Consider the following 278,793-nt stretch of genomic DNA (forward strand, 5'->3'; position numbering starts at 1 on the left):
CTCTGTCGTCCCCTTCTCCTCCTGCCCCCCATCCCTCCCAGCATCAGAGTCTTTTCCAATGATGCCCTGGACACACAAAAAGCTCCTAAATAGCAGTAAAAAAAAGACAAAGAACCCAATAATAAGAAGTAATTCAGAGAAGAAGCATAAATAATCAAAAAGGGCAAAGAGGTGATTGATTCTGTTAACAATAAAGTAATGAAAATCACAATAAAATAGGACCTCTTGTTTTTATGAGATCCCTAGAAACAAACAAACCAAGGCCTAGTCAAGGCTATGGTTTTTCCAGTGGTCAAGTATGGATGTGAGAGTTGGACTGTGAAGAAAGCTGAGTGCCGAAGAATTGATGCTTTTGAACTGTGGTGTTGGAGAAGACTCTTGAGGGTCCCTTGGACTGCAAGGAGATCCAACCAGTCCATTCTGAAGGAGATCAGTCCTGGGTGTTCTTTGGAAAGACTGATGCTAAAGCTGAAACTCCAATACTTTGGCCACCTCACGCGAAGAGTTGACTCATTATTATTAATAGCTGGTGTTTATTGAGCACGTGCACCACGCCCGCTACTATTCTGAGCCCTTTATAGGCACAAATTCAATTAATCCTCACAATCCATCAAGACAGGAACTATCATGATGCCCATATTTCAGATGAGGAGGTGGAGGCACAGAAAGATAGGTCACTTGTCCAAGGTGACACTCAGAGGTGGAATGACCCTTAGATGTCCAGCTCAGGGTCCACAGAGAGAAGAAATATAAGAGGAAGATGCACAGAAAGGTCTTGGAAATGTGCAATGTGGGAGGCCTGGACCATTTCAGTGGACCCTCCCATAGGGAGGTATGTGTATAGGACAGAATCTGGGGAGAGCATCGGTGCTGGAAACATAAACTTGGCCACCGTCAGTGTCCACAGTCATCGGAGGAAGCCACGGGTGTGGTGTGGAGTGTCAAGGACAGGGCTGAGGTCAAAACCTGAGAGAGGCCCCAGGAGTGAGGGAGCATTTGGAGGAAGAGGAGACAGGTGGGGACTATGGAAAAGAATGAGTCAAGAGTCAGGATATGAACCGGGAACAGAGGGCTTCACAGAACATGAGGGAGTGAAGAGATTCAAAAAAGAGGCCATGCTCCTCCGAGTCCCAAACCACCAAGAGCCGGAGAATGAGGCCTGGGAGCAGCTAGTAGACTGAACATTCAGAAGGTGTGACAACGAGTGACCTTGACAAGCACAGGTTTCAGTAGCATGCACTCCAGCTCCCAAAACACCTGGATCAGTGGTTCTCAAAGGCTGGTGCAGAAAAACCTCCCAGCAGTTTATTAAAAGGCAGATTCCTGGGAACTACCCCCAGAGAGCTAGATTCAAAAGGCTTGAATTTGAGCCCTGGAGTCTGAATTTTTAACAAGTCCCACCTCCCGACCCCCATCCCCAGGTGATTTTGATATGGTTGGATCACAAGCTGTATTTTGATAAGCACTGCCCTGAAGACATAAGAATTTCCTTTCCCACCTGCCACAGGTTCTGGCTTCCTGTTAAATGAACCATAATCTCCTCTGAGACCAACGCTGAGAGTGACCAACCTTTTCAGTTCACGCCTTCCCATGAGGGATTGCCCCACAGACCTTTGTGGCATAAATCATATTTCAACACTGTAATCAGTAAAACTTTCATACATACCACAAACTTTCACACACACATTCCTAGGCATACACAGAATAAAGAGAAACATTTGTCTCAGAGACTTACAAGCAAATAAATATAAACACACAGGACTAATTCAATAAAGGAGAGGAGGAAACTATTATACAATAACAAAAAAGGCAATGCTCAAGAGACTCAAATACCACCTAAGAGAGCACCTAAATGAGGTTGAATTGTGTGTGTTTGTCGCTCAGTCCTGTCCAGCTCTATGCGACCCCATGGACTGGAATCCATCAGATTCCTCTGTCCATGGGATTTCCCAGGTAAGAATACTGGAGTGGGCTTCCATTCCCTTCTCCAAGGGATCTTCCTGTTCCAGGGGTTGAACCTGGGTCTTCTGCATTGCAGGCAGATTCTTTACCATCTGAGCCACGAGGGAAGTGATGAATGAGGTTATAAACATTTATATTTACTCCTGTTTTTTTTCTTTTTGGCTGTGTTGGGTCTTTGTTGTGGCATGGGGGCCACAGGTATGTGGCATCTTAGTTCCCTGACCAGGGAGCGAACCTATGCATTGCAAGCAAGATTCTTAACCACTGGGCTTCCCTATATTTACTTTTATAATACATTTATATTTCCTCTTAGGAAAAAGGAGCCAAAGGAACACAGAAGAAGGGGTAACAAATTCAGCTTGGAGGACACGGTTAAGTCATCCTTGAGAAGGTGACGTTTTAGTTAGGCTTTGAAGGGTAAATAAGAATTCCCAAGGAAGAAAGGGAAGAGAATTCCAGGCAGAGGAACAGCAAGCGTGAAAGTGGGGAGGCAAGAAGGAGCACAGTGTTTCCAGGAAAGGTAAGGAGATTAGCGTGGCTGGAACAGAGAAAAGAGGGTGGAAGGAGGGAGAAGCAAATGCAGTAACAACGGACTAGGGTGGAAAGCGACCCTGGGCCGCCCACCCTTTGGAGGCTCTTTGATGCGCGCTACGGAATTTGCCCTTGATCTTGGAAGAAATGGAGAAGTGTGTGGTTTTTTCCGTAGGGGCTCTGTCTGCAGTTTCCTGGAGCTGAGGATATGACAGTGGGGAAGCTGGCAGATCTCTTCCCTTCCATCTAGTACAGCATCCAATTGAAGGAAGATCTCTAGTAGAAGCAGAATCCTGAAGTCACATGGTCCTTGCAGACACAGTTTCTGAGTTTGCTTCTCATGGGCTGTGGAACCTGAAGAACGTCATTTGGGAGATAAACCATGGGGAATGAGGAGAGAGAAAAAGGGGTGGGGTGGGGTGGGGGGCAATTACCCTCAACTCCAATTCCCCAAATGGACAGAAGAGAAGTATGAGATCTCTTTGTCTAAACACGGATTTTAAATAATCACAAAAAATCAAGTTTAGTTTCTGCAGAATAGCCGGGGGGTGGAGAACCAAAAATGATCAAAGAACAACAAAGCAGAAAAAACAAGCAGAGGAGGAAAGAATATAAAAACAGGAAGTCAGTGGGCAGCAGTTCCCCATGAGGTCATTGGCACAGCCCCCAGGGGCTGATTCTCTGGAGGTCACGGGGTGGTGGCTGGGAGAAAGCGGGGGTACAACCCTTTCTCACAGCTGTGGGCACTAGAGCAGGCCAGAACATGGGGTCAATGCCAGACACACCTGGGAAATTTCATAAATTATTTCTGTGTGGGCTGGAGGAGGGATCGCTCCAAGCTGCCCAGCTGAGCCTTGGGTGAAGTAGGAGGCAGAGGCTGAATTCAGGTCAGAAGCTGAGCCCTGTGTCTGGCAGGTCTCTGTGACTCTGGGCAAGGGCGTCTACCTCTGTAGGCCTGTTTCCTCATCCAGGATTTAGTGTGGTTGGCCAAGCCTCTGTGCCCGGTGGCCAGAGGACACTTGAAAATCCAGATGTACACTCTGGTGTGAGCTGTGACCAGGAAGAGTGTTTTATTTTTCTAATTTACACCCAAACACCATTCTGCCAGCCAGAGCCAGAGCCACAGGGCTGTGGCCACTTAGAGAGGTGCCTTTTTCTTATTCATATGTAGGTGCTTCGTGGGCTGATGGTGGCCCTGCCTGGGGTGTGGATGGAGGTGCTGTGGACTAGCTTGAAACAATAGGCTAGGGCCACCCCATGCAAGGTCCTGGATGCATGCCGAGGAAATTGGATGTAGACTTAAAGGGAATGGAAAGTAAATTTGCTCCAGCCCACAGGCCTCCCACCAAGCTCTTTTCCTGTCCCTGCTCATTGGAGAAGCTGTGCTGTGACTGTCCCTTACCTCCTAACACAACAGACTGCCTCAGCCATCCTCGGGTCATTTTCGGGTTTGGGCATGACCTTTATTATGTCCCCCATGATCGGAGGAACTGAAACAACCCCTGGACACATGTCCATCCAGACCTGGACTCACTGAGTCTGGCCTCAAAGCTGCCCAGGGGGCCCAGCTACACAACCCATAAGTTCAGTTCAGTCGCTCAGTCACGTCTGACTCTTTGCGACCCATAAGTACAACAGAGTTAATGCCCCACAGGCTGAATTTTGACCAACAAGAGACCCAAGACAGGGAGGAAGCAACAGAGATTCCTAAGTCTTCTCCCGAGCAGACTGTTCCTGGGTACAGTGACTTCACATGGTCTTCCAGAGACATTCAGCATGGCTGAGCCATTCGTTCAGTTTCTCGTGGCACCGCAGTCAGTTCAGTAATGGACCGCTTTGCATGTGCTTTGCTCTTTGTCTGCCCAGTCCTAGTTCCCTCAGTATCTGGCCTGGGATTAACTCACTCCCCATAAAGCTTTGGCATATCAGTTTGCCTCTTGTTTTCAATTGGAAAAATGAGCTTAGGTGAGAGCTCCCGGTAACAGCTGGTACTAGCATCTTGCTGTTAGTATATGACTTCTCCTGCGCCTGCACGTGTTGAAACAAACTCATCCTTGTTATAGCCATTTGGGCTATAGAATCAGAAGGGCATGGAGCCAAACAGCTGTGCTGCGCTCAGTCGCTCAGTTGTGTCCGACTCTTTGTGATCCCCTGGACTGTAGCCCTCCAGGCTCCTCTGTCCATGGGGGTTCTCCAGGCATGAATGCTGGAATGGGTTGCCATGCCAGGAGATCTTCCCAACCCAGGGATCGAACCCAGGTCTCCCGAACTTCAGGCAGATTCTTTACCATCTGAGCCACCAGGGAAGTCCAAGAATACTGGAGTGGGTAGTCTATCCCTTCCCCAGGGGATCTTCCCAACCCAGGAATTGAACCAAGGTCTCCTGCATTGCAGGCAGATTCTTGACCAGCTGAGCTACCAGGGAAGCCCAGAGTCAAACAGAGTGGGGCTCAAATTCTGGCTCCATTGCTCATTAGTCTCACACATAAACTTGGGTGGTGACTTGACATCTTTATATCTCAACTTCCTCTTTTATGAGCTGGAGATCATAAAACTTACTTCATAGTGTTGGGGATGATTAAATGCACTGAGATGAGGTATGCAGAATATTTAGCATATTGCTGGACACATAGAATGAGCTCAGACAATGCTGTTTTTGTTACAATGATTAGGGCAATTGAAGAGCAGGCACCCAGGAGGCCTTCGAGTCAGTGCCCAGCAACAGCATCTCAGAGGGGGACACACTCAGCCCGAGGCAGGGGCATGACTGTGACGCCAAGGCCAGCCTGAAGACTTCCTGGACAAGATTCTGAGCATGAGGATTCTCTGCTCTTCGAACTTGGAGAGCGACTTGAACATTACTCCAAGCCCCCTCTCGCAATTCATTTCATCTCCAGGCAGCACCTGCCCATTGGCTACCCACTCTGGCCTCGGCCCGGAGCACACCCACCCATCCCTCACCCTGAGTGCTCCTGCCTCCGTTTGATCTCAGAAAGGACAGGCTTCTTGCCTGGCTCGTGTCCACTTGGGCCTCGGTCTTGGAGACTGAAGGCGAGATTTGGCAGGAGGCAAGGCCAGGGGTAACCTAGGACAGAGGCTTTCACTGCCCACAGAAGCCTCCAATGCCAGCTCGGATGTCAACAGCTCAACCTCAAGGTCACTGTCACATTTGCTCAGCAGTGCTGCTGCTGGGGCCCTGCGTCTCCTTTCTCTGCTCCACCGCTGAGTGGTAACAGACCACTGATAGGGTGGGGAGAAGAAGGGGAAGGGGCTTCTCCCCCTCCCTCACCCCCTGTGTCTCTACACCTGCGCCCCATCTGAAGCTGAGTGCTTAGGAGTGAGGGACCTGAGACAGACTTGAGAAAGGGCTACAGTAGTTTTATTTTGTTTTGTTTCATTTTATTTATTCATCTGGGCATGTCAGGTCTTAGTTGTGTCATTTGGGATCTTTTGATGTGGCCCACAGGCTACCTAGTTGCAGCATGCAGCTTCAGGAGCTATAGCGCTCGGGCTCTCTGGTTGTGCTTTGGACTCTGGAGGGCGAAGGCTCAGTATTTGTGTTGTGTGTGCTTAACTGCTCCGAAGCATATGGGATCCTAGTTCCCCAACCAGAGATCGAACCCCTGTCCCCTGCAGTGAATTCTTTAGCACTGGACCACCAGGGAAGTCCCTGTTTCATTTTTTTTTAAGATGGGGGAGTTTGCACGTGGAAAGAGCCAGAAAAGCAGAGAGAGATGAAAGCTGGTAGAGCGAAGCCCCAGAGGAAGCCTGGGAGGAGCTGAAGGCTCTGGAAGCCAGAACATAGGCAGAGAGAATCTGGTCTCCATAGAGTGAGACACCTCTGCTCTCTGACGTCACTGGGAGGGTGTGGGGGGCCACAGACATAAATACCTTTGTAGGAGGGAAGCTGGAAGTTGAGGGATTTCGTGGTGCACAGTCTCAGCTTTCTCTGGGAACTAGGCAGCAAAGCCATCTGCTGACAAGGGGAGTCAGGACGGAATGAGAGCATAGTGGTGAGGATCTAGAACAGTCAACCTGGAGAAGGGGCAGGATACTTCCTAGAGACATAGCGAAGGAGGGCTCAGATGCCCTGAAGACTGCATTTATGATTTCCTCTCCAGAGCATCCAGCAGTAGAAAGATTTTAGTCACCAGTAGGCCATCCCCACGTGCCATCTCTGCCTCCTCTCCCCTCCAGGGTCAAGTGACTGGCTCCCTGGTCAGCTTGAGTGCTGCAGGAGCAGATGGCAAGGGAGGCAGTCCTGCCCCTCTGGCCATGATGGATCTCCTGGGGCCCAGTGTTCCAGAAGCAGCACGCAGCCGCCGAGGCAGGGTGGAACCGCCCATCGCCTGGAGTACACACTCTTTAGATACTAAGATGTAGATCTCAGCCTGTCAATCAAACACTGCTCATGAGATGTCACTCCCCTGCCTCTCCAAGCACCAACATGTGGACAAGAAATCCTACCAAGCTTCCCCAATGCCAAGGCCAACTTCATTAAAGGGGCTTGCCCAGAGGTTTTATTAACTGATGTATGTACTTAGTTACTCAGTCGTGTCTGACTCTGTAACCCCATGGACTATAGCCCCCCAGGCCCCTCTGTCCATGGGATTCTCCAGGCAAGAATACTGGAGTGGGTTGCTGTTTCCTCCTCCAGGGGATCTTCCCTATCCAGGGACTGAATCCATATCTTGTATTTCTCCTGCATTGGCAGGCAGATTCTTTTACATAACTGACTGTATCTTTGTTTCCACAGATTAGCTGTTTCCCAAAATTCCCCAGGTGGTGAAGAGAGCGAGAGACCAGCGTAACTTGAAAACATGTTTTCTGGCAGAGGATTATTGGCAGAGCAACCAAACTGGGGCCACTTATTGTCCTTACATGTAAAGTAGCTTAGTGCTTGGCCCTGGCCTACCTTCTGGAAATGCCATGAGCTCACATTTGTCAACCAAGGAGCTTAGCCTCCTAGGAGAGAGATGAACCATGTGAATTCACTGCATTCTCTCTTTTTTTTTAAACCACTTTGAATTTTGTTGATCCACTTTTTTGAAGGGATAAATAGAGACTTCCCTGGTGGTCCAGTGTTTAAGCATCTGCCTTTTAATGCAGGGGGCACGGGGTTCGATCCCTGATCCAAGAACTAAGATCCCACATGCCGCGAGGCAACCGAGGCAACTGAGCCCTCGAGCCACAACTACTGAGCCCTAGAGCCTGCACTCCGCAACAAGAGAAGCCACCGCAGGAAGAAGCCTGCTCTCTACAATTAGAGATAGCCTGCGCAGAGCAACAAAGACCCAGTGCAGCCAAAAATGATAAATAAATAAAAAGGATAAAGAGCGGAAAACAAAAGCCATGGCTCCCCTCCCCACCATACACCCATACATCCAAAATATGCTGTTTTTTATCTTCAGCTTCTGCTGTTCACCCCTTTTTCTGTTTTGGCGGAGTTGAAACACTGTTCTACACTGATCTTTTGTAAGGTCGCCATCTCGTGGTATAAGAGGGAAATGGCCCATTAATGCTCTGCTGAAATAATTCATTATTTCAACAAGTACTGTATCTGTTGAGAGTCCACTCTCTATCAGGCGCTGTATAGTAACTGCAGCCATTTCCTTATATTAAAAATAAGAGTCTGCTAATGCGGTGGGAAACTTTCACTGGGACGGATGATAGCAGTCATCCCAGACCCTCCATAAGGGCTGCATCATAGGAACCCAATAACCTCCCTCTTCACTCTATTTGAAATCTCACTGAGACTCTTGGAAGCTGAAAGGAGCCTGATGGAACTAGACTGCCTGGGGCTGCAGAATTCATTCCAGGGGCAACAAACGTGACCTTTTCCAGCTGTGATCATTTCCCACCCCCCACACATCCGTGATTCTCAGCCCTGCTGCCCAGCAGAATCACCTACAGGCTTTTAAAAACAGCAATGCCCAGATCTCACTCCCAGAGATTCTGATTTAATAGTTCAAGGGTGAGGCCTTGGTATTTTTAAAGCTCTCCAGGTGATTCTAGTGTGCAGTCAGGATTGAAAGATGCTGTAAAAATTGGTGAGCACAGGTCAGACATCACCCTTTTTATTGCTATTATAACTGGGAGAATTACTCCCTTACATACACATGCTTTCCTCACTACCCCCTTTCATACAGGAATTGAGAGCAGCATGGGCCCATCAGCTAAGAATTTCATCCATCTCTCACATTGCAAGGAATATGTTCCAGGTCTCCAGAGGGGGTGGTCTTTGAGAAGCCCCACAAGCTACTAATAAAAAGTATATGGCCAGTCGGCCCCTTTTCTTATTCTTAGCCAGACTAAGGGAGTACAATTGGAAAGAAGAAAGGGTGGAGAAAGCATTAAGCATGGAAGTATATTCTGGTCACCAAAAGAATGCTAAGTGAAATTTCAAGGGGGCAGCCTTGCAAAGTACAGGAAGTTAGGGGGAAAGTGTTTCTTTTCTCCTTAAGGGTCTATAGGTACTCTATGCTATCCTAGGAACTGGGCTTCTCTTGTGGCTCCGCTGGTAAAGAATCTGCCAGAAATGCGGGAGACCTGGGTTCGATTCCTGGGTTGGGAAGATCTCCTGGAGAAGGAAAGGGCTACCCACTCCAGTATTTTGGCCTGGAGAATTCCATGGACTGTATAGTCCGTGGGGTCGCAAAGAGTCAGACACAACTGAGCGACTTTCGCTCACTCACTCATGGTGTCCCCACATCCCCCACAGCTTATCTGGCTCTGAAGGACTTGGAGGGTCCAAGTGCATCCTGTATGACTTGGCTGGGCCATTCTGGATGGAATAACTAAAGCCTTGGCTTAATGAACTCCTGGGGAGTTGCATGGGGGTGGGTGGAGATCCCTGTGTCAGACCAGTGCCTATAGGTGGGAGGTGGTATTTCTTAAACATGGGAAGGCACGCACACCCCAGAGCTGAGATGTTTTGAAGAGGAAACTGCCTCTCCAAAAGGAAGGCAGATCTAAGATCAAAGGAGCAAAATCAGGTTCTAGAGAGCCCCCACCAAAAGAATTTCCTCCTATAAAACATTTAACTTCTTGGATGTTTTTCCAGGAAAAATGGTGTTAATGGCTGCTTAAAATTCTGTCTAATTTGTTGTAACTTTAATTCTTAAAACCTTTAGTAAAGTCTGTAAGTGTGAAAGTGAAAGTGTTAGTCACGCAATCGTGTCCAACTCTGTGACCCCATGGACTGTAGCCTCCAGGCTTCTCTGTCCATGGGATTACTCAGACAAGAATACTGGAGTGGGTTACCATTCCCTTCTCCAGAGGATCTTCCCAACCCAGGAATCTAATCCAGGTCTGATGCATTGCAGGCAGATTCTTTACCATCTGAGCCAACAGGGAAATGTGAAACATTTATTTATTCGTGATTGTGTGATAATATTGTGGAGAGAGAAGAGACACATATCTATGCCTTTCCCTGCAGGTAGACCATTATTCAGTAAGCAACAGGATGTTGGGGGTGATCGCTGACCTGAGTCGTGACCCACACAGAACCCAGAGCCAGGAAGAGAGCCAGACTCAGAGGGACAGAGGGCAGGGAAACTCAGACATGGGACAAGGGAAACAATGCTTACTCTCCCAAATATAGAGGGAGGAAGGGAACACTTACGAAGGAAAGGAGGGCTATCATTTAGGTTGTACCATAAATTCCTTCATCACTGAGATAAAAGGCGGGGAGAAGGATGGTTGACTGAGAGGGCTGATCCAGAGGTGTGATTTTTAACTTGATTGTTTTGGTTTAACAGCAGGACATTCAGGAAGAGACTTCCCATAGATACAAGGATATATATGGTGAGTAGAAAGTCAACAATTTAAGACCAAAATAAACATTTGAGCGTCTAAGCAGGTATGGGGCTTCCTTCATATCTCAGTCGGTAAAGAATCTGCTTGCAATGCAGGAGACCTGCAATTTCTGGGTTGGGAAGATCCGCGGGAGAAGGACATAGCTACCCACTCCAGTATTCTTGCCTGGAGAATCCCATGGACAAAGGAGCCTGGCGGGCTACAGTCCACGGGGATTGCAAGAGTTGGACACAACTGAGCGACTAAATCACCACCAAGCCAGTATAGGAATTTTTGGAGATACAGATCACGTTCTAGTTGTTAATTTTCCATAAGAGGAAACTGAGAAGCCTGGGGGGCAAGGGTCACTGACATCTGAGATCTGTGTCTAGAGCCCACCTCTCCTGACATCCAGATCAGGTCTTGTATTTTTTGTTTTGTTTTTGATTAATTTATTTATTCGGTTGTGCCAGGTCTTGGTGGTGGCATGTGGGGTCTTTGATTTTCTTTGAGGCATGCAGGATTTTTTTAATTGCTGCATTCAGGATCTAGTTCCCTGACTAAGGAATCTAGTCCTGGGGGGACCCCTGCATTGGGAGCCCAGAGGCTTAGCCATTGGACCATCAGGTAAGTCCCCAAGTCTTATTTTTGTTCGCTATTTTCCTAGGTGTATCTTGGTCCTGTTTCCACTTTAAAATTGACTCTGATGAACACATTGAAAGGCAATGCATTAGATGTTCTGGGGAACTCACCAACCAAGACTCCTGCACTGGGTTTTCTGGTGCTAATTAAAGGAAATTTTTATTTTCAGTTTTTAAAGTCTATTTTTGCCTTGTTTTGTTTTTAGCAGAGTGATTACCAATGTTTGTGTAGGCAGAGAATTAAATCCCTGAGTCAGAGACTCCACTTTGTTTTCAGTAAACTCAGTGACTAGGATCTCATGGGCAAAGTGTGTCCAGTGGTTCCATTTAAAAGGGAACTTGAAATTGAGCCACGGAGCTTGGCTGCAGTCCTCACGCTAAGTGATTCCAAGAGGAGACATTCGCTCATGACCAAGGTGACCAGGGCTTTGAAGAGGAGAAACAAAGCAGGAAAGAGGTACAGAAACAATTCAGGGACTAAATGAAATGCCCCCTTTGAATGGGAATTGGCTACATGGGGGAGACAAAAAGGAAGGAATCCGTGATGTGCAGGCTTAAACCTCTCTCTCTCTCCTCTCTCTCTCCCCCTCTCTTTCTCTCTCTGTCTCTCTCTCACAGGATTAATATCTGTATAGCCATTTTGTTGGTATTTGAGTTGGCATTTTTGCTACCAGCCACAGGGTCCAGCAAATAGACACTTCTATTGGTGCTTAAGCATCATCTCTTTTCTGCATTAAATGAGAAGACACTAAAGTGGTGACTCATGGGCCTTCCAATAGTCTCATTTTCCAGTGCTTTCTGAGGTCAGAGGTGCAGGCCCTTCCTGTGATGCTCTGTGCTCCACGGTTGAGCCTCCTTTATCCAGGGGGAGTCAGGATGACATAGAAACAAGTTCCAGTAGGTGTTCAAACTTGCCCGGGGCCTCCTGAGTGGTGTGTTTATAGCAACAGGACCCACACTGTAAACTGGCTGTAAGGCTCCTGTGGTCTGGGTTGGATCACCCTGTACCTGGGACCCTCAAGAAAGCTTGGAGACACCACGTTTGTTTATTCTGAGACAGAAAGCCAAGAAAAGACATCGAGAGGAGCCCTGACCCTTCATCCTCAGAGTTAGCTAGACATGGAAATTCTCTCTAACCGCAAGACAAAACCACATTTTAAATGCAGACTGTTTTTTGTCCCTCCCAGTCCTCAGTCCCAGTTCAATGTTCCAATTATTTGGACCTCTCTTCTCAAGCTATGATAACATTTCTTTTTAATCAATCTTTTTTTTGTAATGAAAAATCCCTTTTCCCATAATTCACTGTTACAGATTCATTTTCCACATCGCGGCACGAACAGATTCCTTTCCAACTCTTTCTATGGCTCTCCATGGGCTCACCCTGCCCTTCTGTCTGAATTCACTGTATCTCCTCCCATCCCCTAGCTCCAGCCACACTGGCCTTGGTACCAAGTGCTTCAGGTCTGGGGGACTGATGAGGATGGGCTTCCCAGGTGGTAAAGAATCTGTCTGCCATTGCAGGAAATGCAGGTTCATCCCTGGGTGGGGAAGACCCCCCCAGGAGAAGGAAATGGCAACCCACTCTAGTATTCTTGCCTGGAGAATTCCACAGACAGAGGAGCCTGGAGAGCTACAGTCCATAGGATCACAAGGAGCTGGACATGACTGAGCATAGCACAGCTAGCCAGCTAAGGATGGATTAGGTGGCATATACTCATCAACCATTTTCATTACTTTTTAAAAAAATTTACATACAGTAAACTCCATTTTTGTTGTTGTTCAGTCCTATGAGGTTTTATACATGCATAGATTTTTGTAATCACTGCCATAAACAGGATACAAAACAACATGTACACCCAAAAGAATCTCCTCATGCTGCCCTCGTATAGTCAGTTTCTGGCCCCTCCCCATGGCAACCATTCATCTGTTCTTACAGTTTTGCCTTTTCCAGACTGCGATATGAAGGGTGTCATACAGTATATTATCTTTTGAGGCTGATTTCTTTTACCTAGAATAATGCATTTGAGAGTTATGCAAGTTGTTGTGTGGTAGCAATAGCCCATTCCTTTTTTTTTTTTCCTGACTAGTGGATATATTGGAGAAGGCAATGGCACCCCACTCCAGTATTCTTGCCTGGAAAATCCCATGGATGGAGGAGCCTGGTAGGCTGCAGTCCATGGGGTCACTAAGGGTCGGACACGACTGAGCGACTTCACTTTGACTTTTCACTTTCATGCACTGGAGAAGGAAATGGCAACCCACTCCACTGTTCTTGCCTGGAGAATCCCAGGGACAGGGGAGCCTGGTGGGCTGCCATCTATGGGGTCGCACAGAGTCAGACACGACTGAAGTGACTTAGCAGCAGCAGCAGTGGATATATTTCTATATTCTATATATATTTCTATATATCCACAAATATATTTCTATTTGTGGACAGATCACCATTTTTTTTTCCAATCCATTTACTCACAGGAGAATATTTGAGTCATTTCCAGTTTGGGAAAATTATGAGTAAGGCTGCTGTTAAAAATTAATACACAGGTTTTTGTGTGGATATAAGTTTTCACTTCTCTGTAATAGATGAATATCTACAGAGGAGATAGCTCAGTCAAAAGGTAAAATATATGTTTTTAAGTATATTTTTATCTTTATAAGAAAATACCACACTATTATCTAGAGGCCTGTCCTGTATCATATTGCATTCTCGCCAGCCATGTATGAGAGTTCCACTTGCTCCATATCCTTGTGGACATTTTGTATTATCAGAATTTTTATATTAGTTGTTCTGATAGGTACGTAATGGAACATCACTGTGGTTTTTAATCTACATTTTTGTGATGACGACTGATGTGGATATCTGTTCATATATTTACTTGCCATCTGTATATCTTCTTTGGTGAAGTACATGTTCAATTCTTTGGTCTGTTTAAAAAATTGGGTTGTTGGTTTACTTACTGTTGAGTTTTGAGAGTTCTTTATATACTCTGGATGCCAGTCTGTGGCTTATCTTTTCATTCCCTTAACAGTGTCTTTTGTAGAGCAAAAGTTTAAGGTGTTAGTTGCTCAGTCATGTCCGACTCTTTGTGACCCCATAGACTGTAGCCCTCCAGGCTCCTCTGTCCATGGGATTTTCCAAGCAAGAATACTGGAGTGGGTTGCCATTTCCTTCTCCAGGGGATCTTCCTGACCCAGGGATTGAACCTGGGTCTCCCATATTGCAGGCAGATTTTTTTACTGTCTGAGCCACCTGGGAAGCCCCTTTAATTCAATAAACTCAATTATTTAAAGGATCTTTTGTGATCCAAGAATCCAAGTATTTTCTCATATATTTTGAATCTAAGAGTTTCATAACTTTTAAAATTTTACGTTTATATTTATGATGCATTTTCAGTAATGTTTGTATATAATTTGAGGAATAGTTGAGGCTCAAATTTACATATGAATATCCAGTTGTTCTAGCACTATCTGTTGATAGACATCTATTGAATTGCTTTCAAACTGTGAACAGACACTTCACAAAAGAAGATATACCGATGGTAAATAAGCATGTGAAAAGACATTCAATTTCCACGTTAGGAACATTCAGATTAAAACCACAACAAATAATCATCATGCACTTTTTAGGCTAGCAAGAGTGTCACAGAGCTGGAACTCTGCTGGTAGAAATGTAAAATGGTATAACAACTTAGGAAAACAGTTTGTTAGTTTCTTTGAAAGTTAAACACACAGTTCCCATATAATCCAGCCATTATACTCCAAGATATTTACTCAAGAGAAATAAAAGCATATTTCCATACAAACACTCATACAGGGTATTCTTAGCATCTTTATCCCTAAAAAGGAGACTAGGTAAGCCCTGAATGCCCATCAACAAGAGAATGGATAAGCATGGTTACAACGGGGTACTGCATAGCAATAAAAAGAATGAACTATTGATAGATGCTACAACACGGATAATTCTCAAAGTGATTATATCACATTCAAGAGGCAAGACAAAAAAGTACATTCTGTGTGATTCCATTGATATAAAATTTTGAGAACTGTAAGCAAATGTAAATGACAGAAAGCATATTGGTGATTGCCAGGAGATAAGATGGGGAGGTGGAGAGGAGAAGACATAAGGCAACCTTTGGAGATGAGAGATATGTTCATTACCTTGATAGATGTGATGGTGTTACAGATGTATATGTATGTCAGATTTATCAAATTGGACACTTTAAGTATGTGCAATTTGTTATGTCAATTGTACCTCAATAAAACTACTTAAAATTGACCATATTTTATGAATCTATTTTTGAAGTCTCTATTCTGTTTCACTTTTAGTCAATACCAAGGTATTTTGATCACTGTAGTTTTATTATATATATATTAATTAAATATACATATTATATAATATATTCAGTTCAGTTCAGTCACTCAGTCATGTCCGACTCTTTTCGACCAGGCCTCCCTGTCCATCACCAACTCCCGGAGTTCACTCAAACTCATGTCCATCAAGTCGGTGATGCCATCCAGCCATCTCATCCTCCGTTGTCCCCTTCTCCTCCTGCCCCCAATCCCTCCCAGTATCAGAGTCTTTTCTAATGAGTCAACTCTTCGCATGAGGTGGCCAAAGTATTGGAGTTTCAGCCTCAGCATCAGTCCTTCCAATGAACACCCAGGACCGATCTCCTTTAGAATGGACCGGTTGGATCTCCTTGCAGTCCAAGGGACTCTCAAGAGTCTTCTGCAACACCACAGTTCAAGAGCATCAATTCTTCGGCGCTCAGTTTTCTTCACAGTCCAACTTTCACATCCATACATGACCACTGGAAAAATCATAGCCTTGACTAGACAGACCTTGGTTGGCAAAGTAATGTCTCTGCTTTTTAATATGCTATCTAGGTTGGTCATAACTTTTCTTCCAAGGAGTAAGCATCTTTTAATTTCATGGCTGCAATCACCATCTGCAGTGATTAAATTATATATATAATATATATTATAGAAAGCCTTCCTCAGCGATCAATGCAAAGAAATAGAGGGAAACAACAGAATGGGAAAGACTAGAGATCTCTTCAAGAAATTTAGAGATACCAAGGGAACATTTCATGCAAAGATGGGCTCGATAAAGGACAAAAATGGTATGGACCTAACAGAAGCAGAAGATATTAAGAAGAGGTGGCAAGAATACACAGAAGAACTGTACAAAAAAGAGCTTCACAACCCAGATAATCATGATGGTGTAATCACTCACCTAGAGCCAGAGATCCTGGAATGTGAAGTCAAGTGGGCCTTAGAAAGCATCACTACGAACAAAGCTAGTGGAGGTGATGGAATTCCAGTTGAGCTATTTCAAATCCTAAAAAATGATGCTGTGAAAGTGCTGCACTCAATATGCCAGCAAATTTGAAAACTCAGCAGTGGCCACAAGACTGGAAAAGGTCAGTTTTCATTCCAATCCCAAAGAAAAGCAATGCCAAAGAATGCTCAAACTACCGCACAATTGCACTCATCTCACATGCTAGTAAAGTTAATGCTCAAAATTCTCCAAGCCAGGCTTCAGCAATACTTCCAGATGTTCAAGCTGGCTTTAGAAAAGGCAGAGGAACCAGAGACCAAATTGCCAACATCTGCTGGATCGTCGAAAAAAGCAAGAGAGTTCCAGAAAAACATCTATTTCTGCTTTATTGACTATGCCAAAGCCTTTGACTGTGTGGATCACAATAAACTGTGGAAAATTCTGAAAGAGATGGGAATACCAGACCACCTGACCTGCCTCTTGAGAAATCTGTATGCAGGTCAGGAAGCAACAGTTAAAACTGGACATGGAACAACAGACTGGTTCCAAGTAGGAAAAGGAGTACATCAAGGCTGTATATTGTCACCCTGCTTATTTAACTTATATGCAGAGTACATCATGAGAAACGCTGGGCTGGAAGAAACACAGGCTGGAATCAAGATTTCCGGGAGAAATATCAATAACCTCAGATATGCAGATGACACCACCCTTATGGCAGAAAGTGAAGAACTAAAAAGCCTCTTGATGAAGGTGAAAGAGGAGAGTGAAAAAGTTGGCTTAAAACTCAACATTCAGAAAACAAAGATCATGACATCTGGTCCCATCAGTTCATGGGAAATAGATGGGCAAACAGTGGAAACGGTGTCAGACTTTATTTTTGGGGGCTCCAAAATCACTGCAGATGGTGACTGCAGCCATGAAATTAAAAGATGCTTACTCCTTGGAAGGAAAGTTATGATCAACCTTGAGAGCATATTAAAAAGCAGAGACATTACTTTGCCAACAAAGGTTCGTCTAGTCAAGGCTATGGTTTTTCCTGTGGTCATGTATGGATGTGAGAGTTGGACCGTGAAGAAGGTTGAGCGCCGAAGAATTGATGCTTTTGAACTGTGGTGTTGGAGAAGACTCTTGAGAGTCCCTTGGATTGCAAGGAGATCCAACCAGTCCATTCTGAAGGAGATCAGCCCTGGGATTGCTTTGGAAGGAATGATGCTGAAGCTGAAACTCCAGTACTTTGGCCACCTCATGCGAAGAGTTGACTCATTGGAAAAGACTCTGATGCTGGGAGGGATTGGGGGCAGGAGGAGAAGGGGACGACAGAGGATGAGATGGCTGGATGGCATCACTGACTCGATGGACGTGAGTCTCTGGGAGTTGATGATGGACAGGGAGGCCTGGCGTGCTACGATTCATGGGGTCGCAAAGAGTTGGACACGACTGAGCAACTGAACTGAACTGAACTGCACTGAATATATATTAAATTATGTATAAACATATATATTATATTTATATATAATATATATTATAATATATAATATATATTAAAATCAGGTAGTAGAGTCTCAACTTCTTTTTCAACTTTGTTTTGGGTATTTTAGTGCTATAAACAGCTTATCTATATCTATAAATAATCATACTGGGATTTGTTTAAGATGATCTTAAATTTATGGATCCATTGGTTGAGTGTGACATATTAGCTATAACGAACCTTCTAATACATGAACAGAATATGTCTTCCCATTTATTAAGGTTTTCTTTGATTTCTTTCATCAGTGTTTTGTGGTTTTTACCATATAGACCCTGCACATGTTTTGTTAGAGGTATAGCTGAGTATATGATATTCTTTTGGATGCTATTATAGGTGTTAATGTTCTTAAAATTTTGAAAACCTTTTGAATGCTTTGAATTTCAGTTTCCAATTGTTCATTTGTTGGTATAGAAAAATGGTTGATTTTGTGTGTTGACCTTGATCTTGCTAAACACACTTAGTTCTAGAAGTGTGTTTTATAGATTCCTTGGGATTTTCTTCATAAACAATAATGTCATCTGTGATCCCAAACAGTCTTATTTCTACCTTTCCATCCCAATGACTTTTATAGGCTGTCTATTACTTGCCAGGATTTCCGGTGCAATACGGAACAGTTGTGGTTAGAGTTATTATGGTCCACTGATCATTTTTAACATAACAAAAACAGAGACAGCCAGACAGCAAGCAAGTCAGTTTTAACATGATGCACAGTCAGCTATGAGGTATTTTTGACAAAAAATTGAGCCTGAGACCAATCAAGCCTTTAGCCAGAGCTGATACTAGGGGATGCCAAAAAAGTCAGTGATCAAGATAAACAACATTTTAATGCAGGTTTTTAAAAATAGAAATTACTGCAAAACAATTAGGAACAAAATAGTTTAAATAAAGACAGAATCAGAATCACTGATTTCTCCTTTGCCCCAGGCTCCATTACGGCTCAGCACCATTGCTGATTTGACCCTGGTCTAGAGTCTGGATCTAATAACCATCTTAGAGAACAGATAGAAATAGAAGAAAGATTGAATAGGTCTGGTATGTGGGAAACTATAAAACAATGAGATATTTCTTTAATAAATAAATTGCAAAAGAAGAACCCTGAAATGCCATAGTAGTAGTTACACAGATGTGTTCACTTAAGGACTCTTCAGCCAACTATAACCTTATGATAAAGTGTACTTTTCAACAGTATGTTATATTGTAATAAAAATATTTTTTAAAAGATGGAAGAAAAAGCATCTAGGGACTTCCCTGGTGGTCCAGTGGCTGACTCTGCGCTTCCACTGCTGGGGGCACAGCTTAGATCCTTGGTCTGGGAATTAAGATCCCGAATGCTGCATGGCAAGGCCGAAAAAATAAAAAATACAAAAATAAATAAACTGTTTAATAGAGAAATAAGAAAACTCACGTCTCCATTTTTTTAAAAAAAGCACCTAAATTCAAATAGTCACTAAGTTTGGGTGACTAAATTATAGCTATTACATAATTTAATTTTTAATGTTGTTTTATAATGTTAATTATTTAATAATTTATAACTTTATAATAGTATATATAATTTCTATAACTATTATTAATATTAAAATGTAAGGTTATGTTGTACTCTCATATGTTTATAATTTATACAATTTTTATGAATTACAAACTTATTTCAACAAAAGTTAAAAAAAAAAAACCTTACCTAGCCCTTAATTATTACAGATGCATACTGAAGAATGTAGGGGTGACGTGAATGAAATCTGGAATTTATTTTTAAATATTTCAGAAAAAAAGAAGAAAAAAGGAAGGGAAAAATGAAAGAAAATCGGAATATGGCCAAATGAAATAAATGTGGAGAACACTGACAATCGTTAAATCTGGGGAATGTACTAGTATTCATTGTACTCTACTTTTGGATTTCTTGAAATATTTTCATTATAAAAATAAATATAATATACAGCCTCTCACCCTCACCTACTGTCATCTTCTGCTCCATTACATTGTTATATTTTTAAAACTATTATCTGAAATTATCTCATTTATTGGTGTATTGTCTGCCTCCTCCCAGAGGAGGCAACTGCAAGTACCACATACACAGAATGTACCTGAGCCACATTCACGTCTTTACTCCCAGCACAGCTTAAAACAATGAACTTTATCAGCATCTTACATCTATTGTGATTGCCCAAACAGGGGATGTGTTGAGTTGGTAGGTATTTTATTTTTGATACTATTTAAAGAATGGGCTTTCCCGGTGGCTCAGACAGTAAAGAATTTGCCTGCAATGAGGAGACCTAGGTTCAGTCCCTGGGTCAGGAAGATTCCCTGGAGAAGGGAATGGTAACCCACCCCAGTGCTCTTGCCTGGAAAATTCCATGGACAGGAGCCTGGCGGGCTCCATGGGGTCACAAAGAGTTGGACACAACCAAGCAACTAACACTTCATTTAAAGAATAAGATCTCAGGATGGCCTCACTCTTTGTCTCAAAGTGATCCCAGCCCTTCACACACACGCCCCAGCTCTTTTCTCCTTGGATGGACAGCAAGGATTATGATGATGTAGGGACTATGTGCCCTCCAGAAGCTCTTCACGGTCATTTCATGGCCCTCAGATTTGGTTATCTGCCAATATGTAAAAGGCACCAAAGCCCAGCACTTTCATCTGACCTACTGTTAAGTTCCCCTGTGAGGTTGTTGATTTCAAAGATGTTTAGGTTTTATAGGTTCTATCTTCCTTACGTTGTTTCAAGGCTATACACGAAGAACAGATGGTGTGCTCTATAAATCTGCAATTAACAGCGTCTAATCAGTCAGTTCTCAATGCCAAATTCACCTTCCCCATCTTGAGAAGGGGCTGTGCAACTCACAATAAGCACGTGTCTCTTCCAAATTTAGGTCGTTAAAACTGAAAACACAGTGGACATTTCTGCGTATTTATTGTGCTTAAAACTAATCTATTTGTGTCATTTATTTCCTCTTCTGGGTTTTGGGTTTCTGGACTTGTGATATTAGAATAATCATTTTTGGATAAAGAAAATATTCATGTTCCTAACAGTTCCTATTCATTCTCTCTGAAGTCTGCCCCATGGCCACTCAAGACAACATTTACAGACATAAAGATATGTGTATAATGGAATTCATCCGGGTGCTTGTTAACTGGGGTTGACCTTTCATGTGTACTCCAGGTGCTTCAGGTTAGGACCATCACCCTCTTTTTATCGAGAGAGGCAGCTTGGGTGGTCTTTTGGTCCTGACTTCCAAAAGTCTCTATTGCATCGCCAAGTTCCCCTGCATCCATCCTAGGGACTCATGCTCATTTTCAGATTCCTCAGTGATTCAGAGCTCAAGAGTCCCCATTCCAAACTTAATCACACAAAAGATGCTTTTCCATACCTTTGACTGGATACTCCAAGGTGGAGTCCAGGGTCAGAGTATTTCAGGACAAGGTGAAGTTGTCAAATGGTACAGGAATGTAGAGCCCTTAGAATCTATATGCCCTGCTTGGATGTTTGGAAACACTGAATTTATATTATAGTGCACAATAATTTTAAGACTGGAGAAAATAAGTTTTTATTCGGGATCCATTCAACAACGATTTCCTGAGCTCCAGCCATGGACTAGATTCTAGAAGATGTTTTGAGATATTGATTCTTACCTTGTGGTTCATAATCCAGCAAAGAAATGAGCAAAACAGCTGCTATAATGCAAAGTGATTAGTGCTCTGAATAAGTCTTTCCCACTCTTATTAGGATGAGTTTACGGCCAAGAGTTATGATTATGATGTACTTTGGGGAACTGTTGGGTTTTTTTTTTGGCTGTGCCTGGTCATTTTGGTGTCTGGCTTTTCTCTAGTTGCTGTCAGAGCACAGGCCCTAGGGCACACAGGCTCAGTAGTTGTGGCTTGGGGGCTTTTGCTGGCAGCATGTGGGATTTTAGTTCCCTGACCAGGGATTGAACTCAAGTCCCCTGCGTTGGAATGGTGATTCTTAACCACTGGACCACCAGGGAAGTCCTGATGAGCTCTTTATTCACAGAGAGAAATTTCCATGTATTGCAGTATCCCCTTTAATCCTTACAAGAACAGTGATGTTGTAGTATTATCATTCTCATTTTACAGATGAGGAAACTGAAATTTAGAGATATGAGACAGGCCTCATAATTTGACAGATGGCAAGATTTTCATTTGTTTCTCAACCATGAGAATACGCGCTGGACTCGGACTCTGCAGGTGCCAGGTTATGCTCCCCTTAGACAGGGCTATGTCCCAATCTGGACACTAGAGGGCACTGAGAGAGTATAGGAATGAGAAGAATTTGCCTCTGGGCTACCTCTCCGTGAACAGCTACAACAAATTGCCCTTCCCAAAGTCATCTTTGAAGGTGGATTAACTGTAACTACAACAGTGAGAAGGCAGGTCTGAACCTACCGCACATTCCAGTTACAGAAAAGGGCAAGGTTCACTTAGGATTCATCTTTCATCCAAAGCACTTCAGCTCACTACTACTTTTACGCATTGTGGGGAATGTGTGTCGAATTTAACTGATGTTTGTGTACAATTACAGTTTGTGTACAAGCCTGTACACCACGACAGGCTTGCTTATGCTCATCCTGTAGCTGATGCCATAACAGGGCTGTTATGCAGATAGTTGATCAAAAAGAAATTCATCCAAGCAAAAGTAGCCTAGTTCATCTGGGGGCTACATACACTCTCCTGAATCGTCCCCCACAACCCCATTTATTCCAGCTCCCAGAGCAATGAGTGGCTGGCATAGCCCCCATTCCATTGGCAGCATTTAAAAGACTGTCCATCAGCATGATTCTCAACCTGAGGGATGCTCCACAGGGAGGAAGTTCTCAGGCTGTCACCTGCAGGATTACCTCTCTGCTTAGAGAAGGAGCACTTGATGGTATCAATCAGTATTGGAAACAAGAAGTCAACATTCCCTGCTGTTTCAATCCTTTCCTTTTTAGAAAGTCAAAGTGGTAGTTGCTCAGTCGTGTCTGACTCTTTGCGACTCCATGAACTGTAGCCCACCAGGCTCCTCTGTTCATGGGATTCTCTAGGCAAGACTACTGGAGTGAGTTGCCATTCCCTTCTCCAGGGGATCTTCCCAACCCAGGCATCGAACCCAGGTCTCCCACATAGCAGGCAGATTCTTTACCATCTGGGCCACCGGGGAAGCCCCTTCCTTCTTAGAGCTTTGCCATTAGTTGCTAGGTATTAATAGCTTTTCCAGCATGTTTACAACTCATAAGCAGAATATGTAGCTGAAAACTACTGGAAAAAACTAGTTCACATTTTAGGGAGAGGATTTAAAAACAATCAGTGACCAATGTATCTTCAAAAAGTACTTTCTCACATGGTTCAGTCCCGCATGGCAAAAACCAAACAGAGCCTTCTCAACCCACCACACCCTGGGGTGATGCAATAGTAAACAAGACAGAGGCATGGACATGTTTCTGGATGTGAAGCTGGCCAGCAGCTCAGGTCACCCTACAGTCCAACAGGCTGTGGATCAACCAAGCTAACGATCAGACTTCCCTCCAAGATGAAAAGCATGGCCGGAATTTGAGGCAGTTCGGCACTTATTCTACGTTCAGGAAAGGGGCAGCCAGCAACTTTTTAAGTAGGGAAATTATGCAAACAGAACTCGCCTTTAGTAAGATGGGTTTGGTGGCACGATGGGGGATAGATTAAAAATGGTGACTGAAGTCAGGGAGGAGGGTATGTGGATGTAAGTAAGCACATGGGAAGGGAAAGAACATGTAAGGAACATTTCAAGGATGGAACTAACAGTTCTGAGTTGTTGATTGAATATGGGGGAAAAATGAAGAAGGTATAAACATGATGACCTCACATTCTTGGAGCATTTACTATATGCCCATTCACTATGGGCTTCCCTGGTGGCTCAGACAGTAAAGAATTCACCTGCAGTGCGGGAGACCTGGGTTCAATCTCTGGGTTGGGAAGAGTCCCTGGAGAAGGGAACAGCTACCCACTCCAGTATTTTGGCCTGGAGAATTCCACGGACAGAGGAGCCTGGTGGGCTAGTCCATGGGCTGGCAAAGAGTCGGACATGACTGAGTTACTTTCACATGTGCAAGATAGTTTGCATTTTATGGGAATTGACTCATTTAATTATGACAAATTGGAGGTGGGAATTATCATCCACTTTTCCTGGGACAGGAAACTGAGGCACATAGAGGCTAAGTCACTTGTCAAAGTGACTAGGATCTGAACTCAGGTTGTCAAAGTCCTGAACCTCCACTTATCACATCGCACAGTCTCTTCTCCAGTCTGGGGGACGAGGATGACAGTGATGTCACTGGCTGAGATAGGAAGTCAGGAGCAGTAGGTGTCAGCGTGTGGGTCGGTGGGAGTGGGAGGAGGGCAGACAAGGTGATGTTTTGGACTTGTGAGGAATCTGGATGTTCTGCCAGCACCTCGGGCTTCCCTGGTGGCTGAGTAGTAAAGAATCTGCCTGCCAATGCAGATGCAATCCCTGATCTGGAAAGATCCCGTGGAGGAGGGCATGGAAACCCACTCCAGTATTCTTGCCTGGGAAATCCCATGGACAGAGGAGCCTGGCGGGCGACTGTCCATGGGGTCGCAAAGAGTCCGACACAAATGAGCAACTCAACAAGAAGCTGGCACCTCAAGTGCTGATGTACAGCAGGCTTCAGGTCCCAATTTGGAGAGGGAGCTGGTTTTCATTAAAAATATGAAACATCTGTAAAAATGCTGTTGGCTGACTTCCCTGGTCAAACTATTCCAGAAAGTCCTGTTATGCTCACAAACAGGAAGCCCATGCCCCAGCTGAAGGTTTGGCCAGAAATTTAGGAAGGTCAGGTTCATCAGCAAGGTGCTCAGGGTCTCTGGGCTGCAGAGAGGTCTATAAAGGAGACCACACCCCAACCTGAATAAGGAGGAAGGATCAGTGTCTCTGAGACTGTCAGTTATCTCAAGTCCTCTCCTTGTTCCAACGAAGCAGTGCTTCTCAACCCTGCCCACTCATCAGAATCACTCAGGGAGATTTAAAAAGCACTGATGCCCAGGCTGCACCCCAGATCCAGTTAAATCAGCCTATGTCAGGGTGGGCACAGGCAGTTTTGAAAAGCTCTTTAGGTGACTCCCGTGTGAGACTTGAATTAAGCACCAGAGCACAGGAGGAGGACTCCGTCTGGAGATGATCAGAGAGCAGGGAAATGACCAACATCTATAAAGTACTTTTCAATTCATAAGAAACTTTCACATACATGGCCTTATGGCCTTTTTTAAGGAGTATCGTCTCATTATCTACAAGTTAGAAGGGGAAACCATGACTTAAAATGAGAGAACTGACTTGCTCAAGGTCAAACAGTTACTGACTGGAAAAGCCATGACTAGAATCCAGATCGGCTGAAGTCCAGTCCAGAGTTCTTTCATAAGGCCACACAGGGCAGCGCCACAGAAGGAAGGCCAAGCTCATCTGCATTCACATAAAAAGGTGAGAGTGTAGCTACCTTTTAAAGTAATAATGATCACAGGAGCAAATCTTAAAACAAGAGCTGCAGCTGTGGCCAGGGCATAAAGGAGTGGGACACTGGGAATGTAGCCAGGCCAGAGATAGTTGGTGAGGTCTGGGCGTCCCATTGTCAGGGGGTGATGGGAAAGGTCAGGGAGACGGTGAGTGGGACTGAAGGTAAGAGAGGGAAGCCCAGGGCAGGACCCGGTGTGGCACTGTCCAGAAGGCCTGGGGGCCTGAGCTCCAGATATGAGTCTTGGGCGACCTCAGTTGTAGTGGTGGAAACAGCAAATCTGAGTAATTCCTGGAGGCATTTACCAGTTAATAGGAATCCTTCTGGAAATTTAGAGACACATCATCTTACTAGCCAGATAACAATCACCTGCTAATTTGCATTGAGCTGTGCAATTAAGAATACACTTTCTCCATTTTCACAGTGGCCTGAGGTATTATCCTGCCATAGCAGCTTCATGAGTAAAACTGTATAATAATTCTTCATGGAGACACAGAGGATAAATGAAAGGATGTGTCTAGCTAAACGCCCAGCACATGCTGTGCTGTGCTCAGTCACTTCAGTCGTGTCTGACTTTGCAACCCCATGGTCTGTAGCCCACCAGGCTTCTCTATCCATGACATTATCCAGGCAAGACTACTGGAGTGGGTTGCTGTTTGCAACCCAGGGACTGAACCTGGGTCTTTTGCGTCTCCTTCATTGGCAGGCAGATTCTTTTACGACTGTGCCATCTGGGAAGCCTGTCTAGCCCATAGGAGGTGCTGAATACATGTTAGCTCCCTTTGTGGTTGCTTCTTTTTAGGATGTGGATGGTGAGGTCCCACATGCTGAGTCCCATCTGGTAGTGAAGAGTGTGGGCTCCACAGCCAGACTGCTAGCTTCAAGCCAGCTCCGCCAATCATCTAGTCCTTAAACCTTGGACAAGTTAGTTACCCACACAGAGCTTGTTTCTTCCAGTAGGAAATAGAAATAACATGTGAATCTTTCTTGTGTGGTGGTTGGGAGGGTTACATGAGATAAAGCATGGAAAGCTCTTGGCATAGTCCCTGGCATCCAGTCGCTGTTCAATAGTTGTTGACAAATTTCATTAAGGATGACTTGCCTAAAATACCCCCAATAGCAAGTGGATTAGCCAACACTGGAATCCAGCACAACACTCTTTCTGCTACACTGTGGCAGCTTCCATTGAAAATGAGCTAACATTGATGGAGGACCACCATCTCAAGACACTGACATCAAGGCAAAGCACTTCACAGGGATATTATGAGCTGAGGAGGGGCGAGTAAGTCTCTTAACGTCACAGAAATAGTTAGCTGGGAATATGGGAGTCAGACTGTCTGACCTCAAGTCCCACAACCACTGTCTATGCCAGTCACTCTTAAAATTCTAGTGTGGATCAGAGTCACCTGGAGGGCTTGCTAAAATTCAGATTACAAGCCCTTCTTCCAGGGATTTCATGGGGTTTTTTCTTTCACTTCTGAAATTAAAAATGGGTTTTATTCCTAAGAAGGAAATATGGCTCTGATCCTACTACTACAGTCTTAACAACTTTCAAATATACAACAGGGTATTACTAACTGCAGTTACCAGACTGGACATTTTATCCCCGGGACTTATGTATCTTATAGCTGAAAGTGTGCACCATCTTAAAAAGTTTTTTTTATTGGTGTATAGTTGTTTCTCCCAGAGTTTTTGATTCAGTCAGCCTGAGGTAGAGCCTGAGAATTCGCATTCTTAACAAGTTCCCAGATGACGTCAATGCTGCTGGTCTGGGCACCACATCTAGAGAATTTGGCCTATACTAAGCTGCCTTTGTTGGGTACAATTCATTGTGATGAGAGATTGTGGTGGTCTACCCTGAATAGTCATTGGAAGGACTGATAGCTCCAACACTTTGGCCACCTGATGCGAAGAGCTGACTCACTGGAAAAGACTCTGATGCTGGGAAAGATTGAGGACAGGAGGAGAAGGGGGTGACAGAGGATGAGATGGTTGGATGGCATCATTGACTCAAAGGACATGAGTTTAACCAAGCTCCGGGAGACGGTGAAGGATAGGGAAGCTTGGGATAGGGTGCTGCAGTCCATAAGGTGACAAAGAGTCGGGCACAACAGAGACTGAACAACATCTGCAAAAACTCCGCTGACCTCTCAGGCTGCTAGGAGCCCCAAGGAGAGCCCTGGGGCACATTCAGGAAATGTGTCTCTGTTAAGCTCCTTGGAGCCTCATGACACCACCGACACCTTGTCAGATGCACATTAGGCACAGTCTATGGGTTCAGAGCCAACACTCCCTGTTAGGTGTTTTATTATTTATTCACTTGACAGGAAACATACATTTGGTCATATAAAACACCATGCTACTGGCTTAATTCGTTGCGGTTGTACAACAGAACTCCTTTGGGCATTCAGGAAGCCCTTGCATGGCCAACTGAGGACAGCTCAGTCACTGGAGAGAAGAATCCTGCCCCGAAGAAGAGACCCACTGCCAGGCCCTCTCTGGGCAGCCTCTGTCCCAAAGCCCTGCAGAGCCATTCACACAAGTTGGGTATTATCAAAATAATGGTCATGCTGGGAGGAATGGGTGTTCTGAACTAGAAGATGGTCTTAAAACCAGAGCATACCAGGCAATTCATATATATTACAAATATATAAATTAAGAGGTCTACAGGTATACAAAATCTTTCCAAGGGGACATTAATTTCTTTCAATGTCATGCCAGGTATTTGTCAGAACCTTGAAAACAAAGGCGATGTTCAGTGGAGCTGGTATTAAAATTAGAAGGTATTTATACACAGGCCCTGCTCCTCTCGTGTCCACCATGGAACCCTCTGGTGTTGTCAGGGCCTCTGGGCAACCTCAGTACCCCCACAGGTAGCCCATCTGCAGTCTGCATCTTCCGAGAGAGCAGGGGACTCGCTCGAGGGCTCTTCTCCTGCGGCCCCATCTCGGCTTGACGGCGCCTGCGAACCCAGGGGCTGCCAGAGGGAGTGACGCTGCTGTCCGAGGAGTAGTCCGCGCATTTGCGGACGATCTCAGGACTGGCGCTTGTGTTCAGCCTGCCTTCTTCGGCCAGTGGGGATTTTCTGGAGACCCCTTTGCGCTGAGCCAAGGGGCTGCTCCAAGGACTGGAGCACGGGGAGGCATTGGGGCTCAGAAAGAGATTCTGGTGGCTGGAAGGGCTGAGCTTGTTGGCAACGGCATGTCGCCGGCCAGCCATAGGGGATGTCGGATTACTCTCAGGGTCGGAGGAGCTGTTGGCGGAAGACTCGTCCCCCATGTACTGCAGCTCCTCGACTCTCCTGTTGAGGGACTTATTCAGGTGGATGCTCGAGGTGGGTTCTTCGTCCTGATTCTTCTCTTTGGATGGTTTCTTTTTGGGTGGCTTCATGCCAATCAGGATAGCTTTCATGCTTTCCCTGCCCTGAGACTCTGTGATCATGAACTCGTGGGCTTTGATGGCTGCTTCCACCTCCTCGAACTCCACAATGGCACACTCTTGGGTCCCCACTTGGCTGTACCGGTTGCTGATCCTGCGGATATCAGGGGGCAGCTCTCGCCCGGGTTTGAGCATTCGCACTGACGAGATGACTCCGAAGGTCCCGAAGAGCTTGAGCAGATGTTCCATCACCTTCTCCTGAACCCTTCCATTCTTCTGGGGGGTGGCCAGGGCCCACAGCTTGGGGGACAGGTAGAGGTCATAGACCAGGAGCATCTTGCTGGGGAGGTTCTCGTTGGGGAAGAGTGGGACAGGGGTGGTCCTCCTCACCTTGCGGTGGTCCTCGTTCAACTCCAGGGTCACTGAGTACTTTAAGGCGTGAGCTGTGGTTCTCCAGTCCCGGGTAAGGTGTTTCACCTGAAGAACACAGAGCAGATTGGAAATGGTACCTATTGTCCTTGTCCTCCTGGCGCCCTCTATAATCGCCCTCCCTCCTTTCCCTACCCCCGTAACACCAGGATCTGGAATCATACCTGGTGTGTGCAGGCACTCAAAAACCTAGTGAGTGAACGAACACACTCTCTATAATTATGAACAAGGTGGGATGGTTTAGAGCACTGATGCCCAACAGACCTTTCTGAGGTGATGGAAATATTCTATTCTGTGCAGTTGGAGAGGTTAAATCCAAAACAAGTCTATTGGATACAAAATTCCAAGGTCCACCTCTGGCTGGCAGTAAGACCTGAAGACTAATTCAGTCTCTCAGTACCCCAACTTTCTCATTTGTAAAATGGAGATATTAATATTGCCTACCTCAGAGAACTGTCATAAGAATTAAATGAATAGAGAAATATATACATATCTACACCCAGATACACATTTATATAAAACTTAGGGCAGTGTCCAGCTCACAGAGTATTCAATAAATATTATGTGGTATCCATATTTCAAATATTACATGCTACCGTTTTGACAGGATCTGGAGATTTTAACATTCGAATCCTTCTCTGAAGTGATATTTCTGCATTTAATACACAGAAGGTGCCAAAAGATCTTTCAATATCTCCCTCACTCCTCTTCTTTTAGTGGAAATTGTGTGTATCAATGCTACAGCCCAGGGAAGCTATATTTATACTGTAAAACAGTAATTTTCGAGAGGCCCACTTCCGGGAAAGGGAATGCCATGGAGAATGAGTCATCTCAAAGAGCCAGCGGAGGTGGGTGGGGTGGGTAACCTGAGCCAGTGCAGACAGTGGGCAGAGGCACCCTGACTCAAACAGAAACTTCCCGGAACGAAGAAGGGAGGGCTCCCAAACAGGGCAGGTGTGGGAACTGGTACTGCCAAGCTCCTGTGGAGAGGGCACTGTCCACTGTCCTGTGGCCTCTGGGTGAAATGGCCCAGACTGGGGCTTGGGATTTGGGAATCACGTGTCACCTACAAACAGACTCAGGGCTGATCACGGTAGCATGAGCCAAGGGCAGAGAGAAGCAGATCCAGGCAAAAGGTTGGACTTCAGGTGGACAGAGTCAATGAGGGACCCAGAAAACGTGAAGAAAATGACCAAGGGACAGTTCTGGGTCATGGGACACCCACACAGTGGCTCTGTGGGGTGAAACATAGGGGAGCCTTGTCTGTTGCTGGTCAGGGAGGGAGAACTCAGGAGAGAGGTGAAGACAAGGAGTGTTGGGGGAGGCCAGGGCAACCTGGCTTTAGAGGGCTGGAGAAGCTGCTGGAAGACCATGCCCAATCCAGAGAGAAGCAGGACCCAGCACCTGCTGCTCAAAGCCAGGAGTCAGGGCCACTAGAAAACCTCAGTTAGGACCAAGCATCCCAAGCCTGGGTCTGTGAGCCTGGAGAAGGAGTGTCCAGGTATAATCTGGGAAGAGGAGCCAGGCAGCTGCCATCTTTGTACAGTTACTAGAGCTTGGTAAAACTTTGTGAAGCTCTGTGATTGCCCTGTTAGTTACCTTTGTAACGCTTGGCAGGTTAAGTTGCTTCAGTCATGTCTGACTCTTTGCGACCCTATGGACCATAGCCTACCAGGCTCCTCTGTCCATGCGATTCTCCAGACAAGAATACTGGAGCGGGTTGCCATGCCCTCCTCCAGGGGATCGAATCTGCATTTCTTACGTCTCCTGCATTGGTAGGTGGGTTTTTTACCACTAGTGCCACCTGGGAAGCCGCCGCCGCCGCTGCTGCTGCTGCTGCTGCATCACTTCAGTCGTGTCTGACTCTGTGCGACCCCATAGACGGCAGCCCACTAGGCTCCCCTGTTCCTGGGATTCTCCAGGCAAGAACACTGGAGTGGGTTGCCATTTCCTTCTCCAATGCATGAAAGTGAAAAGTCAAAGTGAAGTCGCTCAGTCGTGTCCGACCCTTAGTGACCCCATGGACTGCAGCCTACCAGGCTCCTCTGTCCATGGGATTTTCCAGCCAAGAATATTGGAGTGGGGTGCCATTGCCTTCTTTGTAGGAAGTCCCTACCTTTATTATATATGCTTCCTATTATGATTAGCAGGAAATCTTTTAGAATGAAAAAGGTCTTTGCTATTATTTTGGAGCTGTTGGAGAGTCTGTGTCTATTCTGCAGCCAGTTTTCAACAGAGGAGAACGCTCCTAAACAGATCCAGTTAAGTGGCAGCTTAAAAGTGAAACAAAATACAAGTCAAGTGCGTCGCTAAGTTGTGTCCGACTCCTGCGACCCCATGGACTATAGCCTGCCAGGGTCCTCTGTCTTTGGGATTCTCCCGGCAAGAATACTGGAGTGGGTAGCCACGTCCTTCTCCAGGGGATCTACCCAACCCAGGAATTGAACACAGGTCTTCTGCATTGCAGACAGATTCTTTCCCAACTGAGCTACATGGGAAGCATGAAACAAAATTAGGCTCGCTTTAAGAGTCCCTGTGGAGGAAAAAAAGGAAGGTACAGGATGATTCCACTGGGGTCCCCCACAAACACCTTCCATGTGAGGGCTTGCTCACTGTTCTCTGGGCATGTGTGATACTGTGATTTACATTAAGAAATATATTTATTTGGTCTTCATCCCTGGTATTAGCACTGAGTTCCTAAGACCTTTGTAACTTTTCTGAGTGATAAGAGCACAAGAAGCAGCTTTCCAGAGGATGCAGTGATAAAGAATCCACATGCAATGCAGGAGACTTGGGTTCGATCCCTGGGTCAGGAAGATCCCCTGGAGAAGGAAATGGCAACCCACTCCAGTGTTCTTGCCTGGGAAATCCCATGGATAGAGGAGCCTGGCTACAGTCCATTGGGTCCCAAAAGGGGCGGAAGTGACTCAGTGACTAAACAACCACAGGAGCACAGGAGCATCTTTTGTTCTAATAAGGTGACTCTGGGTGGGCTCTTGGATGGGGCGGGGCTGGTTACCAGAAAGACCAGTCATGATTTGAAGCTTGGAGCTTTCAGCCCAGCCTGCCATTCTCCAGAGAGGGGAGAGGGGCAGGAACTGCAGTTATAACTGATCATGACGACTTGATGAAGGCCCAATAAAAAGTCCAAACACGCAGGGTTTGGAGAGATTCTAGGCTGGTGAACACATCCAACCTGCCAGGAGGGTGTCACAGCCCAATTCCATGGGGACAGAAGCTTCTACACTCAGGACCCTCCCAGACCCTGCCCTATGTGTCTCTGCATCTGGAGGTTCATCTGTATCCTTTACCTTATTCTTTAATAAACTGGTAAATGTAATTAAGCTTTTTCCTAAGTTCTGTGTGCTGTTGTAGCAAATAATCAAAGCCAAAGGGTCATCAGAACCTCTGATTTGTAGCCGGGTTGGACAGAAGTTGTGGATTCTGGGGATGTGCTACTTGTGATTGGCACCTGAAGAGGGGTGCAGAATCCTTAACCTGTGGGACCTGATGCCATCTCCAGGTAGATGGTGCCAGAACTGAGTCAGACCACAGGAGATCCAGCTGGTGTCGCAGAATTGCTTGGTGTGGGTAAACCTCCTTCACATCTGGTGGCAGAAGTACTGTGAGGAGGCAGAGTGGGCTGTCCTTCATAGCCTGAAATGCCCCTTCCCTTCTCCTCTACCTTGAAAACTCCTACTCATCCTCCAAGATCCTATTTCAATGTCACCAATTCTGGGAAGGCTTCTCAATCTTCCACACAGGGTTAGCTGTTCTGATCAATTAGCTCCAAATAGTACTTTGTTCTTTTCTGTTGCAGGTTGATGGTCTATTGTGATTACATTGGTGGCAATCTCTTGATGTGATCTATTGATGGTCATATTGTGATCCTTCACTGGTCTCTCCCTTTGATTGGACTTTGCCAGGGCATGGAGAATGCCATATTCATTCTGTGTATCCTATGACTAACACAGCACTCAGCATATAGAATAAATATGTTTGGTGAATGAATAAAGGAAGGAGATCAAGAGAAGAGGGCAGAGAATTCTAATAGGCAAGGCAGAGAAGAACTCTGGGAGGAAAGCTCCTTCCAGGGCTCTCTAACCAAGTACACCAGCAGCATAGGCTGGGACCTACTCGTTACACATCCCGTTATGCAACAGGCCACATGGGCTTTTCCATTCTAGTAAATACACTTCCCCCAAGGGAGACACCGAGTTCTTACTCCAACTGGCCTGTCACCTCATCAACAAGTAGGAAAAGTACAACCCAGTTGCTGGATCTATACAGCAGAGAAATAGATGAGGATGTTGGCATTACACAGCAAAGGTGGCTGGAGTCTTGGAGAAGGCCCATCTCCCAGACTGAGATGGGCCTTCCTGAACCTGAACCTCTTATTTACTCAATTCCACAAATGAAAAGCTTAGATTTCATGTATTTCTAGGCCTGGTAGCTGAAGCTCCAATACTTTGGCCACCTGATATGAAGAGGCAAGTCATTGGAGTCCCTGATGCTGGGAAAGACTGAAGGCAATAGGAGAAGGGGGAGGCAGAGGATGAGATGGTTAGATAGCATCACCGACTCAATGGATACGAACTTGTGCAACCTCCAGGAGACAGTGAAGGACAGGGAAGCCTGGCATGCTGCAGTCCACAGGGTTGCAAAGAGTCAGACAAACTTAGCGACTGAACAACGACAAGGCCTGGTAGGTGTCTCTCAAGGCCTCTGAGCCCCCCTGTCCTGGCAAAGCATGCTCCCGGCCACCCACTTGCCCAGCAAGAGTGCTTAAACTTTGCTAAGACAAGGAATGTCATGTCATAACTGCTACCAGCTGAGATTTATCTCGATACCCAGGACCCTTTCAATGGTGTAGGAGGACATTCTTTTCATTTATTTATTTGGTTGTGTAGGATCTTAGTTGCAGAGCACAGGCTCAGTTGCCCAGTGGCATGTGGGATCTGAGTTGCCCAACCAGGAATTGAACCTGTGTCCCCTGTAATGGAAGGCAGATTCTTAACCACTGGACCACCAGGGTAGTTTCTTGGAGGACATTCTTAATAATGATCCTAAATCCCTTCTTTGGATCATTTTTTCCCTCTTTTTCAGGGCTCAGAGGAAATAAAAAGTTGTTAGTTATCAGGTTTCAAGGGGGTAAAAAATATTTAGAACCACAACCCACAGCACCCCTGAAATCCTCAGAGCAGCTTCTGAGAATGAAGCCTCACCTTTTTGAAGGAGGTGAGTAGCTTGACACTCACATATCCCAGCTTGTTCCTCCTCACGTGCTTGAGCAGGAAGGCGTCTTTCTCCAGGTTTTCATCAGAAAAGTAGAATTCGATCTGGTCCACCAGCTTCTTGATTAACTCCTCGTCCGGCGGCTGCCACTCCTGCTCCAGGTCATCACGCTCATTCTCACCCCAACTTGTCGTGGCGCCACTGAGAACCAGAGGGGACATGAAGTGTTAGGGGTTGAACTCTAATCTCCCCAAGTTTCATATGTGGAAGTCTCAACCCCCGATGTGTCAGAGTGTGATGATATTTGGGAAAAACGTCTTGCAAGTGTAATGAAAGGATGAGATCATACTAGAGTTGGGGGTGGGCTCTATTCCACTCAGAGTAGGGAGAGTACCGTGTGAGGATGAATGAAGGCAGAGGTCGGGGAGGTGTGGCACAAGTCGAGGAGTGTCTTAAGATTGCCAGCAAACCACCAGAAGTTAGGGGACAGGCCTGCACAGACCCTTCCCAGCACCTCAAGAGGTAGCCAGCCCCTGCTGACATCTTGATCTTGGACTGCCAGCCTCCAGAACTCTGAAGCAATACACCTCTGCTGTTCTAAACCACGCAGTTTGTGGCTCTTTGTTAGAGCGGCTGCAGGAAACTGTAATGGCTCGTATCTGAACTGGACTCCTCAGAGGTGAGAATCACATGGCCACAAGGGGATGGTTTGCCCCTAACTAGCTAAGAAATCAAGTTTTTGTTTAACCGTCTATTAACAGTTATGTTGCTCTGCCGTTGACAGCATGCTTTTCATACACCCTGCTTATTCTTCCCTCCCCACTCCACCCTACAAATCCCTATTTCTACAAGACTGTTCAGCAGAGTGACTAACAGCCCTGGGGTTCTAGAGTTAGGCTGCCTGAGTTTGAATCCTGACACCAACATTTATTAGCTGAGTCAACTTAGGCAAGAACTCCACTGCCACACCTCAGTACTTACTAGCTGTAAATCGGGATTCACGATTATCACTTTCTTAATAGGGCTGTATGAAGATTAATTAATTTGTGGAAAGATCTATGAATACCCTGACAGCTCAGTAAGTGATACATTCATTTATTCATTCATAAGTGCCAGATAAAGGATTAAAACTCAAATTTTCTGTCTCCAAAGTCAGCTCAGATGATACCTTCCATATTATGTTGGGACACTGCGTGGAATCTGGAAACAATCTCATTCACTGGGGCCCCTCTGAATGAATCCCTTTCCCCAGCAGCTCCACCTGGACACACTTCCTCTCCCTCTCTCCCAGAATATTAGGACAGGAGGACTAGGCAAAGAAGTACTGGGGCAAAGCTTTTTTAAGAAGGCCAATATTTCATGAAGAGACTACAAAATCTTCATAATATTTTAAGGAATTTCTGGTTATCCACATCATAGTTGATACGATTATTAGAAGTTATCAAAAGTGAATTCTCTTTTGTATATTTAATTACCAAATTATGTATTATATAAACGCTGTATTTATAATTCAATACAAAGGACTGGTTAAAATTACTTCCAGAGAAAAGAAAAAGAACTGCTCTCCTTTGTGGCAGTTTGATGCCTAGGACTTTGATGTCTAGGACATCAGACCCAGGACTTCTGTCAACATGTTCTGAGCAGAGAGCATCTCTTGGGATGGAGGCACACACCTAATCCCCTAAATGATCCTACTCTTTCTAAAGCACTCAAGGCACTTCCAGTGTGTTGGGAGAACTTGCCAGGCTCCCCAAAGGGCTTGGTGGGCGCATGCGTGCTCAGTCGCTCAGTCGTGTCCGACTCTTTGTGACCCCGTGGACTGTAGCCTGCAAGGTTCCTGTGTCCATGGGATTTCCAGGCAAGAATACTGGAGTGCGTTGCCATTTCCTTCTCCAAAAGGAATTAGAGAGTTCATATAAACAATGAACCAATTAAAAATGAGGTTCGTAAAGTAAAAGAATCTATGAATGTGACAGTTGATAGTCAAAAAAGACTCATACACATAAGTCCTTCAACTTCAGTAAAATTTTCACTGTCTCACAACCTTAAAAAAAAAAAAGCAATTGTGTAAGAGTCAAAATGAGAACAAAAATCAAATATTCTGGCAGGAGAGGAAAAAACTAAATAAATCTACCTTAATTTTTCAAATCCAGAAATTATATTTAGCATAAAATACAGACATTGGTTGATTTTTAAAATGAAGTGTTTTATTTATTTGCCTGTAGATAGTTTGGAAGTGGTTTTTTAAAATACCTTACTGATGTCACAAGACAAATGTGTACATTTGTAAAGAAAAAAAAAAAAAAACAACAGAGAGACTAATTTTAAGACTATGTTTTTTACAAAGGCTTTTTAAAAATGTGATGATAAACTAGGGGCATACATTAAGGCAGCCCATTAGAGACAACAGGTCAAGTGCAACTTAAACAGATAAGCTGAATGTTTCAGAAGTCCTAAAGGGCACCTGTGGCAGACACCAGTCTGACTCACCTGACGTTTAACAGCAAACTCTTTCCCACTTACCCTCCTTTACTGTGGAGGCTATGAAAACTAAATGCTCACTTTCCCGTCTCTCTTACACATGGCAGCCATTGGTCACGTTATGGCCAATAACATACCAGTGAACATCTCTTGGCCTTGTCCTTTCACCTTTTATCTGTTTTGAGTGTGGATGTAATGGCTGGAGCAATAGCAGCAATTTTACTACCATAAGGAAAAGGCTAAGAGAATCAGCTTGGTCTGGTTTATTTTCATTATTGGTTTTCTGACATTACCAAGTTACTGAACCAACTGATACAACTAACTACTTGCAGAACTATTATTATAAGAGAAAGATAAAATTCTGTTTAATTCACTTGTTAGTTGGGTTTTCTCCTACTTACAGCCAAATCCTAGGATAGTAAACTATACTGAGAAAAGAGGTCTTCAAAACATGCCACAGGAAAAATATCAGTGGGACAATGAAATGAAAAAGGTAATGCAAGATGGAAAGATAAATTTTCATTTTAGAGAAAGTGTCTATTGCCCTAGACAATAGTTAAAATAGAGCAACCTAGATGTCCATCAGCAGATGAACGGATAAGAAAGCTGTGGTACATATACACAATGGAGTATTACTCAGCCATTAAAAAGAATACATTTGAATCAGTTCTAATGAGGTGGATGAAACTGGATCCTATTATACAGAGTGAAGTAAGCCAGAAAGAAAAACACCAATACAGTATACTAACGCATATATATGGAATTTAAAAAGATGGTAACAATAACCCTATATACGAGACAGCAAAAGAGACACTGATGTATAGAACAGTCTTTTGGACTCTGTGGGAGAGGGAGAGGGTGGGATGATTTGGGAGAATGGCATTGAAATATGTATAATATCATATTTGAAATGAGTCGCCAGTCCAGGTTCGATGCACGATACTGGATGCTTGGGGCTGGTGCACTGGGACGACGCAGAGGGATGGTATGCGGAGGGAGGAGGGAGAAGGGTTCAGGATGGGGAACACATGTATGCCTGTGGCAGATTCATGTTGATATATGGCAAAACCAATACAATGTTGTAAAGTTAAATAAAATAAAATTTAAAAAAAATTTAAAAAAAAAAGAGAGGCTGAATATACAAGGTAAAATAACTACAAATGCACACGGAATTCTAGGCCCAGCTGACAAGAGTGACAATAACTAGCAGGGAATGTGGTGATATGTGCGATAATGACCAGCAAAGAGTTTTGGGTGGACTCAGGGGTATGAGCAAAATGACCAAAGTTATGACAAATGGCTAATATCAGAGGTGACCAGACCATCGAAAGGACCCACAGACCAAGAAGTCCTACTCCCAAACCAGAGCAGTTGATGCTATCACTAATCAAATAAAACACAGCAAACAAAACATAACGGAAGGAAGATGATGTGCCTTCTCCGTTTCTTCAGTGACTATGCTAGATCTTCCCATTCTTCCCAAGGTTGCTATTCCCATGGGAAGACTTTATTCTCTGCAGATGATTCTACCTCCAACTTGACTGAGAAAATAAAATTCATCCAGTCAGATTGCCCAGGCCTTCCTCAAGCTTATCTGCATGTCTGGACGTCCACCAAAAAATTCATTCGCTCTACCTGGGTGCCTTTTCTCCATCTTAGTCTCCCACCCCCAGCTATAGGATGGGAAACAGTTGGTCACCTTCTTCTTGACAGTCTCCCTCTGGACTTACATGAGTTGTTCTTTTCTAGTTTTTCCCCCCATTTGACTGCCCTTTCAGGTTTATCTTTCTCCTCCCATTTCTAAATGCAGGTATTCCCCAAGAATCTTTCCTTGGGTTCTTTATTCCCTGGCAATCTCCACACTTCAGCTGCTGGTTGGTTCATCTGATTCAAGGCTGCCTCTCCTCCCACCCCTCCATCCTGCTCTCACTCAAGTCCACTCATCAATTCCCAACTGCTGGCCGGATGTTTCCATGTGGATAGGCCGATATTGCTTCAATATCAATATATCCAGAATCAAACTGTCACCTTCTGCAGAACTCAGCCTCGGGTAGGACTGAGCCTAGGTCTGCTCACCAGGAGACATTCTACATGGGCAGCTCATCTTATTTTCACACAGTCTCTCAGTAGATAATCCATAATGTGTTGGGAGGTGACTCCTAGGTTATTTGCACCTGGTGGGCAAGTAACCAGAAATTCCAGAGCAGGTGGGCAGTACTGGAAGGCGATAAAAAAAATCCCTGTATGAGTGCAGAGGTGAGCTGCTTGTACTCAGAGGACCCCTCCCTCTGCATGGGTGCTGTCAGAAGCAACTGTGCACCTCCCAAGGGGAATCACGGAAGAGCAGGAAGGCCTAGTTTAAATATGGGAGCCTGCTGCACTATTTCCTGGTTCTTGTGACAGCCTTTGAACACAAAAGACCATGTATCCTTCACAAACATTAAAGAAGTTTATAGTCTTTATATACGAACATTGGCAACTTTTTAATCATTGTGCAACGATCCTGTAATAGCCACATATCTTTCCTCCCAAATTGTCCTGCCACTTTCCCTATACTCTCTTCTCTGTGCTTAGACTCAAAACCTAAAATGCATTTTTCAGCCTCCTCTTTTGCCCCCAAATTGAGTCGTTATCAAGTGCTGATTTTATTCTGCAGTGTCTCCCATCTGTTCTCTCTTTTTCATTCCAACTGTTCTCATTACTTTCCCTTGGACCCTATTAATAGCTTATAAAAAATAATTCTTAAAATTAAAGTAATACATATATATAGAAAAAATTAAAATAGTAGAGAACCTGGAGAGAGAGCAACAATCTCCCACTCCACCCCTTCCTAGATGCAACCTCTGTTCAACCATTTAATTTCTATAGGAGATCCTTATAGTTCTCTAGACTTTATTTTTCTGGGCTCCAAAATCACTGCAGATGGTGACTGCACCCATGAAATTAAAAGACGCTTACTCCTTGGAAGGAAAGTTATGACCAACTGAGATAGCATATTGAAAAGCAGAGACATTACTTTGCCAACAAAGGTCCGTCTAGTCAAGGCTATGGTTTTTCCAGTGGTCATGTATGGATGTGAGAGTTGGACTGTGAAGAAGGCTGAGCGCCAAAGAATTGATGCTTTTGCACTGTGGTGTTGGAGAAGACTCTTGACAGTCCCTTGGACTGCAAGGAGATCCAACCAGTCCATTCTGAAGGAGATCAGCCCTGGGATTTCTTTGGAAGGAATGATGCTGAAGCTGAAACTCCAGTACTTTGGCCACCTCATGTGAAGAGTTGACTCATTGGAAAAGACTCTGATGCTGGGAGGGATTGGGGGCAGGAGGAGAAGGGGACGACAGAGGATGAGATGGCTGGATGGCATCACCAACTCGATGGACGTGAGTCTGAGTGAACTCCGGGAGTTGGTGATGGACAGGGAGGCCTGGCGTGCTGCGATTCATGGGGTCTGAAAGAGTCGGACACGACTGAGTGACTGAACTGAACTGAACTAAAGTTCACAGCTCTACATACCACTCGGCAATTTCCAAAGTTCTCTGTTCACATCCTATTATACAAAATGATTTCGGGGGGTGAAAGCCTCCTCTTCCAACTTTTAAATTTTATGCTATTTTTGTTTTTTTCTATTAGCCTTCCCTGTATTTTTAAATAATATATTTAAAATTCTGTTTCTTATTCCACCAACATTAAAAAATATTTCTCAGTTCCTCATAACATACAATGTGCATATTATTATCTCTCCTTTTCCTTCATCTCTTCTTACATTTCCAACTTCCCAAATTTTATCAGATGTGCCTTTATTTCCTAGCATCATGGTTCTTGATATTCATTGTCTCTTCCAGAACAACTATTTCATTCTTTGTCTATATTTAGTAAACACTTAAAAGTCAATCAGTTGTAGGTTATTATTAATATTATGACTACATAAACACTGGTCACCACAGGGAGAAGGCATTTGCTAAGATTACACTTCTTTTCTTAAAATACTGTTAGTTGGTTGACTACTTGTGTTGATCCTCCACATCTATTATTTTCACTCATATTTTGTCTTTGAATGTAAATCCAAGACATGCTAAGAGATTTCCTTGACATTATTTTCTAACCTTTTCCAGTAAATTTTAAAATTTCAGTAATTATTTAGTCTTTAAAACATTTTTTTATTTCTTCAGGCTGTTCGTCTTTAAGAGCATCCTGTTTTTACATGTATGTCTTATTTTATTTCTCTTTTTTAAATTGGAGTATAATTGCTTTACAATGTTGTGCTGGTTTCTGCTGTACAACAAGGTGAATCAGCCATACGTAAACACACATCCCCTCCCTCTGGGGCTTCCCTCCCATCCTCTCCCCAGCTCACCCTTGCAGGTCATCTCAGAGCACCGAGCTGAGCTGCCTGTGCTACACAGCGGTTTCCCATTCACTATTTTACACACGGTCCTGTTGCTGTTTCATGGATACACTATCTTAAATTCCCCCAGGGCACTAACTGGAGTATATGTAATTTTTAACAGTCTCCTTTGTTTCAACAGTGTTGCCTCTATATCCTCTGGGGTCGGTTTTCCCATTTAATTTTCATGTCATTGATTTCCTTCGCATGACAGGTAAACAAGTCATCTTTTTCTGCTAAAAGGTTTTTCTAAATTAACTTACTTTAGAATAGTTTTAGATTAGAGTTTAGAGAACTTGTGAAAATAGCATAGAAGTCCCATATACGCAACACCAGAAGTCTCCTATTATTATCTTGCATTAGTCTGGTACCATTAATGAACTAGTATTGATACATTATTATTAAAGTCCACACTTTATTTCTTAGTTTTCACCTGATATCCTTTTTCTGTTTCAAGATTTCATCCCATACTACATTTAATCACTGGGACTCTTTTCTCTCGGCTATGACACTTTCTCAGACATTCCTTGCTTTTGATGCCCTTGACAATGTTGAGGAGTACTGGTCAGGTATATTGTAGAATGTCCCTCAATTCAGATTTGTCTGATATTTTTCTCATACTTAGACCAGAGACATGAATTTTTGGGAAGAGGGCCACAGATGTAAATGTCTATTCTTATCATGTCATATGGTAATACTGTCAACATGACTGATTATTGTGGATGCTGACCCTGACCACCTGGTTGACATATTTGTCAGGTGACTCCACTGTAAAATGACTCCTTGTTCTCCCTTTCCATACTGTACACCTTGAAAAAAGTGAGGTTGCTCAGTCGTTCCCGACTCTTTGTGACCTCATGGATAGTAGCCTGCACCAAGCTCCTCCGTCCATGGGATTTTCAAGGCAAGAGTACTGGAGTGGGTTGCCATTTCCTTCTCCAGGGAATCTTCCCAACCCAGGGATCAAACCCAGGTCTCTCACATTGTAGACAGATGCTTTACTGTCTGAGCCACCAGGGAAGTCCTCGGAAAGAAGTCCATATATAAGGAGTATGGATCTATGGTTCCATAGCTATTCATTTTGAAGAATGAAGGTCTAAGGTGTGCAGGCTCCTCTCGCTGTATGCTCCTATTCCTTTTCTACCTTAGGTGGCTCTACATATGTGGGTGGGGCATGCCAGATGGCAGACATTGCTTCAGAGTGAGCAGGAAGGGAATCATTAAGTAGGAGCCTTAAAACAGGTGCCAGCTCTATCTTAGCAGCCCTAGATCACCAGGTAGTTCATTCAATTCCTTTAGAAAATTATCCGGTTTCTTTTTCCCTGAGAAGTAAAAGGGCATGTTGCTTGCTATCTTTCACTGACAAGCAGAGAGACTGGGCAACTGTTCTAAAGGAAGAATTTCAATTATCTCTCAGATATCAGCATCCCTTTTCACTGTTGCATCCTCTGCATACTTCCCCACAACAGCCTTTCTAGGCTCCCACCACCTCCTGTTGTATTTTGGGCTACAGTCTCTTCTATTTTGTGTTTTATTATACGTTTTCAAGACCAGCTATAAAATACCACTGCTCTGCATTAATACTAATAATTTTTCTATTTCTTATTAAATAAAAGCACAATCCTTAGCTCTTTATTCAGATGCACTTAGAGTCTGGCTATAACCAGCTTCCAAATTTACTTCTGTCTACTTTCATGCAGATCCTTTGAAGCAAATAAAAGACTTATAGTTCCCTGTAAATAGCACAAGGTTTCTGGACTCTATGCCTTTGCGCATGCAGCTCTCATCTCCGTGAATACCCCTCTCTCTCAGGTCTGAATCCTAGCCACACATCAAGATCCATCTCAAATGCAACTCTCCCAGGAAGAAAATGATTTCAACTTCTCCAAGTACTTGTGTCTACTTGTATTAGAGCTACTTGTGTGCATATATTAGTGTCCTGAGTTCTAAGTTCTGGGATGGTAGGATTCATATTGATTTTTTTTCATTCTACCCAGAGTGTTGCACATAGCAGAAATTTAAAAAGCATCACCAAGGTAAGATGAATTGTTTTTGTATGGGCAAATTACTTATCAGGATTCCTTTAGAGATAAAGTATGGTTTCTAGTGAGTATGTCATTAGTGGGTTTCACTGTGAAAAAGTTTTATGCTTATGTTATTGTTTTGCTTTAAATAAAACACTATAAACTGGGAGTGGTGATCAGTTATTATATCATGACTGTAAACCTGCTAGAAATGGAAACAAAGCATCGAAATAAGGGATACATTTTAAATAGATGACTGGGCTGCACAGACCAGTGGTGAAATATTTATTACATTTGTAAATTATTTGGAGGAACAACCCTGGGGGCTCAGATGGTAAAGAATCTGCCTGCAATGTGGGAGACCAAGGTTTGATCCTTGGGTTGGGAAGATCCACTGGAGATGGAAGGGCTCCATGCTATGTATGGCTGGTCCATGGGTTCCTACATACGTATTACAGAGATCAGGACCTTCCTTCCTCTGTAATCCTGTCTTCTGCAATCCTGTCTTCTGCTATGGTGTTCTGGCATATTTCCTAGGGCCTAGGAAAAGTATAGCAAGTGAATGTCTCTCCACATCTAAATAATGGTTTGTGGTGCGGAGCAGAGATAATGTATACAAGGTACATAGCAACAACCCTGGCCCACAATTGGCATTAATAAATGCTTCTATTAGCATCACCCAGAACAAGGGAAAAGACAGCCTTGTGCAATGGCCCTGAAACATCACAGAGAGAAAGAAACCTAGATGTTTTTGTTTGTTAAATGAAGGGCAGGTATGCTCAGTGGTTTTATTATTCATACTGATATTTAGAATTATATTTTAAATCATTTTTACATACTGTAAGACAATGCAAATAAGTAAATGTAATGTTACCAAGAATCAGATTTTCAGTATTAAAAAAACTAAATAAAGCAAAAACCCTGAAATGTTAAATCTGAATTGGAATTATCAATATAATCTTATTTGTTAAAAATATATTTCCTAGCTCTATTGAAAGGACTTGAAAGCAATGATGCCCCAGTAGAGATTAGCACTTTTAATTCCAGGCCTTGGGTTCTAAATACCTCCCACCTAGTATTTGAAAAAACAGGGATTCCTGTGGAAATGGATACATATCATGACAAAAGTATAAATTAAGCCTAGACTATCTAGTATCAGAAAGCAAAGAAGACACAGAGATGGCCAACAGGCACATTAAAAAATGCTCAGTATCACTACAGGGACATACAAATCAAAGCCACAATGAGATATTACCTAACAGCTGTCATAATGGCTATTATCAAAAAGACAACAAATAACAAGTGTTGGCAAGGATATGCAGAAAAAGGAACCCTCATGCACTGCTGATGGGAATGTAAGTTGGTGCCACCACTATGGAAAACAAGATGGAGAGTTCTCAAAAAATAAAAATAGAACTACCATATGATCTAGGAATTCTACTCCTATTTATTTGAAGAAAATGAAAATATTAATTATAAAAGATATATCCACCCCTATGTTCACTACAGCATAATTTAAAATAGCCAAGATATGGAAGCAACCTAAGTATCCATAAACAGATGAACAGATAAAGAAGATGAGGAATACATACACACACACACACACACACACACACACAGGAATTTCAATCATTAAAAAAAAAAAAGAATAAAATCTCCTCATTTGCAACATGAATGGAACTAGAGGGTATTATGCTGAATGAAATAAGTCAGACCCAGAATGACACACGCTGTATGATTTCACTTATATACAGAAGCTAAAAAACAAGTGAACAGACAGAACAGAACAGATTCAGGGAACAAACTGATGGTTGCAGGGGAAGGGGCAGAGAAGGAGAGAAATGGGTGAGGGAGATGAAGAGGTGCAAACTTTCAGGTGCAAAATAAATGAGTCACGGGTATGAGATGTCCAGCATGGGGAATATAGTTACTAATTATGTAATATCTTTGTTTGGTGAGAGATGGTAACTAGACTTAAGTGGTGATCATTTTGAACTGTTCAGAAGCATTGAATCACTACAATCACTGTGTAACAGGAAATAACATAGTGTTGGAGGTTAATTATACCTCACAAACAAGCTAACAAAGTCAGAAAAAGAAATTAGACTTGTGGTTACCAGGGGCAGAGGATGGGTGAGAGAAGGGGGAATTGGATGAAGGTGGTCAAAAGATAACAAACTTCCAGTTATAAGATAAATAAGTATGAGAGATCTAATGCACAACATGATAAATATAACTAACACTGCTGTAGGTTACATATGAAACATGTTCAGAAAGTAAAGCCTAAGAGTTCTCATCACAAGGAAAAAATTATTTTCTATTTCTTTAATTTTGTATCTATATGAGATGATGGATATTCACTAAACTTACTGTGGTAATCATTTCACGATGTAAGCAAGTCAAACCATTATTTTGTACACCTTATACAATGCTGTAGTCGATTATATCTCATTGAAACTGAAAGAAAATAAAAATAAACTTAAATAAACTTTCAATAAATGAGGGGAGAAAATAAACTGAGGGAGAAAAGGAAAGGAAGTGCTCGTTTCTGCTTGCCTCTTTTTTTTGTTTAATTGTAGGATAATTGCTTTAAAATGTTGTGCTGGTTTCTGCCACACAACAACACAAATCAGCCATAAGTATATGTATAGCCCTCCCTCTTGAACCTCCCTCCCACCTCCCCATCTGCTTGCCTCTTTAAAAGGAACACTTGTTCAATCCCAGATGATCAGGGAGAGCTCTATTTTACATAAGAATGTCAGCTAATAAATGTACCAAGAATAATAAAATGAGAAAATCATCAATGTGTAATTTCCAATGAACTGACTCAAGTAAGTAAGCATCGATCATCCGTGGATGCTAACAGCATTAGGTGAAAAGTCAAAGAAAATCCACAAGAAGCCCAGATGTTGTCAATCACAATGGAGGGATCACCTTAATTAAGAAGTCGTTTAGCATCACAAATGCTGGATGCTGCCTGTGGTCATAGGACAAGTTCATGGCAGTGCCCACAAATTGTTCTTGCCAAAATGTTTAACTGAATCTAACCAGTCCTTTAGCACTAACTTGAGCTCATGGGAAACGCGTGGTACAAAGGAGCAAGTTAAGCTAGAGGATGAGAACATAACCAGACCAGTTCAAAGAGTGAAACATTCATCAAGACATCTGGGCTCTCATTTCTAAACTAGGAAACCATTTTAAAAAGTGGGGATGCTCTAGATTGAAAGATTCTAAAGAGAGATAACAGGCGACTGTTTTGATCTGGCTTGTGTTCTGGTTTGAAGAGGAAAAGAGCAGCTGTAAAATGTAATGTGGGACAATTAGGGAAAACCTGAACACAGAACTTGGCTATCAGATTATTTTAGGGATTATATTAGGTAGTTATGAAGCTGAAGCTCCAATACTTTGGCCACCTGATGCAAAGAGCCAACTTAATGGAAAAGATCTTGGTGCTGGGAAAGATTAAGGGCAGGAGGAGAAGGGGGCGACAGAGGATGAGATGGTTGGACGGCATCACCGACTCAATGGACACGAGTTTGAGCAAGCACCGGAAAATAGTGAAGGACAGGAAGGACAGGGAAGCCTGGTATGCTGCAGTCCATGGGGTCTCAAAGAGTCAGACATGACTGAGGGACTGAATAACAACAGAAATGGTTAATTTTCTTAGTTGCAATAGCAGTATCATGATTTTATAGGAAAATGTCATTATTAAAAGCTACAAAATGAAGTACTTAGGGGATAAATCTTGTGTACAACATACTTCCAAATAGTTTAGGGAAAAATCACACATTATATATCCATCAAATAAATATGGCAAAATACTAACAACTCTTTAATTTAGATGGTAGATATACAAATGTTCACATTATTTCTCTTTCACATTTATGTCTGATTTTTTTTTTATGTTAAAAAGGTGAGAATAAGAGAAAAGACACTTTTTTAGTAAGCAAGGTGAGGGGTAAGACTAGTGAACATTTGGAGGTTATAAAGATTTTTCCTTAATTCCATTTTTCCCCTGTTCCCCAGGGATAAGTCAGGAACTGGGCTAGGTACTGGGGATATGAAGATTAAGACAAAGTTGCTACTTTCAAAGACCTCACTGTCTAGAAGAGGAGAAACACACAACTATTTCAACTTCCTGGAGTGACTGTGATGAGAGAGACATTCATCCAACAGATATATACAGAGCACCCACAAGGTGCCAGGTGCTGTGCTGGGGAGCTAAGGATACAGTGATAACAAGGTCAATGTGGTTCCTGAATTCATGGAGCTCATATTCTTACGAGGGAGACAAAATTAGCACCGTGGTGTGTACAGAGTATTAAACAACACAAAGAAGAGAACACAAACTCGGCTTTGGGGTAGGGACTGAGGATGGTGGGGATGATGCAAAGTTTTAAGGTGACTAGAAATTAATCAGAGGGATCAGAGGTGGGAGTGCAAAGACAGATGGACACAGAACAGCACCCCGTGTTCAGGGCTCTGGAGGGGCTCAGCACTGGGGAGCAGGAATTGTTAAAACAGGCAGGGAAGGAAGCAATGGGTTGAGGGATGATATGGGTGGATGCCCACCTCAAGGAGTGGGTTTAGGAACCTGGGCTTTCTCCTGCAGGCTCTGGGAGTCCAGAAGTATTCATAAAGGGCGGTGGCGGCTGCTGTGCCAGGCTGGCCCAAACAGGGGACAGCATGGTTCCTATTCTTGGCTGCACTCTCCTTGTGCTCTGGGTGTTTGCCGGCTGGGCTCTGTCAGCTCCACCACCCTGAAGAGCCCCAGGGATTATCTGGGGTCAACTCTATGCCAGCGGGCAGCAGGAGGGTTCAGGCTGAATACTCCACGACACTCCAGCCCTGGAGCTGGGAGAGAGGATGGCTCTGGAGGGAAAGCGTTAGGGGTGAGGATAAGAAGCCCCTGCCCCCTGAAAGAAGGGGGGCCCGTGTTCTCCTAGGGCTCCCTAGGGAAATAAGGAGGGCTTTGATCCCTGCTAATGGTACAGTCTCAACGTGTAGTCCCCAGGATATGTAACAGCTCTTTGCCACAGTCATAGGCAAATAAAGGCAGCAGAATAAGTCACTCTGGGTTATTTGACACAAACTCTGAAATTATTTTGACTAGGTAGCTGCCTTTTTAAGACTGTGAGATGTCAGTGACTCATTATTTTTATACTCTCAATACTCAGCATGGGGACGTCCATGGTGGTCCAGTGGTTAGGACTCTGCACTTTCACTGCAGGGGGCCCAGGTTCAACCCCAGCTCAGGGAACTATGCTCTCTCATGCTGCAATCAAAAAATAGGAAAAAAAAAAAAAAGCACAGAGCTGAGTGAATGATTAAATCAGACCTTACAGTAAAGTACTGATATTATGTACTAATCTCTTGTGTCATCTGCTATGGCCCCGCTTTCCTGCACTAAATTGCTGGGCTGGACTTTCCTCCTAGAATACTCTGGGTCCTTAAACCCAGATCTCTTCCACTAGGAAAACATCAGGTTGTGAAAGGGAATAGTTCTGGCCCCTGTATCCTCAAACCCTTGAGTATTCTCCCAATGAAGTAAAAATGAGCCTGCCAGGGAATAATGCTGCAGAGCTCTGACAGCTCCAAGTGTGTGCACTGAGTCCCTGAAGAAAGAGGGCTCTTAAGAAGTGCCTCGTGGAATTTCCCAGAATTTACAAGTTGTAGCACTGCCCTACCCTCATTTCTATGGATGCTCCATACCGCATCTCCTGTCAACAGCAGTTAGAAAAACCACAGTCCTGAAAGGCCTGGGTGTTAGTGGAGGCAAAACTAAGGTCTCTGGCTGATAATAGAGATGAGGGCCCAGAGGTGAGGTTAGACAGGTGGTTTCTTGCGCTAGACTGACCACCCATTACCCAGGAACCCCATGCCAAGGCAGCAAGATGATGATGCAAGCTCAGAAATCTGTAGAAGGTGAATGAAAACGGGAATCCCCCAGCAGGGCAGGATGAAGCAGCATGCCCTGAACTGATCCCAAATTGGGGCACGTGAGCTCTCTACATCATGAAATCAACTGTCCTCGGATCTCCCAGCAGCAAGTGTCAACTCTGCCTGGCCTGCCCCCCACGCCCCAGCCCCATTCGGACCGAGAAGCACACATGGCAATGGTGCCAGTGAAGGCTAGGTGGGACCACTCTCCTGGGGAGGCGGGGCGGCTCCGGAAGTGAAGGCTGGGCTGGGTTAGGCTTTTTTGGAGGGTCTTTGGTTGAATTCAGCAGGCAAGCAGAGTCTCCTCCGGAGAGAAGATGGCGAGGCTGGCCCAGGAAGGACTTACCCCGGGTCCCAGAGTATGCCCACGTCCAGGCCCCTCAGATCCCCGTCGCCAGCCCCGGGAGTCTTGGTAGGATTCCCGGACTGCGGACCCGGGCACCGACTACCGCCCAGAGCCGCTTCCGACTCCGCGGGACGGCCCGGGGCAGCGCCCGGGCGGCCGGGCCGACGACCCGCCGGGCCCGCGGAGTTGTGGCCCCCCAACTCGGGTTCGACCAGGACTCGGGGTCGGCGGCTACCACCCCGGCCCGGGCCGCGCCTACCTGTGCCCGCGGCTCGGCTCCTCCTCGCTGGCGCTGCCCCAGCCCGGACTGAGGTACCGAGCCGGGTCCCCGGCGCCCCGCGCCTCCGCCCCCTCCTCCTCGTCCTCCGGCTCCTCCACGTCCTCGGCCTCCTGGATGGCGACGCGGATCTGCACCGCGGTCTCGGGCCCTGGCAGAGTCTCCTCGCCGGGCTGGGCCATGGCTCGCGGGCCAGCCGGGACTGCGGCGCGGCCGGATCCCCGCGCCGCGAGGCCGAGCCAGCCGGGCGGCGGCTAATGCGACGAGGGGCGGGGGCGGCGCAAGCGCTCGGCCCCGGGAAGGACGGGGGTCGCGGCGCCCCGCCCCGCGCTGCAGCCACCACCCCGTGCGCCCGCGCAGGCGGGGCAGCGCAAGGGGAAGGCCCTCTCTGCTGTCTTCCCGCAGGGGGCTGTCCGGGACCGATTCCCCGACCCCCGATCCTCACAGTGCGCGCCCGCGGCTTGCGCGGCCCAAGCCCGCGAGGACGTGCCGGGGCTCCCTCCTCCCGCCCGCTCCTTTCCAGGCTGCCCGGAGGAGGGGAGCGGCGCGGCACATCTGACTTCACAGTTTGTGGATGAATCTGAGGGTGGCAGGTACAGAGAGGAGCTTAAGGGGCTTCTGTGCTTCCTGCGCGTCTCCCCGTCTGCCTCGCACAGACGACTGAAGTCTCCACCTTAGGTCTCTTTGGCATAACCACCCTATACTGTGCGTCCTGTGAAGTCAGGGATTTGGCTCTGGCGGTGCTCCGGTGCAGTGGTGCCCGGAGTGTGGTCCCGAGACTAACAGCTTGAGCTTTACCTGATTAGGAAGCTATCAGCATGATTCAGAATTTTGTGTTTTACCAAGCCCTCCAAGTGACGTTGAAATTCACTAAAGTTTGAAATCCACTGCCCTATATATGCCTCTTAGAATATGCCCTGCACATAGCTAGTAAGCATCCAAATATTTGTTGAATGAATAAATGAAGCTATTGAAATGCCAGTATGGTCGAAACCCTGCCACTTTTCCACCTTTAGCTTATATTGAATTTTATCTCAACCCTTCAATTGTGACCCAGAATCTAGGGACGGGGCCATGCTGCTGCTGCTGCTAAGTCACTTCAGTCGTGTCCGAATCTGTGCGACCGCATAGACCGCAGCCCACCAGGCTCCCCCGTCCCTGGGATTCTCCAGGGAAGAACACTGGAGTGGGTTGCCATTTCCTTCTCCAATGCATGAAAGTGGAAAGTGAAAGTGAAGTCGCTCAGTTGTGTCTGACTCTTAGCGACCCCATGGACTGCAGCCTACCAGGCTCCTCCATCCATGGGATTTTCCAGGCAACAGTACTGGAATGGGGTGCCATTGCCTTCTCCCGGGACGGGGCCATAGCTATGTATAAAACCTCAATCTGCTTTCACAAAGCTCTTGATTGAGTGACTTACGCATAATCTGTTGTGTTAATTTGCCACTGTAGGGCTTCAGAAGAATACCTTTTGACTCAGGAAATGGGGTCTTGGAAAGCAGCATCCTTGAAAAAGAACACCACACAGGAGGCTCTTGGCATCTGAGCTGGGCCTGGAGAGACCTGGGGCTTCCCTGTGGCTCAGCTGGTAAAGAATCTGCCAGAAATGCGGGAGACCTGGGTTTGATCCCTGGCTTGGGAAGGTCCCCTGGAGAAGGGAAAGGTTACCCACTTCAGGCTACCCAGGCCAGTATTCTGGCCTGGAGAGACTTTGCAACTTTCACTTTCAGGAGAGACCCAGGGGTGCAATAGAATAGCCGCTCAAGATCTCACTGGAATCTGCATCCCTTTCTTTTTCAGATCTCTCTTTAAAATTTTTTTTTTTAACTTTTTATTCTCTGTTGGGGTATAGCCGATTAACAATGTTGTGAGAGTTTCAGGTGAACAGCAAAGGGATTCAGCCATACATATACATGTATCCATTCTCCCGCAAACTCTCCTCCCATCCAGGCTGCCACATAATATTGAGGAGAGTTCCCTGTGCTATACAGTGGGTAGGTCCTTGTTGGTCATCCATTTTAAATATAGCAGTGTGTACAGGCAACCATAAATTCATTCTCTGAGAGTCTGTTTCTATTTTGGAGGTAAATTCATTCGTATCATTTCTTTGTAGATACCACATATAAGGGGCATCATATGATATTTCTCCTTCTCTCTCTGACTTATTTCACTCAGTATGACAATGTCTGCTGTTGTTCAGTTGCCCAGTCGTGTCCGACTCTTTGCGACCCCATAGACTGCAGCGCACCAGGCCTCCTTGTCCCTCACCATCTCCCGAAGTTTGCCCAAGTTCATGTCCATTCCATCTGTGATGCCATCCAGCCATCCTTTCCTCTGATGCCCTCTTCTCCTGCCCTTGATCTTTCCCAGCATAGGAGAATTTTCCAATGAGTCGACTGTTCACATCAGATGGCCAAAATGCTTGGAGCTTCAGCTTCAACATCATCAGTCCTTCCAATGAGTATTCAGGGTTGATTTCTGAGGATTGACTGGTTTGATCTCCTTGCTGACAATGTCTAGGTCCATCCATGTTGCTGCAAATGACTTTATTTTGTTCTTTTTAATGACTTTTTAATGTTCTTTTAATTCCTTTGTGAGGCTTCCCGGTGGCTGAATGATAAAGAATCTGCCTGCCAATGCTGGAGACCCAGGTTCAATCCCTGGTCCAGAAGATCCCCTGGAAAAGGAAATGGCAGCCCATTCCAGTATTCTTGCCTGGAGAATCCCATGGACAGAGTATACCACATGTTCTTTGTCCAATCCTCTGTTGATGGACATGTAGGTTGCTTCCAGGTCTTGGCTGCTGTAAATAGTGCTGCAGTGATACATGGGGTGCATGTATTCTTTCAGATCTCTCTTTTGAAAAAAGAGGTCCTAGAATGAGTAAGTGAAAGAAGAGGGAGACCCTTGGTGTTCTGCTCCAGAACAGCTCACAGCCTGCAGTCTGAGCTACTGGAAGAGGCAAAAAGTTAAGGGGATCTTTTTCCAACTCAGCTGTGCCTCCCTCCAGGTCTACAGTGGTTATAGGACCTCTGCACACCTGGTTCACAACTGCAGTGAAGAGCAAGAGAGAGATTTGTAAGCCGCTCCACACATCCTGATCTGATAAATTTAATTCCTAAATTCACAAAACAATATGCATCTTCTCATTTGAACTGTTCTGTGTGACAAAGACTTCAGGGATTATTGTCTTTACCCATGATAATGGCTCCATTGTTTTAATTTATGTAGAATTTATGCATACCTTATATCAGGGTTTCCAATTGCCTGATCATAAGAGTCCCCTGGGGACTGTTCTGAAAATGCCAATTCCTAGTCCCCTATAATTTGAAAACTGGCAGCTGGTAAGTATATTTGATCCTCAGAAGTGTTTTATTTGGTTGGAGTTTTGAAAAAATAAATTGAATTTATATGTCCTTGAGTGTGTGTGTGTTAGTCAGTCATGTCTGATGACTGACTAAGCTCAGTCTCTGTTCATGGAATCCTCTAGGCAAGAATACTCAAGTGGGTAGTCATTCCCTTCTCCAGGGGATCTTCCCTACCCAGGGCTCAAACCTGGGTCTCCTGCATTGCAGGCAGATTCTTGACCGTCTGAGCCACCAGGGAAGCCCTTAGATCCAAACTGTCTACCTATGCCCATTCTGGTATTTTTTATTTCTGACTCTGAGTAAAGGAATTTTGGATTTAGAAAGGATGTAAGACACCATCCAGCCCTGAGTTCTTCCTGTTCTGCACTGGGTACAGCAGAGTACAAACCTTTCTGCCAGGCTCCCACTGAGAGAATCAAATGCAAAACTTGCATGAAATTTTTAAGGCAACTTCATGTTTGATTTGATTAATCCTACCCACACACCTCATCATCTTGCGTCACTGATGAAGGAACCATGCCTTTTAAAGGGCCCCTTCTGGTTTCCAGCTTCTTCCTTCACAGGGCTGTGTGGCCAGGGAGTGAGGCCAGTTCCACCCAGGCCTGTGTTTAGCATCATTGCTGGCAGTTTGCATCAGTATTGAGATGATTAGCAAAGTCTCCTTCAACAAAATCATGACCTCAGCTCACAGTTGGCACCATTCCCTTCTCCTGGAATCTTGAGAGCTCATTTTTATAGTAAACTCAAACTGGGACATAGCTTTTTTCCATAGTTTCTGAGGATAAAACAGAAGGAAAAACACTGAGAAGGCATAGAGATGGCCTGAGGTTAAATTAAAGCAAAAACTTAACTCTGAAAGACCCTTCCAATAACTGTAGGTGCAGGAGGCATTTTATTTACTTATTCAATCATTTGTTTAAGCATGTAACAAATACCAGGCCCTGTGCTGGCCTCAATTTTGTAAAGTGACTAAGACATGATCCATGAATACCAGAAGATGGAGGAAGCCTGGAAAAGAGAGCCTTCAATAACAAGAATGTGTCCACTGCAATAAATGTTGTAGCAGAAACCTGAACAAAGAGGCACAGCCTATAAAAATATCACCAGGGATGTCTTGACACTTACTAGAAAAGCAGCAGAGTGTAGTGGAAAAAGTACTTGCTCTGTTATCAAATAGACCTGGAGTCAGACACCAGCCTTGCCACATCTTAGCAACATAAAGCTCCTGCTGCTGTTTTCACACCTGTAAAATGGTCTGAATGATCCTTATCTCATCAAGTGAGAGATACAGATTAAATCAGGGTGTTTGTGGAAAATGCCTAGCACAGCACTTGGCCCAGATGAGGTGCTCAGTGTATGCTGGTATATGCTATGATACGGCCTTCTAAGTACTTTCATTCAAGGAAAGTCTTAGCCTGTGTGGGGAACACAAATGTTTCAGTTACTACATATGTATCTTCCTCCATTGTAAATCAAGAAATTGGTATTTTTTTGTCTAAATGCAAAAATCTTTCTAAATTGAGGTAGCCTTTTAGAGCCAACTTGATTCTGAATATACTGACAAAACAGAACATCTCTGGGCAGGAAATCAGGATCTTTTCTTTTTATAGTTCATTTCTGGCTTCAGTAAGAATTAAGACATTCATCCACAGATATGAGGTGTTTTAAGAGCCTTTTCCATCAATATACTGCTTTTATTAAATAATATAAATCCCCAATAACCACCCAACTAGAAATTATTTTTCCCAGAATGCTTTGTGTATTGTCCTAATCATGTGACTAAATTCTGGTCGATGAGGTGGGAATAAAATGCTTTACATGACTGAGGCGACTTAGCATGCACAATCCCTTTGCAATAGCATCACCAGCATTACTAGTGGAAGTCCAGTCATTTTTGCACATGGCAAAAACAGTGGGGGCTTCCAAAGCTCTCAGATACTGTCTCCTACTCCCTTAAGTTTGAGGTTCCCTCTCCCCAAAAGAGCAACACCCCAAGCCTGCATCCCACTATTTCAAAGTAACACCTTGCTATTTTAACATTAATTTCTTTGTGGCATATTATCAAATTGTTTTGGCACAACTTCAGAGAGATAGCGTTTAAACTTTGCCTGCCAGTATGCCTTGTAGAAGACTAGTCTATCAAACTGCTGGGGAGTATGACACATTAAAAATAGATGGATTTTGTTTGGGATGGGAGGGAAGTGAGAAGAGGGATGGTTCTAGGAGAGTATTCAGAAATGTCAGGGGTAAAGGTGATTGGCAGAAGTGCCAAAAAGCACAAGCAGAGATATTCAATTAGGGAAAGTCTGAAGAACTAGAACAAAGCTGGATCACTCAGACCAAGAGAGTCAGTTGCATTCTCTGATCAGAAAGATGAGTGCATCCCCAATCCTCCAGTTCCTAGGAAGATACACAGCAGTGAAAGCTTCAGCCTGATTGGGGTGGGAACCCTAGTGGGTCTGAGATTCTTGTACATTAGTATCACCTAGGGAGCTCTTCAAAAGTCTGATGCCCAAGTTGTACCTCCCTCAATCTGGGGGTAAGATTCAGGCATCAAAATCCCCCGGAACTCTCAATTTGATTCTAATGTGTGGCAAAGGATAAGAACGTCTGTGTCAGATTCAAGTTCATGTTCCTTCCCAGGCCTCTCTTAAAAGATCTGGAGACTGGCTACTGGCTCACCTGATTCCCAGGTGTGAGTAAAGAGTCCAATTCAATCCCAGCAGTTTCATAGAGTTAATTGAGAAACTAGATGACTCAAAGGTGAATTACCATCTCTTAGCAGAAACAGACTTCTGACCAGTTTGCTGCGAACAGTTGTGTAGGTTGTACACAGTACAAGGATGCTTGGTAAAGGGTAGGAAGGGACTGAAACTACAGCTTAAACTCTGCTCAGCAAGCTGTTGCCCTGGCCTTGGACTTGATACCACTAGAAGGGGAAACGGGGCCTATTTTTAATACTCACAAAGGAGCTAAAGGGCTAATAGTGTCTATATTTTAGGCCTGCCTGAGGTTGAAGCAAAGGGAGATTCAAGAACCATCTGTATTGGAATTACCTGCAATTTTACTAAAACACAAATTCCTGGACCTTTATTCCAGATCTAATGAATCAGATGTTTGAACAGGGCTGAGAAATCTGTTTTTTAAACAATATCCTGAGTGTATTCCATCAAGCTGAAGTTGGTGACCACAGGTAAGTGTATGGGATGTTCTTTCAATAAAAATAAATTGAGTACCTTCTACATGCCAGGTCTGCGCCACCTTTCAAGGATACAAGAGCAAGTAAGATCCTGTCTCCTTTCAAGCATCCTGATCTAGTGGGAGACACAGACAAAAGTGTGGGTTCTGCTGGGGCTCATATGGATCCGGCACATTCAGAGAACCAGCCAGCAGGCTCAGAAATCTCTACAAGAGGAAGCTCCTCCCAGGAGAATAGTCATCCCAGGGACATAGGAGCCAGGCACCACCAGCCTGTCCCACTAACAAAGGTTCCACTGTCTGAAAGGAAGAGTGATTTGCAGACCACTCAGTGTCTGATGTGTGTTTGCTTATGGGCCAAAGCCCTGCGACCGAAACCCTGTTGATGCTCTGTGGTTATATATTCAAGTTCCATGGAAAACTGGGGGGCCCGTGTATTAAAATGGGAAGAGCTGTTTTCTTATAACCAATATAAACTATTTGGGCAGAAGGAAAAGGACCGTGGAACCCCACTAGTTGACATACACATAAACGGGGAGGCATTCTTTGCCGCTTGCCAGAACATTTCACAGCTTTGGCACCTCCTGTGCCCCTCCTCAGCTGCAGGACGGAGCCTGTGGTGCCTGGTGGACACAGCTGTGCCCAGGGGAGGGGGCACTGTGTAGCCGAGAAACACTGGGCAGCAGAGGAAGGAGGACCTACAACCACCAGGTGATGACTAGGTACACTCACCTGTGGACACATGTGAGACCCACCCCCACCCAGGGAATTCCCACTGGTGCTTGGCCGTGTTTGGGGTGGCGCAGGAATGAGGATCCATATTAATGGCATTAGTGAGTGAGAAGGGGCGGGTGGAAGGAGCCCCAAAATCATGGGTAACAGATACAGAAGATGGGGCTTTCCTTCATTGTCACCCCTTTTGCAGAAGGAACTTAATGCCCAGTCAGAGTGACTTCTCATTTGTAGCCCAGACCAAGCACTCTGGGATCCCTGAGGCTGAAAGCTCTAGCACATCCTGGCCCCTGCCCGCCTTCCCACCCTTATCTCCTGTCACCCTGGCCCTAGGTCTCTGCTCCAACCACATGGAGCTTCTCTCAGTTTACCTTAAGCCACCAACACTCTCTTAAGCTTCAGGTGCTTGAAATGCTAATTTGGCACCCCCTCATCTCCCACTACAGGCCAGTTCCTACTAATCTATCAGCCAAAATGTCACTCACTCAGATGGACCTTTCCAGAGTCACCAGCTCAGGGTCTAGGACATTAAATGCAGTCCATAAACTCAGCAGAAAAAAAAAAAAAAAAAAAAAGACGCTTGCTCCTTGGAAGAAAAGCTATGACAAACCTAGACAGTGTATTAAAAAGCAGAGACGTCACTTTTCCAACAAAGGTCTCTATAGCCAAAGCTAGGGTTTTTCCAGTAGTCATGTACAGATGTAAGAGTTGGACCATAAACAAGGCTGAGCGCCCAAAAACTGATGCTTTCAAACTGTAATGCTGGATAAAACTCTTGAGAGTCCCTTGGGATAGTAAGAGATCAAACCAGTCAGTCCTAAAGGAAATCAACCATGAGTATTCATTGGAAGGGCTGATGCTAAAGCTGAAGCTCCAATACTTTGGCCACCTGATGCAAAAAGCTGACTTGTTGGAAAAGACCCTGATAGAAGATAGAAGTCAGAAGGGAAAGGGGGCCACAGAGGATGAGATGGTTGGATGGCATCACCAACTCAATGGACATGAATTTGAGTAAACTCCAGGAGACAGTGAAGGACAGGGAAGCCTGGTGCGCTGCAGTCCGTGGGGTCACAAAGAATCGGACATGACTTAGAGACTGAACGACAACATAAACTCAGATGTGGAAAAAGTGTAGCTCTTTGGGTTGCTGGAAATTGAATCTCAGTTTTAGTTTGCGCTTTTCTTGTAACTTGGATTTGGATCAAAATTCCACACAGTCATCTGGTCGCCAGTTGTCTGTTTCCCCAGGAATCGATCTACCAAGATCATCCTCAGGCGGAAGCTGTCTTGGCTGCCTCAATGCCAAGTTTGCTGCTGCAAGGCCCAAACTGGAGCATGGGGATCTTTGCTGGGTTTGCCATGATTTGGTGTGCCTAGAATCAACACCCCTGACACACACCCATTTTCTTCCTTTCTCCTCTTGCTTTCCTTCTAGAGGAATCATTTTCTAGTTCCCAGAGAAGTTACTCTCATCTCAAATCGTATTCAGCTCAATGGTCGCTAACTTCTTTCCCAATACTTTTTATTATTCTCATAGATAAAGGAAGGTTGAAAGAATAAGAAAAAGTGATCATCCTTATAAACTCTACTGAATTAAAAGATTGTTGATATTTTGCCATCATTACTTCCTGAACGCTAAGTACTCCAGACTATGTTTTCTAAAAATAAAGTCATTTGTCTTCATAACCACAACAGCTCCATCACACCCAACAAAATTATCAATATTTCCACAAAATCATCTAATATCTACTTTGTATTCAAATTATTCCCAAATGTATCATTCCAATAATTTTTATGCTTAAAAACAAAAACCAGAGTCTGAGTCACACATTCTTAACCTTATACTGTTCTAGAATATAGTTTTAATCTAGCAAACTTTCTCTGCCTTTTTATATTGTGGCTGATATTGCTTTTTGAAATTGACTTTTTTGAAGGTTTTACGCCAGTTAACCTGAAAGACTAAGGTTTTTGTAAACCAAAGTCAAAGAACTCTGCTCCAAAGTTTCCCTAAGACAAGTGCAGCCAACTGTCATGGTTTGCTCAGGACTGAGGGTTTTCTCTGACCACAGAACTTTTCTGTCCAAATCAAGAACGTTCTGGGCAAACCCGGATGAGCTGATCACCCCAGAGGCAAAGAGGCACAGACTTGGATATTTACTTTAACGGTTATAAGGTTCAGATAAATCCCTAATAATAATAATAATCCAGGGACTTCCCCTGGTGGTTCAGTGGTTAAGATTTAAGACTGTGCTTCTAATGCAGGGGGTAGTTTCGATCCCTGGGGAAACGAAGATCCCACATGCTATGTGGCACAGCCAAATAAAATAAAATAAAAATTAGAAAGAGGCTACCCTTAAAAAACAATAATCCAATATTATTCAGCCACACTTGATTGATAAATGGTTTGATAAGCATCCTATGCTTATGCTTTTGCAAAACTCATCATGTTTTTGACTCTGCTTCATGTCTGATTTTTCAGTGGACAGTAAACTCCATGAAGGCAGGGACAGGCAAGTCTTTCTCCCTACTCTAACCTCACTGTATTCCCATAGTTCAGGTACATAGCAAGTTTTATTAACTATTTGTTGAATGAAGGAATAAGTTAATGATGTCAATACTTCACAATTAAATATAGAAAGCAGAATTCAGCATATATTTTCTGAATGCCCAGCAAAGACAATTTTAACCAGTATTTAAAACTGCAGCCCTGGTTGGTAGATTATGTTGCCTGCACGGAGATCTGGACAAGCATCCCATGCAATCATCCTAGCCTTCCAGGTAAGATTCTGGACGTTTAAATAATCTTCAACATCAGATGCAGATCTTAGCCTCTAAGACCTCAGAGGCTTCATGCAGTGAGGGTACAGATAAAAGTAGGGGGTATTAGGGAATCAGGAGACACTTTACCCAATGCTAAGCAGCACTGGTCCATGTACAAGGGTCCTAAGGAGATCAGTAACACTGCAAGAAAATTAAACTAAATCAAGTAGAAATTAAAATAGTTCCACTCAGTCCTTGTCCCTTTCTCCAGAGTTGAACCCCTCAGGGCCGTTAAATGATTGGTCTCTGATAGACCAAGAAGGAGGGGATAGGGTTAGGAGGGCAGTTGAAAGGTGGTTCAATTCTGGACCTGGTCTGAGCTTCAGATGGACTCAAAGTCATGTCTGGCCTTTGGGAAAATCTGGGTTGAAGATTTGGTGACAGACTTGAAGTAGCACTGGGTCAGTTGGAGGCTGACCTGAAGTAGAATCTTGAAGGCACAGCGCCCTGGACTGGGAAGTCCAAATGGGCGATACACATCTCAATGCATGCTCTCTCACTCCTTTCTCCCTTACCAGAGGAACATCCGGGTGGGACCCAGGCTAAGTCATAAAGGGATGAATTAGTGGCAAGAATCCTTAGTTTAGATGCTCACTGGAAAAAGAGGTGTGAGGGGCTCTATGAAGTATCAGTTAAAGACTGATAGACAAGAGTATTTGGAAAAGAACTTCCTAACTGTGAAGGAGTTTCGAAATGTATGATGAGATTGGTTTTTTAAGCATCAGCGGAGTACTTTGCATGTGTCTGTCACACTAAAGTGGGGGACAGAAGTACTAAGACACCAAAGTACAGTAAAGGAGATAAAGGGAATGACCACTTAAGAGCAAATACTGTTTGCTGTGCAAATGACCTTACTGAATCCTTGTAGAAATTCCAATGAAGCCTTTTTCAGGGAAACTGAGGTTTAGAAAAGTGGCTTTTTCTAAAGGTCATATGGCTGGGATGCGACAGACATGAAGAGTTATGCTATCTGACTTCAAATCTACACTTTTCCCATTATACTACCCTGCTTTCTTTTGGAGATGCAATGGCACTAAGGTCTCAACAGCCTTAGAAATGGGGAAATTATTAAATCTGGGTGAAGAGGATCATCATGGCTGCCATGCTATTCGAAGGGCACTGCAAAGACTTTTATCTCCCTAATTTTCTCTTCTACACTCAGCACACTGCCTGAAATTCTGGCACACATTGCTTTGAGATGAATCCTGGGGTCATGGTGCTCAGAGTCATTCTGAATGGACTAGTCTGATCCAGAGGTCGTAGGGCGAGGTGCTCTGTATTCCTCCTCTCTGTCACCTCTATTCTGATATGTTCCAGATGCTCCAGCAGCGCCGTTTCTCAATATTAGCTGGGAACTCGGAGCCCTGTTTTCTCTTCTCTTTGGTGAGATTGTCCTTTGCCCTTGAGGGAGGGGGAGGGGTGCAAATAGCCTGGAGGGTGGCCAGATTATTCCATTTTGCAATCTCCAGCCACAGCTGCTAAAGAAAACTTATATTGTGTTTTCATTCAGTGGGGAAAACATGTTTTGTTTTGCACTCTTGCGTAACCATGAAACATCTGGGGTAACTTAGCTTAAAACTTCCCTCCAGTGTCACATTTGGGCTAAATGATATAGAAAAAATGTTCACCTTGAAATGTAAGCTCTAACAGTATAATAAGTCATTATTACACGTGTTTGGATGCAAACCCAGTAGGGAGTCATCCAGGACTTAACAGCCCCGGCCCTCTAAAATAAAGCCCTGCCTTCATGCTTTGTCACATTGGCCCTTGTAAATAAATGTTGTTATTGTTCAGTGGCTCAGTCGTGTCCAACTCTTTGCGACCCCATGGACTGCAGCACATCAGGCTTCCCCGTCCTTCACCATCTCCCAGACCTTGCCTAAACTCCTATCCATTGAGTCGGTGAAGTCATCTCATCCTCCGTAGTTCCCTTCTCCTCCAGAAAATGGGTATTTGGATACTCAAAAGGGAAAACACTCAAGAGAGCTTAGAAAGGACACTTCAGTGCTTTCAAATGGTGGTTCTCAAACTTGGGTGGGCAGCAGAGTCACCTGGAAGACCTGTTAAAACTCAGGTTGGCTCCCATCTCCTGGGGGTTTCTGATTCAGCATCTCAGAGAATTTGCATTTCTAATCAGTTTCCAGGTGATACTGAGGCTACTGGTCTGGGACCATATTTTAAGAATCTTAGTTTTAAACCTTGGTCAGCCTGAGTGAGGAATTGAATGCAATACAAAGATGGGTAAAAATTGTACACACTGGCAATGCCCAGTTTCATGTTCTGTTTTGTTTTTATAAATGGGTAAGAATTGGTGACAAAATGAGATGATGACACTTAGTCATTGATGGTGAGAGGGCCTTTGATACAGACTTTCTAAAAAACTGCTGCTGCTGCTGCTGCTAAGTCGCTCCAGTCGTGTCCGACTCTGTGCGACCCCATAGAGGGCAGCCCACCAGATTTCACTGTCCCTGGGATTCTCCAGGCAAGAACACTGGAGTGGGTTGCCATTTCCTTCTCCAAGCATGAAAGTGAAAAGTGAAAGGGAGGTCACTCAGTTGTGCCCGACTCTTAGCGACCCCATGGAGGACTGCAGCCTACCAGGCTCCTCCATCCATGGGATTTTCCAAGCACTCTAAAACACTAATTGGGGGTAAATAAATATTTACAGGTATTGAACTAGTAATCCCACTTCTAGGTATCTCTAAGGAACCCATCAGAAATGTATGCAAAGACTAAGGTATAGGAATATTTACCGCAGTTTATATAAAGTGGTAGGGACTTGAAAATCACACTGCTGCTAAGTCGCTTCAGTCGTGTCCAACTCTGTGCGATCCCATTGACGGAAGCCCACCAGGCTCCGTCCCTGGGATTCTCCAGGCAAGAACACTGGAGTGGGTTGCCATTTCCTTCTCCAATGCATGAAAGTGAAAAGTGAAAGTGAAGTCGCTCAGTTGTGTCCGACTCTTAGCGACCCCATGGACTACAGCCTACCAGGCTCCTACATCCATGGGATTTTCCAGGCAAGAGTACTGGAGTGGGGTGCCATTGCCTTCTCCGGAAAATCACACAAATACCCAATATTTCATAAATTCCAGTAATATCCATACAATGGAGTATTATACCACTACCAAAGGAAATTTTTTTAATGATGAGAGGAAAGGTTTGTGATATACTATTAAATGAAAGCTCAAGGCACAGAGCTACATATATAGTACATCAAATACAAAATTCATATATCCTGCTGTAAATAGCATATTAAGTAAGAAAATGCACTGAAATGTTAATAGTCATGAATTCTGGATTGCATTACATTTGCACAATAGATATTAATCATTTCCTCCCTACTTGATCTTCTAAAACAACATGTCCTACCCATCGCCCCATCCTTCCAAATACAGAAGGGGAATTTTAGGCCGCCATATGTGTAGCAAGTGGCCCCACCCTTCCAGTGATAGGTGATTGGACCTGAAAGTGATTGACCCAGGGTGAACCTATCAGAGGCTTCAACACAAAACTGGACTACCAAATCCAGAAACTGTGGTTAGGAAGCTGTGGGATACATATGCAGACTTAGGACTGGTGACCCCCTCGGGTTGTGTGTCATTAGAGGCCGCTGATCTGTAGCTCTACTGGTTATTATCATCTACAAGTTCAGTAGCTAAGCAGCACATGCACACACACACACAAATCCTCTTTAAAAAGCATGGGTGGGGAAAGGTTGTAAACATTAAACAGTAACACTTTTGTCCCTGATACATTTCCAACAACCTCCCTTTTTTTTTGACTGGAGCTAACTAGTGTGTGTGTGTGTTCAGTCACTCAGTCCCGTCTGACTCTTCGCGACCCCATGGACTGTAGCCTGCCAGGCTCTTCTGTCCATGGGATTTTCCAGACAAGAATACTGGAGTGGGTTGCCATGCCCTCCTCCAGGGGATTTTCCCTGGGTTGGGAAGATGGAAATATAACAGAGACAAAAGTGTTACAGTTTAATCTTTATAAACTTTCCCCACCCATGCTTAGGCAGGGTCTTAAATTAATAGGTGACTTTGTTTATTCTTGCCTATTTGTTTATTCTTAATCTCCTACACTCAATACATTGTCCCTTTAATAGTAGGAAAATATTATTAAAATTAAAACATTGAGTTGCAGGTAGAAAAAAAATATTTACTGAAATGTTTCCTAGTTAAGGAAACTCAGCCCCAAACCTTCCTATTTTTGACACGCTGAGCTTCAGAAACTGAGAGATTGTCTTGGTTTCTTTTAGTTTGGTTCAAAATCCAGGGGACCGTTTATTAAGTTTGGAATGTGTCCAGGCAAAATTCTTGTTGTATGCAGAGCAAAGCCCTGTCATTTCCCCCAGCAACTCTCTGAGAATTCCAACAGCAAAGACTGATGCTGAATCAAAGATGCAGGGCGTGGTTTTCCCCATTGATTTATAGACTTGAAAATTGGAGGCGTGAGTCATCAGCAAATTGAATTGGGATTGTTGCAGAGCATCCCACACTTTGTCATAAAATTCCTGCTGCAGTGTCACGCTAACTCCACTGTGGTTTTTCATTTTTAGAAATGAGCGAATGCCATATAGTTGGTTACCACTTTTTGGTGACACGTCAGATTCGCGTGAAGTTGCATCAACTCCAAAGAGTAAAACAGTTCAGGACAGAACTATTCTGAATAAGCCTATTAGGTAACTCTTATCCTATCCTATCTTATCTTATCAAGGTCATCATTTTATCCTCTTCCCCACTGGGAATCAAATTCAAACTAAAACATGATTGGAATTGGTTTAAAGAATTTTTAGATATGCTGTAAGGTCTTTAAAGGAAGGCCTGCTTCTGTCATGATTGATTTTATCCTCAGTTTGTTGAATCAGTGAAAAAACATTCATATAGTGCTACGAGGTTAACCCGGAGGATGAATACTTAGAAGGAACTTCCTGAGTGGTCTGGTTTAGGGATCCAGAATAGTGGTGTAGAAGCCTGGGAAGATGTTGGGGATCAAGTTGTGATACAATTTAGAGTTGCCAAAAGTGTGTGTAGTCTAAAAGGATGAAAACATTGTCAAAAAGGAGAAAATTATTGTCACTTTAATACAAGAGGAAATCTAGACCAGGGCAGTTCCATAATTAGAATCTAAGAAAGATGTCATGACCATGAGGAGAGTAATTTTGATCTGAAACCATGGAGTGGATCTATGCCTTGAGTGAAAAGGGACCTTATTTCTGAAGAGTTTCCAAGGCCTGAGAGAGAAACAGCCCTTAACAATGGATTGCCAAGCAGAGGTAATCTAAGTTTGCAGTTGAACCAATACCTATTGTACTCAGCTATTCCCTCATTGAAATTAAACATCATATACAGTCAAAAGAGCTAACTAAATCTATGATGATAGAAGAATAGGAGGATGAGGGTTAAGATGAAGAAGAAAGAACTGATGGACTTTGCCTTAGGGAGCCTTTACCATGACATATACATCAAGTGATATTTGTCACATAATGTGTAACTCCACAGTGTAATGACTTAAAACACAACCAGTAATTCAGCTCACAATTCCATGGGTTCGTTGGGAAGTTCTTCAATTTGGACAGGCTTGACTGATGCTATTGGACTTACTCAAGCTTCTCTAGTCGGTAGGCACATTGGCAGTGGCTAGATGATCTAGGATGGTCTCATTCAGATGTTTGGCATTTCAAGGCTCTTGTAAGAGTCTGATTTCTTCTGCACATGGCCTCTCATCCTCCAGCAGGCTAGCCTGGACTCATTCATATAGTGATATTAGGTTTCCAAGCACAGGAGGAGGACAAAGCTTGATAATCATGCGTTTTCAAAGCTTCAGTATGCATAACTTTTGCTAATGTCCCATTGGTGAAAGTGAGTCATATAGCCAAGCCAGATTCAAGGAGTGGACAAATAAATTTTATCTCTTGATGAGAGTAGAAGACTTTATGGTCACTTAAAAAATGTATTGTAGGGTTGGTAAAGAAATAAACTGTTCCTTAGAACTTAGGTATATCAGGGAGACAGTTCTTGGATATAGAAATTCTTCATTTCCTAGGTGGTGGTAGCAAAAATACCTGAATGTCATTTAGTCCAGCTGAGGCACACTCTGTTTAGGGACGCCCAGGGTTATGTTATCACACAGTCCAGCATAACGTTTGAGACCCTTAATAGAACCATCTTAGAACAATCCTGGAGGTGTTCTAGATGTCTGGAATCTGTCTGTTCTGAAACTATTAATAACAAGGCAGGGACAGCCTCCTAGAAATATCTGAAGACCCATCCTTGCCCGCATCAGTGGAAAGAGGACCTACTGTTTCTTCAAGGGCAGGGATTAAGATCCAGAAGGACAAAGGGTAGATGGGTGAGTAGCTGTGATAGGGCAGGTTAGTAGTTTGAATGGAATCCGGGGGGGGGGGGGGGTGGCGCGGGAAGGATATGAAAGGTAAGCTTGATCCCAGAGGGAAGTTACAAAAACATTTTTTTTTTCAAAATTAATAATAAGCTGGTGTCATCTGTGACCTGGAGGAAAGTTTAGGGAACATTTAAAAGGAAAGGTGGAAAAAAAAATTGATAGTTTCTTAAAGCAGTTTGAATTTTTATTAAAGACCATGAGTTAGGGAAAATTCTAATCTCTGCTCTGCCACTAATCAGTCAGTTAGCTGACCCCGGACAAATCACCTCATTTAGTTTTCTCGTTGACAATATGAGGGATTTTGGCTGGATGATTTTTCCAAAGTTCTTTTCAGCTCGGACATCTTCATGGAAGCTAGACAGAGAAGAATAGACATGTATGTCAAGGGAATCCACTTCAGACAGCATGGAACAGATATTGAGGAAGATCTAAGATCTCTAGAGCTTTAAAAACATGGTAGATCCCTATCATTCACACAAGAAATATTAACTGAGGATCTACTATATGCCAGACAGAGCAATCAGTGAATGACAGCAGCTTGGTCCCACCTCTTTGGAGATTTCAGTATCATTCGGGCTTGATCAAATTATTTTAGCAAAGAAGTCAGATTTGTAGACTTATCCAGCTTCATTTTCCCATCATTTCTGATAAGAAATTGGATGAGGTTTACCAGAAATGAAGAGACTGGACTGTTGAGAAAATTTCATGCTGGGGTTACATCAGATAACTTCCCTGACCTTTAGTTTCTTAATCTGCAAAACGAAAAGAGCAGACTGGATCATCCCTAAAGTCTCATTCGACTCCAAAGTTCTGCTACGGCTGCCCAGCCTTTCTTAGGTGCTTTAGCTCAGCAACCCCATCTAGTGTCACTGTGTGACTTTATTTGAAAACCTCCAATAGTCCTATTGACTGATGAGAGGCCACTGAAGAGTATGGACGCAACTGAAGACAGGCTTGAGAATCAAGATCTAAGGGGTATAGGGTTGATGGAAGTTACAGTTAACACCGACATCATGTTTATTCTGTGTTGGGCACTGTTCTCAGCAGTTGATGTTCATTTAGTTTTCACAACAAGCCCATGAAAGGTACTCATAACAGATAAGGAAACATGGTACAGAAAGGTAAAGTAACATGCCTGGTAAATGGCAGTGCCAGGGTTCAAGTCCAGATAGTGAGCTACAAGGTCCATCCTCTTAACCACCGCACATCCCCGATTCTAGCTAAGAGTTATGCAGTTCTTACCCTCTGTCAAGCACTGTTTCTGAAAGTTGTGCATATTGTGACTTACTTAACCCTCTCAACAAAAATAGGATGTCTGTACTAAAATCACAATTTCTTAGACGAGAAGGCTGAGGCCCAGGGAGATGAAGTAACTTGTCTAAGCTCATATAGTTGATAAGTGGTGCAGCTTGCACTCAAGTTTCAGTATTCAGCCAGGATAGGTGCATTCAGGCTGCTGCCATCTTCCCAGAATTTTTCTCCTACTTTCTCAATGTCACTGCTTCATTATTCTTGGCACAGAAAGGGAAGAGGCAAGCATCAAACACCAGACAGAGTCGGGGTCTTTTTGTTTGTTTGATTTTGTTTTGCCAGCTATCTATCTCAAGAGCCAGTTCCAGAATACTCAGAAGTTGTTGATTAATAGATAGCGCAGGCTTGTACAATTTTCTTGGTCTCTCCTGCTTCTTATTTTGGAGCAGTTTCGCTAGGTAAGTAATGAAGACATTAAATGCCACAGGAGTGTTATAAGCTCTCCTTTAGGGATTCTACATCATGGCTTCAAGTACTACTTTTCTGTAAATGCCTCCCAAGGCTACATCTCCATGCCTCACCACTCTTAATTGCCTGAGAAAGGCATCTGCTTTCCTGCTCCATTATTCTCTCAAATTCAACATTCAGCATTTATTAGCAAATAACTTATAAACATGCCAAGCACATCTGCAAACCCCTTAGACCTTTAGAACAGTGCTTGGCACATGGAAATACTAATGAAAGACAATCCTCACATTCAAGATAGAGACTAGTGGGGTGATATTGATAAACAGTCATTTACAGCAAAGTGATAAATGCTCTGGTGAGTTAAGCATGACATGCTTTGCTAGATGCAATGACATTTCATCCAGTATTAAGGGACAGTAAGAGTAGGGTCATGGTAGGTCTCTCGGACAACTGATTCCTAAAATTGAAATCACTATCTTTCTCCACAAACTGGCTCTTTCTTATTTTTACTAATTATACTGCTGTTTTTATGTACCCAGGCTTAAAAACTCAGTCATAGTGTACAAGTCTCTCCTTGCTCACCAATCCAGTGTCTAAATTAATCACTGTGTCCAATCAATTCTTCTTTCTTGTTGCCTCCGTTCTCTATCTTCCCCTACTCTGCTGCTGGTGCTGCTGCTGCTGCTGAGTCGCTTCAGTCGTGTCCAACTCTGTGCGACCTCATAGACGGCAGCCCACCAGGCCCCGCCGTCCCTGGGATTCTCCAGGCAAGAACATTGGAGTGGGTTGCCATTTCCTTCTCCAATGCAGAAAAGTGAAAAGTCAAAGTGAAGTCGCTCAGTCGTGTCCGGCTCTTAGCGATCCCATGGACTGCAGCCTACCAGGCTCCTCTGTCCATGGGATTCTCCAGGTAAGAGTACTGGAGTGGGGTGCCATTGCCTTCTCCTTCCCCTACTCTAGTTCAGTCTTTTATGTCCTCAAGCCAAGACCATTGCGGAAGTCTGTCATCTTAACCCTAGCCAATTCGCGCGCCCTTTTTTTTTTGCGGGGCGGGGGAGGAGCAGTGCCGGCTGAAGCATGCTGGATCCTAGTTGATCAGGGATTGAACCCTCCTCTCGCCAAGAGTCGGACACGACTTGAGCGACTTCACTTTCACTTTTCACTTTCACGCACTGGAGAAGGAAATGGCAACCCACTCCAGTGTTCTTGCCTGGAGAATCCCAGGGACGGGGGAGCCTGGTTGGCTGTCATCTATGGGGTCGCACAGAGTCGGACACGACTGAAGCGATTTAGCAGCAGCAGCTGCTACAGTGGAAGCCAATTCTCTCGTCAATTCTTTTCACACCATATTCCAGATTCATTTGTCTAACATACTTTCCCATTAAAAAATTGCAAAAGGTCATTCAGAGCTCAAAGGGTAAGGATTAATCCCCTTGTTTTGGCAACATTCTGCCTCTAGCTTTATCCTCCCACATCCTAGGAATCTCATTCTAAGAGCCTCTGCTTTCAATCTAATAACAATAGCGTCTGCCTGCAGTTCAGGAGACCTGGGTTCGACCCCTGGGTTGGGAAGACCCCCAGCCCAGAGAAGAAGAAGGAAATGGCAACCCACTCCAGTACTTTTGCCTGGAAAATTCCATGGACTGAGGAGCCTGGTAGGCTACAGTCCATGGGGTCGCAAAGAGTGGGACACGACTGAGCGACTTCACTTTCACTTTCAACCCTTTTAGAGGAGATAGCCAGCCTTTTTCCACCTGTGAGTGGTTTCATGGAAGACAATTTCCCACTAACGGGGGTGGTCGGGTAGGCGGGGGAGAAGGTATGGTTCAGGCTGCAATGCGAGCTGAAAGGAAGTAGTGGATGAATTTTGTTGAATCACCCGCTGCTGACCTCCTGCTGTGTGACACAGGCTTCTAACAGGCCACCCACTGGTAGCGATCTCCAGACCCGAGATTGGGAAACCCTGCTCTATCCCATTCTCTTCTGCATTCATGCCAGGGTTGACTTTTTTTTTGCTTTCCATTTCTTTTTTAAAAATATAACATACCTATATCCTATTTCTCTTCAAAGGGTCATTGGAGTTTTACCTATTCTGTGAAGCCTACTTTGAATTTATTGAATTTATTGTTTGTGTTGGTCATTTGGTAATTAGCGTGTATTGCTTTTTTCTTTAGTCAGCTTCACAAAGGTGTGACTTACACAACTACAACTGTGTGTACCAATGTAACTTTGAACACATCAGAATATAAAAGTCTTGAATAGCCCCCAAACACTTCCTCTACCCTTTGAGGTTCTATTAATACAGGTTTTTCTCTTTTCTAAACTTTCACATAAACAGAAATACTGAGTGTGTACTCTTTTTTGAGTCTGAATTTTTTCTCTCAGTGTGTTTTCAAAATTCATTCATGGTGTTACATGTAAGTTTGTTCGTTTGTTTGTTTTCTTTGCGGAGAGAATTTAATTGTTTGAATATAATACTATCTGTTTATCCATTTGTCTGTTGATGAGCATTTGGGTTGTTTTCAGATTTTGACTTTTAAGAATATTTGTGTAAAAAGTCTTTGTGTGACTATATATTTTAATGTCTCTTGGATAGATACCAAGGAATGAAATTATGTGGTCGAATGATTTGGATATGTTACTTTTATGAAAGTTTGCCAAACTGTTTTCCAAAATGTTGTGACGCTTTATGTTCTCAATAGCCATGTATGAGAATTTCAGTTGCTCTTTCTCTCTCCAACCCTTGGTTATTTTAAATACTTTGCACTTCCATATTATGAGTGGTATGGATTTTTTTTTGTTTTTGTTTTGCCCTGCCATGTGACTTGTGGGATCTTAGTTCCCCAGGAATTGAACCCAGGCCTCCTGCAATGGAAACATGGAATCCTAATCACTTCACCGCCAGGGAATTCTTATGTAAGTGGTATGGATTTCTAAAATTTCATTCTCCATAATTACTTATTGCTACTATATAGAAATAGTTGATTTTTGTACTTTGACTATTAACTCACTTATTGGTTTTAGTAGTTTTCCTATAGATTCTATAGGCATTTCTATGTATATAATCGTGTCATCTATAGAAAGAAACAGATTTTTATCTTCCTTTTAAACATCTATGTATTTTCTTTCTTTTTATCTTTACTGAACTAATTAGGATCTTTAGCAGAATGTTAAATAGGAATATTGAAGAATGGATATTTTTGCCTTGTTCCTGATCTTAAGAATAAAGCTTTCAGCCCCTGAACATTACCTATGATATTATTAGTGTATACTTCACAGCTGCCATTCATCAGATTGAGATATTAAGTTCCCTCCTATCCTATTTTACTAAGAGGTCTCCTTTATTTTTTTTTTTTTAATTATGAATGGATGTTGAGGTCAAATATTCCTTCTAAATCTAATGAGATGATATGATTTGTATCCTTTATTCTCTCAATGTGGTGAATTACATTCATTGGTTTTTTTTTTTTTAAAGTATTTATTTATTCACTTGGCTGTTCCGGGTCTTAGTTGCAGCACACAGAATCTTCAATCTTCATTGTGGTATATGCAAACTCTTAGTTGTAATATATGGGATATGGTTCCCCAAGCAGGGATTGAACGTGGGCCCCCTGCATTGGGAGTCTTAGCCACTGGACTGCCGGGGAAGTCCCTACATTCATTGATTTTTTTAAATGTAAAGGTAACCTTGCATTGCTGAGCTGAACTATACTTGGACATGTTATATTAGTCTTATATTGCAGGATATGTTTGCTAAAAGTTAAATATATTTGCATCTATTCCACAGGGGATGTTGGCCTGTAATTTCTTTTAATTTTTTTTTTTTTTTTTGCCTAGTTTTGGTAATAGAGTGATGTTAAATTCATACATGAAATCAAGTGTTTGCCAGTCCATTTCTCTTGAAAGAGCTGTGTAATATTGGCATTTTTTTTCTTACGGGTTTGATAGAATTTATAAGTGAAGTCATCTGGGCCTAGACTTTTCTTTGTGAAAGGAAGGATAATTATAAATTCAATTTGTTTAATAACTATAAAGCTATTCAGATTTTCTGTTTCTTTTTGTGTCAGTTTTGATAGTCTGTTTTCAGTTCTAGAACTTCCATTTGGCTCTTTTTTTATAGCTTCCTTTTCTATGCAGAGATTCCCTAACTCTTCTTTCCACACTGCTATATTTTCCTATTAAACATATTTATAATATCTCCTTTAAAGTTCTTGCCTGGTAATCACAACATCTGGTTATCTTGGGGTTGGTTTCTATCAATTATTTTTGTCTTGATTATGAGTCATGCTTTCCAATTTCTCTGCATAAATAATAATTCTAAATTTTGCACAGGATATTTTGGATGATAAATTCTGTTTTCTTCTTCCAAAGCATGATGGATTTTGTCCAAATAGCCAGTTAACTTGGCTGGAGTCAAACTCCCTGTTCCCACTATGATGGATAACAACTAAAGTAAAGCTTCCAACTGCTGCTTTTTGCTGGGTCCCCTGAGGTCTCTCCATAAAACATAAAAGTGATTAGTCAAGGATCTGGGTAGAATTTGTAAGCAGATTTTGGTTCCCCCTCCTGAGTGGCTTCTCATTTTCCATGACTATTACTTTTCATTCTGATAGTGCTTAATTTTCACCTTTGACTCAAGCCAGTAAGGCTGCAGTTTTCCGCCTGAGTTCTGCCGCTTTCACAGTATGGAACAGGGAGTGTACCAGGTGGAAAGGCACATAAAGGACATCCCCCCAGTGCAGTTCAACTCTTGAAGACTAACTTCATGGTCCTACTTGCTGTAGATGCTCCCTAGTTCCCGCCTCCAGAGCTGTCTGGTATGTTTCTTCCCCAAATTTACACGTCATCCATGGGAGGGTTAATCTGGTACAAGCTTCTTTGCTACTAACAGAGTAGGAACTACTCTATTTGCTTTCATGGAAAAATTTCAAGAGATTTAAAGAAATGACACCGTTCACTGCTACCATCTTTCCAGAATTCCTAGAGGCTTATTTTTGACTGATCAAATTTTATATTCACATTTGCCATATCTTTCTTCTCTTACCTAAGTCTAACGGTTTTACATGTGTATCTAATCAAGTTTTTTAAGAATAAGAAATAAATACTAGCTAAGCCAGCTCAAAGAACACATTCAAAACAGAATTTAAGCCCAGAATAAAACGCTTGTGACCTTAAATGTCTTAGGTGGTATGGCCCTATATACCACTCCAATCTCATCTCTAATCATTCTCTGCCTAGTTCATTATCTCCAGCAACACCTTAGCCTGCTTGCTATTCCTCAAATTCCAGAGCATGTGCTGTTCCTGGTAGCTCAGTTGGTAAAGAATCCCCGTGCAATGCTGGAGACCCTGGTTCAACTCCTGGGTCAGGAAGATCTGCCAGAGAAGGGATAGGCTACCCACTCCAGTACTCTTGGGTTTCCCTGGTGGCTCAGCTGGTAAAGAATCTGCTGCAACGCGGGAGACCTGAGTTTGATTCCTGGGTTGGGAAGATCTCCTGGAGAAGGGAAAGGCTACACACTCCAGTATTCTTGCCTGGAGAATTCCAGGGACTGTATGAGGTCACAAAGAGTTGGACACAACTGAACGACTTTCATTTTCTTCTGATCATTCAGGTCTCTGATCATATATTGTATCTTCATAGAGGCCTTTACTGACTATACTACCTAAAAGAGTAAATGCTCTCCTCCACCTGAATGATGCTCTACCATCTTACTCTGCTGATCTTTTATTCATTTATTTCTTTGTTTCTTGTCTGGCTCCTCACTAAAAGCTCAGCACCAAGAGGGCAGAATCTTTGTGTTATTCACCAATGTATCCTTAGTGTCTAGGGCAACTGTCTGGCACAAGTATGTTTAGTAAGTATTTATTAAATAAATAAATGAAGAATAATATGGAAGATGTTGAGGTAAATATAACCCCCCCCAATAAACTCATCCAATAATAAAAGAAAATTTGATAATCAAAAATATGTATGCAAAAAGTAAATAGTAATATATAAACTATAAGTTCCGTATATTCTATTTAAAATAAAGCCACAGCCTTTGCACAGCAAAGGACGCTATCAATAAAACTAAAAGTCTGCCTACTTAATGGGAGAAGATATTTGTAAATGATATATCTGATGAGGGGTTAATATCCAAAATATAAAAAGAATTCAACTCAATAACAAAACTCAAATAGCCCAATTGAAAAATGGGTAAAGGATCTGAACAGGCATTTTTCCAAAGAAGACATACAGAGACCAACAGGCACATGAAAAGATGCTCAACATCACTAATCATCATGGAAATGCAAGTCAAAACTATGATGAGACATCACCTCATACCTGTCACAATGGCTATTACAAAAAAGATAACAAATAACGGGTATTGGCAAGGATGTCGGAAAAAGTGAACCCTTTCCTGCACTGTTGATGGGAATGTAAATTGATGCAGCCACTACGGAAAATACAGAGATTCCTCAAAAAATTAAATATAGAACTACCATATGATCCAACCATTCCACTCATGGGTATTTAGCCAAAGAAACCAAAAACACTAATTACAAAAGATATATGCAGGCCTACATCCATTGTGTTTGTATAACTTGATTCTCACATGCAATCTAAAAATATAAATCAGAAGAGAATTATATCAAAGGTAAGGTCTACTTTATATGATTTTATTTCTTTACAGTTATAAGTAGTAAAAGAGTACAGATAATACTGATCAATGTCACATATCAGGAAGGCTGGAATTTGAACCTAGGCAAGCTGGCTTGATAGGCCAAGTTCTTAAGAACTCTGCCATACTGTTCTTTACTATTTCTAAATTAAAAATTGCTAAGCACCCTGGTCAAGCAGAAACCTATTTGCTATTAAGCTATTTGTTTACAACCCATTATATTTTCCCCCAAATTAACAGCTGGAAGAGATACTACTACTAGCTATTATTGTAACAGCACTAAATATTAGAATAAAGCAGTAACATTATTTTAGAAAACATAATCATCAGCCCTCTATACATTATGAGGAATACTTCAGTAAGACGACATGATTGGCTTTAATGTTTTTAATACTTTGCTGAGAAAAATTACAGTGTGAAATGGAAATTTTTATTTGTAGGGAAAATAAGAGGTAGAAAGGAAGAGAATTTGGATATTTAGAAGGTAATATAAAACTGAGTACCTACAAATTACGTGGAGAGGCTAAGAAAAGGTATATGGAAAATGTAAGAAGGGTTGTGGGAGGAAAAAACAAATGAGAGAGAAATGAAAAGAAGTGCTTTGTAATTTTACCTAGACCACTGAAAAAATATTTCAGTGAGCACTTTTGGTTGCTGTTCAGTTCAGTTCAGTCACTTAGTTGTGTCCAACTCTTTGCGACCCTGTGAACTGCAGCATACCAGGCCTCCCTGTCCATCACCAACTCACAGACTCCACCCAAACCCATGTCCATTGAGTGGATGATGCCATCCAATCATTTCATCCTCTGTCGTCCCCTTCTCCTCCTGCACTCAATCTTTCCCAGCATCAGGGTCTCTTCCAATGAGTCAGCTCTTTGCATCAGGTGGCCAAAGTATTGGAGTTTCAGCTTCAACGTCAGTCCTTCCAATGAACACCCAGGACTGATCTCCTTTAGAATGGACTGGTTGGATATCCTTGCAGTCCAAGGAGTCAAGAGTCTTCTCCAACACCACAGTTCAAAAGCATCATTCTTTGGCGCTCAGCTTTCTTTATAGTCCAATTTTCACATCCATACATGACTACTGGAAAAACCATAGCCTTGACTAGATGGACCTTTGTTGGAAAAGTAATGTCTTTGTTTTTTAATAGGCTGTCTAGGTTGGTCATAACTTTCCTTCAAAAGAGTAAGCATCTTTTAATTTCATGGCTGCAATCACCATCTGCAGTGATTTTGGAGCCCCCAAAAATAAAGTCAGCCATGGTTTCCATTGTTTCCCCATCTATTTCCCATGAAGTGATGGGACCAGATGCCATGATCTTAGTTTTCTGAATGTTGAGCTTTAAGTCAACTCTTTCACTCTCCTCTTTCACTTTCATCAAGAGGCTCTTTATTTCTTCTTCGCTTTCTTCCATAAGGGTGGTATCATCTGCATATCTGAGGTTATTGATATTTCTCCTGGCAATCTTGATTCCAGCCTGTGCTTCTTTCAGCCCAGCGTTTCTCATGATGTACTCTGCATATAAGTTAAATAAGCAGGGTGACAATATACAGCCTTGACATACTCCTTTTCCTATTTGGAACCAGTCTGTTGTTCCGTGTCAGGTTCTAACTGTTGCTTCTTGACCTGCATACAGATTTCTCAAGAGGCAGGTCAGGTGTTCTGGTATTCCCATCTCTTTCAGAATTTTCCACAGTTTATTGTGATCCACACAGTCAAAGGCTTTGGCATAGTCAATAAAGCAGAAATGGATGTTTTTCTGGAACTCTCTTGCTTTTTCCATGATCCAGTGGATGTTGTCAATTTGATCTCTGGTTCCTCTGCCTTTTCTAAAACCAGCTTGAACATCAGGAAGTTCACGGTTCACATATTGCTGAAACCTGGCTTGGAGAATTTTGAGCATTGCTTTACTAGCGTGTGAGATGAATGCAATTGTGCGGTAGTTTGAGCATTCTTTGGCATTGCCTTTCTTTGGGATTAGAATGAAAACTGACCTTTTCCAGTCCTGTGGCCACTGCTGAGTTTTCCAAATGTGCTGGCATATTGAGTGAAGCACTTTCACAGCATCATCTTTCAGGATTTGAAAGAGCTCAACTGGAACTCCATCACCTCCACTAGCTTTGTTTGTAGTGATGCTTCCTAAGGCCCACTGGACTTCATATTCCAGGATGTCTGTCTCTAGGTGAGTGATCACACCATTGTGATTATCTGGATAGTGAAAATCTTTTTTGTATAGTTCTTCTGTGTATTCTTGCCACCTCTTCTTAATATCTTCTGCTTCTGTTAGGTCCATAACATTTCTGTCCTTTATTCAGCCCATCTTTGGACAAGCTATTAATACCCAAGTTAAAGAAACTTTATGAAGAAATTTTAGTAAAGAGTCCCCTTGTAACATGAATAATTACACCTACTATTATTGAGGATTTAAATAAAAATTGAAATCTTATCTTTGTGTTTATAAAATTATGACTAATTTTGACAGCTATGTCTACTTCTAAACCAAGCATTATAAAAGTCTAGAATAAGTATATATTTCTTTACAAAACAGATGTACAGCGGGTAAAACAGAGTTTTAGGAATTTATTAAGGCTTTAAGAAATAAGTTTTGTTCTCTTTATAACAACATTTTATCACTGAAGAAAATTTGTGGCAAATGGAGAAGGAAAAAGAAAAAATTAGCCACAAATCCATCATTTATAGCTAACAGTTTCATATTTTGCTATATTTCTTATCTTTGTCTTTTATTTATTAAAATTCTGATCATATGTTTTATAATCTTATTTTCCTCTTTAATACATGTTTCTATGTTATTAAATAGTTTACATATAATTTTTATGGCTGTATATAATCTACTGTACAGATAAACTATAATTTATTAAAATAGTCCATAAATTAGAAATCTTTAAATATAAATCTTTTTTGCACATACATGATTACTTATTTATATTAAAAGCTTAAGAAACAGAATTTCCAGGTATGTATTAATCAACTGGAACATGAGTCAAAAGAAAATATTTAGAAGTAGGGAAAGAAAGACAAAATGATGGTAACTATAGAAAAGGTCATTAAAACAAATAGCAGATAAGATGAAAAAGCATAATATGTAATATTAATTGTAGCCCCAAAGTAAAACAGAGAAAATGGGACAGAAACAATATTTGAACAAATAATATCTGAGAATTTACCAAAATGAGTAGAAGGCATTAATCATGGTTTTACAAAAGTACTAAATGTATTTACTAAAATAAAAACAAAGGGGATTTCCTAGTGGTCTAGTGGTTAAGAATCTGTCTGCCAATGCAGGGGACATGGGTTTGATCCTTGGTCCGGGAAGATTCCGCATGCCATGGGGCAATTAAGCCCTGCGCTACAGCTGCTGAACCTGTGCATCTAGAGCCCACGAGCAACAGATATTGAGCCCAGACACCCTAGAGCCCATGCTCCACGACAAGAGAAGCCGCCGCAATAGAGGCCCACCCACCACAACCACGAAGTAGCCCCACTTACTGCAGCTAGAGGAAGTTCACAGGCAGCAATGAAGACCCAGCACAGCCAAACACAAATGAGTAAATGAAAACAAAGGAAACCATATCTATGCATATTACAGTAAAATTGGAAAATGAAGAGAAAAACTCGGGAGGAGACAAAGATATATTCTCTTCCAAAGGACAACCTTTGGAAGACACAGTAATGCCTAAACTCTTAAGGATACAGAAAGACTGAAATAAAAAGAGTGTAAAAAGATGTACTATGGCAACATTAACCTACAGAAAGCTGGCATTGCTCTATTAATGCTATATAATAACACAGCTTCAAAATATGTAACACAAAATTGTTAGAGTTAGAAGGCTAAATATGTAAATTAAAAACTGAGGTGGAAGATTTTTAACATACCTCTCTCAGTAACTTGTAAGTAGGCAAAAATTCCACAGGGATAAGAAATTTAAACAACATGATTAATAGACATATACGGAGAAACGTACCCAACTGCAGAATGCATGTTCATCTCAAGTGTACACAGAACATTCATAAAAACTGACCCATGTTAGGCCTCATATAGTTTCAGTACATTTCAAAAGATTAAATCCATATGTTGTATATTCTCTGGTGACAGTATAATTGACCTAGAAGTCTTAACAAAAATACAACTACAAAATGCCTGCACGTTTGGAAATGTTTAATATACTTCTAAACCCATGATAAAATTACAGTGGAAATTAGAAGATGTTTTCCACTAAATAATAAAAATAATCTGAAATCTAAAACTTGTGGGATTCAGTCAATGCTATGCTTATTATGTACATTAATGCTTAAATGTACATAATACTATAGACAAATTTTATTAGGCTTGATTAAGTTAGATTGCAGTTTTAACACCATTTAAAAAAGTATTTCACAAGGTATTTCTAATGTATCTTCATTTCAGGAGTTTTTCCTCAAATAATACCACTCTACTGAACTCTACTTTTGGGAAATAAGCATGTCAATCTCAGCTGCTCCATCTGCCATTTGCTACAAAAATCCTGAAAATCAATGGTGTAATTTAATGTTCAAGAAGTTAAAGAGAAGAATGGTAAATAAAAATTGAAAAAGTAGAAAGATGAGAGAGTGAACTGTAATGTTAAGGATGGACTTTGGGCGATAATGATATATCAATGTAGGTTCATCAGGTGGAACAAATGTACCACTCTGGTGGGGGATGTTGATAATGGAGAAGGCTATGCATGTGTGGGTGCACTGGGTAAATGGGAAACCTATCTTCCTCTCAATTCTGCTGGGAACCTAAAACTTTTCTTAAAAAAGTAAGGCCTTTAAAAATTAAATAAAAACACTGTAAATCTTTCAATGTGCAGCTCAATGTTCATAGCAGCATTATTTACAATAGCTAAGATATGGAAGCAACCTAAGGGCTCATCAACAGATGAATGGATAAGGAAGATGAATGAGGTAAGAGGAATTAATCATCTGGATATTAATTTTCTTTGGCTGTACAATGACCATGTTTTATTTTCCATGTTCTGTGATTTTTAATCTCAATAGTAACCTTCATATAAAGTAAGATTACTTACTCAATTACCTCAACTTTGATTTAGATTAAGGGCTTATAAGAATTAAGAATTTTAGAAAGTACATTTAAACTAATGGCATAAAAAACAATCATTATTGAAAATAAGCATTCATCAGGAAAATATGCCAAATGAGTATTAATCATTATTATTATTTTTTAATTTATTTGGCTAGGCCGGGTCTTTAGTTGTGGCATGTGGGATGGCATGTGAGATCTTTTTTTTCAGTTGTGGCATGTGGAATCTTTGGTTGCAGCATATGGAATCTAGTCCCTTGACCAGGGGTTGAACCTAGGCCCCCTGCATTGGGAGCATGGAGTCTTAGCCACTGGACTACAAGGGAAGTCCTGGATATTAATTCTTAACATAAGCTATAGTAATTAAAGCTCTGAGATAATGGTGTAAAGATTTGCAAACAGGTAAATGGAGCAGAATTTTAAAATGCGGAAACAGGCTAATGTGTGTATGACAACTTGATTTATGACAAAGTTGACACTGCAGGACAATGAGGAAGTGCTACTCTTTTCCATAAAAGACGCTCAGTCAATAGTGATCTCTCTATGAGGAAAAAATGAAACAAACTCCACCTCAGAGAGAAAAACACTGAATGGATTGTAGATATGAATGTAAAAACTAGAAACAGTAAGTTTATGGAGAAAAGCAAAGTAGCATGTTTTAAGCATTAAGTGTTCAGAAAAAAAGATTGTTGGTTTGGCTTACATTAAAATTAAGAACTAAGTTCACCAAAAAAAGAAAAAAGCTCAGTACAACAAAAAACACTATTAAGAGTGAAGAGAAGAGATGTGAGGACAAAATTTATTAAGAACTCTAAATCAATAAGAAAAAGATAATCCAACAGAAAAATGGGCATTATCACTCAAGAGGCTATCCAAATGTTCAATTAACATTTGAAAAGTTGTTCCTTAATTTCATTTGGAAATGAAAAATGCAAAGTAAACCCTTCAAAAGGACCCAGTGTGAAAGAGTGACAACCTAAATGTAAGGAGGAATGTGAAACAACATAAACTCTGATTATGCTGCCAGTGGTCTGAAACCTGTATGCAGATCTAGAAGCAACAGTTAGAATCTTGTATGGAACAACTGCTTGGTTCAAGATCGAGAAAGGGGTACAAGGCTGTCTGCCATCACCCTGTTTGTTTAACCTATATGCTGAGCCCATCATGAGAAACGCCAGGCTGGATGAGTTACAAGCTGGAATCAAGATAGGTGGGAGAATGACAACAACCTCAGCTATGAGGATGATACCACTCTAATGGCAGAAAGTGAAGAGGAACTGAAAAGCCTCTTGATGAGAGTGAAGGAGGAGAAGTAAAAGAGCTGGCTTAAGGCTAAATATTAAAAAACTAAGATCCTGGTATCTGGCCCCATTACTTCATGGCAAATAGAAGGGGAAAAGGTGGAAGTAGTGAAAGATTTCCTCTTCTTGAGCTCCAAAATCACTGCAGACAGTGACGGCAGCCATGAAACCAGAAGACGATTGCTTCTTGGCAGGAAAGCGATGACAAACCTACACAATGTGTTGAAAATTAGAAACATCACTCTGCCGACAAAGGTCTGTACAGTCAAGGCTATGGTCTTCCCAGTGGTCATGTATGGCTGTGAGAGCTGGACCATAAAGAAGGCAGAATGCCGAACAATTGATGCCTTCAAACTGTAGTGCTGGAGAAGATTCCTGAGTCTTGGAAAGTAAGATCAAACTAGTCAATCTTAAGGGAGATCATGTGAAAAAGACACATAGAAGGATATTTACAGCAGTGTTACTTAAAATGGCCCTCAAACATTAACAATCTAAATGTCCAATAGAAGAGATTTTTTTAAAAATTTGGTATATTTGAACAATGGATTGCTATATAATAATGTAAACAAATTACTGCTATATTATATGCAACAACATAGATAAATCTCACAAATATAATGTTGAATAAGAAAGCCAGATGCAAGAAATGCCAACAATATGAATTTACTTATATTAAGTTCAAAAGAAAGCAAACTTGCTTGCTTTGAGGAGGGCTGAGGGGCTGAGGCTTGGGCTCTTGAGTTGCTAGTCATGTTTTATTTCTTTGACTTACATAGTGGTTACACATGCTCAGCTTCTGGTCATTTAATGATCTAAGCACTTTGCTGTACTTTGCTGTATCAGAATTTAAAGTTTAAAAAATACAGTTGGGTTAGAAAAACAAGGATGCAAAATTAATAGTTAAGGAGACACAATAATCCTAGCTACATGAAACAAATTGCCAGTGTATGGTGCTCATCAGAACCCCCTTTCTTCCTTAGGGGTGGTCCCTAATCTTTCCTCAAGCTCCCTGAAGATAGCTTACATTCATACTTCTATTTATCTACCTATAGCACCAAGCACCTAAAACAGTGTTTAAAATTGTTGTTTAGTTGCAAAGTTGTGTCTGACTGTTTTGTGATCTCATGGACTGTAGCCCAACAGGTTCCTCTGTCCTTGGGATTTCCCAGGCAGGAACATTGGACTGGAGTGGGTTGCCATGCCCTTCTCCAAAGGATCTTTCCAAACCAGGGATTGAACCCAGGTCTCCTTCACTGAAGGCAGATTCTTTATGTCATATGTCAAGGCTAAAAATATTTACTGCTATCAAGTCTATTTATTGCTATACTTTTAAAGTACTATTGTTAAAACCTACACAGTCTCCTAATAACTCAGAATATATAGTAATGTAATATGGACTGTTAGGAATGCTGGCTGGATATCTTTATTAATTGAAAAACAGAGTTGGTATATATTCTGGATTTCTTAATAGTTAGCCTTTGTTGTATTATAAAACATTTGATTGTTTTATTAGCCTGGCCCTTCTTCTCCCAGTTTTTGATTAGATGGTGCTATGCTATGCTAAGTCACTTCAGTTGTGTCCGACTCTGTGCGACTACATAGACGGCAGCCCACCAGGCTCCCCCGTCCCTGGGATTCTCCAGGCAAGAACACTGGAGTAGGTTGCCATTTCCTTCTCCAATGCATGAAAGGGAAAAGTGAAAGTGAAGTCGCTCAGTCATGTCCGACCCTCAGCAACCCCATGGACTTCAGCCTACCAGGCTCCTCTGTCCATGGGATTTTCCAGGGAAGAGTACTGGAGTGGGGTGCCATTGCCTTCTCCGTGATTAGATGGTAGAATTATAAAAAAGAGAAAAGCAGTATAAAGGTGTGTGTGGCACATGTTTAACTCTTTTACTACATATTTACATATATCTATAGATAGATGTTTAAGTATGGGCTTGGGTAAAGACTGGCTAGGTAACGATGGTGGATAATTGGTTCAAGGAAAAGGCAGAGATTTCTTGAGTGCTATACCGTTTGGTGAAAAGGGAAACAGGCAGAGAACTGAAATTCCACTGTACTAAAGAAAACTGTTCCCATAGTCATATAATCATTCCACAAATATTTACTGAATTCCTTAAATTTGCAAAATATTGTTCTAGTTACTGTTAATAATGAACAAATCAGATAAGAGCCCTGCGGTCAGAGAGCTTCCATTCTAATGTGAGGACAAACATTATATTAAGCAAAATACATAATTATTTCATGACAACTGTGATGAGTGCAACTGAAGTATATGTGCTACCGAAGTGTTTGAAGAACGAGACTATAAAATTAGGAGATGAAAACGGAAAGATGTTTGAACAGATTTTTGAAGTAAAAGGATTTAATCGGTGATGATGGGGAATGGCAGGGGCATAATTCCAGGGCATTATATGAAATAATTCAGAAAAGGCTTGGTAGGAAAGAATATAGTATGTTCAAAAACGGAAAAGATCAGCAGGATTGGTGCACAGTGAGCAACAAAGACCATGGATTGGAGCAGGACTGCTGTCGCAAGCAGGGCCAAAAACCATGCAGGAACTTTGTTAATAATTTTATTCTCCACCTTAATAATTGCTGGACGTCATGAAAGGGTCTTAAGCACCCACCCCATGTAGGAAGGAGGTTGGTATTGCAGAAAGTTTCTGTCTGGTGATTGGACCTAGAGAAAAGATTATAAGGTCCTGAGGAAATTAACCTTGGATTGGCTTCCTTGTGCATAAATTGTGAATCTAGACTATATGATCACTTAGGTTTTCTTCAGCTCTAAAATTCAAGAATACCTCTGTATATTCACAACCAGAATGTCAGTTACAGGTCCGCTGACTTCTTGGTGAACTCTTCCTATCTCTAAAACTGAACACCTTTTAGATCCAATGAAGAGTCATAAATTAATCTATGTTATGGTGATAGGGCTGAAGTTTGACTAACTCAAAGAAGGCTGAGAAGTTAGGAAGTTGGGAAGAAGGCAGTAGTGACCAGATGCAAAATAAGTGTAATCAATCTTATGAGTACCGAGAAAGTAGGCAGAAGAGAGCAGGATAGGAGAATTCAACTCACTGGAACGACTTAGTTTAAAGGCAGCTAGTCAAGAGGAAGTTTAGGAGGGGGGAAGGGATGTCTATCAGCAAAGCCCTATCTTCATCAGCATCTTGCATTCCCATTCCCCCACCATTTTGACGGTATAATTGATAATTCTTGCAGCTTATCATGCAATGATATGCTATGCAGAAAGTTTAAAGTACCTCATCTCTTGAGATTTACTCAAATTAAATGCTTCGTATTTAAAAACTCAGGAGCGGAGAGTGAAGGCTTCTCTATAATGTGAAGGAAAAGAAAGAGTGTGCGTGTGTGTTTCGGGGAACAGGAGGTAGAAGAAGCTATAATTCCACAGTGTTAATACTTAATGGGCTCTTGGAGATCACCGATTAACAAAAACCTTCGTGGTGAGGTGACTTTCCCAAGATAACATTAAGTAGAGGAGCCTAGCCACAGACTGGGGTTCTTGCAAGACCCTCGGGGGACTCTTTGAGTGGCCCTTTATCTGTGAAGCCGAAAGCCCTCTTCGTGGGCCAGAGGAGTGTACACGAGGCTGGCCCTGGGGTAGCCTGGGGCTGCCTGACTGCCTGGAGCTTTCCTCCCTTCCCAGGCCGCCCGCACAGTCTCCCTCTTCTTTCCCTGTAGGTTTCAGCAGGGAGGATACGGAGTGCAAGATGGACGCGGCGCCCGCCACGGGTCTCAGGCGCTCGGAGAAGGGCAGATTCTTCTGGATAACCGAAGAGACATCAAAACAGGCGGGAGCGAAGTGCTCGGAGCAGATGACGGAGCTGTCACTGCCCCGGTACCAGTTGGCCGGAGGCCCCGCACGAAGCGGTCCTACAGCAGTTGCACGGCCCGGTCCTTTGGGGAAGCGAAACAGCAACTTCCCGGACTTGGTGGTGTTGCCGCAGCGCATGGGCACGGCAGCGGCCTCGGGGCTGGGAGCTGGGGACCTGCATCCTTAGCACGGTCTCGCACTCCCAGAGCCCTCACCTGCCGACTCCGTGTCGGCTGCTGCTTCTTCGGCCGCGAGAAAGTGCCAAACTGCGGCCCCTACCTTGGAGAGTACCCGGCTTTTGGAGGTCCTTCTCCTTCCAGCAGTCTTCCCCTGAGAGCAGGCAAAGGGATACAAATTTCGCGCGGGCCCAGCTGAGGTGGGAGGTAAAGAGGGACGGACCGGAAGTGGTGGTTGTCATAGCTACCTAGGTGTCCGGCCTCTTCCTCGTTTTATTCTCCTCTCCACCCTAATGCTCTGTTTTTCTGAAACTGGGAAACTAGAACGAGGAAATGCTGATATTTTGGGCCCCTCAAATATAACCAGAGGCTCTAACGAGTGCACTGATCGGTAGATTTGGGAGAGGACCAGACCGGAAATGGCAGTTTCCATGGTAACTCCTGAGCGGGTTGCCTAGGAGATGACCCCTTTCGGTCTCTGAATCTGTGCTGTAGCGTCATTTCTAAGGCAGATCTAACTGATCTTCTTGGACTGTCTCCTGCCATGATTCCCGGGAAATACCGCTCTGTTTCTGGCCGGGCTGCGAGCAACGTAGGTTGGGTTCCCTACTTTCTCTTTATTTCCATTCGTACCGTCCTTTCTGACTGGCGTCTTTGTCCTAGGTGATGAGCTGTATTGTTGAGACCAGGACCGCTCAGTCTACTCAAGCTATTGTCTGACCGAGGCTTAAGGTTCCTGGAATGGACCAAGGCACTTGGAGGGTATTTAACATTGTGTGATGGGTATTCAAAGTCTTGTCCAGGATCTCCGCTTCCCAGAAGGTGGAGCTGGTCTGCTGTGAAAGGCTAAGCTTCATTTAAATTCCTTTAACTGATCAATTCCTTTTTTTTTTTTAATTAAGAAAATATTAATAGGCACCCCCACCTCCTTTACCTGTCTCACTGAGATATTTACTTAGACTTCAAACGGCAGGTGACGAAAGCCTGAGGTGCTAAGTAGAGGGTTAAATTGCAGACATTTTGGAAGATAAATCACAGTGAAACCTTTTAATTATTAGTTGTAATTTTATTGTTTTCAGCAAATATCCAGAACATGCTAATTTACCAGAAACAAAAAGCGAGCATTCTGTTTCATTCTAATTTTTTTGTTATATCTTTATGTACTGTTTTGGGGAGGAGTGTGTGTGTGTGTTTAAGTTAAGAGCATATTTTATGGTTTAATTTTTACATTGTAGGTGAACTGTGGGCTTCATCTGGTTATTCAAACATCATCGCTTCCTGAAAAAAACAAAGTAAGATTCAAGCAGATTTGTATTTAGATTGAATATAAATTGTTTTATATTCTGCACAAATAGCATGATTTAAAGAGCAGAGTCTAAACTGGAAAATTTAAGTATATTTACTTTGGTCTCTACTTTGAAGCTAATTTTTATTTTTTGCCTACACAAATCCAACTAGTTTACCAAAGAGAGGGAAGGGGGAGGGGCAAATTAGGGGTATACGATTAAGTGATAAAAAATATTGTGTAAAAATAGATAAGCAAGAAGGATATATTGTATATCTCAGAGAATTATAACCATTATTTTGTAATAACTTAATAGAGTGTAATCTATAAAAGTACTGAATCACAACATTGTGTATCTGAAACTAATATAGTATTATAAATCAACTGTACATCAATTAAGAAAAATCAAAGCAAAACCAAAAAAACCTCACCTCCTTTACAAACTGAATCTTATTTCATCAATTGCAAGAGGTAATATGAGTTTGTTTTTTTTTCTTTTTTGACATTTTAAGCATTTCTTAAATCAGGATCCTTCTTGAAACTGATGGCAGATCATATTATTATTTTAATTGGGAAAGTTTTTCTTTCTTAGTAGTGGGTAAAATGATGGCATGTTTTACTACTCATAGAATCTTATATTAGATAAAATGTGATAATTTGGGGTCCCATATCTAACATTCCAGAAAAAATTGATTAGCAGTGGAAATTTTTTAGGCCTAATGAGATTTAGAAATTAAGATTTGAACATTCTTTTCCCCAAACAATTTGCCCATATTCTCCCTGGGATTTCCTTAATTTCTGGCTTTTGATTTGATTTTTGAGATACACACGTTTTCTTACCCTCATGTCACCTGAGCACTCAGATATACGTACCCATGTCCCACACAACTGTGTCTTAAGACACAACACAAATTTTTCTTCTTTGACCAAGTTGGGCACCTTCAACTGGCACAATTCAGGTTTTTCCTAAAAAGTTTTAAAATAGATGTTACTGGAGGAATTCTTAAATGAAGGACAAAGAAGCTGTGGTACATATATACAATGGAATATTACTCGGTTATAAAAAAGAATGAAATAATGGCATTTGCAGCAACATGGATGGACCCAGACATTGTCATACTGAGTGCAGGAAGTCAGACAGAGACAAATGGCATATGACGTCACTTAAGTCTAGCATCCAAAAAGGTACAAATGAATTTATAAAACAGTCTCTGAATCTTGTGTCTTAACTAATGTTTTTTAGGTTGAATTCAAGCTAAATAGAGAAACGCCATCATTCCCTGGTCGACTCTTACAACATGACCTTGAAAGAAACTACTCAAGTAGACAAGGTATTGGCAGAGAATAGAGATCAGATATGATTTGTCATCTTTAAGTAATATTGTTTAATAATATTGAATTTCTGCATCCAAGTAGACTTCAGTTAAAGATGACATTATTCATTGGTTACCAAATTCATTGGGCATTTGTTTAAATCAGAATTGATTTTATGTACACAACATAGGTTATTTCTAATATAGGAAAAATTGTCATATTTTAGTTTGGAGTGCGCTATACACAAGAGAATTAGAAAGAATCTACCAAATAATGTCTTAGAACTAAGAAAAATAGCTAATTAGTGAGGGTAAGACTATGGGAACACATATTTAGTAAGTAAGGACACTGGAAAGAATGGAAAGTCGGGAGTAGAAAAGAAGCTATCTCTTTCCCTTACTAACACATATAATTATAGAATTATATCAAAATTATATCAAAGAATTATATCAAATTATATCAAATTTGTGTGCATCATGCAAGATCTTATTAGGATTACAGATTCTTAGTGCTTCCCTCATCCCCTTCCCCATTCTGACTTTGTAGGTCTTGGGTGGGATTTGGAAAAGTGTGTTTTAATAACTTCTCAAAAGACTCTGATGGATGTGGTTTGTGGACCACCCTTTGAAAAATAGCCTCATATGATCTGGTTATATTTCTGAAATGTATTGTTCAATTAAAGGAGAAATCTTCTTTAGAACTTTTGAGTTGTTACTTCAGTTCAGTTCAGTCGCCCAGTCGTGTCTGACTCTTTCTGACCCCATGAAATGCAGCACGCCAGGCCTCCCTGTCCATCACCAACTCCTGGAGTTCACTCAAACTCATGTCCATCAAGTTGGTGATGCCATCCAGCCATCTCATCCTCTGTCGTCCCCTTCTGCTCCTGCCCCCAAGCCCTCCCAGCATTAGAATCTTTTCCAATGAGTCAACTCTTCGCATCAGATGGCCAAAGTATTGGAGTTTCAGCTTTAGCATCAGTCCTTCCAAAGAACACCCAGGACTGATCTCCTTTAGAATGGACTGGTTGGATCTCCTTGCAGTCCAAGGGACTCTCAAGAGTCTTCTCCAACACCACAGTTCAAAAGCATCAATTCTTCGGCGCTCAGCTTTCTTCACAGTCCAACTCCCACATCCATACATGACCACTGGAAAAACCATAGCCTTGACTAGATGGACCTTTGTTGGCAAAGTAATGTCTCTGCTTTTGAATATGCTCTCAAGGTTGGTCATAACTTTCCTTCCAAGGAGTAAGCGTCTTTTAATTTCATGGCTGCAGTCACCATCTACAGTGATTTTGGAGCCCCCAAAAATAAAGTCTGACACTATTTCCACTCTTTCCCCATCTGTTTGCCATGAAGTGATGGGACCGGATGCCATGATCTTCATTTTCTGAATGTTGAGCTTTAAGCCACCTTTTCCCTCTCCACTTTCACTTTCATCAAGAGGCTTTTGAGTTCCTCTTCACTTTCTGCCATAAGGGTGGTGTCATCTGTATATCTGAGGTTATTGATATTTCTCCCGGCAATTTTGATTTCAGCTTGTGCTTCTTCCAGCCCAGTGTTTCTCATGATGTACTCTGCATAGAAGTTAAATAAGCAGGGTGACAATATACAGCCTTGACATACTCCTTTTCCTATTTGGAACCAGTCTGTTGTTCCATGTCCAGTCCTAACTGTTGCTTCCTGACCTGCATATAGGTTTCTCAAGAGGCAGATCAGGTGGTTTGGTATTCCCATCTTAGTTGTCAACAATTGTTAGCTCTCTGTAATGTACTAGAGTTAAGCACTGCAAAATACTTACATACAGTACTGTCCTCATCTAGGAGTTATTATATGAGAAGGATAATTGGTATAGGCCTCTCTAGATTGTTCATCTTGCACGAACACGTGGCAATTTTGAATATTAGCTTTCTTTTTTTGTTTTGTAATTTCTGGACTTTCCTCTTGGGCCCAGCTAATCTGACATCACTTTTCTGTTTCCTGTATCTTGAATTCTTCTCCTGGTCAGTTGCTAGACATGACATCAACCTAACCACTGTTCCACAGTGCAGAGAGCATCTGTCTTCCCTTCTTTGGTTCAGTTCAGTACATATCTGTTGAGTGTATTCTGTGTGCCAGACACTGTACTAGGCTCAGACCTATAGATGTGAACCTGAAAATTTTCAAGTAGAATTTTCTTGTGTTTACATTGTGAACTTCCTTTACATTTTTGATAATAACTCTTAAATTTGTTTTCTGACTCATGAGCCAAACTTAAATACTTTCCCCAAGGTATTCTTGAGTTAGAGGATGATGTTGGTAGACAGATTTGTGTATGTCTGGCTGAATAAATTTATTTAAGTGTTTAAGTATTTCTAGATATTTGCTAATGAGGAAATAGTATAGAGGCACTGAATTTTGAAAACCTGAAAGATGAATAAAGTCCTGTACATAAATAATGTATATTTAATGTAAAATACAAATTAATTCCTTAGGGAAAAATAAACCTATTTTTTTCATTAAAAGATTTTATTCAAAATCATTCTCTCTAAAATGTGTACCGATTGTTTCCAAATGTGCCTCCTTCCTAGTTCCAGGCAGTTTTATGCAAAGAAGACCTCACCGTGTATAGCTGTATTCTTGACGTCTGTACTCACTGTTCTTCCTCCAAAGGCAAAAAACTCTGGAAAAATTTTAATTAGCAATTTGTCAGGAAAAATGAGGGAATCTCTATCTAATAAACTGCATTCTGATACTGAATTATTATAATTAATTTTATTTCATTTCATATTTTTTATGTTTTTCAAAATTAATTGAACATATACCATAAATTAACCAGTGGTACTCTCAACCCAAAGTAAAGATACTCTTTGTTGGAGTTAGGCTACTTGGTCTTAAACTTGGTGTATGATTTCTTTTAGGCTTTTTATATTAATATTAAGAGTTAAGCCCTGTATCCTTGAAATTTTGTGAGAGTCAGGGACTGCTATACAGTAAAATCTCAGTTCCAGACCTTAATTGATTAAATCCCTTGGGTAAGAATGCCAAAATATGTATATAGAGAGGAAGAGGTAGTGCTTGACTCTTAAGATCATGATGAATCATGAAAAATACAAAATCAGGATTTTGATTACCAACACAGTCTTAAAGATAAGGCTAAGTGGACAAGCATATGAACATGTACTGTATTATCCATCTATCCAGCCAACCATCTGTCCATCCCCCTGCCCATCTCTCTGTCTGTCTTTCCCTCTATCCATCCACTTACCTATCCATCTCATCTATCCCTCCATCTATCATATATCTAGGGTGTGGTGTAGTAAAGACTCATACCAAATATATACCATTATGCCTTTAAACACTTTGGGATTCTAAGTATGAAAGAATTCATTCAGAATTTTTATACTAAAATGCAAATATTTCTGATGTTCTTTTTTAACAGAAATAACATTCACAAAACCGATTTTTGATTAACTCTCAATAAATTGGAAAATCAGTTAATTTAATGATTGCCTACTGAATTTAGATTCTGCAAAGAATATAAAGAATATAAAATGAGCTCCATTTCTCCAGGAGCTTATAAATTTAATTCGGAAGACAAAAGCTACTATTTGGTACGTTAAATAGTGATATATGAAATTACCAGTAAGAGGAAATGTTTCAATTAAAATTTTGCTTTAAAGCAGGATGAAACAGTCCACATATATATATGTATGGGTGTTTGATACGTACATCTACTGTATGTATATGTGTGTGGGTATTTATTGTGGATGTTTCGACTGCAGATCATTCTGGTCCCCAGTTGTTTAGAGGGTCATTTGTGTATTTTAAGGCCTTTCTATCTCATCATTCTCGTATTCTGCTATTTATTGTAAGATGTATGTCATACTGATCATGATAGTAAGCTCATCATGCAGACTGTGATTTTGACTTCTGTGCATAATAAGAGGTGGAAAGAGTGAGGATGAAATTCCTTTATTCACTGACTGTAAGTGAAATTTACTCCTTGATTATTGCCTCTACATCCCAAGTCTTATTAAATTTAAATTTGCTTTCTAAATTGAGCACTGGTTGAAGCCTTAACAAAGTAATTTTAAAAACCTAACTCTGACACTAACAAGGGAAATCAAGGCTGTTTATTGTTTGGAGTTTTTCCTCTATTATTTTTAGCTGACCAGTTAATCCTTAACCAGTTAATCCTTACTCTAGTTTTTGTTTTTTTTAACTATTCAGTTTTTGATTTCCAAATCAGTTTACTGACTTATGGTTGCTTGGGTATTTTGCTAGCAACTGGTCATTTCACAAGACCAGCTCATTTATGAATATGATCTTTGTTCTGAATGCTTGTACTCTAGAACATCATTGTTAATTATCTTGATATTTCATGATACTCAAAAAAGTGGGGTGTGAACACTAATATTTTGTTCAATAAGCCAGGTATGTGCCCTTTGGTATATATCTTGCACACCTGGAGAAGTTAGCAAATACCATTGCTTTACAGCTCTTTAATATGATATGTATGGAACTTGATTTTAAGATGGCCTCCCAAAGAATGATAGCTTCCTATATTTAGCTTTATCTTTTTGTCTTATCAGTCAGTTTAAGCAGTAGAATTCTGTGGCACTTTAGGTTCTATTTTATTGCTTTTTGCTTCCATCAACATCAGTTGCTGCTTTCAGGAAATTTTCTCTTGGTAGAAGAAAATAGTTTTTTCTGGTGTTCAAATTGGTACCTTTGACCCATTTCTCAAGTCTTACTTCATTTCTGGAGCTTCTCAGCATCTTTTATTAACTATTCTACATTTTTCTAGGTCTTTAGAATATATCTTAATATCCACCTCCACTGAAACCCATCTGTGATCTTCTTTAAGTGAAAACTACCCAGACACATTAATGTGTGAATATATAAATAGGTATTGTTTTTCCTTCTGCATTTTGTGCACGTTGTTCTGTATGGTTTATTACTTTCCTATGCCCACTAGATTGAAAGCTACTTAACGGCAGGGACAACGTCAGACCAACAGCTTATAAGTCTCATACGGGTGTCGAATACCTGTTAGACCCTAACTAAAAACCTAACTGCAAATGTACAAGATTTATTGACTCCACTTGGGTCTCTGCAATATTCTCTACCAATAGTAGCCGAACATACAAAGAAAAAAAGGATGATTCGAGGTTTACATTTGCTATCCAAAACTACTTTCTCTATATTTCTCTAAAGTCATGTGCTGTGTAGCTTTGTGATAAATGTTTTGATATTTTGAAGGAGATGGAAGAGTAATAAGTCCTTCGCCTCATAATAAATCATCCTGCATCTCATCCACAACAAATGTGACAGAACTATGTGGGCTGGAAATGAAAGCTGCCACGAGCTCCTTATCAGCATTTGGAGATTCTTCCATTCAGACACCTTCAAAGTCCAGAATCCGGCAGGGCTGTCATAGTGCTGGCCCCAATGTATCTGGTAATGAGGGAACTATCATCTCAGTTACAAGAGAGTTAAGATATAGTATTAGGAGTCAGGATTATAAGGGATAAATGTAGCACTAGAGTAGTCCTGTACTTTCAACCAATCTAAAGACAAGGGAAAAATTATTTGATATGTACAGAACATGTAGTTTAGACCTGAGGAGGAAAACAAGCTGAACTTTAGTTTCAGATACAGAGAGCTATAGAAGCTGTGTTTTCTAGAAAGGATATTGGTAGGTGCCAAAATTCTCCAAATATAAGTTTCAAAATCTGAAAGATTTTTCTTATTCAAGTAATTTGTATATTGTTTTTAATAGGTGATCATATTAATTTGGTGAGCTCATCAATGCCTTCATTTCCCATTCTCCAACGTTCTTCTGAAGAGAAGATTCTTTACTCAGACAGGTTGACCCTAGAAAGGTGAGGACAACTTATTTAATTTTTTTGACTACAGGATTTGAAAGGTACAAAAGTCTCTCTTCCTCCCCCTTGTTTTTCAACCTTTTAGTTCTCCTACCTAGGGATAATCACTGTTGCCAATTTAAAATTTATCCTTCCAGGAGTATGCAGAGAAATTTTATATCTGTGTAATGTAAAGGAGCTTGACTATACTCCAAAAGAGTACTATAGAGGTTCTAAAATATGACATTGATAAAAATGGGTTTTAGGATAGGGGAAAAAACTTCAAAATACACTCCTCCAATGGGCTTCTCAGCACTGTTAAGTTGAGTTCCCCTTTACCTTATTGACCTCACCTGCTCCTGGTCTGGCCTTCACTCACCCTGCTACTGCATACCTGCTCCTTGAATACACCAAGAGCGCTTAAACCTCAGGAGTTTTGCGTTTGCTGTTCCCTCTGCCTGGAATGCTACTTCACCATGTGTCAGTAGGCTCACTTTCTTACCTCCATCAGACCTTTCCTCCAGGGTCACCATACAGGGACAGCCTTCCCTGCCCCTACTCTCCAAAGCAGCAACTCCTTCAACCCTGACAGTTCCAGCACCTTTCTCTGCTTTTCTTCTCAGCACTTATCTCCCTCTCACACATTAAATATTTAACTTAGCATATTTATTGTCGTTCATTGTTTGTCTCCTCCCAGTAGAATGTAAACTCCACAGACATGGGGAGTTTTGTTCAATTCTGTATCTTCAGCACCTAAAACAAAGCCCTGGACAAAATAAACCCTTAAGAAATCTTGAATGAATAAGTGTGTTTAGGACTTAATCCCTATCTTTAAATCTAGCAAAGTATCTTCAGTAGAATGGTGGATGAAGGATTTCAACCTTACCTTAGCGTTATAACCAGCAGAGAAACCTTCTCTGCAGAGAAACCTTCTCTGCTGTGCATGCCTATAGCTCAGCAGTACATATGTAACAGCAGGGCGTTAAGCAAACTTTCTAGCTTAGCAATGCCTGAGCGGTGTTTATATCAGTGGGTTAATGGCAAGCGCATTTCTCTGGTTATGTGACATGGTTCCTTGAATCATCTCAACCTTTCCCACAGAAGGCAGTTACACTGAGTGTTTTCTGATGGTTAACTTTATATGAAATAATTAATACTGGAGTTTTTTTTTAACACTATGAGAGCTAGACTTAATTTTAATAACTACCCTTGCCAAAGTATATCAGTTTTTATATCAGTGATTTACAATTAGATCTAGAATGCTTGGTTCATGAAGGCAAGAAGTGGTTCTGTTTTTCTTCTTCTCATGGCGTGGGCACATAAAGATACTACTGGTAATATTCTTGAGAAGAGGCAGACTGCTGAATCAGAACCTTACTAACTTTAAACATGTTTTCTAGGCAGAAGCTGACCGTGTGTCCTATTATTGACGGGGAAGAGCACCTTCGTCTCCTGAACTTTCAGCACAATTCTATAACTCAGATCCAGAATATCTCCAATCTTCAGAGGCTAATATTCTTGGATCTATATGATAATCAAATTGAAGAAATTAGTGGACTTTCTACTCTGAGATCCCTCCGTGTCCTTCTGTTGGGGAAAAACAGGTAATTGTTATAGATCAGTCACTGTTTGTTATACTTAGGACTAACGCTGAGTCCTCTTGTGGTCTCTAGATAGCAACTCAACATTGAATAAAACTTAAGAACCTAACAGACTAATGTTTTTGAAAGACTGTTTGGATTAAGATTCATTTATAATTTGTTTTATGAGTTTCATATTGACAGTTATTCAAACCAAATAACATTTATTGAAAGTGAAAGTCACTCAGCCATGTCTGACTCTTTGCCACCCCATGAACTATACCGTCCATGGAATTCTCCAGGCCAGAATACTGAAGTGGGTAGCCTTTCCCTTCTCCAGGGCATCTTCTCAACCCAGGGATCGAACCCAGGTCTCCTGCTTTGCAGGTGGACTCTTTACCATCTGAGCCACCAGGGAAGCCGAAGTTGTGTCCAACTGTTTGTGACCCCATGGACTGTAGCCCACCAGGCTTCTCTGTCCAAGGGATTCTCCAGGAAAGTATACTGGAGTGGGTTGCCATGCCCTCCTCCAGGGGATCTTCCCAACCTAGGGATCATGCCCAATTCTCTTATGTCTCCTGCATTGGCAGGTGGCTTCTTTACCACTAGCGCCACCTGGGAAGCCCATAGCATTTATTAAGTGCATATTATTTCCATTGCTTTCCAGAGCCATATCATATGTGGGAGTAAATAACAGACTTTGGCCTTAATGTTCTATTAATGGCACCCCACTCCAGTACTCTTGCCTGGAAAATCCCATGGACGGAGGAGCCTGGTAGGCTGCAGTCCATGGGGTCGCTAAGAATCGGACACGACTGAGCGACTTCAGTTTCACGCATTGGAGAAAGAAATGGCAACCCACTCCAGTGTTCTTGCCTGGAGAATCCCAGGGACAGGGGAGCCTGGTGGGCTGCCGTCTCTGGGGTCCCACAGAGTCGGACACGACCGAAGCGACGTAGCAGCAGTAGCAGCAGCAGGCTATATTTTAAATATGTGTATTCACATTAAGCTTATGTGTTTCACTTGTAATTCTTCTCAGTGCTTAACTAAGGGTGGGCATTTGATACTTTGTGACTGTCAAATTATAGTTGGCTATCTGTATCCAGTTTTTCATCCACAGATTCAACTGAGGATCGAAAAACACTTGAAAAAAATATTCCAGAAAGTTCCAAAAAAGTAAATCTTGAGTTTACTGTCTTCCTGGAGACTATTTATGTATCATTTACATTGTGGTACATATTATGAGTAGTCTAGAGGTGATTTAAAGTCTACATATGCCCTACCATTTCACATAAGGGATTTGAACACTTGCAGACTTTGATACTGATCCTGTCAAAAAAAAGATACCCCATGACCAAGGGCAAAGGAGAAGCCCCAGCAAGACAGTTCAGTTCAGTCCCTCAGTTGGTCCGACTCTTTGTGACCCCACGGACTGCAGCACGCCAGGCATCCCCATTACCAACTCCCGGAGTTTACTCAAACTCATGTCCATTGAGTCAGTGATGGCATCCAACCATCTCATCCTCTGTCATCCCCTTCTTCTCCTGCCTTCAATCTTTCCCAGCATCAGGATCTTTTCATATGAATCAGTTCTTTGCATCAGGTAGCCAAAGTACTAGAATTTCAGTTTCATCATCAGTCCTTCCAATGAAAATATAGGACTAATTTCCTTTAGGATGGACTGGTTGGATCTCCTTGCAGTCCAAGGGACTCTCAAGAGTCTCTTCCAGCACCACAGTTCAAAAGCATCAAATCTTCAGTGCTCAGCTTTCTTTATAGTCCAAATTTCACATCCATACATGACTACTGGAAAAACCATAGCTTTGACTAGATGGACCTTTGTTGGCAAAGTAGTGTCTCTGCTTTTTAATATGCTGTCTAGGTTGGTCATAATTTGTCTTCCAAGGAGCAAGTGTCTTTTAATTTCATGGGTTCAGTCACCATCTGCAGTGATTTTGAAGCCCAAGAAAATAAAGTCTGCCACTGTTTCCCCATCTGTTTGCCATGAAGTGGTGGGACCAGATATCTTAGTTTTCTGAATGTGACTTTTAAGCCAACTTTTTCACTCTCCTCTTTCACTTTCATCAAGAGGCTCTTTAGTTCTTCTTTGCTTTCTGCTATAAGGGTGGTGTCTGCCATAAGCAAGATGGTAGGAGGGGTGAAATTGCATTTGGAATCAAACCCCTTACCCTCCAGAGATTCTCAGAGGGCTCAAACAAACCTTGTGTGTACCGGGACCTAGAGACCCTACAGAGACTGAGCCAGAACTGTGTTTGAGTGTCTCCTGCGAAGATGGCCTGACACAGGGGCAGGGCCTCTGGGTGCAGCAGACCTGGGTATGGCATAAGCCCTCTTGGAGGAGGTTGCCTTTAACCCCACTGTAGAGCCACCAGAACTTACACAGGACTGGGGAAACAGACTCTTGGAGGGCACAAACAGAACCTTGTATGCACCAGGACCGAGGAGAAAGGAGCAGTGACTCCACAAGAAACTGACCCAGACTTGCCTGTCAGTGTCCAGCAGTCTCCGACAGAGGCGTGGGTTGGCAGTGGTCTGCTGCAGGGTTGGGGAAGTAGGAAGTAGGAAATCAAGAAACACCTGGCTGCTGCTGCTGCTAAGTTGCTTCAGTCATGTCCGACTCTGTGCGACCCCATGGACTGCAGCCCACCAGACTTCTCCATCCATGGGATTCTCCAGGCAAGAACACAGGAGTGGGTTGCCATTTCCTTCTCCAAGAAACACCTGGAGTAACAGGCAAATTTGGCCTTGGAATACAGAATGAAGCAGGGCAAAGGCTAATAGAATTTTGCCAAGAGAATGCACTGGTCATAGCAAACACCCTCTTCCAACAACGTAAGAGAAGACTCTACACATGGACATCACCAGATGGTAAACACCAAAATCAGACTGATTATATTCTTTGCAGCCAAAGGTGGAGAAGCTCTATACAGTCAGCAAAAACAAGACTGGAAGCTGACTGTGGCTCAGATCATGAGCTCCTTATTGCCAAATTCAGACTTAAATTGAAGAAAGTAGGGAAAACCACTAGGCCATTCAGGTATGACCTAAATCAAATCCCTTATGATTATACAGTGGAACTGAGAAATAGATTTAAGGGCCTAGATCTGATAGAGTGCCTGATGAACTATGGTCTGAGGTTCGTGACATTGTACAGGAGACAGAGATGAAGATCATCCCCATGGAAAAGAAATGCAAAAAAGCAAAATGGCTGTCTGAGGAGGCCTTACAAACAGCTGTGAAAGGAAGAGAAGTGAAAAGCAAAGGAGAAAAGGAAAGATATAAGCATCTGAATGCAGAGTTCCAAAAAATAGCAAGGAGAGATAAAAAGCCTTCCTCAGCAATCAGTGCAAAGAAACAGAGGAAAGCACCAGAATGGGAAAGACTAGAGATCTCTTCAAGAAAATTAGAGATACCAAGGGAACATTTCATGCAAAGATGGGCTCGATAAAGGACGGAAATGGTATGGATCTAACAGAAGCAGAAGATATTAAGAAGAGGTGGCAAGAACACACAGAAGAACTGCACAAAAAGGAGCTTCACAACCCAGATAATCACGATGGTGTGATCACTGACCTAGAGCCAGACATTCTGGAATGTGAAGTCAAGTGGGCCTTAGAAAGCATCACTATGAACAAAGCTAGTGGAAGTGATGGAATTCCAGTTGAGCTATTTCAAATCTTGAAAGATGATGCTGTGAAAGTGCTGCACTCAATATGCCAGGAAATTTGGAAAACTCAGCAGTGGCCACAGGACTGGAAAAGGTCAGTTTTCATCCCAATCCCAAAGAAAGGCAATGCCAAAGAATGCTCAAACTACCACACAATTGCACTCATCTCACATGCTAGTAAAGTAATGCTCAGAATTCTCCAAGCCAGGCTTCAGCAATATGTGAACCGTGAACTTCCTGATATTCAAGCTGGTTTTAGAAAAGGCAGAGGAACCAGAGACCAAATTGCCAGCATCTGCTGGATCATGAAAAAAGCAAGAAAGTTCCAGAAAAACATCTATTTCTGCTTTATTGACTATGCCAAAGCCTTTGACTGTGTGGATCACAATAAACTGTGGAAAATTCTGAAAGAGATGGGAATACCAGACCACCTGACCTACCTCTTGAGAAATTTGTATGCAGGTCAGGAAGCAACAGTTAGAACCTGACACGGAACAACAGACTGGTTCCAAATAGGAAAAGGTCAAGCCTGTATATTGTCACCCTGCTTGTTTAACTTCTATGCAGAGTACATCATGAAAAATGCTAGACTGGAAGAAGCACAAGCTGGAATCAAGATTGCCAGGAGAAATATCAATAACCTCAGATATGCAAATGACACCACCCTTATGTCAGAAAATGAAGAAGAACTAAAAATCCTCTTGATGAAAGTGAAAGAGGAGAGTGAAAAAGTTGGCTTGAAGTTCAACATTCAGAAAACTAAGATCATGGCATCTGGTCCCATCACTTCATGGCAGATAGATGGGAAAACAGTAGAAACAGTGGCTGACTTTATTTTTTGGGGGGCTCCAAAATCACTGCAGATGGTGACTGCAGCCATGAAATTAAAAGACGCTTACTCCTTGGAAGGAAAGTTATGACCAACCTAGACAGCATATTAAAAAGCAGAGACATTACTTTGTCAACAAAGGTCCATCTAGTCAAGGCTATGGTTTTTCCAGTAGTCATGTATGGATATGAGAGTTGGACTCTAAATAAAGCTGCTCGCCGAAGAATTGATGCATTTGAACTGTGGTGTTGGAGAAGACTCTTGGGAGTCCCTTGGACTGCAAGGAGATCCAACCAGTCCATCCTAAAGGAGATCGGTCCTGGTTGTTCATTGGAAGGACTGATGTTGAAGGTGAAACTCCAATACTTGGGCCACCTCATTCAAAGAGCTGACTCATTGGAAGAGACCCTGATGCTGGGAAAGATTGAGGGCAGGAGGAGAAGGGGACGACAGAAGATGAGATTGGATGGCATTACCGCCTCAATGGACATGGGTTTGGGTGAACTCCGGGAGTTGGTGATGGACACGGAGGCCTGGTGTGCTGCGGTTTATGGGGTTGCAGAGTCGGACATGACTGAGCGACTGAACTGAACTGATTGTACATTATGTCCCTAGTATACTTATTTATCTCATAACTGAAAATTTGTGTCTTTTGACTGCCTTCATCCAGTTCCCCCTCCTCTCACCTATTCCCTGCCTCAGTTCAGTTCAGTCGCTCAGTCGTGTCTGACTCTTTGTGACCCCATGAATTGCAGCACGCCAGGCCTCCCTGTCTATCACCAACTCCCAGAGTTCACTTAGACTCAGGTCCATCGAGTCGGTGATGCCATCCAGCCATCTCATCCTCTGTCATCCCCTTCTCCTCCTGCCCCCAATCCCTCCCAGCATCAGAGTCTTTTCCAATGAGTCAACTCTTTGCATGAGGTGGCCAAAGTACTGGAGTTTCAGCTTTAGCATCATTCCTTCTAAAGAAATCCCAGGGCTGATCTCCTTCAGAATGGACTGGTTGGATCTTCTTGCAGTCCAAGGGACTCTCAAGAGTCTTCTCCAACACCACAGTTCAAAAGCATCAATTCTTCGGTGCTCAGCCTTTTTCACAGTCCAACTCTCACATCCATACATGACCACTGGAAAAACCATAGCCTTGACTAGACGGACCTTTGTTGGCAAAGTAATGTCTCTGCTTTTCAATATGCTGTCTAGGTTGGTCATAACTTTCCTTGCCCCTGGTAACCACGAATCTGCTTTCTTTCCCTGATTTTGTTTGTTTATGAATATAATCAGCCTCCAAATCTCTGTTAGTTCCTGTTACACAACGTTGTGACTTGATATTTGTTTACATTTCAAAGTGATCACCACAGTAAGTCTAGTTACCATCTCTCACCAAAGATATTACATAATTATTGACTATATTCCTCACACGATACATTTCATACCCATGACTCATTTATTTTGCAAATGGTAATTTGTGTCTCTTAATCTCCCTCACCTATTTCTTTCTCAGTACCCGCTCTGGCAACCACCTGTTTGTTCTCTACAACCATTTCTGTTTTCTTGTGTTTTTTGGTTTCTACATATTAGTGAAATCATATGGTATTTTGCCTTTGTCTGTCTGATGTATTTCAGTTAGCATTATACCTTCCAGGTCTATCCATGTTGTTTCACAAGGCAGGATTTCCATTTTTTTATGGCTGAGTAATATTCCATGTATATATGTACTACATCTTTATCGATTCACCTACTGATGGGCACTTGGGTTGCTTCCACATTGTGGCTATTGTACATAACGCTACAATGAACATAGGGGTGCACGTATCTTTTAAGTGGTGCTTTTCTCTTCAGATATATACCCAGAAATGGACTTTTTGGATCATATAGTAGTTCCATGTTAAATTTTTTTAGAATTCTTTCTTTCTCTGTGGCTGAGCTGTGTCTTCATTACTGTGCACAGACTTTCTCTGGTTGCCGTGAGTGGGGGCTACTGTTTGTTGTGGTTCAAGCGCTTCTCACGGTGGTGGCTTCTCTGGGTGTGGAGCCAGGCTCTTGGCATGTGGGCTTGAGTGGTTGCAACACATGGGCTTAACAGCGTGGGGCCAGTGGTTGTGGCGCTCAGGCTTGGTTGTCCCGTGGCGTGTGGTGTCTTCCTGCACTAGGGTCAAACTGTGTCCCCTGCACTGGCAGGCAGATTCTTAACCACTGAACCAACGGGGAAGTCCCCCATTTCAAATTTTTGGAGGAATTTCCATAACATTTTCTTAGTGGCTGCGCCAATTTATATTCCCATCAGCAGTGCATGAAGGTTTTCTTTTCTCCACATTCCTGTCTCTTTTTTTCAGTTTATCTGGCTTCTTGGAAATATATATATATTTTTAATATTTTGTTCTTTGAAGATACAAGTCTGTCTTTCTCTTTCTATTCCTCCATCTGTTTTTTGTTTACTTTTGCTCACACTTTATTTTTCACGTAAAGAAAGTAGCTATTAAATAGTTCTAAAACTTTTAGTGTTCTGGAGTAAAAAAAAAAATGTGTCAGAAGACTACTTTCCACATTCTCCCAAATTGCATATTTTTGAAGTATCAGTACAAGCAATTCTGACCTATTCCTCCTGTTCTCCAGTCAGCTGACTTAGTCACAGCTGTCTTAGTCACAGCAAGGAGCCTGTGAGCCTAGAAGATGCAGATCTGTACTGAGCCAGTACTTTAGTGGATATTAGGCCAACCCGGCTGAGGATTGCTGAAGAAGAGACACACATCCACCGCCCTGTCTCCTTGTGTTCGTTCTTGGTGACTAGTTGCCCCCTGCTGGTTAAATCAATGACATTTACTCCCTCGCACGTCTCAAAGCACTGCAGTCTTTGAGTCCAAGGCAATGGAACCACATATGAGAATCCAGTGCAACCATATGCCTTTAAATTCAAGCAGATCCAAAAAAGATTTCTGCTCCAAAGATAGAAAGATCCTGCTCAGCTTCCATATGTGAAGTTTACATTGCTACCAAAGAACTCCCAACCCCTCCATACCACTTTGCTGTTGAAGTCCTTCCCGTCTAACTCTTCTACTCTCTATATCCTCTGTTTACCTTTCGGAGATCTTCTGGTACCCTGATGTTCACAGGCTCATGACCAGAACTTTGCTGGGTTTTCTCGTGATCTCCCAGTTCTACAGATAACAGAATTTTCTACTAGACCCTGGAATTCCATATTCCTTTGCTTTTGATTTCTTGAAGTATCTCACTTAAGGATTTGTCTTTGACACCTGAGAAGCCAGGTATAGAAGCCTCATATAGATCCTGTAGTGGGGTCCTTATTCTAACATCAGCACATAATGTGGCCTGCAGAGACAAGCTGTGGTATGTCCCTAGAGGTCTGTAGTTGCTGAGTGATGAGTGGGCCTTGTCTTTTTCTAGTTCACTTCCATTTGATGGGAGAATTTCTTTTTAAGTAAAAGCTTTCAGGTCACATTGGTATCTTACTAGTTTTTTACAACTTAGTATATAACTTACAGAGTTTGGGCTCTGCTGCTGCTGCTGCTAAGTCACTTCAGTCGTGTCCGACTCTGTGCGACCCCATAGACAGCAGCCCACCAGGCTCCCCCGTCCCTGGGATTCTCCAGGCAAGAACACTGGAGTGGGTTGCCATTGCCGTCTCCAATGCATGAAAGTGAAAAGTGAAAGTGAAGTCGCTCAGTCAGGTCCGACTCTTAGCGATCCCTTGGACTGCAGCCTACCAGGCTCCTCCGTCCATGGGATTTTCCAGGCAAGAGTACTGGAGTGGGGTGCCATTGCCTTCTCCGGTTTGGGCGCTAGTCAGTTGTAAATAGATGATCCTTAGGTAGGTCTGTTGACAGTGCTCTGATACAACACCGAAAGGACCATCATTCACCCCTTTGCCTTGTTTCCAAGCATTGGTTATCAATACTGAATACACCATTCTATACTCACATGTAAGTTTTAAAAATTTGTTTTTATGTGATCTGTTTTTTACTTAAATATATTTTATTATTTTGGCTTCCCTGGTGGCTCAGACAGTAAATAATCCGTGTCAGCGAGGAGAGAGGTGTGAGAGAGGAGACTGAGAGGGGGCTTTGGTCCTAATGGAGTAGTGTGGGCAGGGGGTGGTGTGGGGAGATAAGGGTGAGAGGAAGAAGAGTCACACTGCAACAGAACATAATAGGTGTATGATAAATATTTTTATAACTTAAACTGGGTTGGATTGCTTTTGGTAATACAATTCTGGATTTGGCTATGATGTGAGTGGTGGAAAGGAAGACAGAGCTCTTTTCGATAGGGTCATCTGGAAAGGCTGCTCTGAGAAGATGTTTGAGCCAAGACTTGAATAATGGGAAGGAGTGAACCATGTGAAGTTCTGGTGGAAGAACATTAAGGAAGAAGGAACAGCAAGGGTAAACACCCCAAGGCAGAAATGAGTTTGTCAAGTTAGAGATAGCAGGAAAGCCCCTGTGGCTGGAGCAGAGTGAGTGGGTAAGCCTGAGAAGGAGATAAGCCATGGAAGGAGATAAGCTAAAGGAAGAGTCAGCCAGGCAGTTTAGGGCCTTGAGGACTGAGGTGAGGGCTTTAAGTTGTATTCTAAGGTGAAGGAAATTGCCTTAAATAAGTGCCTTGTGCTAAAGTTCGTAGAAGTAGAATTGTTCTTTCCTAAAGATAGCACTTTTAAGCTGTCTTTGGAACATTTCCCCCAGTGGGACTGCATCTTTAACATTACAATTAAATCAATGGAGATATGTTTTTTAATATATGTGATTATATACAATCTCTCTCTCTATGTATATATGTATTTCTGTGTCTATATATCTATCTGGAGAAATAGAATACATTAAAATAAGTTATGCCTTAGACTGTTTTGATTTGCAATAGATGTGATACATCTGTATTTCCATTCTAATTTTCAGAATTAAGAAAATTTCAAATCTGGAGAATCTAAAGAGCTTAGATGTCTTGGACCTTCATGGAAATCAGGTATTATTAAAGCCCTTTTGTAACTTACTTTTTTGAAAAAGCTCTAGGAAATTTGGCATAGGACTTTTAATAATTATACTTGTGTTGAATTTTTCCAGAGTTACTTCACTGATTCACTGAAATTAGCTGTGGTATTAAGGTATTAAGTCTATTTACGTAGATTTCTCAACAGCAAATGACAGATAAGACATAAAACATTTAGAATTCTTGTAGTTATGCCTATTTTGTTTCTTCTTTAGTCTTTTATTAAGTTAATAGCCAACCCCAAATCAAGAACTAGAATATTACTATTGATTTTCTTCTACCTAAGTGTTCCTTCTTTATTCCAAGTTACCACTATTGTGGATTTCACATTTATCATCCCTTTGTGGGTGTTTTTAGTTGGTTTCATCACATATACATGTGTCTAAATAATATATTGTTTAGTAGTATTGTTTTTTAACTTTAAAAAGGTGTCACACTGTATATTGTCATCTAATGTTTGCTTTTTTGATACAGTATTATGTTACTGAGATTTATCTATTTTGATTATGTAGTTGTAGTTTATGTTTATTGTTGTATATTCCATGGTTTGATTATACAAAAACGTTTTTCTCCATTTTATTATTGATAGACACTTGGGTTGATTCCTTTTTGTTTGCTTGTCTTTTTGTTTTGTTTCCTACTCGGATAACATGTCTAAGAACATTCTTATATATGTTTCTCCCATACATTATATTACTCTAGGGTATATTCCTAGGAGTGGAACTGATGGGTCATAGGTTATTTAAATGTCTAACTTTAAAAGATAATGCCAAATTGTTCTCCAAAGTGATTGTACCAGTTTATACTCCCACCAGTAACACATAATAGATCCTGTTGCTTCATATCTTTTTCAACATTTGGAATTGTCATACTTCTTAATTGCCAATTGAATTGGTGTAAAGGGGTGGCCCCTTACGGTCTGGGTTTATATTTCCCTGATTACTGTATAACCTGGGATCATTATCATGTTTGATCAATTTATCTACCCACATATTTGTCTGTCTTAATTTGTGTCTGGTTTGTTATGTTCCCCTCCTTATCTTCTCTCTCAGAGCATCTTGGCTGTTTTTTTAACCCCTTGCTCTTACATTTAAATTTTAGTCTTGTTTCAATAAGAATACTTATTTCTAAATAACTACATGAGCTACATGCGCATGCAGAAGGTAAAGCCTCTCCTGAGGTGGCAGGTGTACATTGTGGGATGATCTGGGAGTCCTTGCCTGTTGAGACCACTTGCAGTCGGTCAGACATAAACCTCAGTGTAATCTCTCTGGGGGCTCTAATAGCTGTTAGTCCCAAGCGTTTTGTTGAAAACCGAATTTTATTAATAAAACCATGATAGATCTGGATAGGCCGCATCAGCTAGCAGCTGGGGTCAGCTAGCGGCTGGGATCCCAGCTCCATCTGTATGTCTGCCTATATGTGCACACAGAGGGAGGGTTTTTGATGGCCTAGGAACTGTCCAGCCCTGCAGGCTGGTTAGTGTCTTTCTAGTAGAGAGAAAGTTAGCCTGTTATTAATAGATGTTGGTAGAAGGGGAAGAAGAATTAAAGTGTTCGTCAGTAAGAGAATATCACATACAAAAGCACTGAGGCTAAAAATAACATGGTAAGTATTTTTTTACTGCTAGAGAATTCAGCACATGTTGGGGGATGGTGAGAGATGAGGCAAGAGAGGTAGATATAAGGCCAGATTGTGGAGGGCTTTATATGCAGTACTAAGAAATTGCTATTTTGTCTTTATTTATCCCCCTATTTTAAATATTGTTCATAAATATAAGTGAAACATTTTATGGTAGCAATATTTTTCCTAAGTTTATTTTAAAATGTATAAGCATTTATTTATGTGTTCTTCATATTATAATATACTTTTAAGAATTCATGGGCATTACCCAAGATCTATAAGAGCAACTGGCAAATGAATAACATATCACTTGATCTATATATCTTGTATAGGGATTACTTACCAACGTTATGTTGATTAAAAATGCTCTATTCCTTGTTAAATGACCTATATTATGTGTTCTATAATCCCAGCATATGTTTGTGGTAGTCTGTGTATTAAGATTAAATATTTATACCACACAAATTATTTCTCAAGATTCTGTGAATACAAGAAAGAAATTTTAAGTGAAAATCTTAGTCTTGTTTCAAATATTTAAATCCAATAAGCAAAGATTTGGAGTATTTCAAAGCAAAGATAGTCTTGGTGACTAAAAAGTCAGGGGATGTTTTAACTCAAGTTGAACAATGTGCAACTCTAAAAAAATAGCATCAGATAGTTTAAAAACTAAAAGACTATTAAGTGAATATTTATTATAGTTTGAATTTACTTCCATTGGGAATAATAATGATACATGGTGTACATTGTAAAATGAAATGTAATTGGTTTTTTGATGTGCAAACATTGGGAGGAATAGTGATAGTGCTCAAGAGACAGACTGGGGAATGGAAAGAGAGGGGACGTGAGACCGGAGCAAGAGACAGATGGGGAATGGAAAGAGAGGGGAGGTGAGACCGGAGGTAGAGAACAGTTGGGAGACTAATTCAATAATCCTTGTGAGAAGTGATGACAACTTACAGCAATAACAATAGGGGTGTAACAAAGGGGCAGATTGAATAAATATTTAAGTAAAAACAGTAAGATTTAGCAATTGATTGTATGTGAGTAGTAGAGAATACAGAGGAATATGGGAGACTGATTCTTAATTTATAACCTAGATTTCTTTTTTTGTCTACCAGAAAATGTTCTCCTGTTGAATGGTTGCTTTAACGTGGACACAAACATGCTTCAAGAAGAATCTGTTCTTTCAGTGACATCTTTTCCTTCAGGGAGAGCTTGCCCTTTCTGTGATTGCTCGCCTGAAAGCAGACATCTTTCTTTTCAGTGTTGTTTAATAGGAAGGTCATCTTTATCCACATAGAGCAATCTGGGTCACTCATACACATACAAAAGCTGCAGGATCCAGCTTTCCTTAATGTATTGAGAAGCTTTCCTATCTACCTTAAGACCCCCTCTGATCAGTGTGACCTAAGTTTAGGCTTTTGAACATTCCTATCATCTCTTCTTCTGGCTGTGAAATTTATTAACTGATTAAGAACTCTGCTCTCACTATACACCACCTTTTGCTTGAAGATTCTGTCATTTGCTCTATTCCTGTGACTTTGTCCATGGATGCAACAGAGTAACAAATTTTATTCTATCGGAGATGTTCCACCCAATTCTGCCATGTCGGTTCGCAAACCAAGAAATTGAACAATATCCCCAGTGATTTTTTTTTTTTTTAATTACTGATTTATACCTATAATGGCACCCCACTCCAGTACTCTTGCCTGGAAAATCCCATGGACAGAGGAGCCTGGTAGGCTGCAGTCCATGCTAAGGGTTGGACACAGCTGAGCAACTTCACTTTCCCTTTTCACTTTCATGCATTGGAGAAGGAAATGGCAACCCACTCCAGTGTTCTTGCCTGGAGAATCCCAGGGACGGGGGAGCCTGGTGGGCTGCCGTCTATGGGGTCGCACAGAGTCGGACACGACTGAAGTGACTTAGCAGCTTAGCAGCATGAATTAACAACATTTCTTTTCAGAGTTACCAAACTAAAAAGGGACTCTAAAATGTAGGCATCCTAATTGTATGTCCCACCAGGAGCAAATGAAATTGGAGAAAGGTAGTTTTCTAAAAGAAGTGCTCCAGGATTATTAGCAGAAGGGGGAAGACATGATACACAGGTCATGTGCCCCTTCATTCTGTGTATTTATCTTTCTTGAGTTCAGAGAAGGTTTATATATATAAAATATATACATGTATACATATACATATTGCTTTTTCATATACCTATCTCTATTTTTTTTTTAGTATTTTAGTAGAATTTCTTAAGCTTTTATTGATATTACTGATTTCCTATAGTGTCCATTTTACTTTTTGCTGATTCTTTACATTTTAAATTCTATCATCTATTTAGTTTTGAAATGTCATTTTCTGTGTCTTTACAGTTCTGTCATCTGCAAATACTCATAACCTTGTTTTTTTCTTTTACAGATTTTAATTGTTTTCATTTTATTATTAGTTAAACCAAAAATCTCAGTGCAAATTTTAAAGCATGGTCATAGTTTATCTTTTATATTATTAAATTTGCGATAAATATACTTAGATTTCTCCTCTTGAATCTAGATGAAATCTAGATGGTATTTCTTGAATGTAAGAGAAGGGCTAAATAATATCATAGAAAGTGTATTTTAAGTCTTTAAAAAGGCTATTTTAGCCAATATCTGCTTTGAAATGTTAAATAGAAATTTTCAAATAATATTGTGATGGAAATACAGATGAGAAAATTAATCTCCAGTGACTGTGAAATTTATATATTTTAATGTCCAGAAAAAAAATGTTATGAATAACTCGATATTACTTAAGTCTGTTAGATTAAAAGGTTGATGAAGCCCTCCCAAGGAGCCCTACTTCCGGGTCATTTAGAAACTCACCCTGTTTTGTGCTGTTCTTGCAGTATTACAATAGTGGGGCTTAAAGTCATGCTGCATGCTCGTCACTTCACGGGCCATACCCTGTAACTCACCCTTGCTTGTGCACCTCAGATTCCTCTGCTTATGTTCATGTGTATAGTCTGTAATTCAAGTCCTCTTGTTCTAAACAGCCAGTGTCCACCATATTGTACCCTGACTCAACATTATCTGTCTCCTCTCTTAAGCAGTTTCAGTAATAAAGAATATCTATCCTCACCCTCTCCTGGGGTTCCTAGTTCCTTTTCCATTCAGACTCTTGACTGCTTTCAGGATCCTACAGTATAAGTGGAGTATGAACAGGGAGAATTGGTATCATTTCTTTTCTCTGTCTTTTCTCTCAGAGGGTAGTCTTGTTTGGTCAAAACATTGTGAGCTCATGCCTTAGGCTTACAGTTTCTATTTTGCAGCTAGTACGTATATTTCTCTTCACCTTCCTGGGAACCTGGCTCAGTGCTGGGCAGTTCAGTTTAGTTCAGTTCAGTCGCTCAGTTGTGTCCGACTCTTTGTGACCCCATGAACTGCAGCACTCCAGGCCTCCCTGTCCATCACCAACTCCTGGAGTTTATTCAAACTCATGTCCTTTGAGTCGGTGATGCCATCCAACCATCTCATCCTCTGTTGTCCCCTTCTCCTCCTGCCTTCAGTCCTTCCCAGCATCAGGGTCTTTTCCAGTGAGTCGGTTCTTTGCATCACATGGCCAAAGTATTGGAGTTTCAGCTTCAACATCAGTCCTTTCAATGAACACTCAGGCTAATTTCCTTTAGGATGGACTGGTTGGATCTCCGTGCAGTCCAAGGGACTCTTAAGAGTCTTCTCCAACACCACAGTTCAAAAGCATCAGTCGTCAGTGCTCAGCTTTCTTTATAGTCCAACTCTCATATCCATACATCACTACTGGAAAAACCATAGCTTTGACTAGACAGACCTTTGTTGGCAAAGTAATGTCTCTATGCTGTCTAGGTTGGTCATAACTTTTCGTTCAAGGAGTAAGCATTGTTAATTTCATGGCTGCAATCACCATCTGCAGTGATTTTGGAGCCCCCCAAAATAAAGTCTGCCACTATTTCCAGTGTTGCCCCATCTATTTGCCATGAAGTGGTGGGGCTAGATGCCATGATCTTAGTTTTCTGAATGTTGAGTTTTAAGCCAACTTTTTCACTCTTCTCTTTCACTTTCATCAAGAGGCTCTTTAGTTCTTCTTTGCTTTCTGCCATAAGGGTGGTATCATCTGCATATCTGAGGTTACTGATATTTCTCCTGGCAATCTTGATTCCAGCTTGTGCTTCATCCAGCCCAGCGTTTCTCATGATGTACTCTGCATATAAGTTAAATAAGCAGGGTGACAATATACAGCCTTAATGTACTTCTTTTCCTATTTGGAACCAGTCTGTTGTTCCAGGTCCAGTTCTAGCTGTTGCTTGGAGATGCCCAAATGAGTGCTTATTGATTATTTGGTAAAATATACTTCAAATAATTACCATGGTCAAATTACAAGATGTGTTCCTTTAGTTAATTTTCACAAATTAAGTAACTTCATAATATCTATAACAGAGGAAACATGAAATAGATTTTGAAATGTCTTCATATAAATATGTTTGTTACAGAATCCAGTGACTGGGTCTTTTATTTTTATAACATGTACCTCTGAGATTTATGCCTGCTAATCATCCCTACCTCATTTTTTTAACAGATTACCAAAATTGAAAATGTCAATCATTTGTGTGATTTGAGAGTTTTAAATCTTGCCAGGAACTTTTTAAGTCACGTTGATAATCTTAATGGGCTGGATTCACTAACTGAGCTTAACCTGCGACACAATCAAATTACTTTTGTGGTGAGTATTAAAATGGAATCAATATGTGATTTCTGGCCTTTCTTTTAAGGGAATGAAATAAATGTTATAGCATTGCTTTCTGTAAAGTAGGAGTCTAAGGTAATTTAGTTTTTTTCTGAATTTAAATTGTGGATATAATTGTTAAGCTTTATAATATTATGGTTTGGGAAATGGTATGTTATTTTCCATTCTAAAAGATAAATGTAAAATTAGGAGCAGGAGTGTTATCAGTAAATGAATCAACTATGGATAAATGAATTTTGAATCCTTTCCTGTGTTGTTATAGAAATAGAATTAATAAGAAAGACGGTTATTGGTGACTGAAAGTTGGCAGATTGCTGCACAGAGAGGAAAAAGACGCAGTGAGGAGAGACTGAGGGCTTCGAAGACACATAAGTATCATATTCTTGGCAGTTTTTCGAAGGCAGCTTGGTATGGAGGAAAGAACACTGTTGCACAGGACATCAGAGGCCCAGTGCCGGTCTGCTTCATCTCTCACTACTTGTGTAGTAGTGTAGTGTTAGTTGCTCAGTTGTGTCCAACTCTTTGCTACCCCACGTCCTGTAGACTGCCAGGCTCCTCTGTCCATGGGAGTCTCCAGGCAAGAATACTGGAGTGGATTGCCAATCCCTTCTCTATTTTCCTGACCCAGGAATTGAACCTGGTTCTCCTGCATTGCAGGCAGATTCTCTACCATCTGAGCTATAGGGAAGATCCCGTAACTGTGTGACCTTGGGTAAGTCGCTCACCTATGAGATTCAGTTTACTTTTCTCTAAAATGAGGACATTGGGCTAGATCATCTCTGCAGTCCTTTTTGGTTTGCTGACTGAAAAAAAGATATAAATATGATAGAAAGCGGCATGTGAGCAGGAGGAAAAGAGCTGGCATCATGAGACTACTCTGAAACTCTGAGGATGAACTTCGTTAGATTTATAGTTTTACTCATGTTTAGCAGCTAAATAACTGCTTAATGCTCAGGTATGTTGAACTTGCATATGTGAGGAGCTCTAGAAATAACTTTCAGTTATATGACATGATACAGGCCAAGAAGACATCTAAGGCTTTATAAAAACACTATTTGTTTTTTAACAAGTTTCCTGTTAAAGTTTCTTATTAAGTTTTAACAAGTTTTCTGTTGTTTATATGCAACAGAGAAACTGCATTAGGTTTTCTGTGGATATCACGTAAGCGCTCTTAAAGGCACAATCTGATTCTTAACTTTTTCAAGACATTGAGTTCCTTGGTTGGTTGGTTTAGTCACTAAGTGTCTGACTTTTGCAACCCCACGGACTGTAGCCTGCTGGTCTCCTCTGTCCATGGGATTCTCCAGGCAAGAATACTAGAGTGGGCTGCCATTTCCTTCTCCAGGGAATCTTCTCAACCCAGGGATCAAACCCAGGTCTCCTACATTGCAGGCAGATTATTTACCAACTGAGCTATGAGGGAAGCCCATTAGTAAGTAGGTAAGCCCATCGAGTTCCTTAGTAAATAATTACATAAACTTAAGTGGTACACTTGAAAAAGTTGGAGGACAGTTGATGCCTTATCTCTAGGCCTCACTGGACAGATTGGTTTCATTTTGAAGTTTCCCCAGAAAATCTGAGCCAAGTAATGCTTACATTTTCTAGGAGGTTGAGATAATTTCAAAACCTTTTCTAAGACATAGATTTATTCCAGAACCTTTAAATTCTGCCAACCTTTCCCCAGATTGGATTTAAATATTGGAAATGGCTTGTTTATTTTAAGAGACATCCATATTGAGTTAATCTGTTACATTGCTGTCTCGAGGAACTGTTCAGGCTGGACTTAATCCGTCCTCAGGACATTGGGTGTGGTAAGAATCCAAACACTTCGGTAGAGTGGGGTACAGAAATCTGTTGGCCTTAGCATATTTCTGTCTACAGTTTGTCCTTCATTTGGAAAATGTGTAATATACATCCAGGAAATTGCTTAATGAATTTCCCACTGAGTACCTAATCATTACTGTTATAGATTAGGCAGCAGTAAGCATCTTATGGAAAAGGAAATTGTTTTAATTTCTAAAAGTGAAAAAGGTTTAAATATTATGTATATGGTATAAGCATCATGTGTATTAATTTATTGGATACTGTGAGTGTATGTGTAAGAATAAATAAACTTTTCCAACTCTATTTCTTTTCTGAAGCATCCTTTTCCTGAAGGCCCAAGAGACTTTAAATCTGAGGATTCCTTTTTTCCCCCCTCTCTCTCTTTTTTTTAAACTACCTCTTCTTTTCTCCAGGGTCAGTTATCACATTATTTTTTTTGCTTTGTTTTTTCTCATGGTTTTGATTTTCCTCAGTGACTGGTAATTCTTAAATGAAGGACCATGTTAAGGCATGGCTGACTCTCTTCTACAGCTGAATAGGTCTTTTTTAACCATAAGTCTCTCCCTAGAATGATCACTAGATTTGTGTAAGTTGCTGAATCCCACACACTGGCAGACTTCCCCTTAGAGTGAGTGGACAACAGGCAGGCTCACTGTGTAACTATCAAAATAAGAAACACTACTTTGTGAGGGCAGGGAGGAGGAATAAGAAGGACCTTAGTATCTTTTGTGCCAGCTGAAATTGCCATTCCTCTTCCCCTTCTGGTTCTACTGTGGCAGTTATTAAACATCTCCATAGATAAAACTGTTCATGGGGTTCTCAAGGCAAGAATACTGAAGTGGTTTGCCATTCCCTTCTCCAGTGGACCACATTCTGACTTCTCCACTGGAGAAGGGAATGGCAAACCACTTCAGTATTCTTGCCTTGAGAACCCCATGAACACTATGAAAAGGCAAAATGATAGGATACTGAAAGGGGAACTCCCTGGGTTGATAGATGCCCAGTATGCTACTGGAGATCAGTGGAGAAATAACTCCAGAAAGAATGAAGGGATGGAACCAAAGCAAAAACAATACCCAGCTGTGGATGTGACTGGTGATAGCAGCAAGGTCCGATGCTGTAAAGAGCAATATTGCATAGGAACCTGGAATGTCAGGTCCATGAATCAAGGCAAATTGGAAGTGGTCAAACAGGAGATGGCAAGAGTGAACGTTGACATTCTAGGAATCAGCAAACTAAAATGGACTGGAATGGGTGAATTTAACTCAGATGACCATTATATCTGCTACTGCGGGCAGAAATCCCTCAGAAGAAATGGAGTAGCCATCATGGTCAACAAAAGAGTCCGAAATGCAGTACTTGGATGCAATCTCAAAAACAACAGAATGATCTCTGTTCGTTTCCAAGGCAAACCATTCAATATCATGGTAATCCAAGCCTATGCCCCAACCAGTAACGCTGAAGAAGCTGAAGTTGAACGGTTCTATGAAGATCTTTTAGAACTAACACCCAAAAAAGATGTCCTTTTCATAGGGGACTGGAATGCAAAAGTAGGAAGTCAAGAAACACCTGGGGTAACAGGCAAATTTGGCCTCGGAGTATGGAATGAAGCAGGGCAAAGGCTAACAGAGTTTTGCGAAGAGAACACACTGGTCATAGCAAACACTCTCTTCCAACAACACAAGAGAAGACTCTACACATGGACATCACCAGATGGTCAACACCTAAATCAGATTGATTACATTCTTTGCAGCCAAAGATGGAGAAGCTCTATACAGTCTGCAAAAACAAGACTGGGAGCTGACTGTGGCTCAGATCATGAACTCCTTATTGCCAAATTCAGACTTAAATTGAAGAAAGTAGGGAAAACCACTAGGCCATTCAGGTATGACCTAAATCAAATCCCTTATGATTATACAGTGGAACTGAGAAATAGATTTAAGGGCCTAGATCTGATAGATAGAATGCCTGATGAACTATGGAATGAGGTTCATGACATTGTACAGGAGACAGGGATCAAGACCATCCCCATGGAAAAGAAATGCAAAAAAGCAAAATGGCTGTCTGAGAAGGCCTTACAAATAGCTGTGAAAAGAAGAGAAGCGAAAAGCAAAGGAGAAAAGGAAAGATATAAACATCTGAATGCAGAGTTCCAAAGAATAGCAAGCAGAGATAAGAAAGCCTTCCTCAGCGATCAATGCAAAGAAATAGAGGAAAGCACCAGAATGGGAAAGACTAGAGATCTCTTCAAGAAAATTAGAGATACCAAGGGAACATTTCATGCAAAGATGGGCACAATAAAGGACAGAAATGGTATGGACCTAACAGAAGCAGAAGATATTAAGAAGAGGTGGCAAGAATACATAGAAGAACTGTACAAAAAGGAGCTTCACAACCCAGATAATCACGATGGTGTGATCACTCACCGAGAGCCAGACATCCTGGAATGTGAAGTCAAGTGGGCCTTAGAAAGCATCACTACAAACAAAGCTAGTGGAGGTGATGGAATTCCAGTTGAGCTATTTCAAATCCTGAAAGATGATGCTGTGAAAGTGCTGCACTCAATACGCCAGGAAATTTGGAAAACTCAGCAGTGGAAAACTGACTGGAAAAGGACTTTTTCCACAGGACTGGAAAAGGTCAGTTTTCATCCCAATCCCAAAGAAAGGCAATGCCAAAGAATGCTCAAACTACCGCACAATTACACTCATGTCACACGCTAGTAAAGTAATGCTCAAAATTGTCCAAGCCAGGCTTCGGCAATATGTGAACCGTGAACTTCCAAATGTTCAAGCTGGTTTTAGAAAAGGCAGAGGAACCAGAGATCAAATTGCCAACATCTGCTGGATCATCAAAAAAGCAAGAGAGTTCCAGAAAAACATCTAATTCTGCTTTATTGACTATGCCAAAGCCTTTGACTGTGTGGATCACAATAAACTGTGGAAAATTCTGAAAGAGATGGGAATACCAGACCACTTGACCTGCCTCTTGAGAATCCTGTATGCAGGTCAGGAAGCAACAGTTAGAACTGGACATGGAACAACAGACTGGTTCCAAATAGGAAAAGCAGTATGTCAAGGCTGTATATTGTCACACTGCTTATTTAACTTATATGCAGAGTACATCATGAGAAACGCTGGACTGGAAGAAGCACAAGCTGGAATCAAGATTGCCTGGAGAAATATCAATAACCTCAGATATGCAAATGACACCACCCTTATGGCAGAAAGTAAAGAAGAACTAAAGAGCCTCTTGATGAAAGAGAAGAGTGAAAAAGTTGGCTTAAAGCTCAACATTCAGAAAACTAAGATCATGGCATCTGGTCCCATTAGTTCATGGGAAATAGATGGGGAAACAGTGGAAACAGTGTCAGACTTTATTTTTCTGGGCTCCAAAATCACTACAGATGGTGACTGCAGCCATGAAATTAAAAGATGCTTACTCCTTGGAAGGAAAGTTATGACCAACCTAGATAGCATTTTGAAAAGCAGAGACATTACTTTGCCAACAAAGGTTCGTCTAGTCAAGGCTATGGTTTTTCGTGTGGTCATGTATGGATGTGAGAGTTGGACTGTGAAGAAAGCTGAGCGCTGAAGAATTGATGCTTCTGAACTGTGGTGTTGAAGAAGACTCTTGAGAGTCTCTTGGACTGCTAGGAGATCCAACCAGTCCATTCTAAAGGAGATCAGTCCTGACTGTTCGTTGGAAGGACTGATGCTGAAGCTGAAACTCCAATACTTTGGCCACCTCATGTGAAGAGTTGACTCATTGGAAAAGACCCTGATGCTAGGAGGGATTGGGGGCAGGAGGAGAAGGGGATGACAGAGGATGAGATGGCTGGATGTCATCACTGACTCGATGGACATGAGTTTGAGTGAACTCCGGGAGTTGGTGATGGCCAGAGAGGCCTTGCGTGCTGCGATTCATGGGGTCGCAAAGAGTCGGACACGACTGAGCGACTGAACTGACCGACTGAACTGATAGATAAAACACCCATGCTCTCCATCCTTCCTTGAGTCTCTGTTTGTTAGAAACAGATCCTGAGGCTGTAGCTGAGGATTTCTTCGGCCAGCTGCTCTGTACATTATTGTGTGTGTGCATGGTAGGAGTGGGAGTGGGCTGGGTGGGCAGTGGGTTTGTTGGTGTTCCAGGATTAGCTGTTTAGTAGACACATCTTTAATTATACATCTACTTGATTAGTCATAGCTATTCGTAGTGCATGCCTGTGTTTTGTTTGTGCTGACTCTGAGAGTGGAAGTTGGCATTCTCATGGAGAGAATTGCCACGTTTGCAGTACAGCATCTCTCAGGCCAGTTCTGAGCTGCAGTTTTCTTTGTTCAAGATTGTCTCCAATAACATCCATCTGCTTTTCAGCTTCCTGAAATTTCATCAAAAGTGTGGCTCTATTAGTAACTTTTGTTTTTAACATTTTCTGTGGAATTGCTCATTTATTTTGTTTGTTTCACCCATTGAATCTTGCGAAGGAGACGAAATAAGTGCATCACCTACTTTACCATCTTATCAGAAACTGTCTTCACTGATAATTTCAGTGTAGAAAAGAATTTAATACAATAAAAATCAAGGACTATTTAATACAGTATAGTTGTATTCAATTCTCTGATCTTTTTCTTGGAAATTTTATAAGTTTCTAAGCAAATATCTTTTTAGTTTGTACATCTTTCCCTTTAGAAGAACTATGAAACATTTCAAACATTCCCAAAGAATAGGAAATAAGATTACCAACATTTGTGTGTCAACCAATGAATTTAAATAAAAGCCTTTTAAATATAGTTGAGACCTACTCTGTAGCCCTCCCCCAACACAGTCCCTCCCTCCTTTGCAGATGTAATCACAGTTATGAATTTGGTGTTTATTTCTATGCATGTCTGTTTGTGTTTCCTGTATATATATATATTCCCAAACAATCCCATATATATCCCTAACCAATGAAGTAATTATTTTGCATGCTTTTAAGTCTTCTGTACATAGTTTTTATCAAACAGTACATATCTTCTGTAAGTTACTTTTATTATGCTTTGAGATTTATATGTGTTGATACCTATCACTCCAGTTCACTAATTTTCATTGTTATATAATATCATACTGTATGATTATGATTAAATATTTATTCTTCTGTTTTTGGATAATATTTCTAATTTTTATTGTTAAGAAATAATATTTTTGTATGTATCTTTTTGTGCATAATTATAACAGTTTCCCTTGGACAGTGGCTTTCAGACAGTTTTAGCCATAATCTATGTTAATAAATAAAATTTACATTGTGCATGCATGCTCAGTTGTATCTGACTCTTTGCGACCCCATGGACTGTAGCCCACCAGGCTCCTCTGTCCATGAGATTTCCCAGGCAAGAATACTGGAGTGGGTTGCTGTTTCCTTTTCCAGGGGATCTTCCCAATACAGGGATAGAACCCATGTCTCCTGCATCTTCAACATTGCAAGAGAATTCTTTACCAGTGAGCTACCTGTGAAGTCCCTGAATTGATTTCTTGACTAATGAAAAACTGGTTGTAATCTGCCTTTGAAAAATAATGCTAAATGGTGACTTGGGAGAAGCATTGCTTGGTGCCAGGACCATGCACGTCATTTCACTCTATTAGTTACTGCCACATTTCCCCCAAAGTGGTTGTACCAAATTACATTTCCATCAGCATTCCCTGAGAATTTCTTTAACTTCACAACTTTATTGACACTTGATGTTGTCAGATGTTGACCTTCTAATTTTTGCCAGTCTTATAATTATGAAATTGTATTATTTTGAGATTTGAATTTGAATTTCTAGTGGGATTGAATGTCTATCATCTTTTTTCCATTTTTGATATTGATATTGCTTGTTCTGCAGATAGCCTTATCCTTTGCCCACTGTTATAACATCTTTTTCTTTTTCCTATTCAGTTCAGTTCAGTTGCTCAGTCGTGTCTGACTCTTTGCGACCCCATGAATTGCAGCACGCCAGGCCTCCCTGTCCATCACCAACTCCCGGAGTTCACTCAAACTCACGTCCATCCAGTTGGTGATGCCATCCAGCAATCTCATCCTCTGTCATCCCCTTGTCCTCCTGCCCCCAATCCCTCCCAGCATCAGAGTCTTTTCCAGTGAGTCAACTCTTTGCATGAGGTGGCCAAAGTACTGGAGTTTCAGCTTCAGCATCATTCCTTCCAAAGAAATCCCAGGGCTGATCTCCTTCAGAATGGACTGGTTGGATCTCCTTGCAGTCCAAGGGACTCTCAAGAGTCTTCTCCAACACCACAGTTCAAAAGCATCAATTCTTTGGCACTTAGCTTTCTTCACAGTCCAACTCTCACATCCATACATGACCACTGGAAAAACCATAGCCTTGACTAGACGGATGTTTGTTGGCAAAGTAATGTCTCTGCTTTTGAATATGCTATCTAGGTTGGTCATAACTTTCCTTCCAAGGAGTAAGCGTCTTTTAATTTCATGGCTGCAGTTTCCTGTTGATCAGTAGTATTTCTTTTCTTTCTGCTGTCTTTGAGAAACAGAAGTAAAAATCAGTAGTTTCCTTTATTGTTTCTTCTTTTTGTTTGAAAAATCCTTTTTTATAGGCTGAGGATATAAAGATATTTTTCTATGTTGTCTTGCAAGAGTTTTAAAGTTGTTCTTCACATGGGGGTGTTTCATCTATTTAGCATTGATTTTTGCTTGTGATGTGCCACTGAAATCCAATTTCATTTTTTTATTTCTCATATGGATTACCAGTTGTCCTAGCACATTTTTTGAAAAGTAAATTCTTTTTGTTCTTCCCTCTCCCCTTGGCATTATCTTCTTTTAGCAAATTAAATATCCACATATGCGTAGGTCAAATGCACAATTCATTTTTAAATTTACAATCTGAGAATCTGTCTTCTGATCAGATGTTTGTCTGTTATACTAATTGTGATTACATACATTTCCGTTCATCAATTTGATATTATTTCAAACTTTCTGTTTTTCTTCTTGTGTAAGATTTCCAGTTGATAGAGTTTTCTCTGTTCTTCTTTACATTAATGGTTACTATTGCATTTTAAAATACACAGTTGACTTAAATTATAGTCAAGTACACGTCCCTACCTTCTTCTCAAAAAAGGACCTTAGAATCATTGAATCCAGTAAACCCCTCTCATTTTGCATGCTTTCGTTGCCTAGTATTTCCTTTTTTTTTAACCATCCAATTTATATATTTTAATTGCTGTGTTTTTAGTCAGTGTTTATTTGGATTCAGCCATATACTTGTTTGGCTTTACCACTCTTCCCAAAGTATTTAACTTAGATAAAGTTCCTTTAAGACGGCTATGGTGGTAGTAAGCTTTCTCAGTTTCTGTTTGGTAACTTGTTTATTTTGCTTTTACTCATGACTGATTCTGGATTTGGTTGACAGTTGTTTTTCTCCTGGATGTTTTGAAGTGCATATTCCCTTGTCTTCAGTTTTCTATTATTGTAATTAAACTGTCATCAATCACTTTTTGTTGGTAGTCTTTTACTTCCTCTGTTTGTTTTAAGATTATAAGATTTCTTCTTGAAGTCTTTCAGACTCACTATGATCTATATAGATAGGGAACTACTATATTTGACCAATTTGAGGAATGTATTTTTCTATATTTCAACAAATCTGAAATCTGAATATATGTTACAATCTACATCAGTTCAGTTCACTTCAGTCTTTCAGTCATGTCCGACTCTGTGACCTCATGGACTACAGCACACCAGGCCTCCCTGTCCATCACCAACTCCCAGAGTTCACTCAAACTCGTGACCATTGAGTCAGTGATGCCATCCAGCCATCTAATCCTCTGTCATCCCCTTCTTCTTCTGCCTTCAATCTTTCCCAGCATCAGGGTTTTTCCCAGTAAGTAAGTTCTTCACATCAGGTGGCCAAAGTATTGGAGTTGCAGCTTCAGCATCAGTTCTTCCAATGAATATTCAGGACTGATTTCCTTTAGGATGGACTGGTTGGATCTCCTTGCAGTCCGAGGGACTCTCAAGAGTCTTTTCCAACACCGCAGTTCAAAAGCATCAGTTCTTCTGAGCTCAGCTTTCTTTATAGTCCAACTCTCACATCCATACATGACTACTGGAAAAACCATAGCTTTGACTAGACAGACCTTTGTTGGCAAAGCAATGTCTCTGCTTTTGAGTATGCTGTCTATGTCATAACTTTTCTTCCAAGAAGCAAGTGTCTTTTAATTTCACAGGTACAGTCACCATCTGCAGAGATTTTGGAGCCCCCCAAAATAAAATCTGCCACTGTTTCCACTGTTTCCCCACCTATTTGCCATGAAGTGGTGGGATCAGATGCCATGATCTTAGTTTTCTGCATGTTTAGTTTTAAGCCAACTTTTTCACTCTCCTCTTTCACCTTCATCAAGAGGCTCTTTAGTTCTTCACTTTCTGCCATAAGGGTGGTGTCATCTGCATATCTGAGGTTATTGATATTTCTCCCAGCAATCTTAATTTCAGCTTGTGCTTCTTCCAGCCCAGCGTTTCTCATGATGTACTCTGCATATAAGTTAAATAAGCAGGGTGACAATATGAAGCCTTGACGTACTCCTTTCTCAATTTGGAACCAGTCTATTGTCCCATGTCCAGTTCTAACTGTTGCTTCTTGACCTGCATACAGATTTCTCAGGAGGCAGATCAGATGGTCTGGTATTCCCTTCTCTTTAAGAATTTTCCACAGTTTGCTGTGATCCACACAAAGGCTTTGGCATAGTGAATAAAGCAGAAGTAGATGTTTTCTGGAACTCTCTTGCTTTTTTGATGATCCAGTGGATGTTGGCAATTTGATCTCTGGTTCCTTTGCCTTTTCTAAATCTATCTTTTTTCACTCTTCTCTTTCACCTTCATCAAGAGGCTCTTTAATTGCTCTTTGCTTTCTGGTGGTGTCATCTGCATATCTGAAGTTATTGATATTTCTCCTGGCAATCTTGATTCCAGCTTGTGCTTTGTCTGGCCCAGCATTTCACATGATGGACTGTGCATATAAGTTAAATAAGCAGGGTGACAATACACAGCGTTGATGTACTCCTTTCCCAGTTTGGAACCAGTTGTTATTCCATGTTCGGTTCTAACTGTGCTTCTTGACCTGCATACAGGTTTCTCAGGAGGCAGGTCAGGTGGTCTGATATTCCCATCTCTTGAAGAATTTTCCACAGTTTGTTGTGATCCATACAATCAAAAACTTGAGCATAGTCAATGAAGCAGAAATAGATGTTTGTCTAAATTCTCTTGCTTTTTCTATGATACAACAGATGTTGGCGATTTGATCTCTGGTTCCTTTGCCTTTTCTAAATCCAGCTTGAACATCTGGAAGTTTTTGGTTCACGTACTGTTGAAGCCTAGCTTGGAGAATATTGAGCATTACTTTGCTAGCGTGTGAAATGAGTGCAATTGTGCGGTAGTTTGAACATTCTTTGGCATTGCCTTTCTTTGGGATTGGAATGAAAACTGACCTTTTCCAGTCCTGTGGCCACTGATGAGTTTTCCAAATTTGCTGGCGTATTGAGTGCAGTACTTTCACAGCATCATCTTTTAGGATTTGAAATAGCTCAACTGGATTCCATCACCTCCACTAGCTTTCAGGAGGCCACCATTAGCTCTAGTATAGAGCTGCTGAGCAGGTGACCCACAAACTTGAGAACAATTATACACAAAGAAGTTCTCACACTGTTGCAAAAGTTCTAGGGTCTACAACAGGTTTCCCAACCTGGGGATCTGGCTAAAGAACTGAGAACCCCCAGGGAATTTGACTTTGATAACTGTTTATATTATTATCACTTCAGTTGTTGGTATTACATGTGTGGAGTTTAATTACTCTGCAAAATGTATTTTAAAATTTTATAGCATAATTTAGAATTGAAATCAAACATTATTCCAAAAAACATGGAAATAGAATAGCAAAAACAAATTTAATATTAGTGAAATATGCTTTTCATTGGAGGAATGACTCTAACTCCACACGATTTTGCTAATTAACAGTCAGATACTTAAAAGGAAGATAACTGCCTTTGACAAAGCTGTGTTACAGTCTCACTGTAGTTTTACTTGCAGTTATTCAGACTAAATGATAACTCATGGACAGTAGGTACCTATTAGCTATTCTGGTATATCCTTTTGTGAAGTATCAGTTCATGTCTTTTGCCCATTAAAAAATATAATGTTTTTATCAGTGAGTATGGTAGATCTTCATTCTAGATTCAGCCCTTTATTTCATTTATATATTGAATGCATTTTCTGCATGGCTTCCTTTTTGCTTTCTTAACAATATTTTCAACTTGTAGAAACTTTAAGTCTTAGTGACATACAGTTTATCAATTTGTTTTCTTTTTATCATTAGTGTCTTTTTTTGTCTTGTCTGGGAAGTCTTTGCTTATCCAGATATCATAGATATGTTCTCCTCTGTTATCTTCCAGAAGGCTTATACTTTTTACCTTTCATTTTAGGTTTGTGATCCACCTTTAATTAAGTTTTGTGTATGGTGTGAGATGACAGCCCACTCAGGTATTCTTGCTTGGGAAATCCCATGGACAGAGGAGCCTGGTGGGTTATAGTCCATGGGGTCACAGAGAGTCAGATGCAACTGAGTGACCACACACACACACACACACACACACACACGGTGTGAGATGTAGGGGTCATGACTCATTTTTCCCAAATAGAAATGTCTGTTTTCTCCATCACCGTTATTCAAATGGACTTGTTTTCCACCATTTAATTAAACTGGTTTCTTTTTCAAAATTGAGTTATAGTCAAATGAGTCTTTCTCTGAACCTTCTATTCTGTTCCATCTATTTGTCTACCATTATGCCAAGACTATACTGTCTAACTATTCTAGCTTTATACATGGAGATATTTGGGGAGATCATTAATTTAACAAATTTATTTTGCCTAATTTTTATGTGTAAAGAAATGACATTTGGTTTTAAAAAATATGGTTAAGTAAATTAAAAGAACTCGTTTGGTAATAATGAAATAAAAATTCAAAGTGATATTTTATTGGTTAATCATAAGTTTATTTTCACCAGGTTTACATAAAATAATCATCGGATATCTTAGATTTTATTAAATATGATAATATTATTAACATACCCAATATCTATGTTTTATGAATCTGTGGATTCATTTCTTTGACTAATTATGGGGGCGGGAATATTCTGAGGCTTTATATTTCAAATATTGATCTCTTCCATTTTCTGCTTCTTCAGCACCTGCTAGACAATGGTATGGACCTTCTTGTTCTAGTCTTTGTTTCTTAAAATTTCCATCATTCTTACTTTTCTCTGCTAAATTTGTGCATGATTTTTATTTCTTTAATGTTTCTTCCAGTTCACTAACCTTCTCTTTAGTTTTGTCTAATCTGATTTTCAGTCCATCCATTGAATTTTTAGTAATGACCATAATTTTTTATTTCTAGAATTTCTGCATGAATTTCAAAAAATAAATGCCCAATTTCTCATGTTTTGATTTATTTTATTTATCTAATAATTTTAAACATAGACATTCCATAGTCTTTATCAAGTTATTATATTTTCTTAGTTTTTTGGTAATTCTACATTTATTGCCTAAAATTTATGCTTACTATTGCTCATAGTAGTTTTTTTCATTACTGCATTGTGAAAATGCAATAAGGCTTCCCAAGTAGCGCTAGTGGTAAAGAACCACCTGCCAATACAGGAGATGCAAGAGACACTGGTTTGATCCCTGGATTCGAATGATCACCTGGAGTAGGGCATGACAACCCACTCCAGTATTGTTGCCTGGAAAATTCCATGGACCGAGGAGCCTGGCAGTCTACAGTCCACGGGGCTGCAAAGACTAAGGCACAACTGGCAACCGAGCGACTGAGAGTGCACGTGCATGTGCACACACACACACACACACACACACACACACACACACGCTGTACAGTCTGACTTGAGTTTGTGTCTCTCTAGTGAGTTTTGCCTGTAGTGGTAAGGGTAAGAATGTCAGGGGCCATTTTTTATGAGGAATCTTGGGTTTCCCTAGTGCCTCAAATGGTAAAGAATCTGCCTGCAGTGCAAGAGAGCTGGATTCCATCCCTTGTCTGGAAGATCTCCAGAGAAGGTAATGGCTACCCATTCCAGTACTCTTGTCTGGAGAATCCCATGGACAGAGGACCCTGGTGAGCTGCAGTCCATGGGGTCACAAAGAATCAGACACAACTGAGCAACTAACACTTTCTTTTTTGTTAGATCAAGCATGTGATGTAAATTTGAACTAGAAATTCAAGTGTGGAAAGGCCTGTGATTGTGAAATTGAGGCTTTTTCTATTTCTCCTCATAGAGGTTATATCTAGCTCTCTTAGATTATAAAGACTGAAAATCTCTGTAGTCAGAGTGTCATTTCCTGCTTATTAGTCTGGTTTTCAGTTCCTTTTTATTTTCAGGGGATTACAACAGTGTATAGAAATAAATCAGACTGAAAGAGCAGCTTGCAGCTAGGTTGACTGATAATTGCCAGGTAATATGTCATAAATAAATGTAAAAAGTAAATATGGATATTACTGCTTTTGGATAATAGAGGCAGGTAATAGACTTTTTTTCATGGTATATAAAAATATGACTTGAGTTGTTAATATGATGGCTTACACATATTATTCCTCATATAATATGTGTCTGTATTACAGTGATGGCCATAGTAAGTCATTTTAGAATTTACAAACCTTTTTATAAAAAGGAACACTTTTTTCTTTGTTTTTTTTTTTTCAAGCTTATTCAGTGCTTTGTTTTTAGTTCTCAAAATGAAGATAATTACCCCTACATATTTTAACACTGACTTTTTTGTGTCACAGAATAGGTAACAAAATGAGAACTGCTGTAATTTTATTACAGTCATCTTTGTTCTCCTTGCTGTATGCCAAACCCTCCGTCTCTTCACCCTTCTTCCTTATTCCCCTGCAGGAGGCTGCTCTAAAAATAGCTCCAGTAATAGATGTTCTATACAGGGTCAAATTGCTGAATCATTTAGTTCTTTTGTGAAGTTTAGGAATATGGAAAACAGCATCTGAGCTGGGTAGGACAAACATGCTTCTAAATTGGCAGGTCATTATTCTCTTGAAAAATAAAGAATTATATTCTTCTCAATAACCATATAGTAAATAATTTTTAAAGTCTATTTTTAAAGAATATATTTTTAAAAATCTGTAAAATGGTTTTGTGTCTTAACTTCAAAACATATTTCGAATGTGATTCCCAGAAGTGTGTTTTGTTAAATATAATAAATTTGATATTAAGAGGTTAACAGATGAACTGTAAATCTTCCCCTGTATGTAAATATTTCATCTTCTTTTTCTCATCTTAGGTATGTTATTGCCCCTTTGGAATAGTTTCAGTGCCTGTGAAATAGTTACCTCCAGAAAAGAATTTCTGGGAGGATTTGATACTTGACAGTGAAATAAATGTGCTGACTTTTTCTCAACATTATAAGGATTTAGCTTTCTTAAATTATCTGTAACCCCTATTTTAGCTTTCCTCATTATTCCAAAATAATTATATGCAGATTGTTGAGTGCTGGTTCCCCAGTGTAACACCAGAACAACCTGCTGATAAAGAAAAGTTGAGATTATTACTTCCTGACAGGAAGAGCACATTTTCTTGACACAGTCTTAGTCATATTTTAAGGACCAAGTCAGGATATGTATTTTTGAGATTTCTTGGGGGTCTTGTTTAAGGTGGGTCTTTCAGTGCACTGGCTTCAGATTGATGAATTTATGACATAATAGGTTACCCCCTGGTGGCTCAGATGGTAAAGAATCTGCATGCAGTGCAGGAGACCCAGGTTCAATCCCTGGGTCAGGAAGATTCCCTGGTGAAGGAAATGGCAACCCACTCTAGTATTCTTGCCTGGAAAATTCTGTGGACAGAGAAGCCTGGTGGGGTACAGTCCATAGGGTTGCAAAGAATCGGACACAACTGAGCAACTAACAGATTTCGGATTTTCAGGTTAGGATTGTCTGGCAGAACAAGATGAGCTTTTCAAAGTGAATGTTGGACCATGATACTAAACTTTTGTTTTCTCTGGCATTAATAACTTCTCCATTAACTGAAGGTCCAAACTCCCCAACAGAACTCTAAAATTCTTCTCTATATGGGCAAAGATCTCAAGTATATCTGTTTCATTTTCTGTCTTCGAAGATACCCTTTCTAGCCCTTTGTCCTCTGTCTCTAATGTAGATTGGTTGCCCTTAGGCCTGCTATGGAGATGACATCCTTGAGTTTCTCTTGTCTCTCTCCAATAGTGAATTGACTTCCTGGATCTTATGTATCTACATCTTTGGTTCACTCTCATATTAGAGCAACCATCTTCTGGTAACTTTCAGCAGTCTTTTTTTTTTTTTTCTTCTGTAAATAACTCATGCATGATAATTGATATAAATAGAATATTTCTTTTTGTCTATTATAATGCTAGAAATTCATTACAGAGTATATCTTAGAGTTGCTAGAAAAATTAAAGTTATAGTTTTCTTATAGGAATGAAGTTTGGAACAACAACAATGATTGTGGGTAATTATTTTGCTTTTTAAAGTTCTGGAAAGGCTATCTCCTAAAATGATTTTGGGGTATATGTTGTTGAATTCTGACTTTTAACTTTTCAACTTGTGAATACTTTTTATACCTCTATCAGATGAGAGTTAATCATTTTGAAAATTTGATAAAAACTTCTGGTAAAATTTTGCTTCTTAAATGAAAATAAATATAAAACATTATAATCAAATAAACTTAAAAAGCCCTTTTCTCACAATTTATAGCCTGATGTAATTTGAGTTTATATTTTAATAGTAAAAAAACTGTCTTGAAATGTGTGTCTGTGTGTTTGCAGTCTTTGATGGTGGTAGGCTGGGGCCCCAAAAGAAGACTGTTTCTTAAAAAATGGATGGCACTAGTTTATTTCCCTTCCAAAAACCAATCGCAACTAAATGAAGCAAACAGTCTCCAATTTTTATTGTCTTCATAATGAAACAAAATATGGAGTTCAGAACTGGATCACTTGTTCTTTCTCCTCTTATCTCCTCTCAGTTCAAAATGCTCGCATCTCATTCTCTTAAATCTGCAGTTAGGCTCGATGCAGTCAGGCCTCAGTACAACCTCATTGTAGTTTTAGTCTTTTTCCGGAAAACTGGTTTAGTGTGCCCACCGTGGCCACTCCGCTTCCTGTCGTAATGCCTCTTCCTCGGGCATTCGGAGAATCCTTGCCCTTTTTGTACTGTCACTCTGTGGGATTTGTACTTTCCTACTTCTTAAAGAAGCCCACTGGGTTTTAGGAACGTTCTCCATGTTTGTGAGAGTGACCGCACAGAAAAAAGCAAATGTTTTTTTTTTTTTTTTAAAGATGCCTTGATCCAAAGGAGATTCAGGCTACTGCTTCTCAGTTTTGTCCTAGTTAGATGTCAGCAAACAATGCTTATGCCCAGAAATATCTCCCTTAGATTCCAGGAAGAATTTAAGAGAAGAGATTCCTCAGACAGGCTTTCAATCTGACTGTAACTCTAAACTTCCGGAGACCAGATAGGAAGCAAGCTATCCTTTCCTTTTGGAAATTACAGCCCTGAAAACTATATGGGAAATGTCTTCAGCCAGATTTATTTCTCCTGTGTCCTCTAAAAAATCAATGAGACGTGGCTCTGCCACAGTTCTATCACTTTTATATTTTCTTTGTATAACAAGTTTTTAAAAATAAATAAATGACTTTTTGGAAAAGCTGAACTTGTCTGTAATTTTGATGCATTGCCTACATTTTTATTCAGTCTTGGAAATGGTATTTTTAAAAGGGAGGAAGGAAAGTTGGGGAGGAAGAAAGATGATGACTTACGGAAAGAGTAAGACAAGTTTTGATTGGGTTTAAATATTGGTCACAATTTATGTAAAATGTACATTTTTACATTAGCATCATTCAATTGGATATAACTAGAAATTATTGTAAATAATAAAAGTGAAAAATATTTAATATTAGAAGTACCAGTGTGTGTAGTATTGTAAAGAGCAGACCACTGAAGTCAGAATAACTGGAATCTTGTCCTATTTTGGCTTCTGTGTGTATGACAATATGTATCTTGGTCACCTTTCCACCCCTCTCCCATGCTGCCCCTGCCACAGCCTCAACTGTTTCACTTTTTCCCATGTGAACAATGAGATTATGGACTAGGTAATTACTAAGCTTCGTCTTAAGATTCTGGTATTCCAGAATATGTCAGACTTTTCAGAAGGTTTGTGTCTTTTAATAAAATTAGTAAAAAATCATTTGGGCCAAAACATTTCAATGTTTGCTGATGGTAACTGTATTTAAACAGCAGTGTTTTGCTCAGGAGTGCTGCACCTAAGCAGAACAGCATAGATTTCCAATTGTGAGAACCTTGGATTCTTGCTTAGATGGAAATTGCCCTTCCAGTACCCTTCATTGACAGTTATGATGATCTCCTTTTAGCATTATGGGGGCATTGTCAGTGTATTGATTCATCTGCAACTGAGTGGTGTATTTCTGTGGGTTTGAGAATAGTGAGGTGAATGGCTTTGAAATTCTCAGTACTGTTTGGAAAGCTGATTGCATAAATTTAAAATTTAAAGTGTTTGAACAGATTCTTTTCCAAGTGATTTTTAACAAATGGTTGATCATACTGTATTTGTGCTACAGTTGAAAGGCTGAAGTAGCACTTTGGCTCCTTTCCCAAAAGCATGCTTGAAGAGGCTAGCAGCAGCAGCAGCAGCTCCCTCTGTTCTCCTCAGTGCTTTCTACCTTGCGAGTGGTGCAGCTTGTTCTGCGGATGTACTAAAACCCTCCCATTTAATCTGCAGTGGAGAAGAATGGAGCTCAATGCCCAGTAGCATTCAGTGGTCTAGCAAGGTTGCAGTAACTAGCAATGGCTATGTATTTCAACAGCTGAACAAGAAGACATTTTATAATATTTTTTTTTTTCCTTTCAGCTGATAGATTTTTGCTTTCTGTTTCCTTCTAGAGAGATGTGGATAATTTGCCCTGCCTCCAACGTCTGTTTCTCAGCTTCAACAATATATCTACGTAAGTGGAAACTCCCAACTTGTCATTTATTAATAATTTGATTGTGTGGATTCTAATGCTTTAAATTAAGATTGTAAATACTTAGGAGTATTTCTATTGACATGTACGATTTTCAACTGGAAAATGACAGGGCCATCTGTGACAAAGTTCTCTGTGCAAAATCAAAGCTCTTGTGTTTATTAGCGCTTCTGATGCTAAAATGATGACTGGTTTAGTATAGTATGTGCTCTTTATAGTTATAGTTTAGAGTTGCTTCTTTGTAAAACACGTATGTGGAAATGTCAACATATATTCTGCTGTCCTTTGTTTGACACTTACTGCACTAATCAGTTGAATTAGAATTTCTTTCATAAATTATCATCTACAATCTGTGTAGCTACTGAGCAATTTTGATATAGCAGGTTATACTTGTCACTAAGCCACTTGCTAATTAGGCCATAACTTCTAACTTGGTATCCCTACTTGGAGAACTAATGCAGCTAAACACTGTATATTCAAATATATAAATGTCTAAATGTTGTTTTGTAAAGGTTTGAAGCATATCATCCTTTCTGTTGTGATGATGTCTCATTCAGTGTCAGTGTGGAAGATTTCAGAACTGGAGCTGAGACAGGCAGTCAGACTTTTCAATGCAGAATGAGTAGCCACCCTTCCCTGACTCTCCTTCTTCTCTTCTCCCTTGCCCCTCAGTTCTTTAGTTTCACTTCAAGACTGTTCTCTGAATGTACTTTTATAGAAGGATAAGAACTAAGTATAAAAGAATTGAGGACATATCTCTTCCTGAGTTCTAGGTCTGTGCTTCTGATTATTAAAAACCGGTTGAGCTTTTGCACATTTTCTGTTTCTGCCTTTTTCCTATGTTAGCCCCCATCCCTGTACTATATCTCTAAAAGGTAGTGCTTAAGTCTAGATGGTGAATTTTGCATGTAGGCATTATTTCAAAGAAAACACCCTTAATCATTTTCTTTTTTTTCTTTGTGTGGAAATACAAAGTTTTCTGAAATACTTTTAATGTCCTCTTCAGTTTATGTTGAATCCTGTTCCAGCTGCCTTCCCATCTTGTTGGAAGAGTAGAATTTATTTTTAATGGCAATGGAAGGAGCACTCAATTTTCTTTAAGGAGTTTCTACCTAAAGACTGTTAACAATTGTTTTGAGAAGATAGTGTCTCATTTTTAAAATGTGTTGTTTCTCACGTCTCACAATATTAGCTTCTGAAGGTGCGGCAAACCCTTCAGTTCAGTTCAGTTCAGTCGCTCAGTCACGTCCGACTCTTCGCGATCCCATGAATCGCAGCACGCCAGGCCTCCCTGTCCATCACCAACTCCTGGAGTTCACTCAGACTCACGTCCATTGAGTCGGTGATGCCATCCAGCCATCTCATCCTCTGTCGTCCCCTTCTCCTCCTGCCCCCAATCCCTCCCAGCATCAGAGTCTTTTCCAATGAGTCAACTCTTCGCATGAGGTGGCCAAAATACTGGAATTTCAGCTTCAGCATCATTCCCTTCAAAGAAATCCCAGGGCTGATCTCCTTCAGAATGGACTGGTTGTATCTCCTTGCAGTCCAGGGGACTCTCAAGAGTCTTCTCCAACGCCACAGTTCAAAAGCATCAATTCTTCAGCGCTCAGCCTTCTTCACAGTCCAACTCTCACATCCATACATGACCACAGGAAAAACCATAGCCTTGACCAGATGGACCTTTATTGGCAAAGTAATGTCTCTGCTTTTGAATATGCTATCTAGGTTGGTCATAACTTTTCTTCCAAGGAGTAAGCGTCTTTTAACTTCATGCTGCAGTCACCATCTGCAGTGACTTTGGAGCCCAAAAAAATAAAGTCTGACACTGTCTCCACTGTTCCCCCATCTATTTCCCATGAAGTGATGCGGTAGAACTTATTACTTTTGCTCTTGTCTTGTTTATGGGGAATAATTTAAAAAGAGATTATAAATTTGGGTGTATGGGGGTTATGACGTGCCCACTTCCTCTGGATACCTCAACTTCTAAACTCCTGGCTCTGTAGGGAGTTGATCTTAAATGTCTGTATTTAGGGAATTTTCTTCCCAACCTGAAAAGGAGTTTTACCTACTCAACGAAATAAATATATGATTAGTGGGATTAATACTTATGACTTTTTATTAAAAGTGGGATTTATTGAGAAATTGGAATAGAAGGAAGGGTTTTAGTATTCTTACTGATTGCTTTTTTTGTGTTTCTGCAAAGGCTTAGCTCTTTACCTTTCTCTAGTATTTCCAGATGACCTGCTTTTCAGGTCAAGTACATTTTCTATTTTCTGCTTTGTTCCTGTTGATGCATGTAATCCAAGAGATGATATAGAGAATATATTGGCTCTTGGGCAGGGGACAGGAGGAATTAGAGAGTGAAAGCCCTTTTCACATTTCTGTGAGTTTTATTCAAGACACAAATATTTCAGTTGACTGGGATGGTAGATGATCTGTAGTGTTAATTGTGGTGTCCTTTCATACCCTGCTACAGTCCTGGCATGACAGAGTTGCATAATTTGCAATTCAGTGGTTGAGGAGTAACATACAAGAAGAGCAGAAATAGCAGTATATAGGTGAAAGTACCTTTTAGGACTTTCTCTGGATAACTTTCAAATATCACCCAGTGAAATATCCAACCGTGTATCCATTTTGGGGAGACAAAAATGAATTGACTGTTAATGTAGTAAGGCTTCCTAGATTTTGACCAAGTTGTTGGATTCTTAGAGGCCCATTTACATAAACTATTACCTGGTGGAAATTCAGAAAGTTCCAGAATGTGATAGCACCCTAACTGAATTCAGAGAGCTCCACCTTGGGGTAGATAGGTACCTATATTTAATGATGGGTTGACCATGGCCTTGGTAGACAGGACCATTTTTGTATGTTTTCCTGTAGATATTAGAACAGGCACTTAGTTCTTCTAGTAGGCATACAAGATACATTAAGAGAATGAATGACATATCCACATCTGTGTATCTGAATAGAAGTGATGCCTCCTGTTAAAATATCCCTCAGAGCACGAGGAAGACAGAAACACAAATAGGTAATTATAATACAGTGAGTTAAACTTAGCTGTGGTCAAATGTAGATATACTGCTAAGTCGCTTCAGTGGTGTCCGACTCTGTGCGACCCCATAGATGGCAGCCCACCAGGCTCCCCCGTCCCTGGGATTCTCCAGGCAAGAACACTGGAGTGGGTTGCCATTTCCTTCTCCAATGCATGAAAGTGAAAAGTGAAAGTGAAGTCGCTCAGTTGTGTCCAACTCTAGTGACCCCATGGACTGCAGCCTACCAGGCTCCTCCGTCCATGGGATTTCTAGGCAAAAGTACTGGAGTGGGGTGCCATTGCCTTCTCCGTAGATACACTAGAAAATGTAAATCAGTGTAGAGAAGGGAGGTCAAGGAAAACTTCCCAGAGGGAGATGGTCCCTGGGCTGAGCTCTAAGTGGAGTAGACCTCAGTAAAGTGAATAGTCCTTGGACATTCCAGGTAAGGGTACAACCTAGCCGAAGTAGATGTAGAAGGCTCAGAGTGGACTCACTAGGCCTACCCTCTGGGAACCTGCAGTGAGATGCTTGCCCTCTTCTCCTCCCAACTAGCTCCAAGTCTTCCTCCAGCCCATGGAATGCTGGAGGGACCTGCCAAAGTACACTCTGTGATGATCACCTTGAAGGAAATATTCTGTGGCTAATCAAGAGAGTCAGTTGTATCTAGTTCGTTCTTCAGACGTGTTCATTCCATTATTCAGCTCTTCTGAGGTGCTATTGTCTGCTTGATTTGTTTTCTTTTTCTTGGCTCTCATGATCTTAATTTCCAAGTAGTCTGCATTTTTTGTAATGGCTGCCAGGAGAAATATCAATAACCTCAGATATGCAGATGACACCACCCTTATGGCAGAAAGTGAAGAGGAACTAAAAAGCCTCTTGATGAAAGTGAAAGTGGAGAGTGAAAAAGTTGGCTTAAAACTAAACATTCAGAAAATGAAGATCATGGCATCCGGTCCCATCACTTCATGGGAAATAGATGGGGAAACAGTGGAAACAGTGTCAGACTTTATTTTTCTGGGCTCCAAAATCACTACAGATGGTGACTGCAGCCATGAAATTAAAAGACGCTTACTCCTTGGAAGAAAAGTTATGACCAACCTAGATAGCATATTCAAAAGCAGAGACATTACTTTGCCAACAAAGGTTCATCTAGTCAAGGCTATGGTTTTTCCAGTGGTCATGTATGGATGCAAGAGTTGGACTGTGAAGAAGGCTGAACGCCGAAGAATTGATGCTTTTGAACTGTGGCGTTGGAGAAGACTCTTGAGAGTCCCTTGGACTGCAAGGAGATCCAACCAGTCCATTCTGAAGATCAGCCTTGGGATTTCTTTGGAAGGAGTGATGCTAAAGCTGAAACTCCAGTACTTTGGCCACCTCATGCGAAGAGTTGACTCATTGGAAAAGACTCTGATGCTGGGAGAGATTGAGGGCAGGAGGAGAAGGGGACGACAGAGGATGAGATGGCTGGATGGCACCACTGACTCGATGGACGTGAGTCTGAGTGAATTCTGGGAGTTGGTGATGGACAGGGAGGCCTGACGTTCTGCGATTCATGGGGTCGCAAAGAGTTGGACACGAATGAGCGACTGATCTGATCTGATTCTTTTTAAAAAATTATTTATTTATTTGACTGTGTTAGGTCTTAGTTGTGGCATGTGGGATCTTCGTTGCCACATGCAGAATCTTTTTAGTTGCAGGACGTGGGAGCTACTTCCCTCATCAGGGATCAAACCTTGGTCCCCTGCACTGGGAGCACAGAGTCTTAGCCATTGGACCACCAGGAAGTCCCTCTAATGGCTTATTCTATGAGATAAAGTTTTTTTTTTAATTTCTAGAATTTATTTTTCTCCATTACCTACACTTGTTCTTTAAATTAAACAAAATACTTTCTTTCATCCATTCATTTGTTCTGTGATTTTTTGTTCTTGTTTATATATGAGGATATACATGAATTTGTTTCCTTCGCATAATTTAGAAATGTCGCTGTGAATGCAAGTTATAAGATCTCTGTCTGTGGAGGATGTAGGAGGGAGGAGGAAGGCTATCCAACCAGTTGGACTTTGCTTTATGATGTTCACAAGAAACTTGCCTTCTGGGAATGGGGGCTCCTTTTACATCTTGGGCCAGTTGCACTTTCCCAAAGCACAGCCCTTCTTCTCTCATCATTTTCAACCTGAAGACAATTCAGGAGTCAGCCTTTTTGAGGGTAGGAGGCTAGCAAATTGCTACCAAGCCCTCCAGTACTTACTGGACAGCTGACCCACATCTGCTGGCCACACTTATTCTGGGGAGTATTCTGAGGTTCTGCCGGTAGCATTTACTTAGCAGAGATACTCTTCATTTCAGGCTCTTTAGCAATTTGGGGTTTTACTGATTCCATCTGCTTTATATCTTCCAGAAATTCCTTAGTGTTCTGGTCTGGTGATGGAACTTTTTCTGGTTTTATAGTATTGCTAAGGATATTTTCCTACTTTTATATTCAGTCGTTTCAGAGAGGTTTTGAGAGGGTAGAGAGAGGTCAGATCACACACCAAGCGGCCATTGTCATAGCTGTCCTTACTTTGAGTGATTTGCCCCCAAAAGGCCACCCATAAAAATATCCTTGGCAGCTTTAAAAACACGTAGGCCTTAAGTTCACTGCTGGGTAACCTGCTCCAGTAAATCTGGAGTGAGGCCAAGGATCTGTATTTTTTTAAGGCTTCTCAGAGAATTCTGCTGTTCAGCTTGATGCTAGATCTGGGAACCATTGAGTTATGGCACCCCCAAATAAGAATATTTGTTAACTAGCAGATTACTATTTTATATAAAATTTCCCTTCACAAGAAAAAGCTTCTAGACAAAAATATTTGTCAGGGATAAATATGTACTACCACCCAGAGGTAGTTTATGATCTGTAGGCAAAACCCAGGGTGTTTCATCTCCTTTCCACTGAGGCTGCACAGAGCTCTGCTCTTCATTACCAAGTTGAGGTATAATTGATTCTTTCCTGTCTCCTTTCTTTCAATCTCCAATGTAGAAAGTTTTAACAAGCTTTTTTCTTTAAAAAAAAAGAAAAAGAAGACACATTTATAATTTGAGTGTTTTCCTTGCCTAAAAGGGAATGGTTGCTACTGCTCCCAGAAATAAGGAGACGTTCGTATCCCTGGGAAAAGAGTCAAATACTAGTCAAGGTCAAGTGTCAACTCAGGACTCTTAGTCTCAGGTATTATTTTTTAAATTGTGGTAAAATACTCATAGAAGTACCATCCTAACCATTTTAAAGCACACGATAGAGTGGTGTTAATAAATACACCTACACCCTTGTGCAGTCAGTCTTGTATTGCACAGAACTCTTTTCATCTGGCAAAACTGAAACGTTACACCCATTAAACAACCGTTCTCCCTCCCCAAGGCCCTGGCAACCACCGTTCTGCTTTCTGTCTCTGAACTTTCGACTACTCTAGTTATGTCATGTATGTGGAATCATGCAATATTTGTCTTTTTGTGATTGGTGCACGTCACTTTGTACGATGTCCTCAAAGTTCATCCATGTGGTTGCTGTTCAGTCTCTTAAGTCGTGTTTGACTCTGTGACCCAATGGACTGCAGCATGCCAGACTTCCCTATACTTCACTATCGCCTGGAGTTTGTTCAAATTCATGTCCATTGAGTCGGTGATGCCATCCAACCATCTCTTCTTCTCTTGTCTCCTTCTCTTCCTACCTTCAATCTTTCCCAGATTCAGTCTTTTCCAGTGAGTCAGTTCTTTGCATCAGGTGGCCAAATTATTGAAGCTTCAGCATCAGTCCTTCCAATGTATATTCAGGTTTGATTTCCTTTTGGATTGACTGGTTTGATCTCCTTGCAGTCCAAGGGACTTTTGAGAGTCTTCTCCAGCACCACAATTCGAAAGCATCGATTCTTCAGTGCATAGCCTTCTTTATGGTCCAACTTTCACATCCGTACATGACTACTGGAAAAACCATAGCTTTGACTGTATGGACTTTTGTCTCCAAAGTGATGTCTTTGCTTTTCAATATGCTATCTAGATTTGTCATAGCTTGCCTTCCAAGGAGCAAGCATCATTTAGTTTCATGGCTGCAAGTTCGTCCATGTTGTAGCATGTATAAAAGTTTCCTTCCTTTTTAAGAATGTATACTTATATATTGTTCTTTAGGTGGCATGGAACCAACTAGGAGAGGCAGGTGGCAGACTGGACCATGCCTACCTCTTCATCCACACTGTTTCCCCATAGAGCCCTGTGAACTTGCCGTGTTCCACTGAACCTCCTTAAACATAATCATGCTCTCTCTTGCCCATTTAGTCTTTGCATTTACTATGGCTTCTGGCAATAATATTTTTTTCTACCTCTCTTTGTCTGAATAACACCTGATGATCCTATAGATCTCAAGTTGAGATCCTAAAGATCTCAAGGGTTCTCAAACTTTAATATGCTTAAGGATCATCTGGAGAGCCTGCTAAAATGCAGTGCTTGGGGATCCATCCTCCATGGCTTCTAATTCAGTAGTTTTAGATGGGGCTCAGGAATTTGTATCTTTAGCAAGTTGTGCAGCTGACTTAAAAATGCCACTGATCTGTGTTTTCCAGACTTTGAGTCAAAACCCATATAAGGATCCTAGTCAATTTTAGTTCAAGACTGGAACCATAAAAGCAGAATAGAAAATGTTGAGAGTTTCTCACACATTGTAAGGGTGAACACTGTCTCATGAGAAGTTTGCAGTTTTAATATATATGGGTGTATCTTTGTATACATTTGTATGTGTTTGTGTATGAATATTATTTTGCTATAGATATTTGGGAACTGGATTACAATGTAAATATATTTCTCACCATGAATTGGGTTTAAAAAGTTTAGAAAACACTGTGGGGTCTCAATATTGGGAGCCGGAGTCTTAGCCACTGGACTACCAGGGGAGTCCCCGGATAATTCTTATTATAATCTTAAAGTTTCATTTTCCTTTGTGTTAGAATAATTTATTCAATGTGTGTATGTGTGAGTTTTTCTTAAAGGAAGGATTCTTGAACTAAAATTAAACTAAGACACTGTGAGCAGGCTGTTTTGCACACCGAGTCTCATACTGGGTTCACACATACATAGTTGAGAGGCTGATAGCTATTCATGGCAGTAAATTAACATTTTAAGGTATTGATGTGTCAAAGGCCCTTTTGGGTTTTGCTAATGTGAAGGTTCTAGAAGTTGTGGACATTTTTGGTACATATTGCTAAGGGGGAATTTTGGTCTTAAAATTACTCATGATTGTATGTTATATTGGGTGATTGTTTCTAGGTTGAGAAACACATGGTAAATTGAGATCAGTGTGTTTTATGACTTCTATTTTGTTTTGTTCTACAAATTCAAAGTATAAGTAGAGTAAATCCAAAATGCATTTAGAAATAAACTTAAAGTATATTAAGTAACTTCCCCTGGTGCTATTCCTTATAACTTGTAGAAAATACTTCCAAAAAGCGTTTGAAGTATTTTGCAATAGCAATGTCAAATACAGTGAACATAAACATTTAAAATAAAGGTAAGTGACTGTAACATTCCCTTCTTGTCTTCATCTTGTCTTGTTTTGTTTTAATTGAAGTACAGTTGATTTATAATGTTGTATTAGTTTTAGGTGTACAGCAGAGTGTTTTGGTTTTCATGAAAAGAGATGTACAAATTTGAAACAAAAATGTTTATGTATCTGTTTTATGTCCATTCCACCTCCCCACCCTTCCCCCACCCCAACCCAAATTGCTATGTTGATCTCTTAACCCCTGGTACCTCAGTATGTAACCAACCTTATTTGAAAATATGGTCTTTACAGAGGTAGTGAAGTTAAAAGGAAGACATTAGAGTGGGCTCTAATCTAGTAAGACTGATATTCTTATAAAAAAGATGAAATTTGGAGGCAGGTATAGAGGGACTTCGTGGTAGCTCAGACAGTAAAGAATCCACTCGCAATGCAGGAGACCCATGTTCTATCCCTGGGTTAGGAAGATCCCCCAGAGAAGGGAATGGCTACTCAGTCCAGTATTCTTTCCTGGAGAATCCCATGGACAGAGGAGCCTGGGCAGGCTACAGTCCATGTGGTTGCAAAGAGTCAAACATGACTGAGCAGATGCACACACACACACACACACACACTGGGAGACTGCCTTGTGAACATAAGGATGGCTATCTACAGCTATCTATAGGCCAAGAAGAAAGGCCTGGAACAGATTCTTCCTCCACAGCCCTCAGAAAACAACACCACTACCATCACCTTGATTTCAGACTTCTAGCCTCCAGAACTGTGTGATAGTAAATTTCTGTTGTTTAAAAAAATAAAAATAAAGCAGAGGTGAGCAAACAGATATTGAAAGGAATGAACAAACCAGTCAGTTAATTTTAGGAAAAAAGCAAGGTCAAAATCAATCATGCCAAAACCCCAAGTATATACTCCTAACTGCAGAACTTTCAAATTTGATCTTCTGGAGTAACTTTTGTTCATCCTTTATAATTAAATACAAACCCCAAACAAGAAGAATTATTTTCTTTTTCTATTATCTATACCATACCTCTTTGAGTTCTGTAATATCTATTTTGATGTATGCCCAGTTATAACTTAATTATAGTCTCAGTCATATCTGTCGCATGGTAGGCATGTAATTATTGTTCTTTTAATTAATGAAAAAAAGAAACCAAAGTTTAAAGCTGATGTTCTTCAATATTCATAGATAATTTTTAATAGCCCTTTTCAGCATGTCATCTTGTTTGGTTGTCTAAGGACCCAGTTTGCAGCTAATTCAGCATGGCTGTCCCCTGGGATATAAAATAATAAAAAGTAACTAAAACAAGGAAGCCAAATTAAAATTATTTTATGGTAGAATTGGATTATTAGAAACAACTGTAACAGATATAGACTAAAAGCTTTCCTCAGTGACTTAAGATTTTAGCAGTTACTTTTTGAATATTTGAGTAGGTTAAGTGTTGTTTTGAAGAAAAACTAAGACTGTTTCAGGAAGTTTCTAAATTATGTAACACAAAGATAAGATAGCCCTCTTATTGATAAATATATGTATAATAGTCATTTTAAAGTCCTTGTCTACTAATTCCAATATTCCAACAGCTGTGTCATCTCTAAGGCTTTTATAGTGACTTGTTTTTCCTTTTTGACACATATATTGAGTTGTTTTATCATGTCTGGCAACTTTTTATTACATTACTGGCATTGTGAATATTACATTGTTGAGAATCTGTGTTTTGTTGTCTTAATTTGAAAGTTGTTGAATTTTGTTTTAAAGGTAGTTAACGTACAGGAAAATCAGATTGTGTTCAGGTTTATTTTTAGGATTTTTTCAGGCAGGTCTAAAGTAATCTTATTCTACACGTAGAGTAATAAGCTTTACATATATATTTATTTTATCTTGACAGAAAACACAAGATTTCTCCATCAAAGGCAAAGCAATTATTTATCTGCAGAGTATCTTTGCACTGGTTTCCAATGCTGCATTTTTCCTCACAGGTTTATGTGATGAGGGCAGTTGTCTCCCACATGTACAGGGTGAGGGTTTCTAGCTCTTGAGTGGAATACAACATTATTAGTTTGGGAGCTCATGTAGGAGCTGCTTGTATAGCTTCACCTCTTCCCCTCCAGAGAAGGAGGGAGAGACAGACAGACAGATACATGCTCACACACACACATACAAGAGACAGACAGACAGACAGAGATGGGGAGGGCTTCTTGGTCAAATGACCTTTGGAATGTAAACACACAGTTGTGGGAGATAAAATTCCGTGTCGCCTGAGAGATCTCTGACTATGCCATCACTTTGAGCCCAGGTGCCAGTTTTCTTTGCCCATGCAGAAATATGAACATTTGAGCACTGTTTGCCAATATAGAGCGACCAGCACCTGAGGCACAGCATTTCTGGGGCCTCAGCCATTTAGCCTGGGTGCCCCCGTGGTCTCTGTCTGGTTGGAACTCCAGTGTCTCCGAGCTCTCTACGCTAATAGGTACACTTTCACCTCATGGCCCCTCAGTGGTTATAATTCGCTAGGCTTCCTGGGGCCGCACTATGTTGGCGCATATTATTTCAGCCAAGACCTCTATGCATATTTTTTGGGGTTTCTTCCCTATACAACTTCTTACTCTCCACTGTCCAGCCCTCTGCCCCAGATTCCAGCAGCCTCAGCAGACCCAAACTCTGACCTCTGTTTGATCCACGCAGTGAGACTTGTGTCCTCTTTTTGACTCCTCTTCCTTTTCTGTGATCTGAGAAGTGCCTCCAGGCAGAAAGCAAGATTAAAGTGGCTTTCATGTGTTTCTCTTCTCTGAGGATCACATCTATCCTGTCTGTTGTTCAATGCTTGCTTCAAATATTTTGTCAGTTTTATAGTTGTTTACATTGAGAAATTGAGTCTGATAACCCCATAGCCAAAAGTGCAAGTTCCTTCAACTGTATTTTCAAATTATCATGTTGTATATCATCTTTGCGATCTGTCTAGTGTATAGAAGATGAAAATTCCCTTAAATTAACAATACTGTATTTTTGAATCTAAGAACAAGGGACTTAAATCTAATCCTGAATTGGTAGATGTGCAGTTGCTGTCAAAAGCCTTCCTGATATTTAAAATAAACCATTTAGAAATGAGCTAAAAATCTATTGTAAAAATCCACTTCAGGATCATGTTATTTGTCCAGAAATCTCCATGCTCTGTCTTTACATACTTTATCTCCCTATAGAAATTCCTTCAAAAACTGTGATTTAATGTACTCTAATATTTATTGAAGAGATTGAGGAAGAAGCTAGTTAAACCAGAAAATTCTGGCTAGAGAAAGATATAACAGTAGAACACAGGTTTAGTGATGGGTTAAAGTGAAAAGAGAACATTATGAATGTATGAGTAAATTATTGGGATGCTTTTAATATACCCAAATATGCCTACATAGAGTCATTCTTGAGTCCATGTCTGAGGGTGCAGGATCATGTCATTCTCAAAATAAAAATACATTTTCCTGTTTCTTATGGAAAAGTACATGTTATCTAAAAGGTGTGTTAAATTATTTAGGAGCACATTTATAAGAATTGTATGTTTCTATAGAAGCTGTTGACTTTTGATATTTGAAGGGTGATAGTAAATCACACCCTTTCTCTTCTGCTTTAAGCTTTGAATCAATGGAAAGATACAGCGGTCGGATAAATGGAGTACAAAATAGCAGAATGCAGTTTAGGTATGCATCTACAATCAGGCTTCCTAGTATATCTCTCCTGGATTAGATTTTCAGCTCACTGGCCAAAGAACTGGAAAACCGAGACCTCCCTCCTTGGGAACAATGAAGCTTAAGAAAACACTCCCATCCTGGAGACGGGTGACCTGAAAGAAAAATAAGAGAGCCTGGGACTCTTATGTATGCACGTCCCCTTGTAAGAGTTTACCTTGCAGGAATTGTGTGTGTGTGTGTGTGTAAGATGGGGTGAATTATTTGCTTTCTCCATATTCGTTTTTAGGATTAAAGTTGACTGTTATGATGTGGTGAAACCTAGCTTGAGCTGGAAGGAAGATTACTGCCTGAACTTGATAGGCACTGAACTTACAATCAGGCCTTGGGCATCTTCCCCTTCAAAAAATCTTGCTGATATCCAAGTATGGGAGTTGGGATTCTCTATAAATAAGGAGGTTATTTCTAGATTCCTGTCTTAAAGGGAGGTGAACCAGTTAGATTTGTTTGTCCTGGGCACTTAAAAAGATATCGCAGTGGCTTAATTATATACTCCAAGATATCTTAACGAGTAGTTTACAACTGCCGAATAGTCTCTGGGAATTGTTTGTTGACAAGACTTCCTTCTTATGGTTTAAAAAGAAGTTGACAGTGTCAGTTGTAGGCCCCATGTTAAGATCATAGTTCTTAGTTGAGGAATCTCCTGGGAAGCACTGAATAGTGTAAGCCAAATTAGTAATATTTTTTGGCTAGTTCCTTTGATCTTATCTTTGAAGTTTGGAGTTTTGCACTTCTAGGATATTGGCTTGTGATTCTCCAAAATAACCTGCTTGAGGGATTATGAGAGTGTTTTCTTCAAGTGTGTATTCATCTATTTGGCTGTGTCGGATCTTGGTTGGGGCACGTGGGATCTTCGTTGCATCGCACAGGATCTTTGGTCGCAGCACGTGGACTCTGTAGTGGTGGACCTCAGGCTTAGTTGCTCCATGGCATGTGGGATCTTAGTTCCCCCACCAGGGATTGAACCCATGTCCCTTGCATTGCAAGGGGGATTTTTAACCACTGGACCATCAGGGAAGTCCCCCTGAGAGTGTTTTTATAGCTGCATGGGTTTAGGATGTAGGACTACCTTAGGGATATCCAGAGCATGGTAGCTAATAACTGATCCTCCTCTTTCTCATCCTCTACAATTTCATTAAAATATCTCCTCCATCTGTTTCATTTAAAGACTTTAAAATTTCTTCCCAGTTGCTTTCTGAAGAACATTGTTTATGCATTTCTCTATATAAAACATCAAATAAGGCATTGTGGGTAGTGACAAGAGGAGATATATATGCCTTTTTTTTCTACAAGTAGATAATCTGATGACAGCACGCCTGCGTGTGCGCTCTTTGTGATCCCGTGGACTGTAGCCCGCCAGGCTCCTCTGTCCATGGGCTTCTCCGGGCAGGAATACTGGAGTGGGCTGCCATTTCCTTTTCCCGGCGATCTTCTTCACTTAGGGATTGAACTGGCATCTCCTGCAACTCCTGCACTGGCAGGTGGATTCTTTACCACTGAGCCACCTGAGACCTCCCTATCTGGGGAAAATGAAGCCCCAATCTAATGACAGAGAACATTCAAAGACATGAGTAGCAGAAACATAAAACAAACCACCCCTGCTGCCTGTGGAAAAGCCCACAGCCCTCGTATCACAGTTTTATCAGCTTAGACGCTCTGGTGTAAGGAGCTCTTCTTCCCTGATAATGCTGGCAAAATGTTTTCTTTGAGGGTTTTTTTTTTATTGAAGTATAGTTTTAATTTTATTAAAGTATATTGTGTTAGTTCTTGGTGTACAACAAAATGACTCCATTATACATATATATATATATGTACATGTGTGTGTATATATATATATATATATCTCCTCATATTCATCCTGTAATAACCCATAATGGAAAAGAACAGGAAAAAGAATATATATACACATATGTGTATGTGTATGTTTCTATGTGTATGTGTATATATATATTCTTTTCCATTCCCTATTCAGCCACAGGGATGAACATGGTCCCCTGTGCCATGCAGTAGGACCTTGTTGTTTATTTTATGTACAGTAGTTTGTATCTGCTAATCCCAAAGGCCTACTTTATTCCTCCCCCTGCCCTTTTCCCCTTTGATAACCATGAGTTTGTTTTCTATTTCTGTGAATCTGTTTTTGTTTTGAAAAAACGTTCATTTGTGTCATAAGTGATAGCATATGGTATTTGTCTTTCTCTGTCTGACATACTTCACTTAGTATAATGGTCTCTGGACCCATCCATGTTGCTACTAATGGCATTATTTCATTCTTTGTTTGGCTGGGTAATATTCTTTTATATATTTTCTTTATCCATTCATTGTCAATGGGCATTTATTGCTTCCGTGTCTTGAACATTGTAAATATTGCTGCTATGAACATTGAAGTGAATGTTTCTTTTTAAATTAGAGTTTTCTCCAAATACATGACAAAAAGTTTTTGAAGAGCTCAGATATTCAAAACTGTGGCTCTGGATCAGTAGTATCAATATCACTGGGATCTTATCAGATATCCAGAATCTCAAGTGCTATTGTAGACCTACTAGATCAGAATCCTCCTTTATAAGAGATCCCTGGGTAATTCAAATGTACGTTATAGTCTGGGAAGCACTGTCACAGAGGATTCTGATTGTGCTTATTTATTATTTAGGTCAAATGTCCAGTTGGAACTAATCACTCCGGCCACAGGCATATAGGTCACGCTGAATGCTCAAGGTCACACTCAGTGCTCATAGAGACATATGTTTTCTATCCCCTAGGACAATACTGTGGATTGGGTTTGCTGCAGAAAAGAAGTGTTCTGTTATCAGGAGAAGCAGGGGCATAAGCGATACCCAAATACACTCATTTCCACTTTCAGATCTTAGCACACACTAATGTCAGAGCTCACTGTTACTAGCCTCTTCACTTTGGATCATTTCATCCCATTTCATGTTTGTGTGTGTGTGTGCGTGCACGCGTGCAAATGTGATGCTCCCCATCTCCCTCACCTCACAGTACCATCTGTCTGACTGACCTAGATAACAGAGATTCTTGCTTCTTTCACAGCCTGGTTCTTCTATCACATTTCAGAGTCATATTTATCAAGAACACATGAATACTTTAGGATAGCCTATATATACATACCTGGGTCTAAGTCTGAATTCACTTCCCTGTAGTCTTGGTAAGCATGTGTGCCTCACTTACCCTCTTTCGTCTTGCCACTATGGCATTGATCCTTGGGGTCATGACCTTTCAAGTTACGAACTGTTAAATTGCACTGGTATTTTCTAGAAGGAGTCATGCTTTCATCCCTCAGGAATTATAACTTGACTGCCGGGTAATTCCCTCAAATTTTTTTTTTTTTTGTACAGTGTTTTTGTGTTTAGCCTAAAAGTATGTAATCAGAAAACTGTGTTTAAAGTTGTTTGGGTTAGTTCTCCTCTACCCTTTCAGTGTGATTATGTTATTCATTTAAGCAGTAAGATTTATCTGTTTGTTTGTATCCACTTTGTTTGTTCTCCCCCAGCCTTGCTAATCTGATACACTGATTTTTCAGTTGTGTAACTGTAACATGGTCTCCAAACTCAACTATGAAAAAAGGGATCACTCAGAGATTACTTGCCTATTCTTTCTACCTCAATTTCAACCCCCTTCCTTTCCATCCTCTTTTCACCCACTTTTTTTTTTCACCCACTGTTTTACATAACCTTATAAATTTCTGGTTTATCTTCATGTTTTTTTTTTTTTTTTTTGCGCCTATCAGCAGATACATGTGTAGTATAGATGAACTCACATGTGTTTTTTCCCCCTAGTGTTTCTGTGGCATTTCTAGTATTTGTATTTTTAGCTCCCTGATCCACTTGGAGGTTATTATTTTTTTGGAGGGAGGAATAGCATGAGGTTTGAAGTTTAGTTTTTCAAGCATCTACCCAGTTGTCCCAGAGATACTTATGTAAAAAGCCTATCTTTTCCTTGGTGATTTGGGATGCTACTTAAGTATCAACTTATCTAACCCCATTAAACTTCAGTAATCATGAACTTGTTTTACTGTCTTTCTTCTTCTCCCACCTTTCGTTTTTCTCAGCTGCATTATTTCTACTTTACTGCACATAAAACCCATTATATAACATACATAGCATGTTGTTCTTTCACCTGGATTCATGCCTCTATTTTAGAGAGTCATAGAGAGTCTTAGATCTCTAATTAATTATTGAACGTCCATCATCTGTGCTAGTCAGGTTTCCTCAGTCATCTCTTAGTGGGTGAAGCTTATCCAGTATATTCCTCCAGAAGGTTCATGGGTACAGAACATTCTGAAATCTTAACCTTGGTACTTGAAGGACTGTGCTGTGTGCTTAGTCACTCAGTTATGTCTGACTTTTTCCAACCCCGTGGACTGTAGCCCACCAGGCTCCTCTGTCCATGGGGATTCTTCATGGAGTGGGTTGCCATGCCCTCCTCCAGGGGATCTTCCCAAACCAGAAATCGAACCCAGGTTTCCTGAATTGCAGGCAGATTCCTTACTGTCTGAGTCACCAAGGAAGCCCAAAAGTACTGGAGTGGGTAGCCTATCCCTGCTCCAGGGGATCTTCCCAACCCAGGAATCGAACTGGGGTCTCTTGCATTGCAGTGGATTCTTTACCACCTGTGGTACCAGGGAAGCCCCACCTAAACATAACTTACAATGCAAAATAGCAAAAGTGTGATCTATTTAAAAAAAAAAAAGCATGAGAAAAATGAAATTCTCGCTTTATTCATTTTTTCCATGAGGTTTTTTTTTTTTTTTTTTTTTTTAAATAGATCACTTTTGCTACTTTGCATTGTAAGTTATGTTTAGGGCAAATAGTACCAGTCTGATTTCAGCTGTCATCTTTATGCTTAGAGGTTACGTCTAATAGTTTTATTAGGATTGTTGTTGTTCAGTCGCTAAGTTGTGTCTGACTCTTTGCGACCCCATGGACTGTAGCATGCCAGGGTTCACTGTCCTTCATAATCTCCTGGAGTTTCACCAGCACTCTCGAGTCTTCTCCAAAAGCATAGCTTCATTATATGGACCTTTGTCGTATCAAATTGATTGTCCTGGTTCACTTTTCCCAAGTACCTGTTGGTCCATTTCAATATGTACAGTTTGGTCTTTCCTTATTTCCAGAAAGTTTCCTTGGGTTATAGTTTTAAGTATTAGTTCTGTTCAGTTGTCCTTATCTTTAGACTCTCCTATTGCACATTGCTTTCGTCTTTGGTCTTTTCTATTCCAACCACTTTACTTCTGATCCTTTTCATTTCTTTGCCTCGTCTTCATTCTCTGGGTTGTTTTTTCTGGCTTTGTTAAATGTCCCTTAGTAAGAATTTACTTGGATCTGGTCTCCCTTGGTGACTTTGATTCTGCAATGATTTTGTCTTTTCCTTTCATTTCTTTCCCAAGCTCAGTCAACCCTGTTTTTGTTTCTTCCTGTTTATTGTCCATTTTCGCTTTTAGTTTTTGAATTTTATATTCAAGGTGGGTTTTTTATACTTTAATGTGCTTATTTGAGGATATTTAATTTAGTGTGGAATGTTATATTACAGTTTCCTTGTTCTTCATGTTTGTTTTTGAAGGGGAAGGGAATTTTCATCAGTTTGAATGGGTTTCATTTTCTAGTCTTAAAATATTTTAGAGATATGTAGTCTATTTTTGCCTATTTCCTTTGTGAGTGTGGGTGATTTACAAGACTCTTAGGTCAAGGGTGTCTTCTTCTGTCAGTGTAGCCAAGCCAAGTTATGGTGTGTTTGTGTGTGTGTGTGTGTGTGTGTGTGTGTGTGTGTGAATTTTGGGGAGAAGGGGTTGTGTATCTTCATTCTATTCTTTATTTTTTGGGTTCTCTTTTGTCTTGCATTTTCCCCTTTTGCTCCTTGCCCATTTTCATCTTCACCATCCAATTTCTAAAGACCTCTCTTCTACCTTCCTTCCTATCATCTCAAAAGCAATGTGTTTTTGAAGACTGCGACTGCAAATCATGTGCTTTTAAAAGTCCATTCTGTGTAGTGCTGGAAGAGCTATTGGAACGTTTCCAATATTTTTACACCAAATGTGGAATTTCTCTTTCTGGAAATGATTGTGGATTAGTCCACTACTAGTTCCCCATTTCTCTCTTGTGCAAGATTTTTTCCAAAGTGTCCTTCTGTGTGACCTACTTATATAGGTAACTTGATGCTTGAGCATTCTCTTTTTGTTTTGGGCATTGGTTTTATGTAATTTGCCTGTTGTTCTTATAGTTTTTGTATTGCTTTTTGAAAGACAGACTAGGACATTGTGTTTATACCCCTACATTTACCATATATATATATATATATATACATGCCTGTATGTGTGTAGATGTTTTATCTACATACTGTCTCTCCTATCAGAATGTAATTATCTTAAGAGTAGCAGTTCAGTTTTACTCATCTTTCTGCCCTTAGCAATAGTCTCAGTGCCTATCATACGCAATGCCCTTTAAGCCTTTCTTTTTCATATTAACAATTGAAACAAAATTGTAGTAACTGCACGTTACTGTTAATGAAGTTTCCTTTTCCCAAAGGCTGCAGATAACTAAAGGATTGTAACATGAAGTGAAAACCCTTCTAACTATGCAACTATGCCCATGTGCACTAGATAACCAGCACTAGGAATTATTATTTGATAACCTGAATATATAGAAATTGCCATGTTCCTCATGAGTGAAGGAATACAATTTACATAGTACTATAAAATGATGCTGTTTAGTTTAGAGAAGAGCCCCATGGTTCCTGAATGGCTACATTATTATTATTCTTGTGACTTGATTGTAAAATGAAATGAGAGATTTCAGGACTCTTTTGTTCAAATAAAGAAACAAGTAGCAATGTTGCTTTATGCTATCATATTTTAATTTGGTTGGGAAGGTCAAAAGTGCTGCAATGAATGTTTGATGTTCTGATGAAATCTTAAGGGAAATGTGTATTCACGAATACCAGTTTCCTACTGAACTCTTACAGTCATCCCGTCTGGATCATCCAGGAAATGAAATTTAGTGTAACTGCCATTTGAATAAGAGATAGATACTTTGTCAATTCATGATTCAGAAAGGGAAGTGATGGATAGGGATACAGGGATCAAACCTAAGAATATGTATGAATAAATAGTTTAAAGAAGAATATGTATGGCTGAGTCTCTTTGCTGTCCACCTGAAACTACCACAGCGTTGTTAATCAGCTATACTCCTACATAAAATAAAAAGTTGAAAAAAAAATATACATAAGATCTATGTGCAAGTGTTATGGGCTGAATGAATCGTGTCCTCCCCTCACCCTGCACATTCATATGTTGAAGTCCTAATTCCTAGTACCTGAGAATATGACCTTATTAGGGAACACAGCATTTGAAAAAGTAATTAAGGTAGAATGAGGTCTTATGGTGGATCCTAATCCTGATAAGAATAAATTAGGACACCTACACCAAACAGAAGAAAAACCATGTGGAGAGATGGGGAGAAGATGGCCATCTCCAAGCCAAAGAGAGAGGCCTCAGAAAAGTAAACCCTGCTGACACCTTGATCTTGGACGTTTATCCTTCAGAACTATCAGAAAATGAATTTCTGTTGTTTAAACTACCCAGTTTGTAGTACTTTGTTGAAAACCCTCCCAAACGAATATTACAAGGATACTCATCACAGGATTTTTTTAATAGCAGCTCAAGACAAAAACATAAGTGTCTGTCCAACAGTGGAGGCGTTGCTCTTTTCATATGGCAGTTTACCTATATGTCCTTAGGAGGAAAGATTTCACATGGTTTCTTTTTTTTTTTTGCCAAGTTTTGATTTTATACTTTTCTAAATTTCCTCACTTTATTATTATTAAATTTCCTCACTGTATTAGGGGTGAGGAAAAAATTTTTATAATTAGGAAAAAAAGGCAAAAGGAACAGCTATAAAGAAGACTGCTGATTTAATCTCATTATACACTTAAGATTTTTTGTTGCATAATTATGGAGTCAGGTAAAGTTTCAAAAGATTTTTTTTTCATGCATGGACACTGGTATAGTCCAAATAGATGCTAAATTGGATCATGAGGCCCCTGCTGTGTCAAGGGTTATATTTTTGCTGCCAAAATAATAGGTGTTGCGGGGCACCTCAGGGCTGAGAGTGGGACAGTGAGGAGGGGCATTTAGGTGTTTTGAGAACAGCAGTGTTTTATCAACTGGCATGGAAGTTATCTCAGAATTTTAACTAAGGCAGTTAGTTATATATCACATGTATATCAGCCTTACGTGTACATCTCATTCTTTTTAATGGCTGCATTTAATTTCATTATATGGATCACTCTCTATTTAATCAGTCTCTTATTGATGGTCATTTAGATAGTTTGCCTTTTTTTTGTTATTACAAGCAGTGTCATAATTAATATGCATCTTTTTTCACATATTATTTTTGTGAAAGTGGGTTAGTATATCACAATGTGAGTCTGGAGAAATCATCTTTCTCCTTAGAATTCTGAATCCTTTCCCAATATTAGCAAGGAGTTGTGAAGTTCACGTTAAAATCTGTAGTTTTAAGGGGATATTGAAGTTTAGGTCGGTGGTCTCAAATGTTGACTTTGTATTAGAATCACCTGCAGAACTATTAGGAATTATTCATCTATGACCCTACTCCTAGAGATTCTGATTTAGATCTGGATGGGTTCTAAGTATTCAATAAGCTTCACAAATGATTCTGATGCCCAGCCAGTATTAGCAGCTTCTGAAATACAGAAAAATTAATATTTTAAAAGAAGACAGGGTTGTATGATTTGTCAACTTCTAACATATCATAAGGAGTATGGGCCAAGAACTGAAGCAACCGAAGCTCTCATACCTGCTAGTAGGAGTGTGACTAGGTAAAACCATTCTGTGAAACTCTGGCAGCATCTATTAAGCTGAGCTTCTTAATAGCGTACTTTACACTCAGCAGTTCCACTGCTAGGTTTATACTCCATAGAAACGCTTAACATGTCCACCTGAATATTCTTAGTTGCCCTGTTTATAATAACCCCAGGCTGCAAACAAGACAGACGTCCACTAATAGTAGAATAGAGGAAGTAAATTGAATGCTGTGTTTACATAATGGAATATTACCCAGCAATGAGAGTCATCAAGCTGCAGCTGCAGACAATGTGGGTGAATCTCAAAAAAACCAAACAAAACAAACAACCAAAATGTGTAGCAAGAGAAGCCAGATTCAAACAAATGCATATGTACACTTTTATCTAAAACAGGAAATCTGTATCTGTAGTGTTAGAATCAGGAGAGTGGTTACCTTTGGGAGGTATACTGTAAAAGGACACAAAGGCATCCGAGTGTGGGTGATATTTTGATCTGGGTACTGGTTACATGGTATGTTCAGTTTGTTCAGAATCATCAAGCTGTGTACTTGTGATTTGTAGTCTTACTGTGTATTGTACGTTGATAAAAAGTTCAAAAATATTGTAAAACCATCATTAGGAGGAAGTTCCTCCAAAAAACAAAGTCACTTCATGATAGAATGATCTCGGGTGACCCCAGCCTGCAACTGCTTGGAGCAGCGCTTGGCTCCCCAACCAGGAACTGAGGCTGGGTCATGGCAGTGAAAGCGCCAGGTCCTAGCCACTACACCAGTGGTCAGTGACAAGGCCCTGGCCCTTTGGCTTTGCAGAGAAGAATTTCCACAAAGGCAAAAAGCAGTGAAACAAGTGTTTATTAAGAGGAAAAAGAATACAGTATGTGTGGATAGGCAGACTCAGAAGGAGAGTCCCTGAGATGCGCCTGTGTGGCAGTTTAAATCACTTATATGGGCTGTTTCTTCCAGTTTTCCTTTGGCCAATCATTTTTATTTACCTGGTTCACAGTCTATATTTGGTATATCTCAAGATCCTTCCATGTGTATGCATGCATTTCTTAGCCAAGGTATCTGGATAGAATGCAAGGTATCTGGATAGAATGTCCCTTGACATTGCTTCCCCTTTGCCCTGCAAGGAGCCTTTTCTACACTTGTGTGGTTGGAGAGGTCTCCTGACTTCAGGAATGAGGGATATGTGGTCCAGGCAGGGCCCAGCTTTCTTCCTTAATTGCCTTGCTGTTATCTTCTTGGAGTCTCCCTCCATAGAGAATGAATCTCCAACTGCTTTACCTTGAGGGGACCCATCTGTCTCCTGCCTCACTTCCACTAACTGTAAAAGGAACTTGGTCTGCAGTGGTGTGCTGGAGGCAGCTTATACTGGCTCGCCAGAACAATTTCTGTGCATCTCATCACCTCAGCAACATCATCCTCTTAGCTTGAAATCAGCCCTGTTGGAAATAGGTACACCGTGGAAACTGGCAAATGCTATATCAGGTTGTTGTTTTCTCAGAGAGCTGCTTATTTACTCGGTACTGAATTTAGATCTCTTTGTATGTGGGATATTATTTAGCCTGCTTCATAGCTAATATAATTAGTAAACAATATAAAGGTTGAAAGTGACTAAAATGAGCATGTCTTTGAGAATTATCTTATTTTGAGATTGCAAAGAGTCCTTTTTTCTTTTGTAAATTTAAGGAGGCTTATTTGCATTCACATATCAATTCAGTAAAAGGAAATATGTCATTAAGAACTTTCTTTGTCATTTTAAATTTGATTTTAGTGTCACAGATTAGCATTACAAGAACATTACCAGGTCCTGAAAGCTACCCTCAGTAATCAGAGTAACTATAAATCACCTGAGAAGAAGCTATGTTTTCATTTTTTCTTTTTTTGTTGTTGTTTAGTCACTAAGTTGTGTCCAACTCTTCAACCCCATGGACTGCAGCACACCAGGCTTCCCTGTCCTTTACTATCTCCCAGAGTTGGTTCAAACTCATGTCCATTGAATCAGTGATGTCATCTAAATATCTACCTCTTCCCTTCCCACACCCTTCTCTTCTTGCCCTCAGTCTTTCCCAGCATCAGGGTCTTTTCCAGTGAGTCAGTTCTTCGAATCAGGTGGCCAAGTATTGGCGCTTCAGCTTCAGCATCAGTCCTTCCTATTGAATATTCAGGGTTGATTTCCTTTTAGGACTTACTGGTTTGATCATTTTATTGTCCAAGGGACTCTCAAGAGTCTTCTCCAGCACCACAGTTCGAAGGCATCAATTGTTTGGCGCTCAGCCTTCTTTATGGTCCAACTCTCACATCTGTACACGACTACTGGAAAAACCACAGCTTTGACTAGATGGACCTTTGTCTGCAAATTGTTGTCTCTGCTTTTTAATATGCTGTCTATGTTGGTCATAGCTTTTCTTCCAAGGAGCAAGCATCTTTTAATTTCATGGCTGCAGTCACCGTCCGCAGTGATTTTAGAGCCCAAGAAAATAAAATCTGCCACTGTTTCCATTTTTTCCCCATCTATTTGCCATGAAGTGCTGGGACCAGATGCCATGATCTTAGTTTTTTGTATGTTGAATTTAAGGTAGCTTTTTCACTCTCTTGTTTCACCTTCATTAAGAGGCTCTTTAGTTCCTCTTTACCTTCTGCCATAAGGGTGATACCATCTGCGTATCTGAGGTTGTTGGTATTTCTCCCCACAGTCTTGATTCCAGCTTGGGATTCATCCAGTCTGGTATTTCTCATGATGTACTTTGCATCTAAGTTAAATAAGCCTGGTGACAATATACAGCCTTGACGTGCTCCTTTCCCAATCTTGAAGCAGTCCATTGTCCCATGTCTGGTTCTAACTGTTGCTTCTTGACCTGCATACAGATTTCACAAGAGGTAGGTCAGGTGGTCTGGTATTCCTGTCTCTTGAAGAATTTTCCAGTTTGTTGTGATCTGCACAAAGGCTTTGGCATAGTCATGGAAGCAGAAATATGGTTTTCTGGAATTCCCTTGTTTTTTCTATGATCTAACGGATGTTGGCAATTTGGTCTCTGTTGCCTCTGCCTTTTCTAAATCCAGCTTGAACATCTGGAAATTCTTGAAGCCTAGCTTGAAGGATTTTGAGCACTACCTTGCTAGCATGTGAAGTGAGCACAATTGTGTGGTAGTTTGAACATTTTTTGGCATTGCCCTTCTTTGGGATTGGACTGAAAACTGACCTTTTCTAGTCCTGTGGCCATTGCTGAATTTTCAAAATTTGCTGGCATGTTGAGTGCAGCACTTTAAGAGCATCATCTTTTAGCATTTGAAATAGCTCATCTGTAGCTCCATGACCTCCACTGGCTTTGTTAGTAGTGATGCTTCCTAAGGCTCACTTGACTTCACACTCCAGGATGTCTGGCTCTAGGTGAGTGACCACATCATCATGGTTAACTGAGTCATTAAGAGCTTTTTTATATAGTTCTTCTGTTCTTGCCACCTTTTCTTAATCTCTTCTGCTTCTGCGATGTCCTTGCCATTTTTGTCCTTTCTTGTGCCTATCTTTGTATGAAATGTTCACTTGGTAACTCCAGTTTTCTTAAAGAGATCTCTCATCTTTTCCATTCTATTGTTTTCCTCTATGTCTTTGCTTATTTCTCCTTGCTGTTGTCTGGAACTCTGCATTCAATTGGATATATCTCTTTCCGTTTTTCATTTTATTGCTAGAAAATGAACATTGTAGCCTTGAAAAAACTTACAGAATTGTCATCTGCAATTCTGAGACACTCAACTCTGTGCTAGTGTCTCTGTCAGTCAAGTGCAGAGAGACAGATATTCTCCTGATTGAATTGTTGTCAATGGCATTGTTGTAACAAAAGGTATGTAGAGAGACAGTTTAACGTTTTTCTGTATTACATCTGTCAACTCTTTAACTCTCTGCCTTTTCACTGTCCTTTTGACTTTATCCATGGCCTTCTATTTATTTCTATCTGTTGTTGCTTTATCTTCTCAAGTTATTAGAATCTTTTAAACGTTGTGATGGATAGGTTAAAATACTTTAAGGGCTTCCCCCAAGGGAAATTTGGAGTTCTTTTTCCTGCTATGTGAAAACTTTTTTCCATCATGAGAAAAACATAGCGACTTATTATTAGAAGAGATCTTGAGATTCTTTAGAGCAGTTCATTTCTAAGAACCCTTATCACCATCATGCACTAAAAATTCTAGTGACTAGCATTAATTAACATGTATCAAACCTAGATGTTTGGAGCACCAAAAGAAACAGGAAAGTGAAAGAAAATGTAAATGGAGAAAAAAATATATGAAAAGAATATGTGTTAGTTTTGCTTGCTGTAATATTAAAAGTGATTATTAGGTTCAACAGTATTATTAGGTTCAGCGAGTTTTAATAAAGTTCCCCATCATCTTTTTGCTGAAGTATATAGTAGTCATTGATGATTGTTGTCTGGATCCATTCTTTCTTTAGGGATTACAAGATGATATTCTGTCATTCTTCATTTTTAAATCTATGTTTCTTCTTTAGAGAAAACTTTTACTAGCTTTCTGGTTACCCTGAAGAACAATTTGTGCAGGAAAAATAGGGCAAATGCTTGACTCCCTTTATCTCCATCCCCTGCCTTTGACGTTTTTATTTTAATTAAAATTTTTTTTTTACCTCTAGAAGATCTGTGCCTTTTCAGATCTTCTTGGAGCTTACTCATATTTTCAAATTTCTTGAAATATAATTTTTATATTCTGTTTGATGATCGTTTTATATGAAGAAGTCACAAGTTTGATAGGGTCACCTATTGTTTTTGCTGGCTGTTAGAGTGCTTATTTCCTTCTGAACTGTGAACCGTTTATTTATCTTAGCACCTGTCTTTGGGAATTCTTTGAGGTCTTGTTTAAAGGTAGGTTTCTCCATGGAGAAGTTTTGTTTCTGTCAGATGCCTATAGGCATAACAAGCCTTCGACTTTTTCAAAATATCACTTCTCCTCTTGAAATAATTTAGACCACCCATTTAGTGTGGATTCAGGTTTCAAATTGTGGTTTATGGTTACAAGTAACCAGGAAAGAATTTTCATCCTCACCTTAGCCCCAAGTTTTGAGATAAGCTATACTCCTGGGGTAGTGGATAGAAAAGTTTGTAACACATTTTGAGACTCTAGGCGTTGGGGTCTCAGTGTATATGTGACTTAGTCAGTTGTGTCTGATTCTTTGCTACCCCATGAACTGTAGCCCACCAGTCTCCTCTGTCCATGGAATTCTCGAGGCAAGAATACCGGAGTGGGTTGCCATTCCCTTCTCCAGAGGATTTTTCTGACCCAGGGATCGAACCTAGGTCTCCTGCATTGCAAGCAGATTCTTTACCTTCTGAGCCACCAGGGAAGCCCCTGGGGTCTCAAGGTTATGGACAAGTCTCCAGGTAGACTCTCCAATTTGGGTGGCCCCTGGGATTTGTCTTCTGTCCTCCAGCTTTAAAGATCATGAAAGCTGGAGCTCAGCTTCACTGTGTTCACTAAGTGCCCTCATAACAAAAAGGTGGGTTTCAATACCCTGCTTACCTCTCTGGCTTCCTACCTTTGCTTTTTTCTTTTTTTTGGTCTGTGTAATTCTTACGTATTTTTAGCAGGTCATGGATGCATTTGAGAAGATTTTAAGAATATATTTTATTTTTAGTTGTTTAAAACATATTTATATTTTTTAGTTGTTTTTAGCAACAGCCTCAGTCCACAAACTTAGTTCATCATTTTATCAGAAATACACTATCATTGTGTGCTCCTTTCTTTAACTGTCCTTCATTCTTTAGCACTTAGGTATTATCTTATTCATCTATCTCACTGCCGCTGCTGCTGCTAAGTCGCTTCAGTCGTGTCCGACTCTGTGCGACCCCATAGACGGCAGCCCACCAGGCTCCCCCGTCCCTGGGATTCTCCAGGCAAGCACACTGGAGTGGGTTGCCATTTCCTTCTCCAGTGCATGAAAGTGGAAAGTGAAAGGGAAGTCGCTCAGTCGTATCCAACTCTTAGCGACCCCATGGACTGCAGCCTACCAGGCTCCTCCATCCATGGGAGTTTCCAGGCAAGAGTACTGGAGTGGGGTGCCATTGCCTTCTCTGTTGATCTATCTTATTGATATCTTATTGATCTAGCTTATTGATATTTATGTTTATTAACTGTGTATATTTAAATCCTTGTGAGTACACTTGATTTATTCTATTTGATTTGTTCCATTTCATTTTAGCCTGCTAGACACATAGAAACTATTCAGTAAAATTCTCAATGATCAGTATAAAACAAGTGAGCTTTTCATTAAGGTTATCACAGAGTACATGGTATTTCATTGGTATGAAGGAGTGAAACCTATCTTACTTTTGGGAGAGGACTTTCTAATTAGAGAAATTTGACTGGCATTGAAGAATTCTTACTATGTGGTATACATGCATATATGGAAATTTTGTTTTTTCTCTGTTTTATTAAGCAAGCATAAAATGCGCTGAAATAGTTTATTTTCCTTTTGAGATGTAAGTTTTGGTCAGTGGGGACAGATTGTTCCTCTATAGGTATTTTAGCAGATAGGAAGCAGATGTGGCATTGGGAGGAGACTGCTAGGGGAAGAACAAATGTATGAGTAATCTGGAAAAAGATTAAAGTCAAACTATGAGTTAAATGTCAGCCTTTGGACCAAAACTTTTCCACTCTTGGTACTTTGAAGAGACAAGCAGCTGAGTGTTCTTAAAAAAGGAGAGACTGTTCTTAAAAGCCAGTACTACTCCACTATACTTACTGTTATTTTTCCAAGTGTTTTTGTTTTTTAACAATCTGATTCATACTTTCTTTGGCTAGGTAGGATATCGCTCTTCATTAGCCTGTGTTTGTACTTAAGGAGTCTTGTTTTATTTGATTAGAGAATGTCTTTAAAATCATGTGCCCTTTGTCAATGTGTTTCTAGGAATGTCTGGCATGTTTATTGGTCAAATGCCTTGCAGATGGAAATGAAATTTTGTGAGGAATCTTCTGGATCAAATATGAATCTATTTTTACTTTAATAAAATTATTCATAGCATAAAGACTTCATTCTGGGTGTCAATACTAGCTGCTGATCTGGGAAGGATTGCCAGGAAAGTACCTGCTAAGGATTGCAATAATTTTCCCATTCCTGGTGCCTCTTTTTGGTTTTGCTTGAATTATAGACATAAGCCAGATGGGCATCAGTAGGTCTTCTAGATCTCTGAAGTGCTTCATGATGGCATTTACTGAGCATACTGTTTTTTCCCTATTTTTACTAACATGCCTTATAGTATTAGATTTCACTGAAGATATTGGTTTTTTGTGTGTTGTTGTCATTCCGTCAGTCAGTCATGTCCAACTCTTTGCTACTCCATGGACTGTAACACACCAGGCTCTTCTGTCCTCCACTGTCTTCTGGAGTTTGCTTAAATTCATGTCCACTGTGCCAGTCATGCTGTCTAACCATCTTATCCTCTGCTGCCCCCTTCTCCTTTTGCCTTCAATCAAGCTTTGTGTTTAACAACACTTATTAGAAATTATTAGACTAATTTCATTCTCCAGGGGAATACTTGAGAGGTAGAGCTAGGAACAGTTATAATCATTTTAGTTTAAAATTATACCTGCAATAAGGAATAAATCATGGACTCCCTGCAGCCCAGCTTGAAAATAAATAGTAAATAACAATACATTTAGAATATACCTACAGTGAGTGAAATTTTCCAGTTTTTCTGTGCTTCTGGATGTATTATTTCTACTTTTCAGTGCATCTCCCTAATTAGTGACAGATATCAAGTCACCGCAGTCTTATCAGGTCAGAACTTAGAGTTTAATTCTTTTCAGATATGCTGGGCCGTTGGAAAAAAAAATTGCTCTTCAGCATAGACTAGCTCTGTCGCTCATTAGTTAGTATCTTAATGTTGAAATAAGTTATCCCATCCTGTGGCAGCTGGAGGAAGACTTAATGAAAGTCTTTATGAAATATATCCTAACAGCCACTGACCACCAGCGTAGCATAGTGTTCCTGATAAAGGAGAGACGAGAGATGACAGGTAATCTGTCAAACAGCTTTTTAATACTTTAAGTTTCCTCGTAAATCAATGTGTTGAGATGTAATCTACATGTCATAAAATACACCCACTTTAAGTGTAATGTTCCGTGAATCTTGACAAGGTATACATCCTTGTAACCACTACCTCAATCATTAACCCAAGAGAGAAACCTGAATGTTATTCTAGATTCCTCTCTTCCTCACATTCAAATAAGTATTCATTTCTGTTCATACTTCACTCTGAATTTCTATGGAACCTATTCTTGCCTCTTTATTCTCATAGCTACGATCTTTATATGATATGTTTGACCCTTACTTTTTTCACCTCTATTACTTACTGCAATCTACTTTATAACTGGTTTTTCACTTTTTAACTTTTTTCTTTATGCCTTCCCTAATGTTACTAAGTTAAGATTATTCTAGTCATATTAGCCCCCCTCCTTTGCTTCACATCCCTTGATGACCCTTCACAGTCATCAATTTCTTTTTCTTTATTGGAATATAATTGCTTTACAATATTGTATTAGTTTCTGCTGTATAATGAAGTGAATCAGCCATATGTATATGTATATCCCCTATGTCTTAAGCCTCCCCCCAACAGCCCCCATCCCACCCGTCTAGGTCATCACAGAGCAGTGAGCCGAGCTCCTGGTGCCATACGGCAGCTTCCCACTCTGCCCGTTTTACACATGATAGTGTGTATGTGTTAATGCTGTTCTTTCAGTTCATCCCACCTCACCTCCCCTGCAAGTCTCTTCTTTACAGCTATACCTCTATTCCTGCCATGAAAATGGGTTCATTAGTACCACTTTTGTAGAGTCCATAACAGTATGCAGGTTCCTTAAAAAACTAAACTCAGCCATCAGTTTCTACGTAAGGGACTGGCTCACAGTGGTAACTGACTTGATGACTTAATAGGTTATGAAATATACATGGAGAATTCAGATTTGTGAAGGGAAGGTGATGACTTAGTTTACTTAACAATGTGAAAGAAATAAGTTTGCCTTGTGTTTCAGTTTTAAAGTTACTCAAAGCATTTTATTTGACTCTAGCTGTATGTTAAAAGCTACAAGGGGAAGGAGAGAAGCATCTTTCAACATTCATTTCAAACACTATAAACTGTTACGAGGTATTTTATATTGATAAAAAAATTTATCAATGCTAGGTAGGAAAAATTGCAATGTTTATTCAAGTTTACTTATATTCAAAGTGATTATTATGTCTAAATTCAGAACACTCATATTCATTTGCATATACTAGCCCTTTAAAAAGTGTCTTCCTTAATTCTCTAACCATGTCTTGAAAAACTAAATGTGTTTATGAATTATGAAATTTACCTTTTAGACTGGTAAAGATAAGCTCTGAGGTAAAATATTGATAGAGTATCTCTACCTTGAATAGGAGGAAAATATAGAAGAAATATTTAAATATGACAATAAGTAATACAATAATTTTATTTTTGTTATAGATTTTATCTCACCTTAATTGCTAGGCATATAGGTTATTTTCTATACCATTAATATTCTAATCCTCTATGGCACCCCACTCCAGTACTCCTGCCTGGAAAATCCCATGGATGGAGGAGCCTGGTAGGCTGCAGTCCATGAGGTCGCTAAGAGTCAGACACGACTGAACGACTTCACTTTGACTTTTCACTTTCATGCATTGGAGAAGGAAATGGCAACCCACTCCAGTGTTCTTGCCTGGAGAATCCCAAGGACGGGGGAGCCTGGTGGGCTGCCGTCTGTGGGGTCTCACAGAGTCAGACACGACTGAAGCGATGTAGGAGCAGTAGCAGCAGCAGCTTTTCTTAATACAGAAGGGTATTTAATATAGTTCCTAATAAGTAAAGTAGTCCTAAAGTGCTTTTAGGCCTGTTTATCGGCTTCTGTGTTGGCTCAGATGGTAAAGAATCTGCCTGAAATGCAGGAGATCTGGGTTTGATCCCTGGGTTGGGAAGATCCCCAGGAGAAGGAAATGGCTACCCACTCCAGTATTCTTGCCTGGAGAATTCCATGTACAAAGGAGCGTGGCAGGCTACACTCCATGCAGTCACAGAGTCAGACACGAATGAGTGACTTTCACTTATATTAGTTATTTAGTCATTAAAGAGAGTGACTCTAATATAATTGAAATTTATCAGTCTGCTTTGAGGTATTATTTAGAAAAGTGATTATTTGCTTCTTTTAAAAAATGAGTCCTTAAAAAATTCAGAATAAAACTACCATGTAATCCAGCAAATCTTCTGGATATTTATCCGAAGAAAATGAAAATATTAACTTGAAAATATATAAGCACTCCAATGTTCACTGCAGCATTATTTACAGTAGCCAAGATATGGAAACAACCTAAGTGTCCATTTATGGTTAAATGGATAAAAAGAGTGTGATACACACACGTGCACAATGAGTGTTATTCAGTCATAAGAAAGGATGAGATTTTGCCATTTGCAACTGCGTGGATGGACCTTGAGACCTATGAAGTAAGTCAGAAAGACAAATATGATCTCACTTATATGTGGAATCTGAAAAATAAAACATTAAGCTCATATATAAAAAACGGATTGGTGGTTGCCAGAGGTAAGGGCTGAGGTGTTGGTGAAATGGGTACAGAGTGGGTCTAAAGGTACAAACTTCCAGTTATAAATAAATAAGTCATGGGGTGTAACGTACAGCATGTCGGCTATAGTTGATGATATTGTGTTGCATATTTGAAGATTGCCAAGAGAATAGATCTTAAAAGTTCTCATCACAAGAAAAAAATATTCTGTAACTATGTATGGTGATGGATGTTAACACTAGTTAATAATGGGGACCATTTTGCAATATATACAAATATTGAATCATGTGCATACCTGAAGTTAATACAATATTGTATGTCACCTATAACTTAATACAAAAATGAAAGTCCTGATTACAGTATCAGCAAGCAGATATTGACAAATGGATTCTAAAAATTATATGGAAAAGCTAAGACCTAGAACAGCAACACGATGCTGAAAAAGAACAGAGTCGGAGGACTGATACTGTCCTATTTCAAGACTTACTATAAAGATACAGTATTATACAGGCAGCACAGTATTGGTGAAAGAAGAATAGAAGATCCAAAAATATACCCACACAAATATAGTCAAGTGATCTTTGACAAAGGAGCACAGGCAATTCAGTGGAGAAGGAATAGTCCTTTCAATAAATGGCGCTGTGACAATAGAGTATTCATCTAAAAATGAATCTAGATGTAGACCTTATACCTGTTGCAAAATTAACTCAAAGTGGATTATACCTAAATATAAGACACAAAACTATTGAACTTCTAAAAGAAAACTCAAGAGAAAATCTAGGCACCCCTGGGTTTGGTAGGTTTTTAGATACAACACCAAAATTATGATCCATGAAAAAGGAAATTGGTAAGTTGGACATATTAAAATTAAAAACTTATGCCATGTGAAAGACACAGTTAAGAAAATGAAAAGAAGTCAGACTGGGAGAAATATTTCAAAACATATTCTGATAAAAGACATATTCATGATACAAGAAAAAGAATTCTTAAAACTCAGCAATAAGGAAACGATTACAAATCTACCCAAGAACTGAAAATGCAGAGAAGATATACAGATAGCAAATATGTATATGAAAAAAATGCCAACATCTTTGTCCTTTGGGAGTTGCATGTTAAAACTGTGAGACCACTGAATACCTATTGGAATGGCTAAAATTAAGAAAAAACTGACGCTTATGAAATGCTGATAAGACTAGAGAGCCATTAGGAATTCAAGATGGTACAGCTACTTTGGGAAACAATTTGGCAGTTTCTAAAAAACTAAACATAGTTTTACTGTACAATCCAGCAACTGCACTGTTGAATATTTACCCAATTGAGATGAATATTTATGTTCACACAAAAACCTGAAGATGAATATTTATAGCCGCTTTATTCATAATCGCTGAAAACTGGAAGTTACCAAGATGTCTTCAATAGATGAATGGACAAACAAACTGTGATACAGCCAGAAATGGAATATGATTACTGAGTGATTTTTTTTTTTAAAAGAAGCTATGACGCCACAAAAAGGTATCAGTCCAGTTCAGTTCAGTTCAGTCGCTCAGTTGTGTCCGACTCTTTGTGACCCCATGAATCACAGCACACCAGGCCTCCCTGTCCATCACCAACTCCTGGAGTTCACTCAGACTCTCGTCCATAGAGTCAATGATGCCATCCAGCCATCTCATCCTCTGTCGTCCCTTTCTCCTCCTGCCCCCAATCCCTCCCAGCATCAGAGTCTTTTCCAATGAGTCAACTCTTCGCATGAGGTGGCCAAAGTACTGGAGTTTCAGCTTTAGCATCATTCCTTCCAAAGAAATCCCAGGGCTGATCTCCTTCAGAATGGACTGGTTGGATCTCCTTGCAGTCCAAGTGACTCTCAAGAGGCTTCTCCAACACCACAGTTCAGAAGCATCAATGCTTCAGCGCTCAGCTTTCTTCACAGTCCAACTCTCACATCCATACATGACCACTGGAAAAACCATAGCCTTGACTAGACGGATGTTTGTTGGCAAAGTAATGTCTCTGCTTTTGAATATCCTATCTAGGTTGGTCATAACTTTCCTTCCAAGGAGTAAGTGTCTTCTAATTTCATGGCTGCAGTCACCATCTGCCATGATTTTGGAGCCCCAAAAAATAAAGTCTGACACCGTTTCCACTGTTTCCCCATCTATCTGCCATGAAGTGATGGGACTGGATGCCATGATCTTCGTTTTCTGAATGTTGAGCTTTAAGCCAACTTTTCCCTCTCCACTTTCACTTTCATCAAGAGGCTTTTTAGTTCCTCTTCACTTTCTGCCATAAGGGTGGTGTCATCTGCATATCTAAGGTTATTGATATTTCTCCCGGCAATCTTGATTCCAGCTTGTACTTCTTTCAGCCCAGCATTTCTCATGATGTACTCTGCATATAAGTTAAATAAGGAGGGTGACAATGTACAGCCTTGACATACTCCTTTTCCTATTTGGAACCAGTCTGTTGTTCCATGTCCAGTTCTAACTGTTGCTTCCTGACCTGCATACACATTTCTCAAGAGGCAGGTCAGGTGGTCTGGTATTCCCATCTCTTGAAGAATTTTCCACAGTTTATTATGATCCACGCAGTCAAAGGCTTTGGCATAGTCAATAAAGCAGAAATGGATGTTTTTCTGGAACTCTCTTGCTTTTTCCATGATCCAGCAGATGTTGGCAATTTGGTCTCTGGTTCCTCTGCCTTTTCTAAAACCAGCTTGAACATCTGGAAGTTCACGGTTCACGTATTGCTGAAACCTGGCTTGGAGAATTTTGAGCATTACTTTACTAGCATGTGAGATGAGTGCAATTGTGTGGTAGTTTGAGCATTCTTTGGCATTGCCTTTCTTTGGGATTGGAATGAAAACTGACCTTTTCCAGTCCTGTGGCCACTGCTGAGTTTTCCAAATTTTCTGGCATAATGAGTGCAGCACTTTCACAGCATCATCTTTCAGGATTTGAAATAGCTCCACTGGAATTCCATCACCTCCACTAGCTTTATTTGTAGTGATGCTTCCTAAGGCCCACTTGACTTCACATTCCAGGATGTCTGGCTCTAGGTGAGTGATCACACCATTGTGATTATCTGGGTTGTGAAGCTCTTTTTTGTACAGTTCTTCTGTGTCTTCTTGCCACCTCTTCTTAATATCTTCTGCTTCTGTTAGGTCCATACCATTTCTGTCCTTTATCGAGCCCATCTTTGCATGAAATGTTCCCTTGGTATCTCTAAATTTCTTGAAGAGATCTCTAGTCTTTCCCATTCTGTTGTTTTCCTCTACATCTTTGCATTGATCGCTGAGGAAGGCTTTCTTATCTCTGCTTGCTATTCTTTGGAACTCTGCATTCAGATGCTTATATCTTTCCTTTTCTCCTTTGCTTTTCACTTCTCTTCTTTTCACAGCTTTTTGTACAGCCTCCTCAGACAGCCATTTTGCTTTTTTGCATTTCTTTTCCATGGGGATGGTCTTGATCCCTGTCTCCTGTACAATGTCACGAACCTCAGACCATAGTTCATCAGGCATTCTATCTATCAGATCTAGTCCCTTAAATCTATTTCACACTTCCACTGTATAATCATAAGGGATTTGATTTAGGTCATACCTGAATGGTCTAGTGGTTTTCCCTACTCTTCAATTTAAGTCTGAATTTGGCAATAAGGAGTTCATGATCTGAGCCACAGTCGGCTCCTGGTCTTGTTTTTGCTGACTGTATAGAGCTTCTCCATCTTTGGCTGCAGAGAATGTAATCAATCTGATTTCAGTGTTGACCATCTGGTGACGTCCATGTGTAGAGTCTTCTCTTGTGTTGTTGGAAGAGGGTGTTTGCTTTGACCAGTGCATTTTCTTGGCAAAACTCTCTTTGCCCTGCTTCATTCTGTATTCCAAGGCCAAATTTGCCTGTTACTCCAGGTGTTTCTTGACTTCCTACTTTTGCATTCCAGTCCCCTATAATGAAAAGGACATTTTTTGGGGGTGTTAGTTCTAAAAGGTCTTGTAGGTCTGCATAGAACTGTTCAAATTCAGCTTCTTCAGCGTTACTGGTTGGGGTACGAAAAGGTATGGATGAACCTTAATTGCATACTGCTAAGTGAAAGAAGTCTGTCTTAAAAGGCTGTAAACTATATAGTTCCAACTATATGAAATTCTGGAAAGGCAAAACTATATAGACTGTAAAAAGATCAGTGGTTGCTAGACATTCAGGGAGAAAGGAGGAGGGTTAAATGGGGAATTGTTTAGGTCCATGATAGTTTCTTGGTGGATACATGACATTATGTGTTTGTCGAAATTCACAGAACTTTACAGCATAGTTAACCTTAATGTATGCATATTAGAAAATAATTTAGGAGATTGGAGAATCCCAGGAAGAAATGAATATAGACTATAACAAGAGAATGTAACCACATTTCAATTGTATGGAACAACCTTCTTGAAGGTGTGAGTAAGGAAGAGTGGGAGGGGAAGGTGCTAACCTAAGTAACTTTGGAAACGAGTCTATAAGATTAGATGCAAAAGGAATTACACATTATCATTATGCTTTTGTTAATAAAGTGATTTCCCAAGAGGGTACAACAAATTGAAAATTCTCATACCACTATACATATATTCTGGAATTAATAATTAGCTAAATGGACGAGAGATGGTGAGAGCCAGATTTCTCCTGGTTGGAGTAGGAATTTACAGATAAGTAAGGGGAGAGGTTACAGTGATCCTTTTGGTGATAGAATTGGAAACATCAGTTTGAACTCATGTTTAGCTTAATATAGACACAGATGGTTAGAGAAAAAATATACATATACACACAGGTTGGTATCCATGCATATATTTCCTTGCTGTGTCATCAGAGGGCCTAGAAGAAATGATAGTAGTAAATAGTACACCTTGCCACCAGATCTTGGTTTCTAATGCCATTTCCCAATAAAGGAAACCATGGCTTCTTGAAGAAATGGCTGATTCTAAGACTGGAGTAGGAAATATGCAGTAGAGAATCTTATAATGCTGGAAAGTAAGGAAGTGCTTAGAAAAACAAAAAAAATCCATGTTAATAGGGGTATGTCAAAGGGACATAGGAGCCAACTGAGAGAGCTTCCAACAGCCAAAGCTGGAACAATTTGAACAATAAAAAATAAATGAAGATGTACTGGATTATAACCCAAAGAATGAAATGAAATGTCCATGAATAGAAACCCAATATAAATAAATAAACAAGAAGAAGACCACCTTCCTTGGAAGAAGAATTCCAATTAATTTACGTAGATACTATGTCCTCAGTGAGAGGAAATTGAACTTCCACTCCCTCAGAATGGGCTGCACATAACGACTTCCCCCCAAAGAATTCAGGGTGGAAAGAAGGGGAGAGAAGAGTAACTTTACATTGGAGGAGCCTAACAAACACTGCTTCAGTCAGGTGATCAAGGTCAACTTTCAACAATGGTGTCATATTAATTAATAGTATGTAGTGTAATCCCATGGATGGAGGAGCCTGGTAGGCTATAGTCCCTGGGGTCGCAAAGAGTTGGACACGACGGAGCGACTTTTTACTTTACTTTACTGTAATCCTAATCATGAAAAAAATCAGATAAATTCCAATACAGGGTCAGTCTACAGAATAACAGATGAGTGCTCCTCAAAACTGTCAAGGTTATCAAAAATGTCACAGCCAAGAGGAGCCTAAGGAGACCTTACAACTAAATGTCATGTGATATCTTGGATGGGGTCCTGGAATTGGAAAGGGGCATTAGATAAAACTAAAGAACTCTGGATAAAATATTGAGTTAGTAAGAATATATCAATATTTGTTCATTATTGTAAAAAATATACTAATCCATGATGTTAATAATAGAGGAAACTTGGTCTGGAGCATGTGGGAACTCTGAACTGTCTTCTCAGTTTTTCTGTAAATCTGAAGGTGTTCTAAAAAATAATGTATGTTAAACAAAACGAAGTGTTATTTGAAGGGCTCACAGTAATCCACTGGTTTCTGTCTCTCCTCCAGTTTTGAGAGTGTTTGCTGCCTCGCTGATTCCACTTCTCTCTCAGACATCACCTTTGATGGCAATCCCATAGCTCAAGAGTCATGGTACAAGCACACAATCCTTCAGAATATGATGCAGCTGCGCCAGCTAGACATGAAGAGAATCACAGTGAGTGAGAACTCTTCTCAAGTGCTCACCATATTGGTTTACTTAGCATGGGCTAGGAATATAGAGTGCATATTCTTTGCTTAATATGCTGATTTTTAACAATATATGGATTATCATGACTATATACTTCATAATTATAAAGAGAAACAGAGAAACTATCCATATTCCCAATTTCACTGCATTAAGTTCCTAGTTTTCTGTTGAAATTAATCATCATGCTTGTTGTTCATTCTTGCTTAATATCCAACTAACCGTTTACTTTGGAATAGATGAGTAAGAATTTCATTGGTGAGTTACATAGTGTAATGGTAAGACGGGTGCTGGAGCCAGACTGCTTGAGCCTGAATCCTGGATTGACCACTTTCTAGTCGTTTGACCTTTGACCATTTACTTAACCTTTCTATCTAATTTTCCTCAAAGTAAAATGGGGATCGTAAGTATGTCATATGATGCTTGTCAAGATAAAGTTAAGCACTAAACCTTAGAACAGTGTGAATCTTCCAGGAAACATAATCAGTTTAGTTGAGTTCAGTTCAGTCGCTCAGTCGTGTCCGACTCTTTGTGAACCCTTGAATCGCAGCACGCCAGGCCTCCCTGTCCATCACCAACTCCCGGAGTTCACTCAGACTCACGTCCATCGAGTCAGTGGTGCCATCCAGCTATCTCATCCTCTGTCATCCCCTTCTCCTCCTGCCCCCAATCCCTCCCAGCATCAGAGTCTTTTCCAATGAGTCAACTCTTCGCATGAGGTGGCCAAAGTACTGGAGTTTCAGCTTTAGCATCTTTTCTTCCAAAGAAATCCCAGGGCTGATCTCCTTCAGAATGGACTGGTTGGATCTCTTTGCAGTCCAAGGGACTCTCCAGAGTCTTCTCCAACACCACAGTTCAAAAGCATCAATTCTTCGGCACTCAGCCTTCTTCACAGTCCAACTCTCACATCCATACATGACCACAGGAAAAACCATAGCCTTGACTAGACGAACCTTTGTTGGCAAAGTAATGTCTCTGCTTTCGAATATGCTATGTAGGTTGGTCATAACTTTCCTTCCAAGGAGTAAGCGTCTTTTAATTTCATGGCTGCAGTCACCATCTGCCATGATTTTGGAGCCCAAAAAAATAAAGTCTGACACTGTTTCCACTGTTTCCCCATCTATTTCCCATGAAGTGATGGGACTGGATGCCATGATCTTCGTTTTCTGAATGTTGAACTTTAAGCCAACTTTTTCACTCTCCACTTTCACTTTCATCAAGAGGCTTTTTAGTTCCTCTTCACTTTCTGCCATAAGGGTGGTGTCATCTGCATATCTGCAGCTGTTATTATTATTCCTTTTGATGCTATATTTCTCAAATTATCTCCTTTTTTATTCATTCTGTCTCCATGGTAGACATTGTTCACAGTACAAGTTTTTATATGGCTCCTGAGCTAAGTGAAAAACTGCTTATAGTGCTCCTCCTTTTAGGTGTACAATGCACATAAGCATACTTTAGCCTCTAAGAAGTTCTATAAGAAAGAAACTTGCCTGAATTTGTTTTGTTGCATCTGAAATTTATTGGAACAGAAAATATCTGTTAATGATCTCAGTTTTATAATCTCTGACCTAGAAAATATCCTAAACTTCCACTGTTTTCTTACTTTTAGACTGTGCTAATTTTATGTGGATTTTTTTTTTTTTTGGTCTATATCTTGTGTCTGCTGGTTTCTTAGTTCCCCAGCCAGGGATTGAACTTGTACCTTCGGCAGTGAAAGCACAGAGTCCTAACCACTGGAAAGCCAGCAAATTCCCTGATGTGGATTCTGAGTGATCACTTAGGTTTATTCAATTGCCAGTTGACTCATTGCCTGTCCACTGGTTTCACAGTGTGTGCCATTCACATTTCTACCTTTATTTTTTTGTGCTCCAAAATCACTGCAGATGGTGATTGCAGCCATGAAATTAAAAGACGCTTACTCCTTGGAAGGAAAGTTATGACCAACCTAGATAGCATATTCAAAAGCAGAGACATTACTTTGCCAACAAAGGTCCATCTAGTCAAGGCTATGGTTTTTCCAGTGGTCATGTATGGATGTGAGAGTTGGACTGTGAAGAGGCTGAGTGCTGAAGAATTGATGCTTTTGCACTGTGGTGTTGGAGAAAACTCTTGAGAGTCCCTTGGACTGCAAGGAAATCCAACCAATCCATTCTAAAGGAAATCAGTCCTGGGTGTTCTTTGAAAGGACTGATGCTGAAGCTGAATCTCCAATACTTTGGCTACCTCATGAGAAGAGTTGACTTATTGGAAAAGATCCTGATGCTGGGAGGGATTGGGGGCAGGAGGAGAAGGGGACGACAGAGGATGAGATGGCTGGATGGTATCACTGACTCGATGGACATGAGTTTGGGTAAACTCCGGGAGTTGGTGATGGACAGGGAGGCCTGGTGTGCTGTGATTCATGGGGTCGCAAAGAGTCGGACATGACTGAGCGACTGAACTGAACTGAACTGAATATTATGGACATCAAGGTGGCTAACAGGCAAAGTGTTGATGAATTCATAAATACTAGGAATCTTCTAGGGTTCTACCTCTGTCTTTGTTCCAGCATGGAGAAAAGATTCTTTGTCTTCTCAGTTTGTTTGGATCTATACTGGCTACTCTGTCTCATACTTTTGCTCTTCTCTTCTTGTCTTTCTTAGTTAAGGATCTTTAGTACTCTTTTCCTGTTGAGGTTGCAGTGCACAGGGTGAGAAATGAAGCTAACCCATTTATATAAATTAGTAATTATATTGTGTGTTTCTCATAGTAAATTTATGTCAATCTTGTCTACTCAGCTAATTTATATGGTCCTTAAGGACAGAAGCCATTCTTCATCTTCCTTGCCTGATATATGGAGTTGTTCTATACATGTTTATTTTCTTTCCTTCTCTATCTCATACAATGCTGAGAATGTAGTAATATTCAGTAAAGACTTTTGGGTTGAGTAAAATTTACCCATTTCCAGGCCTTAAATAAAAGGAAAGTTGTATTAGTTGTTCAGTCATAGTCATGTCCAACTCTTTGTGACCCCATGGACTGTAACCTGCCAGGCTTCTCTGTCCATGGAATTTTCCAGGCAAGAATACTAGAATGGGGAGCCATTCCCTTCTCCAGGGGCTCTCCTGGACCCAGGGATCAATGGGCTTCCCTGGTGGCTCAGACAGTAAAGAATCTGCCTGCGATGCAGGAGACCTGGGTTTGATCCCTGGGTCAGAAAGATCCCTTGGAGAAGGGAAGAGCTATCCATTCCAGTATTCTTGCCTGGAGAATTCCATGGACAAGAGAGCCTGGTGGGCTACAGTCCATGGGGTTGCAAACAATCTGACACAACTGAGCAATTAACACTTTTCACTTTCATGTCTGAAATAAGGGAGAACAAACAATACTATCTATAATCGTTGTCCTTGTAAATTCCCTAGAATGTGCTTGCTTGGTAAGGAGATGAGGAAAATCCCCTGGGATGGGAGAGGGCCAGCTCTTCTGCTAAATATAGAGCAGCAATCCTTGTGCATCTGTTCCTCCACTGTTAATTTTAGAAATTCAAAAAATTTTAATGGAAATAATCTCAAAGTTACAGAAAAGTTGTAAGTACAGTACAAAGAACTTTGTTTTATTGAACGATTTGAGAATAAGCTGCTAACTCAATTCCCCAACTGCTCTGAATACTTCATGGTATATCTTGCAAGCAAAGACATTCTCTCATGTAAACAGTATAACCAACACCATCAAGAAATAAACGTTGAATGATTGCTAGTGTCTAATCCTCACACCACATTCAGACTTTACCAAGCATATTAATAATGTTCTGCGGGGCAGAATGATCCGTTTGGAATGATCCATTGCGTAGAGGCACATTTTGTTGTCAGGTGTCTGCTGTCACCATATTTCCTGAACAGTTTCCTAGTCTTTCCTTGACTTCATGACTGACATTTATGAAGATTACAGGTCAGTTATTTTATAGAATGACCCTTAATTAAAGTTTTAGTCGATGTTTCCTAATGATTAATTAATAGTTACAGCTTTTTGGCCTAATATCACACAAGTGATTTTGCATTTCTCTTATTGTATCCTATTGAGTGTTCTGTAATTTATATGTATATCTTTATTGATGTTGTTTACTTTAAGATGGTGTCTATGAAGCTTCTGCATGTGAAATTATTCCCATTCCCTTTTCTTTTGGTGTTCTGAGATTCAATTTCCAACGTGGAGGGCAGGGTTCCTCACACCTCCAGTAAGAAATTCTCAGAACACCAGCTCAGTGTTCAAGAATTCAATTTGGACACTATCCACCTGGAGATAGCATCAGGTTCCACAGGTTGAGGGCTCAGTCTGGAAAACTGCACGTGTACCCTCCCTGCTCTGCCAGATGCCAGTAACAAGTCCAGGTTATTACCTGTACTTCTGACCTACTGGAAGAAACTGTTAGGTTGGCCAAAAAAGTTATTTGGGTTTTTCCATAACAACTTATGGGAAAACCTGAGCAAACTTTTTGACTAACCCAGTACTTAACTAGGTCACCGGTTTATTGTAAAATGATATAACTCAGAAACAACCAGATGAAAGGGATGCACAGGGCTTGGTGGGAAGGGACAAAGAGCTTCTGAGCATACCACTCTCCCCAGATGTCCAGGCTTCACCAACCCCGAAGCTCTGTGAACCTGTCCCTTTGGATTTTTTATGGAGGCTTCATTAAGTAGTCATGATTGATTATATCATTGGCTATTGGCAATTGATTCAACCTTCAGCTCCTCTCCTCTCCCTGGAGGTCTGGGGGTGCCATGGAAAGTTCCAGCCTTCTTAATTGCCTGGTTGGTTCTCCTGGCAACCAGCCTCCATCATTAGATGAGGTCCAACGTCATCTCATTAATGAAACAATAGACGCCTTTATCACTCTACACACTTAGGAGATTTCCCAGGGTTTGAGGAGCTGTGAGCCAGAAACTGGGATGAAGATCAAACATGTATTTCTTACAATAAATCATACTATCACACTTCTGTAATTCTGTACCTCATAAAAGTTTCAGTTTATTAACTTATTCATATCAGTATAGACTCATGGTATTTTGTCTCACCTTTTGTTTATACCTTTTTAGTAACTTTAATTTGTAAAGAATATACCTTGTAAAAGACTTTCTATAAATTTTTCAACCTGGGCTAGTATTGACAAACACTAGCCCATGAGCGGGCCACCTGTTTTTGTAAATAAAGTTATATTAGAACACAATCATGTCCACTCACTTATGTGTTTATATCTGCTTTAAGGCTACACTGGCATAATTGAGTAGTTGTTAAAGAAACTATATAGCCTATGACCCTGAAATATTTACCATCTGGCTGGAAAATTTTATTGATGCCAGTTCTATAGCTACTGTTTTCTAGCTGGAGTGGATTACATAGATACCTCATGAACTTGTGTGTACTGTGGCTCTGGGTCCCCAAAGAGTGTGCCAAAGATACTGCAGTGAACTCGCAGGGGTGTTGTGGAGAATTTTTAATTTTCAAGCAAAAGGCAATGAGATTTGATATCTGTGAGACCCTGAGAAAACTTAGCTTAAGGTAGTTTACCATCGGTCACAATGTATTTCTCTCTATGGCATTATATCCTGGCCAAGCTGCCTTTCAGTGACCGTTGTGATGAAAACAAATACTAAAATCACTGTAGAGCAGGAAATGAGGGTGACAGTATCCAATCTAATTCTCATATTTGAGAAGCTGTGTAATGCCTTACAGATACACACATTTCATTAGTAAGTTTTTATGGTTATTCAAGAATGGTATTTTTTATTTAACTTAAATTATTATTTTGGAAATGATTCCCTGGTGGCTCAGCTGATAAAGAATCTGCCTGCAATGTGGGAGACCTAGGTTCGATCCCTGCGTTGGGAAGATCCCCTGGAGGAAGGGAATGGCTACCCACTCCAGTATTCTGGCCTGGAAAATCCAATGGACTGTGTACTCCATTGGGGTTGCAAAGAGTCGGGCATGACTAAGCGACTTTCACTAAGTTGCTAGAACATGAATCTTGTTGTTTACTAACTACTTAATAAACAGAGCTTTAACATATTTTTTCTGACCTAGTGGTACCATGGAAAAATTCCTAAGACAGTCTTAGGCACCTTGGAATTTCTGCTCTAGGGTGTGTATTAGACTCTAGAGATGACAAGATCAGAATTGTAATTAACAGCCTCAAGTTACTTACAGTCAAGTACAAGGCAGGCATGCAGCCAGATTATAATGCAAAGTGACAAACTAGTTAGATAAAATTGATTGATAAATAGATATGTGTATGTTTATACACACACACACACACACAGCACCATGATATCAAAGAGCAAGGCTGTCCTATGTATACTGGAGAAATAGAAAAAAATCCCAAAGGAGAAAATACTTGACTTGAGACTTGAAGAGGGCCAGAGACAAAGGAGAATATATCAGTATGAAAGTATTCTGGAGAGAGAGAAGGCACGCACAATGCGTGTGTGAGGATGGGTGTGAGGATGTAGCAACTCAGAGTGGTTCAACATGGCTGAGCACTGAGTGTTCATAGGTGAGAAGAGGAGCCGGAAAAGGATGCATGACCAGTAAAAGCTGAGTCATGAAGAGGGTGTTTTAGGCCATAAGAAAGAGTTTAGATTTTTGTGTTGAATATAGTAGGAAACTCTTGAAGAGTTTAAGATACCTAAATTGGATTTGCCTATTGAAAAGGTTGTCTGAGTAGCAGCCCAGAGGACACATTGGGAAAGATAGGATGAGTGATAAGATGAGAAGCAGGGTTAGTCAGGATAAGAGCTTCTGGGGGGTCTGATCTAGAGGAATGGCAAGAGGTAATATGGTATCTCAAGATAATGTGAGTTGCTGGCCTCTATTCCTATTTTGCTTTTCTTATCTCTGTTAGGAAGAATGACTTTTAGTCAGTAAAGAGAAGAAATAGATATTAATAAAGTGAAAATAAAGCCTTGGATAGGTGAATAAAAAGTTTGAATCCAGACCTATTAGGGGCTAAAGGTCGTTATGGGGATTCCCAGGTGGCACTAGTGGTAAAGAATCTGCCTGCCGATGCAGGAGACTAAGAGATGCAGTTTTAATCCCTAGGTCAGGAAGATCCCCTGAAGTAGGAAATGGCAACGCGCTCTAGTATTCTTGACATGAAAGAAAAATTTCATGGACAGAGAAGCGCTGGCGGGCTACAGTCCGTGGGGCCACAAAGAGTCTGACACAACTGAGCACATAGCCTAAAGGGCCTCACAGTAAATATTTTAGGCTTCGGGGGATATACAGTCTGTGTTGAAAGCTATTCAACTCTCTCATTGTAAAGTAAAAGCAGGCATGAACAATACATAAAAGTGAGCATGGCTGTGTTCCAATAAAACTTTATTTACGGAAACAGATGGCATGCTGCATTTGATCTGTGGGCTAGAATTTGCCAATCTTTGATCTAGAGCCGTGAATAAATGTAGTGAATAAGTTGCTAGGCCTTTGAAAGTTACATCTGAAAGCAGTGTAGAATAGTAGAGTAGCTAAAAGGTAAGATAAACTAATCTCTCTTTTTATCTTGGAGAGAAAAAATATTGTGGCAAATTATGAGAATAAACTTGAATGTAGGTTATGAAAGAAATCTAAATTGGATTATTTAGATGATTTGTTAGTACTTAAGGAATTGATCACAAGGAGGCATTATTAGTTCACTAAAAATAATTTGTGCCAGACAAAATTAGGTTACTATTTTAGATATCATAAGTAGACCTTCTCAGACGAATACTATAGAGAGCAGTGTTTTGGTATCTAAGCGAACACTGAGTGAAGTCTTTTATGATAGCACATTGAGTAAATTGTATGACAACATCAGATCAGATCAGATCAGTCGCTCAGTCGTGTCTGACTCTTTGCGACCCCATGAATCCCAGCACGCCAGGCCTCCCTGTCCATCACCAACTCCCGGAGTTCACTCAGACTCATGTCCATCGAGTCAGTGATGCCATCCAGCCATCTCATCCTCTGTCGTCCCCTTCTCCTCCTGCCCCCAATCCCTCCCAGCATCAGAGTCTTTTCCAATGAGTCAACTCATCACATGAGGTGGCCAGAGTACTGGAGTTTCAGCTTTAGCATCATTCCTTCCAAAGAAATCCCAGGGCTGATCTCCTTCAGAATGGACTGGTTGGATCTCCTTGCAGTCCAAGGGACTCTCAAGAGTCTTCTCCAACACCACAGTTCAAAAGCATCAATTCTTCAGCGCTCAGCTTTCTTCACAGTCCAACTCTCACATCCATACATGACCACAGGAAAAACCATAGCCTTGACTAGACGGATGTTTGTTGGCAAAGTAATGTCTCTGCTTTTGAATATCCTATCTAGGTTGGTCATAACTTTCCTTCCAAGGAGTAAGCGTCTTTTAACTTCATGCTGCAGTCACAATCTGCAGTGATTTTGGAGCCCAGAAAAATAAAGTCTGACACTGTTTCCACTGTTTCCCCATCTATTTCCCATGAAGTGGTAGGACTGGATGCCATGATCTTCGTTTTCTGAATATTGAGCTTTAAGCCAACTTTTTCACTCTCCACTTTCACCTTCATCAAGAGGCTTTTAGTTCCTCTTCACTTTCTGCCATAAGGGTGGTGTCATCTGCATATCTGAGGTTATTGATATTTCTCCAGGCAATCTTGATTCCAGCTTGTGTTTCTTCCAGCCCAGCATTTCTCATGATGTACTCTGCATATAAGTTAAATAAACAGGGTGACAATATACAGCCTTGACGAACTCCTTTTCCTATTTGGAACCAGTCTGTTGTTCCATGTCCAGTTCTAACTGTTGCTTCCTGACCTGCATACAAATTTCTCAGGAGGCATGTCAGGTGGTCTGGTATTCCCATCTCTTGAAGAATTTTCCACAGTTTATTGTGATCCACACAGTCAAAGGCTTTGGCATAGTCAATAAAGCAGAAATAGGTGTTTTTCTGGAACTCTCTTGCTTTTTTGATGATCCAGCAGATGTTGGCAATTTGATCTCTGGTTCCTCTGCCTTTTCTAAAACCAGCTTGAATATCAGGAAGTTCACGGTTCACGTATTGCTGAAGCCTGGCTTGGAGAATTTTGAGCATTACTTTACTAGCATGTGAGATGAGTGCAATTGTGCAGTAGTTTGAGCATTCTTTGGCATTGCCTTTCTTTGGGATTGGAATGAAAACTGACCTTTTCCAGTCCTGTGGCCACTGCTGAGTTTTCCAAATTTGCTGGCATATTGAGTGCAGCACTTTCACAGCATCATCTTTCAGGATTTGGAATAGCTCAACTGGAATTCCATCACCTCCACTAGCTTTGTTCATAGTGATGCTTCCTAAGGCCCACTTGACTTCACATTCCAGGATGTCTGGCTCTAGGTGAGTGATCACACCATCGTGATTATCTGGGTCGTGAAGATCTTTTGTATTCTTGCCATCTCTTCTTAATATCTTCTGCTTCTGTTAGGTCCATACCATTTCTGTCCTTTATCAAGCTCATCTTTGCATGAAATGTTCCTTTGGTATCTCTGATTTTCTTGAAGAGATCCCTAGTCTTTCCCATTCTGTTGTTTTCCTCTATTTCTTTGCATTGATCGCTGAAGAAGGCTTTCTTATCTCTTCTTGCTATTCTTTGGAACTCTGCATTCAGATGTTTTTATCTTTCCTTTTCTCCTTTGCTTTTCGCTTCTCTTCTTTTCACAGCTATTTGTAAGGCCTCCTCAGACAGCCATTTTGCTTTTTTGCATTTCTTTTCTATGGGAATGGTCTTGATCCCTATCTCCTGTACAATGTCACGAACCTCATTCTATAGTTCATCAGGCACTCTATCTATCAGATCTAGGCCCTTAAATCTATTTCTCACCTCCACTGTATGACAACATAGTTAAGTGGATTTGTGATTCAGTTATACCTACAGAACAGAAATTAATGGATTAATGGCCAATCTGCAGAGAAATCTGTACTGGGGTGTTGTGAGGCTTTTTGCTCAGTCTCATTCTCTTAAACATGTTTAAGTATTGACTAATTGAGAGCATTATATTATTCTAATAAAATATATAAATGACAAACTAGGGAAGTTAGAAATCCTGATATACCAGTTGATCAAATCAGAATCCAAAAGAAGCTCAATAATCTAAAACAAGGTTTGGCAAACTACAGCCTGTGAGCCAAATCCATCCCACAGCCTGTTTTTTTTGTTTGGTTTTTTTTTGTTTTGTTTGTTTTCATAGCTCTCAAGCTGTGAATGGTTTTTATATTTGTGAAACACTGTGAAAAAGAATATGTGCTGGAGATTTTATATGGATCACAAAGCTTTAGATATTTGCTATCTGGCTCTTTGTATAAAAACTTTTCCAACTTCTAATCTATAAATAGAAGCAGAATTTCACAAGATGAAAAATAGATAAATTGAAAATTCTAGACTTAACTTCTTAACAACAAACATGACAGTTCTCAGCCAAATGCAGAGTTGGGGGAAAGAGAATTAGCATGTGTGAAAAAGACTTGCGTTGAAATTGATAAGTCCAAATTGAGTTAATTATGAAATATGATTGTTCAAAGTTAATATGCCTTAAAACAATATTCATTTATAGAAATAGAGAATTTAGAAAAATGGACAATAGTCCCATTTTTTCTTTGTTAAATTATACCTGAACTATTAGTTTTAGAAAGATGATTGCAAACAAACATTTCCAGAAAACCTAGCACAATTCATTGACAAAGAAGATGTTACCGTAGTCTTCAAATATTTTTATGACTGTACAAAAAAGGAAGGAATAGACACATTTTTAAAAATTAATTTATTTTAATTGGAGGCTAATTACTTTACAATATTGTGGTGATTTTTGCCATACATTGACATGAATCAGCCATGGGTGTACATGTGTTCCCCATCCTGAACTCCCCTCCCACCTCCCTCCCCATCCCATCCCTCTGGGTCATCCTAGTGCACCGACCCTGAGTGCCTTGTCTCATGCATTGAACCTGGACTGGCAATCTATTTCACATGTGGTAATATACATGTTTCAATGCTCTTCTCTCAAATTGTCTCACCTTCACCTTCTCCCACAGAGTCCAAAAGTCTGTTCTTTACATCTGTGTCTCTTTTGCTGTCTCACATATAGGGTCATCGTTACCATCTTTCTAAATTCCATATATATGCGTTAGTATACTGTATTGGTGTTTTTCTTTCTGACTTACTTCACTCTGTATAATAGGCTCCAGTTTCATCCACCTCATTAGTACTGATTCAAATGTATTCTTTTTAATAGCTGAGTAATATTCCATTGTGTATATGTACCACAGCTTTCTTATCCATTCGTCTGCTGATGGACATCAAGGTTGCTTCCATGTCCCAGCTATTATAAACAGTGCTGTGATGAGCATTGGGGTTACACGTGTCTCTTTCAATTCTGGTTTCCTCAGTGTATGCCCAGCAGTGAGATTGCTGGGTCATATGGCAGTTCTAAAATAGACACATTTTGAAGGACTAGAACAAGGACCATTGTATAGAAAATTCCACCTCCCAGAATTTTTTATTTCCAAGGCAGTATTTTGTGAATGCAGGAGCTATTCTCACAATTCTGAAGTAGACACAGTATCTAAAGTTTCCACCTCAAACTCACATGTATTTGGCTTCATATGAACTTGTTTACAATTTGTTCTCCAAAACATGAGGCAGCCTGTCCGAGGTGGAAGTGAGTGTCCTGTTGTGGTAGCCATGACTAATGCCCCCAGTGTGTTCTTACGTCTTCCAGGTGGAAAGATGGTATTTCCCTTTCCCATGGAGTTAAACGTGGTCATGCACCTTGCTTTGGTCAGTGAAATGTGAGCAGAAGTAATGTACATAATTTTCAGACAGAAGCATTTAAAGGCCAAAGTGCAATTTTCTGGGCTTTTCTCCCATGTGATGGTCATTGTGAAAGCATATATTGAGTCAAAGATGCCATCAAGTCATACCTAGGAACACTTAGCCTACTACATGGAGAACAGTTGGGGTGTTCTTTGCATGATTAAGAAACAAACTTTTCTTATTGTAAGCCAGTGTGAGTTTTAAAGTTATTATGGTGGTATAACCTATCCTGTTCTGGCTTTTTCTCCCCTAATGTGTAGTATGGGGGTTGCAAACAAGATGGAGGAGGGAAGCATCACTACGAACAAAACTAGTGGAAGTGATGGAATTCCAGTTGAGCTATTTCAAATCCTAGAAGATGATGCTGTGAAAGAGCTGCACTCAATATGCCAGCACATTTGGAAAACTCAGCAGTGGCCACAGGACTAGAAAAGGTCAGTTTTCATTCCAATCTCAAAGAAAGGCAATGCCAAAGAATGTTCAGACTACCGCACAATTGCACTCATCTCACACACTAGCAAAGTAATTCTACAAATTCTCCAAGCCAGGCTTCAACAGTACATGAACCAGGAACTTCCAGATGTTCCAGCTTGAACTGCATTTAGAAAAGACAGAGGAACCAGATATCAAATTGCCAGTATCCTTTGGATCATTGAAAAAGCAAGAGAGTTCCAGAAAAACATCTACTTCTGCTTTATTGACTATGCCAAAGCTTTGACTGTGTGGATCGCAACAAACTGGAAAATTCTTCAAAGAGATGGGAATACCAGGCCACCTGACCTGCCTCCTGAGAAATCTGTATGCAGGTCAGGAAGCAACAGAACTAGATATGGAACAATAGACTGGTTCCAAATCAGGAAAGGAGTACATCAAGGCTGTATATTGAAATCCTGCTTATTTAACTTATATGTAGCATACATCATGCAAAATGCCGGGCTGGATGAAACACAAGCTGACATGAAGATTGTCAGGAGAAATATCTATAATCTCAGATATGCAGATGACACCACCCTTATGGCAGAAAGTGAAGAAGAACTAAAGAGCCTCTTGATGAAAGTGAAAGAGGAGAGTGAGAAAGTTGGCATAAAGCTCAACATTCTGAAAACTAAGATCACAGCATCCGGTCCCATCACTTCATGACAAATAGATGGGGAAACAATGGAAACAGTGAGACTTTATTTTCTTGGGCTCCAAAATCACTGCAGATGGTGACAGCAGCCATGAAATTAGAAGAAGCTTGCTCCTTGGAAGAAAGGCTATGACCAACCTAGACAGCATATTAAAAAGCAGGGACATTACTTTACCAACAAAAGTCAGTCTAGTCAAAGCTATAGTTTTTCCAGTAGTCATATATGGATGGATGTGAGAGTTGGACTATAAAGAACGCTGAGCACCTAAGAATTGATGCTTTTGAACTGTATTGTTGGAGAAGACTCTTGAGAGTCCCTTGGACTACAAGGAGATCCAACCAGTTCATCCTGAAGGAAATCAGTCCTGAATAATCATTGGAAGGACTGATGCTGAAACTGAAACTACATTACTTTGGCCACCTGATGTAAAGAACCAACCAATTGAAAAAGACCCTGACGCTGGGAAAGATTGAAGGCAGGAGGAGAAGGGGATGACACAGGATGACATAGTTGGATGGCATCACCGACTCAATGGACATGAGTTTGAGTAGGCTCCAGGCGTTGGTGATGGACAGGGAAGTCTGGCGTACTGCAGTCCATGGGGTCACAAAGAGTTGGACATGACTGAGCGACTGAACTGAACTGAACTGAATGTATAATATGACTATTATCCATGGGCCAGTAGAAGTCAAGTGATATAGCTTCTAATCTTCATTCTGACATTAACTATGACCCTGGAAACATCTGTTTTCTCTGTTAAGAAAAAAAGATTGAAAGAAAAATAAAGAACATTCTCCTCTAGACAAAAGCTCTGTAATTTTAGTCTGTTTTAATATTTAGTATAGTCAAGGAAAACAATGTCTTGAATAACTATTTAAAGTATATGGTTAAAAAACCCACATTGCCATTGTTTTTAAAATTCCACATAATAAATTGCTGATTATATTAGGACTGCTATTATTTATTTTGCAGCAAAATGTCTTCTCATGTAATAAATTCATTGTTTTAGAGCCTTAGAAGTCTGCTAAGAGTGTATAATGTAAGTTATTAAATACCTATTAAATCACTGCTTAGCTGCTGCTAAGTCGCTTCAGTCGTGTCCAACTCTGTGTGACCCCGCAGACGGCAGCCCACCAGGCTCCTCTGTCCATGGGATTCTCTAGGCAAGAATACTGGAGTGGGTTGCCATTTCTTTCTCTGTTAAATCACTATGCTTCTTAATTAATTTAAACCTGTTTCTGTATTGGGTCTTCATGACAAACCACAGTAATGAGGAAAGTGTATGTCTATTTTCAGGCCAGGTAGATCTCTTTCTTTTGCTACATAAAGGATATGGTTTTTGTCACAGAAATTGGATTATTATCATGAAGATGCCTGAATTTTACAATTTTTTTCCTTCTTACCAACAGGTTTATAGCTTATCTTTACAATTAGAGGGGTTTATTTTTGTTTCTAACTTTAGTTACTCTGTAATTATTTGGGCTGAAATACAGTCATCATATTTATACATTTTTAAAACATTGAATATTTGAACTGATTTGGCATCTATCCAGTTTTCCTGGGTTAACTTTCCTTTTAAAGTCCTCCTGCCTTTAATAGAAGCTCAGATTCTTTTTGCAAATCTAATGAAATCATCCATTAAGTATGTATAGTACGTGACCCATACAGTTTCCAGTACTGCTTAAAATTGGCTCTTTGAATAACCAATCTGTTTCTAGTTCACATTCAATACACGAGTCAACAATTGACCATCAATATATTTTGTTCTTTTTAAGTTTTTTTCTGAAACAGGTTATACTTAATAGGTACTAAATCAACATCTACTGAACAAAAGAGTTTAATGTGGTTATTAATTCAGCTATTTTATGAAACTAGGAACCAAGGTTCTGAATTTCTTATTTAGTTTATTTCTCCTCATTACCTCTGTTCAGCCTTTAAACATTAAGAACAACTGTTTTCCATATTGTCAAATATACTTTAAATTCACCAAAAATCACATAAATTTTCATTCCCTTTTAAAGAACTAAATTGTATGGCAGATTACTGCTAAATTTTGACCTCACTTTTTTCATCTGTCTAAAGCCAGTAAAACACATATAAATATATCCTGATTATAAAAATGCAAACCCCATTTCTCACCAATGACCCCTGGTTCTGATCCTGGCTTTGACCTTGTATAAGTTACTAAACTTCTCATTGTTCATTTCCTCATTTTTAAAATTTGAGTCCTCCAGTGGATGTATTTCTGATTACCTTTTTAACTCGGAGATAGTTTGCTTTGTGTATTTTTTATTTACTTCTTTAGTCTAAGTCCTTTGTTTTCAGGAGCATTTATAATGGCTCACACCCTAGAATACATTTTTGTGCCTCTTTGACTTTCCTTAATTCTAATTCTAATGTATATACTGATCAGGATGCTCTAGGCTGTTGTTGTTCAGTCACTGAGTTGTATCTGACTCTTTGCGACCCCATGGACCACAGCACACCAGGCTTACCTGTCCTTCACTATCACCTGGAGTTTGCTCAAACTCATGTCCATTGAGTCAGTGATGTTATCTAAGCATCTCATCCTTTGCCACCTCCTTCTCCTCTTGCCCTCAATCTTTCCCAGCATCAGGGTCTTTTCCAGTAAGTCAGCTCTTCACATCAGGTGGCCAAGGTATTGGAGATTCATTTTCATCATCAGTCCTTCCAATGAATATTCAGGACTGATTTCCTCTAGGATTGACTGGTTTGATCTCCTTACTGTCCAAGGGACTCTCAAGAATCTTCTCCAGCACCACAGATCAAAGGCATCAATTCTTCAGCACTCAGTCTTCTTTATGGTTCAACTCTCACATCTATACATGCCTACTGGAAAAACCAGAGCTTTGACTACACAGACCTATGAGGGCAAAAGGAATCTCTAGTTTTTAATATACTGTCTATGTTTGTCATAACTTTTCTTCCAATGAGTAAGTGTCTTTTAATTTCATGGCTGCAGTCACTGTCCATAGTGATTTTAGAGCCCAAGAAAATAAAATCTGTCACTGTTTTCACTATTTCCCCATCTGTTTGCCATGAAGTGATGGGACCAGATGCCATGATCTTCATTTTTTTGAATGTTGAGAGCTTTTTCAGTATCCTCTTCCACCTTCACCAGAGGCTCTTTAGTTCCTCTTCACTTTCTGCTATGAGGGTGGTATAATCTGCGTATCTGAGGTTGTCGATATTTCTCCCAGCAATCTTGATTTCAGCTTGTGAGTCATCCAGCCTGGCATTTTGCACAGAAGTTAAAAAAGCAGGGTGACAAAATGTAGCCTTGATGTACTCCTTTCCCAATTTTGAAACAGTCAGTTGTTCCATGTCCAGTTCTAACTGTTGCTTCTTGACCTGCATACAAGTTTCTCAGGAGACAGGTAAAAAGGTCTGGTATTCCCATCTCTTTAAGAATTTTGAAGTTTGTTGTGATCCACACAGTCAAAGACTTTAGCGTAGTCAATGAAGCAGAAGTAGATATGTTTTTGGAATTCCTTTGTTTTTTATATAATCCAACAGATGTTGGCAATTTGATCTCTAGTTCCTCTGCCTTTTCTAAATCCAGCTTGAACATCTGGAAGTTCTCGGTTTAAATACCACTGAAGCCTAGCTTGAAGGATTTTGAACATTACTTTGATACCATGTGAAATGACCACAATCACATGGTAGTTTGAACATTCATTGGCCTTGCCCTTCTCTGGGATTGGAATGAAAACTGACCTTTTCCAGTCCTGTGGCCACTGCTGAGTTTTCCAAATTTGCTAGCATATTGAATGCAGCACTTTCACAGCATCAACTTTTAGCATTTGAAATAGCTCACCTGGAATTCTATCACCTCCACTAGCTTTGTTCATAGTAATTGTTCCTAAGGCTCACTTAACTTCACACTCCAGGATGTCTGGCTCTAGGTGAGTGACCACACCATTGTGGTTATCTGGGTCATTAAGACCTTTCTTCTATAGCTCTTCTGTATATTCTTGCCACTTCTTAATCTCTTTTACTTCTGTTAGGTCTTTGCTGTTTCTGTTCTTTATTGTGCCCATCTTTGCATGAAATGTTCTCTTGGTATCTCTAATATTTTTGACAAGATCTCTAGTCTTTCCCATTCTATTGTTTTCCTCTATTTTTTTGCATTGTTCACTTAAGAAGGCTTTCTTATCTCTCCTTGCTATTCTCTGAATCTCCGCATTCACTTGGCTATATCTTTCCCTTTCTCCTTTGGCTTTTGCCTCTCTTCTTTTCTCAGCTATTTGTAAGGCCTCCTCAGACAACCAGTTTGCCTTCTTGCATTTCTTTTCTTCCTATACAATGTTACAAACCTCTGTCCATAGTTCTTCAGGCATTCTGTCTACCAAATCTAATCCTTTGAATTTATTTGTCACCTCTACTGTATAATTATAAGGGATTTGATTTAGATCATATCTGAAAAGTCTTGTGGTTTTCCCTACTTTCTTCAGTTTAAGGCTGAATTTTGCAATAAGGAGTTCAGCTCCAGGTCTTGTTTTTGCTGTTTAGAGCTTCTCCATCTTACAGTAACAACTTCTCTAATCTCAGTGGATTAAACCAACAAAGCTTATTTCATGCTCATGCTGTCAGTCTGTCCATTTTATGTGGTCTGAGAACTTTACTCTGTGTTGTCCTCATTCCACGACCAAGGCCTTCAAAGTGCCCATCCTTTGGAGCTTTGCAAATTCTGTACCAGCAGTGAGAGAGGAAATAGCTATATCATACATTGTCTTTGAAATTTTCTACCCAGAAGTAACACATATCACTTTTGTCCATACGACATTGGCCAAAGCAATTCACATGACCACACCTGACTTTAAGAGGACATGAAGTGCCATCTGACTATATGGCCAGGATGTAAGAAGACATAGGAATATTTGGTGAACAACTCTTGTGACTATCCATTATATTTTAAATCAAGTGTTAACTTCTGGTAGAAATATAAATTAGTACTACACTTATGGAGTACTTTTGCAAACACAGCAAAAGCCCTAGAAATATGTCTACCATTTGATTTAATGGTTTCAGTTTTAGGAAATTATTGAACAGTTGTGGGCTTCCCTGTGGCTCAGATCAGGAGCCAGTGGCTCAGATCTGCCTGCAAATCAGGAGACCTGAATTTGATCCCTGGGTTGGGAAGATCCCCTGGAGAAGGGAATGGCAACTCACTCCAGTATTCTTGCCTGGAGAATCCCATGGACAGAAGAGCCTGGCAGGCTACAGTTCATGGGGTCACAAAGAGTCAGACACAACTGAGGAACTTACACAGTCACAGTCATAGAGATGTACATTTAATAATTCATTCTTTGAATATATATTTACTGCATATCTACTATGTGCTGGGTAGCTGATATGGTCCATACCTTCATGGAGCTATCTATTTGCAGGAAAGAGAAGAGATAGTACCAGAGATAATTTAAATGAAAGAGGTTAAGGGCTATGACTGGCAATTATAGGGTGGTATGAGAGCATTCTACTCTTCAACTCACTTCCATTAAATTTTTAATTTAGGTTTTGTAAATTGTATTTCTGAAAATGTTCTCCTTCAAATGTACTGAATTACTTTTTATAGTTTTCTGTCTCTGAAGATATTTTCAAGTTTGTCTTTCATGAAGAAATTGTTTTCTCAAATTATGACATCATTTTAATATCAAATCTTTTGATATTAAAATTATGAGTTACATGCCTATAATTTACTTTATTAAAAATTTTCCAATCCTTAGGGTGAAAAATCATGATCCAGATTGTATATGCAGATTGCAACATTTAAAAATTTGTTTATAGTGAATATCATAATGTGAGGGAAAAATTATGATATTTGAGTTAGGGTTTTGGGATTATGACTACTTTTTAAAAGTTTTTCTAAACTGTAATGTTATTACAGTAAAGTTTCATAGTTTTTAGAATGGAAGAAATTAGACTGGCCAAATCAACTTAAAAACAAAGTAATGATATTAATGGAGAATAATTTATTAATATCCATAGAAATTTTTTAAAAGCTTTCACAATTGTATTGTCATTTAAAAAAAACTCTGCTTTGCAACAATAAATTAAATAGATTGTTAGAAGCATGATTTTCATCTTCATGATAAAAACTTTATTAAAAATCTCCATGTAAAACTACAGTACAAAGAAAAGTTATACAGTCCTGCATCGCACTCCCTTTTGTTATAATCTTATTAATTTATGTCTGATTGTGCAGGGTCTTGGCTGCTGTGCGTGGCTTTCTCTAGTTGTGTGAGTGGGGACACTCTCAGTTGTGGTGCACGGGCTTCTCATTGCAGTGGCTGCTCTTGTTGCGGAGCGTGGGCTTTAGGGCATGCAGGCTTCGGTCGTGGTGGCACGTAGGTTCGATAGTTGCGTTTCCCAGGCTTTAGAGCACAAGCTCGATAGTTGTGGCACACGGGCTTAGTTGCTTCATGACATGTGGAATCTTCCTGGACCGGGGATTGAACCGTAACCCGTGTCTCCTGCATTAGCCGGTGAATTCTTTACCACTGAGCCACCAGGGAAGCCCCCTGCTCTCCCTTTCTTCTTTCTCTTCTCAGTCTTTTTCTTGTATTATTTAGGTTTATCTCACATCAAGAGTTGGGAGTAGAGTTAAGAATGCACAGTTTTCTTTTCAAATTCAGTTGGAAGAAGAAAATAAAGAGGAACACACTGACTTTTTCTTTGAGGGCATATTTCCTATTAGCAAGTAGTATGGCTCTCACAAAGAAAATCAGACTTGGAGAACTGAAGATATTTAGCATCAAAAAAGGTTAAATACTTAACAATACTTTTTTACATTTTTCTTTTAGGAAGAAGAAAGGCGTATGGCATCTGTTGTAGCCAAAAAAGAGGAAGAGAAGAAGCGGGAAAGTCAAAAGCAATCTTTGCTTAAGGTATTGTCTCTGGTGTCTACATTCATGTATGTGTGCACACACACACACGTACACACACTCACACATACTGAAGCTAGCTTGCTAATCAGCTAGAAAAGTGGTTTCCAAACTGCAAATTTTTCATTCCTTTTGATAGTGTTTTTAATAAACAGACACCCTTAAAACATAAAAAATCCTGTACTTCTGAAATACAATATAATGTAATGTACAATATAAAATAAATGCGAAAATGAGAAATTATAAAAGGAAGAGATTAAAGTATATATATATAACAGAAGTTAACCTTATTTCCACACCAGTACATCACCTTGTATATCCTCCTGGCATTTAAATTTCATTTTGGAAACCACTGTAGTAAACTGTCATCTTTAGTGATATATTTTAACAAGCTCTGCTACATGGGTTTATTTTTTACTGATGGCTTTTTATTTATTTTTTTATTTTATTTTATTTTTAAACTTTACATAATTGTATTAGTTTTGCCAAATATCAAAATGATCCGATGGCTTTTTAAATTAAAAAAAATCTTTGTTAGCTTCTCCATTAGAGAGGTGGTAGAGATTTTGAGGAGTATAGAAATTAAAGGTTTTTTTGAACTTGTTTGAAATGATTTAGCATATCAGATATTACTGTCCTTAAAAGGTTTTCGGGATAACAAAGTTATATATAGCAAACTTAGGAAACAAGAGAACTTACTGGGGTGATGGAAATGTTACAGGTTAACATTTATGCATTTGTCAGAACTGATCGAAGAGTACACTTGAATCTGTGTGTTTTACTTTGTGAAAACTACTCCTAAATTAACAAACAAAACAAACTTGGTCCCAAGTCCTCTCAGCTCCACTCTATTAGGAACTGGGCCACACAGCAGGAGGTGAGTGGCAGGCGAACGACCGAGGCTTCATCTGTGTTTATAGCTGTTCATCTCAGTTGAGATGTCAGTGTCTTCCATCACCCCCAGATGGGACTGTCTGGTTGCAGGAAAACAAACTTAGAGCTCCCACTGATCCTGCATTCCATGAGATGTATAATTATTTCATTATATATCACAATGTATAATAATTTAGAAATAAAGCACACAATAAATACAATGTACTTGAACATTCCCCAAACCACGCCCCCCATCCTGGTCCATGAAAAGATTGTCTTCCATTAAACTCGTCTCCAGTACCCAAAAATGTTGGGGACTGCTGTTTCTGAGGGACAGGAAGGGTGTATAGACATCCATCTTTAGTCCTGTTGCTTTTCTATCTTTCTATTTTCTTTTCAATCTTTAAAATGAATGGAAGTGATAGTGATGACATATACTGGTGTGGTATTGCTTGGTTTATAAAGAATAGACTCAAGTGGCAGAAGCTGAAAGTTGGCGTCTTCTAAAATAACTATCACTTTAACACAAATTTGACAGACTGTCCTCTAGCTATAGTCGTGATTGTACTAATATGCCAGATGCATCCATGATCTTTGAACATAAATTTTTTTTTGGGGGGGGAACCCTCTTTTGCCTTATAGAATATTTGTCTTTCCTTTGTTCTTCTTTTTCCTGCCCCACAGGCACTTAGAGCCCTTGCTGGCCCCTCTAACCAGTCAGTGGTCCCCACCTGACCCCAGATTGCACTCTTGTTTTAAACTATATCTTCCCTTTTCTTGACTTCGGTGAAAATACCCATTTTCTTTGTCAGCCTGGGGTTGATCTGATTTTAACAACTCAGTTAAAGAAAGCTTAACTTTGGGGTTGGTATAGAAAAGTGCTTGCGTTTTCAGAGTATCTTGTTATAAATTTAACATACTGAGTGGTGTATACTTTTGTGCCTTTTTTCTAAGCACTGCTACATCTACCTCATTAAGAATATTTATTTTTGCCAACTCCAAGTCAGCCAGAAAGCCACATGCATGGCGTCAGCATGATAGCCATCTGCCATTAACTCACTGCCCCTGCCTCTTTCAAAATAGCCTTGGCACTGAGTGAAAATAATGGTATTGTGTAGATTAAGAACTGGGTTGTCCCAAGTCATCTGCAAATAATTGAAATAGAATCCTTTAAGATAAGATGCCTTCTTATCATAGATTTGGGGGGAAAATTTATAGTAGAATGTCAAATGCCTTCTTGCTTTAGATAAGGACATACATAAAATGTCAAGAAGTCTTAGAAGTATACACATACTAAGTGGAACCCATTTAATTATATAAACACATTTCAAATCCCAAGCAATAGAAAAAAGAACCCATGTTAAAGACATTTTTAAACGCAGAAATAGAACTTTAAAAATGTTTAGTTGTAATTAAGCTTTGTCACCAGTTTTAATTCCTAAACAGTGCCATTTCTACATCTAAAATTTTGGAAGGCAGAGAAGTGGAGCTAAACATAAGTGTTCTGCATGTGTGGATGCGCTGAGGGAACGGGCAGAGAATCTTCCCGACAGCCTTCCCTGGTTCTAAAGGGAGCAGATGAAGAGGGGCAGTATCACACCGATGATTTTTCACTAGATGATTGTTCTCTGAGTAAAGATAAAAAGGGAGGTGTCTATTTTCAGCACTCTGATTTAATCAACATACCATTTAGAAGTTGTGTTAGTCGCTCAGTCATATCTGACTCTTTGTGGCCATATGGACTGTAACCTACCAGGATCCTCAGTCCATGGGATTCTCCAGGCAAGAATACTGGAATGGGTTACCATTTCCTCCTCCAGGGGATCCTCCCTACCCAGGGATTGAACCCGGGCCTCCTGAATTGCGGGCAGATTCTTTACCATCTGAGTTACGAGGTTTGATAATGGATAATCTAAGATGCTACTAGTTATCTAGAAATGTTTCAACCTAGTACAATTTCTTTTAATAGTCTATATATGTTTGTTAATTTTCAGACATTGTAATTTATACTGTGAAGCTTAAAACACTGATCAATCTCTCTTTTCTCCCTCTCTCCGAGATCACTCCACCATATTTGCCATAATTATTGGTTAAAAAGATTAAAATATTGTCAGGTTTTCTTGCTATCTTTAAGCACAAAGACATAATTTAAACTTCACATAACGCTTGAGTCCCCTGGAGGAGGAAGTGGAAACCCACCCCAGTATTCTTTCTTGGACAATCCCACGGACAGAGGAGCCTGGAAGGCTACAATTCATGGGTTGCAAGAAGTAGGACATGACTAAAGCAACTTAGCACACATGCAAATGTAACATTTGAGTATATCAATTTCCATCAAGTTAAACCTGTAAATAGTGAAATTTTTTTATGTCCAGTGGGAGTAATTGTTATTTGTATATACTTTTTTTAAGAATAATAGAGCATTTTTGAGATGTTTGAATGCATAGGTTGAATAAAGGCTGCTTATACCATGTTTTAGAATACACATTTGGTAGCTGCTTTAAGTAATTGACTCCTTTTAAAGATGTGATAAGTAGTACAAACAATATGCTCCTTGGATTCTCCTGCTACAGAAATGGCATTATGTAATTCTTGTCACAATGAACTTTTTCATAGGAGAAGAAAAGGTTAACAATTAACAATGTAGCTCGAAAGTGGGACTTGCAACAGCATCGAATAACCAGTATTGCTATAAATCAAGACAGAAGAGATTCTGACTCTCAGGACCACTGTCAGAACGATGGAAGCACCGTCTCTACATTTCCAGAGGAAGCAGGGTATGCAGTGGTGTTCTTTTGGGATATTAGTATCTTTGGAGAAATGAATTTGGAGCAGAAATGGGGAAATATTTTACATATAATTATTTTAAAATAGTTTTCTTAAGAAAACCTACTGAAATTAGCAATAGGTTTTAAAAGTTAAGGTGAAACTATTGAAAATATAGGCTTGCCCCTAATTTAAGAACGCTGTGAAAGTGAAAGTGAAGTCGCTCAATCTTGTCCGACTCTGCGACCCCATGGACTGTAGCCTACCAGCCTCCTCCCTCCATGGGATTCTCCAGGCAAGAGTACTGGAGTGGGTTGCCAGAACCCTTTAGTAGTTTTTTATTTTTCTTAGGAATAAATCTAGATTACTTAATATAGCCTGTAAGGCCATCTACCCACCTTACCTATCTTGTCCCATAGTATCAGCCATTCTGTTCTTGTGCTGCAGCCTCAGTGATTCCCAATTCCCAAAAACTTCCTACCTTAGAACCCTTCTTCTACAAACAGATCTATTCTCCCCTGCCCTGCTTCCTTCACCCTGCCCTGGTTAACTGCAGTTCAGCCTGAAGGTCTTGACTTCAACCCTCACTTCCCCTGAAAAGTCTTTCCTAATGACTTCCCAGAGAGTGGGCTAGATCAGATACCTTTTTTTCTCAATGAATTCCCAATTCCCAAATTCCCAATTTCCCAATTCCCAATTTCCCAATTCCCAAATTCCCAATGAATTCCCAATTCCCAAATTCCCAATTCCCAAATTCATTTTTTCTCAATGAATTCCCTCACTTCCCCTGAAAAGTCTTTCCTAATGACTTCCCAGAGAGTGGGCTAGATCAGATACCTTTTTTTCTCCCAGTACTCTGCACTTCCCCTTGTTAGCACTAATGAGCATTAATAACCACTGGGTAGTTAGAAAAAAGGAGAAGAGGGCAGCAGAGGATGAGATGGTTGGATGGCATCACCAACTCAACGGACATGAATTTGAACAAACTCCAGGAGACAGTGAAGGACACAGGGGCCTGTTGTGCTATATAGTCCATGGGGTCGCACAGTCGGACACAACTTAGCGACTGAACAACAACATGAATAGTTGTTTTGTATCTGTCTTCCCCACTAGAATGTAAAATCCTGATTGTGTTAACCTTTGTTGTTTCCCCATTAGCTAGCACAAATCCTTACTACTTAACTATCAGTGTTAAGCAATTTGGCATAAAACATAAATAGTTACTCCAGTTGCAATCTATAGTATCTGTCTTTTCCAGTGGCTCACAGCCTTTTCCTTCTATGACATACAGATCATATAACACATATCCCTTGGTTTATGAACAAATCTGAGGACACTAGGCTTAACATATTTCCCTTCTTCTCATACAGGCATACTAGAATCAAGTCAATGAGAGGAATATAAAGCATATATAACTTCATAGTTTGTGTGTCATTTAAAAATGTGTGTGTATATATATACAATTTAAAAAGAAAAGCTAAAACTCAAAGATAGAATGCACTTCAGTTTTGTTTCATTTGATGCACAGTTATCTAATGACCTGACCAAATTCTGAAACACATTTCAAACTAAATATAATATAGCTTTTATTTCAGCTTTTCAGCCAGTATTCTTTCAGCTTTCCATATATGAAGAGTGTAATCAACAAGTCATTTAAGAGGAATTAGAATAATATTTTGGAAGTTTACTGTAGTTAGAGTTTGACATATATTTTAAAGACAGACATACTTTAGCAGTTTTAGTTATAAGATTAATTTATATTGACCAGCATACCTCCTTCACCTCACTTGGGTATCCACATGTAGAGTTTCTCAGATCTTTCAGCTAGAAAAATAAGGAAATAAGAATTAACATTTTAATTAAGTGATAACTTATATAATGGATATATCACTTATATTGTCCTGAAACTTTATTTAATATTATTTAAATGTCAAAATAATTCTACTTGTATATAACTATACTTTATAAAATTAAAACTTTATGTCATTGGGCTTTAGATTTATGAAATACTACCCATTAGTTCTATTTCTGATTTATCTTTTCTTTAAAAATATTTTTTCTATCTTCCTTAAGAAGGATTCCTAGTTCCAAGTTTATCCAAATGACCTTATAAATTTTATTCTAAGATTTTAATAAGGTTTTAAAATTCCTCCTTTAATACATCAATTTTATTTTTATATATGGTATTAGGTAAGAGCCTAACTTGACTCCATTCCAATTGACTAGTCAGTTTTCTAATAGCATTCCTCAATTAAATTATTCTCTTTTGTAATGAGAATGTCATTTCATCTTATATTAAGTTCCCATAAATACTGGATATATTTCTGAACTTTCTATTCCATTTCACTAACCTACTTATCTGTTTTAATGCCAATACCAGACTATTTTGATTATTGTCATTTTATAGTTTTAATATCTAGTAAGGGAAATATGCTTTCACTATTTTCAAAGTTTCAATTCTCACACACTTGTTCTTACATATGAGCTTTAAAATCATTTAAATGAAAAGTTAAGAACCTTCTTCAAATGGTATTTAAGTTGTTTATATCAGTAGGATTAACATTTGTAAGATAATAAATCATCACTTTAAAAATCATGGTATATCTCTACATTTTTCAAGTATACTAGGGAGCTAACTAGGGAAGTGTTGAGATGTTGAAGGAAAATTCTGAGGAACTAAAGGAAGTTAGTTCTTTCATGCAAAGATAGGCTCGATAAAGGACAGAAATGGTATGGACCTAACAGAAGCAGAAGATATTAAGAAGAGATGACAAGAATACAGAAGAACTGTACAAAAAAGATCTTCACTACCCAGATAATCACGATGGTGTGATCACGCACCTAGAGCCAGACATCCTGGAATGTGAAGTTAAGTGGGCCTTAGGAAGCATCACTACGAACAAAGCTAGTGGAGGTGATGGAATTCCAGTTGAGCTATTTCAAATCCTGAAAGATGATGCTGTGAAAGTGCTGCACTCAATGTACCAGCAAATTTGGAAAACTCAGCAGTGGCCACAGGACTGGAAAAGGTCAGTTTTCATTCCAATCCCAAAGAAAGGCAATGCCAAAGAATGCTCAAACTACCGCATAATTGCACTCATCTCAATGCTAGTAAAGTAATGCTCAAAATTCTCCAAGCCAGGCTTCAGCAATACATGAACCGTGAACTTCCAGATGTTCAAGCTGGTTTTAGAAAAGGCAGAGGAACCAGAGATCATATTGCCAACATCTGCTGGATCATGGAAAAAGCAAGAGAGTTCCAGAAAAACATCTATTTCTGCTTTATTGACTATGCCAAAGCCTTTGACTGTGTGGATCACAATAAACTGTGGAAGATTCTGAAAGAGATGGGAATACCAGACCACCTGACCTGCCTCTTGAGAAATGTGTATGCAGGTCAGGAAGCAACAGTTATAACTGGACATGGAACAACAGTCTGGTTCCAAATAGGAAAAGGAGTATGTCAGGACTGTATATTGTCACCCTGCTTATTTAACATATATGCAGAGTACATCATGAGAAACTCTGGACTGGAAGAAGCACAGGCTGGAATCAAGATTTCCGGGAGAAATATCAATAACCTCAGATATGCAGATGACACCACCCTTATGGCAGAAAGTGAAGAGGAACTCAAAAGCCTCTTGATGAAGGTGAAAATGGACAGTGAAAAAGTTGGCTTAAAGCTCAACATCCAGAAAACGAAGATCATGGCATCTGGTCCCATCACTTCATGGGAAATAGATGGGGAAACAGTGGAAACAGTGTCAGACTTTATTTTTTTGGGCTCCAAAATCACTACAGATGGTGACTGCAGCCATGAAATTAAAAGATGCTTAATCCTTGGAAGGAAAGTTATGACCAACCTAGATAGCATATTCAAAAGCAGAGACATTACTTTGCCAACAAAGATCCGTCTAGTCAAGGCTATGGTTTTTTCCATTGGTCATGTATGGATGTGAGAATTGGACTGTGAAGAAAGCTGAGTGCCGAAGAATTGATGCTTTTGAACTGTGGTGTTGGAGAAGACTCTTGAGAGTCCCTTGGACTGCAAGGAGATCCAACCAGTCCATTCTGAAGGAGATCAGCCCTGGGATTTCTTTGGAAGGAATGATGCTAAAGCTGAAACTCCAGTACTTTGGCCACCTCATGCGAAGAGTTGACTCATTGGAAAAGACTCTGATGCTGGGAGGGATTGGGGGCAGGAGGAGAAGGGGATGACAGAGGATGAGATGGCTGAATGGTATCACTGACTCAATGGACATGAGTCTTGAGTGAATTCTGGGAGTTGGTGATGGACAGGGAGGCCTGGTGTGCTGCGATTCATGGGGTCGCAAACAGTCGGACATGACTGAGTGACTGAACTGAACTGACTGAAAGGAAGTTACAGACCATGAAATTATAGCAGCTAGTCTGAATTGTTGAGCGAGTATTCCAGGAGTACAGAATGACAAGATATATCAGTTGTTGTTGTTGTTCAGTCGCTAAGTCTTGTCTTTGCAACCCCATGGATTGCAGCAAGCCAGGCTTCCCTGTGCTTCACTGTCTCCTGGAGTTTGCTCAAACTTATGTCCATCGAGTCGGTGATGCCATCCAACCATATCATCCTCTGTCACCCCCTTCTTCTCCTGCCCTCAATCTTTCCCAGCCTCAGGGTCTTTTCCAATGAATTGGATCTTCGCATCACATGGCCAGAGTATTGGAGCTTCAGCTTCAGCATCAGTCCTTACAGTGAATATTCAGGTTTGATTTCCTTTAGGATTGACTGGTTTGATCTCCTTACTGTCCAAGGGACTCTCAAGAGTCTCCTCCAGCACCACAATTCGAAATCATCAAGTCTTCAGCTCTCAGCTTTTTTATGGTCCAGCTCTCACATCCAAACATGACTAGTGGAAAAATCATAGTTTTGACGTTATGGACCTTTGTCAGCAAAGTGATGTCTCTGCTTTTTAATACAGTGAAGGTTTGTTATAGGTATATCGGTAGAAAAGCTAAATATCTTAGAAAGAATAAGGAAATAAAGGATCAAAGATAAGGAATTTAAAAATTCAAGTATAATGTCGAAAGAAATGATAGATCATATGGTCTAGGCTACTTTTAAATAGTTGAAAAGTAGAAGGTTGCCAATGAATTGGAAGAAAATGTAGTATTTCTGGGACTAGAAGCCTTTATGAGATTAATGATGAGAATTACATAAAGTAATAGGGTTAGTAGTGAGCTGAACTAGTGGGAATTTATGGTCAAATTAAGTTTTTGAAGTTGAAGATTTTAGAGATGGATATATGTTAATAATAACATAAAAAACACTTTGGAGGCCACTACGGCCCTGGGAATGCGTTGTTGGAGAAGAGTAGAAAAGAATAAGGAGAGGAGAAGAGGAGAGGAGATGAGTTGAAGTTATTATTGTGTGGACATTGAAGTTATTGCTGATAGAACTAGGTGTGGAACCAAGGGCCAGAGTATTCAATGGTGACCATCATTATCTCCTTCCAATCTCAGCCATGCATCCTATGCCCGTATCACAGAGATGTTCACTGTTCACATTTTACTAGTGTTGGCAGCAGCAGTGATTACGGGAGTGTCATTGTTCATTAATTGATTCTTTTACCTGGCAAAACTATCTCTGATTGCTGGACTCTGACTATTAGGCAGACTGATAGGTGGACTCCAGACTATTAATGTGACTTTCCTGATACTCTAAACTTTTAAAACAACTTTTTTCCAAAAATTTTGTGACCCTGTAAAAAACAGCTGGTTCCAAGAGAAAGAAGTATCTGCTAGTGAAAATTACTATGACTTAAAATTGCTTCCAAGAGTTTCAGAACTTTTATTAGGAGTTCCACAAAGCTAGAGGTTTTTTAAGGAAAGAGCACAAATGAAGAATTTGGAAGAGATGGGAAAATTGATGTGTGGGTTCAATGCAGAGGATGTGGAGAGCAGTAATGAATTATTAGGAAAGAGATCCACAGTTTCTGGCAAAAATTTCTACAGTTGTTAAGTTCAAAGTGCCATGAAGACACGATTACATTATCATGGTCCAACCCTTTTTGATGATCTAAAAACTTTTAATTCAAGGAGACATAGATGACATTTATCTATGAAGTCAGAAAAGTAACACTTTAGAGATAGACAAGAAATTATTAGTAGAGACTAATGCAAAATCACAACTTCCAGTAGTTGTAGATTTTTTTTTTCAGTTTGGCTTGTGGTTGTGATTCCTGTAAAATCTGTTACATTGGAAAGGTAGGAATATTTCTTAAAGAGCTTATTTTACCTTGTATATGCCTACATGAAGGGCTCTTAAACAGAGAATCCAGATTGACTTTTTGAACTTCAAGTTCTTATTTTGCTTGAACATGCCACTCCCATTGACATAGTTGATACTCATTGTTGATAGGATCTTTACATTAATATTCTTGAAAGCACATTCACTTGATTTTCCTTTTACCTATGTGGCTACTCTTTTTTATTTATTTTTTGTTTTTAATTATTTATTTTTAAAATTTTTAATTGGAGTATAGTTGATTTACCGTGTTGTGTTAGTTTTAGGTGTACATCAAAGTGAATCAGTTATACATATACATATATCCACTCTTTTTTGGATTTTTTTCCCATATAGACTACTACAGAATATTGAATAGAGTGTACTATATGGTAGGTCCTTATTAGTTACCTCTATATATATATATGTATATAGTGGTGAGTGTATATATCCCTCATTCCCTCCCTCTCTCCTTTCCCCCTGGTAATTATGTTTGTTTTCTACACCTGTGACTCTATTTCTGTGTTGTAAATAAGTTAATTTGTACCATTTTTAAAAGGTTCTACGTATAAGCAATATCAAATGATATTTGTCTTTGTCTGACTTCACTTAATATGACAATCTCTGGGTCCATCCCTGTTGCTGCAGTGGCATTATTTTGTTGGCTTTTATGGCTGACTACTCTTCAGGTGGGTTTCCCTGGTGGCTCAGCTGATCAAGAGTCCACCTGCAATGCTGGAGACCTGGGTTCGATCCCTGGGTTGGGAAGATCCCCTGGAGAAGGGAACAGCTCCCTACTCCAGTATTCTGGCCTGGAGAATTCCATGGACTGTATAGTCCATGGGGTCACAAAAAGTCAAACACAACTGAGCAGCTTTTACTTTCACCCTTTTAAGTGTATCTTGCTGACTCCATTTCTACCAAATCTTTGAATGTATATGAGATTGATCCCTGGGTCAAGAAGATCCCCTGGATAAGGGAATGGCTCCCCCTCCAGTTTTCTTGCCTGGAGAATGTCATGGACAGAGGAGCCTGGCGGGCTACAGTTCACGGGGTTGCAAAAGAGTCGGACACAATTGAGTGACTAACACTTTCACTAAGGAATATAACTGATATCTTAATATTTAACAGTTTAGTTTGCATTAATACAAATTTAGTTGTATTAATTTGTAAACACTTCGCTCTCATATAGCTCCAAATTTTGTCTTTATACATTGTGTGGACATTAACATAGATTTATAGGTACTATTTTATGCATTTGTCTATTAAATCATGCAAGAATAAAGAGGAGTTACCAACTAAAAATACAGGGACACTGGATTCTATATTTATCATATAATTATCTGTTCTAGTATTCTTTGTTTCTTCATGTGACTGACTTATGGTCCGGGTTCCTCTCATTTCAATCTAAAGGACCACTTTAGCATTTTTTTTTATAGAGCAGGTGTACTAGCAATGAACTCTCACAATTTTTGTTTATCTAGAAATGTCTTAATTTCTCCCTTAGATTTGAAGTACAATTTTGTTGGATACAGAATTCTTGGTTAACAGTTTTTTTTTTTTTTTTTTTCCTTTCAATATGCCATCCCACTGCCTCTGTCTTCCATGGTTTCTGATGAGAAGTTGGCTATTAATCTTATTGAAGATTCTTTTTATTAATACAGGACTAGTCATTTCTCTCTTGTCGCTTTTAAGAATCTCTGTTTATCTTTGTCTTTCCACAGTTGGAGTTGATGTTCAGAAAAGACCTGAAAAGACTTTTCTGAGCATAAATGTGGACCTAAGTGTCACCCTGTAGCTTCCCTGGAATACACAGGAGCTTCCCAAAGTCCTTCTTCCCCTAAATATCTTCTTCCCCAGCCTCTTGTTTCTTAGTCTTTTTGGTCTCTCTATTGTTTGCCCTGTGTGGCAGCAGCTAAATACATTTTTGCCTTTAAATACTTTTGAAAACTGCCACCCAGGAAGCCACTTCAGCTACGGGGCAGCTCAGAGGCAGGGAAACAAAAGCAAGTCCTTGAGCTGATCCTTTGGCGAGCTACTAGACATGTCAAAATGTATAACCACAATTTTTTTTTTTTTTATAATAAGATATGTATTGCTTCCTCTGGTACCAGCAACCCACACAAGGAATGTGAGCTGTCATGTTCAAGGCTGCCACTGAGCTGGGAAGTAGGGGATAGGAACAGGGTAACCTTAAATGCCACAGAATTGTCTTAAATTCTGTAAAAATCAGCAATGTTTTTCTTCATTAAACATTCCCCTGATTGTTGTAATATTTCTTAGATTCCAGAATTCTGAAAAAGTTGATTGTGATAGTTTTTGCTATTATATTTGTTGCCTTTATGGAGAGATGGAGTTTCAAACTTCTCTATCCTGCCTTTTCCTCTCCTTTGGTACTCTAATTTTGTTGTAGTCTATGAACTATACTTTTATATTTCAAGATCAGTATCATTTATATTTGTTCTGTAACCATTACATTTGTTATTTGGTAGCTTCTATAGATTAGCTCAACTGGTAAAGAATCCGCCTGCAATGCAGGAGACCCCAGTTTGATTCCTGGGTGGGGAAGATCCCCTGGAGAAGGGATAGGCCACCCACTCCTGTATTCTTGGGCTCCCCTGGTGGCTCAGATGGTAGAGAATCCACCTTCAATGAGGGAGACCTGGGTTCGATCGCTGGGTTGGGAAGATCCCCTGGAGAAGGGAATGGCTACCCAAACCGGTATTCTTGCCTGGAGAATCCCATGGACAGAGGAGCCTGGCGGGCCACAGTCCATGGGATTGCAAAGTGTTGGACACAACTGAGCGACTTGCACTTTCAAAGATTGAAAACTGATACAGTGTTTAAATTTCTGTGATTATGTAATTATCATGTAACTATTTTTTACTTGAGAGTCAAGTTGTATACTTATATCTTATTTTCTGCTTCCTAAACCATTCAAGAAAACTAGTCCTAGTATCAGACTGAAAGGTTACGCTTCAAAGTTTGTTCAAAACCATGCCGCAGTTTAGTTTGCTTCATATTTGAGCCATGCCTTTCCTACATAGTTTGTTTTCATCTGGGGTTTCTGATGGCCTGTTTTTGTTTGTTTAACAAAGAGACTTGTGCTTCCTTTGCCACATTTCAGTTTCTTTGAACTTCTTATTTATCTGTTAAATAGACTCCACTCTTTTTGAAGCCTGCTATCTCCCTGACCTAATTTAATCTCACTATTTCCTTTTGGATCATTGTTTACAGTTTATTGTTTTACATCATATTACTAGTAGTATTTACTTTTTACTTGGATTATGTGTCTTTTTCATATCCTCAAGTACTTCTGTCCTTTCAACTTCTAGATGGTAGAATTCCTCTGATTTTAGTCCTGAGCTTTCTTTTCTCTCTCTGCTTTCCCCCTATGCAATATCATATATTTGTTTGACTTTAAATACCATTTGTATTTTGAAGATACCAAAATGTTTGTCTTTTCTTCTATGGTTTACCCATTTAAATTGTGTTTAAGGGTAAAAACTTTTTTTTTTTTTTTTACTACACTGAGATTATAAAAATATTCTCCCATTTTGTCTTCCTAAAGGTTAAAATGTGGCCTATCATATTTTAGTCTTTATTACATCTGAAATTGATTTGTAAGTTTGAGGTTGGGTTGAATTTCTTTGTTTCTCCCTAGGAATAGCCAGTTGGCCCAGTGTTATTTGCTGAGTATTCTTTGCTTTTCCGAATCAAGTGCAGTGTCCCTCTGCCTGTTTTTTGGCAGTGGAAGAAGGAAGTAGCAGGGTCCTTGCAGACCTTCAATTAAGGCCCCTCCCTGTGTTAGTCTCACTTCTCACTCCCATCTTCCATCATATCTCTGTTTACTCCTTTCTAAAGTTTGGGCATCTTGGCTGACATTTTTGTTCTTGTCCCCACTTCATATCCAGAGCTATGGTTTCCTTCGTCCTTCCTCACTCAAAATTCTTCACCCAGCTTCCAGAAATTTACTGAAACTTCTTGCTAAAGACTGTCTCCCCCTGTCCTCTTTACTTGTTGTTATTGTGAGTTTATAACCTTTTAATTACCTTAATGGGGTCTTGGAGGGAGAGTTTCAAACATATGCTAATTCTATCAACTATTTTATCTGAAAGCACAAAGTGAAACGTTTTAACAATTAGAAGTTTTATTACTACATTCTCTGTAAGTCTTTAAAAATATAATTAAATTTCATCTTTTAGGAATGATACAAGCCTGGCTCTATCTGAAGGTAGAAAGTCAGAGGGCCACAGAGTCTCTTCCTTAGGGTTCCAATTTGCTTTTTAATGCTTCATAAAATTTTCCATTTTTAATAATCCCATTTATGGTCTTTAGTATTTCATAATGCCAAAAAAGTGGCTAATTCTTGTGTTATAATGTCTGTGACCTTTGGCTTATAGGTGTGTAACTAAACGGCTGGAAATAAGTGTCCATGAAAAAATTATAGTCACATAAAGGGAAGAAATTCTGTAAAACTTTGGTATATCCCATTAATGATTTCACTGTTCACTGTACTTGGGACAGCTCTATAGTAAAATGACATATTACAGGTTTCTTCCCCCTGCCAGAAATGGGAAAGTACGTGGTGTAATGTTTTCTTTGCTTACATTGGATGCATACAGTGAGGCTGGTTTATTTTCGGTCATTTCCTGTCTATGAACAGTGTGGTATTTTAGCCAACACTACTATAATAAAAAATAATGCATAAAATGAATTTCCACACCTATGAATGTTGTAATAGAAATTCATAAAATACATTATTATAGGAATCAGCACTACTTATTCATTGGGAAAAGAATCTTCCGAAATATTTTAAGTCTTTCTATTCTAGCTTGTTATAGAATGCATAAAGATTAAAAAAAAAAAAAAAAACCTGTAATCCTCTGAAATATTGTCTTTTCTCTCCACTTAGGCATTTAAGAGTATATTCTCCATTTATCCTGGCTTTCTGGGACTTACTACTTTATTGCATAAAGTTAATCATCTAGTCTTAAGAGTCCTTTACTAATCAGGAAGGCGTAGAATATTTTTCTGATTCATTCTCATATAAAGGTTGAGTTGGATTAATGAACACATGGACTTGGAATTAACTTCTAAAAATCTTTAAGAGAATTCCTATTTGATGGCAGACTGCCTTACTGTTATATAAATAGTACTTGAATTGGGAAATATACATTGAAATGTATTACACTTCATGGAAAAACAAATTATAAAGCATGGATCCTCTGTAGAGGAATACCACATTTCTTAAAGCATGAATTTAGCCTTGACAGGGGTAAAACCTAGGCCAGGTTGACTCCATCACCTACTCTAAACCTTTTGAATCCTCCCTGTCATTGCATCCTCACAGTCACTAAGTCCTCCTTTTATGATCTCTCAAATACCTGGTATATCTGTGTTCTTTTATTAATAATTATCATTAAAATCTATTGAAGTAAGCATTAAGTATGGTTTAGGATTGATCCCTGGGTCGGGAAGGTTCCCTGGAGAAGGAAATGGCAACCCACTCCAGTATTTTGGCCTGGGAAGTCCCATGGACAAAGGAGCCTGGTGGGCTACAGTCCAGGGGGTCACAAGCATCAGACATGACTTGGCGACTAAACCACCACCACCATGTGGTTTAGAATATTACTTCTAGTCTTAGTAACAACTCTGAAAAAATATGTATTATGATCAATATTTTACGTATAAGGAAACTGAAACTACAAAGAAATTCGGGCACTTGCTCCAAAAGTCATCTGTTTATTCTGGCAAATCTAGGATTTGAACTAAGCTCTATCTGATTTTCTTGCCAGTGCCTTTTCCACTGCATGATGCCTTCTTTTTTGTTATATAATCTAGCTGACACTATTGCGCTAGTCTTCCTACTAACCTCCCTCCATTCAATCTCTCCTTAATAACTACCTCATCCACAAAAAATTGACCAACATATCTGTCTCAAGTAGGTCCTTGAGGGCAGGGAACATATCTTATTCATCTTTTTATTCCCAGCCACAGAACCTAGCTCCATGCATGGCACACTGGAGATGCTTAAAAACTTGCACTGAATATGGTTCTGTTACTTTTTTATTTAAAAATCTTTTTCTGCTCCTCAAACTTATGGGATAAAATCTGATTTTTTTGACTTCATCTTCAGCTTCTAATCCCCTATATATTTTAGTGTTTAATTTCTTAATTTCAGTGTTCTATCCATATTGAAATTGTTTTTAACTGAGTATGTTATAATTAGGCTTCTGTGCCTTTCTTCATTCTGTTTTTCTTACATAAAGTATGCTTCTTCCTTCTACTTCTGATAAAATTCTGCTGTTTATCTTTCAAGGACCACTTCAAATATCAATACTACCTCCTTCTGAAACCTGACTTCTCCACACTAGCAGAATTAGTCATTCTTCCTCTGCATTTCCGTAACATATTGCTTAAATATTCATTGTGAGATAATAAGCATACTATATTAGGATTAATGTATTTATTTATCTTGCTTTCCACCCTCATACAGAATGGGAGCTCCTTAAGCATAAGTAACTATTATCTTTATATCCCCAATGAATACCTCTCCAGATTAACCTATTTGTTTAATGGAGTCGAGGTCTTTAGAAATTATACCCATTTGCTTATTAATTTAATTACAGAGTATTATTTGAGCAGTTATTTTTCTGGGACCATAAGTCAGTAAAAGTGAAGAAAGTTTTGATGTATCAAAAAACTTGCCCATGATTTCTGTTCTGATTGACTTTTTCAATGCAGATGAGTTGGTTGCCTATGACAGAATTCTTAAGACAGTGCCCTGTATACAGTGAGCTTTTAGCAAATGTTTGGCCAATAAATGAATGATAGAGCAAAAGAAATAATATGTAGGCATGTTTGACTAAAAAGATGTGGACGTATCTTTAGGCATACAAGAAAAACTGGAAGGACAATCCCCAACATATGAACATGGGGAGAAAACTTCCCGAATAATTTTTTTTTATGGAAATCAGGGCACATTTTACCCGAGGAACAGCTTCCTCTATTTCCTGTTGGCCAGAGTTTGAGGCTGACCTTGAGCCTCATTCAGAAAATAACTGAAACAGTGATCAAAGGATCAATCCAAGAAGAAAATATAACAATTATAAATATGTATGCACCCAACACAGGAGCATTGCAATATGTAAGGCAAATGCTAAGAAGTATGAAAGGGGAAATTAACAGTAACACAATAATAGTTGGAGACTTTAATACCCCACTCACACCTATGGATAGAGCAACTAAACAGAAAATTAGCAAGGAAACACAAACCTTAAATGATACAATGGACCAGTTAGACCTAATTGATACCTGTAGGACATTTCACCCCAAAACAACAAATTTCACCTTTTTCTCAAGTGCACATGGAACCTTCTCCAGGATAGATCACATCCTGGGCCATAAATTTAGCCTTGGTAAATTCAGAAAAATTGAAATCATTCCAAGCATCTTTTCTGATCACAATGCGGTAAGATTAGATGTCAGCTACAGGGAAAAAAAACTATTAAAAATACAAATATATGGAGGCTAAAACAACATGCTTCTGAGTAACCAACAAATCACAGAAGAAATCAAAAAAGAAAACAAAATATGCATAGAAATGAATAAAAATGAGAACACAACAACCCAAAACCTGTGAGATTCAGTAAAAGCAGTGCTAAGGGGAAGATTCATAGCAATACAAGCTTACCTCAAGAAACAAGAGAAAAATCAAATAAATAATCTAACTCTACACCTAAAGCAACTAGAAAAGAAGAAATGAAGCACCCCAGGGTTGGTAGAAGGAAAGAAATCATAAGAATTAGGGCAGAAATAAATGAAAAAGAAACAAAGGAGACCATAGCAAAAATCAACAAAGCTAAAAGCTGGTTCTCTGAGAAGATAAATAAAATAGACAAACCATTAGCCAGACTCATCAAGGAAAAAAGGGAGAAGAATCAAATCAACAAAATTAGAAATGAAAATGGGGAAATCACAACAACAACACAGAAATACAAAGGGTCATAAGAGACTACTATCAGCAACTATATGCCAATAAAATGGACAACTTGGAAGAAATGGACAAATTCTTAGAAACATATAACTTTCCAAAACTGAACCACGAAGAAATAGAAAATCTTAACAGACCCATCACAAGCACAGAAATCAAAACTGTAATCAGAAATCTTCCAGGAAACAAAAGCCCAGGACCAGACAGCCTCACAGCTGAATTCTACCAGAAATGTAGAGAAGAGCTAACATCTATCCTACTCAAACTCTTCCAGAAAATTGCAGAAGGTAAACTTCCAAACTCATTCTATGAGGCCACCATCACCCTAATACCAAAACCAAACAAAGATGCTACAAAAAAGAAAACTACAGGCCAATATCACTGATGAACATAGATGCAAAAATCCTTAACAAAATTCTAGTAGACAGAATCCAGCAATATATTAAAAAGATCATACATCATGACCAAGTGGGCTTTATCCCAGGGATGCAAGGATTCTTTAATATTTGCAAATCAATCAATGTGATATACCACATTAACAAATTGAAAGATAAAAACCATATGATTATCTCAATAGATGCAGAGAAAGCCTTTGACAAAATCCAATATCCATTTATGATAAAAACCCTCCAGAAAGTGGGCATAGAAGGAACATACCTCAGCATAATAAAAGCCATATATGATAAACCTGCAGCAAACATTATCCTCAATGGTGAAAAATTGAAAGCATTTCCCTTTAAATCAGGAACAAGACAAGGGTACCCACTCTCAGCACTCCTATTCAACATAGTTTTGGAAGTTTTAGCCACAGCAACTAGAGAAGAAAAAGAAAAGAAATCCAGATTGGAAAAGAAGTAGTAAAACTCTCACTATTTGCAGATGACATGATCTTCTACATAGAAAACCCTAAAGACTCCACCAGAAAATTACTAGAGCTAATCAATGAATATAGTAAAGTTGCAGGATATAAAATTAACATACAGGAATCCCTTGCATTCCTATACACTAATAATGAGAAAACAGAGAAATTAAGGAAACAATTCCATTCACCATTGCAATGAAAAGAATAAAATACTTGGGAATAAAGCTACCTAAAGAAACAAAAGACCTATATATAGAAAACTATAAAACACTGATGAAAGAAATCAAAGATGACACAAATAGATGGAGAAATATACCATGTTCATGGATCGGAAGAATCAATATAGTGAAAATGAGTATACTATCCAGAGCAATCTGTAGATTCAATGCAATCCCTATCAAGCTACCAACTGTATTTTTCAGAGAACTAGAACAAATAATTTCACAATTTGTATGGAAATACAAAAAACCTCAAATAGCCAAAGCAATCCTGAGAAATAAGAATGGAACTGGAGGAATCAACCTTCCTGACTTCAGACTATACTACAAAGCTCCAGTCATCAAGACAGTATGGTACTGGCACAAAGACAGAAAAATAGATCAATGGAACAAAATAGAAAGCCCAGAGATAAATCCATGCACCTATGGACACCTTATCTTTGACAAAGGAGGCAAGAATATACAATGGAGAAAAGATAATCTCTTTAACAAGTAGTGCCGCAAAAACTGGTCAACCACTTGTAAAAGAATGAAACTAGAACACTGTTAACACCATACACAAAAATAAACTCAAAATGGATTAAAGATCTAAACGAAAGACCAGAAACTATAAAACTCCTAGAGGAAAACATAGGCAAAACACTCTCTGACATACATCACAGCAGGATCCTCTATGACCCACCTCCCAGAGTAATGGAAATAAAAGCAAAAATAAACAAATGGGACCTAATCAAACTTAAAAGCTTTTGCACAATGAAGGAAACTATAAGCAAGGTGAAAAGACAGCCTTCAGAATGGGAGGAAATAATAGCAAATGAAGCAACTGACCAAAAGAATTAATCTCAAAAATATACAAGCAGCTCCTACAGCTCAATTCCAGAAAAATAAACGACCCAATCAAAAAATGGGCCAAAGAACTAAACAGACATTTCTCCAAAGAAGACATACAGATGGCTAAAAAAAGACATAAAAAGATGCTCAATATCACTCATTATCAGAGAAATGCAAATCAAAACCACAATGAGGTACCATCTCACACCAGTCAGAATGGCTGCTATCCAAAAGTCTACAAAGAATAAATGCTGGAGAGGGTGTGGAGAAAAGGGAACCCTCTTAACACTGTTGGTGGGAATGCAAGCTAGTACAGCCACTATGGAGAACAGTGTGGAGATTCCTTAAAAAAACTGAAAACAGATCTGCCATACAACCCAGCAATCCCACTGCTGGGCATACACATTGAGGAAACCAGAACTGAAAGAGACACGTGTACTCCAATGTTCATCACAGCACGGTTTACGATAGGTAGGACATGGAAGCAACCTAGATGTTCATCAGCAGACAAATGGATAAGAAAATTGTATGTATACACAATGGAGTATTACTCAGCTATTAAAAAGAATACATTTGAATCAGTTCTAATGAGGTGGATGAAACTGGAGCCTATTATACAGAGTGAAGTAAGTCAGAAAGAAAAACACCAATACATATATTAACACATCTATATGGAATTTAGAAAGATGGTAACGATGACCCTATATGTGAGATGTCAAAAGAGACACAGATGTAAAGAACAGTCTTTTGGACTCTGTGGGAGAAGGTGAGGGTGGGATGATTTGAGAGAATAACATTGAAACTTGTATATTATCATATGTGAAACAGATCGCCAGCCCAAGGTGCTCAGGGCTGGTGCACTGGGATGACCCTGAGGGATGGGATGGGGAGGAAGTTGGGAGGGGGGTTCAGGATGGGGAACACATGTATGCCCATGGCTGATTCATGCCAATGTATGGCAAAAAAACACTACAAAATTGTAGCCTCCAATTAAAATAAATGAATTAAAAAAAAATAAAGTTCCTTCTTTTTAATAGAGGGGAAAAAAAAATAACTGAAAAAGGTTTGGTCCTGTAAGACCTATTTAACAGGTGCTTTGTTTCCTAGCTACAGCCCAGCAAACTTGCCATTTGTTTCTACTGAATGTCCATATGAAGTCTACAGCAGTTGGAAATTACTTCTGCTTTGTTTTGGACCTGTACAACTGTTTTGCTCAGGCTAGGATTATTTATTATTTCACTTATTTTCTCAACAGTTTACTAAAAAACTTTTAAAGAAAATAACCATTTTTCTAATAAAGGCATTTTATTTTGATTTATTTTGATTAAACTTTTAATCATATGGAAAAAAGATAAACAAGACATGTTCAAACAGACGATGTAAAACAACACAACTTCTCATAGCTATGATTCAACTTCTTTCGCTGAGTATCGTGGCCATCGGGCATCACTACATTAACTAGCAAACTTTTTTTTTTGCCTTGACTTTACTTTTTCATTATTTGTGTTTGCCTCACCTGTGAGAGGAGAAGGCAATGGCAACCCATGCCAGTGTTCTTGCCTGGAAAAGCCCATGGACGGAGGAGCCTGGTGGGCTGCGGTCCATGGGGTCGCTAAGAGTCAGGCACGACTGAGTGACTTCACTTTCACTTTTCATTTTCATGCATTGGAGAAGGAAATGGCAACCCACTTCAGTGTTCTTGCCTGGAGAATCCCAGGGACGGGGGAGCCTGGTGGGCTGCCATCTATGGGGTCGCACAGAGTTGGACACGACGGAAGCGACTTAGCAGCAGCAGCACCTGTGAGAACCGTCTTACTAACCCCTTAGCCTGTGTCTTTATCACCGACTCTGCCCCTTTGTTCAAACAACAGTTGATGGTTGGAACACCCTTTTAAAGATTCAGTAGATACTCATAAGAAAATTCATAATTGTCTTATTCATTAATTCTTTGAAGAAATATTTATTGAGCACAACATGTGCTAGGAGCTGTGCTAGGTGCTGATCTACTATAGTGAATGTGATAGAGTTTGAACCCTCAAGGATCACATTATTTAGTAAGAGAGACAGAGAAGGAAACAAGCAATTGCAGTACAGTACGGCAAGTGTTGTAACTGTGGTGTGTATTCTTTTCATAAGCCATCTTTATTTTAGTGGCATTGAAATGTAACTCCTTTATTCTATTCCAGAAATGATTATATGTTCTACAGGTTGTGTGTGCACTCAGTTGCTCAGCCTTGCCCAACTCTTTGCCGTCCAATGGACTATAGCCCACCAGGCTCCTCTGCCAATGAAATTTTCTAGGCAAGAATGCTGGAGGGGGGTGCCATTTCCTACTCCAGGGGATCTTCCAGACTCAGGGATCGAACCCGTGTCTCTTGTGTCTCCAGCATTGGCAGGCAGATTGTTTATCACTAGCTCCACCTGCTCTACATAGCTCAACACACAGTTATCACACAAACCACAATATAAGAAACTCTTAATTCTCATCTTATTTTTGTTTTATTATCAGCCATTACCTCTATAGGATTTTTGTCTAAGATTATTCACACACCATTACTCATTAAATGTTTGATTATTACTGTATAATAATCATTGCCATGAGCACTAACCTGGCAGAAATCAATCCTTTTTATATTTTCTTGGTCACATATTCACAGAGTTGATGGATGTTATTACTCAACTTCTTATTGTGTTAACAAATATGTTACATGTTAACTGGTGCCTATGGAGTAAGTGCATGGAAATCTAGTAAAGCATAATAAACCACCAAGGTGATGGTTTGTCAGTCTTACTCACAACATCAACATTATAAAACTTCTGAAGATCTTTAATAATGCAATCATTTACATTGTGAAAAGCCCATTAATAGATTCCAGACCCTCCAAAGATGAAAAAATGTAGCCAGAATTGTAAACCAATAATTATGATTGAATATGAGAAGTGATGTATCAGAGGAGTATACAAAATTCTGTTGGAGTCGAAAGGAAGGCAAAACATTAATATGTTAGTAACGGCAAATAAATACTGTTTAAAAGCAAAATTCCATAATGAAAACAAAGCATTGTTTGAGTTTTGAGGTTGAGTAACAAATAGTTGTGTCTGTATTCATGAAGCAGAAAATTTGATTGGGTCAAGTGGCTATGGCTTTTCCAGTCGTCATGTATGGATGTGAGAGTTGGACTATAAAGAAAGCTGATCGCCTAAGAATTGATGCTTTTGAACTGTGGTGTTGGAGAAGACTCTTGAGAGTCCCTTGGACTGCAAGGAGATCCAACCAGACCATCCTAAAGGAAATCAGTCCTGAATATTCATTGGAAGGACTGATGCTGAAGCTGAAACTCCAATACTTTGGCCACCTGTTGTGAAGAATTGACTCATTGGAAAAGACCCTGATGCTGGGAAAGATTGAAGGCAGGAGAAGGGGACAACAGAGGATGAGATGGTTGGATGGCATCACCAACTCGATGGACATGAGTTTGAGCAAGCTCTGGAAGTTGGTGATGGACAGGAAGGCCTGGCGTGCTGCAGTCCACGGGGTCGCAAAGAGTCAGACACAACTGAGCAACTGAACTGAAGCTATTTCTTTTCTTCTTCAAGAGCATTCATTTAGGTAACCTTTCACAGAAGTGGGGCTCTAACTTTGAAAATATTAACCGTTATCATAGTCAGTAGAGTATGTGAAGTTATTTTGTATGTGTATGTAGTGGATTTTTTATCATTTCTTATTTCAATACGGGGAGGAAATCTTAGTTGATATTGCTGCCTATAACTGTAATATATATACACTTGCATATTTTCAAACAATATTGAAGTAATAAAAAATGTGGAGTCAAAATTACCTCTTAGTCCAGCTTCCGAGAGAGAAACTATTTTTAGCAGTTATTATGTGAATTCCCAAGTATTTTACAAACATAGTTTTATATTACATTGTTCTTACTATAGAAATATTATTCTGTAAAATGCAGTTTTTTTTCAGCCAGACAGTGGAATACTTGCCAGAGTAGGAAAACTTACTTGTTTTGACATGCAAAAGTATCTATGCTATATTAAATGGATTGTTTTATTTTTTTCTTTTTTTAAAACCTTTTTATTTTGTATTGGGGTATAGCCAGTTAACAATGTGATAGTTTCAGGTGAACAGTGAAGGGACTCAGCCATGCATATACATGTATCCATTCTCTTCCAAACTCCCCTCCCATCCAGGCTGCCACATAACACTGAGCAGAATTCCATGTGCTATACAGTAGGTCCTTCTTGGTTATCTTAAATGTATTGTTTTAAAACTAAATAGAATATCAATTCTCTTTCATCAGTGTAAATAATTTGGGTTTAAAAGTAGTAATTTTTTGTTCACATGTGCCTCTTTTTAAATTAAAGTATATGACTATAGGAGAATATAAAGCTTGCAGATGTACTACTGAAAATTAGTCTTTAGTGCTCTGGGTTTAATTATTGAAATAAAAAGAAATGGATGTAAAATTTCAAATACCTTTTCCAACAGATCTTTATAATGTGTTATTTACTTTGCATGATAAAACTTTCATTAAGATTCTATGACGGGTTTCCCAGGTCTCTGGACTCAGGACTCACCAGTGCATTACAGGACCTCTCTGTCACAGACACACACCTTGTTGAAGTGGATGGAGACACGCTCTCCCTGTATGGCTCGGGAGCGCTGGAGTGCCTGGATCGCAACTGGAGCGTGCAAACAGCAGGAATGGTGACAACAGTGTCCTTCACTTTCATAGAATTTGATGAAATCGTCCAAGTGCTTCCCAAATTGAAGATTAAGTTTCCTAATTCTCTGGTAAACATTTCCTTTTTGTTGTATATTTGAATTCTTCTCAGTCATGACTTGTATATTCAGGCCAAGGACCTATTTTAACTTTTATTTATGCCGTTTCTATCTGGCAGGGACACTGAGTTCTTGTGTTGAATTTCTGAATCTGAGATTTAAATTAGTATTCATAAATGGCCTTGCAGTATTCTGTTAATATTGGAAATTTTCTCTCTAGAAAATGCTTCCTTATGGAGTATGAAGGACCAATGTAATTTTATTCAAGTGATGTGCTTCTACTTTGGGAAACTTTCAACAGGACCTCATCTAACTCTCTATTATATATTCATTTACTATACCTGGTATTGACAGGACAAGTATACTCACATATAATTTTTATAGTAGTCTCCTAACAACATTTAAAACCATTTTAATAGCTCATTAAAGTTACTTTGAGACATTCGCCTTTTCCAGTTATGGTATTATTATATTAATTATTAGTATGAATTTGTGAAAGCTGTGATTTCTGAGTTCTCTCTTGAGTTTTTATTATCATTGTGTTTTTTTCAATTAGCTAGTGATTTCCCTCAACAACGCTTTTTTAAAAAATTTATTTATTTTAATTGGAGGCTAATTATTTTACAATATTGTAGTGGTTTTTGCCATACATTGACATGAATCAGCCATGAGTGTACATGTGTTCCCTATCCTGAACCCCCTCCCAACTTCCTCCCCATCCCATCCCTGAGTGTCATCCCAGTGCACCAGCCCTGAGCACCCTGTCTCATGCATTAAACCTGGACTGGTGATCTATTTCCATATGGTAATATACATGTTTCGATGCTATTCTCTCAAATCATCCCACCCTCACCTTCTCCCACAGAGTCCAACAGTCTGTTCTTTACATCTTTGTCTCTTTTGCTATCTTGCATATAAGGTCATTGTTACCATCTTTCTAAATTCAATATAGATACTTTACTCTGTATAATAGGCTCCAGTTTCATCCACCTCATTAGAACTGATTCAAATGCATTCTTTTTAATAGCTGAGTAATATTCCATTGTGTATATGTACCACAGCTTTATTATCCATTCGTCTGCCGATAGACATCTAGGTTGCTTCCATGTCCTGGCTATTGTAAACAGTGCTGCAATGAACATTGGGGTACATGTGTCTCCTTCAATTCTGGTTTCCTCATCACCAACCCTTTTATAATGTATTTTGTTCTTTTGTTATATTCTCCTTTCTAATAAAAAGGATAGAAGTGGAGACAGTGTGTTTAGAAAAGATCATCCAAATTTACAGACAGAACATTTCTATCAGCATTTCAGTGTTCGTATTTTGTTTTCTGATAGCCAGTTTAAGTAGCCTACATACTAATTAGCAAGATAAAAGTAGTAATGGTTAACTAGTTCTTCTCAGAAGTACTGTGAGCCCTGTATTTGTAAAGTTCTGAAAATTTTACTTCTGGTTTTTCCTTTGTAGATTTAATCTCCATGTAAAGCATATAAAATCATTGTAATATCTGGAAGAGTCTGAATTATTGTATATTTATGTAATTTTTTAGAAATGTAGTTAGTTAATAGATAGGTGGATGTCCTTTGCAGAATGGAAATCACTTCGAATTCAATATTGGGTGGCTTAATATATTCTATCAATAATTTTGTATTAGATGGATTAAAGGTATTTAAGTTTAATACATTTAGTTGGTTTAATGAAAACATATTAGCTAGTTTAGACTTATTTGGGGAATGATAGTAAAGCTTTAATGGTAACATTTTAAGATGGTTAGAGTCAATATTTACCCCTTTTTTTGTTTATTATTGTAGCACCTTAAATTCAAGGAAACAAATCTTGTAATGCTGCAGCAATTTAATGCACTAGCACAGCTCCGTCGAGTTGACCAGTTGACAATTGATCCTCAAGGAAATCCAGTTGTCAATTTTACACTCTGGAAATATTATGTCCTGTTTAGGCTGAGCCATTTTAATATGCAGAAAATAAATGGAACAGAGGTAAGCTAAACACTAAGTCAACTATAGAATTAAAATGTTCCTTTTAAAGGGAAATAATCATAAAAATATCCAGGAATTTATGTATAAAATCACGATTGAACTTTTGAGAAATAATTTTTTTTAAAAATCATCACATTTAAAATGTTGAAAAGCTAAAAATATTTGTCTAAAAATTTCTAGTATACTAGGCAAATTTTGTGAATAAATTAGTAACCAAATCATGGTGAACAGTAAATACTTTTTTCTATTGTTTTTGAGTATTCAAAGAAGGATTGATAGGATAATAGTTTAAAATGAAAAGAAAAAGAACACTTCTGTAAGTAATGTGATCTTTGTGTTTTTCAGAGTGTTTTACATACTGACATGCAAAAGGGCCTGGGGAAGTGATACTAAATGTCATTTAATAAAGGTTGTGATAGAGGAAGGGAAGAATAACATGCAAGAAAAATGTACATAGGGAAAGAAGAGTGATTTTAAAAAGAAGAGTAAGAGGGAGAAATAAGCAAGGAGGAAAGTTAAAAGAAGAAAAAGTCAACATGAATGAAAAAGGAAATAAAACAACCATAAGTAAAAGTCTAGATTGCTTTGTTAATAGTTTGTAACAGCTGCTTGGACATATCTACATTGTATAATTTAGGTCTGGAGCCTGAATAACTGGAAAATTATTAGCAAAGAGTTGTTTTTCAGATTGATTCTGCTAAGCTTGTCACAAGGGTAATCCCCCAGCTATCCAAAGATCATGTTCTCTTTAAATATTACTTTGGAAGAAGAGAGAGAAATGCTTCTTCTTCTACTGTGGAATTCCAGAACTGAGTTTAGATAATCTTCCAAAGGAAAAAATCTTTTAATATGCTACTAGTATTAGTGTGATTATCTCTTAAAATTCAGACCTCCTTATTGTAAGATGAGCTATAATCAACTTTGCTAGCAGGGTGATAATAGCAACTGTAGTCCCTGCAACTGATACACTATAAGTAACTCTGGCCTAAAACTTGAGAACTCCAGCATGCCATCAGGAGACTGGAGGTCTCTGGGTCAGCACACAAGAGCCATGTGAAATTTGCATCAGCTATGGTAGGTCCATGACCCCAGTATCAGCCATCTGTTGAAGATGTAGGGCAAACCTGGAACCTTCAGATGACTATTAATTTCTCCAACTAGCTCTCAAGAGATTGGTTTTAGTTTTATGTACCCTCTTGGTATTTCCCCAGAGAGGTTGTAAGTACTGGTCAGATCTAATAGTTCCAAAAGTTTACAAAGCTAGCCTGGACTGTAGGATAGTTATTTTAGCTATAGGTGAGGAATTCTCCCTCGTTAATGGCCAAACCATTATCTTGATTAACCCCAAATACTGTATTTACCCAAATGTGGATCACTGCTGGAGACATAATAGTTATTATAAAACCTTAAAATAGGAAGTAATAGTATAATATAATTGTATAAAGTAGAGAAGAATGAGAAAGAACCAATGTAATGTACTCTGATTTAAAGTTCTGAAAATGTCAATGCCCAGGAATATTTGACCTTTTAATAAAAGACCTGGAATAAAACTGCTTATCTCGTCCTTGACAATATGTGATAGTGTCATGCTGTATTTCTGCTTTTCTCTGTATGAGAGAGAGTGAGCATTGTGAGCATCAAGAGGAGAAGATGGAGCAGTGGCCTACACTGGCCACTAGGTGACTGTGTTAGACCAAACAAGTTAGTTGTCAGCTGGAGGAATGATTCCAGGGAGCTGCAGCCTCAGTAACTGCTGAAGTCTAGGGAAGGAAGGGAAAGAGTCAGCCTGCAGTGATTCATATGTATAAGTCGCTTGTGAATTATGGGTTATTTTCCAGAAAATCCCTGTGTAGGTAATTATAACAAGTGTTAAGAATAAAGATTTTAAAGATCCAGAATGTACCAGGGTCTCTCAACCTCAGCTCTGTTGACATTTTGGACCAGATTATTTTTTGTTATGGGGACTGTCCCGTACGTTGTGGGTTATTAAGTGGCTTAAGTGGCTTCAACTCACTAGATGCTGGTAGCATCTGTCCACTAGTTGCAATGAGCCAAAAGCATCTCCAGATGCTGGCAAACATTCCCTAGGGGCCAAAGTGGCCCCTGATTGGGAACCACTGAATTCTATTGGCAAAGAAATAGTATTTAAAATGCAAGAAACCTAATTTTATATTTAAAAAATGCCCAGATATTAATGTAAGTCTTGCTTTTAGCTTTTAGTAGTTTCTTGGTTAACACAGGAACGAGCCCACATGGGGAATATAGCTGTGACAAATTATTCCTTGTGGGGAGAAAGGTGGATGCAACTTGAGAAGAAGCAGGAGTGCCATTCCTAATCCAATGTTCATTCCCTCAGAAAGGGATGAAATTATCCTTTCAGGAACAAGATATTAACAACACATTGACTTGCCTTTAACACATTATTAAAGTTAATCTATTTCATTGACACTTGAGATTTTCCCCCTTAAATCATTCTACTCAAAGAAGCTTTGGGATTTTTGAAAAAAAAAAAATTGATTAAGAATTTAAGGTGTTTCAAGTATAATCCTCAGGAACCATGGCTTCTAAGTCAGAGCTAACACCTCACCTCCCAGCCCTCTTCCATCACTATAAGCCACATTTGTAAATCTACATTCTAATCAAGCTCAGGGAGAAAAGAGAAATATCAGTCAGAACTCACTCTCTTCTTACAGCCCAGGAGAATGTATTTTCCCTGAAAAGAAATTTTTTAATTAATTAATTTATTTTTGGCTGCTGCATCAGGTCTTAGTTGCAACATGTGGGGTCTTCCTTGCAGTGCATGGCTCTGTAGTTGCGGTTTGCAGGCTTCGTTGCCCTGCAGCATGTGGGATCTTAGTTCCCCAACCAAGACTCGAACTGGCATCCTCTGTATTGGATTCTCAACCATTGGACCACCAAGGAAGTCCCTCCAAGAAAATATTTAATCTGGACATTTCTATGAGATTGTGTTAGTTGTATCAAGTTAAGAGGCAATGTCATTTTTTACCCCTTTCCTATTTGTCTCTTCAGGTGACGCAAAATGATATGATAATGGCTGAGAGGCTGTTTGGAATCCTAGCCCATGTAGCATCTTCTGAATTACCCCAGTACCGTCTGATTTCAATACTGGGTGATGCCAGGTAAACTTTCATTTCTATAGTTTTTATAGAAGTATTGTTGCACCAGACAAAGTAATACATAACACACAGTTCTTAATTGTGCTATTTATTCATTCCACAAATATCCTAAATTTGTTTTTGTCTGGCCTTCTCCAAAGTATTGGGGATATAAAGATGAATATGATAAAGTTCTTGTTTTTTGTGGCTTATAAGCTAATACATTAACTTATTAGTTTATGAGCTAATAAGATAAGACATTTCAGATGTTGTAAGAGAGGGTTGTAAGAGTATGGGAGAGATTACGCTTTGGAAGAACATTGGGGAAGGCTTCACAAGGAGTTAACGTTTTTCTAGCTCATCAGGAATGAATAATCTTTTTTTCAGATACAGGGTATGAGGGAAGGAGATCTGCAAAGGCACAGGGAGTTGTAAATAATTCAGTATAATTAGAGCATAGGATGATTGTGAATTGTGATAGAGAGTGAAAGTAGAAAGATTGATTGTGATCTGATTTTGAGGAGCCCAGAAATCCATGAAAAACAAAATGAATACTGTGCTTTGTAATTAAGCACAACAATCATGTGGTTAGATTCATGTTCTAGAATAGCTGCCATTTGAGAGGATCGAGATGGAAGGAACGGAGACCATTCAGGAGGCCAGTCTATATTCCAGGAGAGAGGTTATAAGGGTCTGAACTAAGAAAGAATAGAGAAGATAACTGAAAAACACAGAGAAGTGTACCTGACAGAAAACACGGACTGACAGGGTGCGGCGTGGAGAGAGGAAAGCCAAAGATGGTGTGCCAGTCACGCCTCGGTTATAGGGAATTCACCCTGACCAGAGGAAGGAGAAAACAACTGGTATACAAGAAATGAGCTATCTACAAAGTCACTGAGAGGGACAGGGAAGCAGCCTCTAGCCTGGGCCTGGAGGGGGTCCCACAAGGATACCACAGAGCCGGTCCACCAAGACACTGCCACCTTGGCTACAGTCTGGGGCTGGGGGGTCAGGATGCCTGTCCAGACCATGGCCTCCACTGTTCACACAGGGGTCAGGGAGTTCCCCGCTCCCCTCCTCAAAACTTGGCTCTACTATGATTCATACCAATAAAAGGGGTATCTGGCGTGCTTACTCTCCCACTTAGTTCAGTTCTGATTTCAGAGCTTACCCATGTGTATCTGATTGGCAGAGCTGAACTCTCTAAAAAGCCCACAGAACATTCTGGAAAAAAAGTACTGAGTGAGGTGCTGCTACAAAATGAGCAGTAAATGTAAAAAATAGGAAGCACTGAATTAAAGAAATGATGTTGTGGAAAGACTCATTAATAAGTGGGCTTCCCTGGTGGCTCAGTTGGTAAAGAATCTGCCCGCACTGCAGGTAGACCTGGGTTTGATCCCTGGGTTGGGAAGATGCCCTGGAGGAGAGCATGGTAACCCACTCCAGTATTCTTGCTGGAGAATACCCATGGACAGAGGAGCCTGACGGCCAACAGTACATGGGGTAGCAAAGAGTTGGACATGACTGAGCGACTAAGCACAGCACATAATGCAAAAAATTTTAATAACCTGAAAAAAATAATCCCAGAATATCCTCAGAGAAAGGATGTTGAAGTTTGCCAAGTTTCTTTCCCTGTTTGGGAGAAATAGAAAAGTATATGTTTATCTATGTGTTTTCAAATCTCAAGGGCTACCATTAGAAAAGAAGATAAGATGTACAATTTCTAAATCATTAAAAGAAAAAAACCACTGATCAACAAAAAATGCAGGATGGGAAGAAAAAAATGAACATGTCAGTTATCACAATAAATATTCATGAATGAAATTCTATTAATTGAAAATAGCTCTCAGCTTGGGTTAAAAACTAAATTTCGTTTTGTTTTTGAGACATACTCCTAAAGCAATATATAAAGGTTGAAAATAAAGGGATGGAAAATATATAACAGGCAAATAACAATAAATAACTATGGGAATATTACTACTAGTGGTGATAGAATTGATGATGTTGTTCAGTTGTCCAGTCATGTCCAACTCGGCAACCCCGTGGACCATAGCATGCCAGACTTCCCTGTCCCTTACCATGTCCCAGAGTTTGCCCAAGTTCATGTCCATTGCATTGGTGATGCCATCCAGCCATCTCATCCTCTGACACCCTTTTCTCTTTCTGCCCTCAATCTTTCCCAGCATCAGGGGCTTTTCCAATGATTTAGCTGTTCATATCAGTGACCAAAATGCTGGAGCTTCAGCTTCAGCATCAGTCCTTCCAATGAGTATTCAGGATTGATTTCCTTTAAGATTGACTGGTTTGATATCTTGGCTGTCCAAGCAACTCTCAGAAGTCTTCTCCAGCACCACAGTTCGAAGGCATCAATTCTTTGGCACTCTGCCTTCTTTATGGTCCAGCTCTCTCAACCATATGTAACCACTGGGAAGACCATAGCCTTGACTACATGGACTTTTGTTGGCAAACACACTAAGTTTGTCATAGCTTTCCTGCCAAGAAGCAATGGTCTTCTAATTTCATGGCTGCAGTTACCATCCACAGTGATTTTAGAGACCAATAAGAGGAAGTCTGTCACTACTTCTACCTTTTCCCTTTCTATTTGCCCTGAAGTAATGAATGGGGTCAGATACCATGATGTGAGTATTTTTAATATTAATTTTAAGCTGGCTTTTTCACTCTCCTCCTTCACCCTCTAGTTCCTCTTCTCTTTCTGCCATTAGAGCATTAGAGTGATATCATCCAAATAACTTAGATTGTTGCTATTTCTCCCACCTATCTTGATTCCAGCTTGTAACTCATCCAGCCCATCATTTTGATGATATCAAAAACTTAAAATCCACCAAAAAAGAGAATTATGAAACTTAATGTAACCAAGATCACAGCTTCTAAATATGTTAACAAATATAAGTACATATTAACAAATTCACATTATTGTGGTAAATATTTAACCTATTTGATCATTTGATCAAATAAACACAATTAGAAAATAATACTGAGGATTTGAATAACTCAACACACTGTACCAAATAAATGTATTTAGAATTTTATTTCTAGAAACTTATTCCCAATTCAGGGGGAAAAAAAGCCTATTTAAATACCTATTTAAAACTTTCAAAAATTGAACATATATTTAAACTCAAAGAAAATCTTCATATATCTCAAAAAGCATATTCATGCACATAACTTTCTGTAATGATACTATCATAAAATTAAAAAAGAATGAGACAAAAACCTGTACAATTGCAATTGGAAAAGCAAAGAAACAAGAGAAGCAAATTCTCAGAAAACAAGATACAACTACCTTAAAACTTTTTTTAAAAAAGTTGTTTGATCACAAAGTTATAGACAGCACAAACATAGGTATCCAGGGATTTTCGTTACAGTGTTTATAATATTAAATAACAAAAATATGAAAATTCACTCAGTTCAGTTCAGTTCAGTCGCTCCGTTGTGTCTGACTCTTTGCGACCCCATGGACCGCAGCACGTCAGGCCTCCCTGTCCATCACCAACTCCCAGAGTCCACCCAAACCTATGTCCATTGAGTCGGTGATGCCATCCAACCCTCTCATCCTCTGTCGTCCCCTTTTCCTCCTGCCCTCAGTCTTTCCCAGCATCAGGGTCTTTTCAAATGAGTCAGCTCCTCACATCAGGTGGCCAAAGTATTGGAGTTTCAGCTTCAACATCAGTCCTTCCAATGAACATCCAGGACTGATCTCCTTTAGAATGGACTGGTTGGATCTCCTTGCAGTCCAAGGGACTTGCAAGAGTCTTCTCCAACACCGCTGTTCAAAAGCATCAATTCTTCAGTGCTCAGACTTCTTTATAGTCCAACTCTCATATCCATACATGACTACTGGAAAAACCGTAGCCTTGACTAGACGGACCTTTGTTGACAAAGTAATGTCTCTGCTTTTTAATATGCTGTCTAGGTTGGTCATAACTTTCCTTCCAAGGAGTAAGCGACTTTTAATCTCATGGCTGCAGTCACCATCTGCAGTGATTTTGGAGCCCCCAAAACTAAAGTCAGCCACTGTTTCCACTGTTTCCCCATCTATTTCCCATGAAGTGATGGGACTGGATGCCATGTATGTTGAGCTTTAAGCCAACTTTTTCACTCTCCTCTTTCACTTTCATCAAGAGGCTCTTTAGTGACAAAGGAGGCAAGAATATACAATGGATTAAAAACAATCTCTTTAACAAGTGGTGCTGGGAAAACTGGTCAACCACTTGTGAAAGAATGAAACTAGAGCACTTTCTAACACCATACACAAAAATAAACTCAAAATGGATTAAAGATCTAAACGTAAGACCAGAAACTATAAAACTCCTAGAGGAGAACATAGGCAAAACACTCTCCGACATACATCACAGCAGGATCCTCTATGACCCACCTCCCAGAATATTGGAAATAAAAGCAAAAATAAACAAATGGGACCTAATTAAACTTAAAAGCTTCTGCACAATAAAGGAAACTATAAGCAAGGTGAAAAGACAGCCTTCAGAATGGGAGGAAATAATAGCAAATGAAGCAACTGACAAACAACTAATCTCAAAAATATACAAGCAACTCCTACAGCTCAATTCCAGAAAAATAAATGACCCAATCAAAAAATGGGCCAAAGAACTAAATATACATTTCTCCAAAGAAAACATACAGATGGCTAACAAACACATGAAAAGATGCTCAACATCTCTCATTATCAGAGAAATGCAAATCAAAACCACTATGAGGTACCATTTCACACCAGTCAGAATGGCTGCGATACAAAAGTCTACAAGCAATAAATGCTGGAAAGGGTGTGGAGAAAAGGGAACTGTCTTACACTGTTGGTGGGAATGCAAACTAGGATAGCCACTATGGAGAACAGTGTGGAGATTCCTTAAAAAACTGGAAATAAAACTGCCTTATGATCCAGCAATCCCACTGCTGGGCATACACACTGAGGAAACCAGAATTGAAAGAGACACGTGTACCCCAATGTTCATCGCAGCACTGTTTATAATAGCCAGGACATGGAAGCAACCTAGATGTCCATCAGCAGATGAATGGATAAGAAAGCAGTGGTACATATACACAATGGAGTATTACTCAGCCATTAAAAAGAATACATTTGAATCAGTTCTAATGAGGTGGATGAAACTGGAGCCTATTATACAGAGTGAAGTAAGCCAGGAAGAAAAACACCAATACAGTATACTAATGCATATATATGGAATTTAGAAAGATGGTAACAATAACCCTGTATACGAGACAGCAAAAGAGACACTGATGTATAGAACAGTCTTTTGGACTCTGTGGGAGAGGGAGAGGGTGGGATGATTTGGGAGAATGGCATTGAAATACGTATAATGTCATATATGAAACTAGTTGCCAGTCCAGGTTCGATGCATGATACTGGATGCTTGGGGCTGGTGCACTGGGACGACCCAGAGGGAGGGTATGGGGAGGGAGGAGGGAGGAGGGTTCAAGATGGGGAACACATGTATACCTGTGGCGGATTCATTTCAATATTTGGCAAAACCAATACAATATTGTAAAGTTTAAAAATAAAATTAAAAAAAAAGGAGGCTCTTTAGTTCTTCACTTTCTGCCATAAGGATGGTGTCATCTGCATATATGAAGTTATTGATATTTCTCCCGGCAATCTTGATTCCAGCTTGTGCTTCCTCCAGTCCAGCGTTTCTCCTGATGTACTCTGCATATAAGTTAAATAAGCAGGGTGACAATATACAGCCTTGACGTACTCCTTTTCCTATTTGGAACCAGTCTGTTGTTCCATGTCCAGTTCTAACTGTTGCTTCCTGACCTGCATATAGGTTTCTCAAGAGGCAGGTCAGGTGGTCTGGTATTCTCATCTCTTTCAGAATTTTCCACAGTTTATTGTGATCCATGCAGTCAAATGCTTTGGCATAATCAATAAAGCAGAAATAGATGTTTTTCTGGAACTCTCTGGCTTTTTTGATGATCCAGCAGACATTGGCAATTTGATCTCTGGTTCCTCTGCCTTTTGTAAAACCAGCTACATGTCCATTAATAAAGGACCAATTACTTGCAGATATGAAAATTATTAGAAGTTCTGATATGAAATAATCTTTAAGATGTCTTAGAAACTAAAAATATAAGATATAGAGCAATTGTATAGTATGCTGCAATTTGTGAGAAATAGAACATATACTTCAGAGATTTCCTTGTGTAATTTTAAATATTTTATTTTTTAGAAATGATTGTCTCTAGGAGTTAAACTGAAAACAGTAGGATTTCATAGTGCAGAAGCTTACTTTTTACTGTATGTATGTAGTACTTGGAATTATCTTTTGGGGTTTGTTCTGTTTTGTTATTATTCTTTTTGTTAAAATTATTGTATTAGTTTCTAAAAAAAGGATTTTAAGAGATTTGCCATCAGTATTCCTGCAGTAGAAGAAATGATAGTCTCTAATTAAGGCAGAAAGAACTTGATCCCAGATAGAAATTCTGATGTGCAAGGAAAACTAAAGAGCAAATAAAGTAGTAAATTTGTGGGATGAAAGTAAATAAACATCAACTATATAAAGCAATGATAATAGTATTGTGAGATTTTAAAATCAATATATGTATTGAAATGAGTACATTAGGAAAGAATAAAGACTGAAAATGAAGGAGCTAAACATTTATCTAAAGAAGTTAGGAAAACAATAGCAAAATAATCCTGAAGAAAATTAAATAAAGGAGATGACATTGAAAACATAATGAAAAACTGATTATTTGAAAACACTACTGAAAGTGATGGATAACTTGTATATTGCTTTCATAATTAAAAATCAATAAAATAAATATAGATAAATATGTATATTACTTTCTTCTTTATAAGAGTGAGAAAATTATGCTACCAAAATATCCAGTAAACGAGATTGATCATATAAATTGACCTACATCACAATTAAATTTTATTCATTTATTAAAATATTAATTTTAATAACATAGAAAATGCTTATTATATAGCATTAAGCAAAAACAGTATACAAACCTGGATGTTTAGTATGATCTTAACTTTTTACAAAAATTCACAGAGAAAGTCTATGAGGAAATATGTCTAATGTGAACAATGTTACTGATTTATATAGATTTATATGTTATATATTTATGGATGATTTTACGCTTTTTCTTCATACTTTTCAAAATATGTACTCCTTATAATTTTTTAAATCGCTGTGTTATACTCATATTAAATTGGAAAAATGAAGACATTTTCTAAAAGATATATTCCCTTTTTGCTCCCAGTCTTCAGTTCACAGTTCATAGTAGTTACATCACTTCCCTGAGAGACACCCTAAGTGGTAGAAACCAGAAAGCAACCTTCATGAATGATGAGTTGCTGTCGTCTGTAATTCTAGGCTTGTGGGTCTGCAGGTGATACTATGAACACTGTCTATGTTCTTCATGATCAAACGAAGCTTCCTGTTTCATTATTTACCTCCTGCTGAGATCTTGCCCTTGATGTGATAACAGCTAGAAGTACTTTCGTTCTGCTTTTCCTAAACTTAAACCAGTATTCCATTCCATTTGTAGCTATGGATAATACTACTGAACTACATAATGAAATTATGAACTATTTTTGTGATTTATAAGATGTGTAACTAACATGTTTCATGGGATATAAAGACTATGGAAGTTTGGTCTACCATGTGTTTAATTGCTTTTTGTGTGTGTGTTCTGTGTTGTTTAAGTTTTATATTGATTTTTTAAAGACAGTTTTTTTCATTTTAGAAATGCTTGAGACATGTCTTTGTTGATGATTGGTAGTAAAAAACAAAAGAATTTGAGTTATATAACTTAATTAGTAGAGAAATTGGAGTAGTGAATTGACTTTAAAAACTCAAACTCATAAAACAGATATTCAAAAAAGCATATGCCACCCTCAAAAATCAACAGAAAAGACATTTTCACCAATTGGATAAGTAACTCTCTAAGTCTCTTTACCATCTTTCTACAGGAAGAAGCAATTCCGATATCTTTTAGAAACCAAAGGGAAAAAACCTGGTATTGTCAGTGAAGAAAATAATGATAGCAAGAGACTTGTGGGAGAAAACACAAATCGTGCTACACTGAATTATACCACGAGAGACTTCTATACTGAAAAGCTAGAGGTAAAACTACCATTATCTTTGGAACTTAGTGCCTGGATAAATTCCAAATGGCTTGAGACTTGGGAGTTATATGTTTCTCTCCTACTCATTTAAGATAAACCTTTTTAAAATCTGGAATGTTAGTCAGCCTCATATCCAGAGCTGGGGGCAGTAGGCACCAAGGAATTAGGGAGAAGTAGAGCCCTTAGTTCAATATATTTAAGCAGAAAAGAAATATTGAAAAGAAATAGGTACCAAAAATTTAGACCGAAGTAGGACCAGGATTCAGATCTCTGAATTAAGAAAACTGGAATAGACTTGCTCTGAGTACTTTCCTAGCTTGTGCCAGACTGGCAGAAGACACAACAGAACCTCCATTTCTGTTCTTTGCCTAGGTCCTTGAGGTTTTAATTCACTGTTTTATTCTCCTACAGCATTAGCTTCTGTGTTCTTAGTCACGTAGTTTTAACCTATTTTGTTTCCACTATAGTCTTTTAGACAGAAAGGCTAGAACCAATTCTTTACTCCTGTATGTGTTCAGAAGGTTTTTGAGGGAATGCTGTGTTAGGGAACTGCAGAACTATAAAGAAGAGAACCATGCAGTGTGTGCCTTGATGGAAATCAGAGAAGGTGAAGAAACAGGCCATCCATATAAAAATAAGATGTTAAAATTCTGCAAGAGTTTTTGAGGGGTTTAGGGGGCTGTGTGAGTGTGTATTGGCCAAATATTTTTCAAATGTTTTATAATGGTTGTGAGATTCTTTATTCAAACTATATTATAGCTGAAAACTCATTATGTCAAAAGAAAGCAAAACAGCAGAGCTGCTCCTGTTGTAGATGGGGTTCAGAGCTCTGTTTGATTGGATCTTCTATTCTTTTCCTTTCTCCTCACCTCATTCCCAGACCTGAAGAATCTCTTTGGAACCCATAGGCCTCTAAAGATTATACTTTGAAAAGCATTTAACTCAATGCAACAATATTTTTATAGCATCCTGAAGGATGTTTTGAAAAGATTCTGCTTTAAATTCTAGCGCATGAAAGGTTACTGCTTCATGAGGTAGTTATATATCACTGAGCAACTCCAACAGTGGAGAAATTCTTCCCCATGTTAAGCTGCCTCCTAATAACTTTGAATTAGTGATGCTGATGTTGCCTTATGTAGGAAACAGAGCAAATATCTTCCTTATGAAAACTCTTTAAATATTTGAAATGAATTACTTGAAGTCATCTTTATAGTTATCCTTTCTTACATTCAAAACTCACGTATTGAGCACCTGTCACGTGTAATACTTGGACTGTAAGAAGACGCTGTTATTATCCTCATGAATCTCACGTTCTGATGGAGGAGATAGACATATGCAGGGATAATGTAAATCAGTAAGTCGGGAGAGTGTAGCTCAGGGGAACTCTACTCAGTGCTCTGTGGTGACCTAAAGGGAAAGGAAATCAAAACAAAGAGGAGATTCATGTATACGTACGGCTGATTCTCTTCAACACAGCAGTGTGAAGAAACCAAACTCCAATTTTTAAAAGTCAGTTTTCCTTAAAATAATTTAAAATTTAATATAATCCCAATAAGAAGCCAAAAATTTTTCATTGAATTGATTCTACAGTACCTGTGGGAAAATAAACATAAATAACCATAAAAACTCTGAAAAAGAAAAATGATGGGGAGAAAACTAGCACTACTAGATAAATTAAGACGTATTATGATCTTATCAGTTAAAACAGGGTGTTTATGGAAAGATAGTCTAATGAGATAGAATGGAAAATTCAAATATACATCTAGATAAAAAAGAGAATTTATTATATGATAAAGAATAATCTCAAGCAAATCAAGAAGGATTATCCCAGTAGTGATTTGAAAATAACTACGGAATTAAGGGGGGAAAAGAGCTGGATTCAGACTTTATACTTACATCCGCATTAATTCTAAATGAGTCAGAGATGTTGAAGTTTATAATGAAAGGGTAAAATATCTACAAAAAACCATGAAAGATTTATGTGCAGCACTGAGATCAGAAAGACCTTCAGAGAGATAAAATAAGCAATGACAAAAAAACAAACGAAAGAAATAATTTGCAACTAATCTCCCTAAATTATCAAGAACTTTTAGAAATCAGTGAGAAAAGGGACCAACAATCCCGTATAGGTTGTGTTACTTATTCAAAAATAAGTTTAAAATAATATACCATTTACCATGACAATAAACACTGTCAGTTCAGTTCAGTCGCTCAGTCATGTCTGACTCTTTGCGACCCCATGAACCGCAGCACGCCAGGCCTCCCTGTCCATCACCGACTCCCAGAGTTCACCCAAACCCATGTCCATTGAGTTGGTGATGCCATCCAACCATCTCATCCTCTGTCATCCCCTTCTCCTCCTGCCCTCAATCTTTCCCAGCATCAGGGTCTTTTCAAATGAATCAGCTCTTTGCATCAGGTGGCAAAGTATTGGAGTTTCAGCCTCAGCATCAGTCCTTCCAATGAACACCCAGGATTGATCTCCATTAAAATGGACTGGTTGGATCTCCTTGCAGTCCAGGGGACTCTCAAGAGTCTCCTCCAACACCATAGTTCAAAAGCATCAATTCTTCGGTGCTCAGCTTTCTTTAAAATATATATAAGCCCTCCACAGAGAAAATTATAAAGTTTTATTGAAAGACACTGAGGAAGAACTAAATAGATGGTTTATGTTTATGGACAGAAACTTTCTACATAGTAAAGATGTCAGTTCTTCCTAAATCCATCAGTATAAGGCAATTCTAATAAAAATTTAGAAAAGTTATTTGTAGAACTTCATCAGTTGATCCTAAAGGTGTTTGATAGAGCAAAGAACTTAAAATAACACAACAGTATAAGTGAAGAGAAGTTGCCTTACCAGATATGAAGTACTATTTTTAGCTGTAGTAATTGAGGCCATATAAGAATAGATTCGTAGATCCATGGACAAAATAGCCAGAACTATCCCATGTTTGTGGGAAAACTTTGTACAGATATCAGGTATTGCTGACTAGTACAGACAGACTAGCTAATAAATGCTATTGAGGAAATGAAATATCAAATCAGAAATACATATCCCTACTATGGTGTACTTTCTTAAAAACCATATTAAAAAAATTAACTCCAGACCCAAATATGAAAAGCGAACTTTAAAATTCTCACTTAAAAAACAGTTGAAAATATGACCGTGATTCGGTAGGCTATGATTTTCTAACCCCCCCACCCCCCAAGGGCACAAACTGTAGGGAGAAATTTTGATAAATTTGGCAATAGAGGTCATTTTTTGAAAAAAACAGGTAGAGTTTCCATGGAGTCATATAAGCAGAGTCTTGATTAAAGTGGTTTGAGAGGTAAATAAGCAATCAAGAAGTAAAGATAGCAATGCTGACTCCTGTTTTGAGAAGTATCAAAGGGAAAAATAAAATCTGAAGCCACATAACATTTGGAAAGAATAATATGCCATTAGGGGATTTGGATCTGAGCCCATGATTCCACCACTTATTTATTACCTGAAAGACCTTGCCCTGGTCGTTAATCACTTTCTCTTGACTCACAATGTAGCATTCCCCACTTCCTGGAAAATGTTTTACTCACTGCAACACAAAGTGCTGATTCTCTCCCCTCTGTGTATCTTGAGTTGTTGAAGGAATTACTTGAAGTAAGTTTCTTACAAATCAGGATAAGCCGCCCCTTTCACTATGCCTATGACACGTATAATTCTGTTGCTTGGTAGGTCCAATGCCCTGACTCATTCTGAAAAAGATTTAAGATGGATGGAAAGCTGAAAGGGACTTTAAAGAATCCAATCCTGTTATTAGACAGCTGAGGAAAACTGGAAACTTAGGTGAACAGCTGAGGCTCACATAGTGAGTACCTGACTGAACTGCCTCTAGGACTCAGGCCTTCTGATTGCTGGCCTTGGCTCCTTTCAGTTTATCCTGAATGCTTCCTGAAGTCGTCTTGACCACCCCAGCTCAAAGGGCTCTCGTTCTTTGAACACTGGTGGTATTTGCTGTCTACACATCTCATCCAGCACTCATGTACTGTTTCCTTTCTTTTAGTTAAGCTTTCAATGTGTATAGGATATCTCTCCAACTAAACTGCAGGTTCTTCAAGAGCTAAATTAGCATTTTCTCCGGTAGGTATTAGTAGATGACAGCCAATCCTGAGCAAGTCTCTCAAACTTTGTTAACCTTAGAGTCCCGTTTATAAAATGGAGATATGGATTAAATTCCTATACAAGTACCATTATTGTTCAAATAACTTTATAACAAGTCTACCATGACCTGCTTTTTTCTATCTTCATGACAATAGAATTTTAGTTCAATGAACTAACATAAACAATATTGTAGAGTTCATCTCATCAGGATTGAACTTGTGAAATACTTGTTTTATACCCCCTACAGGGATAGAAAAAGAATAAGTGTGTGCTGTGTGAAAGCATTTGAGAATGGAAAAAGCATTATTCAAAGAGGAGCAACTTCTTGACAGGTCAGGGCAAGAGAAGTATCTCTAATGTGCTCTTAAGAGGATCATTCTGTACATGCAGAATGAGTTGTGCTGGCAGACACCTGATGAGTTTTAGAGTATATTGCATGGAGATGCAGAGTAATTGGCTTAGTGGAGAGAAGAAATGATGAAGCAAAGATGCTTTCAAACACATTTACTAATTAAGGGTTAGTATATATTAGATATAATTCTGTATCAACATGTTTATAAAGAAGTCATGGAAGAAACTAGCACAAAATTGTAAAGCACCAAAAATTGCACTATGCCAATTAGAAAAGTTTAATTCATATTATATATAAATTATTTAACAAAAATCATTTAAATATCTTTATATTTTTCTTATCCTTTATTACTATAAAAATTTTCTGGTCCTACTGCTAGAAATTTTTTAAAAATTCAAAATCATGTTTTAAGAAACTTACACGTCTGTAAGAGAGGTCTTCTACTTATGTAAATACATTGCTCGTTGCAAAATATTGCTTGTTTTAGTTTTTGATCTCCAGTGATTCACACTTATCTTTCTTCCTGGTATTCTCCATGTTTCCCAAATTTACTGAGTGTTAAAAGGGAGCAGCTAAATGTTGTTCTCATTGATAAGCTAACTTAGTGCACATGACTAGGTCCCAGACAATATTTCAGAGTTAGTGAAGTTTGGTTCACCAGAGAAGTCACCAGCTGGAACCATCTGTTATTTATTGCCCATCAGAATATGTGCATATTTTTATGATAGGTCAATACATGACCTGTTGCTTTTAGCACATGAACTAAATCAAATCAGATCAGCATGTTGAGCCCTGAATGGTGATTATTTAGAGAAATCTTATATGTCATAATAAAATTTCCAAAATGTGCCTCTGTTAGAGGAAGTTAGTGACAACTGGGACTCGTTGTTAACTTCTGTTAATTAATCAAGAATCCAAAACATATTTATTTTTTGTTTTATAAATTGTAAAACTTTGGAAAAGAAAGAGAAGTATAAAAAAGGAGTAGAAATATTCATCTCACTACCCTAAGACAATCTTAATGACACTTCAGTATATTTCCTTTCATTAATATTGAATATATTTTTGTAACTTTTTAATGAAAATTTCAAATATATGAAAAAGTTGAAATAATTTTACAGTAAACATTCATTCCCCAAACTTAAATTCTACTGTTAGTATTGTACTGTACCATGTACTTGCTTTATCACTTATCTATGCTTTTCCCCATCCTCTATCCATCAATAATCCATCTTATTTTTTAAATTTATTTCCAAGTAATTGCACACATTACCATGCTTCTCCCTAAATGATTTAGCAAGCAGATCATTCAGTTCAGTTCAGTTCAGTCGCTCAGTCATGTCCGACTCTTTGTGACCCCATGAATCGCAGCACGCCAGGCCTCCCTGTCCATCACCAACTCCCGGAGTTCACTCAGACTCACGTCCATCGAGTCAGTGATGCCATCCAGCCATCTCATCCTCTGTCGTCCCCTTCTCCTCCTGCCCCCAATCCCTCCCAGCATCAGAGTCTTTTCCAATGAGTCAACTCTTCACATGAGGTGAACAAAGTATTGGAGTTTCAGTTTTAGCATCATTCCTTCCAAAGAAATCCCAGGGCTGATCTCCTTGCCTCTTGAAAAACCTATATGCAGGTCAGGAAGCAACAGTTAGAACTGGACATGGAACAACAGACTGGTTCCAAATAGGAAAAGGAGTACATCAAGGCTGTATATTGTCACCCTGCTTATTTAACTTATATGCAGAGTACATCATGAGAAACGCTGGGCTGGAGGAAGCACAAGATGGAATCAAGATTGCCAGGAGAAATATCAATAACCTCAGATATGCAGATGACACCACCCTTATGGCAGAAAGTGAAGAGGAACTAAAGAACCTCTTGATGAAAGTGAAAGAGGAGACTGAAAAAGTTGGCTTAAAGCTCAACATTCAGAAAACAAAGATCATGGCATCTGGTCCCATCACTTCATGGCAAATAGATGGGGAACAGTGGAAACAGTGTCAGACTTTATTTTTTGGGGCTCCAAAGTCACTGCAGATGGTGACTGCAGCCATGAAATTAAAAGACGTTTACTCCTTGGAAGAAAAGTTATGACCAACCTAGATAGCATATTGAAAAGCAGAGACATTACTTTGCCAACAAACGTCTGTCTAGTCAAGGCTATGGTTTTTTCCAGTGGTCATGTATGGATGTGAGTGTTGGACTGTGAAGAAAGCTGAGTGCCAAAGAATTGAGGCTTTTGAACTGTGGTGTTGGAGAAGACTCTTGAGAGTCCCTTGGACTGCAAGGAGCAGATCATTAGAGTTCAGTAATTCATATAGTTTTTTATTTTGAGGCATAATTTATATACAATGAAATAAAATCTTAGGTATACAATTGTTAAGTTTTGACAAATACATATACTCATATAACCCAACCTCTATCAAAATTTCATTTTGTACTTTTTCTCTTTCCACTTAGCATTATAGTGTAAGCATTTTCCTTGTTACTATAAACCTTCATAGTAGATTTTAAGGGCAGTATTTGTTGATATTTTAAATTTAACTTTTTAAAAATGATTTTGCTATTTTGATTTGAGTTGGAGGTTTTAGTAGATCGTTTTTCAATTAGTTAAACCTATTTTCGCATTGACATTTATTACTTATTTCCTTATCCATTTATGTGAATTGCTTCCCCTCTAATGCTGATTATCTGATCTATTTCATGTTTTTTTCCTATATATATTATGGCATTTTCCATCATTGTGCCTGAATACTCAAAGTATCAATAGCCAAATTAAGTGTCAAATTCTTGCATTAATTAAAATGGCTTTGTTTTAGCTTCTAGGATGAAATCCAAGCCCAATGCCCCGATTACCTCAGGTCTCAAACTTCCTCTGTTGTGTTTTGAACCCAGATTTTTCATTTGGGCTTCCCTTGTGGCTCAGCTGGTAAAGAATCCGCCTGCAATGCGGGAGACCTGGGTTTGATCCCTGGGTTAAGAAGATCCCCTGGAGAAGGGAAAGGCTAACTACTCCAGTATTCTGGCCTGTAGAATTCCATGGTCTCTATAGTCCATGGGGTTGCAAAGAGTCGGACACACCTGAGCGACTTTCACTTTTCATTTGCAGACTGCCAGACCCAGAAGTTGAGTGGGTGCATTGTCTCATCTGAAGGCCAAGTTCTGGGTCCCAGGCTTGTATATATGTCCTCTTTCTCCTTGTACACTTCCCCCCAACTTTGTCCAAATATTCTCAGTCACATAAGTCAGTGTAATATATCACTACATCCTTTCCTAAAATATGGAATTAAGTCAGAGTGTGGCTATTTCGTGTTTGTATATGGATATTAACTGAGCTCAAGGCTTCCCAGGTGGTGCTAGTGGTAAAGAACCCTCCTGCCAATGCAGGAGATGTAAGAGACATGGGTTTGATCCCTAGGTTGAGAAGATCCCCTGGAGGAGGGCATGGTAATCCACTCCAGTTTTTTTGCCTGGAGAATCCCATGGACAGAGGAGCCTAGTGGGCTACATTCCATAGGGTTGCGAGAGTCGGACATGAATGAAGCAACTTAGCACGCATGCACATTAACTGACCTCATGTTAATTAATATTGTTAGTATCATTTACCATTAGAAGCCGTGAATCTGTACATTCAGCTGACTTGTGTGAGGGAAACTGCCTGCACTGAGAGAGAAGGTCTATCAACAGAGAAATTGTAGTTATGATCCAGTGATTCCAATAAATAAACACTTTTTAATTACAATTTAAAATCTTTATTTCTCCCCATAATTAGCAAATGAATTTCATATTAGCTCAACTGGAAGTTTTCTTCTCATAGTTGCCAAGAAATATATTTTTAACAGAGCTGTCCCACAGAGCTGGGAGTGGACTGGCAAGAAGGAAGCCTTCAGCTGCTATCTTTACTCAAGCAGAGCTCTGGGTCAGAGTGTCTAGGAAAGTATTCCTGCTCTGAGGAGTGGGGTCAGAATAGATTATCAAGCTTCTCTGGTTCAGCTAATTGTTGCTTTGGTTTGGGGCTTAATTATGATTCTATGCAAAATATTCTTTTTCTAACAGGAAATAAAGGAAAAAAAGAAATTCTGCAAGATGTATATCGAGGATCTTGTGAAGGAAGCCACAGAAATCAACATGAAAAATGAAGCTTTGCAGAAACTTTGGCCACAGATGTTCATTGAGCTTGTGAGGGATGCAGTTATAGAAATCCGCAATAAAAATTCCTATATGAAGCTTTGCCTACAGCAGATAACTGACCAAAAATAGAAATGGCTTTTAGTTACAACTGAGATTTTTGTTTTATGTTTTTGATGGTTGAAACTATGTGGGTTAAAAAATGTTAAAACAACAACAAAACTTTTCCTTCAAGCTAGAAAGACTAGCATCAAAGCATCTATTGCCTACTGTTCTTGTAGTTAAAGGTTAGGAAGGAAAGAGCAAAAGGGAAAATTCATTTCCTATATATGTTGACCAAACAACCTTTGGGAACTGAGCAGTCTCTAGGGCCCTTCAATGGGCCCTGCGTCTTGGGTTCTTGATTTGACTGGTGCCCCTGCTACAGCCCAAAGCACGTAGTGTTCGCTCATGGTTCAGCATGAGTTGCTTCTGTCTACTTTCAGCTGATAATTTTTAGTTACTTACCTCTTTATTTTATGTCATGATTTCAAAGCCAAAAATATGTTCTTTTTTATGAGTGAAGAATAAACTTATTAATAAATTACTTTAAAAGAAAACGTGTTTGCCTCCTTAATCCAGTCAGAATTGTCATATTTATTGCATATTTCTCTTGAGCTGAGTAGGAGCCCTTCTCTTTACTTATGTAGGAAGAGGCCTCATTCTAAGGATGCATCCTCGGTGCACCGCAGAAAGTCCTGGGGGTCACTATGAGCAGAAAATACGAAAATGAGTCCAAATAGGGACAAGAAGGAAGTGTGTTTGCCTTAAGAGATCCTGAGTGTATGTATGTAAGATACAGTGATTAATCAGTAAGTCTGCTTCTATGAATTGTGTGTCTTTCTGTTGTTGGCTACTCTGAGGCTCTTTTTCTAGGCAGGCATGTGTACCTGTATCTCAAAAGTATTAGAGATTTAGGAGTGAAAGTTTCGAATTTTTCTAATTCCAGTTGAAGATCAAACAGAGAAATAAGATATAAAGATATAAGCAGGGGGTTATATCCTGCTTGTATATATATCCAGGGTTATATGTCCTGGTGGATGCTAGTGATTTTGGAGCCCATGACCATACCCAGAAGTGATACAACTTTAGAAACAAAATCTTACAGGTCCATAAATAGGAATTCTCCGATTTGCTCAGATTTCACCTGGCAGCTGTATGGATCACCAGGATATGGGAAAATGAAAACAAAAGTTACAGGAAGATAGAGTCCTACGGAAATGCTTGAAGGGAAGGAAGGTAAGCTGCTTTGCTTACACTAAGAAAGGCCTACGTCCTTAAGAGCTCTTGGTCACCCTCAAGTTTAGGAATGGCTCAAGTTTAGGAAGCCATGTTTCAGAACACAGCCTTTCAAGTCTCACTGTCCTGGGTTTGCATCTCGGCACTTCAGCTCCCACTTTAGCTTGTGAACCATCTGGACCTCAGTTTCCTCATGATAGCACATATCTTATAAGATCATGGTGAGGATCAGATGAGATAATGCATTTAAAAGTGACCACAAAGTAAATGAAGCTATTCTTTGTCATCTTCTAGAAGCAGGTTGAACCACAGTTTTGGTGCCCTGGGACAGGAAGAACTGTTAGTGTTTGCTGATGATCCTCCATCTCTCCAAATTGAAACATACAGACCAACTCTCATCTATCTAGTAAACAGTGACCCCTCCCCGGGTTTCTGTCTTATTTGGCATAGAAACGAGAGCCCACCTTGAGGGTGACGTTGAGATGAAAAACAAGAGTGTCTTGTTCATGGGCTTCTAGGAAATAGAAGAGGCAAGGACATCTGACTCCTCAGGCATGCAGGGAGTGGTTGCTCACTCTAGGCCAGGCAGGGGAATGCCTGGCTGTTTAATAAACGACCTGTCTAGCTTGCTGCATGCTGCCTCTCCTCCCCCTACCCTCCCACCCTGATGATAAAGAGCCTAGATCTTCATGTTCATGTGCATTCTTGGCTCTCCCCAGTCCTCCTAGGCATTTAAGGAACTGAAAGAAGATCAGCACTCACTGGCTTGGTGGCAAACCTACAGGTTGGCTCAACTCAGAGCACCTGCTTCAAGCCTAGTAAGAGGGGTTCTGTCTTGTTTCTAAAATCAAAACTCTTTAATGCCCCGTCTTTAGTCACTTGGTCTCTTCATCCCTTTGTACATGAGCTCCCTCTTGCTTACCCCCGCTGTTACACACTGAGTGATTTCTGTTACTTGAATCCTTGTTTTGCCTGATCCCAAATCCCACTGACTGTCCTCCCGTCTCATTCTTATCCCTTGCCACTCAACTTCCTCCGAACCCATGCTTGCTGGACTTGCTGGACCATGCTTGCTGGTGAGGATAATCCCCAGAGAAAAGGGCAAGGGGACCTGGGTCTACTGTGTCTGAAATCAACTGAGGACTCTGTGGCTAGTGGGGATCCCTGCGACAAGTTGTCATCTCTGCTCGGGGTTTTCCAGGATCTTCAGGAAGGGAGCGAGATGCATACCCCACAGGCTGAGACTATCAAGGCTAGTGTATTCTGAAGGATTGCCTTTTTCCAAAAACAATCTCGAGCTCAAACAGAATATCACCTCAAAAGCAGAAAGGTACACAATCTGCCAACTGGGGAGATACCGTCCCCCGGGTTATGGTTTAGCAGTTAGGTGGTTACATGTGTTATTGTTGGGTCTGGGGATGGCTGCTAAGTGTGCAGTTGGATCTGAGGCTAATTAACTGTGCTGCTGTCTGAGGATGGTGCCCGGGTCGGCTCCCTGCTTTGTGAGCTTCACTCCACTAAAGGCCTGATGCAGGAGACCATGAAGCCTCATGGTGCTCCTGATCTATTCCTTTCCAGGATAGGGGCTACAGTGGTATTCGTATGCTCCACTGAGTAATAATAATCATAACAACAAATAAGACTTATTGGGTGGCATCATGCACTTATTTTAAGCTCTTTTTAAAAATGTTTTATTTTTGCCCATGTTGAGTCTTGGTTGCCGCATGCCAGCTTTCTCTAGTTACATCAAGTGGGGTCTGCTCTTGACTGCGATGCAGGGTCTTCTCATTTCGGTGGCTTCTCTAGTTGTGGCGCACAGGCTCTAGGTGAGCAGATTCAGCAGCTGCAGCACATGGCCCTAGAGCACAAGGGCTTCAGTAGTTGCTATTTGAGTGCTCTAGAGCTCAGGTTCTGTGGTTGTGGCTCATGGGTTTAGTTGCCCCACAGCATGTGGGAGCTTCCTAGACCAGAGATCAAACCCATGTCCCCTGCATTGGCAGGCGGATTCTTTACCACTGAACCACCACGGGAGTCCTATTTTAAGCTCTTGACATGCATTGTCTCATTTATTCTCCCTGCACTCTGATATACATGTGCCCCTATTTGAACACTAGAAAACTGAGACCTTGAGAGGTTAAAAACCTCACCCAAGAGTATTTCATCCAATAAGTAGTACATGGGACCTGCGTTCATAAACATGTTTCATCTTAAGCATTTGGCATCTGAGTAATATAAATGAAAGAATGAAAAGAAAGGAAGGAAAGAAAAGGAAGAAGCAAGGAAAGGAAAGAAGAACCTGGCTAGTTAGCAAGGCAAGCATGCAAACCAGAACACAGAGATCCTGCTCAGGAGAATATTAAGTTAAATCTTGAAGGACAAAGGTTAGTTTTCCTAACCTGCTTTTATGGGTCAGCTGGAGATGGAATGGTTACTGTTGCCAAGAAGTTCAGAGCCAAGTTTGAAACTTGATCACCCTGACTGTGGTTAACCAGTATTGATGGAGTATTTGTTATCTTTGATCCTCATTTTCTACTTAGGTTTATGTTTTCCTGGCTCATTGTATGTCTTTTTTTTTTTTTTTTGAAAGTTACCTCAAATCCTTTCTGGAAAGAGGAAAAGGATAAATAAATGAGTTAAAGTATATCCAAAGCTCCAAAGAATAGACTACTCCTATATTTTAGGCAATGAAACACTTCACAGTTTCTCTTCAGGAGACAATGAAACTATTCCTTATATCGCTCTCTCTAAACTTGAGTTTTCAGAGAGTTGACTTCTTTCTTCTCTTTGTTTATCTTGAAATATTTCAACATGCAGAAATGTAGGTAGAATAGTATCTCAAATAAAACCTTGTATCCACCACCAAGCATAACAGATATTTTTCCACATTTGCTTCAGATTTTAAAAATAAAACATCACAAGTAGAAATGGAGCCTCTGTGTAGCTCTTTCCCTAGAGGTAACCACAATCCTGAATTTGATGCTTATCATTCATTCATGTTTTCATACCATTCCTATTTATACACATATGCATAGGGAGTTCATTGAATTGACTTTATATTTTCATATTTTATATAAATAGTATCATGCAATATGCATTTTTTCCTGCATATTTTTTTTCCACTTGGTATTCTGTTTCTGAGCAGCTCTACCCAAAAACATAATTGATGGGAATAAATAACTCAGCTTTTGTTGTTTCTCTTTTTTACTGCTGTTTGATATTTGGCTGTATGGTCAAAGTATAATTTATGTATTCATTTTCCTGTTGATGGGCATTGTGATTTCTACTTTATAGCTGTTACACACAATTCTGCTTTGAATATACTTGTTCACAGGTGAGTTTTGAGAGCACATAATTAGTGATGGGATTTCTGGGTCAGATGCACATCTTCAACTACATTAAATATTGTCAATTGTTTCTGAAGTCATTATCAGTTCACATTCCCACAATACATGTTCAGTTGTTCCACATTCTCAATTTTTGCAACCTGACGAGTTAATGTACAGTATGTGTGTGTGTTCTTGAGGATGGCTTTTGTGCAGAGAAGAGATTATTCAAGAACTTTTTTTAAGATGAAGTTTATATACAGTGAAATGCACTTAAGTGTAAAATCTGATTAATTTTGAAAATATCAACATCCCAATTAAGATATAAAATATTCTAATCGCTTGAGAAAAGTTATTCTAGCCAATTGCCTTTCCCTATGAGCAGCTATCAGAGAAGGGGATGGCACCCCACTCCTGTACTCTTGCCTGGAAAATCCCATGGACGGAAGAGCCTGGTGGGCTGCAGTCCATGGGGTCGCGAAGAGTTGGACACGACTGAGCGACTTCACTTTCACTTTTCACTTTCATGCACTGGAGAAGGAAATGGCAACTCACTCCAGTGTTCTTGCCTGGAGAATCCCAGGGATGGGGAGGCTGGTGGGCTGCCGTCTATGGGGTCACACAGAGTCGGACACGACTGAAGTGACTTAGCAGTAGTAGTAGCAGCATGAGCAGCTATTTTTCTAAGTTTTTTCACCATCGATTGGTTAATTTTGTCTGTTCTAGAACTTCATGTAAATAGAACAATACAGTGTGTACTCATGTGTCAGGCATCTTTTACCCAACAGATACATTTTTAAGAATCACTCATATTGTTTCACGTATCTGAAATTGTCATTTTTATTACATAGTGTGAAGATACTACAATTTGTTTATCTACTCTATTGGGTTGTTTCTAACTTTGGGGATATTATGAATAAAGACATTTTATAAAAGTTCAGTGGAAATACTGGGTCATTATAAGTTTGACTTTCTAAGGAACTGCCATGCATTCTTAAAGGTGTATAATTTTACACTCTCTCCAGCAACGTATACAGAGTTCCAACTGCCCACATGGTTGCCAACGTTTGCTGTTGTGAACGTTTATTATTTTTAATAATTCTAGCATGGCTTTTTTGGCCATCTCATTGTTGCTTTAATTTTATTTTCCCTGATGTCTAATGCTGTTGATCATGTTTTTATGTGCTTTTTAGTCATTTTTATTTCTTCTTTTGTGAAGGAAATGTTCAGGTCTATTGCCCATTTCTAAAATTTGAATTGTCATTTTATTACTGATTTGTATGGGTTCTATATATGTTCTATATAAAATACTTCTGTTTGAATTATAAAGTTTAAACCATTGATTGAGCTGGATTGCCAGGGAAATCCTGGCAAGTGCTTTTTAATGTTCCCTTTAAAATGGTTTGCTTGTCCAAAGTTTGCAAAGATATTCTCTGTTTACTTCTGGAGGCTTTATAGATTTAGCTATCACATTCAGGACTATTATCCTTCTTGAATTAATTTTTGCAAATACTATGAAGTAGGGGTCAAAATTCATTTTCTTTTCCATATGGAAACCCAGTTGTTCCCATATGGTGGTGGTTTAGTTGCTAAGTCATGTCTTATTCTTGAGACCCCATGGACTGTAGCCCGCCTGACTCCTCTGTCCATGGGATTCTCCAGGCAAGAATACTGGAGTGGGTTGCCATTCCCTTCTCCAGGGGATCTTCCCAACCCAGGGATCAAACTCGGGTCTGCTGCATTGCAGGCAGACTCTTTACTGACTGAGCTACAAGGGATATTACTTGGTGCAAAAAGTTCCTTTCTCCCATTGAATTGCATTGGCGACTTTTTTAAAAGATCAATGGACCTGTACATGTGTGGATCTCCTTCTATACTTACTATTCTTTTCCATTTTAAACTTTTTACATGAATACCATACTGCCATGAATACTGTACTAAGTCTTAAAATCATGTAACTCCCACCAATTTCATTTTTATTTTACAAAATTGTTTTAGCTACTCTAGGTCTTTGCATTTCCATATAAATTTTAGAATCAGCTTGCCAATTTCTAAAAAAAAAATTATTTTGGACATTTTTATTAGGATTATACTGACTATAGATGAATTGAGGAAGATGAATATCTTAATAATACTAAATCTTCCACTGCATGAATATGAGATACATCTTCATTTATTAAGACCATTTTTCAGCAAAATGTTGTAGGTTTCAGTTTAACTTTTATTGTAAAGTAAATTTATTCATGACTTTTTATATTTTAAAAGTATTTTAAAGTTTTACTTTTAATTCTTTTTGCTAATACATAGTAATACAATTTATATATAATTGATTCTCATTGTTTATAGATTCTGTATTTGTGAATTCACTTAATTGCTAAAGTGTATTTGTAACCCCAAAGTCAATACTCACAGTGCCTTCATGTTGATTCAAAGACCCGAGCAGAGTGATGAGAAATTTAAGTCAACCGGCACACACCTCCCAGCTGAGATCAAGGAAGGCAGCATTCTGTCTCCTTGTCTTAGTTGTCATAATGTAAACAAGTGTCCTTTTCATGGTATATTTAGTGTCATGTCTGTTGCATTTTTATCTTTTCTGTTGGTGATTTTGTTTTTTTTCAAGTGTCCCCAAAGAATAGTGCCAAACTGGTCTCTTAAAGCACAGATGGTTGTGATGTGCCTAACAGGGAAAATGCGTGAGTTAGATAAATTTTGTTCAGGGATGAGTTGTAATGCTGTGGCCATGAGTTAAATGTTATTGAATCAATAATATGTATTTTAAAAGATGTCTTTAAACAAAGCATACATTAAAAAGTTTACATACTAATTAACTGACAAAAATGTGGTGCTCAGAGGTTCACAGGCACCTAACCCTGTATTTTCCGCAGGAGCAGTTGTTTAATATTTGCTGACTCAGTGTTCACAACATCTTTATAGAATGTAACTTCAGTGAATAATGAGGATCTAGTCTGTTGACCTTGTATCCTGTAACTTGGTGTGCTGCAGTTCATGGGATTGCAGAGAGTCCAACATGACAGCAACTGAACAACAACAAACAATCCATGCTTTACTAATTTTAATAGATTCTTCTGTAAATTTCTTAGGATTTTCCAAAAAACATTTTGTCTACAAATATAATGTTACATCTTTCTTTCCAGTCATCATACCCCTTATTTCTTTTTCTTTCTTTTTTTTTTAAATTTTGTTTTATTTTTAAACTCTAAGATCGCCAGTTCAGTTGTCTAAAAGAAATGGTAAGAGTGGTTCTCATTGTTTCATTCCTAATGTACAAGTATTCAATATCTCACTATTATTAAGATTAACTATAGGTTTACATAGATAGCCTTTGTCAGACAGGGGAAATTTTTCCCCTTTTATTCCTAGTTTGCTAAAAGTTTTTATGGTGAATGAATATTGACTTTTGTAAAATATTTTTCTACATCTGTTGAAATAATCATATACGTCTTCCTTGAGGCTGTTAATATTAAACCAGCTTTGCATTACCAGGATGATATGGATCATGGAAAAAGGAAGAGAGTTCCAGAAAAACATCCATTTCTGCTTTATTGATTATGCCAAAGCTTTTGACTGTGTGGATCACAATAAACTGTGGAAAATTCTAAAAGAGATGGGAATACCAGAACACCTGACCTGCCTCTTGAGAGACCTGTATGCATGTCAGGAAGCAACCGTTCATCGCAGTACTGTTTATAATAGCCAGGACATGAAAGCAACCTAGATGTCCATCAGCAGATGAATGGATAAGAAGGCTATGGTACATATACACAATGGAGTATTACTCAGCCATTAAAGAATACATTTGAATCAGTTCTAATGAGGTGGATGAAACTGGAGCCTATTACACAGAGTGAAGTAAGCCAGAAAGAAAAACACCAATACAGTATACTAATGCATATATATGGAATTTAGAAAGATGGTAACAATAACCCTGTGTACGAGACAGCAAAAGAGGCACTGATGTATAGAACAGTCTTATGGACTCTGTTGGAGAGGGAGAGGGTGGGAAGATTTGGGAGAATGGCATTGAAACATGTATAATATCATATATGAAACTAGTCGCCAGTCCAGGTTCGATGCATGATACTGGATGCTTGGGGCTGGTGCACTGGGACGACCCAGAGGGATGGTATGGGGAGGGAGGAGCGAGGAGGGTTCAGGATGGGGAACACAGGTATACCTGTGGCGGATCCATTTCGATATTTGGCAAAACTAATACAATATTGTAAAGTTTAAAAATAAAATTAAAGCATAAAAAAAAAAGAAAAGAAAAAAAAGGAAGCAACTGTTAGAACTGGACATGGAACAACAGACTGGTTCCACCTAGGAAAAGGAGTACGTCAAGGCTGTATATTGTCACCCTGCTTATTTAACTTATATGCAGAGTACATCATGAGAAACGCTGGGCTGGAAGAAGCACAGGCTGGAATCAGGATTGCCTGGAGAAATATCAGTAACTTCAGATATGCAGATGACACCACCCTTATGGCAGAAAGTGAAGAGGAACTAAAAAGCCTCTTGATGAAAGTGAAAGAGGAGAGTGAAAAAGTTGGCTTAAAGCTCAACCTTCAGAAAACTAAGATCATGGCATCTGGTCCCATCACTTCATGGCAAATTTTGGGCTCCAAAATCACTGCAGATGGTGACTGCAGCCATGAAATTAAAAGATGCTTACTCCTTGGAAGAAAAGTTATGACCAACCTAGATAGCATATTGAAAAGCAGAGACATTACTTTGCCAACAAAGGTCTGTCTAGTCAAGGCTATGGTTTTTCCAGTGGTCATGTATGGATGTGAAAGGTGGACTGTGAAGAAAGCTGAATGCTAAAGAATTGATGCTTTTGAACTGTGGTGTTGGAGAAGACTCTTGAGAGTCCCTTGAACTGCAAGGAGATCCAACCAGTCCATTCTAAAGGAGATCAGTCATGGGTGTTCTTTGAAAGGACTGATGTTGAAGCTGAAACTCCAGTACTTTGGCCACCTCATGCAAAGAGTTGACTCATTGGAAAAGACTCTGATGCTGGGAGGGATTGGGGGCAGGAGGAGAAGGGGACGACAGAGGATGAGAAGGCTGAATAGCATCTCCAACTTGATGGACATGAGTTTGGGTGAACTCCGGGAGTTGGTGTTGGACAGGGAGACCTGGCGTGCTGCAATTCATGGGGTCGCAAAGATTTGAACACGACTGAGCGACTGAACTGAACTGATAATGATATCCTTTAACATATTGCTCAATTTTATTTGCTAATATTTGTTTAGAGGTGTTTGCATCTATGTTTATTAAGAATGTTGTTCTGTGATATTTTTCTGTTGCCTCTTTTTCAGGTTTTGGTCTCAAGGTTAAGTTACTCTCATAAAACTAGTGGGAAAGTCTTCCCATCTACTCTGTTTTCTGAAAGAAAATGAGAAGAGCCATATCCTTCAAAATATATGCTAAATTTTTTGTGATTTATTCTTTGACTCAGAGGTTACTTAGAAATGTGTTATTCAATTTCCAAGTATTTGGCCCATTATTTGAATAATAGAACATTTTATATCTTTTTGGTATGTGTGTGGAATCACCAGTATCAACATCTGAACCAAAGTTTGATTGAAGGGTCTGTCTCAGTTCTGAAAGGTGACTATAACATCTGTATGTCAATTTAGGTCAAAAATCTCAAGTATATTGTTCAAATCATCCTTTGCTTTATGCATTTAAGAACATGTTATTAAGTGCATACAAATTAAAAACTGACATATCTTACTGGTGAGATGATGTTTTGATATTATGAAATGGCTGTTTTGTCTCTAGAAATTTCTATAGTCTATTTTGTTCAATATTAACATAGCTATATCAGCTTTTTTTTTTTTACAATTTGAATGAGGTATTTGTGTATGTTTTAATTTCAACCTTTCTATATCCTTATGTTTTAGGTTGTTGTTGTTCAGTCACTCAGTCATGTCCAACTCTTTGTAGCTCTGCGGACTGCAGCACGCCAGGCCTCCCTGTCCTTTACTATCTCCTGGAGTTTGCTCAAACTCAGATCCATGAATCGATGATGCCATTCAACCATCGCATCCTCTTATGTTTCTTTAAACAGCATATAATTTATATTTCTTTCCAGTCTAGCTAGCAATGTGGCCTTTTTAAAGGTGAATTTAGTTCATTTGCATTTACTGTAATATAAAATCAATTTAAATTAATTACCTTAGGCTGTGCTTTTACTTATACCTCCTCTTCCATGTTTTATTTCATTTTGTTTTTTCATCCTTAATTGCTTCCTTTTGATTTATTGAGTATTATTTAGTATTAAATGGTGGGTGTTTTTAGGCATAATTTTCCCTATATGGATTTAGAAGATATACACTCTGTTTCTATTTTATGAGTGACCTCCCTATACATATATATGTATATATATATGTATATCATATCTGATAGTTTTATAATAAGCAATAAATTAAGACTTAGAGGTAAAACTTCACCAACTCAATAAAAACCCAAATTTTATATAGACTTAATAATGAACATTTATACTTCATATTCACAATTTTATATTTCATTTCTTCATATCAAATCATCATTTTACACAGTTCCATTTTACACAGCACCTTCATTTTCTCATTCTTTATTTACACTGGAATCAGCTCACTATTTAAGTTTACATAATTTACATTAATTTAATATACTCATCATTATTCTTGACCAATAAACCATTTTTATGAACTGTGACTAAACACAGCATAATAGAAGTGAGAAGGAAATGGCAACCCACTCAGTACATGTGCCTGGAACATCCCATGGACAGAGGAGCCTGGTGGGCTACAGTCCACAGGGTTGCAAAGAGATAGGTTCTTCTATAGAAGTGAGAAATATACATAATAAGGAAGCATTCATTCAACAAATACTCATTGAGTACTTATGAGGGTATTAAGTGTATGCCAGGCATAGTGCTGTGGCTTAGAATATAAAAGTGAGCAGTAATAAATGTAGCCTCATAAAATTCATAATCAAGTAGACAGTACAATCTGCATGGTGAGAAGCTCCATTAGCCTAGAAGAATTCTACTGACTGATTTTCAGCAGAAAATAACTGTTTATAACATGGATAATCTTTAAAAATAAAAATATAGGAATGCTTACACTTCTGTGAAAGTAATTTTATGTTCCAAATTTGTGGAATATATATATATATATATATATATGCATGCATGCTAAGTCACTTCAGTCATGTCTGACTCTTTGCAACCCCTTGGACTGAAGCTTGCCAGGCTCTTCTGTTCATGAAATTTTCCAGGCAAGAATACTGGAGTGGGTAGCCATTCCCTTCTCCAGGGCATCTTCCCAACCCAGAGAAAGAACCCAGGTCTCCTGCATTGCAGGCGGATTCTTTACCACATTCTTTATCATCTGAGCCACCAGGGCGCATATATATGTGTGTATGTACATATACATATATAGATAGATAGATAGATAATTTTTAAAGTATTTTTGACTATTCTGAAACCACCAAATTATCTGCAGTTCATTCACTTAGACTGCTGGTGTCCACCAGTGATCTAGAGAAAATGACTTACAAAATATACATGTAGATGTGTTTTTACATATCCTCCTCCAGCAGTGTAGCAGAAATCTGGTTGGTGGAATTGATTTCACTTGCTCCAAAGTTGAGACTTAATTGACAAAAGCTGGTTAACAGTCTCTTGTCTCTTCTGCAGTCATTGTGCAGTGAATCAGACATAAGCCAATCAACATATGGAATTTCTCTAGCATCAGTAATTGGTTCAGTAGGGCCAATCGGAGAGAAATAGTTTTATTTTATGCTTTGAATATTTGGGAATAAGAGAGAGCTGACTCTCTCTTGCTCTTAATTCAAGATGTACAAATATGAAGGCTAGAACTTCTACAGCTCTTTAATACCATAAAAGAAATCAGCCACACTCAGAAGAGGTTTGCTGATAAAGAGGACTAGAGGAGTCCTGTTAGAGCTATGCTTGAAGCCCTCTCCACTGCTGGGTTTTTTCTCCACTCGATGTCTGGGGCTTCATGAAGGAAGAGGCATAGAATGGCATTTGGAACAATCTGAAGGATTATTACTCACATGTCTGGTGGTTGATGCTAACCATTGACTGGGACTTCTACTAGGGTTGTCACCCACAATACCTATACATGGCCTCGTCAAACGGCTGAATGGGATTCCTCATAGTGTGGTGGCTGGGTTCCAAAAGAAAGCATCCCAAACTCTATCATCTTCTATGACTTAGCCTCAGAAGTTGCATAGCATCACTTTCAGATCAGAGATCACATTAGAGCATATTGATCCAGCTCTAGTCTAGTGGAGCATCAAAGTCACACTGTCAAGAAAAGCATGTGGAATGGGAAATAATGATACATTGATTGTGAAAACTACCATTTGCTGCACATACCATGCTGTTTCTTGTTTCTAAGGCCTTGGATATTTTGCAACATTTCTTTCTACCTTTATCACTGGCTAAACCACACTTAGCCTTCTCTGGGTGAAAGGGGTCCTTGTCAGTGTATACACAGCACCCTGTATTTCTTTTACAAAGTTTACTTGTAATTTACCTGCCTATCTCCTCCAACATTCTCTAAAGTCCTTGACCATGTCTATCTTCATGTCTTCATTGCTGTAATCCAGCATAGTTAGCAAGCATAATATATGGATGAGTAATAAAGCTTTATCTTACAGTTTGTATAGCAAACCAGTTTAAGTTGGATTCTCATTTCTGAGACAGCCCTCAGCTTCCAGACTTTTAAAATCCTTGTATCCTGCCTTTTTTAAACCCTTTGCACTGACACTTCTATGCACCTTCCAGACGCAAAGTTCAGACTTTTAAAAGCCAGGCAGCAAAGAATATTCTGAGCTACATCATAGTGGCCATGCCCAGCAGCCAACTGCTCAGTCTTATGAGCATCACCATGTGTGCACAGCAGAGTGAATGGGAAAATGAAAAGTAAGTAATTCTGATATTAGTGAAAAGTGAAACCTGACAGGTACTACAATAGAGTCAAAGATGAAAATCATTAAAAATAATAGGCAATAAAAAATAAGAACAAAATGGAAGGAATTTTGCTGGAAGAACATCGTCAGAGATGGAATCTAGGGGCTTCCATGGTGGCTTAGTGGTAAAGAATCCACCTGCCAAAGCAGGAGACATGGGTTAGACCCCTGATCCAGGAACATCCCACATGCTATGGAGCAATTAAGCCCATGCACCACAGCTACTGAGCCTGTACTCTAGAGCCCGGGAGCGCCAACTACTGAGCCCATGCGCTGCAACTGCTAAAGCCCGCATTCCCTGGAGCCTGTGCTCCACAACAAGAGAAGCACCACAATCAGATGCCCACACTCTGCAACTAGAGAGAAGCCCGTGCAGCAGTGAAGACACAGCACAGCCAAAAAATAAATAAAATTATTTTTTAAAAGATGGAATCTAAAAGAATGTTACTATGGATTTTATCATTTTTTTGGCTCTCAGGGAATGAAAGCTGCTCATAATACACAAATTCTTCTGATGAACTTTTCATTTTCTAGCAGGTTTATAGGGAGGTATTGTACACTTCAAGAGTAGACTTCTTATTCTAAAAAAGATATGAAGCTCATAATTAATTTCTATCAACTCTACAAGTCAAGTTTATCAGTGTATCCAAGCTGTGAACTGATGCTGAAGATGGCAACAGTGAGATACGTGGTCTGGGAAGAAGACTTGAAGTGTTAGATGTACCTGTGCCGGACAAGCAGAAGGTCATATCAGGTTCCTGACCGGCAAGACATCTTCTGAAATGTAAGCAAAGACCTACTGTCATTACTCTGGGACATATTTCTGGAAGGATGGCATAGGGATGCCCACATCAGAATCGCATTAGGGAGTCTTATAATTCAGATGGCTGTCTGCATTCCCTTTCCTCAGACAAAATCTCTTCAAGTGGGTCCCTGCCTTTTTAATAGGCCCCCAAATAACTCTTTACATATACCAAATTTGGAGACCAATACTTGGTAGATGCTGACACTGGAGCCATGAGTCACTTGACGTATTCCTGCAAGCTGGGAAAGAGTCCAGTTTGGTCTCACTGGACTAAGCTGGACTCACCAGGAGAAAGTCAACCTGAGCAAAGCCCAGGTGACATAAGCCCATATTAACAAGAAGAAAGGGTTTATAACAAGAGAATGAGAAGAAGAATCCAAGGAAAGGTTTGGCCATCACCTTTGAAAACTTTGTGTATTTTCAAATGTCTAAGACCGCTGCCTTTCTCCCCTAGCTGACATTGTAACAGCAGAACTGGGTAGCCCTCCTTCCAACAAATTTCTGTGAGGCACTGGTCACACAGTCCAGAGAATATTAAACTGGACTACAGGAAAAAGACGGGTGGCCAGGGACAGAGCATTTTGTGAGACTGTGATGCAGAGACTGTGGCTTTAAGTATTATTTAAGAATAATAACACTTCTGGCTTCTGTGCTATGAGATAGCCTGCTGACAGCAGTGGAAATGGTGACAGCCTAAGACTGATCAACAATCCAAGGGGCAAGTGAGACTGTTGACTTTGAGCTAATCCCAGCACTGAATATAAGAAATCAGAGCTCTTTTACATCATCAGCTATGGGAAGTTAAATCTAGTAGCTGAATTCACAAAGCCTAAAATGGACATGAAGATGCTGTAGGCAAACATAAGTAGCCTAATGACCAATGTCCAGGCAAAACTGAGACTGGAAATATGTAACTAACCCCATAGAGCTTACTTATCAACATGAGCTCAGCTAAAACAATTCAAATTCTGCTGGGTTTTTCTATCAGTGAGTCTGTGGCTTGTATTTGTGGTCTAGGAAAGAAACTGTGTGAATGAGTTTCTCTCTACTTTTCTTTCTCATCCTGTCCATTTTTCTTTCCTTTACTTCTCATATCTTGCTGTAAATCCCCTCTCGAAAGTCATCATTTTTTCCATATCTGTCATCTATTTTACTTCATTTATTATTTTTTTTTGTCTCAAAGATTTCTGTAATCCCCTGTCTTTCCTGCTCCACACTCTTGGTGCTCTCTCTTTCCCACACTTCCCATCACAAAGCACATCTCCTTCCCTCTCATCCCGTTAAGCTCTTCCTGTCTTTGTTTTTGTTTCTTTGTTTCTCAGTGTCTCCAGCCACTCATCTTTATCTCAGTCTTCCAAGACCTTTATATCGATGCTTAAAAATCTCTGTGTTGATCTCAAGCTCTATCAAGTTATTCTTAGGAGAATTAATGTGCCAAGGGAAGTGGGCTGTTCTGACAAGCAATATCTAAGGTCCCATGGGGAGAACAGAGGCCTGTCACATCTGGTCTTCTCCTACCAGACTGAATTCCTCAAAGCAGGGACGGTGCTGGGACCACATTAGGACCATATTCCCCTGTCAGACCAGTGGCTAAGACTCCAGGCTGCCAAGGCGGAGGGCAGAGCTTCAATCCCTGGTTGGGGAACTAAGATCCCAATTGCCTTGCAGTGTGGCCAAAAAGAAAGATTGATAGCTGCCTTCCAAGCAGGGGACCCGGGTTCATTTCCCGGCCAGCACATATGCTCTTCACTCCCTGGTGACTCAGATGGTAAAGAATCCTCCTGCAATGAGGGAGATCTAGGTTTGATTCCTGGATTGGGAAGATCCCCTGGAGAAGGGAACGGCTACCTGCTCCAATATTCTGGCCTGGAGAATTGCATGGACAGAGGAGTCTGGCAGGGTATGGTCCATAGGGTCGCAAAGAGTTGGACAGGACTGAGTGACTTTCACACTTGTATTAGGGGCACGTATATTTATAGGACCTTTGTTACCAGAGAGAAAGTGTTCATAACAGGTGATACCAGTTACTATAGAAAAAGTGCGTGCTCAGTCACTCAGTTGTATGACTCTTTTCCACCCCATGGACTAGACTTCTCCAGACAGAAGAGTCTGTCCATGGAATTGTTCAGGCGAGAATACTGGGATAGGTTGCCATTTCCTTCTCTGGATTTGGAAAAGTAGGGTACATCAATATAACATCATTACATTTGAAAAATCTTAGGAAACCATAGTTTATTTTTTAAGTCACATTTTCCAAGGCAACTGGCTCAATAGCAGTGTTGGAACTTTTTAAAAATGTATACTTTTTTAAAAATTTTAATTAGAAGATAATTACAATATTGTGATGGTTTCCGCCATCCATCAACATGAATTGGCCATAAGTATACCTATGTCCCCTCCCTCTTGAACCCACCTCCCTCCCCTTCCCACCCCTCTAGGTTGTCACTAAGCACTGGCTTTGAAAACTTTTGCCCATTTTTCATATGCATCCTCCCATGCCCAGGATTCTAAAACTTTTGTCAAGTAAAAAAATGAAATAGGATTGCCCAGAGGATAGATGGTTCTTCGTGCTGGGAAATGAAAAAGAAAGATCAGAATGAGCCTGAAATATCCTACTGCCCCCAGAAAGCAAGAATATTGTTTTTTTTTTTTAAAGTGTAAGAGGCTCTGGAGAAGAAATGGCAACCCACTCCAGTATTCTGGCCTGGGTCATCACCAGAGGAACCTGGTGGGCTACAGTCCATGGAGTCACTACAGTTGGACATGATTTAGCATCTAAGCCACCACCATCAGTAATAGCAGAGGGATATTATTGCAAAAAAATAGGAAATGGCTTAAAACCAAATAATGGATGTCGCTGCTCAAGTTCACTAACCTGCAGGTCCAGTGTATAAATCCAGTCAAATAGTTAGCCAACCAATTAGTTAATCAGTTCTGCAACTGATGGGTAAACGCTCATGATCTTTTAGTCCAAATGTTAACTGGTTTTGAGTATTTATTATTCTCTTCTAGTTAAAAATGCTATGTAAATATAGATATATATGTAAAGTTAAAAATTAAAATCAAATATTCTTATGAAAAAAAAAGTGTAAGAGACAATATGAGAAGGCCAAATAACCCAATTTAAGAGTTTCTATTGACCAAGTTTTAACAGTTTTAGCATGAAATATTATTTTTATTATGGTTACTTGGAGCAAATTGAGTCTATGAAAGACCATGGATTCATCAGTTCAGTTCAGTTGCTCAGTCATGTCTGACTCTTTGCGACCCCATGAGCTGCAGCATGCCAGGCCTCCCTGTCCAACACCATCTCCTGGAGCCCACCCAAACTCATGTCCATTGAGTCAGTGATGCTATCCAACCATCTCATCCTCTGTCATCCCCTTCTCCCCCTGCCCTCAATCTTTCCCAGCATCAGGGTCTTTTCCAATGAGTCAGCTCTTTGCATCAGGTGGCCAAAATATTGGAGTTTCAGCTTCAACATCAGTCCTTCCAATGAACACCCAGGACTGATCTCCTTTAGGATGGACTGGTTGGATCTCCTTGCAGTCCAAGGGACTCTCAAGAGTCTTCGCCAACACCACAGTTCAAAAGCATCAAATCTTTCTTTATAGTTCAACTCTCACATCCATACATGACCACTGGAAAAACCATAGCCTGGACTAGGCAGACCTTTGTAGGCAAAGTAATGTCTCTGCTTTTTAATATGCTGTCTAGGTTGGTCATAAATTTCCTTCCAAGGAGTACGGATTCATAATATTTATCAAAACAGAAAAGTTAAGATAATGAGTACAAAAATATAGTTGTCATGCAAAAAAATGGATAACCAACTATGAATTTGCCTCTTGTTAATGGATTTTAACAAGTAGCTATTATTTGTATATGGATATTTTGTTTCTCCCACTTAATTATTGTTTTTTATAAAAATGTATAAATCTGTGTACACATATTTGTTTTAGAGGAAAAAATAAAATTGTGGAACTGAGCAAACCAATAATCTAGGAAAAAAGCAGAAACTCTAGCAAGAGGAGAAAAGACTGGTTTCGCTGGTACTGAGTTGAACATACAACTTAAGTGGAAAGAAAGTCCAACACTTAATCAGGATTAGTGATCACACAATGTTACCACATAGAAAAAAAGGGGCAACAAGATCTTCCAAAAAGATGAATTAGTCAAATATCCCAAAGAGGAAGAATCTACAACTCATACGCAATGCCTCATCTTACAGGAAATGAAACCACTAGGTGGCCCTACTCATGTTAATAAAATACCAATAAGAAATACATAATTCTTTAAAAAGGTAACAGACCAAGTCAATATATCATACTGATAGGACATTGGGTTTTGTAACTCTGGCAAAGTGAGATTTTAAAAGTACATCATTTCCTGAAAGACAGCAGGTTGTAAAAAAGTAAAACCCAAGTGAAGGTGTGACCTTAAAAATCATGTTGCTGTAAGGCCGGAAGTTAATGCAGCTTGATGATGAGTCCTGTACCCAGACCAAAAATGGATCAGCCAGTAATCCAGATTCTACAGCCTTGGCTGGGCTGAGCACATATACTTCTTTTTGGAGGGTCTAGTAATATTACTCCACCCCTGGGAAGAAATAAAAATGTATTACTGAAACCCTAGGAAGATATTAAAATAAGTATACTAATATCCCCTCAGAAGGTATAAAACAAGCACATAAATTATCAAAGAAATGAATAAGTCCATTGTTCCGAGGCTTTAGAATATATTCAAGTGTAAGTATAATAATAAGCTTTGTAGTCACTGCATTTGTGAAAGTTTTATGACATTTGAAGTATTCAAAAAACAGCCATAATGAATTTGCAATTGCATTTTAAATGATATAGGAGAACTTAACCAAATTATAGTCATCTTAAAATTTCAAGATAATTTTAAAAAAAAATATTTTTATTAGGTATATGAGTTTAGTAATTTGAGCATTAATCAAAATACAAATTTCTAGCTTCTAATAGGAAAACTAAATAACCTGGACTGTGAGGTCCTTTCCCCTAAACCATCCCAGAGGAAATTGGAAACCTTTGTGGCACATTAGAATTACCCATGGAAGCTTCAAAAACTACTGATAGTCAGGAGCCCTCCTTGGACCATTTGTATCCGAATCTTCAGAAGCAGAATCTTGGCACTAGAAGTTTTAAAATACACCTCAGTCCCAAATAATATGCAGCCAGAGTTGAGAAATTGATAGAGGAGTTGAGAAGGCTGTGGAACTAACATCAAAGGTTTAAAAAGGCCACGAGGAAACCAAAGACCATTCTGAGTTGGTGTAGAAGAAACTCATGGCAGTCTGGGATGGAGACATAGTGGAGCAGTAGGTGTAGCTATGGAGGGTGAATTTAGCTCTTACTTATCCCCTACATTGCTTTGCAGGACTTTTTTCTGGCCCCATCATTTCCATGGACTAGAAATTAGCAAGAGCAGTCCAGATGCCAGCTATGCATGTGGGGGAAATGGAAGAGTTGGGGAGATGGGTAGCTTTAAGACCCTGCCAATCTGAAAATTCAGTGGGAACCTGTGTATACTATCTAGCTGCCCTAAGGCATTTGCTTCCTCATTCTTTTATTCTCCATAGCCTCAGTGACAGGGGACTAAGAATTTTACCTCTTCAAGATAACCTGCTTCTTTCCAAGAATTCAAGGAGGTTCTCTGAATGGGGCAATCCCTCATGAAGAAACTATGAATGGAGCTGGTCTGCAGGTTCTGTGGTGTGTGGTGCTCTCATTCCTATAGATCTTCCCCAGCCTCCACCAGTAATCCTAAATATGGATATCACACAGGCTATATTCCCTAACCACAATGCAATGGTGTTAGAAATGAATTACAAAAAAATAATTATTAGGAGAACCAGAGATCAAATTGCCAACATCTGTTGGATCATCAGAAAAGTTAGAGAGTTCTAGAAAAACATCTACTTCTGCTTTTTTGACTATGCCAAAGCCTTTGACTGTGTGGATCACAACAAACTGTGGAAAATTCTGAAAGAGATGGGAATACCAGACCACCTGACCTGCCCCCTGAGAAATCTGTATTGAGGTCAAGAAGCAACAGTTAGAACTGGACATGGAACAGCAGACTGGTTCCAAATCAGGAAAGGAGTATGTCAAAGCTGTATATTGTCACCCTGCTTGTTTAACTTATATGCAGAGTACATCATGAGAAATGCTGGACTGGATGAAGCACAAACTGGAATCAAAATTGCCCGGAGAAATATCAGTAACCTCAGATATGCAGATGACACCACTCTTATGGCAGAAAGTGAAGAGGAACTAAAAAGCCTCTTGATGAAAGTGAAAGTGGAGAGTGGAAAAGTTGGCTTAAAACTCAACATTCAGAAAGCTAAGATCATGGCATCTGGTCCCATCACTCCATGGCAAATAGATGGGGAAATAATGGAAACACTGACAGACTTTATTTTCCTGGGCTCCAAAATCACTGCAGATGATGACTGCAGCCATGAAATTAAAACACACTTACTCCTTGAAAGAAAAGCTATGACCAACCTAGATAAAAAAAAGCTGAGACATTACTTTGCCAATAAAGATCTGTCTAGTCAAACCTATGGTTTTTCCAGTAGTCATGTATGGATATGAGAGTTGGACTATAAAGAAAGCTGATTACCTAAGAATTGATGCTTTCAAACTGTGGTGTTGGAGAAGACTCTTAACAGTCCCTTGGACAGCAAGGAGATCCAACCAGTCCATCCTAAAGGAAATCAGTCCTGAACATTCATAGGAAGGACTAATCCTGAAGCTGAAACTCCAATACTTTGGCCACTTGATGCGAAGAACTGACTCATTGGAAAAGATCCTGATGCTGGGAAAGATTGAAGGTGGGAGGAGAAGGGGATGACAAAGGATGAGATGGTTGGATAGTATCATCGACACGATGGACATGAGTTTGAGCAAGCTCCAGGAGTTGGTGAGGGACAGGGTGGCCTGGTGTGCTGCAGTCCATGGGGTCGCAAAGAGTCGGACATGACTGAGCGACTGAACTGAACTGAATTGAATTATTGGGAGACAACTCTCCATGGGCCTCTTGTGTTTCTGGATCTTGTCTGAGCAGAAGTATTGTCAGCTTTTGACTATCTTTTCAAGGATGTTCATATAGCAAGCAGCCTTGGAAAATAAGGGTATAATCTCCCTCCATGACAGAGGGCAGGTTTGTTTGCTATCTAGGAAAATGAAGATAATGTCTGTCTGTGTGGAAAAGATTAGGTAGGTTGGCTTATACTTCCTTAGGCAAGATAGGAGTTTCCTCATCTCAGGGTCCTTCAGCTGTGACTGAAAGCTCTTGCAGGTATGTCATCCTCCTGGACCCATACATGCGTCACTCCCGTAGGACTTGGGAGGCAAGGGGAACCAATGAGAAAATGAAGTCATTAAGTCCTTTGTCTTTGACCTTTCAATCAAAGTCTCGAGTCTTTCACCACTGTTTTTGAAACTGTGACTGATGACATTGGTACCTTCAGTTCAGTTCAGTTCATTCATTCAGCCGTGTCCGACTCTTTGCGACACCATGAATCGCAGCACGCCAAGCTTCCCTGTCCATCACCATCTCCCGGAGTTCACTCAGACTCATGTCCATCGAGTCGGTGATGCCATCCAGCCATCTCATCCTCTGTCGTCCCCTTCTCCTGCTGTGCCCAATCCCTCCCAGCATCAGAGTCTTTTCCAATGAGTCAACTCTTCACATGAGGTGGCCAAAGTACTGGAGTTTCAGCTTTAGCATCATTGCTTCCAAAGAAATCCCAGGGCTGATCTCCTTCAGAATGGACTGAATGGATCTCCTTGCAGTTCAAGGGACTCTCAGGAGTCTTCTCCAACACCACAGTTCAAAAGCATCAATTCTTCAGTGCTCAGCTTTCTTCACACTCCAACTCTCATATCCATACATGACCACTGGAAAAACCATAGCCTTGACTAGATGGACCTTTGTTGGCAAAGTAATGTCTCTGCTTTTGAATATGCTATCTAGGTTGGTCATAACTTTCCTTCCAAGGAGTAAGCGTCTTTTAATTTCATGGCTGCAGTCACCATCTGCAGTGACTTTGGAGCCCAAAACAATAAAGTCTGACACTGTTTCCACTGTTTCCCCTTCTATTTGCCATGAAGTGATGGGACCAGATGCCATGATCTTTGTTTTCTGAATGTTGAGCTTTAAGCCAACTTTTTCACTCTCCACTTTCACTTTCATCAAGAGGCTTTTTAGTTCCTCTTCACTTTCTGCCATAATGGTGATATCATCTGCATACCTGAGGTTATTGATATTTCTCCTGGGCAATCTTGATTCCAGCTTTTGTTTCTTCCAGTCCAGCGTTTCTCATGATGTACTCTGCATATAAGTTAAATAAACAGGGTGACAATATACAGCCTTGACGTACTCCTTTCCCAATTTGGAACCAGTCTGTTGTTCCATGTCCAGTTCTAACTGTTGCTTCCTGACCTGCATACAGATTTCTCAAGAGGCAGGTCAGGTGGTCTGGTATTCCCATCTCTTTCAGAATTTTCCACAGTTTATTGTGATCCACACAGTCAAAGGCTTTGGCATAGTCAATAAAGCAGAAATAGATGTTTTTCTGGAACTCTCTTGCTTTTTCCATGATCCAGTGGATGTTGGCAATTTGATCTCTGGTTCCTCTGCCTTTTCTAAAACCAGCTTGAACATCTGGAAGTTCACGGTTCACGTATTGCTGAAGCCTGGCTTGGACAATTTTGAGCATTACTTTACTAGCATGTGAGATGAGTGCAATTGTGCAGTAGTTTGAGCATTCTTTGGCATTGCCTTTCTTTGGGATTGGAATGAAAACTGACCTTTTCCAGTCCTGTGGCCACTGCTGAGTGTTCCAAATTTGCTGGCATATTGAGTGCAGCACTTTCACAGCATCATCTTTCAGGATTTGAAATAGCTCCACTGGAATTCCATCACCTCCACTAGCTTTGTTCATAGTGATGCTTTCTAAGGCCCACTTGACTTCACATTCCAGGATGTCTGGCTCTAGGTGAGTGATAGCACCCGTCAGTGATCGCACTATCATGATTATCTGGGTCGTAAAGATCTTTTTTGTATAGTTCTTCTGTGTATTCTTGCCACCTCTTCTTAATATCTTCTGCTTCTGTTAGGTCCATACCATTTCTGTCCTTTATCGAGCCCATCTTTGCATGAAATGTTCCCTTGGTATCTCTAATTTTCTTGAAGAGATCTCTAGTCTTTCCCATTCTGTTGTTTTCCTCTATTTCTTTGCATTGATCACTGAGGAAGGCTTTCTTATCTCTTCTTGCCATTCTTTGGAACTCTGCATTCAGATGCTTATATCTTTCCTTTTCTCCATTGCTTTTCGCTTCTCTTCTTTTCACAGCTATTTGTAAGGCCTCCCCAGACAGCCATTTTGCTTTTTTGCATTTCTTTTCCATGGGGATGGTCTTGACCCCTGTCTCCTGTACAATGTCCCAAACCTCCGTCCATAGTTCATCAGTCACTCTATCAGATCTAGTCCCTTAAATCCATTTCTCACTTCCACTGTATAATCATAAGGGATTTGATTTAGGTCATACCTGAATGGCCTAGTGGTTTTCCCTACTTTCTTCAATTTAAGTCTGAATTTGGCAATAAGGAGTTCATGATTTGAGGCACAGTCAACTCCTGGTCTTGTTGACTGTATAGAGCTTCTCCATCTTTGGCTGCAAAGAATATAATCAATCTGATTTTGGTGTTGACCATCTGGTGATGTCCATGTGTAGCTTACAAGTAGGTAAAATATAAGACTCTTCACAGTTGTTGATAATAACTTTTAAAAATCCTTTTAAGTGTAGATATGAAATTGCATACAACTAAATAATTTTTAGATTAAAAAGGAATTCATGACTATCATATAGAAAACAGGATAAACAAAGTATTTTAAGCCAAAATTTATGGACTTAGCTGAAGCAGTATTTGGAGGGAAATTTACACATTTAAATAAATGTATCAGGAATCAGAAAAGACTGAAAACAAATGAGCTAAGTGTTTAGTTCAAGAAGAAAGAAAAAAGAAATTAGAGCAGAACTAAAGAAGTCAGAGAGAAAAATAAATACTGGGTTGGCCAAAAAGTTCATTTGGGTTTTTCCATCAGATCTTATGGAGAAACCCAAACGAACTTTTTGGTCAACCCAGTATTAAGCAGGTGAAGAATCTTCCTTCAATTCAAGTCACAGGAGACTCAGGTTCGATCCCTGAGTCAGGAAGATTCCCTGGAGAAGGAAATGGCAACCCACTCAGTATTCTTGCCTGGGAAATCCCATGGACAGAGGAGCCTGGTGGGCTAGAGTCCATGAAGTCACAAAAAACTGAATACGATTGAGTGACTAAACAAGCAAGCAAAAAATATTATGGGCAGAAGTCAAAGTAAGCAATAAGAAAACAATAATAATTTAAGATATAATAATACTAACAACCAATAACACTGAAGATCAGTAAAATTAAAAGCTGATCTTTAAATTTTTTGAAAAGATAAACAAGACGGTCTTCTGGGAAGAAAGGAAAAAGATCATATAAAGCAAAATCAGAATGATAAAAAGGAAATAACTGCAGATACATACAACATTTAAAAATAATAAAAGAATGTTGTGAAAACTATAGTCTACTATACTGAACTTGTAGATGAAATAGATTTTGCTCTCTATGATATTTAAATTATTCAACATCAAGTAGAGCTTGGTGCTGGTTAATCAGCCTGGGCATGTGCCAATCAGAAAGGGTGATCTCTGGTTGCCAGACTGATATGTCCTGTCTAGATAATGGCTCCATATTTCTGAGATCAAAATTAAATTCCCAACTGGCCCAAAGAGAAATATAAATACCATACAGGCCAGTAAGCATTAAAGAAGCAAAGTGGTAATCAAAGCTTTTCTTTTCCAATAAGCTGCAGCCTGGAAAAGTTTTTAGATGAAATCTTCACAAACATAAAGAGCGAGGTAATTCCCTAGTTCATATATTCTCAATGGGATCAAAATCCACTGGTTTTTGAAGAGGGATAAAAATCTTAGATATTAAAATAGTGTGTAGTCCTCCAAAGGGTCACAGTACATAAACAGACACTGTCTCTGCGGTATTAAAATTTCAAGGTGAGGGATTAGGGGAAAAAAACATATCTGAAAAAGTTCCAGTGACGGGAGAGATGCTACTGAAAAAGAAAAAAAAAAAAAAAGGATTGAGAAACACTCCCTAAATTTAGTTAGGAAGATAGAGCAAGAATAGAAACTTCTGAGATTATTGTAACATTTTAAGAAGTTGCTTGCATGCTTAGTGATTCAGTGGTGTCTGACTCTTTTTGACCCTTATGGACTATAGCCCACCAGGCTCCTCTGTCCATGGGGCTTTTCAGGCAAGAATACTGGAGTGGGGTGCCGTTTCCTCTTAAAACTGAATCCAAAACTGAATAAGAAACACATACACACAGAGACATATATAGTTATATACACATATGTATGTATTTATATTTGTAAGTGAAACGTGCCTCTGTAGATAATACAGTCATGTTCCATTATGAAAATGAGTGAAAAAGTCCTCCATAAATATTCAGTAAATGAATCCAACAATATTAAAAGTATATCTCAGAACCAGATTTACTCTTCCACCTTAAACAATGAAAAAAAATGGACAGCATATGGGGAGCAACTGTTTTAAGATACAGGATGATGTGAAGATAAAGACTGTCATTCCAGAGAAAAGAGAAACCAATGAGATGAGTCTTAGCATCATTGTAGTTTCTGCCTGAAGGTACACTCTGGTCAGCAGAGTGTGTAGGGATTTCTCAAGCAGAACACAGTGTTCTCTCTGAGATGAGGAGCTGAGATTGGAGTTCTGGGAATCTGAGGTAGCTAGAAGCTGTAGAGGCAGAGTTCCAGAGAGGAAAGCACTGTAGAAAAACAGCTCAGTCTTTGCTGAATACTAGGATGTGTAGACACAGTGAAACTCTTCTATGTACATTTATGTACTTATTTATAAACATTTGTGTTCACATATATACATTTATGGACATATATAGCTAGAATATTACTATTTGAAGGTAGATAGTGATTATTAGCGGAGACGGCAATGGCACCCCACTCCAGTACTCTTGCTTGGAAAATCCCATGGGTGGAGGAGTCTGGTAGGCTGCAGTCCATGGGGTCGCTAAGAGTCGGACACGACTGAGTGGCTTCACTTTCACTTTTCACTTTCATGCATTGGAGAAGGAAATGGCAACCCACTCCAGTGTTCTTGCCTGGAGAATCCCAGGGACGGGGGAGCCTGGTGGGCTGCCGTCTGTGGGGTCGCACAGAGTCGGACACAACTGAAGTGACTTAGCAGATAGCAGTGATTATTAGAGCTGTTTACTATACACTTTAAACCAACTATTGTATACAAAACAGAGTTTTAACTAATAAGTCCCTGAAGGAGGGAAAAAAGCTCATAAAAGTATTCAATTAATCCAAAAAAGTCAATAAAATAGGAAAAAGTCCACAAATGACAGATGGAACAAATAGAAGTCAAACAGTGAGGTAGAAGCGTATGACTTATTGTATAAAGGACGAATGGTGGAAACACCAAGTTAAAAGCCAGAGAGTGTCAGACTGGATAATAAAGTAACACCTAACTATACGCTGCCTGCAAGCAATCTATTTTAAATATAAAGACACAGTGCACACATGCATGCTAAGTCGCTTCAGGCCTGTCCGGCTCTTCGAGACCCTATGAATTGTAGCCTGCCAGACTCCTCAGTCCATGGGCTTCTCCAGGCAAGAATACTGGAGTGGATTGCTATTTCCTTCTTCAGGGGATCTTCCTGACTCAGGAATTGAACCCATGTCTCTTTATGTCTCCTGCATTGACAGGCGGGTTCTCTACCACTAGTGCCACCTGGGAATCAAAAGACACAACAGATTAAAAATAAAAGTGGAAAAGATGTACCAAGTTAACCCTGGTCAAAATAAAGCTGGAGGGGCTATAGTAATACCAAACAAAGTAGAATTCATTGCAAATAATCTTAGCAGGGATAAAGAAAGTCATTTTATAATAACAAAAGGGTCATTGCACCAAAGGACATAACAGTGTTTTTGTACCAAGTAACAGAGCATCAAAATAAATCAAGGAGAAAGCTATTGGACCTGAAAGGAGAAGTTGGCAAATTCACAACTATAATCAGAGATTTCAACATCCTCTTTTAACAATTTATAGATCAAGTAGAAAATCTGTTTGGACATAGAAAACTTGAAAAACACAATATAACCATAGAGGTAAACTGTATTTATATTTATGGAATACCCCACTCAATAACTACATAATACACATTCTTTTCAAGTGCCCAGGGAATATTGACTAAGACAATATTCTGGAATGTAAAACAAACCTCAATAAATTGAAAACAATTCAACTCATTCAAAATATGTTCTCTGACTACAATGGAATTAAATTAGAAAACAAGAGAAAAATACTTGAAAAATCTCTAACTGTTTGGAAACTAGCATACTTCTAAATAGCCCATGGATCAAAGAAGACATCATAAATAAAATCAGAAAGCATTTTAAACTAAATGAAATCAAAACACAACATATCAAATATTATAGGAAGCTAGTAAATTAGTTCTTAGAGGGAATTTCTTGGGAAGGTCTCAATTAATGACCACCTTAAAAAGGTAGACAAAAATAGAGTAATTCAACCCCAAGGAGAAAATCAGTGAAGCCAAACGCTTCTTTTTTTTTTAATCAATAAAATTGATGGATCTCTGGTCAGATTGATTAAGACAAAAAGAAGACACTGGGGGAAGGAACTGTAATCACAGTTTCAACAGACATTTAAAGGATAATAAGAGCATATAATGAAACGCTACACACATAAATTTAGCAACTTAAATGAAATGGATCAATTCTTTGACAAACACAAACTACCAAAGCTCCTTCAAGAGAAAATAGATAACCTGTATCATTTCAGTTTAGTTCAGTCGCTCAGTTGTGTCCGACTCTTTGTGACCTCATGGACTGCAGCACACCAGGCTTCACTGTCCATCACCAACTCCTGGAGCATGCTCAAACTCACATCCATTGAGTTAGTGATGCCACCCAACCATCTCATCTTCTGTCGTCCTCTTCTCCTCCTTCCTTCAATCTATCCCAGCATCAGGGTCTTTTACAATGAGTTAGTTCTTTAGATCAGATGGCCAAAGTGTTGGAGTTTCAGCTTCAGCATCAGTCCTTCCAATGAATATTCAGGACTGATTTTCTTTAGGTTGGACTGGTTGGATCTCCTTGCTATCCAAGAGACCGTTAAGAGTCTTCTCCAACACCACAGTTCAAAAGCATCAATTTTTTGGCGCTCAACCTTCTTTATAATCCATCTCTCACATCCATACATAACTACTGGAAAAACCATAGCTTTGACTAGACAGACCTTTGTTGGCAAAGTAATATCTCAGCTTTTTAATATGCTATCTAGGTTGGTCATAGCTTTTCTTCCAAGGAGCAAGCGTGTTTTAATTTCATGGCTACAGTCATCATCTGCAGTGATTTTGGAGCCCAAGAAAATAAAGTCTGTCACTGTTTCCACTGTTTCTCCATCTATTTGCCATGGGGTGATGGGACCAGATGCCATGATCTTAGTTTTTTGAGTGTTACATTTTAAGCCAACTTTTTCACTCTCCTCTTTCACTTTCATTAAGAGGCTTTCTAGTTCCTCTTCACTTATTTATTATTCCAAAGCCTATGACTGTGTCGGTCACAACAAACTGTGGAAAATTCTTCAAGAAACAGAAATAAATACCAGACAACCTTACCTGCCTCCTGAGAAATCTGTATGCAGGTCAAGAAGCAACAGTTAGAATTGGATGTGGAACAACAGACTGGTTCAAAATTGGGAAAGGAGTATGTCGAGGCTATATATTGTCACCCTGCTTCTTTAATTTATTTGCAGAAGCACAAGCTGGAATCAAGATTGCCAGGAGAAATATCAATAACCTCAGATATGCAGATAACCTGTATTATCTCTATATTAAAAAACAGAGACATCACTTTGCTGACAAAGGTCCATATTGTCAAGGCTACGATTTTTCCAGTAGTCATGTACAGATGTGAGAGCTGGACCATAAAAAAGGCTGAACACCAAAGAATTGATGGTTCTATACTGTGCTGCTGGAGAAGATTCTTGAGAGTCCCTTGGACAACAAAGAGATCAAACCAGTCCATCCTAAAGGAAATCAACCCTGAATATTCACTGGAAGGACTGATGCTGAAGCTGAAGCTCCAATACTTTGGCCATCTGATGCAAAGAGCCAACTCACTGGAAAAGACCCTGATGCTGGGAAAGATTGAGGGCAGGAGGATAAGGGGACAACAGAGGATGAGATGATTGGATGGCATCACCAATTCAATGGACATGAGTCTGAACAAACTCTGGGAGATTGTGAAGGACAGGTAAGTCTGGCATGCTGCAGTCCATGGGGTCACAAAGCTTAGCCACTGAAGAACAACAACACCATATCTAGGGCCAATAGCTTCTTGCTTTTACTCTCAAATCATCTATAATTTCTCTCATAATAATCTCATACTTTAATAGAGCACTCTTTAATCCAAGTTTATTGTTAAGGTGGTTTCTTCAGTGAGGACAGGGAGCCTGCTGGCAAGACTGTAGGAAGAGGACTCCTGTTTTACATTATAAACCTTGGAAGCTGTTGTTCTTTAGTCATTTAGTCATGTCTGACTCTTTTGAGACCCCAGGGACTGTAGCTCTTCAGGCTCCTCTGTCCATGGGATTTTTCCGGCAAGAATACCGAAGCGGGTTGCCATTTCCTACTCCAAGAGATCTTTCTAACCCAGGGACTGAGCCCACATCTCCTGCATTGGGAGGCAGGTTCTTAACCACTGAGTCACCAGAGAAGCCAAATTTTGAAAGTTTGGCTATTTGCCCTTTAAAACTGTATATACATCATTCCTATATAAAATTAAATCTATAAAGAAAAGGTCTAGTATGGTTGCTATTTCTCCCATACTGGGCAGGCACCACTAATTTATAACAGTGCTCCTTTCCACTGACTCACAGCCTCCCAACCCTTCTCAATAAGGTACTCCAAGCAGGCACTACCAATCAGAATTGACATGAAACCAGTTCTCCATTCCAGCTGGTTTTCACTGCCTCTGTGAACAGATTTTGCTTTTGCTTTTCTAACTCTGAACTCTGTGCCTTTTCCCAGAATGATTCCAAGATTCAGCTCTCTGATGTCATACACCGTAGCCTATGATGTATACTGCTCCTAAACCAAGCTGTGCCTCACTGCCAGGAAGCCTTCTGTGGCCTCCCTGCTCAATGGGGAGTGGAGACTTAACAACTGTAGTGCACAGGAGCAGATTCATTTAAAGAGGTCTGAACAGCCAGAATCCCTAAGAGAAACCCCCTTTGGGAATAGTGGGTGCAGCCAACTGGACATCTTATTGCCTCAGAGGTCTTCCGCCCTTTATGTCAATCTGAATCACCCTGGGGAGAGGGAGTGACCTCTTAGCATTCAATAATTTCCTTTCCAAGAAGAGTAGCAGCTTCTACAGCCATTCCAACTGTGGTTGGCTTACCCCAGGTAGAGAGATCTTACATTATATCTGCAGAGGGTGTGGCACAGGAAAAATTATAGCAGTGAGAGCTGTTACCCCCACGCTCCCTCCCATTAGGAAGAGCACTGACATTTTTTAATATTTTTCCTTGCAAATCTTCAGTCTTGGAAGCAGAGCGATCCATCATATTGTCAACACAAATAGGCCTCATAAAATTCAAAGTTAAAGTCACCTCTGACAGTTTCCTCACCCATAAAAATGAGGGAGGTAGACCAGATAATCTCTCAGGGTCTTTCCAGCTCTCACATCCAGTGATTTTACGGTTTCAGTCAACAATATAAAACAAGAGCAGAAAGCAAAAGACTTCCTTTAAAACTTAGCACAGGTTTTGGAGAAAAAGAGGATTGAGTTGAAAGGTAAGAAGCCAAAATGAATTCTGAAATGAAGCAGGACAATGAGAACGTGCTTGTAAAATGTATCACCACCCAAGTGCCTTCCAATTGGCTCTGGATAATTTCCAGACTGGGTGGTAACCGACTGATAAGCATCATTCTTGGTTAATATAACCATGACTTGTTCTGTTTGCCAAAGATTGGAAGAAAACAGCCAAGATCTGGGAGCCAGAAGTTCCCACTCCTGCCCTACTCATCTAGGCTTTGGGTTTTTACATTTTCTACTACATTTCAAGGCAAGTAACTTTAATTTTGCTCCCCTGTCCTCTGTCATTGTGGAATAACACATCTCCATGGAAATAGAGGATGCCTTTACCTTCACCAAACCTGCTAAAATTCTTCTAGAATCTGATGTAGCCGGATTTAGCTTTCAGTTGGTGGAGGTTCAGAATGCAGTCCGTACATGAAGAGGTGCTTGTTCCCAGAATGCAAGCACTCTCCAAAATCCAGAGATACAAGAGATCTCTCATGGAGGAATCAGTGGCTGCAAAAATGAAAATGAAAAAACCACAGGCAAGCAAAGCTTAAGTTTGGCACAGAATTTGGGACCATTGCTTTGGGAGTCAATGACATCCAGGTGGGAATGGAAGCCTCCGGGATGGGTGAGGCAGATCAGAGAGAACAAGTGTGTGCAGGGGGAAGAGATGACTTGGGAGAGGAGGCTGGTGGGGTGGGTGCTGTCTTGGGTCTGTTCCTAAGAGGCATGTTTTTCCAGCCTCTTCATACCTTCACACACCTCCACTTAGGGGAGTGTTACATTTCTTCATTTACTTAATTGAATCATCCATTCTTTCACTGACTCACTTACTCAATTATTAAAAAAGTATTTATTCAGCACCTACGATGTGCCAAATATTGTCGTAGATACTGAGTTCATGTGGAGGGATAGGACACTGTCCCTACCCACTAGGGCTCACAACCTAGGCTGGGGAGCAGATGCCATTTAGCATGGTCCATGCCATGGTGTGGTGAGCAGATAAGGTGGTAGGAGCGTAGAAGAGGGGCAGCTAAACCACTTTTGGGAGGGGCCTCAGTGGGGTTTTTGAAGGAGGGCCTGCCTTAAGGGTTCTGAAGAGTGTGATATTATTTGCAGGGTCCTGAAGTGAGGAGGCAGTTGCCTCCTAGGTTTTGGGGAAGCTTTCAGGATGTCTCAGAGACAAGGAAGAGCACGTGGGGCTTGACGGTCTATAGGGGGTTCAGAGATCTCAGCTGATGAACTGACCACTTGCTTTGTGGTAGGCGGGAGCCCTCATCTTCACTGGAATGTTTTCCTGCACTCCTCTGTCCAGGAAATTGCCTTGTTTGTGCTGGCCACATGAATTCACATGGTTTGATTGTATTTGACTCTGTGCAGTTGGGTTCAATGAAAGGTTCCCTCTTTGGAAGGAACATGTGGATTTTTGAACCAGAGAATAACAGAAGAAATCACGTGAGAGTGGACAAGGTGATTGCTCGGTGAAGGGACTGAAGGGAGAGCTTTCAAAAATACCTGGTCACCATTAGGGGCACTGGAATGGCACACCCACAGTAGGGAAGGGAAGCCGCATTAACTTTTGTATCAGGCACCAGGAGAAATGGGCTTCCCACGTGGCACTAGTGGTAAAGAACCCGCCTGCCAATGCAGATATAAGAGATGCAAGTTCGATCCCTGGGTCAGGAATATCCCCTGGAGAAGGGCATGGTAACCCACTCTAGTACTCATGCATGGAGAATCCCACGGACAGAGGAACCTGGTGGACTGCAGTCCATAGGGTCGCAAAGAGCTGGACACGACTGAAGCGACTTAGCATGCACACAACCAGGAGAAACGCAATAGACGGGCTACCTGAACTCCTCCCAGCCACCTCATGAAAAGGGATATTACTACACCCACTTTACAGATGAGGAAGCAGAGGCCAGGATTTTGTCAAAGCCACTTGCCCTGTATCATTTTGAGAGGTCTGTCATGGATTTCTAAACTAAGCAGAAGCTGAATTAAATGTTCAGAAGTTAAGATCCATGTTGGGGGGAGAAGCAGTACAACTGAGTGTCTGGTTAGGTGTGAGCAGCTCAGGAGAGCTCCCATGAGTTGGCAGATGTGACAAGTAGTGGTGTCAACCTTAACAACAGGGAACTTAGGAGAGATGATGGATGTTTAGCCTGTAGCCTCATCATTCTTCATTCTATTGATTCTATAAAAGATTACCGCTAGAGACACAGCAGCAAAAGTGAACAAAAAGAGACAAAGATCTGTGTAATTATGGAACTCGTCTTCTAGCACAGAGGCAGATAAACATGATGAATACGTTTCCTCTAGAGTAGGATAATGAGTGATAAGCATCAGGGAGAGAAACAAAGGAGAGAAAAGAACACCAAAATGTCAGACTGGTGATGTTTTTAGAAGTGGCCAAGAAAGTAGCATTTGAATTAAGACCTGAAGAAACTGAAAGGTGAACCGTGAGGATATCTGGGAGGAAAGTGTTTCTGGCAGAACTAGCAAGTGTAGTGCCAATCCTGGCTTTGAAGCCTGTTTAATTTCATGGTCATTCCAGGGATCTCTTGGAAACTGATAGGAGGGTACTCTGTCCCCTGTATGGTATTTTTATGTTCGTTTTTATGGGGCATTTATTTTTTCTGCTAAAAATATCCTGTGCCTTTCTGGAGGTAGGGGTTGGGGGGGAAGTGGAGCGGAAAATTTATTTCACCATCTCACTTGCAAATCTGCTCAGTGGACTGGAGTCTTTACCTACTGTGGGTTTGAGCACTGGCTTTCCATGCCCATTTCTGGATGTCCTCACTAACATATTCCAGCCCAGGCCCTTCCTGTTTTAATGAAAGGAAAGCAGTGAAGTCCTGCCCACTCATCTTAGAAACTCCCTCTGGATGGCCTGGCCAGTTTCCATTCCAGTAGATGGCACGAAGCTGAGTTCACGGAGCATAGAAAGTCTGAACATCTGTTTCTATGGGTCTAAATGATGTCATTTGTCCTGAAACACCCCCAGCCCCACACACAGACAGCCCAGATTCTAAATTTGGAGAAAAAAAGAAAAAACAGAAGGGGAATTCCTACTGGGATAATGTTCTAGATGTGGAGGGGCACCCAAATCTGGCTTCCATGAATGGACCGATTGAGCTAGGTAGACTCAAGAGGGTTAATCTCCCCTCAGTACTTCCCTAAACTCTGTCCTTTGAAAAAAGGAAAAGAAAAATAAACTGGGAAAGGTCATTACTGTGTGAAATGGAGCTGGGGATTAGGATTTCCACGTGTCTAAGAGCAACTGAGTCATTACCATTGCAAAGATTCAAGGTTGATTTTAGGGTAGCTGAGTTCATTCACCACAAGATATTTGAGAAACTGTCTAAAGAAAATTTCACTGTGACCCAGCCCAAATCAGAGTAAGAGCTTACTTCAGACAAGTGAAAATAAGTCAATAACATCCCAATGGTTGAAGGAGGTGGAATAGAGACTGGAAAATGGAGAACAGAGGAAGTCATGTGAAGAGGACTTTATATGGATCAGAAAGAGGCGTTCCTCCCTAAGCTTCAGGAAGTAGTTCTTCAGCATGAGGGGTGTGATCCTTCCAGGTCTCAGAACCAGAACTTGGGACCACCATGCTGGTCAGTTTTGGTTTGGGGAAGGATGAGAAAGGAACATTTTGTGAACAGTATTTAGCACTCCAGGTCAAGTGGGCTGCTTTAAAGTCCAGTTCAGGATGGGGGTCAGTGCATGGTGGTGGTAGAAGGCAGGAGTGGGAGTGGGTGGGGAAAGGCTTAGGTTCTGTTTTGCCAGCTTGGAGCACTAGATTCTTGATGGGCAGCAGCATATGGGGTCCTACTGGTAGAAAACTAGATCTGCAGCAACATCTGGAGAAGTGCTTTGTCTTAATACTTTAAGAAGGTAGCAAAAGATTTGTTGACAGTGTTTGAACCTATGCTTCTGAATAAAATCTTTCTGTTATGCTATAGATAATGTAAGTTTAATTATATATACCTGTACATAAGGGTTAACCATTACAAGCCTGAGACTGCTGTCCTTAGAAAGTCTTGCTTGTCATGGTAGCCCTTGGCTGGTGTGTGGGAATTGTCCAGTAAACAGTTCCTGACTCTGATCTAAAACTTCCCTAATTGATAAGGGTAGCTCACTGTGCCTACCCTGTTTGAATTGGGTTGGCCAAATCATTCGTTCGGGTTTTCCAGTAAAATGTCATGGAAAAACCCAAACAAACATTTTGGCCAACCCAACATCATGTGGTTTATGCTGAAAACCTGTTTTCCTTCTGGGAGTCTGGAGTGTTGATACAATAGGGTGTCTATGTATGATCAGCCTCCCCAAAAGCCTTTGACACTGAGTTTCTAATGAGCGTCTCTGATAGACAGCACTTCATATGTGTTATTACAACTTGTTGCTGTAGGAATTAAGCTTGTCCTGTGTGACTCCACTGGGAGAGGACTCTTGGAAGCTTGCACCTGGTTTCCTCTGGACTTCTCACATGCCTTTTCCCTTTTGCTGATTTGGCTCTGTATCCTTTCACTGTAATATATCACAGCCATGAGCGTGACCATATGCTGACTCCTGTGAGTCCTCACAAATCACTGAACCTGGAGGTGGTCCTGGGGACCCCAACACAACACTAAACCATACATACTTTAAGGCTGGGTTCTAAAGTTAATGACCAGTTCCTCTGAAGAATTCGAAAAATTCTTTAATTAGGTGGGGTTAAAAAAGGTGTTGATTCCAGTCTGGGTAATTCTGTTGACCTACTCTTGGTGACCTCTACGGTTCCTGCCCCACGCCCCGTCCCCAGGAGTAATTGATTCCCCATACCAGACCCTACCCCCTTATGTGTGCTATTCTTAGTCTCTACTTTCCCATCACGGAGCAGGGTCAGGGCAGAGACAAGGAAGGAGTGTTGGGATTTATCAGTGGTTGATGCTCATAACTCCGTGGGTGTTAGCAGTTCAGCTCTTAAGCCAGCAGAGAGTGATGGTGATGAGCTGACCTACAGGTCCAGTTCAGGACAGACCCCTTCAGCAGGGCATAGATGGGCTTAGCCCAAGTGCCTTTCTGACTGAGGTTTTTTTCTGATTCCAAGTTGACCCACTTTCACCTGGTTTCCACATACTCTTTCTTTAGATATGCTGATGCAATCAGTTAATTAACAGAGACGTGCTCTGGCCTGTGGGCATTAGCTTCTGTAAGGTGGTTATGTCTGTCCATAACCTCGTGTGTTGATTTGGCTCTCAAAGAACAAACTGATCCAAGTTCAGCAGTACGCCTCACTCATGGTTCCTTCCTCCATCTGCAGTTACACGTTATATGCCGAATTACTTTGAAGCCTGGGATCATTTCTAGAACAACCCGAAGGGGAAGAAAAAAAAAAAAGCAAGTTTTCAGCTTGTATGTGCTGTTCAGGGCCTTAGAAAGAAACTTGCCACGTATCCAGTAGTGTCCCAGACAGCCACTCAGATGTGGGGGCTTTCCTGGCAGGACAGGTCTGTTTTGCTAGCATGATTTCCTTCTGCAGACATAGCATATATCCGTGAAAATATGAGAAGGGGCCTTGGGAAGTACACAGGAAGCATGCTGAGAGGAGGCCTGTCTTGAAAGTCTGGAAGATGTGTTTATCTCATAGACTTTTGACTCCCGAGGCTGATTTTCTAAATTGCCTAGTCCTGATCAGCTTTGGAAGAAAATAGTCCACAGGTCTGGCAGCCCCCATAGAAGGCCAAAGGAAAGTAGGACTCCTGGGTGTGGAAAGTGAAAGCAGTCAGTTGTGTCCGACTCTTTGTGACCCCATGGACCATACAGTCCGTGGAATTCTCCAGGCCAGAATACTGGAGTGGGTAGCTGTTTCCTTCTCCAGGGGATCTTCCCAACCCAGGGATCAAACCTAGGTCTCCCACATTGCAGGTAGATTCTTTACCAGTGGAGGTGAGAGGAATAAAGGAACAGAAGTATCTAGATAGCCACAGGATCCAAGGGTAGGAGAAGGAGAGAGAAAGTGTCCATGGATGAGGGGTCAGGAAACCCCAAGGACTTGTTTTCTGATTGAAGTCTTATCACCCCCACTGAACAGTGGAATAGGATCGAGGGGCCACTTATGATTGTTAACCCAGGGTGGACCTTCATGGGTTGCTATAGCTGGACTGTTATAAATGGCTTCAGATCCAAAGAGAGAAACAAGTCAGTGTGTTCTGTCTCTGCATGATGGACAAACTGAGAGTAAGACTTTTGGATAATCTGCTCCCCATCCTTCCAACATTACAAGCTTAGTAGGAAAATAGAAAAATCTCACATTTATGATGGCAGGAAATGCTGGATGAGCAGAGGAGTGTACTAGAACTTCAGACTTTCATATCTGGAAGTTTTTCCTCGTTAACTTCAAAGGTATCTTTAACTAAGGTATTTGGGGTCAAAAGCCTTTAAGGGAACATGATGTGAAGAAGGTCTCCTTTCATATCTACAGTCTGCTCTCCATCTTTAACGACTGTGAGTAGAGACCCTGTCATTTTCACTGACACACATGGGCTGTGCACCTGGGGAGGTTGGGGGAAGCCATGGAGTATGACTAAGACACAACCTCTTCCCTCAGGGAGCTTACAGTCTAACATGGGGATCCATAAGTGAGAATAAGAGGATGCCCTATTGTTGAATAGAGGGCTAGTCAGTGGACCAACCCCAGCTCTCACTGCTGGAGGGTTCTATACTTACATATTGCCCATCTGCAGACAGATCTGCTCAGAAGACTGTGGAGGCTATATTCATTCCCCAGAGCAATGGCTTTCAGCACCACCTGTAAATATCTTTTAAGGAGGTCTTCAACAAGCATATTTTAGTTTCTCATAATTCAAACCAATCCAGCATTTATTAAGGCCTAAGAAGAATGGAAAAGAATGTGGTCTGTAACCTCAGGTCCCCTGCTTTTATTCTCTTGAGATTGCCTGTGAACCCCAAATCATTGCTTGGCAGGCAGCACAAAACCTCCAGCCCCAGGTGAGCCATTTAATAGGTGCTTAGGTTGAAATTTTACAAATTTTCTAGAGAAGAAGAAAAGCAATTTCCCTAAGCATACAGAAATATTTCATGCAGCTGCATTTGTATCCTCCACATTTCTTCCTGCTGCGAAGGATGACCTGCCTCTGCCTCTGTCCAGGGAAACTCACCACCTGTTCATGGGGTCCTATCTCTTCTTTCCATTCAAAGACATTGCATCTTTCTCTTGTATCATTAACTTTCCCATTTCCGGTGATTTTATCCCATTGACATATCAACATGTTGTAAGTTCCTTTGATATTAAAAAATAAAAAAATCTCTTCTTGACCTCCAGTTCGTTATCTATTATTTATTTTGCTTTCTTTATAGCAAAATTCCTCCAAAACAACTGTTGCTCCTTACTCTACCTTTCCCTCTTCCTATTCTTTCTTTGACCCTTATCGGTCAGATTTTCGTCTCTACGGTAACACTGAAACCAGAATTCTAATAGGCACCAACAAGTCTCATCTTGCTAAATCCACTGGTCAATCTTATCTTCATATCATTTGACTTCTCATTAGTATTTTACATAGTAGGTCACTTCCTTCTTCTGAAAACCCTTTTCTTTCTTGAATTTTGGGGTACCCACTCTCCTGGCTTACTTTTTTCTTTTATTTTAGGCTGCACGGTCTCTTGGCGGCGATGCACATGCTTTTCTCTAGTTGTAGCGTGTGGGCCTGCTTACCCTTTCATATGTGGGATCTTAGTTCCCTGACCAGGGATTGAACCAATGTGCCCTGTATTGGAAGACCGATTCTCAACAGATGAATGACCAGGAAAGTCCCTCTATTGGTTTACTTACTCAGTGATTACTCCTCTATGCCCCGTACTGGCTTTGCCTCCTCTTCCTTCCTTCTAAATGTTGAGGTGTTCTAGGCTCCTTCATCAGACTTGATCTCTATCTCCCCTCACTCTTAGCTGATTTCACCCTGTCTCATGATTTTAAATACTATTAATACTCTAATGACTTCTCAAGGGTTTTAGATCAGATCAGATCAGTCACTCAGCTGTGTCCGACTCTTTGCGACCCCATGAATCGCAGCACACCAGGCCTCCCTGTCCATCACCAACTCCCAGAGTTCACCCAAACTCTTGTCCATTGAGTCAGTGATGCCATCCAGCCATCTCATCCTCTGTCATCCCCTTCTCCTCCTGCCCCCAATCCCTCCCAGCATCAGTCTTTTCCAATGAGTCAACTCTTCTCATGAGGTGGCCAAAGTACTGCAGTTTCAGCTTTAGCATCATTGCTTCCAAAGAAATCCCAGGGCTGATCTCCTTCAGAAGGAACTGGTTGGATCTCCTTGCAGTCCAAGGGCCTCTCAAGAGTCTTCTCCAACACCACAGTTCAAAAGCATCAATTCTTTGGCGCTCAGCCTTCTTCACAGTCCAACTCTCACATCCATATATGACCGCAGGAAAAACCATAGCCTTGACTAGATGGACCTTTGTTGGCAAAGTAATGTTTCTGCTTTTGAATATGCTGTCTAGATTGGTCATAACTTTCCTTCCAAGGATTAAGCATCTTTTAATTTCATGGCTGCAGTCACCATCTGTAGTGATTTTGGAGCCCAGAAAAATAAAGTCTGACACTGTTTCCACTGTTTCCCCATCTATTTCCCATGAAGTGGTGGGACCAGATGCCATGATCTTCGTTTTCTGAATGTTGAGCTTTAAGCCAACTTTTTCACTCTCCACTTTCACTTTCATCAAGAGGCTTTTTAGTTCCTCTTCATTTTCTGCCATAAGGGTGGTGTCATCTGCATATCTGAGGTTATTGATATTTCTCCCGGCAATCTTGATTCCAGCTTGTGTTTCTTCCAGTCCAGTGTTTCTCATGATGTACTCTGCATATAAGTTAAATAAACAGGGTGACAATATACAGCCTTGATGAACTCCTTTTCCTATTTAGAACCGGTCTGTTGTTCCATGTCCAGTTCTAACTGTTGCTTCCTGACCTGCATACAGATTTCTCAAGAGGCAGATCAGGTGTTCTGGTATTCCCATCTCTTTCAGAATTTTCCACAGTTTATTGCGATCCACACAGTCAAAGGCTTTGGCATAGTCAATAAAGCAGAAATAGATGTTTTTCTGGAACTCTCTTGCTTTTTCCATGATCCAGCGGATGTTGGCAATTTGATCTCTGGTTCCTCTGCCTTTTCTAAAACCAGTCTCAAGGGTTTAGGATGGTGCAAAACTAGGTGGGAGCTGGACTAGGAGCTCAGGGCTCGAGCAGAAATGTGGGGTGCTTCACTGATCCTGGAGTGGAATGCATCTCTCCTTCCAGCATGTGCTTGCTGGGGGTCTGGAGCCTGAGAAGTTGGGGTCTTTAATAAGCATACTCTGGAAGTGTGTCAGCTACCTGATTATGACTTCCTCAGGGGTGGAGGGTGCTCCCTGCCCATTCATGTGGTGTTCCCCCGTGTCTCTACCTTTGCCGTGCCACCATAAGGCCCATCTGCCATAGCAATGCCTACAGCATGCGGCACCTCCCAGGGTGTTCCTTCTCAGCAGCACAATGTTTCCTTAAAGAAACACACACCTGGAAGTGGAATTTCTGGAACGATTCTTGGATGCTTTCCAGGGGAACCCTAGCAACACGTGCAAATACCCTTCTATTTTTCAACGTGGCAATGAATATTTCCTCTCTTTCTTTTTAGTGTGGGGGCTGGGCTCAGTGAGTACTCAGGCAACTGGTTTCTGGGTGGCAAGGGTGGATAAGGCCAACACAACAGCTGTCAGTTCTGGGTCATTTCCACCAGCATTGAGTGTATTATTATTTTAATATCCCAGTGGAGATTAAAAATGGAAAGCTGAGGGGAAAAGATGGGGATGAGAATTCTGGACAGAAGGAATTTTAAGCTATGAGAATGAATGCAATCCCCATAGAAGAGAAGAGAGAAAGGAGTAGAGAGAGACGGATGGGAGGAGACAGGGCCTCAGACTGCTTGACCATAGAATTTATTGCCCAAACTGGAACAACTTTGGGAGAGATAGGGGCCAAAATTAATAATGGCATTGGGAACCCAGATGTAAAGCAGAATTGTCTTAGGCACAGGGGGACAGTAGAGTCACCTCTATTGAGGGACTGGTGACTGCCTTCGCCACAGCCCTGATACAACAGCAGGGATTTGCTGCAGCCCAGAATGTGACTCCTTTTGGTAGGGTCTCCTGAGGGAGCCATTGTCAACTCAGGCAACCTGTCTTCCCTTGGCTGGCCTCTAGCTTTTCTCCTGTTTCAGCATCCTTCCTTGTGGACCAGTGAGGAATAGGCTAGGACACAGATGGGCAGCTCTCTCCAAATGTCTCAATGTAGAAAACTGTAGCTGTTGGGAAGTTGATAGACTTGTTAAAAGAATATAATCAGTTACATAAATTGCTTAACCAAAGCCACAATCCTATGATAAAAATTGTCTTCATATGATATTAAAACTGTTATCATGTCTATAAAAGTCCCATCTCCCCCCAATTTAATTACAATATACCATTGTCCCTACTTCGTTTCCAACCCAGTCTCTTTATCTATGCCCTCCTATCTCTTCTGGGACCTGGGTCCATATTTTATTTAAAAGATCATTTCTTGACCCTGAGTCTCCATTTTCACCTACATCTAGAAGAGTATAGACTCAATGTCTTCCATTTCCTCCCCCACCTCTTTTACTCCCTGACCTGTATAACCTGAGCTTCTAGCATCTCCATTTGGTTTTTGGTGTTTTGACCAGACTGAAGAGTTCTCATAATCTGAATCAGTGTGGTTCACAATAGGCTCTGGCTAGCTTAGCCATTTCTGAATGTTGGATTTCTAACAGAAACCAACTGGTTCTCAGTAGGAACCAAAGTAGCAAACTGATTCCAAATTGGTCAAAATCAGTTTTTAAATGGTTCGAACTGGGTCAAATCCAACATTCCCGGTTCAAATTGGATAAAACCAGCTCAAGCAGGATAAAACATTCTGACTTAGGACAAATTAGATACAGAGCAATTCACGCTGACTGAGGCCAGATGAGCCTGGTTTTAACTTGTCCTTACTGGGTCAGACCAACATGAATTGGGTCACAGTGGTTCAGAAGGAGGAACTGAATTCAGCGAGGTGACTGCTTCATATAGGGAAAAACAGCAAAAAATTATTTTTAGCAGAGCAAACAGATTCTAGCTAAATTAAAGCAGCTTTAAGTCACATTTGTTAAAGTAGCTTGATTCAGACTGGATCAAGTCAACTCTATCTTCAATACTGTTGCCATTGTGGACTAAAACCAGTTTTGGTTGGTTTAAACCAGATCTGGCATCATGACTTTAAAAATATTAGCTATTTATTGAGGAAGAAAAGAAATGGATAAGTTATAAACTTAATTATATATTATATCTTGTTTACATTTTGCTTTCATAGATCAGTGAGAGGTATATGAAATCCAAAGCACACCCTTTACCAATTCAGCAATTAAAACCTGACAGTCACGCTTAAAGGAAATCAACCCTGAATGTTCACTGGAAGGACTAATGCTGAAACTGAAACACCAATACTTTGGCCACCTGATATGAAGAGCCGACTCATTGGAAAAGACCCTGACGCAGGGAAAGATTGAGGGCAGGAGGAGAAGGGGATGACAGAGGATAAGATGGTTAGATAACATTACTGACTCAGTGGACATAAGTTTGAGTAAACTCTGGGAGATATTGGAGAACAGAGGAGCTGGCGTGCTGCAGTCCATGGGGTCGCAAGGTGTCAGACACGACTCAGTGACTGAACAGCTACAATGTTCATTAATTTACAGATTTCTCTCGGCATTAAGATTATTTTTACACTTTCGAGTTTTCTAAATTTTAATCAAATCAAGGCAGGTTCTTGGCAAATAAAAAAAGTTCTCCCAAATATCTAGAGAAGAGATTCCCTCAGTGGACGTGAACTACATGACCAGGCTCTGACCTCACTGGTATTGCAGGAGAACCTCTTTTTATCATGGGGACAACACCCAGGTTTGAATTGCTTCATCAAAAGTAATTAATGAGGAGCTAGACCTACAACAGCACACATTTTCAAAGAGAAATGACTTCTCCAGATCTGTGAGGGTTCTGTCCCAAGGTGGTGCTGCTTTTGTGGAAAATATGTTGACTCATGAACTGCTGAACCATCTTTCCGTAATCTGAAAATAGCTCTCCAATAAAAACCTTTTCATATTTTTTTTCTTCAAAGAATTTCTGGATTAAATCATAGTTTGATACTGATGGGCACTGCAAAAGTGAGTGAATTCAGAACTATGTTGATGGCTTCGAAGCCACCTAGTCATACTTATTTATCCAAATGGCAAACTAGTTTAGAAGTAGAACAAAAAGGTGTTGAAATTGAATGAGAGTACAAGTTATAGTACAATTAATAATAAAACTGAAGTTGAAAGGTAATTTATATGAACCACCTGGTGCTTCAGCCACCTGCAATAAAGACTGCCTGCAATTCAGGAGATGAGGGTCTGCTCTCTGGGTGGGGAAGATTCCCTGGAGAAGGAAATGGCAACCTGCTCCAGTATTCTTGCCTGGGAAATCCCACAGACAAGGATAACTGGTGGGTTGCCCCCCATGGGGTTGCAAGAGTTGGACACAACTTAGCAACTAAACCACCACCACATTTTTAAAAAGCATTTCAAAGCCTGAAAGTAAATATTGGATTTTGTGTTTCAAAACCAGACACCTACAAACTTGACACCCGGGTCCTATTAGATAACTTGTTTAAACAATTCTATGCAAATAAATTGGTTCTCAATACTTTAAGCTACTTGCAATCATATTAAAACGAGAACTTCCTTTTCATATCAAAGTTTGCACCACCAGTGGTCCCACAATGTCCTCTGAGAGGCTAGATTGTGAAGTAAGAAAATGCCTCTCTGCTACTGCACTCCCACCATCCATCACATCTCCATCTCTCTGGTACAATTAGTGAAGAACTGCTTTATGCAAAGGAGTCCCCAAATGTTCCACGTGTACCTGAAAGAAATATATATTCATCCTGCTGTTGGGTGGTCGAAAGTGAAGTCACTCAGTCGTGCCCAACTCTTTGTGACCCCATGGACTGTAGCCTACCAGGCTCCTCTGTCCATGGGATTTTCCAGGCAATAGTACTGGAGTGGATTGCCATTTCCTTCTCCAGGGGATCTTCCCAACCCAGGGATTGAACCCCAGTCTCCAGCATTGTAGACAGACGCTTTACCGTCTGAGCCACCAGGGAGGGGTCTATAAATATGGTTGGTTGATGGTGTTGCTGGGTTCTGTTTTTGCTCACTGTCTATCTTTAGTTTTCTTAATAATTTTATTTATTTATGGTTGTTC

At 40.1% G+C, this 278,793-nt stretch overlaps 3 protein-coding genes across 8 annotated transcripts; 1 reads left to right on the plus strand and 2 right to left on the minus strand.

The window, feature by feature from the left end:
• Window positions 1-27,523: 27,523 nt before the first annotated feature.
• On the minus strand, window positions 27,524-49,993 carry LARP6 (La ribonucleoprotein 6, translational regulator). The gene is made up of 3 exons (XM_070797008.1): window positions 49,704-49,993; window positions 34,260-34,470; window positions 27,524-29,082 (listed from the first exon to the last, which is right to left on the minus strand). The coding sequence occupies exons 1-3, from the start codon at window positions 49,901-49,903 to the stop codon at window positions 28,015-28,017; spliced, it is 1,479 nt and encodes a 492-aa protein (XP_070653109.1). The 5' UTR covers window positions 49,904-49,993; the 3' UTR covers window positions 27,524-28,014.
• Window positions 49,994-76,509: 26,516 nt separating this feature from the next.
• Window positions 76,510-85,227, minus strand: THAP10 (THAP domain containing 10). The gene is made up of 2 exons (XM_070797011.1): window positions 84,742-85,227; window positions 76,510-76,961 (listed from the first exon to the last, which is right to left on the minus strand). The coding sequence occupies exons 1-2, from the start codon at window positions 84,991-84,993 to the stop codon at window positions 76,938-76,940; spliced, it is 276 nt and encodes a 91-aa protein (XP_070653112.1). The 5' UTR covers window positions 84,994-85,227; the 3' UTR covers window positions 76,510-76,937.
• A 75-nt stretch (window positions 85,228-85,302) lies between these two features.
• On the plus strand, window positions 85,303-234,618 carry LRRC49 (leucine rich repeat containing 49). 6 transcript variants are annotated; one of them, XM_019968201.2, is made up of 18 exons: window positions 85,303-85,623; window positions 85,695-85,793; window positions 86,267-86,323; window positions 87,560-87,647; window positions 92,874-93,071; window positions 93,394-93,496; window positions 94,879-95,082; window positions 104,483-104,549; window positions 110,784-110,927; window positions 129,761-129,822; window positions 167,517-167,664; window positions 187,477-187,560; window positions 191,047-191,207; window positions 211,932-212,169; window positions 213,969-214,154; window positions 217,185-217,294; window positions 225,246-225,399; window positions 233,948-234,618. In XM_019968201.2, the coding sequence occupies exons 2-18, from the start codon at window positions 85,773-85,775 to the stop codon at window positions 234,149-234,151; spliced, it is 2,229 nt and encodes a 742-aa protein (XP_019823760.2). In that variant the 5' UTR covers window positions 85,303-85,623; window positions 85,695-85,772; the 3' UTR covers window positions 234,152-234,618. The 6 variants fall into 6 exon arrangements, with proteins under 6 accessions (XP_019823760.2, XP_019823759.2, XP_070653110.1 ...); XM_019968200.2 differs by lacking the exon at window positions 85,695-85,793; XM_019968203.2 differs by lacking the exon at window positions 85,695-85,793 and having other exon boundaries at window positions 85,306-85,627.
• Window positions 234,619-278,793: the final 44,175 nt, after the last annotated feature.

The sequence above is a fragment of the Bos indicus genome, chromosome 10 (assembly GCF_029378745.1).
Source record: "Bos indicus isolate NIAB-ARS_2022 breed Sahiwal x Tharparkar chromosome 10, NIAB-ARS_B.indTharparkar_mat_pri_1.0, whole genome shotgun sequence".
Taxonomy (NCBI): Eukaryota; Metazoa; Chordata; class Mammalia; order Artiodactyla; family Bovidae; genus Bos; species Bos indicus.

Bases quoted from the DNA above. Each gene is read 5' to 3' on its own strand.
- LARP6 (XM_070797008.1), bottom strand. From the start codon at position 49,903: ATGGCCCAGCCCGGCGAGGAGACTCTGCCAGGGCCCGAGACCGCGGTG. The intron at 34,471-49,703 runs GTAGGCGCGGCC...TCTGGTTCTCAG, and splicing joins GAGCCGAGCCGCGGGCACAG to TGGCGCCACGACAAGTTGGG. The intron at 29,083-34,259 runs GTGAGGCTTCAT...TGTGTTCTTCAG, and splicing joins TACTCACCTCCTTCAAAAAG to GTGAAACACCTTACCCGGGA.
- THAP10 (XM_070797011.1), bottom strand. From the start codon at position 84,993: ATGCGCTGCGGCAACACCACCAAGTCCGGGAAGTTGCTGTTTCGCTTC. The intron at 76,962-84,741 runs GTATCCTCCCTG...GGGTATTAATAG, and splicing joins CCGCGTCCATCTTGCACTCC to CTTGTCCAAAGATGGGCTGA.
- LRRC49 (XM_019968200.2), top strand. From the start codon at position 85,576: ATGATTCCCGGGAAATACCGCTCTGTTTCTGGCCGGGCTGCGAGCAAC. The intron at 104,550-110,783 runs GTATTATTAAAG...TTTTTTTAACAG, and splicing joins TGGACCTTCATGGAAATCAG to ATTACCAAAATTGAAAATGT. The intron at 167,665-187,476 runs GTGAGTGAGAAC...TTTTTCTTTTAG, and splicing joins TAGACATGAAGAGAATCACA to GAAGAAGAAAGGCGTATGGC.